Here is a 288,358-nt window from a genome sequence, read left to right as displayed (position 1 = left end):
CTAAAGGGGTGTGTCTTCCCAGTGTCAGACCCCAGGGCTGCAGTGCTAATATGTGGCTCGAGCCCCTCTCTCCCCAGGGAGGATCTCGGAGACTATGCTATCCCCTTCCTCTTCTGGATCCCTTGCTAGGGGTGCAGGTCTCAACTAGATTGCTTCTCCTCCCTTCCTTCAAGACCTTGTGTGGATTGTTCTTTACAGCCCTGGCTGTAGAAGAGCCATCTGCCAGTCTTCAGGTCGATTTCAGTGATAACTGTTCTATATGTAGCTGTAGTTTTGATGTGTCCACGAGGGGAGGTGAGCTGAGCATCCTTCCACTCCACCATCGTGATCCTGCCTCTGGATGAAATTGGACTTCTAATTAAGCTCTAGTTAAAGCGTAAGTCCAGAATGACAGAGACATTTAAAATCTGGACACTAAACAAAGTAAAAGTAGAAGGAGATAATGCTATTTAACTCATTTAATATGAGTGCAGGGTGTTAACATCCACATCACCCCAAAGACCTACTTCCATCCCCACCAAGAGAGCAAATTCCGGGAGGACTGTGGCTGTAGGAAAGTGGTCTCATAACTCCTTTACTGGCTCCTATTGTGGGATTCCTTCCCAAGTCACAAGAAGTACAAATGATAACCTTCGCTTGTAAGTGATAATCTTCTCCACGAGATTGTGCTCAGAATCATCTTGACTTTTAGTTTTCATCTGGATGGCAGCAAAAGACATACACGGTCCCAGAACTGACTGAACTAAGTGACTTACTGTAATTTGCAGAGTGCGCTCCTGTAGTACCATAGTCTGTCACTGTGGTTCCACTCTCTCCTTTGAGACGGGCACCGTTTGGCTTTCCTCAGGCTGTCCACAGTGCAGGTGGACAGCTGGGCTGCACGTCCTTGTCATGGGCCTCTCAGGGCTGCCTTCCTGTCCCCGAGTGCTCACACAAATGCATATTTCCCCGGAGGTGCTCCCTAACTCACCCGACCTGCCTCCCTGATCAGCCCTACTTATTCCCACAGCCCTGAAGGGGCACACACTTCATGACGAGGAAAACCCCTTGAAGCGCCTTCCCCTCACCCCTGATTTCCACGGAATAAAAGGCACTGGTGTAGCAGGATCCTTCCCTTGCTTCTGCCTAACCCAGCCTGCTTACACAGCAGGCCCGTCAGCAAACACGTGTCAGCTAGCACGCCAGCTTGACCACACCATCCCTTTCGGTGATTTACGACTACATGACTCACGTTTCGGTTATGAACATTCAGAAAGTGCCATGTGCTGACTGAAGGTGTGAGTGTCCTTAATCTTCTGGCTAAATTTTAAACATAATCTATGCTCATCCCTTAATTTCATGAAAACCATTTAAAGGCGGCAACGAACATAATAAGCGTAATTGTTCCAATGAAGAAGTAAACAGGGAAAGAAAGAAGCTAGATGCTTGAGATATTTTTGGTTAGGTTCATGATAGCTTATATTACAAATTAAGCCCCCAACTTGGTAACAGAGAAACCTTTCTGTTTTGCTTGCGTATATTGTCTTTTGTTTTATTTTAATTGGGTAGGTAGTATGTTGGGAGGTTTTAGGTTTAAAGATGATTGAAACATAACAATTGCTATTTGTTGAATTTCTTTATATCATTCCAACTCATTTTCTTGCATTTGACTAAAAGACTGAAATTAAACATACTATCCTCTATGTCCCATATTATTTTCAATTTTTGTGGAAGACCAAAAAAATGTGCAACTTGCATTTATATACTCTCCATGGTAGAACATGGAAGAAAAGTTTATGCAGATAGAGGATATTAAAGTATAAAAGCTACCAAGATAAAAAAGACAATTTATTTATTTACTTATGAAATGGCAATTAGAATCGTCTAAACTTTACAGTTTTTTTTTTCTTATGGGATTCCCAAAGAAACTTCATAATAACACTTGCAAATGTTTCCATAAGAAGGAAAGTTTATGAAACATGTTTAAATATTTATGGAATGTTAAAAATGAGGCATTAATTGGCAAACAACTTAATTAAAATGCTTTCTCAAGTAATTAGCAACAAATACTTCCCTATCTGTTTTGCATGCCATTTGTCTTGTGTTTGTTCAACCCGCCTGTCAGTCAAACTTTGCTTCAGGTAATTTTTTTGCTCTGTGGGGAAAATCTTCAAAAATTACATCTGAATTTAAAATCTTTTGATTATCATTTTTATCTAACAAATTCTCTTTTTCACTTCATCTTCTATATGTCCCAGTAAACCACCATCCTGGGAATTTAGGGCCTGAAGATGAAATTCCGCATCAAGGCATAACTGAGTTTCCAAAAAACACTCTCCAGAGAACAAACTGAATCAATCTAGAATCAACAAACAGTGCCGTTAATTAATGAGAACACCATAAGGGAGCTTTTTTAAACAATGTTGACGGCTGCTGCCTCAGGACCAGTGGTACCAGAAGTTATTGCTGGTTTGAAAAAAGTGACTCTTAGGGGTCCCCCAAGGCACCTTGTGCTTACATTAGCTATTTACCACAACTTTTCCTTTTATTTGCACCCCAGGGGAAGTACAGTTATTTCCTAAATTACTTTTTAAGTGATGCTTATTCCTGCCAGTAGCCTGAGGTGCAACGAAGGTACCACAGGGTGAAGAAACACAGAAACCAAGTCGGAAACAGCACTGAACAGTCTGCAGAAAAATCCCTATACTGTAGGGTTGTTTTCCAAACCACAAATCCTGAGATGGCACGAAAAGTGGCGGGGGCTCCTTTCTCCGGTTTGGTCTAACTGGGGGGATGAAGAGGGGAGAGCGAAGCTGGGGGGAGCATCAGAGGCAGGTGGTGGGTGCTGGGTGTGAAGAGTTGGGAAGACGTAAATACTCATCTCGGGCAACAAGCCTTCTTAAAACTAAGGCAACTGAAAGATACCTTATAATAAAGTCATGCTACATCTTGTGGTTTAGTGGCACTGATCCACAAAATCTTACTGCCCACAGAATGTGTCTCAAAGGCAGGCAGCTGTCTTTTGTTCACTGATAACCCCCAGCTTCAAAAACAGTGCCTGGCACATGATGAGCACTCAGAAAATAGTTGTTGAGTGAATGATTGGATGATCACTGACTAAAGTGAGTGGAATTCGGTAACAGAAAATCTCAGCTCTGCCAGTGATTCCCCCAGCAACTGAGAGGCACCTAAAGAAACCCTTAGTTTTTAGAATTAGCCATTTGTCATCAATGTCTAATGCATGCTACAAAAAATAAGACCTATAGAATTCAGTCACTCCTTAAGTATTGATATAAAACCTAGTAGATGCCATGTATTGTGTTAGACTTGGAGATCAACAGTGATTAAAAGACAATTTGGTTCCTGCCCTGAGTTTGTAGTCTGATGGGGAAAGCAGATATCAGTCTAATAATCATACCAATATATAATTAAGAAAACGTGATCAGTGCCTTAAAAACAATACAGGGGTCTACGAAAGCATATAAAAGCGTTCAGAAAATTGGAGTGGTTATATAAGGCCATTTTCTTATATGATAAAAATATTTTAAATGCAGAATAGATAATTTAAGGAAGATATGGGGCTTAAGGGTTCACAAAGCTAGACTAGTCATCTCCCATCTTTTCTTGTGAATTCCAACCTCATCCAAGCCTATGAAATCCGGTTATTCAAGATGTCAGCTGTTTCACATTATGTTGTGCAGTTCCAAAACTTTCAAAACTTGTACACGCCCACAAGGACTATTTTAGTAGAATAAGTAGGCATTAAATTCAGTAAGTCTTAATTCCTTTTCCTATAATTAGGATTTTAAAATATCTTAGCAAAAAAGAGAAGATTAATTCTTTAATTAATGAATAACAAAATATGGTTTCTAGACTTTTTGACTTTAAAAAAAATTTAAGTTTCATATTAAGCACAGTAATAGGAAAAAAAAGTTATTTGTTGACTGCTTTTTGTGCACCAAGAACAATGCTGGATTCTCTTACTCATTTTTAAATATTCAATTATAGTTTAGTTTGCTTTCTAGAAAAGATTCCTATTTTTATACTCTTTTTAAAATCTATCTATTTATTTAATGTAAGAATGGATAAGGTGAAATAGTTCAAATCATGCTGGTGAACGTTTTTAAAAATTAAAAAAAAAAATGGACACAGACAGACAGTAACAATCAGTTATATTTATTAATGTGTGTCCAGGGCATAAACAGCGTTGGGCAAATAAAGATGCTCTGTTGTTGAATGAATAAGTGAGATATCTGGAGACCCCCTGATTTTTTTGGCTGTGTGTGTCTGTGTGTGCCTGGGAGAGGTGGAGATGGGGGAGGGAGACAAGCTGTTAGTATCCTACTAATTCCTTTATTTTGTAGGCTATGTGCTACCTAATAAAGTTGAATTTTGTCAATGATAGAAGTTACCAGAGTTAGTTAGGAACTGTAGCTTAAAAAGTGATGGTGTCATGAGAACTGGACAAAACAAAAAGACAAAAGAGCAGCTTGGATTTTTAGGCATAATCCATGGTGGACACAGGCAAATGTTAGAGCGCCTACCTGATACTGAATAGGATAGCAAACTTCGAGGAGTACTGGGGTGGTGCGGGCGGGTGAGAGTTTACATAAATTGCTCTATTTTACTCCACTTCCATTCAGAAATGGTCAAGTGCTTATGTCTTGGTGAATGTGGCACTTCTCTTCACCTTGGTAGTCACACAGCCTCCTGGTCTCTTCCACAAGTTTGGGAATTCCAGATGGTAAGGCATGTTACCTAAACTAATATGACATTCAGATCAGACTTGAATCCAAGGAAGAAAAGGTCAGTAAAAGCTGGAAAGTTAAAGATCTCGCTTATTAAAATAAGTTTTTTTAGAAATAAAAACTTACTTCCTTCATCTCCAAAGAATCTAATGTGTACCAGTCAATGATCACAACACTGAAGACCACAGAGAAATAATACATGTGTCACAGAAAAGGGGACCTGGAGAAGAAAAGTGAAAATCAAGGCATTCGAAAAATAATTTTAAGGTGACAATATTTAAGAAAAGCACTAAATGAAGTATTTGCTGAAACAAGTGTTAAGAGACCAAGGATGGTAGAACTGCATAAAATGAAGACTGTAGAAGAATAGGAAGAATATAAAATGTATTAAGAAAAGCAAGGGAGGGCTTCCCTGGTGGCGCAGTGGTTGGGAGTCCGCCTGCCGATGCAGGGGATGCGGGTTCGTGCCCCGGTCTGGGAGGGTCCCGCGTGCCGCGGAGCGGCTGGGCCCGTGAGCCATGGCCGCTGAGCCTGCGCGTCCGGAGCCTGTGCTCCGCAGTGGGAAAGGCCACAACAGTGAGAGGCCCGCGTACCGCAAAAAAAAAAAAAAAAAAAAAAAAAAAAAAAAAAAAAAAAAGCAAGGGAGGAAAGCATTAGGAAATTATTTTTGAACTCTTTCCATTTACATAAACACATGATGAGTCTCTGGCAAAGGGGAAGATTAATGTAATGCCAGGAAGCAATAAAAATGGACAGGAAATAACTATGCTTCAAAAACAACAAAAAAGTCATATTTTTTGTGAAACTAGTAATGACTACACACTGTCCTCTTCTCCAGTAACGAATCACAAATCAAGGAACTGAATTAACTGAATTAAGTAGTAATTGTTTCCAGACTTTCGAAGGAAACAAATAAGTAGCATTCAACCATCACATATCTTGGCACGTAATATTCCATCTAAAAATTATGAAGCCAGGCCAGACTCCAGAGGTAATCTACTAAAAGAAGAAAAAAATAGAGGTATTAAATGCAATCACCATAACCTCTACAAAAGCAAATAATGTTTGGCAGTCTGTGTAAATATTAGCAGATAACTAAGTACCCTTAATCTTAAAGTAGAAGTTCCATAGCAAGTTTTACATGACAAAAAGAATATCCAATGTAACTGCAATTCTGAAAAACAAAAATCAATCTAATTCTACAGCATTCTGCAGATTCATTCTTTTTTTTTTTTTTTTTCTTTATTAAGAGACGGGGTCTCGCTATGTTGCCCAGGCTGGAGTGCAGTGGCTATTCACAGGCGCGATCCCACTACTGATCAGCACGGGAGTTTTGACCTGCTCCGTTTCCGACCTGGGCCGGTTCACCCCTCCTTAGGCAACCTGGTGGTCCCCCGCTCCCGGGAGGTCACCATATTGATGCCGAACTTAGTGCGGACACCCGATCGGCATAGCGCACTACAGCCCAGAACTCCTGGGCTCAAGCGATCCTCCTGCCTCAGCCTCCCGAGTAGCTGGGACTACAGGCGCGCGCCACCACGCCCGGCTGCAGATTCATTCTTGAATATGAAGACTAGATTTAAGAGCCTAGGGCTCTGGGACAAGTCTTGGTTATTCTTATAGGCTGGGTTATATCTGATCTAAACCCATAAGATTCCCTTTAGCTTCACAGCAAGATGTGAATGAGGTTGTGGCTTTCGATCAAATTAGATTCCCAGATAGCCTCTTTCTTTGTGGGCAAATTGCTCTTCTCTAGAATCCTATTGTTAGGGCTAGTCCAGAATTTAGCCAAACTCCATGGTGGCAAGGACATCTGGGCATTTACCTCAACGTGTTCAACACGTTGTCAGCTCGAGAGGTATATATGCATCACAGAATGGAAACCTTTGGTTGCACAAAGCATTGGAAATACCTCCTAAGAAGAGAAATGTCTGTTTGGATTAGATGGTTTCCAGTTAAACAGATGGGGTACCAGCCTCCTGGGTTTAAAACTGGCAGAACCTTTTAGGGCATTCCGTAAAAGAATCACCAGTGTTTAAAGAGGAAGCAGAAACACTGGGGTCAAAAACATGACATATTTTCTCATGACAAATAATAAAGTTAACATATCTACAAGTTAAATGTGCCGCAAAATTTGATTCTTTGACAAAGTATGATTATATAAAGTAATGGAAATTTTGACTTTTTTTAGATTTCAACATTTTTGTCCTATAGTCATTGAATTTATCATACAAATCTCAATTTTATAGAAAACATCTACTTTTCTATAGCTAAGAGTTAGGATTATCCATGATAATGTCAGCCTTTTCCTTCTACCATTCAACTTAGTCTCAAACTATAAGTAAGGCTCAACCAAGAATGAGTTCAAGTTAATTTAATAATCTCATATCGGCTACTAGATATGCTCCAGGTAGTATGCTAGTTTCAAAAGGTGAATAACACTCAGTCCCTTCCTTCAAGGATTCACCATTTAAGAATAAATTCCCCGCATTTTTCCTGTTTCCACATTCATCACCTGGGCAAGACATTCCAGACGTGAGTTCTAACCTGGAGGTATGATCTTCTTGAGTCTGACTATGGACTTTCATATCCTCCAGCCTCTTATTGGAATATTGTTGATCTAGTAGAAGGAAACTAATTTAGAATCCAATACTTATAACAAAGGCTTTCAAATGCTCCTTAGAAATCTGAATCAAATCGAGTTGAGGGAAGACCATGAGTTGTTTTGCACGTGAACTCTTGGATTCTCTTGGGATATCCACAGAGACTACCCAGCATTCCGTGTATCTGAGTTTAGGAGATAAACTTACATATAGATACAGACAGCAGGATGGTCCACATATGGGTGGATGTTGAAGTTCTGAATGCAGATAACTTGTGTGCGTTAAGAACATACAGAGGAAGCAAACATGGTAAAGGAGTCCAAGAAGTTAATACGTTGCAAAAAAAAATCAATGGTAAAGTATTTCCACAAGAGATTTAAGTGGCTTCAAATTCAGAAGAGTTCAAATAATATGAGACCTGATAAGAATGGATTGACTGTGGCAGTTTAGATACAACTGTTGACTTTTGTCTAAGCAAATTTTATAGTGAAGTGAGGAAGGAGCCCAGATTTTACAGAGAAGTACAGAAAAAAAATGAGTGTGTAACAGATAGATTTAAAGACTATCTAGGGACTTCCCTGGTGGCGCAGTGGTTAAGAATCTGCCTGCCAATGCAGGAGACATGGGTTCGAGCCCTGGTCTGGGAAGATGCCACATGCCACAGAGCAAATAAGCTCGTGTGACACAACTACTGAGCCTGCACTCTAGAGCCCACGTGCCACAACTACTGAGCCTGCATGCCACAACTACTGAAGCCCTCATGCCTAAAGCCCGTGCTCTGCAATAAGAGAAGCCACCGTGATAAGAAGCCCACACACTGCAATAAAGAGTAGCCCCTGCTCACCGCAACTAGAGAAAACCTGTGTGCAGCAACAAAGACCCAACACAGCCAAAAATTAATTAATTAATTAATTTTAAAAAATGAAGACTATTTTTTGTGTAACTTAACTATGAAGAGACAAAAAGATATATAAAGTGAGGACTAGAAGAGTATTCCAGTTTAAACAAGGAATTGGGGAGAGGAGTTATTTGCTGGTTTGCTTGACTTTGTTTGCTATTGTTATTTAATTAAAATTAACTTGAGTAAGATCATTAGAGAGAACTTGTTAAAAATGGGATGTTGAAAACCAAAAACTGAGAAATCCAGGAAAGAAAACACATTTTACAGAACTTCCCTTTATGATAGCAAAGGAAATTAAAGAAAAGAAGCAAAAATAAAGAAAAGGACTTTATATAAGATACAGCTTTAGAAAAGCTCTAACTTCTGAAGACAAACTGCAAAATATATCTCATTTTGGAACAAAAGTTTTAACAACTAAGTAGAAACTACTAAGCCAAGGAGTTAAAATCCATCAAAAGCATACAAAGGTCATTAACCTTTGTATATCCAACACCACTGCATTTTAATACATAAAGAAGAAGGTGTTAAAAATGTAAGGAGAATTAAAACCATGGTGGTAGTGGAACACTTTTTTAAACTCTTGTAGAATTTGGTAGGTCAAAAAATCAACAAACAGAGAAACATACAGATAATTTGAATAACAGGCTTGATTCTATATACGTGAAATATTATACAATTTAATAATGTACTAAAAAAGTGAATTGTCTTATCAGAAAAATGAGAAAGAATCATGAAAAGGTAATTCATAGAAAAAGAAGCATAAGTGGATAATATAAATAAGAAACATGCTCGACCTTACTATTTTTTTTTTTTTTTTTTTGGTACGCGGGCCTCTCACTGTTGTGGCCTCTCCCGTTGCGGAGCACAGGCTCCGGATGCGCAGGCTCAGCGGCCATGGCTCGCGGGCCCAGTCGCTCCGCGGCACGTGGGATTCTCCCGGACCGGGTAACGAACCCGTGTCCCCTGCATCGGCAGGCGGACTCCCAACCACCACACCACCAGGGAAGCCCTCAACCTATATGATAATGATAATAATAGAGGAAAGCAGGTTAAGTGAAGAACAGTAAATAACAGTAAATAAATTATAATCGCACTTATGTAAATTTAAAATTTAAATTTACTTATGTAAATTTAAAATTTACATATGTGTAGCAGATAATAGGTTTTTTTAAATTGAAGGAATCTACTTTTATTTGGGGGATTTTGTAAGTGTCTCTTAGGCAAATATGGAGCTTTGTGTGATTCACTTAAGGTTATCATTTCCTGGTAGACCAAGATGGTTGTGTCTTAGGTCATCAACTGCACAAGATTCAGATTTGCTCCCTGAGATCTGATGGTACTGACACCAGATGAAATGCATCAGAATTGCCTCACCAAGGTCTATGTCAGGGAAAACTCCTGAAATAAAATTACCTCAAAGAAAGGTGAAAATAGGCTCATGAGCAGGGCTGAACACAAGGATCCCAGGATTTATGGAGGAGGATTGTTCCAGCAGAACCTCACGGAAACAACTGGAGACCTCATCACACAGGCGTTTGTGCTCCAGGAAACCACGGAATGTAGACAGAGGAGGAATACAAAGCATTTATTCAACAAATATTTCTTTGAGTGTTTCCTCCATGGCAGTTATTGTTCAAGATGCCTTTAATACAACAGTGAATGCAAAATACAAACATCCTTGTCTTCCTGGAGCTTACAGTCTAGTGGGGAGAAACAATCAATCAACAAACATATTATATTGGTGATATTAAGGTCTACAAAGTGATATACTGCCAGGAGGACGGCTATTTTGTGCAAAGTAGTCTCTGAAGGCCTGGGAAGATGAATTTTGATGAGGTATCTGGAACAAGTGAGGAAACAAACCATATGGATATCTGGGAAAGAGGATTCCAGACTGAGAGAACAGCAGAGCCATACATCCAGAATGTGTTTCTTATACAAGGTACTTAGGAGGCCAGTGAGGATAGGATGAAATGAAGGGGGTGTGGAGATAACTGGAGATGAGAGATAGGAAGGGCCAGTCCTTATAGGGTTTCCTAGGCCATTTTTAGAATTTTGACTTTTACTGTGCAAAACAGAGGAAGTCAGTGGAGGATTCTGAGTAAAGGAAACCCTTGGCTGAGGTCAGCACTGAGGAAATGAAAGTGTTATTGAAAGGACCACAGTGGTCTGCATAATGGCCTTGCTCAGCCACATTCACGAGGTTATGGAGGATGTCCTTCAAGAGAGCACGACACAAAAGCAAAAATAGCAATAATTGACTTTTAAAATCAATTATTAATTTTTGATATGTGTGGAGAATGGCCTTCACTCTCCCACTGAGTTTTAACCTTTTGCCATAATCATGTTATCAGACAAATAATAAAGTTACAATAACAAGCAAAATATAGACAAAGAACAATGTAGCAAAGAAAAGAAGGAATCTAGGATCAAAATCCCAGAAAAGAGTAAAGGAAATATGTAACGAGTACAGAGGAAGGACTTGGTTTGAACAGGCAAAGGACACATCTTTCTAAAAGATGGGAAGAAAAATAGAAGTAGGAAATAGATGTGTTTTTAGGCATGTTGATGGGAGATTTGAGGAATTTCCATTAAGAAACTCTTAATCTCCTCTGTAACATATAAAAGAGGTTAATTTGCTTCGAGGAAGATTCTAGATGTTTGAATTGGGGACTTGAAGAGGTTGGCAAGCATTTGAAATAGCTGTAATGGGAAATGGTGCTGAGAAGGCAGCTGAAATTGAGAACCATAAAAATATAATGTCACCATTGCTCAGAGTTATGTGATTTTTTCCCAGCAGCCCCCAAGCATCTCAGAAATAGAAGTAGAGAAGGCAGATGTTTGGATTAAACCGAGTTTCAGAAGTGCAGCAGAACAAGGAACAGGCTCTGGGAGACTTTAACTTCTGGCCATGATGTACTAACAGGGACTGGATTTGCCCGCAAACCTTAAAAACTATACAGTTAGACAAAATACATGCAACAGCAATTTTCAGACAATTGACAGAAGCCTAAAAAGCAGTGATCCCTGAGAAAAGGAAACAAATGAGGTGAGACCTATAGTTGTCCAACCTAATTTCCCACAGAAACTTTCAAACCTTCAGCGCAAAGGGAAACCCAATTAAAGCCCAAGGGTCTGGCTGAGTAGAGGAGACAGAGCTGGAAGTTCAGGAAGGCCGAGATGGCTAAAGTTTGTTGGGAGGCGAGGAACTCAGAGAAAGGAATTACATCAAGATAGCTCCAGAGATCGGCAGAGGGTTTCTCTGGAGTGTGTGACTAAGTATTGATCTGCACCACATACATGGGAGGGATGTACCAGAGGCTGAGGCAAGAAGTAGGAAGAAGAAAGAAAACCAGTGTGACAATATCTGGAGTTAACATGGGGTTGGGAAGAATCTGTGTTCTTCCAGAGTAGAAAGATTTCCAAATATAAGAAGAATCAAGTAGTATCTAGGAGGATATTGCCTCAGAAGTGGACTCTGAATATGCCCCAGAAAAGCTTAGAAACAAGCCTTGAAAGAAACAAACTGAATCCAAGTAACTGTGTCCCAGAGCAAAGTCTAACAATATTTAAAGAAATATAAATTATAAAATTTATAATACCTAGTATCTAATAAAAGAAACCCTATTCATACAATGAAGCAGAAAAATAGAATTCAAAAACCAGGAGATAAATCAATCAACATAAACAGACAGAAATAGCAGGTTGAGAAAATTATCAGACTATTTAACACTCTCCGTGTGAAACCCACTATCTCAGATATACTCCGTATATTAAAAAAAGGAAATGATGAGCATGATAAGAAGAGTAACAGAATAAATAGAAGAGACTTCTAGAGTGAAAAATAAGATTATGTGAAATTAAAAACTCACCAACTGAGATCAGATGCAGATTAGACACTGCACAAGAAATGATTAGTGGGTTAGAACACAGCAATAGAAACTATACAAAATGAGACAAAGATATGACTGAAAAAAGTCAAAATGCCAAATGATTAATATACAGGTAGTTAGAATCACAAAAGGAAAAAAAATGCAAAGAGATAATGGTAGGTAATTTTCAAAATTTGATGAAAATTATACTCAGAATCCAAGAAACTCAACAAAGACTAAGAAAAATAAAGATGAAGAAAACTACACAAAAATATATCATAATCAATTATAGAGAATCAGTGATAAAGAGAAAATACTAAAAGCACCCAGAGGAAAAAAGACTTATTATTTACAAAGGGACAAAAGAATGAGAGCAGAATTCACATTGGAAACTATGCAGGCCCGAACACTATAAATCAACAACTTTAAAGTATGAAGAACCAAAAATCTGTCAACATAGAACTCTATACCCATCAAAAATGTCTTTCAAAAATGAAGGCAAGACTTCTGGCCTCCACTTTGGATGCAGAATTCTGAAAAAGAATTCATTCCAATATTTACAACAAGAAAAAGGCCAATAACCTAAAACCATAATTTTTTCTTTGAACATATTAGAAAGCTGAGGTCACAGGACAATGAAGTAGCCTGAAGTCTAAGGAAAAAAGTGCCTCCAAAAAAAAAAAAAAAGATTGGATGAAAGACCTGCTCTCCTAGAGCAAACAATGGGGACCATATAAGCTGGAAATTTGACAAATATGCTAAGTGCTGAGTGTAGGCTACCATGGAAGTATGGAACACATGAGAGCTACAGACAAAGAGAAAAAACAAACTCACTGGCAAGCTCTTCCCCATGGACCTTACCAGGTACTTGAAACATTGGGAACAAGGCAAGAAACCAGAGAAAGCCTCTCATGTGGGGCTCTAGAGGAGGGGAATAGAAGGTGCTATAGAAAAGGCTCAAAGCTGCCTTGATTCTTCTATCCTTTCTCCCCTACAGGAAAGAAAAAAAAAAAAAAAAGCCTTAGGCCGCTGAGAGGAGAACACATGTCAGGACACATAAGGACACATGGGAAGACCACACATGAGATCTAGAAAAGGGAACAGAAAATAAAGCCCTTCTCCTTATGGGAGAAAAGCAGGAAAATATCCTGGGCCCAAATCATTAGTGAACCCTCGCTGGTAGAGGAGCAGGATCCTGAGAAGACCCCCACCCTGAGACCCAGGTACACCTGCCCAAGGTACATATCTACCCAGGATGCAGGCTCAACCAGGACGTAGAGAATGGTCCCTGTCCAGCCAACAAGGTCAATGTGCTAGAAAGGTCTAGTGAGGGGGTCCTTGTGTTCATCAGATTTAGTAGTTTGAAGGTCTTTCCTTGGCTGGGGCAGTTTCAGTACAAAAATAAAGGCAAAAGCAAATACAAACATTTGTTTGTTCTCTATATGTGTAGGTCTGTTTCTGTTTTGTTATATACATTCTTTTGTTTTATTTTTTGATTCCACATGTAAGCGATAACAGAGAGTACAAGATGGGGTATGGGATTAAGAGACGCAAACTACTATATAAAATAAATAAGCAACAAGGATATACAGTACTGTACAACACAGGGATATATAGCCACTATTTTATAATAACCTTAACAGTAGTATAATCTATAAAAATATTGAATCACTATGTTGTACACCTGAAACTAATATTATACTGCAAATCAACTATACTTCAATTTCTAAAAACTCAATAAAAGATGAAATAAAAATTAGAAACACACAAGCAAAACCCCCAACATATTCCAGTGAATGATAGAGTCAGCTGAAAGTGGGAAGTCAAAGAATGAGTCCAGACTGCTCCTTGAGGAGGCCTAGAGTGAAAGAAAGAAGCTAGACGGGGCTAGAGAGACTAATATGTCAGGGGGAATGGTTTACAGGCTCAGTGTGGTATGTCAGTTCAACAGGAAGTCATTACTTTTTTTTAATATTCTTGTTCTGCCCTTGAAAAATTACAGTGCCATTTTCTTGTTTGCAAAGGTCTCAGTTACATTCCCCATTCCCCAGTGGGATTGAAGCCTCTAAATTAATTGTCATGCACTTAAGTGATGTAGTGTGATTTTAAAAGATGCAGGGCTTCCCTGGTGGCGCAGTGGTTGAGAGTCTACCTGCTAATGCAGCGGACATGGGCTCGAGCCCTGGTCTGGGGAGGATCCCACATGGCGCGGAGCAACTAGGCCCGTGAGCCACAACTACTGAGCCTGCGTGTCTGGAGCCTGTGCTCTGCAACAAGAGAGGCCACCATAGTGAGAGGCCCGTGCACCGCGATGAAGAGTGGCCCCCGCTTGCCACAACTGGAGAAAGCCCTCGCAAAGAAACAAAGACGCAACACAGCCAAAAATTAATTAATTAATAAACTCCTACCCCCAGCATCTTCTTTAAAAAAAAAAAAGATGCAAACTTTATCCCTAAAAATAATCTCAAAGAAAGTAATATTTCTAGATATTTGGCATAACACAACTCCATCTTATTACAAAAAAGCATCAATTCAAATATTCATCTTCAGAGTCAGTTTTATGAAAAGCCGAGACAAAAGCAGAATGTTACCATTGCCCTCCTTCTTCACGATCCTCACTTACCTCTCCTTTCTCACCCACCCAGATGCCCAGAGCCATCACAGGGCCCATGGCTACTCAGGCTCCCTTTCTGTAGCTCTGCATAGGCCTGGTCCTCCTAAGTATAACTCTAAATCATGGTCCTATCTTTCCATAGTCCATCCTATCAAGGAAACTTCAGTGGCATCTTGGTCCTGAAGAGGCTTACTCTCAAAATACATTAATAACACAGGAAGGAAAACTGATTAAATCTATTCATATAAACATGTTAATGACCAATCAAGTGGAAGGTTTTGCCTAACCCCAAAGCACATACAATTTATTAGAGGTTATTCTCTTAGATGAATGGCATTATCTTTTATTGGCAAAATGTTATATCTCAATGGAGATTTAAACTAGCAATGTAAAGAGTTAGAAAAATGACAATTAGTTTTAAGGATTTAAGTTTGTTTAAGATTTTTAAGCATCTAAGGCTTTTATGATTTTCAAGGATTTGGGGATTCTGGGAGTATCTCAATGAAGTAAAATTCTTGGGTAAGGAAGGCAAAAGATAGGACAGCTTAGTAGATCTGAGTCTATGAGCACAGCTAGACCTTTGATCTACAGCAATGAACGTTGATTCGGTGTGTGTGTACTTGGTGTACTGTTTTCTTGTTAAGTAGGTTGTTCCACAGATATCCTAAGAAAACTATGAGGAGTTTGTTTGGTTTTTATAGCATCATGATTGTTTTCTCACTAAACAACAACATACATAATTCTCATCTGACATATTACCATGATGAGCACAAGCTGGAAAAAATTCTCCTTTCGGTTCAAAGTTAGGGAACATACCAATAATGAATATTTAACACTTCTGGAATTCTAAGAGATGCCTGAGAGGCATCTATGATGAGTCTGCTAATTTTCAAAACTAACCACTCCATTTTGTTTACACCCACAGTTTGCACTGCACATTTAAGAAGGATTTGTTTCTTCACTATTTAATTGGAACATGAGAGGTCTTGGCATCACTCAGTCCTATCCAGGAAAGACCACTCCAGACTGAAGAAAACCTGTCTAAGCCTAACAGGAAAAAAAATAGAGAACAAAGGAAGGGTCCCCCTTCCTCTAAGGAAGAATGGTGAGACATCTGAGTTTTTTTTTCAGATGCTCTGTTTTACTGGTTCATTCACAAGAAATATAACCAGGAAAACCGTTTTTTTCAAGAAACAAAATAAATTGTCTCTCTCTCTTCTCGCCTCTCTTTCTCTCTCTCTCTCTCTCATGCTTTCTGTTTTTATACTTTAGACATTTCTCATTATTTGCAACATAATACAAAACATGTTTTTCACTATGGGGATCTGAAGAAACAGAGATGCGGTCCTTGCCTTCAGAGGGCTCAGAATTTGGTAATAACATAGGTTTCCATGGGGCTGAACTCTGTCATTGTTATCTAGGTTATGATGGCCAAGTTAGTCACCCTCTCTGGACCTCAATTTTCCCATAAGTAGAACAAAAGAATTGAACTAGGTAATTTTACTGCCCCTTACAGCTCTAACATACTAGCACTGTTTTGTTCTATTTTATCCCCGTACCTCTGGTTTCACTAGTTTAGTGCTTTAAGCCCCTTCTGAAATATTTTGTGGAAAATGGAAGTACTCAGTATAAATGGGTATTAACTGAGTTAAATCTAGTCAAACTCATTATGTAATGATAAGGTGGTGAATTTGTTCTGCCCCATTCCCTCACCGAATTATATACACTAATCGCTATCTTCTATGAATACCACCTAGTTTAGTCACATTTCATGCTCAATAACACATACCAACTCTTTAAAAATTAAGAAATTACCAGTTGGTGATTTAATTTAAGCTTTGGAATTTGAATATGTTTGTTTACTATAAAATCTATAATTGTTGATGTCTTTCAGCCATATCTTTTCATTTTTTCTGCCAAATACTCTGCCATCTACATGGAAATGCTGAGTGAGGACTGACAAGGTTTCAAATCATATCTGAGTTTCCACCTTGAGAAACCAGGAAAAGGGCAAATTAACTCAAAACAATCAGAATAAAGGAAAAATAAAGGTAAAAGTAGAAATAAATAAAACTGGTACTGGAGGGAAAAATATGAATGTGACCAAAAACTGGTTCTTTGAAAAGATCAACAAAATCGACAAACATGTAGCCAAACTAGCCAAGATAAAAAGAGAACACACAAATTACCAGTTTGGGCAATGAAAATAGAGACATCCCTAAGACTTTATGGACATTATAAGGACAGTAAGATAATATTACAAAAAATTTTATGCTTGTCAGTTTAACAAGATAGATAAAATGCATGAATTTCTTAAAAGACATAATTGCCAAAGCTCATTCAAGAGACAGTAGATAACCTAAATATTCCTATATCGTCCAATAAAGAAAACTTCAGACCCAGAAAACTTCATTTGTAAAGTATGTGAAACATTCAAGGAAGAAATAGTGTCAATATCCTACAAACTTTTCCAAGCAGTAGAAGAGGTAGGAACACTTCCCAGCTCACTGTATGAACCCAGCATTACCCTGATACTAAACCCAGATAAAGATCTTATGAGAACAACAATAACAAAACTGTAGACCAATATCCCTTGTGAATATTGATGCAAAAATTCTCAACACAATATTGTTAAATCGAATCTACATAAAAAGGATAATACATCGTAATCAAGTGGACTTCATCTCAGGAAGGCAGGTTGGCTCTCCATTCAAAAATCAGTTAATATAATTCACCATGTCACAACCCTTTTACTTCAATAGATACAGAAAAAGCTTACCTTGCACCATAAACAAAAATTAATTCAAAGTGGGTCATAGATCTAAGTTTAAAATTACTAGCAGATAAATAGGAAAAATATTAATGTAACAAAAAACTTGTTCTTTGAAAAGATTAACAAAATTGATAAACATAGCCAAACCAGCCAAGATAAAACTATATCTAAACCCAGCTAAACGGAATCTAAAATTATAAACATTTTAGAAAGAACTAGAAGAAAATCTTTGTTAGGCAAATATTTCTTAGATAAATCACTAAAATCACAATCCAAAAGGGAAAAATTGATAAATTTGATTTTATTAAAATTAACAATGTCAATTCTTTGAAAGAATGAAAAAATAAGTCACAGATGAGAAGAATATATTTACAACTCACATTATCTGATTAAGGGCTGGTGTTCAGAATATATAAAAATGCTCAAACACCAAAAACAAGAAATGAAAAATTTAATAAAAATAACAAAATATTTGAACAGATACATTACCAAAGGAGAGATACACACAAAAAGATGTTTAATGTCATTAGTCATTAGGAAATGCACATTAAAATCACAATGAGATACCACTGTACATCTATTAGAATGATTAAAACTCAAAAAACCAACAATAACATCAAAACGTGCCAATACCAAATACTGATGAGAATATATGCCAGCTAGAACTCTCACTTATTGCTAGTGGGAAAGCAAAATGGTAGAGACACTTTGGAACACAGTTTGACATTTTCTCATAAAGTTTAACATGTACTTATCATATGATAGGAAATTCCTTATTATTATTTTTTTTTGGTATTTTCCCAAGAGAAATGAACGCTTTCTTCATTTAACGCTTAACGCTTCACTTAACGCTTATGCAAAAACCTTTAGGCAAATATTACAGCTTTATTCACAAACACCAAATCTGAGTACAATCCAAATGTCCTTTGGCTGGCAAACTGTGATAAACGGTGGTACAACCACTGTTTTGGGATTGGTGGAACAGTTCTATATCTTGACTGTGGTGGTGATAGCACAACCACATGTATGCATCAAAGCTCACAGAAGTGTATACTTTAACAGGTGAATTTTACTGTAAGTAAATTATATTTCAATACGGCTGACTGAAAAGAGAATAACTGTGGAGATAATTATAAATAAGCATATACCTATAGGCCAAAAAATTTTTTTAACATCTTTATTGGGGTATAATTGCTTTACAATGGTGTGTTAGTTTCTGCTTTATAACAAAGTGAATGTTATACATATACACATGTTCCTATATCTCTTCCCTCTTGCGTCTCCCTCCCTCCCGCCCTCCCTATCCCACCCCTCCAGGCGGTCACAAAGCACCGAGCTGATCTCCCTGTGCTATGCGGCTGCCTCCCACTAGCTATCTACCTTACGTTTGTTAGTGTATATATGTCCATGCCTCTCTCTCGCTTTGTCACAGCTCACCCTTACCCCTCCCCATATCCTCAAGTCCGTTCTCCAGTAGGTCTGTGTCTTTATTCCTGTCTTACCCCTAGGTTCTTCATGACCAAAATTTTTTGTACTTAAAAATATTTTTGATTCACCTAATAAAAACACACATACGTCCCTTGATGATTACTCCTACTTCTTGGACTGTTTGATACAGATAGTAACAAAAAACATATGGAGACATAAGTATAAGCCTGTCTATTATGTCATTGTGGATTAGGGAAAAATCAACAAATTAATGTATTCAAATATAAAGGACGAAATGACAATCATTACGGGAATGGTTAAGTAAATTATCGTGTGTGTATACACACACAAACACATATATACATGTATAGTATATATATTACATACACTATATACTATATATACACACTGTGGAATATTGTGCTTTTACATTGCAGAAAAATGTGTACAAGTATGACCCCCTCTGGAGGTTAAAAAAGAAAGAACAGAAAAGAACAAAAAAAGAGATAAACTGTTAGCCTAGAAAAACGGTATAAAATATTGTACATAACTGATAACATTTGTCACTTCAGGAGGTTGATTTGAAAGAAGATGAAAGGATTATTAATTTTATATGTCTATTATTTGACTTTATAATGAGCATAAATTGCTTTTGTATGTGAATAGATCTAACATAGTAAAAATAATTAAATGAAACATCTTTTTGAATACCGTACCAAATAGAGTTGATATTAGTGAAATCAACATACCACGATATTTGGTACAGTGAGCTTTAACTTATTAGACAACTGGTAGCATCATGGTCAAGAACATGGACCCTTGAGCCAGATCTTTCAGTTCAAAAGCTGGTTCTACTACTATGAGCTGTGTTACTTTAGACATCTTACTTAACCTCTCTGTGACAATTTCCTCCTCTATAAAAGGGACTAATAATAACAGTACTTAACTCACAGGATTTTTGTGAAGATTAAATGTTACATGTATGTTAGTACATATAAAGAGCTAAGTACAGCAACATTCAATAAATGTTTGCTGTTATTAGTAGTAAATCTGAGATTTCAAGTCATTCTACAATTTCAAGTAAAGAGTTAAGATCATGATTGCTTCAACTAGATTATCAGAATTTAAGCAAGTCTCTTTTTCTTAATTAGTCAAGTGAAAGAAACAATTAAAAAATCCATATATCCAAAACCATAGTACTGAAATTGTCTTTTCACAAAAAGGGAAAGTACTCTTTACTCGTAATATAATCTTGTATATTAAGCCTGACACCTTCCCTTTTCTTCACCTCCTTATCCAAAATTGTGCCCAGGTGCAGAAAAGGATTTGAGTTAGTAGAAGGGAATTCACGGCCATCTAAACTCCATATGGTCAAAAGAGATACCAGAAAATGAAAGAAGGTTCAGTCAAAAAGACACTCGCAGTAAAACTGAATTTTTAAAGCTACATCTGTCATATTATTTGTGCCACATGAATCATTTGGTTGCAATGAAGACAAAAGGAACTCAGTGCTAGGACTACAGGATGTATGTGTATCCGTGTGTGTGTGTGTGTGTGTGTGTGTGTGTGTGCGCGTTTGTGCGCGCGCATTTGCCTTTCCCACAGAACATATGTTATCCCACTCGGATTTTGCCAAAGGTGAAGTTGGATCATGTAACCAAATATAGTGATACACAATCAAAATGTTGGGGTTTAGTCCTCATCTGAAGAACAGCATTTGATTTGAACTTGGATTAGGCAGCTTTGTTGACACTTTCCTACGACTGAAAAAAAAAAAAAAATGTTTCTATCTTTTCTAGATTAGCTCTTCTTTTTCCCTCCTCCCCTTGTTTGTGGCATTCAACGACAGGAAGGGAAACTTTGCAGACAATAAATGCAGCCGAACCATGAAAAATAAAATAAAATGGAATCGCTCTGCGACGTGAATGGTGTGGCTACAGCGAGGCAGATCCTGGAGAGCTGGAACCATATCATGCCGAGCATCTGCATCGGCCTCCTTGGAGAGTGCGTACTAATCATCTCCCTTCATGGTCAGTAACCACACAAGGATGACACCAGACAATGCCAGTGGTTTGGGTCCTGTAGCATTTGTATGCTTCCCCGCAAAGACAGTCATGCCAGATAATATTTGTCAGCCTCGTCCTTGGTCTTCTCTCCTGATTGAGGCAGATGTTTATTTTCCATCTGTACTGTATGTCAGCACAACTGCAGCCTTCCTCTGGCCGAGGGTGCCTGTAATACTACGCGGCCATCACATACGCTGCTGGAAAGATTACTCTGGCGCATAAAATCAGTTTATGGCTGAAAACATTTATTCTTCCTTTTGATAAGCTCTTAACACATGGAAATTTGCCTTCTTACACTTTTGCCAAGCATAGGACTGTGTTTATTTCTCGCTATATGGGTCACGAAGGATTCCCAGCTGTTAGCTAGAGTCAGTTGTGCATTGCTGCACTCTACAACATCTGCTTCACGAAAACAGCATCCAGCTTTTAGCACTCAAATGGAGGCTATACCATATGCCGGCAGACCACTCAGTTTTTACCTTGGGAACTGACTTGAGTCAAGGTAACAGAGGAAAAACTGAATATTTAAATGTTACCCGGCTTCAGTCACATCTTCATGTGGGCCTGTCATTTCCAACTATATATAGTAAAGTTAGTTTCAAGCATATACCACAAGCTGTTCCTCCGTTTAATTATTAATTGGAAGAAAGTTTGTTTGCAAAACACTTGAAATGTATTTTGTGATAGACGCTGCTGTTGAAAGTAGTGCCATAAGGTGATTTCGCAAAGAAAGCATTCTGTTAAACTATCGATTAATATTAGCTATGGACAAAGCAGATCAGGCTTAGAGCCCCTAAGTAACGTGTGACATTATGGAAAATTACAGAATACCAAACATTTTTTTATGTTACAGAATAGTCTTCATTGCTTGACTTTTGTCTTGGTTCCCTTATCTTAGCCTATTATACTTTAAAAAAAAATAGAAAGTAAAACTTGTGTTTTCAGTTTATGCAAAACTTAAACTTTAAAAAAACATATATTCAAATAAACTTGGTTTTCAAGTGCATATCCATGTTAGCACGGTCCTTAAATCTCTACAAATTTAGGTTTTAAGCTGATATTTAGCCCTGTTGGTTTCTAAGGCCCTTTCCAAGGGCTGTGATTCTACAGCAGTATATAATTATTACTCGGAAAAATCTCTGTTTTCCCCCATGGGCAGAAGGTTCCTTTGATGCTATAATAAATGCTAAGAGAAGCCATTTTCTTGAGTCAAAACTCCATTATGAGTCCACAGCACCAAGAGGGCCTTATCTGCATGGGAACCACTGGCCCTGCCCTGAAGGAGGAGGGAGCTGCCTGTTGCGTGACACACCTGATGGCTTTAACACTTCGATGGCCCTTGAGATTGCTTCCTAGAATCACTCTTCTTTTTACCAATAAAGGAAGAAAAAAAAATAGAGAGGGCCTTATCTGAACCTCAACTGGAGAACATCTTAAATTTCCTGATTTCATTTTCAAAGAAAGTAAGAAATATGTCCATCTGGGGGCTGATTCTCCAGAGACTCCAGAACAACCAAGTCAGAAACTATTCAGTAATGACCACAACTAATTATTAGGTTATTTGGATTTTCCCTTTGTGAACTTACATATAAGATAATAAATCCAGGGCTTCCCTGGTGGCGCAGTGGTTGAGAGTCCGCCTGCCGATGCAGGGGACACGGGTTCGTGCCCCGGTCCAGGAGGATCCCACGTGCCGCGGAGCGGCTGGACCCGTGAGCCATGGCCTCTGAGCCTGCGCGTCCGGAGCCTGTGCTCCGCAACGGGAGAGGCCACAACAGTGAGAGGCCCGCGTACCGCAAAAAAAAAAAAAAAAAAAAAAGATAATAAATCCATCTCTGGAATAATCACACGACTAAAAGGGAGAAATAAGATGGGTTATTAGCACGTGCAGGTTATTCCAACCTTTAACTTTGGTTGCCTTCTACTTTAAAGAACTGGCTGTTTCAAAAGCTAAGTTAAGGCCAGTCCTGGGTAGAAATGTGAATTTTTTTCAAGTTCATTTTGGTCCCCTCTGTAGCTAAGCCCCTCTCTCCTTTTCTTGAAATCTCCTGAAGTTGTCCATCTTTTGACTTATACCCAATGAACTTCACTTCCAACTATTTATCAACAAAACTTTTCTGAAATATTTGCTAATAAAATTCAAGTCCCCCCCTTTTTCCAGAAATAGTTTTATTTTTATAGGTAAACTTGGGAAGGAGCAATGGTGAGAATGAGAGTGAGAATGGTAATAAATGACGAAAAACCTTGTTCACCAACAAGTACCTAGATGACCAGTGTGACTGTTAGCTGCCCACAACTTGACAACTTTGACTATAACTAATAGAAATTCTGACACAGTCATATCCAATGAAGCCGAGGCAGGAAGGGCAGGTAGATCTGACAATGAACTCAAGGTGGAAACTGGAAAACAGTAATCAAAGTCATTCTTTCCATCTCTCTGAGGCCATGCAGTCTTTGCTTTTCTCTGCAGCAGTGCACGAGATACGCCCAAAACATATGAGCAAGCACTGCAGGAAATGGCTGTGTAAGCCTTGACTCTACACAGCTTCAGTCTCCAGTCTGATGGGGTTCTGATTCCAAATTCCCAGGAGGGAGAACCTTATTGGCCCAGGTGGAGTCCTGTGTTCAAGACTGGTCTGTTCAGAGACAAGTGACCTTGTAGAAATAACATCGAGAGAAGCCTGTTCCTTCATTAGGAGTTATGAGGAGTAAACTGCTCTCAGAAAGAAGGCTGTGGACGAAGAATGCATTGCAGTAAGTGTCTCGTATACCACCCTTTCCTGGAGGTGCTAATAAGCACTAAAGCCACTTTGGAGAGGCAGCTCGGTGGTGTGGTTGAGGAATGTAGACTCCAGAGTAATGGACCCTAGCTCCAGCCATCTCCATCTGACCTAATCTCAGTGCCTTGCTCTCCTGGCTTATCAACTGGGGACTGCATCCCTCATGCACTTGCTGTGAGCATTAAACAAGTTGTAAAGCTCTTAGAATAGTGCCTGGCACACAGGAAGAGCTACCTAAGTATGTATAACTGTTGCTAGAAAAGATAATAAAAGCACTGTGGAAATATAGGAAAATACTACTTTCTGGGTAACATAGAAATAAAACTATTTCTTGATCATATTCAGCACTAAGTATACACCCTTCCTTGAGAAAGCTATCATGTTAAGAGACTGATGTCATGAGAGGCTGGAGGGTATAAAGAAAACCAGGCTACAAAATATAATCGTAATGGGGCGAGGAAAGGGCTTAAGATCTAAAATTTGAGAATCATTACACATACTTCTTATCTCATTGTAAATACAACAGGATGGAACACTGCCTTTGTATTTATTCTGAGGCATTCTTAGTATTCTGTGGGCACTTGATAAATGCTAATAATAGTAACTGTCACCTAAGTTAAATTTTCCTTGTGGATCAAAAAAATACAGAAGTCTTATGTCATCTAACAGAACAGTACTCACTAAACACCAATTTGTTTATTTTCCGCTAATTAAACACTGCAAGATTTTATGGAATAAAGAGGAAATTGTCCCTCTCATAAAGATTCTTATGTTACCCAGATATGAATATGGCAAAGGTGCAGGAATCAGGGATGTGGTTTTCTCCTGACTAAAGAAGTACATGGGGGATATTGATTAGGTGAAGGATATGATGTGGAGAGGGGGTTGGGAGTGGTGCTTAGAGAGGGAACAAAGCCCGTCCATGTCAGAGAGTACAATTTAATAAGCATTACTCAAGTCCTTATACTGCAGTTGGCACGTTGATAGGTAAATCTCTTCTTTATTTGCAGCACATTAAAATTACCTCTTAAGATGTCTGTCTTGCACACATGCCACAAGTTCTTGCAAGGCTGAGGCTGTGCCATTTCACCATCCTCACCCCCCTGTTCCCAATATACTTGAACACAGGAAGAAATGAATGAATGTGTATTGAACTGAACTTGATGTACAGCTTTACAGGGGTCCTAACCTAAGAGGCCTTGGAAGAAGGACACCCTGGAACAACAACAGTGAGCCACAGGGGATGAGGAAGGAGTGGGGTCTATCTTAATAAAACCAAGCTGGGTGTAGAGATGCCCTTCAAGAAGGGGTCTCGTAAGCATGACAAAACCAAGTTTGATTGAGATCAACCAAACACATTATGCAAAAGATTGCCAGTCATGAGAGGGGAACAGGAATAGAGTTTCAAAGCAGTGGCACTGCTCAACATTGCATAATGGTGACTGATGCCCGTCGTGGGCCAGGATGCCAACCAGGGGTCAGGATTTTAAGAGCCCCTGGGGAGAAAGTGGCAGAGTATCAGAGCCTCAGCCCAGCAAACAACTCTTCATGTTCAAATCCCAGTCGAGGTAATAGAATCCTAACCAGAAAACATAGGAAGACTTCCAGTCTGGACAAATTCCATAAGATTTGAGGATGATTAAAGCTGGTGAATTCACAGGTGACCGGGGTTCACCCTGGCTTGACAGATACCAGCCTTACAGCAGTACAATATTCTGCTAATATACTGTGGACCCTGATTCTGACCTGCTCAAGAGTTAGGTGAGTCAGGTTCTACCTACAGAACAATGAAAAGAGCTCAGAAAGGCCACAGTTAACACTATGGAGATCACAGAGTTACCAGATTTGGTCTGGTAGAAGCACAGATTTGGTCTCATAGAAGTTAATGCATAACATCAGAGGGGACATTTATTCCTCGTCAAATGCATGGCAATATGGAGAGATAGTAGGAGAACATAGGCCAAGCTAGCAGAGAGAGCAGCTAGCAGCTTGAGGACAAGATCGTTTATACTCAATGACTGGTTAAGATGGGACAGTGAGAGATAAAGAAAGAAATGGGAAGGCCCCACTGTTAGTCCTGGAAGGAGGTGATCACCTGGCATTCTTGGCCTCCTATGTCAAGATCTGGATGGCAACTTCATGACTAGGGTATAGCTCAAGCAAGATAAAACACAGTCTTTAATTCCTCTTGGGGTAATCTTACTCAACTTGAGGTATCCACTGTATAATCAACTTCCTCTATGAAAAAAGCCTCCAATTCATAGTACATTTTAGCCACGTTATAGAGACAGATGAGCTCTTCAAATGGAATAAATCTCAATTTAAACTAGTAGAAATGATCTCATTGCAAAGGCTTAAGCGATCTTATAGAAATGAAACTTCTTGACTTAAACTAATCCTCCTGCATTTCCATTTAATAAATTCAACCAGTTTTGGGGAGGGAATGTGATGTTCGCAGAATTGTGTTTTCATATGTGAACCAGTGAGGAGGTTCTCAAAGAAACTACATAGTTACTATACATTCATTGTTTTGTATCAATTTATTTTTTAAATTAACAATCAGCTGAGGTCAAAAGAAAGGATGAGGAACAAAAGGCAACCTAAAATAACGACTCATTTTCTAGACTTTTGAAAAGAACTCTGGGAAGCATTAATCTTCAGCTCTTAATTGGAAATAATCTTACTTCCCCAAATAAAAAAAATTCATAAATGTTTATCTTTGAGTAACTGATAAAGACTGGGAGTAACTTCATAAGAAGCTCTAACAAAATCACTTCCTTTCCTTTTATGATCAATCATGATTATGCATAGCTCTGAGTAAATTAAAATTTGATCGTTGACAAACTAGAGTTGGGGTGTATCACTGGCTTTCTTTGCATTTTCGACTTTCAGAAATACAGAAAAAACTCCAAATGTTCTTTGTGTGGGGGGGTGTAAGTCTTCTTCCTTTCCGCTTTATCTCCGAAGTATTTAGAGTTAGAATGACCATATAATTTATTGTAAAAATCAGGAAAGATTTGAAAGCAAAAGAGTTGTTATTAAGTAATTTTCTAGGACAACTGGTGTATAGTATTACCCTATTTACAGAGCACTTTGAGCCCACCTCTCTCCTAACTATAGAAAATGGTTTATAAACTCCTTTGACAGCATTTTGATTGAATTAAAGGTGTTTCTCCTCAGGCCCCATTTGAAAATTATATATAAAGAACATGTCTTTAGGAGCCATGTGAGTTTCAATCCATGAACACAAAGGTTGCTAAAGATAATTACAACAAACACCTTCTTGAACCTTGACATGCTCACCTGCTCCTCCATCCACTTATTTGTTCATGGGATAATTATTGAGATCTTTCTGGACTTGGGATGTATTGATTAGCAAGGCCCACACACTCACTGCCTTGTGGGTCTGCCAGCTGGTGAGCAGACAACTAGAAAATATAATGGCGGACGATACCTGGCACCTCCAGCGGGGAGAAGCTGGTTCTCGCCCTCCACACCTGAGCACCTGACAGTGGGCCTCCCATCACCCCCAGCCCCTGGTTTAGGATCGTAGTCAGGTTCATGGTGCCATGGCCATCCCTAGGGGGGCACCAAGCCTAGACATGGGAGAAGCGAGAACTTAATGATGAGTTCAATTTCATATTCAATGAAGGGAGGTCTCCAGGGATGGGCTGTAAGATGGAGAAGGAAGCATGGGGGGATGACAAGGTTTTCAGGCAGAGAGAACGGTAACACACGCAGGCCCTGAGGACAGAGAGATGGAGGGAAAGGGAGGTAGTTTAGTGTGGCTGGGGAATTTGCAGACCACTTGGGAGAGGGAGGCCAGTGTGGAGCCCCAGGCCTAAACCAGGCAAGAAATTCAGTGACCTGAATTCAGGAAGTGAGAACGAAGACGCCAGACCGATGGACGTGAGGGAACTTCCAAACACCATATTGTAGCCTTTAAGTTAGGCAGGATCAAAGAGAATGTTGGTTCCCAATTGCCTAGATCTTTGAAACCATATGTTGGTTCCCAATTGCCTAGATCTTTGAAACCATATGGTTCTGCCTGTGAAATCTAACACGAGGTTGGCTGCAACAGCAAGTGTCTTGCAGCCAAAGCACTGACAGGCGACACCTAACACTCATAGCCAGTGGGGAGAAGCCGGCCCTCCCCTCTGTACCTAAGCACCTCACAGAGGTGCACCCGTCACCCCCAACCCCCAGTTCAGGACGGTAGGAAGGTTTCAGTGTTTACTTCCTACCTCCACCTTTTGATTTGCATTTTAAAAGAAAAGTAAATTTTGTTTAAAGCAAAAGTACTGTCCTGGGTTGTCTGAATATCCCCTGGGAAGTTGATTATAACTGGAAATTTGCACAAATGCAAGACACTGTTAAAAAGCGGTTATCTTCTAGAACCTGATGATACAAGTAGTAGAATTTGTGACAAGAAAATAATGTTTTCTTTAGTTGGAAAAAAATTAAATTATAATTTCTCCACTTTTTATAAACGACATTATCTAGTGCATTATCTTACTAGTCGACAACTTTGTGACAAAGTAAAATATTCAGATGTTAATCTGTTCTTTCATCTGAGGATCTTCAAGCATGTTGTGACCTGGGTGCACTATTTTGAAATTTAGAGTTGGGTAGGGTGAGGTGTATTCAGCATACTGGAAGGTACTCCCAGAGCCCTGCAGATAATATTGTCCTCAAACAAGATAAACCGATAAAACGTTGATCATTTAGAAAAATATCTTAAGAACAAAGCCCCCAGAAGAATCTTATTAACTTTATTTTAAAAATATGTCAAGGATCTGACTACTTTTCTCTCCAACCCGCCAGGCAACCCACCTGAGAATCCCTGTACATTCTTCCGAAGTATCCGGAGAATGCCAGGTCCCAACCACTCCTCACTTAGGACACTTCTTAGGGTTATGTTTGCAGTGAGCCACCTGAAGGAATGGGGCAATGTTACCCTCCAGGATGAAGAACAAGTTGGCTTACCGCTTACCACTGTAAATGAGATGGATTTCCTAAGCTCAGTGTTCCTCAGCTGCAACACATGCCCACCAATTATGCAGCGTTCATCTGGGTCCACCCATATTGCCTCCAAGGGACTTGGCAAGACAAGGGGAACCAACAGAAACACAATGCTCATGCCGCTTGTTATGCCATGAGTAATAAAGTCCTTTGTCTCTGACACAAGAGTCTCATGTCTTCTGCCAGAATCTATGAAACAGTTACAGTTTAATATATTACCTTATAAGTAGGGTAAAATCAAATCTCAGACCCCTGACCCTCATCAGATATCACCCTGATCCAAGACACCATCATCTCTTACCTGGATGACTGCAATAGTTTCCTCGTTGGTCTCCCTGCTTGTGCCCCTTTGCTGTCTGTTCTCAACACAATACTCAGATGATTCTGTTAAACACGAGTCTGATTATGTCTCTCCTCTCCCTGGATTCTTATCTTATTCAGAATGAAAGTCAAAGTCTTTACTATGAGCCAAAAGGCCCAACATTATCCCTCTTGCCTGTGTCTCTGATTCCTTTCACCCTGTTCTATCTGACCTGTCCTCTTTTCCACCAGGCACACGTCTCTGCCCCTCATCGTTCACTAGGTCTGCAGGTATCTACTCACTTCCTGCAGGTACTTACTCACTTTCTCAGGAAAGCCTTCCCTGCTCATCCTACGTAAAATTTCCACAACTCAATTCTTCCTTCAACATTTCATGTTCTTCCTTGTTTTGTAGTTTTTACTTCTTAGCCCTTATAACTTATTTTGTTTATTGTTTGTCTCCCTAAGATAAGAAATAATATCTGTGAAGGAAAGGGATTTTTTACTTCTGTATCCCCAGCATCTAGAACAGCGCCTGATATATCATAGCAATGCATATATGTTGTATGAAAGAATGGGGGCTTCCCTGGTGGTGCAGTGGTTAAGAATCCACCTGCCAATACAGAGGACACGGATTCAAGCCATGGTCCGGGAAGATCCCACATGCTGCGGATCAACTAAGCCCGTGCACCACAACTACTGAGCCTGCACTCTAGAGCCCGTGAGCCACAACTACTGAGCCCGCATGCTACAGCTACTGAAGCCCACATGCCTAGAGCCTGTGCTCCGCAACAAGAGAAGCCACCACAATGAGAAGCCCGCGCACCACAATGAAGATCCAATGCAGCCCAAAATAAAAATAAATACATTAAAAAAAAAAAAAAGAATGAAGAAGGCTTGTGAAAGTCACTACTGAATAACTGAATACAAAAGATTAAAAAGCTTATTCAATATCCCAACCTAGCTGAAGCAAAAGATGGACTGAGGGATGGCAGATAATTGTTTCTAAAATCTATACCAAAACTTAGTGGCTTAGGAAAACAGCGTATTATTTCTCACAGTTCTGTGGTTTGACTGTTCTCATCTGGACAGCTCTTGATTGGTCTCTCGTGCCCTTGTGGTCAGATGGAACATGGGGCTATGGTTAACTAACACGGGCTGGACATTCAAGACGGCTCACACATGGGACTGGTGGTTGATGCTGGCTATAGGCTGGGAGCTCAGCTGAGACTGCAGCTAGAGTGTCTATCCATGGTACCCACGGGGTCCCTGAGGAGCATCCTAAAGGCAGTGTTCCAAGGTCAGGAAGAAGCTGCCAGGCCTATGAAGCTACATCTGGAGCCATTCAGCATACCCTCTGCTATACTCTGTTGACTGGAGCAGTCACAGGGCTCACCCAGACTAAAGGAAACTGAGATATTGTTTCTACCTCCTACTGGGGACTGGAAAGAACAACATGTCAGATACGGAGATTGTCGCAGCTATCTTTGAAAAATGTAGCCTACCTCAATGATTTTCAAAGAAGAGTGGGGACTTTCCTGGCAGTCCAGTGGTTAAGACTTCACCTGCCAATGCAAGCGGTGTGGGTTCGATCAGGGAGCTAAGATCCCACATGCCTCGCAGCCAAAAATCCAAAACATAAAACAGAAGCAATATTGTAACAAATTCAATAAAGACTTTAAAAATGGTCCACATCAAAAATCTTAAGGAAAAAGAAAAACCAAAGAAGACTGAACTATGAAATCGAGGAGCACACATCTAGCAATCTTCACAGCCTGAGTAAAGACAAAAGACCCTGATTTTAGCAGAAAAGAATGTTCCATTAATTAGAAGGTTGGACTTTGCTTTGTTACAAGAGAAGTTCATGAGTTTTGCTTTTACCTGGTGTAAAGGATATTGCTCCTCAAAACCAGCCACTTCCCGATGCTTTCTTTTCCCCCTTCACCAAACCACACATTTGATTCACTATTGATACCCTCTACAGAGAGTTAAAGTATTTCTTGCTTGACAGAAGAAATTAACACACTGGTATTTGGATTCACATATCCATCTTTTGTCACTTTATTCAGTGTGAATCTATTCTAGACAACCTGATCTATTCTGATCTACACAAAATCAAATTTCTCCATTTACAAAACCAGAAGCCAACGACCCCACTAACAAACTACCACCTTGTGAGGGGCCATATCAACAGTCAACTGATCTTTGATGTCATATTTATCTTACTTCAACCTAAGGTTCTAGGAGTTTCAGCATGTATCATTTTTCTTATAAAGTAGAAGACAATCCTTTGGAAAAGTGTTCATTTAGACTACAGAAAACTCTATTCAGTATCAAGTGTAGTCATAGTCTACACATCTAGTAGTAGGATTTGATTCATTGAAAATTTACATTTATTGAGTTCTTACTATGTGTTAGGCATTAAATTAAATGCTTCATATGCATTATCTCATAAGGGCGTGGGTTCTACTATTCTCAGTCTCTTACAGATAAAAACCCAAAGCTACAGAAAAGTTAAAGAACTTTCTGAAAGCCACTTGGCTAGTGGTAGATGCTAAATGGCCTTATTTATTTAATCATTTCTCCACAGACTACCTCACTTTGTATTTCTTCTTGTTTGCATAGTTTCCCACTATGCAATGCTTAAGGAAATAATATTGACTATAAAACTATTTCCATTGTCAGCGTTTAGTATGTTTTTTATTTTATGTACTATAAATATATAGTTACTTATAAAATATCTATAATCATAATATATTTTAAAATCTTAAAAATAGTCTATAAAAACCCCAAATTAAAGTTAGCTTTTTAGAAATTCAGCTCTATTTGTTAATGTTGTTTACAAAAAATATTGAAAGAGAAATTCTGTTATTTCTTCATCAGAGGTAATTTAGGGTCTTTGGAAGATTAGCCTGCTTAATCTCTTTTATTTATACTCTGCTAATTTGGGGAGGAAAAGCAGATGTTTCAAAGCAGTTTAATTTAGCAAAATATTTGATTAAACTAGTTACTTATTAGTAGTAAAAATATAAAAGTTATTGGAATTAATGATATCAGTGCTCTTATAAGCCTTGATCTCCTTGTGTATGGATGTGATCTGAGAAACAGATGTGTTTGATATTTGGAAGCTCTTAGAATTTTCCCTGGTCAAGATGCTCTGATATCAGGCTGGTGAGAGGTAGGGGTTTCCCTTGACATATGGTACCCAATCATAAAAGATCCTTTATTCATAAAGCTATTTGCGGGCTTCCCTGGTGGCGCAGTGGTTAAGAATCCGCCTGTCAATGCAGGGGACGTGGGTTCGAGCCCTAGTCCGGGAAGATCCCACATGCTGCGGAGCGACTAAGCACGTGCGCCACAACTACTGAGCTTGTGTGTCACAGCTACTGAAGTCTGCGTGCCTAGAGCCTGTGTTCTGCAACAAGAGAAACCACCGCAATAAGAAACCCATGCACCACAATGAAGAGCAGCCCCCGCTCGGTACAACTAGAGAAAGCCCGCATGCAGCACCAAAGACCCAATGCAGCCATAAATAAATAAGTTTATTAAAAAATAAAATAAAGCTATTTGGGGTTATGTCCTTCTTTTAAAAAATGAAAGTTTTACTAAATTACTGCAACATTAAGGTGCAGTAGCACAGCTTTTGGGGGGGCAGGGGAAGGTGGGATGAATTGGGAGATTGGGATTGACATAAATACACCACCATGTGTAAAACAGATAGTGGGAACCTGCTGTATTGTGCAGGGAGCTCGCTAGGTGCTGTGTGGTGACCTGGGTGGGTGGGTTTGGGCAGGGCGGGAGGGAGGTTCAAGAGGGAGGGGATATATATATATACATAAAGCTAATTCACCTTGTTGTACAGCAGAAACTATCACAACATTGTAAAGCAATTATACTCCAATCAAGATAACTGTTAAGCACACGTACACACACACACACACACACACACACTGAACACAGACTCCAACTTGAAGTAGTTTCAACTGGCCAAATATTAGACAATTTGAGTATTAAAACAAAGAATGACAGGAATGGAGTATACCCTTTTTAAAAAATTAGAAATCATGCAGCTACACTAAATAAATGGACAAATGAATGAATAAAACTTTCTCGAGGAACGCAATACTTACAGTTTCCAAGTTTTTCCCAACAATAAAACTTCTTAATTACAAAAGAAGAAGGATTACTTTTCACAGGGAGAAACCGGCATGCACCATATTAATCAACTAATCAAAGTGAGCATCATCCGTAAAACATGACCCGAAAAATAATCAAAATCATGCATTACCTGATAGGATGCAAGGGGGATGGTGCAGCATCATTTCTTCTAGATTCTTGCCAGAGAACAAACTGAACCTAACAATGAGACAGAACCAATTGAGGGGTATTCTAAAATATATCTTTCCAAGTGTCAAAGTCATAAAGTTTAAGGAAGCATTGAGGAACTATTGCAGGCTGAAGAAATCCAGAAAGACAGGACAACAAAATGCAACACGATTCTGAAGTGAATCCTCTCACTATCCAGGACATTACTAGGATGATTGGCAGACTTTAAAAGCTATGTGGATTACATGTCAATAGCGTTATCAATGTGAATTTCCCGATTTGGATGGCTGTATTGAGGTTGCATAGGAGACTGTCATTGTTTGTAGGAAATAAACACTCAAGTGTTTGGGTGTGATGTGGCATAAAGTTGTAAGTTTAGCTCAAATTACTCAGGAACAAAACATGTTTTAAGTGTATTGCACTTGCAATTTTTTATAAATTGGAGATTGTTTTAAAAATACTATATGTATGAGTGTGTGTATATGTATGACTGTGTGTATATATGTGTGTGTACATACATGTGTGCACACATACGTATACAACAGGATGTATTACACAGCTATAGGATTTAGTACACTTGATAACAGCTCGGGGATAGACAAATCAACAGTGAAATAGAAATGAATGCCCAGATAAGGGCCCTCGCATATACAGAAATTTGATAGCAGCGGCGTTGCCTAGCAGATCAGGGAGGAAGGAAGGTTTATTCAATAAAAGGTGCTGGGACAATTGGATGTTCAGATGGGAATTCTGGAAATGCTCCTCTGCCCTTCAAATCATCCTGTCAACTCCTCAGCGAGTCCAGGACTTAGCCTTGGGGTAGGAAACACCCATGTGACCATTCCAGAATCCCCAAACAAGTGTTTTTTGACTTCTGATTTTTATTTTTATTTAATTTATTTATTTATTTAAAATTAATTAATTAATTTTTGACTGCGTTGGGTCTTTGCTGCGTGCTGGCTTTCTCTAGCTGCGGTGAGCGGGGGCTACTCTTCATTGCGGTGCGCGGGCTTCTCATTGTCTTGGCTTCTATTTTTGCGGAGCTCGGGCTCTAGGCGCATGGGCCTCAGTAATTGTGGCTTGCGGGCTCTAGAGCGCAGGCTCAGTAGTTGTGGCGCACGGGCTTAGTTGCTCCGTGGCATGTGGGATCTTCCCGGACCAGGGATCGAACCTGTGTCTCCTACATTGGCAGGCAGATTCTTAACCACTGCACCACCAGGGAAGTCCTGATGTGATTTTTAAATTTGTTTCATTTCTTAATTGATTGCCAGCATTCAAAAATAAGATATGCCATAAAACTCTAGATGGCCATTGAAAATAAATCTGCAACAAAAGTGAGCCTAGAGTCTCACATGGTGATAACGATTTGCCCCCGTTTAGAGGGGGCACACCCCCTCTGGTTCATCATCGAACTTCTCCACGAGGTTACCTTACCAGCCGGGGCCCTCTGGACACTGGGGTTTTCTATGCAGGTCTAGACTAAAGTGTCAGTCATCACTACTTTCTAGTTATTTCAACTTTGCCCCTTTGAGGATTCTCCTTTCATCTGTCCTCCAATCAAATGTTCAAACTGCTTTCTTTCCTGAACTCTGCTGTTGATTTATGTATTCTTCCTAAAATTTAAATGACAGCTTGTATCATTTTGGGAGGAGAAGGGAAGGGCATTTTTTTTTCTTTTTCTTTTTGCGGTATGCGGGCCTCTCACTGTTGTGGCCTCTCCCCTTGTGGAGCACAGGCTCCGGACGCGCAGGCTCGCCGGCCATGGCTCACGGGCCCAGTCACTCCGTGGCACGTGGGACCCTCCCGGACCGGGGCACGAACCCGCGTCCCCTGCACCGGCAGGCGGACTCGCAATCACTGCGCCACCAGGGAAGCGCATTTTTTAATCATAGTTTCACTGAGGTATAATTCATACATCAAAAAAATCCACCCTTTTAAATTGTACAATTCAGTGGTTTTTAGTATAATCACAGAGCTGTGCAAAGATCACCCTTTATCTAATTTTAGAATATTTGTATCACCCCAGAAAGAAACCTCACACCCACTAGCAGTCACTCCCCATCCCCTGTTTTTATCTCTAAAAGCATTACTCCAGCTGAAGGTATTATACTTTGGTACACACCAAAGTCATATAATTCAAGTATCAGCCAACGGGCTCTAACAGACTTTGGTGGGGAGGTGATTATCTGAACCTTCTTGGTATTTCTGCAATAAGACCCTGTAGACTCATACAATTCATCTATCCCTTCTGCTCCCAAGGCTGAATCACCTGGCAGATTAACTCTGAATCAGTGAGGTTTGATTCTGATATGTGCCTTCTTAATTCTATAAATCTCTTAGATTTTCCAGGCCCTTCCCTTCACATCTAAGTTGCTAGAGCACATTCCCTGACTCTCACTGCCCAGAGTCCTCCATGTAGGGCTCCATTCAGATTTGTCTTCCTCCCCTGGAACATTCCATGCTCCAAAATGATGACACAGTTCCCACACCATGCCCATGTCGCTAAGGTTTCTGAGGACTGAAATAATATTTTAGGAGGAAAGCAACAATCATTAACCATACTGAAATCACAGCTAGTTGCATTTTGTAAATAGGAGTTCTAATTGTTGTGAAATTTTAGGCTTTGGGGCAAAATTTTATTTCCAGTGAAGTAGGCATGAATAGGCAGGTTGGCAAGATCTTTCCAGACACACCTGTAAAGCTAAAATTTTTTTCTGTATTTTTATTTGCTTCTGTAGTGCAAAGAAAAGGAACTAGAAAGTTGATAAAAGCAGGATTGGAGACCTAGGCATACAGACAGCCCTTAGCAATGCTTTTAAGGACCTCTTTCTCTAATTATAAAAGGTTATACATGCCTAACAAGAGAACTTTTGGAGAATACAAACAAGTGTAAAAATATTTTAATCACTTTAACCCCCACCAGCTACTGTTAATATTTTGGTATGTTTCCCTCTAATCTTTCTTACTCTGGAGATGCCAATCCCTAAAACATTTTCTCTTGTTTAACTCATATGAGCTAAATTAAATTATTAACCCTGGATATAAGTACAGACCACTAACCTTAGAACAAGTTATCTTAATTTTTAAATTACTGTTTTAGATGTTTAAAAGAAATTCAAGCAAAATGCAAGAATTTATATAATTAATTTAAATTTATATAAAAATACATGCTCGATTCAGCTACTGGAAAAATTTTAAGTATGCTTGGAACATCTTGGGTATGTGAATCCACTTTTTCAAGTGCAAAGTTTCCAGTGCAAACTAAGTATGTTGAATAAATTTTAGCATCCCCCCCAAAAGCAAGAATTTATAAAGAAGAGAGTAACAGTCACTTGTAATTCTAGTATCAAGTGCTAACCACTGGCTCTCATAATTTACATAATTCTTACTTACAGCAAGGAAAGTCCCCACTCTATTGCCTAAAACAGTGCAAGTTACTAAAAGCTAGTGTTCTGGCCAGGCCCCCTTGGTGGCCTCGCCCAGATCACAGGTAACAGGGGCCACTCCACTCACACAAGGCATTGGTAAGCTCCTGCCAATTATTTTTCTCGCAACAGAATTTAGCTAAATTTTCTCAAAGCCTCAAACAAAAGATGAAAGGGACAAGATTAAGGCATACACAGGGCAAATGAAAAAGACCTTCCTGACAACCAGAAAGCCGAAGTCACATTGAATACGACTTAATTTGTTAATTCATCTTTAAAGCTGAAGTATAGTCATCGACATCCTATCAGTAATTCCTTAAAATAACAACTCAGGTCAATTAAAGTACATGAATATGGCACTCTGAGAACCAGTGATCTGGAGATAACGGTTCCATGTCATGTTCACCTTTTTTGTTTTTTTTAATTGACAGAAGTGCAGAATTTCACAAGAATGAGGAGGAAAAACCAAACATTCTTTAAGAATGATTGTTTTTACAAAGTCTTAACAAAAACGTTCAAGAAAATCTAGAAAACCCAAGCAATTTCCTTGGCACATTGCATTTTTCGCACTCCTTTCCCACAGTAATCAAGCATTCCCTCAGGTGTATTCTACGCTGAAAGCAGAATAATTCCCAAGTACTCCGTTGTCCCTATAACCATTACAATAACTATGCTCTAACCTTGTAGCTACCCCGGGCTGCTCTAGGAATGTTGGGTAATAGAGAGCTGGGGAGAGAGGTGGGCTTTACCAAGAAATATTCGGCAATACACTATCAGTTCCGTGTACAGAGCACATGGCATTCAGCAAGAACGTGGAACGTGTCATCAGTGAGATGCTAATTTCTATAAATAAAGGGGCTGTGTGTTTAACTCTTTTAAACCATATGCTATGAAAACAAATAGATTTTTCACCAAATTTTGAGAGTATGTTTGGAATGGTCTGATTTCAAATATAAACGGTACAGTATGCATGATCACGCGAATTACATACGGGGGTTGAGGGACCATAATTGTAAAGGTTTCAATTATTTACATTGTTCGTATTTTAAAAAAAACGCTTTATGTTTTAAATGAAGAGGTCTCCAAATGTTCATTCATTTTCTAATACGATTAATTTCAATGTTCTTTTGGCTATAGTCATGAGAAATTACACCAGACAAAAGGCAAGCTCAAAAATTAGCAGATCTTAGATTCACATCATCAAAAGCCTGAAAAGAAAATGAGAATTCTAAGTAAGTCCAAAGGTTGTCTGGAAAGGATAACCTCTTGAGGACACCTGGGAGAGGTGTGTTCTGTCAAGGACACCTGAGACTGAAGTGTGGTGTGAGGAATGGCTGACCACCCAGGGACAGGCATCTTCCAGAGCAGCTGAAACCCAGGCATGACCAGATGCCCACGTGACTGCCAATCCAGACAGGCCTGCCACGGGTAGTTAAAAGTCCAGCCTGAGGGAAAGATAAAAACAAATACCATATGCTAACACATATATATGGAATCTAAGAAAAAAAAAAAAAAAGGTCATGAAAAACCTAGGGGTAAGACGGGAATAAAGACACAGACCTACTAGAGAATGGACTTGAGGATATGGGGAGGGGGAAGGGTAAACTGGGACGAAGTGAGACAGTGGCATGGACTTATATACACTACCAAATGTAAAATAGATAGCCAGTGGGAAGCAGCCACATAGCACAGGGAGATCAGCTCGGTGCTTTGTGACCACCTAGAGGGGCGGGATAGGGAGGGTGGGAGGGAGGGAGACGCAAGAGGGAAGAGATATGGGAACATATGTATATGAATAACTGATTCACTGTTATAAACCAGAAACTAACACACCATTGTAAAGCAATTATACTCCAATAAGCATCTTAAAAAAAAAAAAAAAAAGTCCAGCCTGAGGGAAATTTGGCGGCCACTCAGGAGAGACATGCCATGCATATTAAGAGTCCATGGACAGAGAAAACAAACACTGGTTTTAAATATGAGCCTCGAACCAAGGAATGTAATATCCGTGCAATGGCTGAAATTTGTCATTCTTGGTAAATATTGAAAATAAAAGATCAGTGCAAAGGTTCCACATTGAGGTCAACTAATTAGCCTCCAGAACTACCGAAATGGTTATTAATAGGGAAAAAAAAACATAACAAAATTTTTAGAATGACTTTAAGATCAAAACATTGTATGAACATAGGGTGCAGTAAAAGAAAACCAGTGTTTTATGAGCTGGATCTCACTGCTTTCCTTGGACGGCCCTTTGCTTTGTAAACCTCAACAGTTCCCATGGAGCACTTCTTTCACCCTAGACATGAACAGGTCACAAGTGTAGATGATACAAATTGCAGGCACTGGTTGGTGACTGAGCTGCTTCTCTATGTAATGTGTTGCACAATGAGAATAGCATTCATGTGTGACTCATATGGCAAATGTATGTGTGTATGAAAAAGATTCTTTATAAAGCTCTACATTATAGCTCTATTTTAATATACTTACAGAAAATTATTACAGCATTGACTTTTAAATAAATTTTATATAAAGATGGTTAGGAATCCTCTCAAGGAAAGCAGGGCAATATTGTCTAGATATTTAGAGAGAGAGACAGGAGAGAACAGGAGAAGGAAAGAAAGGGGATGAGAAGGGAGAGGAGCAGAGGAGAGGAACAGCATTGTAGGTGCTGATTCAGAGTTTTAAAATGTAAACTATTAGAAACTAATGAGCTGACTTTTATATAAGAAGATGAACCAGATACAGATTCTGGTTCATGGTTGAAAACTGGAGTGGACATCCTTCCCCCAATATACTTCCTCTTTTTCTTTCAGTAGAAACCCTGCCCTCCCTACTATTTTTTAATTTTTTAACCTTTAAGGAACTTCCTTCTTTGTGATCATGGTGAAACTGCCTATTACAGTCACCCAACTATTCCCAGAGGTAGAAACACAACCCAAGCTACATCAACCACATTCACCCCCTGACAGATTTAAATAAGAGCAAAGATCCATAGGTGCAGGAGGTGTCCATGACTGGATGATCCAATGGAATCATCTCAAAAAGAGGGTTCTCAGGTTCCTGAAGCTGAAAGCCACAGAGACACTCTAAAGCCTGTCTTTCATTTTGGCAAGCTAATCGATGCTCTGCGTGTGGATCTCATTTTCTTGCCTAAGTTATGGCTCCTTTTGCTTTCATCAAAGGGTTCTAGACTGTATCTCCATGGATGCAGGGACCATACTGAATTTCACTCACTGTTATATCCCCTGTGTTTGGCTCTGCACTGAGCTCTTGGTAGGCATCCAACTATTTGCTGAATAATGAAACAACAAGGGTGAATAAGTTCACCCCAACTCCTAAAAATATTTCCTGCCTTTAAGATTTAACATCTTAAATCTAAATAGTTGAGGTAATTTTCATTAAACATCTAAAATAATGTGACAGAGATGAGTATTAATATGAAAACTGGATTTAAAAAGTCAAAACGTTTTGATAAAAATTTTTTTAAATGATTTTTGTATTTTCCATTATATGTTCTATCTAATAGAAGTAGAATGTAATTCCTACTTAATTCTCATTGATGAATAACATTTTAACATACTTCTTTTCATTCTCATCTGTACATGTTGTTGATTATCTGCACGAATTACTTTGTTTTTTTCACAGCCATCATTTCACTAAAATTTATTGCTACTTCTAATTTTTTTAAGTACTGTTATGGACTGAATGTCTGTGTTCCCCTCACAAAATTCATATGTTAAAATTTAATCCCCCACCAGCTACTGTTAATATTAGCTGGTGGGGAACACATATTAATAATATTAATACCCAATATGACAGTATTTGGAGGTAAGGCCTTTGGGGGGTAATTAGGTCATGAGGGTAAAACCCTCATGAAAGGGACCAGTGCCCTTATAAAAAGAGGCCAGAGAAGCTTTTTCTACCATACAAGGATACAACAAGAATTTGGCCATCTACAATTCAGAAGAGGGCTCTCACCAGAAACCCTGATCTCAGATTCTCAGCCTCAAGAACTATGAGAAATAAATTTCTGTTGTTTATAACCCATCCAGCCTATGGTACTTCATTGTAGCAACCCAAATTGACTAAGACAAACACATAGGCCAATAATTGCCAAATTAGGTAGATACGCCTCTGAGTTTCCGTGAAGGCTTTCCAAGAACTTTGTAGGCAGTGGACAATTTAAGAAAATCCATTTTCTATTCTCAATTTCTAGTTTTTGCAAAAATTGGGCTGCCTGAGAATAGGCCTGTGGTCAAGGCATCATTTGGTTTATTTCTTCCATCTCCCCTTCTCACAATCAAACTTCCCTCATATTACAAAAGAGAAAGTTGTGTTTCACCCATCCCAACTCTTAGAGAAAAGTATGTAAAACCTTGCTCAACCACATCAACATAAACTCTTGATAAGGCTTTTGTCTTTTCTAATACATTTTGCTATTCTAGACAAACTGGGACATTAGAAATAGGGTATTTTGCCTGTGTTGGAATACTCTGAAATCAGATATATTTGTAGAGTTGGATTAAAGAAGTGACAATCGTCTTTCAAGACCTATCTTCTTCTAACTCCCTAATTCTTCCCAACGAAATTGTGGATGCTGAGGAGAATCCTGAGAAGAAAGCAACAAAAGTATGTCAGTAGTAAATAGTGAAGGGTATTGTAGGTTATTTCTCATAGAAACTCATAGAAAGGCTGTGTCCAATTACGTCCAATGTCTATTTTAGAATTAAAGAGTTAAGATTTGTAAACATGCATGGTCTCTCTCCCCTCCCTATCTGGTTTCCTTTCAGAATAATTTAGTCCAAACACCAGTAGTAAGGGCAGAGCAAAATAACCCAAAGGGAGGAAATAGGAGTGCAAGCCTAGCACTGCAGGTCTGTCTGAGCACAGTGAAGAAGGTTTCTATCTGCACAGTGGCCACGTGTGGGGTGTCGGAGCTGAGAGGTGTGAAGAGGTTGTGGAGATGGGGCAGTGGTGATGGGAGATTGTCTACCTATAGGTGGGATTGATGAGATAAGTAAATGTTTTAAGGATGATGGGATCCAAGTTTCTCACCGTCAGAGGAGAGAGTTATATATGCATATACATTTATATGTATTATACATATTAAAATGTACATTTCTAATTCAACTTTACTTTCAAGGTTTACCTATCCGTTTCTGTAATATACTAACTTTCTTTGATCAATAATAAGCCAATAATTATTGGAATGATAACTTAATCCAGATGAAGGAAAAATAACACTTAGTTCCTCTGGTCACAGAGAATATTAAAAAAATTAATTTCAATTTACGTACATAATTTTATAGCAGAAAGCTATAAAGTGTGATCAATAAAAGACCTTCAAGCATAAAAATATGTTAGGATAAAATTCTGTAGGAGAAATGGAATGGAAATATGAGTTCAAGGAGAAAATGGGACAATGTAAAATTTCTGGTTGTTAAAGAAGAGCTTATTCATGGAGTTTTAAAATTGATGATGCTGGGCATAAAGTCACTATAGCATTTAGATTATATTGAATAGATACGTTGAAAAGAATGGTAATATGATTTTTATATCAAATGTCAATAATTAAAATACTCCAAAAGTCACATCTTTTGAAACTCTTTTACCTTATGATGAAAACATTTCACTGTTAATTTAAAATTTGGCAAAAAGGTAAAATAGTTTTCAAAAAAATATTAGAGGTAGGCAAGCAATCCCTAAGTGTAAATATTTCATCTATGTTTTACAACTAGAAAAATAGAAATTTTCACAAAAATTAACTAAGGTTCTTAGGTTCACAATAGAAAATGATGAAACCAGGAGAGTCTGTTTGACTCTGATCTTCTAAATTTCCCACTGCACCTTCACTTTCCCAGATTTTCCTCACTTCACTTCACTTCTTGTCCAGTTCGTCTTTCCAGCTGTTGAACCGGCTGACTCACAGGGGCCCCAAGGTCACTCCAGCTGCTTGGGTGCAGACTTGTAAAGGCAAGAGCTGCACAGAGGCCCCTGCTTCCTATTTACCTCCCCATTAGCTCCCCCTTAGTCCATTTGGGCAGATGTGTGTTGGCTTCATGATTTCTCTGCAAGCTCTACCATGTCCACTTGCCACAGTGCTTCAGGAGGCCTGGTTTAGTGCTTTGCTCTCTGGTCCTCCACATTTCCCTTCTGTGCCTTCACTTCCCCAGCTCCTCGAATAATTGTGTGAAGCTTAATTCGTGTGATAAATTTCTTATTCTCACAATATGCATGATGGCTCTGCTTCTTGACGAACACAATTATTGTTACCCAAAGTAATTCCACAGTAACAGAATCTTAGTATTAGGAATCTGGAATGGGTTCTCTGATCTGGCTAGATTTAAAGATAATTATGATCCTGTTGCCAGTGGCAAATGGGGCAATGGTAGCCCATGGCATGCCATGGAAAAGCACTACTTAAAGTATCACCTCTAGCCACCTGGAAACACTTTGCATGTCCAAGTGGTTGCTGCCATTGAACAGTTTAGTGGAAATAAAAGTAAAACTATGATGGATTGATTTGGTTGTTTCTAAATATGCTGGATGACGTGGAGGGGGAAAATGGGGTTAGGGTTTTAAATTCATGACTCAAGGTCTTGGTAGGGAACCAAAAAGCTTCTATAATGGCCCTTAAGGTGACTTTTATCTTCTGTAGTCAAAGAATTGAGATTTCTAAAAACCGAATCCAAAATTTAATCCTGTGGATGGCTAAATTGCAATGAAAATTTAATTCTAACTTCTCAGGGTATTTTAGAGAATTAATTAGAAAAGAGTGAGATTCTGGAATCTGGGAGGAGGGCATACACACAAATTCCAATACAGCTGAGGATTCTGAAGACCCAAATTTCTGCAGTTTTTCTTTTGACACTCAGAGCAAGATTTCTACCATTTTCTGAGATTAGTCACCTTTTGTCTCAAGTAATTGTAAAAGATCTCTTATTTTCAGGGCACTGCTGATCCTCCTTAAGGCCTACTACCATCACCTCTCATTGCTTCTAACTCTATAAATAGATTCAAATCCCAGATGGCTCCAGAGGTTCAGCTACAGAGTATGACCCATGAGGATGTCTTCCCAAGGCATAGGAGGGAGGGAGAATTAAGATTATTTTCTTATTACAAGGTACTTGCACTACTTGTGAAGCAGTACAGTGTCATTTGAAAGTGGACTTGAATTAGTTGTAAATGTATTACAAGTTCTAGGGAAACCACTAAACAAAGTAAAAGAAAGAAGTATAATTGATATGCTAAGAGAGGAGAGAAAATGGAAAATCATATAAAATACTCAATGAAAACCTCAAAAGGTACAAAAAGAGTAGAGAACAAAATAGTAACAATGAACAAGGGCAACAAATAGAAAACAGTAACCATGCTAATACTAATCAAAAGAAAGTGGGAGTAGCTATAATAATTTCTGACAGAGTGGACTTCTGAACAAGGAAAGTTATCAGGGGTAAAAAGGGACATTACATAACGATTAAGGGGCCAATTCTCCACCAAGGCATAACAATCCTTAAAATGTATGCAACTAGCAACAGAGCAACAAAACCCATAAGGCAAAATCTGATGGAACTGCAAGCAGAAATAGATGAATCCACTATTATAGTTGGAGACTTCAAAACCCCTCTCTCCGAAATAGACAGATATAGCAGACAGAAAGAACATAGTTGAACTCAAAAACACTGTTAATCAACTGGATACCATGGACAGCCATAGACGACTTCATCCAACAACAGCAGAATATACATTCTTCCCAAGCTCACATGAAACATTTGCCAAGATAGACCACATTCTGGACCATAAAATATACCTTAACACATTTTAAAAACAGAAGTCTGACAATGTCAGCTCTCAGATCAGGATGGAATTAAACTAGAAATCAATAGCAGGGAGACAGTGGAAAATCCCCAAATACATGGAGATTAAACAACACACTTCTAAATAATATATGTGTAAAAGGAAAAAAAAATCTCAGAAAAAATTTTATAATATTTTGAAGTAAATGAAGATGAAAATACAACTATCAAAATTTTGAGATGCAGTAAAAGCAATGTTTAGTGGTACACTATGTCTATGGAAGATAGAGATGTCGTATGGAGCCACTGGCAGGTCTCTGAAGGTGAATCACAGAGCAAACCTTTAAGATTTCAGAGCAAGGCCACAATTCTTTGAATGTAACTATTCTCCTTTTGAAAAACAACTTCTGGCTTGCCTCTGGGCCTCATGGAAACAAAACACTCGACTGTGGCCACCAAGTTACCATGCAACCTCAGCTGCCCATCATGACTCGGGTCTGACTCACCAAGCCATAAAGTTGGTTGTAGACAGCAGCACTCCATCACCAAGTAGATCTATCATATGTCAAGCTCAAGAAAATCTTAAAAGCACAATTTCTACAGCCAATTATATTGCTGTTACATAACCTCGTTTTTCAACCCACAACTCTTTTCTGTGATCTGATTACCTAAAAAGAAAAAACTTTCAGTCTTCTGTACAAAGAGTGCTGCATGATATGGTGGCACCACCCAAAAGTAAATAGTTGCAACTCCACAGCCCATTTCAGAGACAGCCCTGAAAAATAGTTGCGAAAGTAAATCCTCCAAGTGGGCAGAACTTCAGTCAATGTACCTGGTGTTTTTTTTCTGCCTGGAAAGACAGATGACCAGAAACACAGATCTACATTTAATCATGGCTAGTAGATGAGTAGTACCTGTAGTACTACTAGAGGTACTACTACAAAGTATGATCAGGTACAGGCAGAGTACCTGATCATACTTTGTATGATCAGGTATTTAGGGGAAAAATGATTGGAAGATTTTGACAAGGAGGTCTCAGGAAGAGGTATGTAGATAAACCTCTCCATATGATTATTAACTGTAAAAAAAAGTTTTGTTGCATATGAATGCTTCCTAAAGAGCCACCTCAGCAGAAGATCTTAATAAATAGCTTCTTTCCTCAGCTATTCCTACTCTTAACCAATGAGTTCACGAACTAAATGGCCATGGGGGAATTCCCTGGCAGTCCAGTTGTTAGGACTTTGCGCTTTCACTGCTGAGCCACCCGGATTCTATCCCTGGTCAGGGAAATTGGATCCTGAAAGCCACATGGCGTGGCCAAAAAAAAATGGGCAGGTAGCAGGGTACAGAGATTATACATCTGTAAGTTATTAATCTTTCTGTACCTGTTTTTCTCATAGTTAAAATAAAGATTATAAAAGTACCCACCCAACAGGGTTTTTGTGAGGCCAAATGAAAATACACATAAAAGAACTTAGAACAGTAAGCAGCACACAAGTGATTAATAGATACTGAGTGATTATCTATCTATCTACCAAATACGCGTTAAACACCAACTATACTGAAGACCCCGTGTAAGAATATAGTCATAAACTAAACAGGCAGAGTCCCCGCTTTCATAAGCTGACATTCCGGTGGAGAAGTCGTTCAACAGTTCGTTACAAAGAACTATTATTTAATGACAATATAATAAGTGCTAGCAAAATGAAGTCCCATACCCTAAGGCGGCGAAGAACAGATTGGACTGACCTAGCCTAGGGAATTAGGAACAGGTTTCCTAAGTAAATAATGCCTAATTTCAGTTCAGGAGATTTAGAATTTAGCTACTCCAAGTAGAGTGGATGTCGAATTGCAGACAGAAGACAGATTACGTGGAAAAGGCTCAAAGAGAACCAGGGTCATTGACAGAACCGAATGGCAGTCAGTATCAGAGTGCTGCAGGGGTTGGTGGAGAGAGATAAGCCTAGGGTCTAGCCCTTCAGGATCGTGCAGCGAAGGAGTTGAATGTTACTCAGAAAACAATGTGACGTCACTGTAGGGATTTAAAATATTATAGTGACATGATTAGATGTGTATTTTTAAAAATTATCACTGTTTTTATGGTGTAGAGAATAGAGGGATGAATAGGGCAATAGTAAATCTGAGGCCATCAATTTGCAGGCTACTGCAGGAGTCCAGAAGAGAGGTGGATGATGCCATCTTGGACTAAGGTGATGGCTATAGAGGGGGAAAAGAAGGAGACAAATTTAAGATGTGTTTTAAGGTAGACTTTACATGACTTGGAAGCAGGGTTGACTGCCCAGTTTTGGTCATGAGCAACTGGATGGATGGTAGTGACTTAGGAAAAGGACTGGATGTGGTGGGTATGATTAAGGATTGTTTAGACATGCTAAGTTCAAGGTGCTTATGAAACAACCATATGGGCTGTTTTATAGACAGTGTGGTATGGGGTTATCTCTTAGAGAAATCTGGAGATACACATTCAGGAGCTATTATATAGACATGATTTAAAATTTTTCCTGTTAAGAGTTTGTTTTTTTTTTTAATCGAGGTATAACTGGCATAACATTACATTGGTTTCAGGTGTACAACATAATGACTCAATATTTGTATACACTGCCAAATGATCACCAAAGTAAGTCTAGTTAACATCCATCATGATATGTAGTTACAAAAAATATTTTTTCTCATGATGAGAACTTTTAAGATCATATATATATATATGATGTATGTAATCTTAAAAATATATAGATTTTTAAATTCTTAAAAAAATATTTTTTTTCTTTATACATTCATCCATCAATGGACACTTAGCTTGGCTATTGTAAAGAAGGCTATTGTAAAGAAGGCTGCAATGAACATGAAGGTTCATATATCTTTTCAAGTTAGTGTTTTCATTTTCTTCAAATAACTACCCAGAAATGGAATTGTTGGATTATATGGTAATTCAATTTTTAATTTTTTGAGGAACCTCCATATTGTTTTCCATAGTGGCCACATCAGTTTACATTCTCACCAACAGTGCACAAGGGTTCTTTTATCTCCACGCCCTGTCCACCACTTGTTATATCTTGTCTTTCTGATAACTGCCATTCTAACAGCTATGAGATGATATCTCATTGTGGTTTTGATTTACATTTCTCTGATGATTAGTGATACTGAACATCTTTTCATGCACCTGTGTGTCTTCTTTGGAAAAATGTCTATTTGAATCCTTTGTCCACTTTTAACCAAACTGAATGTTTTTTGGCTACTGAATTGTATGAGTTCTTTGTATATTTTGGATATTAACCCCTTACCAGTAATATGATTTGCAACTTTTTTTCCATTCAGTTAGTAGTTTGCCTTTTCATTTTGTTGCTGGGTTCCTTTGCACTGCAGAAGCTTTTTGGTTTGATGAGGTCCCACTTATTTATTTTTGCTTTTGGTGTCCTTGCTTTTGATTTCAGATCCAAAAAATCATCATGAAGACTGATGTCAAGGAGCTTACCACTTACGCTTTCTTCCAGGAAAAATGCTCTTTCTGCATCTATTAAGATGACTGTATGATTTTTTTCTTCGTGTATCATATTGATTGATTTGCAGATATTGAACCATTCTTGAATCTCTGAAATATTGATATATCCCACTTGATCCTGCTGTATGATCCTTTTAATGTATTGTTGAATTCAGGTTGCTAATATTTTGTTGATTTTTGCATCTGTGTTCTCAGGGATACTGGCCTGTAATTTTGTTTCCTTGTGGCATCCTTGACTGGTTTTGGTATCAGGGTAATGCTGGTCTCATCAAATACGTTTGGAAATTTTCCCTCCATTACATTTTTTGGAAAAGTTTGAAAAGGATTGGTATTAATTCTTCTTTAACTTTTGGTAGAATTCATCAGTGAAACTGTCTGGTCCTGGACTTTTATTGGTTGGGAGATTTTGGATAACTGATTCAATCTCCTTACTTGTAGTCCATCCGTTCAGATTTTCTATTTCTTCGTGATTCAGTCTGGGTAGGTTGTATGTTTCTAAGAATTTATCTATTTTCTCTAGATTATCAAATTTGTTGGCATGTAACTGTTCATAGTAATCTCTTATAATTCTTGTATTTGTATGGTAGCGTTTGTAATGTCTCCTTTCGTATCTAATTTTATTTGAGTCCTCTCACTTTGTTTCTTGATGACTCTAGCTAAAGAGCTGTGAATTTTGTTTAACCAGCTCTTAGTTTTGTTGACCTTTTATTTTGTCTTTTTGTCTCTATTTCATGTATTTCTGTTCTGGTCTTCATTACTTCCTTTCTTCTACTAACTTTGGGCTGTGTTTGTTCTTTTTTTTTTTTTTCTAGTTCTTTAAGGTGTAAAGTTAGGTTGTTTGAGATTTTTCTTGTTCCTTGAGGTAGAATGTATTGCTATGAACTTTCCTTTAGAACCACTTTTGCTACATTCCATAGATTTTGGTATGTTGTATTTGTTTTAATTTGTCTCTAGCTACTTTTTAAATTTCTCCTTTGATTTCTTTGATGATCCATTGGTTTGTTCAGTAGCTTGTTGTTTACTCTCTACCTTTTTATGGGTTTTTTTTTTTCAGTTTTCTTCTTGTAATTGATTTCTAGTTTCATAACATTGTGCTCAGAACAGATGGTTGATATGATCTCAATCTTCTTGAATTCACTGAGACTTGCTTTGTGGCCTAACATGTGATATAGCCTGAAGAATGCATACTTGAGAAGAATGTGTACGTTGCTGCTTTTAGATGGAATGTTCTGTATATATCTGATCTAATGTGTCATTTAAGACTTACAACATTATTGATTTTCTGTCTGGATGATCTATCCATCAATGTAAGTGGGGTATTAAAGTTCCCTACTATTGGGCTTCCCTGGTGGCGCAGTGGTTGAGAGTCCGCCTGCCGATGCAGGGGACATGGGTTCGTGCCCCGGTCCAGGAAGATCCCACATGCCACGGAGCGGCTGGGCCCGTGAGCCATGGCCGCTGAGCCTGCGCGTCCACAATGGGAGAGGCCACAACAGTGAGAGGCCCGTATACCGCAAAAAAAAAAAAAAAAAAAGTTCCCTACTATTATTATATTGCTGTCTATTCCTCCCTTTAGGTCTATTAATATTTGCTTTATATATTCCTTTTGTCCGGTGCATAAATATTTACAAATTTTATTTCTTGTTAGACTGACCTCTTTACCATTACATAATGCCCTTCTTTGTCTCTTATTATATCCTTTGTTTTTAGGTTTATTTTGTCTGATATAAGTATAGCTACCCCAGTGGAGTACAAAAAACTCCTATGGTTTCCATTTGCATGGAATATTTTTTCCATCACTTCACTTTCAGTCTGTGAGTGTCCTTACAGCTGAAGTTAATCTCTTGTAGGCAGCATCTAGATGTGTCTTGTTTTTTTAATCTATTCAGCTACTCTATGACTTTTGATTGGAGAATTTATTTTATTTTCATTTAAAGTAATTACTGATAGGTATGTACTTATTGCCATTTTTTTGTTCTTTGTTTTCTAGCTGTTTTTCAGTTTCTCCTTTCTCTTGAACTCTTCCTTTGAGAATTGATGGATTTCTTAGTGGTTTGCTTAGATTCCTTTCTCCCTGATTAGAGTTTTTAAAAGTTTACTGGTTTAGAGTTTGTAGCAAGAAGAGATGAGCACCTAGGTTCAAGCCCTTTGATGTTTAGTGATCAAGTAGAGAAAGTACTTGCCAAGGAGAGTAAGAAGCAACCAGAGAGGTAAGAGGACACTCGGGAGTATACACTCATAAAAATGCAGAGAAGAAAGTATTTCATGAGAGTGTGAGAGTTACTGAGAGAGCAAATAAGTTGTGGACTGAAAAACAGATGGTGAATCCAGAACCATGGAGTTGGGTTATTGGAGATCACTAGTTACATTGTAGGATTCTATCTCCTCCATCATATTTTGGTCACCTGGGTCTAGGACTCTGAAGCTGCTGCTTCTTGAAATAGGAAAAAAACATTTTATGTTACATATGATGCATGGGTCACAAAATGACCTTTGTGCTATCGGTATTTTACAGAAATTTTAGCAAAATTGTTCTTTTGTTTTCTTTAACAGCCTTCATTTTCCAAGGCTCTGTTTCAAGCTCTAAAGGAAGTGAAAAAGGAGAGAGAGGTATAGACATAGGAAAAAGGAATGGCTATTAATTCAAAAATTATCCCTTATCTCTCCTATAAACTGTATCCTCTGAACAAGCCTGTGGATTTCACATGACTTTATATCTCTTATCCAAGTACAATGGTGGAAGGACCATTCCCTTTTCCCTCCCTCAAGATTGATAAATCCTTACAGTAAACACAAAAAAGGTGTCAAGATGAGGTCCCTGATAGATACAGTTGAGATGTTTTCTTTCCAAAAACAGATACGTTAACTAAGCCTTAAGAGAGACTGTTGTCATTCATTCCTGTTATTTTGGCATGTGACTCTTGCCCTGTCTGCAAACCTTCTACTCTAGATTACTTAAGAAAAATAAAACAAAACAAAATTGGTAAGATTAGTCCCAGCATCTATTGCTAAGGGCCCCTACTGTTTGTTCTTTATATTTCTCAGAAACAAGCAACTAAGCCTACCCTTTGCTCCCTCTAAGTTAGTTCTGTATTCAGGATGCTTTCCTCAAATTAGAGCTTCAATGTTATGTAAATATTGACCCAAGATCTAAAACTATCTTTTAGAAAAGAGCTAAATTACAAGATAGACTGATATGCATTATACATAGTACATATTTATAATACATGATCTAGAAATAATCTAGAAATGCATTAAATATAGTGAGGCAACCCCACACAGTAGAAAAAATACTGCGAGTATTCAGATTAATAAATGAGAATCCATCTGCTTGCACTATCTAGCTCCTAAACTTGGTCAAGCTCATGGGAATATTGTGTAGATGAAAATATGCAGCACATTGTGGGTACTCAATAAATATTCATTTCGTTTCATTTCTGAACATTAGTTTTCTAATTTTCATTCATTTGACAAATATTTACTGAGAATCTACTAAGTGCCACACACTCTCCCAAGCACTGTGTGTACACTGGTGAAACAGACACACAGACAAGGTGCTTGATGTCAGGGAAGTTACCAGGTATGTGTGTAAAGTGAAAATAACATTCATCTGGCTAGACTGTCAAGCGGTCACATGAGATAATGTTTGAAAATGCCTTTATTGACTCGAAAGAACTATGCTGGTTCATTTTCAGATTTCCAATTACAAAATAATTATGTTCTGATTCTTGATGCAGAAATGCAGAGAAAAGTAGGCAGGCAGAATTCTAATCTATGCCTTAATTTCTGTGTGAGCATAGAAAGTTCCTTAAAGCATCACATTATGTTTTTCTTAGCATGTGGGTTGTATAAATGCTAGAGGACTAAGTGTTTTGCTGAGAAATGGCAGTAAGAATCTAGATAAGGAATAGATTTTCAGGTTGTTCAGAACTGATACAGAAGAAGCAAAAACAAGGAGACGTGGCAAAAGAGAAAGGGATTTTGAGGTTCTGGAGCACAAAAGCAGGAGGAAGAGCCTCTGAAAAGCTGAATTAGCCTTTGTACCTTTCTAGATCAAGAGTCATTATAATGGTGGGGAGTAATGGGTAGAGAAAAGACATCTGTCTCTAAATGGGACTCTCTGAGACACCTATAAATTCAGAAGGGGCTCATGTTAATATGTGTCCATCCACAGACATTCTAAGTGACCAATCACTGTCATTAGAGCACCTTTAAGAATGGGAGGGAGGAGACAACATTCTTCTCTAATTTCCCTAACATTTATTTACATTCTTGAAAGAGAGAATAGTTAATTTTGCTTTTTAAAATTGATATTGTTGATGATGATAATTATATTTTGAAAATATTTATGCTTTTGTTCAGAAGAAATTTTTCTATAGCTTCTTGACATGAGAGTGGTTTGCTCAAATAAAAGGTGTGAGTTGGGGCTTCCCTGGTGGTGCAGTGGTTGAGAGTCCGCCTGCCGATGCAGGGGACACGGGTTCGTGCTCCGGTCCGGGAAGATCTCACATGCCGCGGAGCGGCTGGGCCCGTGAGCCATGGCCACTGAGCCCGCGCGTCCCTCCGCAACAGAAGAGGCCACAACAGTGAGAGGCCCACGTACCGCAAAAAAAAAAAAAAAAAAAGGTGTGAGTTGAATTGCTTTGCTTTACAAAATCAGGAGACATTTGATATTTGAAGAGGAAAATTCTGGAGGGAAAGTAGAACTGGAGAGGCTGGACTCTGTCAGGGGGAAGAGAAAGAAATTTCCAACTGCAATGCAGTCCAAGAGGACTGGGGGAACATAAAACGTTGAGGTTATTTTGTGTGGAACCTTATGTTCTGTACAATGTGGTCTCTTACAGATTTGTAGCAGAGGCTTCAGTGCCTGCTGTGTTTGGGTTTCTTGCAGAAACAAGTGAAAGTACAGAGTTGCCTCTGGTTATCAGTTGTTCTAGGATCAAAACAGATCCTGCACATGTGATTTTAGGAAGTCGCTGGCTGATGTTGTCTTATATACCCATCTGAGTTATAGCTGAACCCCAGCAAGCAGAAAATCAGACTTTTTTTCAGAATCATTACAAATCAATTAATTTCTTCTTGCGTTAGTGCAATGTTTGCTCATAAATAAGAATATTCAAAACTTCCAGCAAACGTATAATTGCTAGTATTTATTGCTTTCATAATGTCAAAATGTAGCACTCTTTGTTGGTGGAAGAAAATGCCAGACTTCAGAGAAGAAAGGGGAAGGGAATGGATCAACCGTGGGAATGTTAGTGATCAGAAAACTGGAGGAGGAAATGAGAAAAAAGCTTCAGAAAACCTTGAGGGAATGAATTTGGTCATTTTCCAGTTGAGCCTTGGACAAGAAAGTGGAAGGTGAGGAGAAATCTGAGAACAGAGTTCACACACTGAGGAGTCAGATAGGAATGGGGGATAAAGAGCGAATGGCGTCTTCTCTAGTCTGTAAAGAAAGGTGTGGGTATCAAAGGACTTCCCATGAATCCAGGTTGCAACCAGCCAGATAAGAGGGGTGGGGCTCTGTGAAGGAAGAGTCACCGTGATAGACTGAATAAACAAAATGTAGCTAGTTAATGTAAAACAAAAATTGTCCCCAACCTCGTCTGCAGCAGAAATTTTGCCTGGTGAGAGGAAAGAGCTTAGCATTCCTGAAACATGCTTAAGTGGTTTTCTGATAAAATTTCATGGGTTTGGACTTGAGTCAACACCCTCATCGACTGTCCCCTATCAGCCAGGAGTTGAACAGTGGTTAGCTGACGTTCTCTTTCTATAGTGTTTCTAATCAGAGTAAATGTTTGAACTGACCTCCTAGAGGCTTTCCTGTTGCAATATTGTAATAAATTTTTGACTCATAAACACACCAGTCCCCCCCTTACCCATGGTTTCACTTTACGAAGTTTCAGTTACCCTCAGTCCACTGTGGTCTGAAAATATTAAATGGAAAATTCCAGAAATGAACAATGTATACGTTTTAAAGTTCGTATTATTCTGAGTAGCGTGATGAAATCTAACGCCATACGCTCCATCCCACCTGGGATGTGAACTGCCCCTTTGTTCAGCGTAACCTGCCTGTTAGTCACTTAGTAGCCCTCTCGGTTATCAGATGGACTGGTGCTGTATCACAGTGCTTGTGTTCAAGTAACTCTTATGTTACTTCATGATGACCCCAAAGTGCAAGAGTAGTGATCCTGGCAAGATGCCAAAGAGAAGTCTTAAGGGTGAAAAGGTGAAAGTTCTTCGCTTAATAAAGAAAGAAAAAAAAATCGTATGCTGAGGTTGCTAAGATCTGTGGTAAGAACAAATCTTCTGTCTGTGAAATTGTGCAGAATGAAAAATAAATTGGTGCTAGGTTTGCTGTCGCACCTCCGTCTGCAAAAGCTATGGCCGAGGTGCAGGATAAGTGCTTAGTTAAGATGGAAAAGGCATTAAATTTGCACAGTCAGATTTTTTTTTGAGAGAGAGAGAGAGAGATCACTTTCACATAACTTTTATTACAGTATATTATTATCATTGTTCTATTTTGTTATTTGTTTTTGTTATTAATCTCTTCTGGTGCCTACTTTATAAATTAAACTTTATCATAGGTATGTCTGTACGGGAAAAAACAAATATAGGGTTTGGTACTATCTGTCATTTTTAGCATCCACTGGGGGTCATGGAAGGTATCTCCTGCAGATAAGGGTGGTGTACTGTAGTCTAAAGATTTTTTCTTTAACATTAGAATCATTTAATAAACATGACTGCTGTTATCTCAGAAGCTGAGAGGCTAGTGTTACTACGGTTCTGCTAGTGAGAAAGAGAACAACTACAAAATGAATGAATGCAAGACTCATCACCATCTATGCGCTACCTGCCCTGACACATTTCTGTGGCACCACAGCGACACTATGTAGTGGTCACTGCGTACATAGTGGACACTGTGTACGTAGTGGTCGCTGCGTATGTAGTGGACACTGTGTATGTAGTGGTCATTGTGTACGTGGTGGACACTGTGTATGTGGTGGACACTATGTATGTGGTGGACACTGTGTATGTAGTGGTCATTGTGTACGTGGTGGACACTGTGTATGTGGTGGACACTGTGTATGTAGTGGACACTGTGTATGTAGTGGTCATTGTGTACGTGGTGGACACTGTGTACGTGGTGGACACTGTGTACGTGGTGGACACTGTGTATGTGGTGGACACTATGTATGTGGTGGACACTGTACTTAGTGGTCGCTGCGTATGTAGTGGACACTGTGTATGTAGTGGTCATTGTGTACGTGGTGGACACTGTGTATGTGGTGGACACTGTGTATGTAGTGGACACTGTGTATGTAGTGGTCATTGTGTATGTGGTGGACACTGTGTACGTGGTGGACACTGTCTACATGGTGGACACTGTGTATGTGGTGGACACTGTGTATTTAGTGGTCACTGTGTTGTGTCGCTCAGATTCTGTCAGGATGGGAGAACCTATGCGCTCCGACTATGGGAGTGTCACCAGCTGCTTCAGGAATTGCCTTCAGCTAAAGAAGAGTTGCTCTCCAAGGTCACCCTCAGCTTTCCATTATCCTGAGGGCAGTCCACAACCAAAGGCATGTTGATATTGAGATCTGAAGGCCTGGACCTTCACCCCATCTTGGGGTAATTCTAAAGGGCCGCCTGGGTTCTCAATAGCCTCACGGGCCGAGTCTTTGGATGAGACTGCACCCCAACCCAGTACTTCCCTCTGTCAGTTTCAACCCCTGGTGTTGATCCTGAGACTCTGTCCTAATGTAGTCCTGCGCTGGTCTGTCTCTCTCTGAGTCTGTTTTCCAAAACCTCTCCTGTAACAGGCAGAAACAGCAGAACCTGGTGGGTAGATTTTATTCCAGACCAGGGCTTTTGTTGCTTCTCCAGGAACCAGCCTGGCCCAAACCGTCCACCCCCACCCCCAAAAGAAGTTTTTGAGTCTAAAATTCTCCCTTAGTGAACATAGATAGCTGGGGGATAAGTTTGTGGGGATCCTTGTGGTTTCTGTCCTCAGAAATCTTGGTTCAGTGGCTAATCAGGAAATGAAATGTTGGAAAAGCCAGTGAATCAGAAACAGAGATGGAGAGTCTCAAATCTTGGCATGGGAAGTAGGGTCAGATCATGAGTATGAACTAAGGGTTAGCATGGGATTGTGAATTTATAAGCCAGTGTACTCAAAACTCAAGTATGTATAAGTAATGCCAAGACTATTAAACAAGAAATGACAAAACTCTTGAATCTTTTCCTTCCTCTTGGAGATAATCAGAGCCATCTGTTCCACCATTTTTAAAGCTGCTTCAAAATAATTATATTCAGGCCTTACCTAAAATTGTACTTTATTAAGAAAAAGAGTTAAATGTAACAACACTCTCTATTGTTGGGTCACTCTGTTCATTCAACAGCATTTTATCGAATAAGCATTCCCGCCTGCCATGTCTGTATGTGTAAGCTGAGTGCTAGGACAACACTTATAAACTGGCTTTTTAGGAGAAACGGAAACTAAAGGGAGAAGAAGTGCATTGTTTACATTTTAAAGAAAGACAGAATAAGAGGAAGAATTTGTGATTTAAGATATTTTTGGTCAGGTTCAGGGCCAGCATCTAAGGTGCCTCAGTATTCACTATGTGCCGATTAAACAATGCTAACAGCAGTCTCAGGTTTCAGGAGATATATATATATATATATATATTTACCATCATTGCTATCTTAGCTACAACCAGAATAGCTACCTTAATCAAGCAAGAAATGGCACATTTTACATTTTAATTGGGTAGAAGTAATACATCAACAGGCTAACACCTTAGTTGGGCCGAGCTTGTCTGATAAACTCATTTCTATTTATACCCTCTGCCAAAGGAGCAGAAGGTGCTCAAATGCAAAATAAGGGAGAAGCCCCAGGCATTTTGACTGTCATATATTTACTGTTCACAATTTCATCCTCATAAACCTACAGGGAAAGTAGTCTTATAACATTTTTCAGATGGGAAAGCCAAGACTAGCCTCCGAGCTAGTGAGGTAGCTCTGAGGTAGGCCAGGGTATAAAGCAGACGCCCAACTGTCTCCATGGGGTGCCTCGGTTATGGGCAGCTCAAGGTAAAGAGAGGATCCCTAAAAATGGAGGCCAGAATGATTAAACAGATGTGGTAAGGGGTTAGCGAAAGATAGCTCTAAGGAAGGCAAGATGGTACTGTGGAAGGAGGGATGAATGCACAGTGGAATGTACAAGCTGAATAATCACGGGTGCCCTGAAATTCTTTGAGTCTTGGTTTTCTTTATGTCTAAAGGACTAGTAATGCCTACATCAGAGGTAGGTTCTGAAGATTCAATAAAATGGGTGTGTGAAACATGAAGCAGTACCTGGCCCATGGCAGGTCCTCTCCATCCTTTTCAGTTTTCTTCCCTTCCTCTGCTTCACAATTTTGCCCAGAAGTGGTCTTAATTCTAACAGAAGGGGATAGGAAGTCAAAGTTAGTTAAGACAGAGCTCACGAGCAAGGGGAGAACAACAGCAGTCATTCTTTTCAGTTAAAGTTCTGATTCGAACCCAATCTACATTTTATGTCAAAAGGTTATGGGACATTTCAGGCTTGAATACTCAAACCTGCTTTTAGGAAATTCCCAATATTAGAAAAAAAAATGTGTAAAATTCTTCTTTGACAATTTCCACAGTGGGACTTTCAAATGTTTCCCAATAACTAAAGCCTACAAGATGCCCTTTCCCCAGCACATTTTTTGCTTCCCAGGAGCTCACAAGATTGCGGCCATATTGGTGCATGTTCTTAAATCCCTTCATTTTCACCCCACAATCTATGTGGACTAGCCTCTTTTCTTTCTCCTTTCCAATGTCAACACTTTTAGTCCTTTTAGGTCCATCTCTTTGAAGGAAGAGCCATCTCATTCACTTTTATAGCTCCAGCAGTCCAGACATAGTGCCATGGACACAATTTGCACTTAAAAGAAGTTACTGACAAAATAGGTGGACTTGGAGGTCTCAATCCAGTGTATTCATATTTTCAAAGTCAGAGCACGACTGGAAATCCCCTGGCGGTCCAGGGGTTAGGACTGCATGCTTTCACTGTTTCAGGGCCTGGGTTTAATCCCTGGCTGGGGAACTAAGATCCCACAGCCAAGCGGTCAAAAAAAAAAAAAAAGAAAGAAAAAGAAAAAAATGACAAAGTCAGAGCAGGAGAATTAGGACATAGGACACAGATGTTGAAATGCAGGGAAATAGTCATTTTTCAAATTCTGGTGACTTCCAAACATGCTCTTTAGATTCAAAAGAGAAGGCCTCAAGGGAAGCAGGGACAGAATTCAAGCCCTAATCATAGACTAGAACGAGAACAAAGAAAGAGGCTGACAGCTTAGACCACCTGGTAGATGAGGGTCAGCTGGGCTGAAGGGGAAGGCTTTGGAGTATGACCTGTCACCTAGACTTTCATAACTCTTCCTTTAGAGACTCCAATATATCACGCTCTCCCTTTACTCCCTCTGGTCCTACTTCTGTTTTTGCTTGTATTTTTCTCTCTCCGTGTGTCTCACCATCAATATTTTCTGAAGAAAGATGATTAGGCTAGTTGCTATCTGTACTGAACACATTTCCACATCTGGATACCTCAAAGTATAAAGGCCACCCCATGACTCTTTTAGATCTGTTAACCCTGGTCTAATTCGTGTAGCCAAGGTACATAAGATACTAACATTGGTAGGCAGTGTTGAAAGAAATATTTGTGGCTGATCTCTGGAGGGGACCATTGGGCAGCTAGAATTTAGTTGCCTTACCTGTATGCCTTATGAACCCCTGTGTTGAAATTAAACTAGAGTTAACAGATTTAACCAAAAAAAAATATAGAATCCCAAGATAAATCTGAATTTCATATAAACAGCAAATAATACTCAATGCAATATTTGGGACATACTTATATGTGCTCCGATGGTTGCTTGAGTTCCAGGCATAGTGTCTATATTCTAAACAGCAGAAAAGAGGAAGGAAGCAAAGGGCCCGACCATTCCTGTTTAGGCCACTTCCCCGAAGTAACACCTTAAACTTAGCCTACTGGTGAGAATTCAGTTGCATGGTCACTTCTAACTACAAGGAAGGCTGGGAAAGCAGTCTTTATAATGGACAGCCATGTGCTCAGTTAAAAATCGAGGCCTGTTACTGAGAAGGAGGGAGAAGCAGACATGGAGGGTCAACTGGTCATCTCTGTCAGAGAAGTGATGGAAATGAAGGCACGTTTTGGAGGTAAAATAAATTGAACTGGATTGAATATCGTGACGCTGATACTGGGCTACGGAAGCAAAAGAGGAATAAAAGAGGTCTTTAGATTTTATTTCAACCAGGTCAGTTTACAGTATGGAGCCCCCTTTTAGCAGAAGTGGGAAACACAAAAGAAACATATATTCAAAATTTATTAAGTGAATACCATAAAGCATTCTAAGGAAGATACTATACAGATACCATAGGGAGATGACACAGTCGCCAACCAAATCTAGTAGGTGACAGTGTAGTATTCTTCCTTCCACCTACATAAGACACTGTGATTAACTGCAGGTGTTTTCTGTTATTAATGTTATAAAATAAAATGTTTGGCATGGTGCTTGGCACATGGTAAATGTTCGACAAATTGATTAATGCTGAACATTTTAACCTCTATTTTCAAAGAGAAGAGTCATCCAGGAGATCAAATGGAAAACTAAAGTATAAAAGTTGAGGATTCTCGTGAAAATTAGTGAGAGGCGCTTTTTGCAGTGGGTACAGAAAGGCACGGCATGGATACCATCCTGCATGCTGGCTGTGCTGGCCAGGTAGTGATGGAAACCAATTTGCTTTTTCTTGGAGGAGACAGAATAGCTGTTGGCTCACTGTACCCTGATTTCCTGGAAAACTGAATCTATGACAGGAGAAATGAAAGGCAGTAGAAAACCCTGGAATAAAAGTCAGATGAAGAAACTCATAAACATTAGAATTCTCATGCTTGCCCAGCCATTCACAGCTTTAAGGCCAAGGACAGCAACACAGCAGTAACACAGCAGTAATTCAGTTCTGGAGCATGGACCAAGGGCCAGGCACATGCAAAGTACTTCCAACTACAGTACCTCAACTCCAGGGTCGGGGGCCAGGGCGACAGGAGGTGGAGAGTAGTTGCAGACAAAGTTGTCTAAGAGATGATTCTCACCTTCTATAGCAGGCCAGACAGACATAGACAGAAATAACTCAGATAGAGAGGGAAAATGTGATGGAGTGAAAAGCAGAGACAGTGTTAAAAGTACAGAGGAGGGAGAGATTAATTACAAGAGTAAGGAATAATTTCTAGAAGGAAGTGGTATTTGAACTGGGCATTGACAGGTAGGTAGAATTTTAGTATTTAGGGGAGAGAGGAAACTTTTTCAGGCAGAGAGAATGTCATAAGTCAAGGTGTGAAAGGGCTGATTGTGAGGGACACTGTGGCTCAAGCTTTCTTGTATATGGAACTGTCCTAGCCATGGGATGGAGACAAATTGTGGAGGCTTCTCATTGCAGGATGATTTATCTTTATCACAAAGGCAACCAGTAAGAGTTTCGAACAGGGTCAAAACTGGATAGGTCTGTGCTTTAGGGACGTGGCAATGGAGAGGATGGGCTGGAAAACTCAAAGGTCGGAGGTACGGAGACCAGTTGTGAAGCTGCTGTTAATAGTCTTGAGAACTGAGCAAATAAAATCTTGCATAAAGGAAAGAACACAGTGGCACTGGAATGGCCTTGGTTAGAATGGTTTTTGGGGTTTTTTTGTTTCTTTTTGCCGTACGTGGGCCTCTCAGGTTGCATAACACAGGCTCCCGGACGCGCAGGCCCAGCGGCCATGGCTCACGGGCCCAGCCGCTCAGCGGCATGCGGGGTCCTCCCCGACCAGGGCACAAACCCGTGTCCCCTGCATCGGCAGGCGGACTCTCAACCACTGCGCCACCAGGGAAGCCCTAGAATGTTTTTTAATTACTTATCAACCGAGGGACCAGGGTAAGTTACCTTAACCTGAGCCTCATTATATGTTCTCTAATACATTGCTAAAACTTACGTTCCAAGTTTGGTGTGGAGAGTAAATACACACGTGCGAAGTAATGTGAATGGTCATTACTCAGGAAAAGACATTTTCAAAGTTTCTCCCTCATCCTTTCTAAGGACAACCTGCGGGTCTTGTACCACTTATGTCGTAGTACCTTAGCGTCGTTTTGCAATAGCTCGTTTCCTCTGTCTTCTCTCTTCCTGGATGGTGTGTCCCATGGGGACTCCCGGAGGGTCCCGGCCCAGCTCTGGTCCCTGTCTTGCCGGCCTCTGGGACTGGCCTCGGCGCCCAGCAGGCGCGGGGGCGAGCAGGGAAGCGCGGCGTGGAAGGGGCGCCCAGCGGGCGCGGGCGCGCGCGAAGGGCAGCGCGGGCGCGCGGGCAGCCCGCCGGCTGGGGGCGGGGAGGAAGGGGCTGCTGAAGAGGTCGCCGGGGCCAGGGCGCAGCGGGCACAGTCCCAACCCTCTTCGAGGGCCAGCGCGGTCGCGGGGCGCGGGCGAGGGGATGACGCACCCGAACGACTCATTTCCAACTCCGAACTGAAATCCCCTTCCCTCAGGCCTTCAGCAGCTCGAGCTCGGGAAATCCTAGCCCCTTTCCCCCTCTTCTCTAGCCCTTCTTCCTGCCCCGGGGGCGGGGGTGGGCGGCGCGCAGTTTTCCAGAGGCGGCCGGGCGGGAAGCGGTGGCCGAGCGGGGCGGTGCGCAGGGGTTGGGGGGGGAGGGGGTGGGCCGGGGGAGGGGAGTCCGGGAACTTTGAGACTCGGCCCCGGGGGCCTTCGGTGACATTTCAGGCGGCGCCTCGCCAGGCCAGCCTCCCGGGACCCTCTGCCGGCTGCAGATTCGCCGGCCGCGCAGCTCGGAGAGACACCCCGGGCCGCCCCCCGCGGCCGCGCGCGATCCGGACGGCGAAAGACGTGGCCGCGGGCATGGACAGCTTCTCGCCGGAGCCGTGGCTGCCGCGGCCGCTCAGCCCCCCGGGCCTGGTCCTCGCTGCGGCCCTGCTGCTGCTGGTACTGTATCTGCACGCCCGGCGCACCAGGTAAGCGCCCAGCCGCCCGGCCGAGCAGCCTCGCGCCTGGGTCACGCATGCGTCCTGGGCCCCGCGACCGCGCGCGACCCAGATGGTCCAGGAAGCCCCTTCCATGACTGCGGGCGCCGGCGTCTCTGGGGGTCGTGTGTAAAGACAAAGGCTTCGTCTGCCTCTTTCCCAGGCACACGCACACGTATGCAAGTGTGGGGACCAGTTCGATTTGCTGCTCCGGGCTCGGTTGTAGTCTGCCCTAGGTTTGCATTATACATTATGCATCACGCATGGCTTCCAGACACACTTTGGTGCCTTGTTACGGTGAGTTGATCCTTTGTGGCTAGCATTCATAGAGTATTTCAGGAGCGGAATTTTCTTTCTTTTCATTCCACTAAAAGTGAAATGTTTTAGGAAGATGCCAGTGTAAGGTATGAGCAGTACCTATGGGTGCCTGTCAGTGCCTCAGTTTACCACTGGTCCGCATCTGGAAAAACGAACTAATAGCACCTCATGGGATTTTTGTGAGGACTTAATGAACTTATAATGTGTATTTTATACATTTACTCCGTTATTTTCATTAGAACAGAATAAACAACATATTAACACCAAAACCCAGAAGTGTGTCACTTCATTATCTGATTTGAAATGTGGAAGGAGAAACAAGAGAAGTTCAACATAAAAGCACTCACTTTGAAATCACTCTTTGTCTTTTCTAACCGGGTCACTTTTCATACTATCAGGTTCTTCTTCATAGCTTTTTTTTTTTTTTTTCCTCCCTTGTTTTTTGTTTGTCTGATCATCTGGGTGGAGTGTGGTGTCATTCCCTGAGGTAGGGCAGGTTCGGAGGGACGTGTTAGATAAATAGTGAAGTCTGTGTTTCTGGTGCTCAGTGGCGAGGTCCGGGGAGGATATTTAATTATGAAATTTACAAATATGAAAATGGAACATAAAATCATGAGTGTAGATTGGTCACCTTGTGAAAAAGTTTGATGGAAAAGTAGGGGGCTCGGGCCACTCTCCTTGTTGAAGAGTCTGGCAGAAGAAGAAGGACCACCAAAGGAGACTGAGAAGGAGAGGCCAGTGGCACAGGAAGAAAACCAAGTGAATGTCGTGTCCCAGAAGCTAGGTAAGGACATATTTAAACAAGTAGGGGGAGTTACCTGTGTCAGATGCTGCTGAGAAGTCTAGTGTGTTGACAAAGGACCATCAGAGTTGACAAGATGCAGAATTGGTAAGAGTGAAGCTGAGAGTTAATGGGCATGGTAGCCTGTTTGAAGTGGATTGAAGTGCCGTCTGTCCTACAGTAGCTTTTATATTCAGACAAGAGTGCAATGTAGTATTGTTTCATATCTCTTGAGCCAGTAATTCCAGTAATTTTATTTAAAGGAATTGCTCCTGGTGAAATAATTGTGAAGGTCCTTAAAGATTTCACCAGCTCAGTGCTCATCAGGGCTGCTTATAATAGTGAAACATTAGGGAAAAAAACTAGATTTCTGAAAAATATTGGTTTAGTTAAAGAAATTCTAGCATATCCGAGTAGTAGAAAGTTACGTAGCCATAAAAAACTATAATGTAGACTATATGAAGACATAGAAATCCATATTCAAGATACATTAAGTGAAAAAAATTTAAAAACGCCCTTTGTATACATGGTGTCAATGATCTCTAGCCAAAGACTGCTAGGAACACACCTGTAGTGGTGTGTAGTGGTGTGTTCCACCTGTAGTGGAACAAGTTGAGTTATTGCTTATGGCAACTAGAAGGAACACACGCCATTCATTCTGGGTAAAAGAGTGTAGAAAGGACCTATTTATGGCATTTGGGTTTGTGTTATGTGATTTGGGGGAAGGTTCAAGGAAGCAAGCTTTTGCTTTGTTGGTAAGATACTCTCAGAAAGCTGGGGCTGGTCTGTGACTGGAGACCTTAATCTCCTCTATGAGGCGAGAGGAATGCATTGAGGCTGAATCAGCAATTAGTAAGTAAGCAACAGACTCTAGAATTAGTAAGGTTTGGGGGCTATTTGGTCATTTTATTGACTTAGTATTCATGATTTTTGTCAGTATTTAGACATGATTATGGATTGATCTCGTTTTTGACTTTATAATAGTCACAGAGTGGCTTCCTTTGATCACTTAAGTGTTTGTTATTAAGAATGGCTTAAAGTTTGTGCAATTGTTTCTGTTCATCAGAAGAGCGAAGTGTGGTAGCTGCTGTCAGCTGAAGAGAAATACAGAACCTAAAAGTTGTGAGTTATGTTGTATCCCGGAACCTTACTGAAGACTATATAGCCCAGGAGACAGCCTCTCAGGTAGCTCTGAGGAACTGTTCCGAAGAGGCAAGGGAGGCGCCAGGATATATAGGAGTTTTTGCTGAAAAAAAAAAAAAAAATCATACAGTTGAACATCAAAAGATTATTGCTGATCACAAAAAAACAGACATTTCAAGTTAACAATTTTAGTGCTTTTCTACGTACGGGAAGGTGCAAGAGTCCAGGCTCATAGAAATGATTTCTTCCATATGTATCTTCACTATCTGGGGCCAGCATCCTGTTTTTCTCCATCCTGAATTCCCCCAGAGTGCCCCACACGGCCAGGGGTGGCTACAGTGGCTGGTGGCTAGGCAACATTTTGTTTACTGGAATGGCAGGCAACATTTTTTGTCCGCACTAGGAGTGCCAAGCAGGCACCTCGATGTCAGGGGTTGCGTTTATCTTTCTTAAAAATATAAAAGGCTGCAAGGATATACCACAGACATTTGAGGGGGGGGAGCAAGTTTACATACAGTGAAATGTGTAGATTTTAAATGTACCGTTCGATTAGTTTTCATACATGTAGACACCCGGGTAACTGTCACCCCAGTCAAGAAATAGAATATTTTCTCACACCTCTTTCTAGTTAGTCCCCACCCCTGAGCTCTGATTTAGTTTTGCCTGTTCTTGAACTTCTTATAAATGGGATTATGCAGTATCTTCTTTTGTGTATGGCTTTCTTCTGTCAACAAAATGATTTTGAGATTCACCCATGTTGTTGCATATATCAGTAATTCATTCATTCTGTTTCATTGCAGAGTAGTTTATGTTCTCTCTCTATATAAACTGTGGTATATACATGTATATATGTACTATATATATATATGTATATATATATATACACTACATTTACTGTGTATGTGTGTGTATATGTGTTTACTACAAGCTGGTCATCTATTGTCCTTTTAATGGACTTTTAGTTATTTCCAGTCCGGGACCATTACAAATAAAGCATATGCAGACATTCTTTTACAAGACTCTTTGTGGACATATATTTAGTTCCTTCTTGGGTTAAAATCCTGAAACCTATGAGAAGGTTGATGGATCATAGGGTAAAGACTTATACTCACACCCATTTTGGAAAATGCCATTTTTCCAATGTAATTGTACTTTTGTAGCACTTCCACCAGTACATACTATGTGAGAGTTCCAGTTGCTCGCTATTTTCACCTATGTCTGATGTGGCCAGTCTGTTAGTTTATAAACCCTGTCTTTCTAGATTCTGAGTTTTATTGTCTTCCCCTGAAGAGTGTTGCATTTTGTCTTAGTGTGCAGGTGTATTTCTGGCCGATTCTCTTGAACTTGGGGGAAGCTTAGTTTTATCCTTTATAAAGATGAGTCTATGGAAGGCTCAAGATATTTACCAAGCTTCTTTTCTTTGATGGGATTCAAATCCTAAACTCCTGTCTCCCCAGCAGTGGGCAGCAGCAGGAATCTCTGCTCCGTTCTTTGAATATTACAGCTGATGCTTTCCACGGGGCTCTTTGAAGTCTCCTCCACAGATGCACACTTCCAGGTTTGGCCAGCAATTTGAAGGGTGTCTATATGCATGTTTTTCTAGGTTTCTCTTCTTGACTTCCAGCCACTTCAGTATCCCAAACTCTGACACCTCAGTCAGTAATATTGTAGCTTTTTTCTTGAGTTCCATCTGTCTCTCCCCCTTGCAGACGGGTCAGAGGAAATGCTGTCTACCCTGGACTTAATTCATTATGGATCTGTTCTTTAAGGGTTGACTCCGCTTCAGCATCTGCCTTCTTTTACTTGTTCTTCAGTGCATTTAAATCATTTTTTGTTTGTTTGTTTTGTCTTTCGCTATCTGTGAAAATGTTAGGTTATTTCAAGCTACCTCACCGTTACTGGAACCCAAACCCAGACTTCTAACAGTGATTATATCTAGGGGATATCTTTTTTGTGAAATGATCATTATTTCCTTTTTCATGCTTATATTTTTAAATTGTCATAATACATACGTATTTCTTTCATAAGACAAAAAGAATGATACATTTAAAATAAAACTTTGATAAATTCTTTTAAAATGTTTTTAATCATTTTTTTCTTTTTAGAAGACCCAGCATTTGGGTCAGTGTAGTAATAGGATTCTAACTTAGAAGATAAGATTTGGGTGGTGCTAGGAAACCCAGTTCATTTCCAGAAAGTCATGATATATATATGTGGATATATATATAAAATATGAAATATGTTTTTGTCCAATAATTAGATACATGTTTTTTAAAAATCACTGTTTACTAATAATAGACTTAAATACAGTTACATACTTTCCAATTTATTTTAGAAGACAACATCATATAAAAGCAGAGTCTGTAGCAAGGCAGAGTTGAAAACAAACACATCTCTACTATTCTTTCCCTACCTCCCCATCCCCTGTAAAAAGGACAAAAATCAGCCCTACCAAAACAATAGAAAATAAATATAAAATAGTTAAATTATTTTAAATAAATGAAATAAAAATTGGCACTAAATATTATGCTTCCTGAAGAGCACACTTAAAACAGAATTAAAAGTTTATAATGAATAGGGGAAAGTGTTTACAGAAGGTATCATGGGGAAAGGACAATAGCACACATTTTTTAATCTTACAGCTTGGGATATGAGAAGTCTGAAATGGGCCTTACTGGCTTCAGTTAAGGTGTTGGTAGGGTTGCATTCCTTTTGGTGGATCCAGGAGAGAATCCATTTTCTTGCCTCTTCCAGCTTCTTGAGGTCACCAGAACTCCAATCTCTGTTTCAGACTCTTACACTCCTCTTTCTTTTTTTTTAAAGAAGATGTTGGAGGTAAGAGTTTATTACTTTATTAATTTATTTTATTTATTTTTGCTGTGTTGGGCCTTTGTTTCTGTGCAAGGGCTTTCTCTAGTTGTGGCAAGCGGGGGCCCCTCTTCATCGCGGTGCGCGGGCCTCTCACTATCACGGCCTCTCTTGTTGCAGAGTACAGGCTCCAGACGCTCAGGCGCTGTAGTTGTGGCTCATGGGCCTAGTTGCTCCGCGGCATGTGGGATCCTCCCAGACCAGGGCTCGAACCCATGTCTCCTGCATTAGCAGGCAGATTCTCAACCACTGCGCCACCAGGGAAGCCCTTGCCTCTTTCTTATAAGGACCTTAGTGACTACATTGAACCCACCCAGATAGTATAGGATAAGCTTCCCATCTCAAGTTCCTTAATTCAGTCACATTGGCAAAGTACTTTTTGCCATGTTAGGTGACATATTTAAGTTAGGGATTAAGGATTAAGAGGTGGGCATAACAGCAAAGGAGACCATAAATAAGACAAAAAGACAACTGTCAGAATGGGAGAAAATATTTGCAAATGAAGCAACTGACAAAGGATTAATCTCCAAAATTTACAAGCAGCTCATGCAGTTCAATATCAAAAAAATAAACAACTCAATTCATAAATGGGCAGAAGACCTAAATAGACATTTCTTCAAAGAAGACATGCAGATTGTCAACAAACACATGAAAGGATGCTCATCGTTAGAGAAATGCAAATCAAAACTACAGTGAGTTATCATCTCACACCAGTCAGAATGGCCATCATCAAAAAATCTACAAACAATAAATGCTGGAGAGGGTGTGGAGAAAAGGGAACCCTCTTGCACTGTTGGTGGGAATGTAAATTGATACAGCCACTGTGGAGAGCAGTATGGAGGTTCCTTAAAAAACTAAAAATCGAACTACCATACGACCCAGCAATCCCACTACTGGGCATATAGCCTGAGAAAACCATAATTCAAAAAGAGTCATGTACCACAATGTTTATTGCAGCTCTATTTACAATAGCCTGGACACAGAAGCAACCTAAGTGTCCATCATTGGATGAATGGATAAAGAAGATGTGGCACATATATACAATGGAATATTACTCAGCCATAAAAGGAAACGAAATTGAGTTATTTGTAGTGAGGTGGATGGACCTAGAGTCTGTCATAGAGCGAAGTAAGTCAGAAAGAGAAAAACAAATACCATATGCTAACACATATATATGGAATCTAAAAAAAAATGGTTCTGATGAACCTAGGGGCAGGAGAGAAATAAAGACACAGTCGTAGAGAATGGACTTGAGGACACGAGGAGGGGGAAGGGTAAGCTGGGATGAAGTAAGAGAGTGGCATTGACATATATACACTGTCTAATGTAAAATAGATAGCTAGTGGGAAGCAGCTGCATAGCACAGGGAGATCAGCTCAGTGCTTTGTGACCACCTAGAGGGGTGGGATAAGAAGGGTGGGAGGGAGATGCAAGAGGTAGGGCATATGGGAATATACGTATGCATATAGCTGATTCACTTTGTTATACAGCAGAAAGTAACACAATACTGTAAAGAAATTTTACTCCAATAAAGTTGTTAAATAAATAAATGATTTGAACCCAGGAGAGGACACCTCACAAATGACATCTTCTGGATGACATCAGAGAGAGTCCCCCTCCTTCGGAGATTCAAAGGGTCCACATTCTGTGACCTCTGAATAATCTCTCCCAGTCATCTTCCTTAATAGAAAATGGAATTAACAGCGACCATACAAGGTAGATATGAGAAGCAAAGTGCATGAGAAACGTGAACACGTTTTGTAAAGTGTGAAGTCACTTGAAAGACAGTTGGCTTGCACAATTAGGCTTCCTTGGTTCTTCCCAAAGATCCTTTTCTCTTAGTTGCTGTTTAGGGGGAAAAAAAGTGGGATGAGTTTCCTTCCCTCTTTCATCCTTCTCCCCCAACACACAAATCCCCACACCTCCAAAATGCTGTAATTGGTAAGAAATAAGATTTACATGTTTTTAAGATGAATGTCATCTTTAAAGTCAATGTAAAAATTCAATCAGTGATTTTTTTTGAGTTATGAATTGTCAAAGTTATGTAGGTAACACGTTGTTTTGAAATGTTGGTTTGTTGACATAACGGTATCACACAAGTCAATTTTCTTCTTTCTAATCAATTACTCCCCAAGGCGGCCCCTGGTGCCCCAGGTCCCTCACATTGTTACCATTGCCTAGAAAGCGAGAGGAACTGGGTTGTCATCACTAGTGGGTGTTTTTCTTCTTTCTTCCCTTTTTCTTATAAGAAAATGTAGGATAAGGATGTGGGCAGCTGAAAGCAAAGTCATTATCTATTCAGAAGAATGCTGATCTAACAGGTGGATTTTTATGTTTTTACATAGGAGGTGACAGGGACATCTCCAGGCACATTTGTGACTCTTGATTAAATGACTGATCAATTACTGCAGGGTGCTACACTTACCTTTACTAAGCTGTGGAGTTTGGATTGGTCTTGTTACCATTTGAGACATTTCAGGCTGCATCACTATTTCATTTTGTAACTTTAAAAAAAAGTTCCTGAAGATAGAGAGTATTCCCACTATGTAATTAGTGGAACAGGTAAGTTTTGAAAAACACATACTTTGCTGTTTAGTTGTGTGTCGTTCAAAGTGACGATTCTGGAGATTAAGTTTTTCACACTTAATCTCCAGAACCTATGAATAAGTCACTCTGCAAAGTGGAATGAAGGTTGCTAATCAGCTAACCTTAAAACGGGGGATGATACCAAACTATTGGGTGGGCCCGATGTAATCACACACTAAACCTGGAAGAGGGAGGCAGGAGAGGAGGTCGGTTGACTGTTGCTGGCTCTGGAGATGGATTAAGGAGTGCCAAGGCCAAAGAATGCAGGCAGGCTCTCGAAGCTGGGTAAACAAGGAAACAGATTCCCCTCTAGAGCCTCCAGAAAGAAACCTCGCCCTGCTTACACCTTGATCTTAGCCTAGGGAGAGCCATTTTGGACTACTGGCCTACAGAACCACCCGATAGTAAATTGTCTAAACCACAGATTTGTGGTAATTCGTTACAGTGGCCACAGAAAGCTAACACAACAGCCGGATCCCCTGTACTCTTTGCATTAAACTATACAGCCTCTTGCAAGAAGTTTCAGAGAGCAGAAAAGGCTGGGACTGGAATCACTTTGCTGGTGGCCCACGAGGAGAAGGATAGAAGGCAAACATTTGTACATACTCAGTGTCTATGCTAATACATAATAATTGGAGAATTTTTGGTCCCAAAGTTCACAGAGTACCATGAGCTATTCATTGATGTCTCTCTTCCTTATCCATCAATTCACAAGTAAGGTTTGAATGTTTGTTATGTATCCATGTAACTCTGCGCATCTTTAAAATCTTTTGGAAAATGTGATGTGGGCTGCAGGCATTGAGGTGCATCCCTGCTTACTGCTACCCACAGCCTGGAGGAGAAAGCCCAGGGTGGCTCTGAGGAGTGGAAGGGGTCCGCGGTAACAGGACGCTGTACTTCACTGATTTCCCCAAAATCAGGTGAGCAGAGAGAATCATCAGCTGCAGAGGAAAGATTAACGGCTTCTTGGAGAAGAATATTTTTGTACTTTATCCAAAGTAAAACCCCACTGAAACGACTTCAGGTTACTGTTCTGTGAAAGACAAAGGACAAAGTTATAGAATGCTCCTTTGCTGAATAAGAGAAGGTGACATCTATTATATCATGCATTTTTATAGCTGAAGTGCTCACTTTATGGCTTTGGCATTTTTTTCAACACAGAAGGATTTGGGATGGGATCATTTTTTTGTCTATAGGAAAGTGGAAAGGATTAATTAAGTCTGTAATTGCTTAATACAAAAGTTAATAGAAATTTTAATAAAAGTATAATCATAACAGGATTTAAATCCATTGTCATTTCTCCTCATAACTTTATCCTAAATAGTTGATAATAATGAGGAAGAAACTATAAAAGCTTGACTTTAGTTTTAGCACTAGCACAATACCTGGCCCTGAGTAGGTCCTCAGTGAATACTTGTTATAAGAATGAAGGATGAATGAATGTCTTTGGTGCAGTAATTGTTATCTATTTCCAATATGAATATTTTAGAATTGTAGATATTGATATCAAAATATACAAACTGTATACAAAAATGATAAATGTCATACGTATCAATTTTCTGCCACTTTGATTAGAAAGTGAAGATTTCATAAGCAAATGCTTACCTATCATGAATATTGACAAGTGGAGAGCCTATATTGGTTCAATGATTTTTCTTTAGTATAAACCTGACTGAAAACATAGCAACTGGAGTGCAGTCAATTCCTAAAATTCCTGCTTCTGAAAATTCAGAGTTTAAAAATGCATATTGTTAACTTTCAGCTTTAGGTTCTGGATTTGTATAACTGGGCTTACGTTTCTGCTCCCTGGTGTGGGTGGACAGTGTGCTTTGTTGAACAGATCAGAGCTCCTTTGTGAAAGGGCTGAGCCTGGTATTGGTTAATCACATAGATTCACACACATTTTCGTCTTTGGTACCCTGAACACTAATAATGGTGGGATGATTACTGATAAATATCAGAGACCAGCATTGTTCTGGTGAAAGCGTTGCTTTGTATTAGCTGTCCCTTAGAACTGTGGTCCCCAAACCCCTTTATCCCAGAAGACAGGTGGCTTGTTGTTTGGTCATGTCTAGTGGTGACACTGTGTTTTGGCAGTGCTGTACTTTGGGGGCAGGATGTGAAGGGATTAACATTTTTGGATGATGGATAGTTACCTGGATTAGCTACTACGATATTGTTGACTTTTCAATCTATTTTTGTGTGTTGAGTATGAAGTCCTACAGAATTGTTTTTGACTTGTAATAATGGCGGCCAATACTTTTGAGCGTTTCCTATGTGCCCGCAAGACACTGAGGCCAGTGCTTTGTAGCCATTATTAGATTTAATCGATTGAATCCTCCCTCAAAATAACTTTCCTCATTTTACAGAGGTAAAAAAGTAAGTCTTGTTTAAATAATATTCCCAAAGTCATACAACTGGAATACTGTGCAGTTAGGGTTCAGATCTACAGTGCCTGACTCCAAGTCCAGCCATTTAACAACATTTGTGTTTGTTGTTTTACTTTTTAAGTTTTCTTGCAATAATGTTCTGGCATATGCCCTTACCCTTGTCTGAAAATGAAAGTATTGAAATCTAATATGACTTTAAAGCGTTTCTAGTAGAAATTTAACTAAGATACGAATACGTACATTTGGGCTTTTAAAAGAAGGATATGTTAAGACTCAAAAAAGCAGGCAGTACTAGCCTGCTGTCGTCTCCTTCTGACACTAGATTGTATGAAAGTGATTTGTTGGGCAGTGTGAGAAAACACCTGTTTTTCCTCATTCCATTTACTGGCTCTTGCACCCACTCACTTTAATGGCTTAGCAGAGGATTTGAGGTTCACCATGTGTCCACACTGTCCTTTGTTCAGATACAGTAGAGAACAGGATGGATCATGCCGGACCCTGTCTGTCTCTCTCTCTCTTCCTCTTTTAACATACACAAAGTATACGATTTGATGAATTTGGAGATAAGTATACATCAATGAAACCATCACCACAACCTGTGCCATAAACATATCCATCACCTGCAAAAGCTTTCCCACCCTCTTTATTATTGTTATTAAGAACACTTAATATCTACCCTCTTAGCAAATTTGTAAGTGTGTAATACAGTATAAACTAGAGGCACTATGGAGTACAATAGATCAGTAGGACTTATTCATATGGTATTACTGAAATTTTGTTATCTTTTGACTAATACCTCTCTGTTTTCCTCTCCCCCATCCCCTGTTAACCACTATTCTACTCTCTTCTATGACTGTTTGAGATTCTTCATATGAGTGATATGACATAGTATTTGTCCTCCTGTTTCTGGCTTATTTGACTTACCGTGATTTCTTCTAGGTTCATTCATGTTGTCACAATGGCAGGATTTCCTTCTTAAGGCTGAATACTATTCCATTATAAGTATAAACCACATTTTCTTTATCCATTTGCCCATCGATGGACATTTAGGTTGCTTCTATGTCTTGGGCTATTATGAATAATGCTTTAATGAACATGGGAGTGCAGATATCTCTTTGGGATCCTTATTTCAATTTTTTGGGATATATACCCAGAAGTGGAATTGTGGGATCATATGGTAGCTCTATTTTTAGTTTTTGAGGAACTTCCATACTGTTTTTTGAGGAACTTCCATACTGTTTTTTATCATGGCTGCACCAGTTTACATCCCCACCAGCAGAGTACAAGAGTTCCCTTTTCTCTTTTCTCCACATCCTTGCCAACACTTGGCTTTTTTTTTTTTTAATATATATGTAATAGAGGTGTGAGGTTATATCTCATTCTGGTTTTGATTTGCATTGCTCTGATGATGGGTGATGTTGAGCACCTTTTCATATACCTGTTGGACATTTGTATGTCTTCTTTAGTCGAATGTCTATTCAGTTCCTTTGCCCATTTTTTAATCAAGTTATTTGGTGTTTTGCTATTGAGTTGTCAGAGTTCTTTATAGATTTTGAATATTAATTCTTTATCAGATATATGGTTTGCAGATGTTTTCTCCCATTCTGTAGGTTGCTTCTTCATTTTATCAATTGTTTCCTTTGCTGTGCAGAGGCTTTTTAGTTTGGCATAATCCCACTTGTTTATTTCTGCTTTTGTTGCCTGTGCTTTTGGTGTCCTATCCAAGAAATCATTGTGAAGAAGCTTTTCCTCTGTGTTTTCTTCTAGGGAAGACTACCTCTTGACACAAAGACTAATGAGCAGGTTGAGTGTCACACCTTAATCTTCTAGAAAACTTGTAAAAATTGATTCAAGATCACTGTTTTCAAAAGGAAACTCATGTTGAGGGAACCTGGAATCACAGGGAAAGGATACTTTCACCCTCTGGGAATCAATTAAAGGTAGTTGAGTGTGTTTCCCGTTTTAACAATTTTTCCTCAATGGATTCTGCAACTTGTGTGTCACTGCTGCAGTTATTATTGCACTTAGAGAAGCAGCATTAAATATTGTGTGAAAAAGTGTTACAGACAGTTCAAATATTACTTGATGTAGCAAAATGTAGGTGTTTCTGATACATCTCTTGAATGATTTCAGGTCTATAGTGAACTTTCAGTCTTGCTGTGGATTTTAATGATGTTTTCCACACGGACAAAGAATCTCAGTCCTGTGTGCAGGATGTGTAACTTTGCCCTTATTTCTTTGTAGGCATACATGCAACTTCTTTCACTATGCATGCAGTGTATGTGTGTGTGAATATATAAATGTATAAATATATGTGTGTATATATGTGTATATATTTCAAACTAGTTCTACCCTTTTTGCTTGTCAGTGTGTTATACCATATGGTATAGAGCGTCACGCCAAAAGATAAAAATATTCCTAGAACATATGAAATCACCAGTCAACTGAAGAAGGGTGAAGACGTTTGACCACAGCATTTGTGACTCTGATGCATTTGTGGGCCACAGCATAATGGCTTAATACCCCAATTCTAAAAACAGGACGTATTTTGAAGTTAAAGTGGCTCTTTTTAAGGGAAGGAATCCAAAAGTAAAGTCTTTAAAATTTTTATTTTTCTAAAGGCATTGATTCAAATAAGTGTTTTCTTTCTATGTTGAAATTCTCCATATGTATTTACAGAACTTTCCCCTCTTATTTTAATCTCTAGATTTACCGTACAGGGAGACATTGGAGATGGAACCCACTCCATTGGTGGATGGTGTCCCTTGGTTGTAAATAACACAACCACTACACGGTTTTTTCTAACTTATTCCGTGGGTGGGATGTTTCAACCAAAAAAGAAAGGTACAGAAGATCAAATCCTACAGTATTCCTAGGGACCATGGAATAAAGTCATAATAACAATGTGACTCAAGGCTGTTTAAGCCCCAGCAGTAAGCAGTAAAGGCCCTGCAGATGGTCTACGATAATGCCTTATTGTGCTACTCGGACTTTACTCATTTTACATCTCAAATAGATTCAGGTTCCTTTGTGCCGTATTGAATATTGTATTCAACTACTTAATTAAACAAAAATAGGGGAAAAACTTCAGCAGTTAATTTCCTAGCCAAGGATTGAATATATTTTTTACTAGAGAGATAAACTATCACATAAAATAGAGGAAGCGCCATTGCCATGAAATTTCTGGGTAGCAGTTCTGTAAATAGTTCTCATGGTATTTGATGAAGATCCAATCTTAATTTCTCATCTCTTCACTGATTATGATACTTATTCTTTTGTATTTAATCAGCTCTTCTAGTTGTCTTTTTTTTTTACAAAATGACCCTACCTGGGCTTGATTTTTACAGGGTGGATCTATAATAGAATAGTCTTGCTAGACTGCATCTTAGCAATGCCATTCTTCATTTTATGATCTATGTTTGCATTCTGCAGTATCGTAGTTAACTTCTTGGACAGTGGTTGCCTTACCTTGAGACAAACATAGATCTCGAAAATGTTCAAGCAAAAGTCTTATTCCTTTTTTATAAGGAATAAAAAAGAATTCCTTATTCTTATTTATGTAGATCCAAATATCTACATATTTGATTTGTTCTCGTGCTTTTCCCTGTGTTCACTAGAGATCTACTATAGAGCAGTTTCTTTAGTCCCAAATATAAGTTAATAAAGTTGAGTAGATAGGTACAGATGTTCTTAATTACATTGCTTTGGAAGATATATGAAAATTGCCTTCCACTTTATAGGCAACTATAATTTTTTTTTTTTTCCTTTGGCGTACGCAGACCTCTCACTGTTGTGGCCTCTCCCGTTGCGGAGCACAGGCTCCAGACGCGCAGGCTCAGCGGCCGTGGCTCACGGGCCCAGCTGCTCCGCGGCATGTGGGATCTTCCCGGACCGGGGCACGAACCCGTGTCCCCTGCATCGGCAGGCGGACTCTCAACCACTGCGCCACCAGGGAAGCCCCGGCAACTATAATGTTTTTAAAGGGCTAGTCTTTCGTCTTCTAGAAGCCAAAGTGACTGATTCATGTCAGTTTTCTCAATCTGCTTTAGTGGGACTAAGATAACTCAATCCCTCTTTGAAACTCTATATTTGTACTCTTTTAAGACAGTCATATTTGAGAAGAAATTCTGGCCAAATAGAACCAAAAGCTGAAATAATGTCTGTTTTTGGACTTTAAAAATTGTTACTGTCTTATAAAAAAGAACACATAACTGGAGTCTCAAGCAGTATGTTTCTATGATAGGGTAAGAGGGCCTTTAAGTATTTTAGGGTGACTCAGATTTGTAGGACATCTCATGACCTGTGTAATAAATTCAGAATAATGCTAGGTTACTTAATCAGTTAAAATTGATCATTCTTTGTCAACAACTTTGAACAATGACAGTTTTCTAACTGTATTTAAGATATACATAGATTTATTTTCAAATACACCCCCTTCCTTAGAACTGATTATTATCAATAAAGGAAAAACCAAGGGAGAAACATGCAGGGGTGTTGTTTCTGTCTGTCACAGGATGACTTTACTTATTTATTTATTTTTAACATCTTTATTGGAGTGTAATTGGTTTACAATGTTGTGTTAGTTTCTGCTCTATAACAAAATGAATCAGCTATACGTATACATATATCCCATATCCCCTCTCTCTTGTGTCTCCCTCCCACCCTCCCTATCCCCCCTCTCTAGGTGGTCACAAAGCACTGAGCTGATCTCCCTATAACAGGATGACTTTAGAAAATGACTAGAATTTTGGCTACGTCCAAAGCATGCTTTTCGCAGGGTCTGTGAAGCCTTGGTGGGATCAAGTGAAGAAGAATCCATAGCGGCGCGTGCTTTCCTTTTTCAACTGCTGTTTCCAAACTTTCATTAGGATGCTACAGTTAGAATATGTACTAAGTATACTAAGTATGTAGTATGTACATACTTAAAATATGCATCCCTATTCAAAGAGAACAAGGATCATGATATTTATGAAATCAGCAATAAAAAGGAAACTCACCCAGAAGAAGAAATGGCATGATAACATTTCTCACTGTCTCTGAGCCTCAGTGTTCTCATCTATAAATAAGGAAATCAGACTAGATAATCACTAAGGAAATGATGTGATTCTGCCAGGACACTGACATTCTCAAATTAAGCCCCCAAACTACATATATTTCAGCTCTACAGAAGGTACCGCTTCTCAAACACAGCAAGTCTCTTTCTGACTCCATGACCTTACCCTTCTTTCTGCTCTTTTAGCCCCAGTGTAAAAGCTCCATCTCTCTGGAGATTTTCCAGATCATTCCCACGCAGAGTTCACTGTCCCCTCCTCAAACACAGCAAGTCTCTTTCTGACTCCATGACCTTACCCTTCTTTCTGCTCTTTTAGCCCCAGTGTAAAAGCTCCATCTCTCTGGAGATTTTCCAGATCTTTCCCACGCAGAGTTCACTGTCTCCTCCTCAGCCTCTCCCAGCACCTCAGAATTCACCTCACAATGTATCATAATTACCTGTGAATATGCATCGCTCCTCAGTCATTGTGTCAGCAACTAGTATGAGAACCAGTCTGCTTTTCATTCATCTCTGTGTCCTTATCACCTAGAAAAAAAAGTGTCTGGTGCATTGTAGGCAGCCAATAAGTAATACATTAATAATTTAAAAATAGGACTTAGAGAATCATTGCTCATCATAGTATGGAATTAAAAGGCTGTGGACGATTTTCTTTGTAGTCATGATTGGTTCACAAAATGCTGAGAAACCTGACATACAGTGTTGACTATGAAGGGCATGCATGACCCATGATTTCACCTGAGTCAGAGCTAAGCCAGTTGTTGGGAATTCCCCTTTGACATTTATAAAGTATAAGAATAGTATCAGGGCCCAACATAGAAGCATCACAAGACTCTGGATCCCAGAATAAGTTCAGGGCCATGAAAACCATATCATTCCTGAAGACCCAAAGAAACACTGTTTCTGAAAATTAGAGCAAGAGAGTTGTTTGAGTGGGATTGAATAAGGACATTTGGAAATTGAAGCATGTCCCCATACCCAGAGCAGAGACAAGAAGACCATCTCAAGAAAAGTCAGCTGCAACTCTTGGCACAAAAATGAAACAGAAGAGAGTGAGGTACTTGACCATTTATTTTTGTTCAGAATACTTCAGATTGGCAATATGGCAGAATGACTAGGGCTTTAGAACCAGAGAGATAAGGAGTTTAAATACTAGCTCTGCTACTTATTTGAGGTAAGACTTTTCATAAGTTATTTTACCTCTGGAGATAGAAGAAGTTTTGGAGGCAGGCAGATGAGTTTGGAAAGGTTTCATTGCTCAGACCCTTGAAGGAAAGCAGGTGTTCACTATTCAGCCAATAGTTGTTGACCTCCTACAGTATGGAAAACCCTGAGTAGAAAGCAGAATAAGATACCATTTTTGCCTCCAAGGAGTTTATAGTTGAGTTAGGAAGACATGTCCAAATAGGTCCCAGTCTTTAAACTTCACACTTTCCTACTCTATTAATTCCATATTACTTAACACCTATATTTGTCATTGTGTACACTCTTGTTTCTTCCACTTGACCTTACGGCTGTGATTTGCACTCGGAGGAAAAGTTGAGGCTACTAGGGTCAACTGTGACTACTGATATGAATTTCGTAACAATCACCAAGGCAAAGAAATGGATTTTCCACCCAAATCCCTGTTCTTAACTCAGGAGTCTTCCCTTTCATGTGTTCTTTTCAGTTCAACTCAACAAACATGTATTGGCTACCTACAGAGATGAAAGTTTCTGTCCTCAAGGAGCCCAGAAATCTATAGAAATATACAAATAATCCAGCAGTTCCATTACACCGTGTGATAGGTAATCAGGATAGAACTAAGCCACAGAAAAGCAAGTGTTGATGATGGGGCTAGGTTAGAGAAATTCTTAGAGTAAAAACTACTGGACTTGGTATTGGACTGCACGTGGCTAGAAGGAAGGAGAAGGGGAGGGTGTAAGGATGACCCTTAGGGTGCTGGTCTGAGTGACTGTAACTGGGTCACTTGACAGGATAGAGACTGTTGAGGAGGACAGGGTTTGGGGCTAAGGGGATGAGTCCACTTTATTGGACATTGTGAATGTGAAGTATCTGGGATACCGTGTGGTAGTATTATCTTTGGCAGTTGTATCCATGGACACGATTTTTTCCCTCAGTTCTACCTTCATGATTTTTATTGGTAGAAGGGACAGAGTGACCGGTAGGTTAGTAGAAATAGCTTCCAGGTCAGGACAGTTCTCCCAGCTGTCACTTCTTCACCAGCATCTCATGTGACGTATAAATGTTATCTGTGGGCAGTCAGATAGCTGAGTCTGACGTTCAGGAGAGACATCTGATTGTAGAGATAAATGCGCAGGTCACTGGCATATAGATAAGAGAATGAAGGCCATGTGAGTAGATGAGATTAAAGGGGGAGTGTAGAAATGAAAGAGCAGAGGACCAAGGACTGAACCTTGGGCACTCCCACATTCAGAATTTAGGCAAAAGAGGACTGAGAAGGGACAATGAGTGAGGTAGAGGAAGACCTTGAGTGTGGCATCCAAGTGAAGAACGCACAAGCGACGGGAAGACAGCCTGGCGAACTCTGTCGGATGCTGCTGGCAAGTAAGATGAGGACCAAGAGGTGACTTGAATTTATTGATACTGAAATTGTTGCTGATCTCAGCGGGAGAAGTTTCTTTGGGGTGGTAGAGCTGAAAACTTGTTTGGAGGAGGCTTAGTGGAAAATGGAAGGAGTGCAATTGAAGGCAGTGACTGCAGATAATCTTCAAAAAGTTTTGTTGGGGAAGGAATCAGAAATGGGACAGTAGCTGGTGGGGCACATTCAATTAAGGGCAAGTTGTTTTGGGTTATTTTTTTAGGTTTATATAAGAGAAATGACAACATGTTTGAATACAAATGGGAATGATCCTATAGAAAGAGAAAATGGTGATATAGACCAGAAAGGTGAGAATTTCCAGAGAGAATTCCTTGTGTTAATGAGAGGGATAGTGTATTAGTCAGGGTTCTAGAGAGAAGCACAACCAGTAAGATGAGTGTGTGTGTGTGTGTGTGTGTGTGTGTGTGTGTGTGTGTGTGTGTATATATATATATAAAATATATGTAGAGGGGTCAAAGGGGAAAGTTCTGAGGGCATCACGCCCCTGGTTCCTATCACTCCCAGGGCCAGTTTCACTCCTGACTTTAGTTATGTGGGCACATTCCCCTTTAGCTGAAGCAGGTTGGGTTTCTGTCACTTGAAGTTGAAAAAGTCCTGCCAGTTGGGCAGGAAACATAAAGGAAAAAGGGGAAGGACCCAACTGACAAAAATTCTACTCTCCAAACAAATGGTTCTTAATTCCCAGTGTATCAGAATTATCAGAATTAAAATGTATCAGTTTTTTTAAAAAATGATACTCAGATCCCATCCCTGAGATTCTGATTCATTTGGTTTTCAAAAGTCCCCATAAAATCCAATCTTCAAGCTGGGTAGAGAACGATAGTTCTAAATCCTCTCAACTAAGGTCTTTAGTGACAGCTTCAAATTATTTAGATGCTGCAAATTAATCTTTGAATTAAATGATCAATTAATTTTTGGATTACGTCTGCCTGCCACTGGGAGATTTATGGGGGAAAGAAGAGGTGTTCAGATTTCCCCTGGATACATTTTATAGCTCTAGGGCCCAGCCACGTGTGGAGCCCGAGGAGACCGGTGCTGGCCTGTGGGGTCCTGCACAGCATAGGAGTGACCCCAGGGAGCCGGGCACCATGTGGACAAAGGTGTGGCCGCCCCTCTCCAGGAGGTCACCCTGGGGTTTTTATTTGTGTTATTGTTTCATGTTTATTGTGAGGAGTATATTGGTTTTAGATTTATGGTTCAGTAGTTTTATTCTTTATGGTAGTTGAACACTTTATTGCAAATTAAGGCTCCTTAAATAATTGCTGTGTAAAGTATGCGCTTTTAATAGGCATTTACAACAGGGCAGTAGAACATACTAGAAAGAGCTTTGGTCTGTGTGTCAACAGAGCTGTGCTCGAGTTCTCTTCCCATCCTATCTCAGCTCTGAAATTCAGGGCAAGTTTCTCACCCTTTTTGTGCCTTAGGGTCCCCATCTGTGAACTGAGGGGCTCTAAGATCCACTTCAACCCTAAAACTCTATGACCTAAGCCAATTTTTTTCCCCCAATTTATATGTTGCGATACAGAAGTGTTATATATTTTTTGGTTTTATGACACTGTTGGCCTCACCTGTGGCTTATTTTCACTCCTTGTTATTTCACTCACCATGTGAGTATCACATGGTGGCCAATGGAAAACGTGAATGGTCTTGACGACAGTCTGCTTTCCAACTTTCCAATGTGGTTTTTAGGGATGCATTGTGGTGAAAAGGGAGGGCGTCTGTTCACAGAACAATGTCATTGACCATACTAAACAATAAATATGGGGTGAAGAAGAATGGGAGGAACACTTGTTCTTGCTGGACTTCTGAAAGGAAGGAGAGAGCACTGTTTCCGTGTTGTTCTGGGAAGACTTCAGGGAGGAGGTGGTGATTGGCCCAGTGTTTGCAGGGTGAGCTGGATCTCAGTCTTCAGGGAGAACAAGACTTTCCCTTGTGCGCTAGGCTGGGGTGGTGGGATGACAGTGGAGGCATGGGCCAGCCAGGATGGATGATATTTGAGGGATGGAGGGAACAGATCAATTTGCCTTAGAGGAACAGAAGGAAAGACTGGAAATACAGAAAGTGCAAACTGCATGCCAGCAGTTGACACTATGGTGAAATGCAATGGATGGAGCACATTCGAGTATTAATGTTTAAATCTTTTTTTAACTTTTTATTTTACATCGGAGTATAGTTGATTAACAATGTTGTGTTAGTTTCATGTGTACAGCAAAGTGGTTCAGTTATACATATACATGTATCTATTCTTTTTCACATTCAAGTATTAATATTTAAATCTTTTACGAAAGGTTGAACAATTAAAATGTAATGGGAAATGGAGACTTAGCAGGGGTTAAAATAGTCTTTAGAGAAAGGGAATGGCGTTTGTACATCCCTCGGAGGACAGGCTGAGGATGATGTGAAGGTAGTCTGCTTCTGGGCTCTCTACTTTTGTATGTACATCATAAACTTTTAATCTAACAGTGACATGCCTGAGAAGTGCTTGGGTGCCAAGAAGTCTATCCTCCCTTCTCTTTTACAATCTTCCAACCCTTACTGAATCTTACCGTTGTCTCAAGGTATAAAAACCTCTTTGGTGGAGGGAAGAAAGTGAAGATTCAGAGTGTTTGTGTTTGTCAAGACTGCTTTAATCAAGGCGCCGTACCACCCCCTCCCATGCATTTCTTACGGGATTCGATTCCAATTTGACTTTTTAAACTTAATAATGTATTAAAATGTGCAAGGAAGGCATTTAATTTGTTTTGTTCAATTGAGTGCTGCTAAAGATTTTATAATTTAATGATAGTTTAACCCAGAAGAACATGTTTAACAGAGTATGATGGTCATGATCATTAAAAACAATATTTAAAATTTTAATATACATAATACTTTTTGCAGAAATGTATAATGGGGTGACATGAAAAAAACTGGTGTGTAGCTAAAACTTCTGTGCAACTAACCTCATATAGTCTGTAGTCTGTTTTGGAAAATCCACCAGGCATTAGAACCAGTCAAAGGCAGGTGATTCTTTTATTGAGGAATTTGTTTTGATTTGGTTTGATTTTTCAAATGGTCAGGTCAGGCATTTGGTTATATCTGAAGTCAAACAAATCTTTGAATTCAAGCATAGCCAATTATATAATCTTAGATAAATTACCTAACTTCTCTGGGCCTCAGTTTTCTCCTACGTAAATTGGGGATAATAAGACATATCACAGTTTTGACTTGGGGAGTAAATGAGATACGGTGTTAAATGCTTAGTACAGTTTCAGGTACATGGAAGGGTCTCAGTCAGTGGATTCGCTTTCGCTCTCTCATTATATGTAGGAAACTCAAGTTGATTGCAGATCAATCATTAATTTAAATATGGCTTTAAAAAGTAACCTCACTTGGAAAATTATCACAGGAAAAATGGTGAATACATTAGTTTTTTAAAAAATAAACTAAAGATTGGAAACGCATCAGAAGAGCAAATTACAAAATAATTGCTCCTGGAAATATAAATAATACCTCTACTTCTCCTCTGCTATTTTAGAATTTTGTACATTGTTAATATCTGTCTATCTACTTGCCTATCTACCTACCAGTTTCTTAATGTAAGAAATACCCGAAAAACATTTATTATTCACTAGTAATTATAACAGTGAATAGTAAAGTGGGGAAGGAAGTTTTTGGAGGGAAGAATACTGTGGAGTCTTTTGGTTAATTTAGGTTCATAAGGTTAATGCATACAACAGTTCTCTGAAAGATGATTGGAAGGATTTGCACTTTTACATGAATAACGGCCACCGAAACTAGTTTCCTCTCAAAAAGGATATGAACTATTAAAATAGATGCCTTTAATACTGTGCAAACTTGTGCTATAGTAAACAGTTGGTAGCCCTGATCACTGCGTCATTTAACCAAGGTTTCAAATGCAGTATGAAAATAAGTGAAGTAACGTACTTTTTAACCTATTTGTGTTATCTTCTCGAGCTAATTCCACCCAAGTATTAGTAATTCATTGTCTTAACTTCCTGGTGTGTAAGTTATTATCAGTGTTACAGAAATTCTAGAAATTTGGGGGGAGGCTAATGATTTGGTTAATATAAGTAAAATTGACCATTAAACATGTAGCTGAAGAGGTGTCTGAAAAGAAAATCAATACGATCACTCATGAACAGGTAAGTTTATTCTCATATCGTATCGAAAATAATTGTAATACATCCCGAGTGACCCTTTCCAGACTTCTGTAGCTTTACAAATCATTCTTTAAATAGATAAAATTGCAACTATAATATTCTTCTTGATGCGCTAAAAAATCTACTGTAGTAGGTTTTTGAGCTGTAATTAGGATAACTACCATACTGTGTGACTCTCCATAAGCTGAATGTATATGTTCTGTGCTATCATTTATAACAGTTTGTGCAAACTAAAGAAATTTTCACATTTGAAAAATTTGGAAAGCAGTTCAGAATCTCAACTTTGGAACATGCCTGTCTTTCTCATTTCCCGCCTTCCTCATAAGCCCTGCATTTCTTCTCACCGTGGAAAACACATAGGAACGAAAGGGTTGAAGACAGTACTGTACACAGTTCACACGAGGTCTTGTGAAGAAGATGGGACCACATCTTCAACCATATGGAGTGCTGGAATTTTTGGGAACAGCCCCAAATGGTAATCTGAAGTCTTATTTAGGAAACAAAACTTGTGTGACTAGAAATAGACCAATCTCTAAATATATTCTGGGTTATGTGCATTCGGGTAGAAGCCACATGTCACTAAGTAGGGTTCTAGGTGGTCAACAGAGGGCAGGCATATTTTTTTACCTGAAAAAATGTGTCCACCAGTCCAGGAACTGATTCTACTCTTTTCTAATTCGATCATTTCAAGTTTTTTCTAACCTAGTGACAAATCTGTACTTACATATACATATTTTTAAATATTGTCAATCCCTTTGAGGAAGTGAGTGTTCATTTTAAGACAATTTTGATCATGAATTTTGACTTCAGAAATCTCGTTTCTACATTTTAATTTTTTAAATCATCATACCAAATATTCTGTGAAGTATTGATCCTCTCTTGGGCTTACACAGCTGCAAATAAAGCTGTAAACTATTGGGATTTTTATATTTTTTCCCCAAATAATCCATGTTACCTATGATATGTAGCTATGATAAGGTGGGTTCAGATCTCTAGACTTTCAGTCATTAGTATCTTTCTCATTTATTAGCTGCTTCCTCTTAAAGAAAATGATTGAACCACTCTGAAATTGTGTCCTTGTTCATAAAATAAAAGATTTTTGTATTTCATGATCTCTCAGACCTATTTTGGGTCTGAATTTCCATTTTCATAAAAGTCTGATATTCTTTACTCATATTATAGTTTGATCATTTTCCATATTTTTTCTTACAATTCATTGACCTGTCAGCCTCTGTTTGCTAGTTCTTATAATTTGGCATATGGTTGTTCTTTGTTGCTGACTGTTTGTTTTTTTTTCTAGTACATTTCTTGTGTAGTTGATGGATAAAAAGGGAACCCACTGGGATTTATTTTTGTAAAATAATGTAAAAAGTATAGATATTTAGAGATGTAAGTGATTGTAAACAGCATCAAGCCCATCCATCAGAAAGAAGAAAAGTGATGGCAGAATTGTTCAGGATCTTGATTTTGGTTTAGAGGGAGGATCTATGAATTCAGAAATGAGCAGGTTGATGACCTCTCACATTTTATCATGTATGCCCCCTTTTAGCCGTGACATCAGCAGTAATGTTTGTATTCTGATTAATCACTCGTTGTGACATTTAAGTATAAATTTTGGGGGACTTCCCTGGTGGCGCAGTGGTTAAGAATCCGCCTGCCAGTGCAGGGGACACGGGGTCGAGCCCTGGTCCGGGAAGATCCCACATGCCGCGGAGCAACTAAGCCCGTGCGCCACAACTACTGAGCCTGCGCTCTAAAGCCCACGAGCCACAACTACTGAAGCCCACAGGCCTAGAGCCCGTGCTCCGCAACAAGAGAAGCCACTGCGATGAGAAGCCAACACACCCCCCGCTCACCGCAACTAGAGAAAAGCCCGTGCACAGCAACGAAGACCCAACACAGCCAAAAAAAAAAAGAGAGAGAGAATAAATCTTTGATTCTGCTGAGCTACAGCAATTCCAGATTTCTGTAGTCAGGGCTCCAGTCCCTCCCTCCATCACTGGGTCTGACCAGGCTGGGAGGTCATCCTAAGACTTACTGAACTTCCTCCACCTTCCCACCAAGGTGCTTTGGTGAATTCCTTGGTCAGCACTGGGGCTTGTCTTCCTGGAGATGGTCAGGATTGCCTGATGCCCCAGATGGGAGGTAACATAGAGTGACAGAGCAGGGACTGAGGGTTCTGCCTTTAATCTGGTAGGCGACATTGATCTCTTAGCATCATTGTTTTAAAATATGGGTTTGTTTTAGTATTATTCAGGTGTGGTGAATAATACCACACTGGGGGGGGGGGTTGGGAACACAGGGAAGCAACCAGCATTGGTCAGAGGTAGAGAGAGCAAGAGAAAAGCATGAGGAAGAGAGTTTATTGTGGTTTCAGAGGAAACAACAGCAAGGCAGGGCAAGCAGGCTTAAGACTGGCTAGTTTAGAATGATTTCAGCAGGCTCCGGGGCATAGGGGCTGTTGCTAGTTGTCTGGTGCCCGGCCCTGGAGTGATTAGGGCAGGGGGATAGTCACCCAGATTGTGAGAATCCAAGATAAAAGAGGTGGTTAGAGCTGTGGGCTCGAGTAATTGGTTTGCACATGAGAGTTATGCTTGCAGGTGAGCTGTCTGTTATCTCTAGGAATTGGCTACCCCAGAGAGAGGCAGTCCCTTCAGTGTCAGCAAGTCCCCAGAAGTCAAAGCATCAAAAATATAGAATAAAAAGACATGCTTTATACACTCACTAGCCTTAGAATTCTTCATTTGAAATAAACACCAATATCAGTAATTATTACTAATGTAATGTTTGTAATAATACTAATATTATTACTGGAAGCAGTACTGTGGTCTATTCATTATTTCATTGTATTCTCACTACAATGAGGAATGATGTATAAATTATTATATACTTTTTACAGCTGTAAAATATGGAGATGGGGTTTACTTGCCAAGTCTACACAGCGAGTCACTGTGTCTGTACTTCCCTGCTCATTGTATTTTAAAATAAAAGCAAGGAAGAACAGAATTACATTTATTGAGTATTGAATATGTGTCAAATGTATTAGGTGCTTCCGTATATTATGTTATTAAATATTAAAGAAGTAAAAACTCTTTATAACACTGTGAAAAGAAATTATTATGCCCATTTTATAGAGGAGAAAAATGAAATCCACAAAAGTTAGGAAAGTTATTTCAAGGCTACATAACTAATACGTGGCAGAACTGAGATCCGCCCTGGCTGAGTCTGCAGGACCGAGGTAGCAAATGAATCTTATCTCGAGCATCAGTTCCAATTAATTGATGGAGGCTACCTGAAGCTGTGTGGAGAAGGGTTTTGAAGCTGGGTCTGGGCTTCTTGGGAAAGAGCAGCACATTGAGTCAGTGATCTTTGTCACAGGAGTGCGGCGCCCAGCCATTTATTTCTCATCCTTGAAGTAAACTCTGTTTCATGTCCCTTTCAACTTCACGAACCTATTATTCTAGATAACCATGGAAATAGGTAATGTCAGCTTGCATTCCCCTGAAAGCAGAACCTGAGACAGAGGCTTGTGTGCAGGTAGTTAATTTAAGAGTGTGACCCAGGGGGCAGGTGCAAAGGACGGGGAAGGAGGGAAAGCCAGTACAAGGGTGTGATTTGGAGCTGCCACCATTTGTACCAAACTCGGTGTGACCTCCTCAGAAGCATCACGAGGACTCTCCACGTGGGAGGATCATAGGGGCAAGAAGCATTCAGCATAGTCTCCCATGCTTTACTGGACCGGGACAGTGCTGGGAGTGTTAACTCCTCCGTACTGCCAGGTGGCACATGTGTGGGTGTTCAGGGGGCTTCTCGGATGTCCTCTGCTCTAGTCACGTGAGGTCAGGGGTAGAAAGCAAGAACGGGCAGTGCAGCTCGGTGAAATACTGTTGAGATGCACCCAGTGAGGCGGGGAAAGCCTGCACTGAACTTGGTCAGCTCAGTCGTGGCTGGTGTGAGCAGAGGACTGAGAGGATGTTGAAGTAGTGCCGAGGTGAACACTGACCATGGTTGATGTCTGTAACTCCCTCGGGCCTGGGGAGACTCTGGGACCTTTATAAAGGCTATAATTATGCTAGGAAAGTACTAATACCCTGTTGTCTTAAGTACTTCCTGAATTTTCCCTCTCTCTATCCTTTTCCTGACGGATAGGAAGTTGGGCTTATAAATATCAGTCTGTTTACAAGAGAGCAAGTATGTTGAGCATTGGTAATTCTGTTTTGTTGACCTATCTATTATGTGTCAGCCTCTGTACTAGACTCCATAAGCCCACTCAATCTTTTTTTTTTTTAACATCTTAGTGGAGTATAACTGCTTTACAATGGTGTGTTAGTTTCTGCTTTATGACAAAGTGAGTCAGCTATACATATACATATATCCCCATATCTCCTCCCTCTTGCGTCTCCCTCCCACCCTCCCCATCCCACCCCTCTAGGTGGTCACAAAGCACCGAGCTGCTCTCCCTGTGCTATGTGGCTGCTTCCCACTAGCTATCTATTTTACATTTGGTAGTGTATATATGTCCATGCCACTCTCTCACTTCGTCCCAGCTTACCCTTCCCACTCTCCGTGTCCTCAAGTCCATTCTCTACATCTGCGGCTTTATTCCTGTCCTGCCCCTAGGTTCTTCAGAACCTTTTTTTTTTTTTTTTTTTTTAAGATTCCATATATATGTGTTAGCATATGGTATTTGTTTTTCTCTTTCTGAGTTACGTCACTCTGTATGAGAGACTCTAGGTTCATCCACCTCACTACAAATAACTCATTTTTGTTTCTTTCTGTGGCCAATATTCCATTGTATATATGTGCCACATCTTCTTTATCCATTCATCTGTCGATGGACACCCAGGTTGCTTCCATGTCCTGGCTATTGTAAATAGAGCTGCAATGAACATGGTGGTACATGACTCTTTTTGAATTATGGTTTTCTCAGGGTTTATGCCCAGCAGTGGTATTGCTGGGTCATATGGTAGTTCTATTTTTAGTTTTCTAAGGAACCTCCATACTGTTCTCCATAGTGGCCGTATCAATTTACATTCCCACTAACAATGCAAGAGGGTTCCCTTTTCTCTACACCCTCTCCAGCATTTAGAGTTTGTAGATTTTTTGGATGACGACCATTCTGACCAGTGTGAGGTGGTACCTCATTGTAACTTTGATTTGCATTTCTCTAACGATTACTGATGTTGAGCATCCTTTCATGTGTTTGTTGGCAACCTGTATATCTTCCTTAGAGAAATGTCTATTTAGGTCTTCTGCCCATTTTTGGATTGGGTTGTTTGTTATTTTGTTATTGAGCTGCGTGAGCTGCTTGTAAATTTTGGAGATTAATCCTTTGTCAGTTGCTTCGTTTGCAACCCTCCCATTCTGAGGGTTGTCTTTTCGTCTTGTTTATGTTCTCCTTTGCTGAGCAAAAGCTTTTAAGTTTCATTAGATCATACATGTTTATTTTTGTGTTTATTTCCATTTCTCCAGGAGATGGGTCAAAAAGGATCTTGCTGTGCTTTATGTCCTAGAGTGTTCTGCCTAAGTTTTCTTCTAAGAGTTTTATAGTGTCTGGCTTTACATTTAGGTCTTTAATCCATTTGGAGTTTATTTTTGTGCATGGTGTTAGGGAGTGTTCTAATTTCATTATTGTACATGCAACTGTCCAGTTTTCCCAGCACCACTTATTGAAGAGGCTGTCTTTTCTCCATTGTATATTCTTGCTTCCTTTATCAAAGATAAGGTGACCATATGTGTATGGGTTTATCTCATGGCTTTCTATCCTGTTCCGTTGATCTATATTTCTGTTTTTGTGCCAGTACCATACCATCTTGATTACTGTAGCTTTTTAGTATACTCTGAAGTCAGGGAGCCTGATTCCTCCAGCTCCGTTTTTCTTTCTCAAGACTGCTTTGGCTATTCGGGATCTTTTGTGTTTCCATACAAATTGTGAAATTTTTTGTTCTAGTTCTGTGAAAAATGCCACTGGTAGTTCGATAGGGATTGCATTGAATCTGTAGATTGCTTTGGGTAGTAGAGTCATTTTCACAATGTTGATTCTTCCAATCCAAGAACATGGTATATCTCTCCATCTATTTGTATCATCTTTAATTTCTTTCATCAGTGTCTTATAGTTTTCTGTATATAGGTCTTTTGTCTCCTTAGGTAGGTTTATTCCTAGATATTTTATTTTTGTTGCAGTGGTAAATGGGAGTGTTTCCTTAATTTCACTCTCAGATTTTTCATCATTAGTGTGTAGGAATGCAAGAGATTTCTGTGCATTAATTTTGTATCCTGCTACTTTACCAAATCTGTTGATTAGCTCTGGTAGTTTTCTGGTAGCATCTTTAGGATTCTCTATGTATAGTAACATGTCATCTGCAAACAGTGACAGTTTTACTTCTTCTTTTCTGATTTGGATTCCTTTGATTTTTTTTCTGCTCTGATTGCTGTGACTAAAACTTCCAAAACTACGTTGGATAATAGTGGTGAGAGCGGACAACATTGTTTTGTTCCTGATCTTAGTGGAAATGGTTTCAGTTTTTGACCATTGAGAATGATGTTGGCTGTGGGTTTGTCATATATGGCCTTTATTATGTTGAGGTAAGTTCCCTCTATGCCTACTTTCTGGAGGGTTTTTATCATAAATCGGTATTGAATTATGTCAGAAGTTTTTTCTGCATGTATTGAGATGATCATATGGTTTTTCTCCTTCAGTTTGTTAATATGGTTTATCACATTAATTGACTTGCATATATTTATGAATCCTTGCATTCCTGGAGTAAATCTCACTTGATCATGGTGTATGATCCTTTTAATGTGCTGTTGGATTCTGTTTGTTAGTATTTTGTTGAGGATTTTTGCATCTATATTCATCAGAGATAGTGGCCTGCAGTTTTCTTTCTTAGTGACATCTTTGTCTGGTTTTGGTATCAGGGTGATGGTGGCCTCATAGAATGAGTTTGGGACTGTTCCTCCCTCTGCTATATTTTGGAAGAGTTTGAGAAGGATAGGTGTTAGCTCTTCTCTAAAGGTTTGACAGAACTCGCCTGTGAACTCATCTGGTCCTGGGCTTTTGCTTGGTGGTAGATTTTTAATCACAGTTTCAATTTCAGTGCTTGTGATTGGTCTGTTTATATTTTCTATTTCTTCCTGGTTCAGTCTCGGAAGGTTGTGCTCTTCTAAGAATTTGTTCATTTCTTCCAGGTTGTCCATTTTATTGGCATATAGTTGCTTGCAGTAATCTCTCATGATCCTTGTATTTCTGCAGTGTCAGTTGTTACTTCTCCTTTTTCATTTCTAATTCTGTTGATTTGAGTCTTCTCCCTTCTTTTCTTGATGATTCTGGCTAATGGTTTATCAATTTCGTTTATCTTCTCAAAGAACCAGCTTTTAGTTTTACTGATCCTTGGTATTGTTTCTTTCATTTCTTTTTCATTTATTTCTGATCTGATCTTTATGATTTCTTTCCTTCTGCTAACTTTGGGGTTTTTTGTTCTTCTTTCTCTAACTGCTTTAGGTGTAAGGTTAGGTTGTTTATTGAGATAGGATTGTACTGCTGTAAACTTCCCTCTTACAACTGCTTTTGTTGCATTGCATATGTTTTGGGTCATTGTGTTTTCATTGTCATTTGTTTCTAGGTGTCTTTTGATATCCTCTTTGATTTCTTCAGTAATCTCTTGGTTATTTAGTAGTGTATTGTTTAGCCTCCATGTGTTTGTAGTTTTTACAGTTTTTTCCCTGTAATTGATATCTAGTCTCTTAGCATTGTGGTCAGAAAAGATACTTGATATGATTTCAATTTTCTTAAATTTACCAGGGCTTGATTTTTGATCCAAGATATGGTCTATCCTAGAGAATGTTCCATGAGCCCCTGAGAAGAAAGTGTATTCTGTTGTTTTTGGAAGGAATGTCCTATAAATATCAATTAAGTCCATCTTGTTTAATGTGTCATTTAAAACTTGTGTTTCCTTATTGATTTTCAGTTTGGATGATCTGTCCATTGGTGAAAGTGGGGCGTTAAAGTCCCCTACTATGAATGTGTTACTGTCGATTTCCTCTTTTATGGCTGTTAGTATTTGCCTTATGTATCGAGGTGCTCCTATGTTGGGTGCATATATATTTATAATTGTTATATCTTCTTCTTGGATTGATCCCTTGATCATTATGTAGTGTCCTTCTTTGTCTCTTGTAATAGTCTTTATTTTAAAGTCTATTTTGTCTGATAGGAGAATTGCTACTCCAGGGCTCTTTTGATTTCCATTTGCATGGAATATCTTTTTCCATCCCCTCACTTTCAGTCTGTAGGTGTCCCTGGGTCTGAAGTGGGTGTCTTGTAGACAGCATATATACGGGTCTTGTTTTTGTACCCATACAGCCAATCTATGTCTTTTGGTTGGAACATTTAATCCGTTCACATTTAAGGTAGTTATCGATATGTATGTTCCTATTACCATTTTCTTAATTGTTTTGGGTTTGTTATTGTAAGTCTTTTCCTTCTCTTGTGTTTTCTGCCTAGAGAAGTTCCTTTAGCATTTGTTGTAAGGCTGGTTTGGTGGTGCTGAATTCTCTTAGCTTTTGTTTGTCTGTAAAGGTTTTAATTTCTCCATTGAATCTGAATGAGATCTTTGCTGGGTAGAGTAATCTTGGTTGTAGGTTTTCACTTTCATCACTTTAAATGTGTCCTGCCACTCCCTTCTGGCTTGCAGAGTTTCTTCTGAAAGATCAGCTGTTAACCTTATGGAGATTCCCTTGTATGTTATTTGTTGTCTTCAGTTCTTTTCATTCTTTTTTCTTTATTCTGCTCTGTGGTAGTTATTTCTAGTATTTTATCTTCCAGGTGACTTATGTGTTCTTCTGCCTCAGTTATTCTGCTGTGGATTCCTTCTAGGGAATTTTTCATTTCATTTATTGTGTTGTTCATCATTGTTTGTTTGCTCTTTAGTTCTTCTAGGTGCTTGTTAAACATTTCTTATATTGTCTCCATACTATTTCCAAGATTTTGGATCATCTTAACTATCGTTACTCTGAATTCTTTTTCAGGTAGACTGCCTATTTCCTCTTCATTTGTTTGGTCTGGTGGGTTTTTACCTTGCTCCTTCATCTGCTGTGTATTTCTCTGTCTTCTCATTTTGCTTAACTTACTGTGTTTGGGGTCTCCTTTTCGCAGGCTGCAGGTTCGTAGTTCCCGTTGATTTTGGTGTCCCAGTGGCTACTGTTGGTTCAGTGGGTTGTGTAGGCTTCCTGGTGGAGGGGGCTGGTGTCCGTGTTCTGGCGGATGAGGCTGGATCTCGTCTTTGTGGTGGGCAGGACCATGTCGGGTGGTGTGTTTTGGGGTGTCTGTGACCTTATTTTGATTTTAGGCAGCCTCTCTGCTAATGGGTGGGGTTGTGTTCCTGTCTTGCTAGTTGTTTGGCATGGGGTGTCCAGCCCTGCAGCTTGCTGGTTGTTGAGTGGAGCTGGGTGTTGGCATTGCGATGGAGATCTCTGGGAGAGCTTTTGCTGTTTGATATTATATGGAGCCAGGTCGTCTCTGATGGACCAACGTCCTGAATTCGGCTCTCCTACCTCAGAGGCTCAGGCCTGACACCCGGCTGGAGCACCAAGGTGCTGTTAGCCACATGGCATCAGTTTTTAGCAGTTCTCGGACTCTCCATGCAGCCATGGAGCACTACAAACATGTTTTTCATAGGGAGTAATGGCACTTCATGAGAAATACCCAAACTCCTTCACTGAGACCTGCTAGCGTTGGAGGGTCTCCTGCAGAGGCGGGGGGTGGCTGTGGCTCAGTGCGGGGACAAGGACACTGGCAGCAAAAGTTCTGGGAAGTACGCCTTGGCGTGAGCCCTCCCAGAGTCCAAGCCTACTCAATCTTACCCACCATATTGTGGAGTAGGTATTAATCCCCTGCCTGGCACAGGAGGAAACTGAGCCTAAGAGCTGAGCTGAATTGCCTAAGGCCACTTCTACAGAGCTGAAATTCAGACCCACCTCCAGCTGATTCCTAATCCCATACTCATTTCACCCTGTGGGTTGTCTGATAGGCAAAAGCAGGAAGGTCTTGGCTCTCATTTGCCCAGTTCTTGGGCTCTCATCATGGGACTCTCCAAAATGAACTCACTTCTGGGACTTGGGCCTCTCAGCATCTTCCAAGTGAGTCACCTGGGGACCTGGCCGGTCTCCACGGTAAGTGCTGGAGATGCCCACCGCGTCTCTGACTCAGAGATGCCTTTCTGTGCCCATGACTCTTTAGCCTGCCTGGGTAAGCCCACACTGAGGCTGAAAGTTCCTAGAAGCTGCACCTTTTTTTCCCAGAAGTACTGTAAGGCCACATTTTCTCTAGTACTCAAAACCATAACTTTAAATAGCATGCCAACACTTAACCAAGAAAATTAGCATCAACCTCTCCGCATCTCAGTTTTCTCATTTATGAAAGAAGGATGTGCATTTCATGTTCTCTGTGGTGGCTTCCAAGATAGATTTTATGGACTGCAGCTCCCCTGAAGCACGTTACGAGGAGCTGGAAGCAGGGGTGTGGCTGCACCAGGAATCTGTTTCCTCGGTATGTGGTGCAGAGTAAATCCTGAACCTGCGTTTGCCAGATGACAGTGAAATGCAAAATGGACAGGCCACCTTTCCTCTGTGTTTCTTTCCTCTGCTCCTTGATAGGTCTTCATCCTATCCCAGCATCTATCAATTCTGCTTCCAAAACAAACCTCGTGCTGAAAAAATGGTTGGATATTTAACTGTGCCTTCGTGTGCAGGATCTCCAGTCAGTGTATTCTCCTCCCCAGGTGCCTTTGCCTATCGAGAGTCATACTTAATTTTGAAATTAAAGCAATTTCATCCTTCAGCCAGTTTCATTGTTGAGGGACAGGGCTCTTCTGAGGCCCTAGAATCACCCCATTGGACATAAAATCCAAATCGCCTGATTGGTACCCATCATGGACCAGGAAAGAGTGCTTTCCATTAAGGGCAAGAGGGGAAAAATGAGGAAGAGGAGAGAAGAGTTGGACATGAAGCCACCACAGGTACCACTGGGAAGCCAGACACTCCTTGCTGTGGCTGCAGCTGGAAACGCACCAGGTTGAGGACTCGTCGGGCAGGCGGTGAGGCGACTGGTCAGAGCAGGAGGTGCCCTGCAAGCCCGGTCCAGCCCAACCCCTGCCTCTTTGTTGGACGGTTTACGACCTCGGAATGGTGTTTACAGATGAACATGTGCAGCTGATCTGAGGATGAAGGCGGCTAACTTTGAAAATCAATTAAGTGAAACGTGACTCCCCCCAAAAGAATTCCATTCCTTTCTTTAGTTGGCTTGTATTATGACAACAAAGCAACAAAAAGTGTACTAAATTATTATTATCATATTTTAAACTTCATCAATGAGAAATACGTGGAAATTCTGTCCCACTCTCAGCATATAAATACCTGCGTAATATAATTGATTGTGTCTCTTGACCCATGAAGCTTAAAATATTTACTCTCTGGCTCTTTACAGAAAATGTTTTCCAGCCCCTCTTTAACAAGAAAAGAAACCAGACAATAGGAAGATTAATTGATATGGGAGAGGATAAAAGGGAAACGGAGCAAAGTGAAACGATGTTACAAATAAAATGGAACAAGTAGAATGTTCCTTCTCTAATCATGTGAAGCACTTACATGGGATCTTAAGGAGTGGCCAGCTTCCCCTACCCCAGCAAAAAATTATCTTCTCTGTGTGTATCTTAAAACACATACACGGCATGCATGTGTGTACTTACACACACATACACACACACACGGACACTGTTGCAGTGGGCCTGCTGTGAAGGAGATGTGACCGTGAGCCTGGATCCCAGCTCTGCCACTGAAGTCACCCTGTGATCTGGTGAGAAGTCACCCTCTCGCCTCATCACTGTTCCCTAAAGTTGCCAGTGGAACTTGGCAATCATTGAAGCAGTGGCTCCTCCCACTTCTCAGTCCCCTGAAAGCCTCATCTCTGGTTTCCAGGATGCTGCTCTCATGATCCTTTCCTAAGTCCTCTTCTGTTCTGAAATCCTCTGCATAAAAACGGGCCTTGCACAAGATTCAGCGCTCAGCTGTCTGCCCTGCCTTCATTACACTTTCCCTCAAAGCTCTAGTTCCTTCTCGAATCTGATCATATCACTCCTTTCCTCACCCCAGTGACGGTCCGTGGCACACAGGGCGTTACATCTGCACGTCCAGCCCTGCAGCCCTGACAGATGCGTGCTGCCTGCCTGCCGTGCACCAGCCTCCCAAACTACATGCCTCCTGGTCCAGGCCCCAGTCTGCTTGCAGCTTCATCTGCCCAAATCCACAGCTCTCTCCTCTCACCTTTGCTGCGCTAACTTCTAGAATTTCTCTGAAACCCAAGCATGTAACCCTTCGGGGCCCCGTCTGCCTTGACCCTCTGCCTGTTCAATCGATTCTGTTAAGCATTTAAAGCATTGCTTTAAAGTTAATGTATCAGACCATCTTTTCAAGCACTTCAGGTGACCGTCAGGGCAGTCAGACTCTGGTGCTAAGACAGACGCTGAGACCTCTCGCAGATCGTAAACATTAAAAGGATCAGTACCTCAAGTCTGCGCAAGTATCCCAATCCTAAAAACATTCCAGTACTACAAAAGGGCTGCTGCGCTTTTCGCACAGGCTTTTTATAACTTGATCAGGCCATGCGTGTCAGGCGCCTGCGTCAGACTCTTCCTGGCTTCCTGGTTTTCTCCGAAGAGGGTGCACATCCTAGCTGGGGTGGCAGGGCCCTCACAGAAGCCTCTTCCCATCCTTGGCGTCCCCCTCCTCCACAAAGCCCCAGGTCGTGCACGGGGCACCAGCCACACTGGTCCCTTGGCTGTCCCAAGCATTTGCGCCTTGCACCCTTGCTCTTTTTTTTTTTTTTTTTTTGCGGTACGCGGGCCTCTCACTCTTGTGGCCTCTCCCGTTGCGGAGCACAGGCTCCGGACGCGCAGGCTCAGCGGCCATGGCTCACGGGCCCAGCCGCTCCGCGGCATGCGGGATCTTCCCGGACGGGGGCACGAAGCCGTGTCCCCTGCATCGGCAGGCGGACTACCAACCACTGCGCCACCAGGGAAGCCCCACCCTTGCTCTTTTGACTAGAGCTCGGCCCCCGCTTTCTCATGACGAGTTCAGGCTTGGCCTCCAAAGTGCAGCTCAAATGTCATCTCCTCAGCAAGGCCTTTCCTTGTCACCCCATCTAAAGCTGTCCTCTCCCCCTGTTGAATGAATCCATTGGGTTTTCTTTATGGACTTATCACAGTCTGAAACCTTCTGGTTCGTGGATTCTTACTCCTGTCTCTTTATAGTGACTAGAATCTGAGCTTCGTGAGAGCACGAATCGTATCGATTTTGCCATTACGAAGCCCCCCCTCAGTTGACATTTATTCCTTTAGGATGAACGTGCAACAGTCAGTGCAAAAGGTCTCATTCACAGGGAATGGGTTGCTTTCCCTCAAAGCGAATGTTAAGCTTTGGTGCGACAGGGTTACATGTTTGGGTTTCAGAGAAATTCTATATATATTGGCTTAGGATAGAGAGGAAGCCAGGTTTGTTTGCAGAGCTGTGGGAGCTGATGCGAGGATGCTAAATAACTATTGGCGTAGTGCTTCAGACTTCAACAAAGCAAAATAAATATTTTGTAGGCCATCAATAAACTCAAATCAAGAACAGCTCTAAATAGTGGGTATTTGGCATTGATTTTTTTGTTGTTTTGAAAAATCGCTGCAATGTTTTTATGAGAAATTCCTGTCAGTCGTTCCAAATCTGAGTCCATCATCTTCATTTTTAAGAGTATTAACTATTTAAAGAGAACCCTTGAATTCTGGTACCTTCTAAACAAAAGTCTTCTCTTTAAATCTTCAATGGAAAATAACATTTCAAACACTGGAAGACCTTAGTAATTTGTATTTGACCTTTACTTTTTGTTCACTTTTCCAGATTATTAATTGTGCATGTGCTGTCTGTAGGTTCTCTCAGATTTTTCCTCATCTGTTTAACATGTAACAGAAGTAGCATATGCGTAGTGAATTTTCCAGAGCTTTCATAATCCTTGGCTAGAAAACCTAAATCAAGGTTTTTGGTAAGAAGACATTGAGGGGTACATTTAAAATATAGAACTTTCTCAGATTTTACTTTCTTCCTACATTGCAAGAGGAACTATAACAAAAATTACACACACACACACACACACACACACACACACACACACACACACATATATTTACATATAGGGTCAAAGTTTCTTACATATATATAGACTTATATATATAGACTTACATATATAGAAAAAGACATAAGGTTTTGCAGTTTCCCTTCAAACACTGTACTGTATAATTTCACACAGAGAACATTAGAAAAAACATTCTCTCCTTGAGTCCCATTCTGTATCTCTTACCACCTACCTCAGCTCTACATAATATCCCATATGTCTTTCCTCATTACCAGCATATTTTAAAGTCATTAGAACTCTGTGGGTGGCAGAGATACATTGGAGAACAGCTCATAATTAATATAAACCTCTTGAGGGAACTTTAGAGTTTATCTTGATATATACATATACGTATACTTACACACACAATTTGTTTTAACAGAAAGTTGGACATGACATTTAACTATGAAAATCGATTCCGAAGTATGTAGCCTTGCTTGGAAGTAAACTTCCTTTACATAGTTTTTACATAATCTCAGCTGTGTACCATGCGTGATCTAGCTAGAGCACTGATTTGCTTAAGGGACCTAGAACTTAATGATTTTTTTCTTTTTTTTTCTGGTATACATCATGGATCAGGTAGTGGCATCTGCTGGCAATGAGTGATATTGCTTTCTAATTCTATAGGCGGCCTGGCTTTTCATAACAGTACATCCCTGGAAAGCAGATCGTGGTGTTGTTTTTTTTAGAACAAACATATACATGAAAGGATAAGTAACAAAACAGAGTGGCGATGATCATTTACATATGGGCTGGTATGTGGCATATGGAAGGAAGAAAATGAACTTTTGTTGTGAATTTACTGTGCCTGTGTGGTGTTGTGTTCTTCCCCGTGCTGTCAGAGAGGTTAAGAGATCAGAAAGGTCGAGGAATATGCCCAAGTTCATAGGCTGGATTCAAGTAAAATCTATTCCTGTGGGAAATAGTTAAGATGACCTAGTTTTTGAGGCAAAAAAGAAAAGGCTATTCAGACAAGAAGGATTTGGACAGCAACGAACAGTCTCATATACTGCCAGTTGTAGTGTGTATTGCGTCCATTTTTTTTGGAAGGACAGTTTTCCTGTATGTGTTGAAAGGCTTAAGAATGTCCATTCCGTTTGACTAAGCAATTCCAATTCTCGTCATTTATCCTAAGAAAATAATCATAGAGGTGCTTAAACATTTATTAATATACATGGTTATTGCATCTACATCTCTCTCTATATATAAATATACTACATATTATAGCATTTACTATAATCATGAAAAATAAATGATCTAAATAACAACCAGTAACAAAGGGTTATTAACATAAATTATAGTATATCCCTATAAAAGAATTATATTCACCCATTAAAAGTGTGTTGTATAGGGATATTATTGACATGAAAAAGTGTTTATGTCGTATTATTAAGTAAAAAAGCTGGTTTGTGAGGCTGTATGATGCCATTTTCCAAATAAAACTCTATATATGTACATGTGAGTTGTGCAGCCTTCTAAAGAAGATTTAGCAAAATACCAATGGTGGTTATCTCCGATAAGATGACAGATTACATTTATTTTCTTCTTTTCCTCATCTCTCTTTCATAAATTTTCTTCAGTGAAAACACATCATTTTAAAAATTTAGAACAGTTAATATTTTAAGAGAATTAAGAATGTGGTAACAGGAAGCAACCAGGGGACTGAGAATACAGAGAGACCCAACTGGGATTAAACTGGAGAGGGACTCGTGCCTGCAGCAGGAAGTTAATGGGAAGTGAGGTTAGCAGCAAAGATATCCGGCATCGATAGGGGGATGGTTTCCTGGCTGTTGTAAAGGGAGGGGCAAGAGGTGCATGTACAGGTGCACAGGTAGCATCGGTGACGTTTAAATGGCAGCATGGTGGCTGGAGAGTAGCCCCAAGATAGAAATCACTTTTGTCCTAGAGAAGTTGGGGAACCAGCAAGAGAGCAAAAGACAAGAATTAGGGTTGGCTCTGGGAAGAGGAGGTAAAGCCAGGGCAGAGGGAGAGGCAGGTCCAACTCAGTATTAAATTATTGAACAACTGTCCCAGGACTGTACATTTCCCCTTGATCATGCTCCGGGCAAGCTTTGTTCCCTCTTCGCCCCCCCACCCACCCACCCACGCTAAAGACAGAGAATCATTTGTCTGCAGATGGAAGAAGCATCATATCTAGTGTACTAAAGGTTGCTTAAGGCTATTAATGTACTTGGAAGGAGTTGGAAAACATACAAATAAAACTAAGCCAACAGATGGAACCAATATCGTTTTTTTCCCCACGAAGCAAAGGTGATTAAATTCATTCCTTTGACTTCAAACATGCCCTTAAATTGGGATCATTTGCAACATCTCGATGTTTCAAACCTTGCAAAAGGTTTTGTTTGTGAAGTTTGGGAAAGAAAAAGACCATTGGATTTGGGTCAGTGGATCTCAATCCTGTTGTGTGACCATGCCTGACTGGGAACGTCACGTCAACCTTTTAGATCTCAGTCCTGCAAGGGGAGATAAAGGTGGAGGATCCTGGCGACCCCGAAACCCCAGGACTCTCTTGACTTGAAACTTTGCTCTTCTTTCCATACCCATATCTTCTTTCATATCTACCCACCCCAGCCCCTAAATAAAAGAGCCATGAAAGAGAAACATCTATCACAGAAGGTCAGACTGAGGGGAAAGCTGGTTCTTTTCTCTTTTTCGGGAGTATCCTTAGCTAAAAAACCCAGGAGCATCTTAGCATTGTTATCCATCTATTCATTCAAGAGACGCTGAACACCTGGTTTTGTCTCACATAGTATGCTGGGTCTTAGGTAAACAAAAATTAAAAAGATACCCCTCCTGCTGTCAAGGAACTTTCTGTGTTGTGGAGGATTTTCAAATTTTCCTGCTGTATATTCCCCTAGATACTTTGAACTTCCTCCCTCTTCTCCTCCCCCTTCCACCCACACTGCTTTTAACAAGACGTATTACGATGGAAGTTGATTGCATTTACGGATAGTGTGGAGGTAGAGAAATATGGAAAACCAGTGGCCCGATGCAGGAGATAATCCCATATACAGGCAACTACACATTGCCATCAGACGATCTCTGACAGGGTGATATTCTTTGGGCCGTAGAAACACAGCCGTATGAACATACTGACCTCCTGTCTCCAATCCTGTTTCCAGGAGTTTCTTACGTAACCTGCTTCAGGGCTCAATTAACAAGTAATACAAATCTATTTAATAAATTGCTCCAAAATCCATTCTTTCAGTTCCCTACTGCCTCTACCTTAATCCTGTTTTCTATCATCGTTTACCTGGATTACTGTAGCACCTCCTACCTCAGGTCCTTGCCCGCTTTGAGCCCATTTTTCCCATTATAGCCAGAGTGATCTTCATAAAGTACAAATCTGATGACGTCTCTCTCCTGCTTTTATACATGTAAAGTCTAAACCCTCAGTGCAAGTTGGGTGAGCCTCCTCTGTGCGTTCATCTCTGTACGTCATTCAGTGCTGTAATTGTGTATGTAGTTATCCTTGACCACACAGAAAACTCTCTGAGGGTGGAGACTAGTTTATTCATCGGTTAATCAATGCGCCAAGGACTGTGCCTGGCACAGAGTAAGTGCTGGACAGTATCTGTTAGGTGAATGGAGGATGTCATTGAAATCATTGGCGTAGATAACATCTGGATTAGGAGCTGCTCGGTAAGGGTTTTGTTGAATGAATAGATAGATAATGAAGGTTAGCAGACTAAGATCAAACGTAGACAGTAGAACCGGAAGAACACTAACATTTCACTGCAAGGCAGAGAAGGGTCAACTGTGAGAGTGATTGAAAAGACGGGAGGAAACCTAGGAGAGAACGTTGCGGGGAGGTGGGGCAGGGGAGAGTGCCGAGAAGCGAGTCTCAATAAACGCTTCTTTGTATTTCTGGGGCCCAGCACAGGGGCAGGGGAAGGAACCGGTTAGATGAATGATGGTCAACAGATTCAGATTCTGCAGCAAAGCTGAAAACCACAGGGGCTGAGAAGTGCTCACTGGATCTGCCAGTTAGGGGATCTTTGGTCATCAGTGGGATAATTACAGCTTTAGTGGAGTGTTTGGTGCAGAATCCCGGGGTGGCAGTCGAGCTGAGGGGGGAGAGATGGCAGGTAGAGACCACTCTTAGAAGGAAAGGGAAGGAGACATATGGGCAGTAGCTGCCTCAATTCTGGATGCACTTCGGGGGCTTGAGAAACATCGCGTAGACCCCAGAAGAGTAGTTGGTGAGAGGGGGCAAGCACAGATCCTGAGGTTATGGAGGTGCTGCTTCTTCCACAGCAAAGCACAGAGGGTCACGGGCCAGGCCATGACCTATTTCCTCTTTCAAGTTATCAGCTTTGCTATTGGGTGACTTAATAGCAGCAGGCTTTCTTCTGCTGTACATTTTCTTTATATTTCTCTAGTCATGATAATGATGATGCTGGTGATAATAATAATGATGATAAGCCAGGAACCGTGTTAAGTGCTTCTATGAGTACTCTCTAATTTAATCCAGCTAATAACTCAATGACATAGATAAAATTATTATCCTCATTTTAAGGATTAGTAAAATTAGTTGAATAAAAGAATATTTTCTATTAACTTCCAGTCAGGTCAATGACAAAACAGTTATTTTTATAAACTTGTTTTGTACTCAAATTTGAAGAACAAAATCTTTCATAAAGTGAAGATATGCTGTAATGTTGTAGATTTCTAGATGCAGATTGGGATTAAATACATTGCACAGAAGGCAGTTGATAACGAGTATGTCAGAAGGTCCTTTTAATCTCTTTTGTGTCCTTAGAGAGTTATCATGTAAACAAATGACATTTAGAAAAAATAAATAGCATTGGGTATATCTTCTTAAGTAATGAAAAAAATTAATTTTAAATTATTTACTATCCTGCTTCTAGTAATTTACTAGAAACTAGGTCATCTTAACTATTTCCCACAGGAATAGATTTTACTTGAATCCAGCCTATGAACTTTGAAATGAAAGTATTTCTCCTGGCTATTGGGTAAAAGTTTTCTTACTCTTAATCCTTAGTATAAAAATGCAGAAGGAAAATAGTATTGGGATGAGAGCTCACATATAAAATATAGTTATTGTTTCTTTTAAAGTACCAGAATCCAAATGCATTTAAAATCAATACTTGAGTCTTCACAGCCATTGCAACTGACTGACTACAAAACATATTTTAATATATTCTATAAATGAGTGATGATAACACACAAGAATGACAGTGTCTCTTGTGTTTTTCCCTATGCAGTTCTCAGAATGGATTTTTCTTGTGGTAAAACAAAACCAGGGACAAAATGCATCGTTTTAAAGTAACCTTAAAGGCCTGTTTTAAATAGTCAGCAGAAGCTAGGGAGATCAATGCTGGGGGATCTAAGCTACATTATTAATCTACCTTTTTGTGTTGCAAAATTACTACATATAACATACATGAAGGTCTACACTGCAATTTTAACAAAAGACCTTGGCTATACTGCCTTAAGAAAGGGATTTCATTCTCACCTCGTAAATACCTACTTCTTTCTTTTTAATTCAACTGAGGTTCAGCAAGAGAATTTACACATATTTGAAAATTTTAGTGGAGAGAAATACTCCTTCATATCAAATAGATTAAAAAACACGCAGGGGCTTTCACTAAACTGGCCATGAATGCTGAAACCATCTGTTTTTCTGGACGTTGTCAGGGTGAGTGTGGTAGAGGCAGCTGTTTGAAAAGCTCGGCTTTGGATGATGAACCAGCCCATTGTTTCTAAGCAATTCACTTGCATTCAGAGGCTTTACCCAAGCATACTGTAGAGCAATCAGAATCAAACTATTGTTTCTACCAATCATATTGATCTGAAAGGAACGTGGTGGGATGACCCCATTGTCGATGCAAATAGTTGTTCTGAACAGCTGTATGCTGGCCAATATGTACCTCAGCAGGAAACAGGCTTGGAGGCTAGAGGGCTCCCTGCACCCTACTGGGGAAGAAAAAAGATTATACCAGATTGAACTGCAGTTTAAGGGGACTGGGGGGAATGAAGACACAGGTCTGTTGGTATTAGTGGCAATTTTCTCTCACAAAAACATGGTTGACATTAACTCTATGGTGGTAAAGCTACTTGTGTATTAAAGCTTTCTGCATACTAGAAATCTAAAATCTCCATAAAATTAGGTAGGGACTTAAAACTATAGCACAAAAAGTGATTTGCTTTCGTTGCAAGTGTCAAGTCCTTTAGTTTTGCAAATTAGAACACTGCTTCAAATTTAATAATTGACTTACAACTCAGAAAAATGTAGAAACAATCTTGATATTGCAGTATTTGCATCAGTATTAAAAAGGACATTTTGATCAATGCAGAAAGCAAATGGAATCACACAAAAGGAAAATTATACTGGCTAGTTTTTAAAAATAACCTGAATGCTATGTTTTATCCATTAACATTTAAGCTTTTTGATTGTCCTTGTCAGTTCATTGCATGCATGCTAATATCTTCTCATATAAAATTTAATCTGTTGAACTAAATGAAGGAATTAGTATCTGAAAGACATCTTTCATTAAGCAATTAACGAATCTCTCCAACAAATCTACAAAAGCATATGTGTTTATATTTAATAGTTATTTGTATGATCAGCCAGTTATAAGACATGCATATGTTTTGTCTAAGTCGTGATACTACTACACCTAAGCTTATTGTCATAGTACTGTAGAGTCCTAATAAAAATGTGGCTAGAGTTGGTTATTTGCTTAAAATATATATATATATATATATATATATACCTGTAGTTTATCGACTTTTAAAATTCCTCTGGGGTTCATTATAGAAAAGTGACAATTCCCTCAAGCAGAGGTATTTGATTGTGGATGAAATTTTGCTTTCTGTTGCAGCTAAAACCAGAAATAACAGGGTAAATTTAAGACAATTCATAGGTTTGTAGGATATGTTTGAAAAACGGCTCAACATCATATGTACCAAACAACTTCTATTGTCAAATATAGGGGCTGTTATAAGACTTTAATTTGAGTCTTTCTTAAGAAGATAAAAGAAAATATCTGATTATCCATATTTTTAATTTAATTTTTTTTCTTTTTATAAATATTTTTATTTTTTAAATATCTTTATTGGAGTTTAATTGCTTTACAATGTTTTGTTAGTTTCTGCTGCATAACAAAGTGAATCAGCTATACGTATACATATATCACCATATCCCCTCCCTCTTGCGACTCCCTCCCACTCTCCCTATCGCGGCCCGCTAGGTTGTCACAAAGCACTGATCTGATCTCCCTGTGCTATGCAGTTGCTTCCCACTAGCTAGCTGTTTTACATTTGGTAGTGTATATATGTCAATGCCGCTCTCTCACTTCATCCCAGCTTCCCCTTCCCCTTCCCCGTGTCCTCAAGTCCATTCTCTACGTCGGCCTCTTTATTCCTGTCCTGCCCCTAGGTTCTTCAGAACCATTTTTTTTTTAGATTGGAAGAATCAACATTGTGAAAATGACTATACTACCCAAAGCAATCTACAGATTAAATGCAATCCCTATCAAATTACCAATGGCATTTTTCACAAAGCTAGAACAAAAAATTTCACAATTTGTATGGAAACACAAAAGACCCCAAATAGCCAAAGCAATCTTGAGAGAGAAAAACGGAGCTGGAGGAATCAGGCTCCATGACTTCAGACTATACTACAAAGCTACAGTAATCAAGACAGTATGGTACTGGTACAAAAACAGAAATATAGCTCAGTGGAACAGGATAGAAAACCCAGGGATAATCCCATGCACATATGGTCACCTTATCTTTGACAAAGGAGACAAGAATATACAATGGAGAAAAGACAGCCTCTTCAATAAGTGGTGCTGGGAAAACTGGACAGCTACATGTAAAAGAATGAAATTAGAACACTTTCTAACACCATCCACAAAAATAAACTCAAAATGGATTAAAGACCTAAATTTAACACCAGAGACTATAAAACTCTTAGAGGAAAACATAGGCAGAACACTCTATGACATAAATCACAGCAAGATCCTTTTTGATCAACCTCCTAGAGAAATGGAAATAAAAACAAAAATAAACAAATGGGACCTAATGAAACTTCAAAGCTTTTGCACAGCAAAGGAAACCATAAACAAGACGAAAAGACAACCCTCAGAATGGGAGAAAATATTTGCAAACGAAGCAACTGACAAAGGATTAATCTCCAAAATTTACAAGCAGCTCATGCAGTTCAACATCAAAAAAACAAACAACCCAATCCAAAAATGGGCAGAAGACCTAAATAGACATTTCTCCAAAGAAGATATACAGGTTGCCAACAAACACATGAAAGGATGCTCAACATCAGTAATCATTAGAGAAATGCAAATCAAAACTACAATGAGATATCACCTCACACCAGTCAGAATGGCCATCATCCAAAAATCTGCAAACACTAAATGCTGGAGAGGGTGTGAAGAAAAGGGAACCCTCTTGCACTGTTGGTGGGAATGTAAATTGATGCACCCACTATGGAGAACAGTATGGAGGTTCTTTAAAAAACTAAAAATAGAACTACCATATGACCCAGCAATACCACTACTGGGCATATACCTGAGAAAGCCATAATTCAAAAAGAGACATGTACCACAATGTTTATTGCAGCACTATTTACAATAGACAGGACATGGAAGCAATCTAAGTGTCCATGGACAGATGAATAGATAAGAAGATGTGGCACATATATACAATGGAATATTACTCAGCCATAAAAAGAACGAAATTGAGTTATTTGTAGTGAGGTGGATGGACCTAGAGTCTGTCATGCAGAGTGAAGTAAGTCAGAAAGAGAAAAACATAATTTTAATTTTAATTAAAACACTTTAATTGGCAGCCTACCCTGCTTCTCTTGAATATATTTGGTTGTCTTGGCGTCACTGTGAGTATGATATGGGGTGGAGCCTACAGAACATTCCATCATGGCAAATTCAGTCCACCACTAGGTTGGTAGGCCTGTGTATGTGAAAGAAAAATACTAAAAGCTATTTTTCAACTAAATCTCTGATTTTTATTTGAATTGACTTATATGTGTGGGTGGAATGGCTATGAAATATCTGTAAAATAAACTTCATTGGTCCAAACTTCTTAAATGTTTTATATGTACAATTAATAGACCCAGACACTATTTCATTATTCTAATACTCAGCTGATTATATTTCCCATCTACTTTTAGGAGAATGAGACCAATTATAATTTTTTTAAGCCAATAGAATGGGTTTATTCCAAAAAGCAATTTCCAACTTATATTCCTAGCATGAATAAACATTTGACTATTTTTCCCATGCATATCTGTAGAAATAACTGTGGCTGTGGTAGGTGATACTCTGAATGATGACCTGAAGTGCCATAATGACATGTCAGCCACCAAAAAATAATTACATAATATTCATGATACGGTACTTAATAGCTAATTATTATTGGATTTTACCATGGGGAAGTTCAGTTTCTTTATATGGAAAGAAACAACTTACTGCTCAAAACTAATAAAATGAAAAGGAGTTTAGAATGTGCTGTGGGCTGAATTGTGTCGCCCCCACAAATTCATGTTTTGAAGCCCTGACACCCAGTACCTTGGAATGTGATTATATTTGGAGATAGAGCCTTTAAAGAGGTCAAGTTAGATGGGGTCATATAGGTGGGCCCTAATCCAATCTGAGTGGTATCCTCATAAGAAAAGGAATTTGGACACACAAAGAGACACCAGGATGGGTATGCACAGAGCAAAGACCATGTGAGGACACAGCCAGAAGGCGGCCATCTGTAAACCAAGGAGAGAGGCCATAGAAGAAGCCAAACCTGCCAACACCTTTGAGGTAGGTTTTTGTATTTTAGTAAAGAAAGGAAGCATAGGCTTAAAGAGGTTCAGATTTGCCAAGGGTCCCACACCTAATAACTGGGAAACTTGGGGAGTTTTTTCTCTATTTTATTTTATTTTTTATTGAAGTAGAGTTGATTCACAATGTTGTGTTACTTTCTGGTGTACAACAAAGTGATTCAGTTATACATATATATGTATATACATTCTTTTTCATATTCTTTTCCATTATAACTTATTACAAGATATTGAATGTAATTCCCTATGCTATACAGTAGGACCTTGTTGTTTATCTATTTTATGTAGAGTAGTTTGTATCCGCTAATCCCAAACTCCTAATTTATCCTTCTCCTACCTCCTTTCACCTTTGGTAACCATAAGTTTGTTTTCTATGTCTGTGACTCTGTTTCTGTTTTGTAAGTAATTTCATTTGTATCATATTTTAGATTCCACATATAAGTGATATCATATGATATTTGTCTTTCTCTGCCTGATTTACTTCATTTAGGTTGATAGTCTCTAGGTCTTTCCATGTTGCTGCAAATGGCATTATTTCATTCTTTTTTATGGCTGAGTAGTATTCTATTGTATATATGTACACTTCTTGTTTATCCATTCATCTGTCAATGGACATTTAGGTTGCTTTCGTGTCTTGACTATTGTGAATAGTGCTGCTATGAACGTTGGGGTGCATGTATCTTTTTGTATGAGTTTTCTCTGGATATATGCCCAGGAGTGGGATTGCTGGATCATATGGTAACTCTATTTTCAGTTTTTTAAGGAACCTCCATACTGTTTCCCATAGTGGCAACACCAATTTATATTCCTACCAACAGTGTAGGAGGGGTCCCTTTTCTCTACATCTGTCCAGCATTTATTATTTGTAGACTTTAATGATGGCCATTCTGACCAGAGTGAGGTGATACCTCGTTGTAGTTTTGATTGACATTTCTCTAATAATTAGTGATGTTGAGCATCTTTTCCTGGCCATCTGTATGTCTTCTTTGGAGAAATGTCTATTTGGTCTTCTGCCCATTTTTTGATTGGGTGTTTCTTTTGTTAGTTGAGCTGTATGAGCTATTTGTATATTTTGGAAATTAAGCCCTTGTTGGTCACATCGTTTACAAATATTTTCTCCCACTCTGTAGGTTGTCTTTCTGTTTTATTTATGGTTTCCCTCGCTGTGCAAAAGTTTATAAGTTTAATTTGGTCCTATTTGTTTATTTTCACTTTTATTTCTATTACCTTGGGAGACTGGCCTAAGAAAACATTGCTATGATTTATGTCAGAGAATAAAACTTGGTTTTGAACCCATGTTTATATGTCTTCAAAGCCTTTATCTTAACCATCATGCAGCTTCCTCTCTCAAGCAAGTAAAGAAGTGTACCAATATCATTCAGAAAGAATTTCAGCAATAAATGTAGAATTATGCTCTCTAAATTTTTAACCCTCATAAATAAAAAAGTTAGTTAACAGAAATGGTCTATTAGCCAAGAATTTCACTAATAGAAGTTAATAGTACATATTAAATAACTCATCTTTGGTAATTTTATTTCCATTAGTGAATTTACTGGAAAAAACTCCACTTGTATTGATTCTCTAGATCTTAACAAGGTAAATAAAATTTCTCCAGGAGATGCTAACAGGAAGAGTTTAAGTTTATAAGAAATATGTGTTAGAGATAGAATATCACAAAATAAATAATTTAGGAAATTAATAACATGATTTTAATGCACTCAGTGTGTTCATAGGGAAGTTCAACTTCTTTCTAGTGAAAAGAAACAGTTTACTGCTCCAAGCTAATAAAATGAAAAATATATTTTTATCTGAAACCATGCCATTTACTGTTTTTCTTTTTTATTGGGCTGAACCGTATGATTCAGGGATTAGATAGAAGTTGAAGCTGAGAAAACAATAGAATGATCTACTTGATATTTGCTCATAAATTCTTGCAGGGGGGGAAGTAATTTATTTAAAAAAACTGTGGACATAATGGTACATTTTCTTTTTGTCCTTTTCCATCCTGTCATAAGCTGGTATCTTAATACTTGTCATAAAGAAAAGCATCCAGTAAACCTATAGACCTGCTTTTTATTTTTGAAACATATAAAGAGTGCTTAGTGTAAGTTGTGCAAAAGTAGTCTATTAAATTAAAGGTTTAAGAATAGATCATGGAAATGAGAAAGGATGCTTCCCACACTCGTGAGCACATAGAGCATTAAGAATAATACCAACAAAATTCCAGAACAAGTAGCCAAAGTTGGATTCCCCTCATCCGTTCCTATGGAATTCTTAGCTCCTTGATTATGGGTTCAGTGATTGGCTTTTCCTAAATGATCAGCTTCTGGGTTAAAAAGAGTTACAGAAGTCCAACCCTGTGTTACACCAGTTGTCCAGGTGATGTCAACTTGGAAGCTTGAACCCATATTCTGATAATTGAAATGTCAGTAGTTAAGAGTATCTGGTACTTTACATCACCGTTCTGAGTCTGTTCCTTGTTAAAGACAAATTTCGAGCCTTTAGTTTATAGCAGAACCTTCAGGCACACATAAGCAAAAAGTAGAAACTACCTGCTGCAGTGGACAGATTTGAATGGCTGTGGTTAATGATCACAGTAACTGATATAATATAGAAGGCAGGCAACCAATTATTTTTTTAACATCTTTATTGGAGTATAATTGCTTTACAATGGTGTGTTAGTTTCTGGTTTATAACAAAGTGTATCAGTTATACATATGTTCCCATATCTCTTCCCTCTTGCATCTCCCTCCCTCCCACCCTCCCTATCCCATCCCTCTAGGTGGTCACAAAACACCAAGCTGATCTCCCTGTGCTATGCAGCTGCTTCCCCCTAGCTGTCAGTTTTACGTTTGGTAGTGTATATATGTCCATGCCACTCTCTCACTTTGTCAAAGCTTACCCTTCCCCCTCCCCATGTTCTCAAGTCCATTCTCTAGTAGGTCTCTGTCGTTATTCGGTCTTACCGCTAGGTTCTTCATAACCTTTTTTTTTTTTCTTAGATTCCATATATATGTGTTAGCATACAGTATTTGTTTTTCTCTATCTGACTTACTTCACTCTGTATGACAGACTCTAGGTCCACCCACCTCACTACAAATAACTCAATTTCTTTTCTTGTTATGGCTGAGTAATATTCCATTGTGTATATGTGCCACATCTTCTTTATCCATTCATCTGATGATGGACACTTAGGTTGCTTCCATGTCCTGGTTATTGTAAATAGAGCTACAATGAACATTTTGGTACATGACTCTTTTTAAATTATGGTTTTCTCAGGCTATATGCCCAGTAGTGGGATTGCTGAGTCATATGGTAGTTCTATTTGTAGTTTTTTAAGGAACCTCCATACTGTTCTCCATAGTGGCTGTATCAATTTACATTCCCACCAACAGTGCAAGAGGGTTCCCTTTTCTCCACACCCTCTCCAGCATTTATTGTTTCTAGATGTTTTGATGATGGCCATTCTAACTGGTGTGAGATAATATTTCATTGTAGTTTTGACTTGCATTCCTCTAATGATTAATGATGTTGAGCATTCTTTCATGTGTTTGTTGGCAGTCTGTATATCTTCTTTGGAGAAATGTCTATTTAGGTCTTCTGCCCATTTTTGGATTGGGTTGTTTATTTTTTTGTTATTGAGCTGCATGAGCTGCTTGTAAATTTTGGAGATTAATCCTTTGTCAGCTGCTTCATTTGCAAATATTTTCTCCCATTCTGAGGGTTGTCATTTCGTCTTGTTTATGGTTTCCTTTGCTGTGCAAAAGCTTTGAAGTTTCATTAGGTCCCATTTGTTTATTTTTATTTCCATTTCTCCAGGAGGTGGGTCAAAAAGGATCTTGCTGTGATTTATGTCATAGAGTGTTCTGCCTATGTTTTCCTCTAAGAGTTTGATAGTGTCTGGCCTTACATTTAGGTCTTTAATCCATTTGGAGTTTATTTTAGTGTATGGTGTTAGGGAGTGTTCTAATTTCATACTTTTACATGTAGCTGTCTAGTTTTCCCAGCACCACTTATTGAAGAGGCTGTCTTTTCTCCATTGTATATTCTTGCCTCCTTTATCAAAGATAAGGTGACCATATGTGCGTGGGTTTATCTCTGGGCTTTCTATCCTGTTCCACTGATCTATATTTCTGTTTTTGTGCCAGTACCATACTGTCTTAATTACTGTAGCTTTGTAGCATAATATGAAGTCAAGGAGCCTGATTCCTCCAGCTCCATTTTTTAATCTCAAGATTGCTTTGGCTATTTGGGGTCTTTTGTGTTTTCATACAAATTGTGAAATTTTTTGTTCTAGTTCTCTGAAAAATGCTAGTGGTAGCTTGATAGGGATTGCATTGAATCTGTAGATAGCTTTGGGTAGTATAGTCATTTTCACAATGTTGATTCTTCCAATCCAAGAACATGGTATATCTCTCCATCTATTGGTATCACCTTTAATTTCTTTCATCAGTGTCTTATAGTTTTCTGTATACAGGTCTTTTGTCTCCTTAGGTAGGTTTATTCCTAGATATTTTATTCTTTTTGTTGCAATGGTAAGTGGCAGTGTTTGCTTAATTTCAGTTTCAGATTTTTCATCATTAGTGTATAGGAATGCAAGAGATTTCTGTGCAATAATTTTGTATCCTGCTACTTTACCAGATTCATTGATTAGCTCTAGTAGTTTTCTGGCAGCATCTTTAGGATTCTCTATGTATAGTATCATGTCATCTGCAAACAGTGACAGCTTTACTTCTTTTCCAATTTGGATTCCTTTTATTTCTTTTTCTTCTCTGATTTTTGTAGCTAAAACTTCCAAAACTATGTTAAATAATATAGGTGAGAGTGGGCAAGCTTGTCTTGTTCCTGATCTTAGTGGAAATGGTTTCAGTTTTTCACCATTGAGGATGATGTTGGCTGTGGGTTTGTCATGTATGGCCTTTATTACGTTGAGGAAAGTTCCCTCTATGACTACTTTCTGCAGGGTTTTTATCATAAATGGGTGTTGAATTTTGTCGAAAGCTTTCTCTGCATCTATTGAGTTGATCATATGGTTTCTCCCCCTCAGTTTGTTAATATGGTGTATTACGTTGATTGATTTGCGTATATTGAAGAATCCTTGCATTCCTGGAATAAACCCCACTTGATCATGGTGTATGATCCTTTTAATGTGCTGTGGGATTTTGTTTGCTAGTATTTTGTTGAGGATTTTTGTATCTATGTTCATCAGTGATATTGGCCTGTAGTTTTCTTTCTTTGTGACATCTTTGTCCAGTTTTGGTATCAGGGTGATGGTGGCCTCATAGAATGAGTTTGGGAGTGTTCCTCCCTCTGCTATATTTTGGAAGAGTTTGAGATGGATAGGTGTTAGCTCTTCTCTAAATGTTTGATAGAATTCGCCTGTGAAGCCCTCTGGTCCTGGGCTTTTGTTTGTTGGAAGATTTTTAATCACAGTTTCAATTTCAGTGCTTGTGATTGGTTTGTTCATATTTTCTATTTCTTTCTGGTTCAGTCTCGGCACGTTGTGCATTTCTAAGAATTTGTCCAGTTCTTCCAGGTTGTCCATTTTATTGGCATATAGTTGCTTGTAGTAATCTCTCAAGATCCTTTGTATTTCTGCAGTGTCAGTTGTTATTTCTCCTTTTTCATTTCTGGTTCTATTGATTTGAGTCTTCTCCCTTTTTTTCTTGATGAGTCTGGCTAATGGTTTATCAATTTCGTTTATCTTCTCAACAACCAGCTTTTAGATTTATTGGTCTTTGCTGTCGTTTCCTTCATTTCTTTTTCATTTATTTCTGATCTGATCTTTATGATTTCTTTCCTTCTGCTAACTTTGGGGTTTTTTTGTTTTTCTTTCTCTAATTGTTTTAGGTGCAAGGTTAGGTTGTTTATTTGAGATGTTTCTTGTTTCTTAAGGTAGGATTGTATTGCTATAACCTTCCCTCTTAAAACTGCTTCTGCTGCATCCCATAGGTTTTGGGTCATTGTGTTTTCATTGTCATTTGTTTCTAGGTATTTTTTGATTTCCTCTTTGATTTCTTCAGTGATCTCTTGGTTATTAAGTAGGGTATTGTTTAGCCTCCATGTGTTTGTATTTTTTACAGATCTTTCCCTGTAATTGATATCTAGTCTCATAGCATTGTGTTCAGAAAAGATACTTGATACGATTTCAGTTTTCTTAAATTTACCAAGGCTTGATTTGTGACCCAAGATATGATCTATCCTGGAGAATGTTCCATGAGCACTTGAGAAAAATGTGTATTCTGTTGTTTTTTGGTGGAATGTCCTATAAATATCAATTAAGTCCATCTTGTTTAATGTATCATTTAAAGCTTGTGTTTCCTTATTTATTTTCATTTTGGATGATCTGTCCATTGGTGAAAGTGGGGTGTTAAAGTCCCCTACTATGAGTGTGTTACTGTCGATTTCTCCTTTTATGGATGTTAGTATTTGCCTTACGTATTGAGGTACTCCTATGTTGGGTGCATAAATATTTACAATTGTTATATCTTCTTATTGGTTCGATCCCTTGATCATTATGTAGTGTCCTTCTTTGTCTCTTATAATAGTCTTTATTTTAAAGTCTATTTTGTCTGATATGAGAATTGCTACTCCAGCTTTCTTTTGATTTCCATTTTCATGGAATATCTTTTTCCTTTCCCTCACTTTCCGTCTGTAGGTGTCCCTAGGTCTGAAGTGGGTCTCTTGTAGACAACATGTATACGGGTTTTGTTTTTGTATCCATTCAGCCAGTCTGTGTCTTTTGGTGGGGACATTTAACCCATTTACATTTAAGGTAATTATCAATATGTATGTTCCTATTCCCATTATCTTAATTGCTTTGGGTTTGTTATTATAGGTCTTTTCCTTGTCTTGTGTTTCCTGCCTAGAGAAGTTCCTTTAGCGTTTGTTGTAAAGCTGGTTTGGTGGTGCTGAACTCTCTCAGCTTTTGCTTGTCTGTAAAGGTTTTAATTTCTCCATCAAATCTGAATGAGAGCCTTGCTGGGTAGAGTAATCTTGGTTGTAGGTTTTTCTCCTTCATCACTTTAAATATGTCCTGCCACTTCCTTCTGGCTTGCAGAGTTTCTGCTGAAAGATCAGCTGTTAACCTTATAGAGATTCCCTTGTGTGTTCAACCAATTGTTTTTGAACCAAATAATAAAGATAGAACCTACTAAGCAAGCCTAGTTATTTCCAGCATCCTTCTTTTTATAAGGTGAAAGAACAAATCTTTGTGATTGCCCAAGAGCCATCTGAGAAGCCTCAGAGATAGTTTAGGTGTAAAAAAATAACTTGAAAAAAGTTCTTTGGGGGTTAATCTAGGGTCTAATATTGGAAAAGCAGAATCCAGCATTGTTAGTGGGAATTTGGTCACTTGATTGAGAGGTGTCTGGGAACAAAGAATGGTGTTAGCATGGCTGCTTATTCATCAAGGTGGCAATACAATATTTTTAACGGAACATACGAGAAGAGAAGAAAATTATAATGAACCCTAGCATTTTTAAAAAAGAGAGACCTTTTTTTTTAATAATCAAGGATATGATAAAGTAAGCAAAAAGCATAGAAAGTCATTCTGATGGTATATAGAAGGTTAGAAAGGAAAAGAACCCTTTGCTACCTTTGATAAAGAGTAGACTGAATTCTCTAAGACTATCTTGGCATTTTAACAAAAAAATTCTAATATAATATTTTCCAGTATTCATGAGTTCTTTTTTTATGAATAAACCCATCAAAATTGTGGTTTTGCCAAAATTTTAACATATTTCAGTGCTTCCTTCAGTCTTATTATTTGCAGTAGTTTTAAACCAAGGCAAATGAATTTTACAAAATTTCTACAGTTTTCTGTATGCCTTCAAATTATTTCTTCATAATTTTTTACATAATCTTCAAAATCTTTTACGTTCTAGGAAAGCTGGATACTTTACTTGAGAGCAAAACCACTCTTTTTCCTTTATAAACAAAACATATCTCATTATGTTGCATAGACAACCTGTTTCTTTGCTAGTACTTCTAATATAGTGTTAATCACCTATATTAATTATGACTTTTAACTAAAGTAACTTCTGTTTCTCAGAAAGAACTGAGAGGTAAGTTATAAAGAAATATCAGTCACATGCTAGCATTTTAGCAGGCTAGCAAAGTTCACGAGGACACATGGTATGACCCCCTGCAGCCAGAAATATCTATTTTACACCTTCTTAAAGTGGCAACTGTGAACACATTCATTAATATAACCCAGAGGTTAAAGCACTCCACAAATATAAGAATAGGAAGCAAAAATAAAAATACATGGATTAACATCATGCTTGAGACCAATGGCTCAGTGTTCTATTGTACTTAGAAATATCCAAGTATTCGGGACTTCCCTGGCAGTCCAGTGGATAAGACTTCACCTTCCAATGCAGGGGTGTGATTCCATCCCTGATTGGGGAGCTGAGATCCCACATGTCTCGTGGCCAAAAACCAAATCATAAAACAGATGCCATTCAATAAAGTCTTTAAAAAAATTGTCTTTGTTTAAAAATAAAAAAGAAATACCCAATTATTCAATGATTACCTGTTAATTAACTCAGTGTAATGTTTATCCAGGGTCTTAATGTGAACTAAGCTTTTGGAAATTAGATTTAAATTGACGTAGTACGGCAGAAGGGGAGAGGCAGCATGTGGAAAGGAGGGCCTCTGGAGTGTGGAGTTCCGGAGTTTGGAGGACCCGCGTGGCTTTAGGGGGCCTTAGTGGGCAGAGGATCAGGCCTGGAAGCTCATCAGGTTCCTGGAGGTCCAAGTGAGCAGGGGAAACCTGTCCACACACTCAGAGGGAATTTTTAAGTATTATTTTATGTGCTTTCTTAAGACTGGATTGAGAAAGAGACCGAAAAGGATCAGAAAGTTTCATGGCTGAGTTTTTTGAAATTGAAATATAATTTACTTACTGTGAAATGGACAGATCTTAAAACCCTATCAACATGCGGAAAAGGACCATCACCTCAGAAGGTTCCCTTGCGCCTCTGCCAATGCATCCTCAGCACAAAGGGAGCTAAGAGAAATATTACAGCTACTTGAGGTCGAATCCATTCATCTTCTTATTTGGTGGGTTTCCCATTATAATTTTAGACTGAGAAGATTCTCCTCACTCCAGAATTTTCGTATGACCACTGTCAACATTTTGGTGTACACAGATCAACTCTCAAACACTTGCTGGATTCAATCAGTGGGCTGAAAAGTCCATTACAGGAGTCATGCTGCGTGCTCAGCATGAAACAGGAATGAATTGGATGGACTTGGGAGATTTAGCCATGTGGCGGACAGGGTCTTGGTGCTCCGGCCAGGTGTCAGGCCTGCGCATCTGAGGTGGGAGAGCCAAGTTCAGGACAGTGGTCCACCAGAGACCCCCCAGCTCCATGTAATATCATATGGTGAAGCGTCTCCCAGAGATCTCCACCTCAATGCCAAGACCCAGCCCCACTCAGTGACCAGAAAGCTACAGTGATGGAAATTCTATGCCAAACAACTAGCAAGACAGGAACACAACCCCACCCGTTAGCAGAGAGGCTGCCTAAAATCATAATAAGGTCACAGACACCCCTAAACACACCACCGGATGCGGTCCTGCCCACTGGAAAGACAAGATTCATCCTCATCCACCAGAGCACAGGCACCAGTACCCTCCACCAGGAAGCCTAAACAACCCACTCAATCAAGCTTAGCCGCTGGGGGAAGACACCAAAAACAATGGGAACTACGAACCTGCAGCCTGTGAAAAGGAGACCCCAAATACAGTAAGTTAAGCAAAATGAGAAGGCAAAGAAACACACAGCAGATTAAGGTGCAAGGCAAAAACCCACCAGACCAAACAAATGAGGAGGAAATAGGCAGTCTATCTGAAAAAGAATTCAAAGTACTGATAGCAAAGGTGATCCAAAAACTTGGAAATAGAATGGAGAAAATACAAGAATCGTTTAAAAAGGACCTAGAAGAACTAAAGAGCAAACAAACAATGATGACCAATACAATAAATGAAATTTAAAATTCTCTAGAAGGAATCAATAGCAGAATAATTGAGTCAGAGGAATGGATGTCATCTGGAAGATAAAATAGTGGAAATAACTACCGCAGAGCAGAATAAAGAAAAAATAATGAAAAGAATTGAGGACACTCTCAGAGACCTCTGGGACAACATTAAATGCACCAACATTCGAATTATAGAGGTCCCAGAAGAAGAAGAGAAAAAGAAACAGACTGAGAAAATATTTGAAGAGATTATAGTTGAAAACTTCCCTAATATGGGAAAGGAAAGAGTCAATCAAGTCCAGCAAGTGCACAGAGTCCCATACAGGATAAATCCAAGGAGAAACATGCCAAGACACATGTTAATCAAACTATCAAAAATTAAATACAAAGAAAAAATATTAAAAGCAGCAAGGAAAAACAACAAATAACATACAAGGGAATCCCCATAAGATTAACAGCAGATCTTTCAGCAGGAACTCTGCAAGTCAGAAGGGAATGACAGGACATACTTAAAGTGATGAAAGGGAAAAACCTATAACCAAGATTACTCTACCCAGCAAGGATCTCATTCAGATTCGACAGAGAAATTAAAACCTTTACAGAAAAGCAAAAGCTAAGAGAATTCAGCACCACCAAACCAGCTTTACAACAAATGCTAAAGGAACTTCTCTAGGCAGGAAACACAAGAGAAGGAAAAGACTTACAATAACAAACCCAAAACAATTAAGAAAATGGGAATAGGAACATACAGATCAATAACTACCTTAAATGTAAACGGATTAAATGGTCCAATCAAAAGACATAGATTGGCTGTATGGGTACAAAAACAAGACCCATATATATGCTGTCTACAAGACACCCACTTCAGACCCAGGGACACCTAGAGACTGAAAATGAGGGGATGGAAAAAGATATTCCATGCAAATGGAAATCAAAAGAGCCCTGGAGTAGCAATTCTCCTATCAGACAAAATAGACTTTAACATAAAGACTATTACAAGAGACAAAGAAGGACACTACATAATGATCAAAGGATTAATCCAAGAAGATATAACAATTGTAAATATTTATGCACCCAATAAATAACATAGGAGCACCTCAATATATAAGGCAAATGCTAATAGCCATAAAAGAGGAAATCGACAGTAACACAATCATAGTGGGGGACTTTAACACACCACTTTCACCAATGGATAGGTCATCCAAAATGAAACTAAATACGGAAACACAACCTTTAAATGATACATTAAGCAAGATGGACTTAATCTATATTTATAGGACATTCCATCCAAAAACAACAGAATACTCTGTCTTCTCAAGTGCTCATGGAATATTCTCCAGGAGAGATCATATCCTGGGTCACAAATAAAGCCTTGTTAAATTCAAGAAAATTGAAATCATATGAAGTATCTTTTCTGACCACAACGCTATGAGATTAGGTATCAATTACAGGAAAAATCCTGTAAAAAATACAAACACATGGAGGCTAAACAATGCACTTCTAAATAACCAAGAGATCACTGAAGAAATCAAAGAAGAAATCAAAAAATACCTAGAAACAAATGACAATGAAAACACGACAACCCAAAACCTATGTGATGCCACAAAAGAAGTGCTAAGAGGGAAGTTTATAGCAATACAATCCTACCTCAAGAAACAAGAAACATCTCTAATAAACAACCTAACCTTACACTTAAAACAGTTAGAGAAAGATGAACAAAAGACCCCCAAAGTTAGCAGAAGGAAAGAAATCATAAAGGTCAGATAAGAAATAAATGAAAAAGAAATGAAGGAAACAATACCCAAGATCAGTAAAACTAAAAGTTGGTTCTTTGAGAAGATAAACGAAATTGATAAACCATTAGCCAGACTCATCAAGAAAAGAAGGGAGAAGACTCAGATCAACAGAATTAGAAATGAAAAAGGAGAAGTAACAACTGACACTGCAGAAATACAAGGAACGTGAGAGATTACTGCAAGCAACTATATGCCAATAAAATGGACAACATGGAAGAAATGGACAAATTCTTCGAAGAGCACAACCTTCTGAGACTGAACCAGGAAGAAATAGAAAATATAAACAGACCAATCACAAGCACTGAAATTGAAACTGTGATTAAAAATCTAGCACCAAGCAAAAGCCCAGGACCAGATGACTTCACAGGCAAGTTCTGTCAAACCTTTAGAGAAGAGCTAACACCTATCCTCAAACTCTTCCAAAATATAGCAGAGGGAGGAACACTCCCAAACTCATTCTATGAGGCTACCATCACCTTGATACCAAAACCAGACAAAGATGTCACAAAAAAAGAAAACTACAGGCCACTATCTCTGATGAACATAGATGCAGAAATCCTCAACGAAATACCAACAAACAGAATCCATCAGCTCATTAAAAGGATCATACACCATGATCAAGTGAGATTTATCCCAGGAATGCAAGGATTCTTCAATATATGCAAATAAAGCAATGTCATAAACCATATTAACAAAGTGAAGGAGAAAAACTGTATGATCATCTCAATAGATGCAGAAAAAGCTTTTGATAAAACTCAACAACCATTTATGATAAAAAACCCTCGAGAAAGTAGGCATAGAGGGAACTTACCTCAACATAATAAATGCCATATATGACAAACCCACAGCCAACATCATTCTCAATGGTGAAAAACTGAAAGCATTTCCACTAAGATCAGGAACAAGACAAGCTTGCCCACTCTCACCACAGTTATTCAACATAGTTTTGGAAGTTTTAGCCACAGCAGTCAGAGAGGAAAAAGAAATAAAGGAATCCAAAAGGAAAAGAAGTAAAGCTGTCACTGTTTGTAGATGACATAATACTATACATAGGGAATCCTAAAGATGCTGCCAGAAAACTACTAGAGCTAATCAATGAATTTGGTAAAGTAGCAAGATATAAAATTAATGCACAGAAATCTCTTGCATTCCTTTACACTCATGATGAAAAATGTGAAAGCAAAATTAAGGAAACACTCCGATTTACCATTGCAACAAAAAGAATAAAATGCCTAGGAATAAACCTACCTAAGAAGACAAAAGACCTGTATGCAGAAAACTATAAGACACTGATGAAAGAAATTAAAGACGGTAGAAGCAGATGGAGAGATGTACCATGTTCTTGGATTGGAAGCATCAAAATTATGGAAATGACTCCATTACCCAAAGCAATCTACAGATTCAGTGCAATCCGTATCAAACTACCAATGGCATTTTTCACAGAACTAGAACAAAAAAATTCACAATTTGTATGGAAACGCAAAAGATCCCGAATAGCCAACGCAATCTTGAGAAAGAAAAACAGAGCTGGAGGAATCAGGCTCCTGGACTTCAGATTATACTGCAAAGCTACAGTAATCAAGACAGTATGATACTGGCACAAAAGCAGAAATAGAGATCAATGGAACAGGATTGAAAGCCCAGAGATAAACCCACGCACGTATGGTCACCTTATCTTTGATAAAGGAGGCAAGAATATACAATGGAGAAAAGACAGCCTCTTCAATAAGTGGTGCTAGGAAAACTGGACAGCTGCATGTAAAAGAATGAAATTAGAACACTCCCTAACACCATACACAAAAATAAACTCAAAATGGATTAAAGACCTAAATGTAAGGCCAGACACTATCAAACTCTTAGAGGAAATATAGGCAGAACACTATGACATAAATCACAGCAAGATCCTTTTTGACCCACCTCCTGGAGAAATGGAAATAAAAACAAAAATAAACAAACGGGACCTAATGAAACTTAAAAGCTTTTGCACAGCAAAGGAAGCCATAAACAAGACGAAATGACAACCCTCAGAATGGGAGAAAATATTTGCAAATGAAGCAACTGACAAAGGATTAATCTCCAAAATTTACAAACAGTTCATGCAGCTGAATATCAAAAGAACAAACAACCCAATCCAAAAATGGGCTGAAGACCTAAATAGACATTTCTCCAAAGAAGATATACAGGTTGCCAACAAACACATGAAAGGATGCTCAACATCACTAATCATTAGAGAAATGCAAGTCAAAACTACGATGAGGTATCACCTCACACCGGTCAGAATGGCCATCATCCAAAAATCTACAAACAATAAATGCTGGAGAGGGTGTGGAGAAAAGGGAACCCTCTTGCACTGTTGGTGGGAAGGTAAATTGATACAGCCACTATGGAGAACAGTATGGAGTTTCATTAAAAAGCTAAAAATGGAACTGCCATATGACCCAGGCATCCCACTACTGGGCATATACCCTGAGAAAACCATAATTCAAAAAGAGTCATATACCACAGTGTTCATTCAGCTCTGTTTACAATAGCCAGGACATGGAAGCAACTTGGGTGTCCATCGACAGATGAATGGATAGCAAAGTTGTGGCACATGTATACAATGGAATATTACTCAGCTATAAAAAGAAACAAAATTGAGTTATTTGTAATGAGGTGGATGGACCTAGAATCTGTCATACAGAGTGAAGTAAGTCAGAAAGGGAAAAACAAATGCCGTATGCTAACACATATATATGGTATCTAAACAAACAAAAAAAAAATGGTTCTGAAGAACCTAGGGGCAGGACAGGAATAAAGACCCAGACGTAGAGAATGGACTTGAGGATACGGGGAGGGGAAAGGGTAAGCTGGAATGAAGTGAGTGAGTGGCATGGACATATATACACCACCAAATGTAAAATAGATAGCTAGTGGGAAGCAGCCGCATAGAACAGGGCAATCAGCTCTGTGCTTTGTGTCCACCTAGAGGGGTGAAATAGGGAGGGTGGGAGGGAGACACAAGAGGGAGGAGATATGGGGATATATAGATTCATATAGGTGATTTGCTTTGTTATAAAGCAGAAACTAACACACCAATTAAAAGCAATTATACTCTGAAAAAGACGTTTAAAAAAATAAATAAATTGAAGTAGTACAAAACGTAATTTCTCATCATAAGGTATTTTTTAGAATTACAAGTCAATTTAGCCAAACACATAGTTTTCTAGTTTTCATCATCATAGATCTTCTGTGGGAATAATGGTAATATCTGATCAGTAAATCAGTTTTAGAAGGTTAGAAAGTTTATATTAATTCATCTCTTTGTTGATATCTATCAATACAAAATAGATTGCTGGAATTTTAATTGGGATTGTGTTGAATATATAGATGAGTTGAAAAAGAATTGATGTCTTATAACAGTATTGAGTCTTCTAATCTATTATCATAGACTATATCTCCATTTATTTAAATCTTTAATTTCTTTTATCAGAGTTTTGTAGTTTTCTGCATGTAGATCCTGTGCATATTTTGTTAGATTTATACCTAAATATTTCAATTTTGGTGCTATTGTAAATTGTATTGTGTTTTTGTTTCAATCTCCAGTTTTCATTGCTGGTATATTGGAAAGCATTTGCCCTTTGCATATTAATCTTGTAATATGTAACCTTGCTATGAGTGATTATTTGTTCAGGATTTTTTTGTTTGATTCTCTGGGATTTGTGCATAAAAAATCATGTCATCTACAAATAAAGAGTTTTATTTCTTCCTTCCTCTCTGACTGTCCCAGTCTACATACCTGTTATTTTCTTCCATGGTCTTATCACACAGGCCAGGGTTTCCACCATGATATTACATGGAAGTGGTGAGGGGGATATCCTTGCCTTCTTCTCTGTCCTGTGGAGAACATGCCATTCCTTCACCATTAAGCTCTTCTCCTTTCTTTATGTAGCACCACGTTGTTGACCTATAACTTTTTCCTTTTCCCTGAAGAAATTCTTTTTTTTTTTTTAACTGGAGTATAATTGCTTTACAATGTTGTGTTAGTTCCTGCTATACACCTAAGTGAATCAGCTCTATGTATCCCCTATATCTCCTCCCTCTTAGACCTCCCTCCCACCACCACCCTCATCCCACCCATCTAGGTCATCACAGAGCGTCACGCTGAGCTCCCCGTGCTATACAGCAGCTTCCCACTAGCTATCTGCCTTACACATGGTAGTGTATATATGCCAATCCTAATCTCCCAAGCCATCCCACCCTCCCCTTCCCCCGCTGTGTCCCCACGTCCATTCTCTACGTCTGTGTCTCTATTCCCTGGAGAAACTGTTTTAACATTTCTTGCAGGGCAGGTTGGCTGGTGATGAATTCCCTCAGTTTTTGTTTGTCTGAGAAAATCATTTTATCTCCTTTACTTTTGAGGGATAATTTTGGTGCATGTAGAATTCACCAAATTTGGTGCATGAAGGTTTCTCTTCAACACTAAATATTTCAATCCACTCTCTTCCTGCTTGCATGAAGAGAATTCTGCTGTAATTCTTATCCTTGTTCACCTTTAGGTAAGAGTTTTTTCTCCCCTGATTTCTTTCAAGACTTTGGTTTTCTGCAGTTTGAATATGATATGCCTAGGTATGGAATTTTGATCACTGCTTGATGCTTTTTGAGCTTCCTGCATATGTGGCTTGGTGTTTGTCATTAATTTAGAAAATTCTTAGTCACTATTACATCAAATATTTTTTCTGTTTTGTTCTCTCTTTTCCTCTGTTATTTCAATTATGCATTTGTTACATATTTTGATATTGTCCCACAGATCTTGGATGCTTTATTCTGTTTGTTTTTTTTCGTTCTTTTTGTTTGCATCTCAGTCTCGTGAGTTCCATTGAACTATCTTTTCTTTTTTTTTTTTTTTGCGTTACGCGGGCCTCTCACTGCTGTGGCCTCTCCCGTTGTGGAGCACAGGCTCCGGACACGCAGGCCCAGCGGCCATGGCTCACGGGCCCAGCCGCTCCGCGGCATGTGGGATCTTCCCGGACCGGGGCACGAACCTGCGTCCCCTGCATCGGCAGGCAGACCCTCAACCACTGCGCCACCAGGGAAGCCCTCCATTGAACTATCTTTAAGCTCACTGATTCTTTCCTTGGCTGCATCCAGTCTATAGATGAGCCCATCAAAAACATTCTTTGTTTTTGTTACACTATTTTTTAATTTCTAGTACTTCCTTTTGATTCTTCCTTAAAGTTTTCATCTCTCTGTCTACATTATGCATCTCTTCTTAAGTGCTGTATATTTTTCTATTAGAGTCATTAATGTATTCAACACAGTAATTTTTAATTCCCTGTCTTATAATTAATTCCACAATCAGTGTAATATTGGAGTCTGGTTCTGAGGCTTGCTTTGTCTGTTCAGAATGTTTTTCCCATTGATTATTAAGACTGTTTTGTACAGTTTGGGTTATATAGTTATCTTTACAGTTCTGAACTACAGTGCAAAGTGAGGACTGCCTCTGTGTATGTGTGTGTGTGTGTGTGTTTGTGTGTGTGTGTGTGTGTGTGTGTGTGTTCTGGTCAAGCAATGAAGTACTTAGCACAGGAAGTTTTCCCTTTGCTTTGATGTACCAAATAACATAACGCCATCTGAGCATACATCTTTAAATTAGTTATTATCTTTCAGCTTCTCTTTGACTAAGTTGTGCGGGTTTCTTTCCTCAGTCTGATTGCTGTTGAGCTAGAATTCCTATTGTGAAAATTTCTCTCTTAACAGACCTTTGCTACTATTGTATTTTGAAGAACTTGGGAAATAGCAGAAATTCCCTAAACATTTTGAAATTGAATTTCACTTGTTTTTCCCGATTTTTCTAGAAGTGTGTTATAATTTTCTGGACTTTTTCTTTATGATAGTAATAATTGCAATAATAGCATCTAACATTTACTGAACATTTGGTATGTGTCAGTTTCTTTGCAGAGCACTTCCTATATATTATGAGAGAATATAATGCTTTTCTCCTACTCAACAAATAACTTAAAATTTGAATACAGCCGGAAGAAAACTGTCTTTTACACATCTATATTGTTGATGTGAATTATGTCTTAGACTTTTTCTCAACAGAGGCAAGGGGCTAACAGAGTGTCGGGAAGGATCTTTTTAAGATCTAGGCACTTTCCGCTCACTGCATGGGACCTAGTGGCTCCAACAGCCTACGACTTGCCCTCCAGAAAAGAGCTTCACGTGCTGGCTACCAAAAGCAGCAAGAGGATCTAAAATTTGTTTTCACATTCTACTTAGGAACAACATGCTTGGTAACTTGCTTGTATGATAGAAAAACTTAAACATGGCCCTAGTTTAGAAAGGAACCAACCTATTGCCTGGAGATACTGGCAATGAATGATAATTATACTCTCCAAATCCTTCCATAGAAAACTCAATGAGCTGTATTTACTTCTTTTCAGCATTATAAAAATTATGTATCCTTTTATGTGCAGAGACAGTTCCTTGAGGATGAAGAGTTATACATGCTCATTAGCAGAAGAATATGTACCACAGCAGGTACTGCATGCTCAACCCAAGACTTATGACCCTCTTGTCTGCATGAGTGGCAAGCATAACTTCTGCGTTGTGGTGGTGAATGAGAGGGTGAAGAGATAATGATGATAATGAAAGAGGATCATTTAAATGTTCTCACTCCATACTTTGGTTAAATATTCAGATACATTTCAAATTAGCCATGCTTCTTCAAAAGTTAGAATCCAAGTGTGATTAAAGCAGTACATTCTTGCTTAATTTTCTGTGTTTTGAAATGGAAGATACCTTTGGAATTCTGTCTTAGCATTGGCAAATCACTTTGCCCTGGGCCATGAACCTTGATTATTAGTTTTACATCTTTTAGTGCAAAAAGACTTTGCTCTCATTGGTCTTTCTAAACTGACTTTCCCTGACTCTGTTGGCAAGTGTATTAGCATAATCTTTGCCTAAAGATTTCTACTTGGTCAGCTGTTTCCTGTGGTCCTTTTCAGTTTAGAAGAATGAACGAATGGGACAGAAGCAGTCACTTTGATGTTGGAATCTTCATGATAATTATTCTTTTCATGAATTCAGGTCCTTTGTGTCATTTACTCTTATGATCAATGTATGTATTGTGTGAAGACCTGATTCATGGGAATTATCATGAAAATTGGTTCATTGGTTATATATACATTAAAAGAGCTCAAGTGAACAGAAAATAATTCGTGAAGAACAAGTAATTTAAGGAAAGCAGTGAAGGCTCAGAGTTACGTCATTAAGAAACCTAGTCAGCCAAAAGAAATGGTGAACTATTACATACATTATTTAAAAGAAACAAGAGGTATGAGAATTTAGCCTCCAAAATTAAGTAAAATAAATTACAAGAGACTTTGTAACAGCATATTTTCTTAGATCAGTGTCCTTAGAAGCAGAACTCCTGTGCAGGAACTCCCAGGGGAAACCTTAAGGGAAAGGGAAAACCAGACAGGGAGGGGAGGAAACCGAGGAAAGAGGCTGATCTCAGACAGAATCTCCCAGAGGGTGGGCTTCAGCCTAGTCCTACAGAAGATCTCTGGAATATGAATTATATGTGTTGAAGGTTCATAATCCATCACCCCATAATCACTGGTTGACAGTCACAGGGTGCGTAAGAAGGTCACAGACCCACAGGTCCTTCCCACTTTTTTTTTTTTTTTTTTTTTTGTGGTACGCGGGCCTCTCACTGCCGTGGCCTCACCCGCCGCAGAGCACAGGCTCCGGATGCACAGGCTCAGCGGCCATGGCTCATGGGCCCAGCCGCTCCGCGGCACGTAGGATCCTACCGGACTGGGGCACGAACCCGTGTCCCCCGCATCAGCAGGCGGACTCCCAACCACTGCGCCACCAGGGAAGCCCCTTCACACTTTTTACACCTGCAGTAAAGTGTTCCCGGCAGCCTCAGAGTTGTCCTCTGAAGAGCTGCAGGCCTGGCCATCGGAAACACCAGATTAAAATTCAGAAGGTGGGGTCCATGCAGAAATAGTAAAAAGGAATAAGAAGGGGTTCAACAGTGTCTGTCACACAGATGATCCTAAGTTACAAAAGTGTAAAAATTCAAGGATGTTATTTCAAATCTGGATAATTTCTCAGATTGAGGAAAAAACCAAATTGGCTGTACTAGGAGTCTTTGTTTTTTTGTTCTTAATCATGTAATAATCAAATGAAACCTGCCATTTATTGAGCTCCTACTGTAAATCAGGAACTGTACCTGCCACTGTAAGTTCATTTAAGTCTTTGATCCTCAAGGCAGTGAATATGGGTATTATTTCCCCCATTTCAAAGAGAGCAGAAACTCTCCAGATGCAGTGGTGTGCCAAAAATGATGTTTGAATGAGCAAATGAATGGATACACCGCATTGAATCAAACACAGGCTGGCCGTATACTTTTATTCCATTTATCTCACTAAAATACAGCTAGTAAGTGAGTGGCTCACTCAAGACGCAAGTGTACGTCTGTCTGACTCTAAAGCCGTAGGTGTTTTCATCTGTTCCTGTGTACAGACAGTCTGTGTTTTATGATGGTTCAACCTATGATTTTTTGACTTGACAATGGTGCGAAAGTGATAACACATTCCGTAGAAACTCTACTTGAATTTTGAATTTTGACGTTTTCCTGGGCTGGCGATATGTGATAGGATCCTCCCTCCTGATGCTGGACAGCAGTAGCGAGCTGCAGGCTCCAGCCAGCCCCACAATCACGGGGGTAAACAACAGATACACTTATAGCCATTCTGTACCCGGACAACCATTCTGTTTTTCACTTTCAGTACAGTATTCAGTGAATTACATGAGATATTTAACATTTTATTATAGAATTGGCTTTATGTTAGAGGATTTTGCCCAACTGTAGGCTAATGTCAGAGTTCTGAGCACGTTTAAGGTGGGCTCAGCTAAGCTGTGATGACTGGTGGGTTAGATGTAAAAAGTGCATTCTTGACTTATGATATTTTCAGTTTATGATAGGTTTATCAGAACATAATCCCATCGTAAATCAAGGAAGTTCTGTAAGAAAGATCTGCCTTTCCCAAAGAAAATTGTTTTTAAATACCCTTAATCTCTATTTCCCAAAAATAATGATAACTCCCTGCATTTGTACAGCACCACACAGTTTACACAGCCTTCCACTTCCTCAGCCCATTTCATCTTCACCACCACCCTCCTTACAAACTAGGCAGCTGATGTTCAGAGACGTTAGGTAACTTACTCAAGGTCACAGAGCCAGGAAACAGTAAGGCTCGAGCCAAAGTCAGCTCTCCTGACTCCAAGGCCAGTGCTCTTTCCAAAATCAGAAGTCGTTTTATGTACTTTTTTTTAGATTGTGAGCTTCCTCGTGGTATTCAAAGTGTTTTACGGAGCTTGTGTCATTATAGGGTCAGTGAATACATATTTTCTAAGCTGGTTTCTATGAAATTGCATTCAAATGCAGGACTTTCTGATCCCCCCAAATACATATTCGTCTCCATAGTTTCTAAGATACATGGAATGTTATGGGGTTGATCTTTGGTTCATTTTAAATCACTTCTGAAACAACTTTGCTAATTGACAAGTGAAAAGGTTAAGGAATAAGAGAAACAATGGAGGTTTTTGGTTTTTCCTTTTCTTCTAAAGATTAGAGGACTGAAAGAAGGTTTCTTATCCTACATGTTTGTTCCGTAAAAGGGATCTATTTTTTCTTTAGTTTCATCTCAAGAAGACAGCACCTTAATTAAACTCCAGTGGGCCAGTTTAATTAAAAAATGTCAGTCAGATCGTCACAAGGGGACCAGATATCCATGAAACGTACCGTCTGTTTCCTTCGTGATTGCTCGGATTGCTTTGATCCGGCACCCACCAGGACAGCATGCAGTGGTGGTGAGCAGAGCTTGTGAGTTCCTGTTGCTGTAGGCAGAGGGGGCCCTTGGTGGGCCAGTGAGTGAAGGAAAGACGCCGGTAGACCATCAGGACCCAGGGTTGAACACTGAGAGGCTTTCCAGTCTATCGCTGTACTGAACAAAGGGATTCATGGTTTTCTATTCTCATCACCAAGAAGATACCTAAGAAGTTAGTCACTCTTCCATCCCTGCCCCACTTCCCTACCTTTCTTGCTCGCTCCCTGCTTTCCTTTCTCTGATCTGTGGGCCCTGAGCCTGCAGTTTTGTGTTTACATGTCTGACAGCCACTTAGTGGCTGCTTCAGCCTGAACCCAGACAGCCCTGTGAGCAAGGAGGCCACCTCCCTAAACCCCAGGGCCAGAGTGTGGTGAGGGGTTTCAGAATCACAAGGTGTTGAGGGTCTCCTGAGGTCATTCTCTCTTCTAAGTGTTTTAAATACATGATTTCATTTAATGCCCACTTGATCATTACCTCACTTTGCATAGCAGTGGAAAATGGAGGCTTGGAGTAATTCAGTGATTTCTCCCAAATTATAGAGCAAGCATAAGGAGAAGCTAGGAATTGACCAGCAAAGCTATACATGACCTGAAAAGCTTCCAGCTACATTTGCTTCTCAGCCATCTCTTCTTTATTCATGAAAGTGGCTTTAATCTGATTATATACATACTACATGCTTAATTTTAAAATCCGATACATTGGAATAATATGCTGTTTTCATTGAGGACCTTTTAAAAAATAATTCTTGTTATCAGCCACCTCTCCACCCCCATCTCCTACTTGTGCCCCCCCTCCTCCAGCACCCTTGCATACTCTATATAACAACCGGTGATGTAGGCTTTCACACCTTGCTCCAAGAGCATATAATCAGAGGAAACCTGCGGGTGTGCACGGAAGCATGAACAGGGAGTTTGCTAGTGTTAGTTATTTTTTAAGTGTGTTCTCTGCATCTTTTCATTCAAGAGTACATCATGGAAAATTTTCCTGGCCTGCTGGCATGACTCTAACACGTTCTTTTAGAGGTGTGTACTATTCCATAGGATGGATGATCTATAGTTTTCCTCCTTTTTTCAGTCTTTTTTTTTTTTAATAAGTTGTTTACATTTAACCTAGCATACCGAACTCTTTTTTTTTTTAACATATTTATTGGAGTATAATTGCTTTACAATGGTGTGTTAGTTTCTGGTTTATAACAAAGTGAATCAGTTATACATATACATATGTTCCCATCTCTCTTCCCTCTTGCGTCTCCCTCCCTCCCATCCTCCCTATCCCACCCCTCTAGGTGGTCACAAAGCACCGGGCTGATCTCCCTGTGCTATGCAGCTGCTTCCCACTAGCTATCTGTTTTACATTGGGTAGTGTATATATGGCCATGCCACTCTCTCACTTTGTCCCAGCTTACCCTTCCCCCTCCCCATATCCTCAAGTCCATTCTCTAGTAGGTCTGTGTCTTTATTCCCATCTTACCCCTAGGTTCTTCATGACCTTTTTTTTTTTTTTCTTAGATTCCATATATATGTGTAGCATATGATATTGTTTTTCTCTTTCTGACTGACTTCACTCTGTATGACAGACTCTAGGTCCATCCACCTCACTACAAATAACTCAATTTCGTTTCTTTTTACGGCTGAGTAATATTCCATTGTATATATGTGCCACATCTTCTTCATCCATTCATCCGATGATGGACACTGTTTCCATCTCCAGGCTATTGTAAATAGAGCTGCAATGAACATTTTGGTACATGACTCTGTTTGAATTATGGTTTTCTCAGGGTATACGCCCGGTAGTGGGATTGCTAGGTCATATGGTAGTTCTATTTGTAGTTTTTTAAGGAACCTCCATACTGTTCTCCATAGTGGCTGTACCAATTCACATTCCCACCAGCAGTGCCAGAGTGTTCCCTTTTCTCCACACCCTCTCCAGCATTTATTGTTTCTAGATTTTTTTTCAGTCTTTTTTTCCCCGAAGAAACAATTCTGCACTAAATATCTTTGATTGCATATGATTTCATATTGATGCTTTTATTTCTCTGGAATAGATTTTCCTAGAGGTGAGGCTTTTGGGGTTGAAGAGTTTATGCCTCTTTAAATTTTAATCGATATCTCCAGATTGCCTAAGCAGTTTCTAGGACATGTGAATATGCCTTTTATCAAAAACCCATCAGACGTACATAAGAATAGACACATGTATTCCCAACTATAATTTGACTGTCTCAAACCCTGACTATCCCTTATCAAATGTGTTATAAACATCTCAGCCCTGGATTCGGTACAGGCCAGAATCCACAGGATCAAATTGAAAACAAATCTCCAGAGATAGTATGTTTACTTAGGTATACCTCTACTGAATTTCTGGGTTACTTAAAACTCACAAAAGTTCTACAAAGCTTACTTATTGGGCATTTGGATAGCAAGTTGTTGCGTAGAAGATCAATCTGGGCATTTGTGTATAGAAACACCCCCTACGATGTATCGTTATAGAATCATAGGAATTGAGAGCTGGAAGCGTTAAATTAATGATTCCTTCACATACTGTATAGAATCTTCAAGAATGATGTCTTGATGGGATGTGCCTTTGGAACATGCTAAGATGTTATCTCATTTAGTGCTTTGCTGAAAGCTTATTTCTAACATGTTTTTCAAAATGTTCAAATTTTTAAAAAGATCAAGACATTTATTTAACGTTACTTTAAAGACCACTGATTCAGGGCTAATGATTGTATAGTTTATTAATCAGATGTATTTAGCAGGAAAAAAACCCAGCTACAGTTCACTGACAAGTGGGGTTTTACTCTATTTTAACGTTATTTTAATGAGCTACAGATTTGAATGTGGCCTTTGTTCATCTGTTGCTTCCGCTCAATTGCAGTTTCACCCGAAGATGACACAAGACAGATTGATCAGACTTCCAGCCATTGTGGGGCTTAAATGAAGTGAACAGGGCCTTATGTTTCTAAACCAAATGAGAGGATTAAGGCAAAAAGAAAAAGAAGGCAAAAAAAAAATTTTTAAGTTACCCTCCCCCCTGCCCCAAGCAGTCTATACATTCTTTAAATCATCTGTTTGCTGTTCTTAAATTTGCTACTATGGTATTCCTGTTTTCCTAGGAGAGCATCAGAAGATGACATCATAAAAAGGGAAACTGAGAACATCCCAGACAAATATTAGCATGTGTAAATGTAAGGGGAAAGGTGCTGTCTCATCTCATTTTTGACACACAACAATTTCAGTGCAAAAGTAAGAGCATTTAAATGACATTAGATCTTCCTTAGTAGATAATGTTCTTATGTCCAAAATTTTAAAGCTATTTATCATCTAATAACTTGTTAAATATTGTTCCTCATTTATATACTCTATTTAAATGAAAATAAAATTCCTTTGAGTTAGCAGTGATTTTTTTGTGGTTAAGATTTTCAACACTGCTAAGTTTGGGGGGAACTTCTCAGATGGGCCATGTAAAGTCTGGCACATACTGGACCAGTTTTGGCTGTTCTTGTTTTCTGTTTGCAAGGATGGTCTAGAGAGGCTGTAGCTTCTAGCATGCAGTTTTCCATTGTATTTATACACTAGCTATGCTGCTTGAGATAACAAAAGAACTTTACATCCAGAAAACAGAACTTACAGAGTGGCCTTCTTAAAGCTGTGGGAAGCTGTATGGCAGCTTTGACCAACCTCATTCAACAAGAAATTAATCATAGTTTCTGAACTTTCATGACTCAACCTTTTGATAACAAGAAAGCATTGTACCCCCATTTTGTTATTTTTTTAAATTGTAAATGGTTTGTATTGAATGCAAGTTTCATAAGTTAACTTTTTAGGTAAGAACAGCTTCTAATTAACAATAATCATATCTTTATGAATTAACATTCTTATTAGTGGAGCAATCCAGATTCCGTGGACTTATTTGAACAACACGATAAATAGAAGCATTTACAGGAAATAATACAATATAAATGTGAAGTGTTACTTTGTATATTAGATACACTCAAGGACGTTGTAAGTAACATATATTTTTTAAACTGCAAATTTCAACAAGTGGGTTCACTGCTGAAAAATTCCTATTGCTAGTGCTGTGCGTTACAAACGTGAATCTCTTCATCATCCTTCACCTCCATTTATATGCTGGTTTTGCTTAAAGAGAGACAGACCTATTTTTCCCTGAGAGCTTGTTGCTTATTTTAATATGTTTCTTTCATATTGATGATAGGATAGATCTGGTAAGACCAAAACCATATAAAATAAAATATAGAAACTAAGGTATTTTTTAAAAGGAGTGGAGAAACACTATATCTATGTGGTACTGGCTGAGCAAAGCCACAGAATTCACTTAGAGCTTTTTTAACAGTCAGAGCAGATGTTTTATCTTATACTTGAGCCTGTTGTGTAACTGGGTGAATGACAGAGTTGTTTGTAATTTCAGTGAAGGTAGGCTTTGTTTCATTGTTGTTAGTTAAAATTAATGTTGAAGTTTTAATACATTCTCTATTAAAAGTAAACACAACCACAAAACAAATATGTAAAAAAGTTTGAGATTGACATTACAGGTTGAGAACTAAGTAAGAATCAAATGTTTTTCTATAGTTTGTCATTTGTGATTATGTGTGTGTGTGACTTTGTACTATTTTAGATTTTAATTTTCTGTTTTGTTTTTAATAATTTTTGTTTAAAGAAAAAAATGTATTTATACATTTCATTTTCAATACATTTTTGCATAAAGGAAAATACCTATTTGAAGGTAATTTGCAAGTAGATTAAATTCAAAATATAATTGAGAGCATCTTAGCAAACTCTGCTGAAAAATTTTGTTGAAAAATATATATATAACACTTCCATTACACAAAGACCATTATACTAGTTATTAATTATGATAAGATTTGAAATTCATCCACATATAGTTTTATAATCACATAATGTAAAGGAATATTTTTATCACAAGAGATTTATATTTATTTAACTAATATATCTTTTAAAATATGCCCATGACATACATTTTGGTCTCAGAGATGTATGAGTTAATATTATGTAATGACATACAACCGATCTTAAAGAGCTTAATTTCCTTTTGATGGCATGTGTGTACAACCATTGTGTGGATGCTTTTGCATTGCTTTGAGCATTAACATTCTCTGAATATTCTGCGCATCTAAGTAACCATGATTGTGGTTCACTTCATTTAATGGTCATTCATATAAAATTAAAGCTTTGAGAATATTATAATTTGCTTCAGCTAATACCGGTTATATTACTCCTTTATAGGACGGCTGATATTTTCACATAACAGAGATTTTCCCACTCTCTTGACGTTTTCATTTTATTGTGTTGTTTCTTTCATAATAAGTTCAAGGTGAAGTTTTCAGGCTCAGAGCTATTAGTCAGTTTTCATGTAAACAACCATCTTTGACATCGTCCTTCTCTTCATTCAGCTTTGCATTCTGTGATGTAAATAACCATACCTATGTGTTTTTAAAAATCACTATTTCTAATGGGCACATTAAAAAATCCTTAGGTATTCAGTGCTTTTCTGCAAATAAATGTAACGTGGGTGTATTGCACTTAAGATTAAAGGCCAGTAAGGCAGACAAAAGGGACACCATTGCAAATTAAACCGTAAAGGTCTGAAGTATTATTAAGAGGTTCACAGATACTGTGTTCCAATCAGGCTCAGTAAGGGCTGAATCCCTATTATGTTTCTAAAGCCTCCAAAAAGACATGGGAAGGGACCCAAAGTTAAAGTCGTCCAATAGAAAACACTTAGGCCAAGAGCACATGAATGTATGACTGGGTAATGGGCCTTTCATCCTTGAAATAAAAACAGTTGAGTTCAATTGGAAGCGAAGTTTCCCCCTTTGAGAAAGTTTATTTTAATGAGTTTCCATTTTATGCGTGGGCTGCTCTTTAATCCAGGCAGTTCCATTGAAGTCTTACCCAATGAAGATGCAAGACAGATTGTCCAAGCTTGCGGCTATTGTTGGGGGTTGATGAAGTGTATGGGCCCTTATGGTTGATAACAGAAGTAGATGGTCAAAGCCAATAAATAAAACTTTAACTCTGATTGTTGGGTGCTTTATGCTGAAAAGGTTTCCATTAACATGGATCTTTGGTTTTGAAGGACTTGTGAACCCAAAGGCAGCTTGTAGCTCTGTCACACAAACTAAGTCACTTAGACAAGCAGCAATCTGTCCTAGCTGATCAACTCAGTTTGGCTTTTAAAATTCTGGACTTCTTTTTAGAAATCAACACTGTTAATATCTTGACAGACAATGAACAATATGTGAATCTGCTGTGCAGTTGATTTATCACATACGTGGTTTAAGGAGGAGGTACTTTGTGTTTTGCTTTATGGGGTCTTAATAATGAAAATTTTACAATGAACAATTTATTATGTTTTAAGTGGTTGGTATTTGAGTGTGGGGGTGGAGGAGGATATTTTACAGACAATGTGAGTCACGGGACCATCTCAGGTATCATAAATGTTCATAGCTCACCCATATGACATTCGTATGCTCTCTCCAAATTTTTATTCTTCTAAATCTCATTTCATCTATTTTTTTTTTTTTTTTTTGCGGTACGCAGGCCTCTCACTGTTGTGGCCTCTCCCGTTGTGGAGCACAGGCTCTGGACGCGCAGGCTCAGCAGCCATGGCTCACGGGCCCAGTCGCTCCGCGGCATGTGGGATCCTCCTGGACCGGGGCACGAACCCGTGTCCCCTGCATCGGCAGGCGGACTCTCAACCACTGCGCCACCAGGGAAGCCCTCATCTAATTTTTGAGTGATGAATATGATCAGTTGTGTACCCATAATTGTCCTAAAATCTACCAAAACCATTTGTCCTGAGTTGCAGTTCCTTGAAAATCTGCCCCAGTGGCTTCAAAATTATACAACACTAATTTAGCAATATAGAAGCCACTGAATCCTGTGACTATTCAGGGCGTGATTATAGTAGCACAACAGATGGAACTGTAATGACCTTGAAGGAGTAACCCTGCCCTCACTGCCTCGCCACTGGAAGTTTAGGTAGGTGCTTCAGGGAATATATCTCATATTTACCTTTACAGTTACCCAAGGAAAATCTACCTGTGATACTTTTGAGGCAGAGATACAAGTGGCCCTTAGCCCACACCCTGCATCTGCCATCCTACAAGGGACCTTGCATGCCTAGAATGGACCACGCTGCTCACAGGAAGCCCCATGGAATTCCCCCCACCCCAAATAACCACTGGCTAACTGCAGACCTAGATGGAACACGACGGCTACATTCTGGGAGAATGGAGGCAGGGTCCTGGGCTGAGGCAGAATGGAATATTCTCTTCTCTCCTCTGCATTTTGTGGTGAAATCTGTAAGAGTGAATGAAATGACCAGCAAGGATGACAATGTGAGAAGTCAGGGGCAGTGAGGAAATGAAAGAAAGAGGGTTAGGAAGCCTAAGGAGAGGGCAGCATGGGTGTTGTTGGCTGATTTATGTCAATTGTCCACAGGGTGTCATTTTTCGTCCCTTTTTTTCCTTTCAACAATAAAGTGTATAGTTTATAATCATGTTCACCGTTAGTGGTTTCCTATCTCTTCCTCAATAAGATTACAGTTATTGTTGTCTCAATATATTTCCATGGTGTCAGGCTTACTACAAATGTCACAAAAAATTTCCAGCATTTTTCTCTTCCAGACAGGACAGTCTAAGTGTTTAGATGCCCACTGTTTTTTACATAATGGTCTTTGAAAAGGAACACATATCCTAATTTCTACCAAATTTCAAGGTAGATATGTTGGAAAGGTACAAAGATGCTTCCAGAATTCTAGCCTGTGATTCATGAGTTGGGGGCCTTGAGAGCCATCAGGGTCTCAGGTCTTTTACCCAAATCCCCTCCTTCCTTATTTCTGCATTTGGTTGTTTAATGGTTTGCATTCCTCAACAAGGAGTATGACAGCTTTATTGGTACCTAGGGAAAAAGTAGGGTGATGGGGACATCGGTTTTCATACGGTATGTGACACAGAACCAGAAATGGGACGATGTCATGTCCAGATCTGTCCATCATGGAGGAATGACCTTAGACTTCCTGATCAATTCTGACAAGTCACTGACAGTTTGCAGGGGAAGCACATATGTGACAAAGGACAAGCAGAGGCTACATGTGTCAGCAAGAACCCTCCGATTCCGACTAGGAGTCAAGCTGCTGACAACTCTGGTATTTGAAGGCCATTGGTTTTCTTTTTATATATGACTTCAGAAAATCACAGGTGTTCACTCTTCCGGACACACACAGTTTTTCTGCTGATTTGAGTCAATGGCTACATGGCGGGTCACACTGATTTAAATGCTAACATGTTCATGGTCTTTTTGCCAGTTTGCATATGAATTTGCACACATTTATTGACATAATTCTGGATCTTGAGTGATAAGGGGTAATTTGGTATTATTTATAAAAACCACAACTGAATTGAAGTGTTTTAAAGCCATGTTTAGCATAAAAATGGGCAGTTCTGGCTCAGGCTTGAGGCTTAAAATGTGAATGTCTGTCCCTTGTACAGATGGAACAGAGGCCACATGGTACAGCGGTTAAGAGCTTAGACACTGAAGCCAGACCTCAAGGGTTTGAGTTGTGGATCCACTTAAGAGTTGGGCGTGGTCTAGCACATTAACCAATATTTCTGGGAGTCAATGTCCTTACCTGTAAAACGGGGGTAACTAGAGCTCCTCCCTGCTCAGGCTGTGAGGATTATGTGGCTTACTACCTGTGAAGCTGTTAGAACAGGGTCTGGTGTGACATAGACGCCATGTAAGTTCAATTGGTTTAAAATTACGTTGCTGAATTTTTAGATATCCAATATGCAGTTTCTGTGAGATGGCATAATGTAAAAAGAGAGGGTCTGTGAGTTTTATCATTTTGATCAAATTTGGAAAAAATCGAGCCATTATTCCTTGAAAATGCTTTTGTCTGCTTCTCTCTCTCCTCTCCTTTTGGAATTCCAATTAGTTGCACTGCTTAGAGCGCTTTATACTGTCCTACAGGTCAATACAACTCTTATTTCTTTTAAGTTTTTCATATCTTTTTAATCTTCCTTTTGGATAGTTTCTGTTGCTATTTCTTCAAGTTGACTGATCTTTTCTTCTATAGTATCTAATGTAATCTACTGTTGATCTCATGCACTGTGGTTTCATTTCAGATATTTTGTTTTTCATCTCTAAAATTTCCATTTTTTAAATCTCCCATTTCTTAAGTTCATGTTTTATTTGACGTTCTTGAACAAATAGAGCACGTTTAACATCCTTGTCTGCTAATTTTATTCTTTCTCTCATGTCTTTGTGGCAGCTTTTATTGATTGACTTTTTTCTGTAGTTTCCTACTTCTTTGTATGCCTCATGGCTCTTTTGTGTGCTGGACATTGAGGATTTTATTTTAGGGTGTTTTATTTATTTTAATAGTGTTGGTCTTTGTTCTGGCGTGCAGTTAAGCTTCTTGGTATCAGTGTGATTAATTTGAAACTTGCTTTTATACTTTGTAAGTTTGGGTCCTAAAAAGTTCATCTGACAAGTCTCATACAACACACTGACAACTTTTGTTTGATGGTGCTACTTATTCATTAATTTATTAATCAGTTCTCTATTTCATCCATTCATCCAGCTAATATTTTATGGGATTTCTCTGTTATGGTTAAGATGAATAAGAATCCTCAAGGAGCTTATCGTTCAGGAGAGAAGATCAATGTAGACATAAAATGTTATCAGGCAGGGCTTCCCTGGTGGCGCAGTGGTTGAGAGTCCGCCTGCCAATGCAGTGGACATGGGTTCGTGCCCCGGTCCGGGAATATCCCACATGCCATGGAGTGGCTGGGCCCGTGAGCCGTGGCCGCTGAGCCTGTGCGTCCGGAGCCTGCGCTCTGCAATGGGAGAGGCCCACGTACCGCAAAAAAAAAAAAAAAAAAAATGTTATCAGCCAGTGATATATGCAAAATGCTATAGAATCTTCTGGTATCTTACTTTTCCCATGTGTATACATGGATGTTCAGCCAAAGTGTACTCTTGTACTGAACTTTCTTTTTTCTCTGTGATTATTCTCTCTTGGCCTCACGATGTTTAAGAAAATTTCAGTATTATAAAAATATATATTTATATGTGTGTATAAATATATATACATATGTATGTATCATTAGGAGGAAAAAACTTATCTACTTTTATAACAATTCAAGCATTTATTCAACAGATTTATCTTGATTGGCTATAATGTGCCAGTCCAAAGCTGGAGCTACAATCATGAACAAAACCAAGTCCTTTCAAAATGCAAATTCAAAATGCACAATCAAGTGGTGCTAATATATACCGTATTATAAAATTATGACTCTGTATTTATCATCCCGCTTTTAAAGTGACATGATGATTCTAGCATTGAGTTAATGGTAGAAAATTGCCCTTGGACAGGCCAGCTTGTTCCCTGTTCTGAGCTCCAGATTATAAGTGCTACTGAAAATGGCTAGTTCCAGAGAAGTGTTTTTAAAAAGGATTGCTGATATATCTATATTTTTGTCTGTGAGAATGCTATTATTGTAGATACAAATTGGATTCCTTTTTTTAGAGTTCCAGGGTATGAATTTCAAGAAGACTCTTGATTGCAAAAGAACAGCCTGGCTAGGAGCTACTACTACAAACGTTACTATTGCTGCGGTGCTGCTGTGATTTCCTGAAATATCAACATCTGCTGGGGCTCTGTTAGGTGTTCTGTGAAGTTCTTTACTTTATGTCTTTTCCTAATCCTAGGATGTATGGAATAATAAAGTGAGGGTGGCCGTAAAATCATGTTTTTTAAGTATTTATGGAAATGAGACATAGTCACCAAGACAGAAATAATTTTCAGTCTGCATTATTGAAAGTGCTGTAATAAGACTGTTAGCACATGCGTATTGTAAATTGCAGTTAGCATTGTTGGTTTGATGACTGTTGGTAGGTGGCTTTCTGAGCAAGGCTTATCTGGAAGATTCAAATCAAATTCTACGTTATTGTCTAGGAGGAAGGCATAGTATAGGAATATTGGGAATTTAAAATAACCCTCACGAGAGCACCTTCTAGTATCTCTGCCTTACTGAACAGCAAATGCCCCACTTAGCTAGCTTTCGCAAGAACTGACTAAAAGTTGAGTGGGAGACAAGAGTAGAACGGTCAGTGGAGAGTCCTTTTCGCAGACCTTGGCTTCCTTCTCTAAGGCAGGGGCTCCTTTCAGAGAGTGACAGATGACAAGATCCACACTGGGCAGACAGCCTTCCCTGATGCCTCACCTCTTTGTGGTGCCACCATGTGCCCCTTCCCAGAGAGCAGAGGGGCTGCACTGACCTGCAGTGACTGGTCCCAGGGTGGTGGGGCTGCAGATCCAGAGAGACGCCAGGAGGCTTACGGCGCAGCTGCGAAATCATTTCCACTCAGCTGTGATGTGTGGGTTCCAGTGGTCCTGCTTTTGAAGAAGTTGTAGCAGATCTATGCCTCTTTGCTGAGAGGACAGAAAATATTACCAGCATTACTAGAGCTAAAGTTTCCTAGCACCTCTAGCTTTGTTTTCAGGTGGATTCAACTTCCAAAGATTTGAAAAATGAAACTTTTGCTCCACCGCTTCCTCCAGCCCCATCTCTCCCCTCCCCCTTCTAAAAATATGAAAAGGGAGTAAGCACTCTGCAGTGTACTTATTTCTAGATGTGCTGTGTGTGACGCTGGCAGAGATGTGTGTAGTTTCATTCTTTTTTTGCGGTACGCGGGCCTCTCGCTGTTGTGGCCTCTACCGCTGCGGAGCACAGGCCCCGGACGCGCAGGCTCAGCGGCCATGGCTCACGGGCCCAGCCGCTCCGCGGCATGTGGGATCTTCCCGGACCGGGGCACGAACCCGTGTCCCCTGCCTCGGCAGGCGGACTCTCAACCACTGCGCCACCAGGGAAGCCCTGTAGTTTCATTCTTTAAGCTCTTGCAGCTTTCCTATTTTAAACTGCTACAAAGTAGGTATTTCCTTCTAAAATTAGGTTGCTTGAATATTTTATATAATTTTTAAATATTAAGCTTAATTTGAAGGTAAGGTATTTTACCTGTTTTTATAAGGTGCTTTATGCCTGCATATGTACATATTATTATATAAATATCTTACAAATAAATATATAAAAATATATATTACATATAGTATCTATATTTTGCAAGCTACTTTGTATTTATATAGTCATCTGTAACTAAACCAATGACTGATCTATTCATGAAATTTATTGAGTTCCTACTGTGTGTCAGGTACTGTGGGCCTACAGTGATATATGAAGCGAGTCTCTGAATCTGAACATGTCAGGGTCCTAACTGAGGGCAGAGTGCAAGCGGAATTCAGGGAAGAGCAAGATTGTTTCCAGCTAAGCTTAGAGGAATTGGGAACGTAAGAACAGTTTAAGAGAGAAAGTACCAAACACAGTGCATGGCACACAGGAACTGCTTAAACAGAATTCACTCCATGAATGAAGAAAGAACGAACGACTGAAAGAGAAGTGGCCTTTGACCTTGAAAAGTGTGTAGGTTGGACTTGAAACAATGCCAGTGCAAAGGCAACCATGTGAGCCAAGAAAGAGAGAAGAAAACTCAAGGCAAGATGAGGGAATGGTGAGCGGTTCTGTCTGACTGGACTTGGGGGATGAGTGATTACGTTTTCAAAGCAGGTTCGAGCCAGGTAGTGGGACCTCAGACTCCACTTAAAAGAATCTCGATTTTGTCTGTACTAGGGGAGCCACTGAAATTTTCAGAGGGGAGCGTGACCTGCAGATCTGTGCTTCAGAAAGACTTAGCTGGAGACACTGGTAGATGAGGAGGGATGAAGAGATCCCAGAGTCACAGGGGCTGGTTCTGTACCTAATGCAAGCGGTGAGATTGAATCTGCTGTGACTGTCTACTGCTTGAACAGCAAACACCCTCAGAAAAATGATCTGAGTCCCATTGTTGTTATCTGATAGCACGGGGTTTGATCCAGCCTACAGAAAAATGTCATCCAAGTACTGCGACCTGACATGATCAGTCATGAAATCAGACGCAAACAAATTAGACCCCAATGGTGAAATGTGAGGCAGAATAGCTCATGGGAAATAAAAATCAACAAACATAGTGAAACTAACTCAGAATTGACTCCTTTGCTATCTATCATGCCTAATTTTAGACACTCTTAAGTGCTTTGGGGAGAGTACTTTCTAAGTTGATATTTTCTTTTTTCTTCTTTGAGGAGGCCACACGTTTAGACCATTTGTCCTTTTTCTTGTGCTGGTGACACAAATTATGGTTTCATCCAGATTAACCCTAAGGTATCTCACTTTTAATACCCTTGAAAATTGCTTCATTCTTTGTAAAAGACACAGTGAAAATAAGGAACACGGAAAACAGTCCAGGTGTTCATGAACAGCCTTATAAGTTCCAGAACTCCAGTTTCTTAATAATTTTCATTGGTCCACTAATCATTTACATACATTCTGTGTAGTAATGAAGGTATTACTTGAATGTATATGTATATTCAATTCTGCAGTCACACACACACACACACACACACACACACACACACACACACACCTCACACCATAGCTTTAGAGTTTTGGGGGGGAGAAGAGAGAAGTCCGTGTATAGTACCCCTTTCTTCTCCCTGCACCCACTTATTTTCAGAAACAGCTCATAAACAAGACATGAGATAGACAGATGGAAATCAAAATATCAAAGTTATTGTTGATCAAGCTGGTTGGAAAACGTGGCTTGACCTTTGCAGGTAAAAGGGTTTGCATAACGTCTACTTCTAGCTCTTCCAACACGTGGGAGTGATGGGCCACCTAAGGAAAGCATGATGTCCTCAGAGCACACACACCTTGCCAGGAGGATTGCTGTCTCCACTGGTCTGGAGCTGATAGGGAAGAAGAAGAGAATCTCCCACTGCTTCTGCTGTTTCAAGATGAGCTCCACCTACTCAAGTAACACAGACCAGTGCAGGTCAGATCATTGTCACCCACAGTTAGCATTCCTTCTGGGGAGGGGGAGGCAAAGGAGGATGGGCGTACAAAGTAGAGCGATTGTGTTATCTAGGGACAATCCCTCCACCTAGCTGCACAAAAGCAGTGCAAAAATCAATGGAAGGGACTTTCCCCTAAAACACACACACACACACACACACACACACACACACACACACACTCACAAATATCTTCAGGCTTTATTTGAAGGGAAAACTTATGTAAATATTTTTGACTATGATTATGTGTGCTGTGGTTTAAATGACTAATACCTTTAGTGTTGAATACTTACTAGATCAGAATGCATATATTATATACACATATACATTCAAGAATATGGAATACATTCAAGCCGTATTTTTAAAATAATGAACTTTTGTTTTTTAAAAATATTTATTTATTTATTATTTTTGGCTTACACTGGGTCTTAGTTGCCACACATGGGATCTTTAGTTGCGGCATGCATGCTGGATCTAGTTCCCAACCAGGGATCGAACCAGGGCCCCCCTGTGTTGGGAGCGCAGAGTCTTACCCACTGGACCACCAGGGAAGTCCCATGAGTTTTGAATTAAACATTAATTCAGAAGAGTAACTGTAAGTTAAACTTTAAAAGTCATCAAGGTATTGAACATAGAAAGTGTGGTATTGTTTCGGAAACCATAGTTGAGCCCATGATGATCAATGTGGTGAAGGTATCATATTTCAATAACCACAAAATACATTAGCTCTTCTAAACTTTGTTTACACATTTTGCTCTTAATTCTGCTTTTATTATCTATTCTGGGAGCTTTTCATGTGTCTTTTAATTTTATTATTTGGCATCTCTCCAGTCACCTGCTAGAAACCCTTCAGTATTGGGCATCAAATGGTTAAATGGGAGGGTGTCACACAGAACGTAAAGCAACAAGCTGAAAGGTCCAGGCTGCCTTGTAATCCTGATATTGACATTATACCTTTTAAAAATATTTTATTCATGCCTTTCTGGTTTTTTATGGGAGACTTCTTTCCTTAAAGATTTCATGTACATAGCACAGGGAGATCAGCTCTTGCTTTGTGACCACCTAGAGGGGTGGGATAGGGAGGGAGGGAGGGAGACGCAAGAGGGAGGGGATATGGGGATATATGTATACCTATAGCTGATTCACTTTGTTATACAGCAGCAACTAACACAACAATGTAAAGCAATTATCTCCAATAAAGATGTTAAAAAAAATTTCATGTACAACAGAATAGTGACAAATAAGTTTTCCAAAGTGCCAAAGAAAAGTTAGTGGGATATCAGCTCATCGTGAGAATGGGGTAAGGGTGACTTGTCGACAAGTAGGGTGAACTGGTATCAGCAACGGGGGCAAATGAGAGAACAGAAGATGATATCATAGAACCTTCAGGCTCAGTAAATTTTAAGAGAGTTAAGCTAAGATTTCATTCAGATCTTTTGTAATCCTAAGCGAAATATGTAAAGTTTACACTCAAGACTCAAAGTTTAGTTTAGATAAGATTTGTACTTTGCTGTCCAACATCTGTTGACTCAACCACGTGTATTTGGATATTGCCAAAGAAACGACAGCACACCTGGCAGGATTAGAATTATGTCATCAGCACTTCTGAGGGTAGCTCCCCTCTACCTTCCTTCCTCCCCTCTCTAACCATCATACACTCAGAGTATATCTCCCTCTTTCCAGCTATACTTTGATAGTGAATTATTTAAAAAATAGCCACATCCAGTTTCATTTATATATTTACCAGTGAAAACCTCTTCAGAAGTCCAGGGTTTGTCATGGGTCAGAGTAGAGAGAATTTTGCAATTGATTTTGGATTTTAAGTCTTTAGAAAAACAAGTTAGAGTCCAAGAAAAATGGAAAAAAACTAAGTTAATAAAATGTTCATGTTTTGGTGAAATCGTTTACTAGTATAACTTGGGAATAACTGACTCTCCAGCAGAGCATTGCATATCAGTGATTGGAGAGACTTTTGGTTTCCAATGACAGATGAATTCCATTCCCAGTGATGAGCTTTTGGTTGCAAGTCGTGCCTGCAGTAGAATCTGTTAAGATTTTAAACAGCTTTACTAGTCCGATTGGGTTGGTGAGGTCTCTGTTCACTCAAAAGAGAGGAAGAGGTTACTCTTCAGTCCCAAATATACCCCCTTGGTTTATACCTTTGCCTAGAAAAAAACTTTCACCTGGAGATGACATCAGAAAGCTGATTGACTAGTCAGTTATCAGGGGAATGGGGACTTGAATCAGACAAATATGTTGAAATAGATAATAGACTCTGGAATTTGGGAAATAATGTTGGCTCGGATATTCACTTCGTTGGCCTCTAGGGACCCTCAAAACTAAATGAAAATGAACTCCATTAAGGATGAAAGCATTATCTTAGTAGAACTCTGAGGCTTTCATTTTCTCTCTTGAAGGCTTGTTTGGTACACACATATGTTGAGTAGCATATGAATTTTGAGTTATTCAGGTGTAGATTCTAAATGCATACTAATGCATTCTTGTTTAAAGCTGAATCATTCAGCGTTTCTAATACAAACTCTGATTCTGTGAGCCACTCGATGGCATTAAATAAATTGCTCAACTTTGCTTTGATAGTGATCTAAGTACCTTCTTTTAAGAAGACACTTTTCTGATAATAGTCTTTGTTCTCATTTCTAGGGGACTTCCTATGTGTCAGTGAGGCATTACTATTACTGCACTACTTTAGAAATGCGATTCAAAGAGGTGAACCACTTGTAATGTGAATAGCTAAGACAGGTGCAGTCCAGGTCTTCCTTGAAAGCCTGTTCTTCGTGGCGGTGTTGGAAAGCCTGTCTATCAAGTAGCATCATTTTTTATTGGGGTTATTTTAATATTTTTAATACAGGACGAAATGGACCTGATTAAATCCAGTTGATGAGAATACTAGAGCAGTTATTTAGGACAAGAACTTATTTCCATTGCTCTGAAGCAACCAGGATTTCTTACTGCAACTTGTTTATCAGAAACCAAATAAGGGAAGGAAGCTTTCATAATTGCTAAACTTCTGACAACTATTTCTATTCCATTAAAATTAGGATCCTGATGACCAAAGTTAGAAACATCAGAAGTTACATACTTAAATGACTAATAATTTAGTATGTTAGTCTATGGGAAATATATGGGAAGTTAATATATGAGAAGAAGGAATGTTTTAGAATAACTGTCTTTCTAGCTTAAGAGTATGAAAGAGCCCCGAAATTAACAATTGTCCCGTATATTCATCATTAGCACGTTGTACTCAGTCTCATAGTCAATTTTACCATGAACTCTAACTTCAGCTTTGCCTTTGCACTGTAAAATGTCCTTGAGGGTCAAGTTTACAGCTGTATAAGGTATTCTTTTGTTTCAAAGACAATTCGACTGAATGTATCTTCTGAGAAAATGTTAGCATAAGCTTGAAACCTGCTAGCATCTGATTAGAGGAGTTCTTAATACCGTTTTCGTTTTCCAGCAAAGTATTTTCAAGTAGATATTTAATAAAAAGTAGTTCTTATATAGCTAAAAAAAATTAAGGCTGATTTTAGACCTCCTCAGTTATAATAACCCAGTGGAGTTCAGAAGGCTTATATATATGCCACAGTGTTAAATACTCCAAGTATCAAAGTGCCACATCCCTGAATTTTATTGTTCTCGCTGAGTCACTGTATTATCTTGATACTTTCTAGCATTTTCAGTACAATTATTAAAACGGTTTTAGTGACTCTAAAGGAATGTAATTGGAAAAGAAAGATGGCCTGTACTGGATGAAATTCTTAATTAATCTTTCACTGTTAAATTGTTCAAAATTAATCAAGTATATTGCCTATAAGAAGGCAACTACACTTTATATACCTCAGTATTATCATCACCAAGTCATATATTAAAAGTTAATTTCTGATTTAAAAGTGTACTTTAACTGCAAAACCATCAATCCTAAATAATTCCATTACCAAAAAAAAATCTTATAACACCAAAGAACGTGACAGAGTACTTTGTGCTTAACATTTTGAAGGGTTTTTTGGTGTGAGCTTTGCAACATGACATTAGGATGTATGTTTTTATAAAATAACTAACCTGTGGGCTTCCCTGGTGGCGCAGTGGTTGAGAGTCCTCCTGCCGATGCAGGGGACACGGGTTCGTACCCCGGTCCGGGAAGATCACGGCTGGGCCCGTGAGCCGTGGCCGCTGAGCCTGCGCGTCCGGAGCCTGTGTCCGCAACGGGAGAGGCCCCAACAGTGAGAGGCCCGCGTACCGAAAAAAAAAAAAAAGAAAAACTAACCTGCGAGAGTACCATTCATTCACTCATTGATTCATTGATTCATTCATTTATTCCACATGTATTCATTGAAAAAAGTTAGATTTCAGGCATTGAGAATAATGACTGTGAAATGCAATAGCAATTTTCTGGTGTATAAGGAGGCAGTAAACAACTTGAGTTCTAATCATATTTGTGGATAAATATCCTTGGGGCTATTGGAGAAAATTATCAAACGGTGGTCTCCCTCCGCCCCAACTTGTTTTGAATTATACAGATTATACTCTCCACTGGTTCTCAATATTTTTTACCACCCTAACACACCAGAGTGACATGACACACCCCACCAGACACACTTGGCCCCTAGGGCAGTGCTTCTCCGCTGGAGAGAGGAAGTCACTTGTCCCTTTGCCGGAGCTGGAGATGAGTGAGTCCCTTGGCTCTCTGCCCTGTTCCTAGGCTGAGAATCACCAGTAAATGAGATCTTGCTTAATTATGGAGCAGGCCACAGAGATAAATGCCTCAATACCTCCAGTGAAAGATCCATATGCTCGTAATACAGTCAGTAGAACTACATAACTTCAGTTGATTTTTTTCCCCCATTAAATCAACTAGTTGTTTGATTCAATCAATTAACTAGATGTTTTTCGTGTCACATAGACATACTCTATATAACAACATAGAGTAAATACATTATTTGGTTGGACATTTTGTTAAGATGTGATTGTAAGCAGGACCATTTTAAGATAAACGTGTAACAGATGTTCCTCAAAGCCAGATTAGCATGAAATACTCTGTTTAACTGAATGCGGAGTCAAGAGTCGAGTCTAAGATGCTTTGATGCTGGAGGACTCTTGATCTTACCAGAGGTGTCAACAGCTGCCACCTGGCTGGCAGAGGCTATAAGGAGCTACTTCAAAGACATTGAAGTGTAAAAAAATGTGCTGTTGTTCTTAAAATCAATGAAATAGGATACGAGCTTTTCTTGAAAATTTTGTCTGTGTTCTGATAAATACCGTATTCTTAAACCTACTTGGAAAGCACATATAATGCTACACATCAAGAAAGACTTAAGTTACCTCAGGTAAGGAGTATCATATGAATTAAATGGGCAACCCACTGCAATGAGTAAGATCTGTCTGTGGAACTTAAAGGCATTATTCATCCACTGGATATGCCTTTTGATAGGATATCCTGAAGTACCTAGTTTGATTAAATGCCTTGAAATTGGGTAGAATCTTTTCTGTTTTGAGCTAGCCATACAATCAAGTGGGGTGGTGCGTGAGTAGAATGGACAGTTACTTAATGTCTTTTTATTTCTTCACCGTAAGGACTGTCTCAGCCTTGCCTCCTCTTCAAATAGACGTGCTTCCCTGAGAGTTAATCTGTCATATCCCTAACAACTTAGTATCAGTTAGTTTTTCTGATTGCTTTCTCTCCTGTCTGGGAATTGGAAAGAAAAATGCAGGAAACAGAAGGACGCACTGAACAAAAACTTGAGCTATCTCTCTGCTTTGCCCCATCTCCTATCAAGATTTCATTTATCAAACTACAGTATCAATTTTAGAAAACCGCTTTGAAAAACCAGCAAACCAAAAGTTAACAAATGAAGATGGGGGTCCTTCCAAAGTTAAAACCACGCTTGTGATTTAAAATGTGACACTGGACGATCAATTAAAATGCTTCTTTAAAAAGGCAGACTTGGGGCTTCCCTGGTGGCACAGTGGTTGAGAGTCCGCCTGCCGATGCAGGGGACACAGGTTCGTGCCCCGGTCCGGGAAGATCCCACATGCCGCGGAGCGGCTGGGTCCGTGAGCCGTGGCCGCTGAACCTGCGCGTCCGGAGCCTGTGCTCCACAACAGGAGAGGCCACAACAGTGAGAGGCCCGCGTATCACAAAAAAAAAAAAAAAAAAAGGCAGACTATTACATTAATTATTAGTTTAATCCCTCCCTAAAATTTCCAAAATATGCACTCTTGCTGTAAAGATCTGAGGACTAAATTAAGACAGTCAAGTGTGCTAACGCATTTTCTCAATATTCATATATTTCCTTCCTTTTCTGAATGACAGAGCTGGTTGACCAACAGCTGTTTCTATTATGTAGTTTGAGCTACACTGCTTTCTCTTCACTCTGAGAATTACGAGGGTTTCTAGTGCTTCATCCTTGAGACAAGGGGTTTATCCTGATGGCCTAGCCGTTACTTAAAATTTTCCTGGGTTCTTTTGTATGGTCTTAAAAGTGATTTAGAGGTGTCATCAAATTTCATGAGCATTAAAGGGACAAAATAAATAAGCACGCAAGAGTCAGACAGTTTTATACGAATAGTAGAGCGTCTTGGTGGGGGAGATGTTTCCATGCTTCTGTTAAATCAAGATAATTTGTCTTAAAAACTAGATGATTCTTTTTCTCCTATTGGTTAAGGGTATCTTTTATTTTGCTCAAAAATAAATTTTAACCTTGTATTTTGGAACAGAATAGAAACATTGAATGAGATAGCATTGTGTTGAATAAGATAGAAGCATTGAAAGAAATGGAAGACAAAGCCCCCAACCCTTTCATAAGCCCGCTTCAGCCCATTTCCAACATGGTGACATTGACAGGGTTTGTCACCCATAAATTTACAGCTCATTCCAGCCTCTTCATAAACTGACTAAATTTTTTGAAAGAAAAAATATATATAGGTGTATAAAATACCCAGTTACAGGTTGTGTTCTATTTAGCCCTTGATTAAAACGTATTGGTCCTCGGTATCTTTTAGCTGTGAAAATTATAATATGGAACAGAGATTAGAATGCAATTATCATGGCCAGAAGGCATTTACTCAGTGGTGGCAGCCACATAAAACCGGGTCCTGAGAATGATGATAATACGTTAGGTTCTGCATGCCCGATATTATTGCCGTACATTATGTATGTTTCATTTATACTATTTCGCACACACCAGCAACGCTGACAGATAGGTAATTACTCTCTGCGCCAATGAACAGTTATCGGCACCACCGCTGTTCATTGCTGAAATGAAGTGCGTTTGTCAGTCAAGGTCACTTGTTTGTGTGTCCTCTTTAATAGTTCCTTCACAGTTGTTGAACTTTGCATGCAGTTCTTACTGCAGGGTTCCTGGAGGTTGCTTTACTACATAATGCGTTTCTCAGGTTATCAAAGTCACTTGTATTTATCACTTTAACTGATAAACAACTAAGTTGCAGGAAGCAGAACTGAAGATGGGAAAGAACATATTTAGCTAGTCAGCTGATCCCACGAGGTATTCAGTAATGAATGACCGATCTCAGACAGATGTCTTCAGTACACACTCTCTTAGCCAGCCTGAGCTGGTGAAATTTCATTTTATAATGTTAACCTTAATTTCAGCCGCTGATGGATACTGACACAATTTCATAACTACTATTGACTTAACATTTGTACCCTCTAGAAGAATTTTTCTTTGTTCATTTCTTGTGCGGTGCAGAGGTGATTTTCATGCTTAGTATACTTATAGAATGGGCTAAATCCATTTGGTTTGACTTTAAACCAGTAATGTTTATTTTTTAGATATGTGCCATTAAAGCCTCTCCTTCCCATAAAAAAATGTTATCAGTCTAATGCTGGTTATCATCACTGTGTTAAAGTACCGGTCTTGTTCCAAAATGAATATCGCACGGTGCATTTTTGAGAGTAAAAATAAATTCAGTGCCATTGTGTCTATTCTGTGCAGCCTGTAATTTCATCTCTTATAAAATAAAGAAAAGGTTGATCTTTTTATTTTTGTGTTTGTTAGCCACAGTGCTTTATTAGAAGCTGGAATAACTTCTAGGATATAATAATTTATCCAGTCAAGATAACTGGAGCTATCTCCTTAAGCCTGTGATCAGCCTGAGTTTGTGTGTGGGGAGATTTATACTGCCGTTGCTTATTACCAAAGAAACAGTTAAAAAGGATTTATGGGGGTGCACGTTATATGTGTGTCTGGAATTTTTGTGTATTTAACTTCTCTCCTTGCCCATCACTGTTTTTCCTCTGTTAACGTCATTGTCAAAGAGAGAGAATACATATACCTACCATTAAATGCAAATTTTATTCTGGCATTTAAGCAGAATCACATTCATTCATTAAACCAAATGATGCTTTTATTTGAAAAAATATATCGGCACGTGGTAAGATCATACCCTGTTTACCAGGGACTTTAGTTCTCTGGCAGTGCAAAAGTTTACTATTTCATTATTAAAGGATTAAACTATGGTAAAAAGGTGCCTGGTGACCGTGAATGTTTTAGTTAATTTGATTATACCCATAAAAAAAGAATTTAATTCCATAGCAGCCACCGGGTCTTTTGCCTGACCAGGGAGTTGCAACACATTTCGGGCCCATCTTGTCCTGGGAGGGACTGATACTGCCGTTTGGGCGAGGCCAGGAGAGAGAGAAGAGCAATTCGGTTCACTTGTGAGCTCAGGTTAACACCATGCCTCTAAGTTTTCAAACCTCTTCCTTTTCTTAGTTCTTAGTTACCAGAGTGTTACAAAGAAAGGGTTTTGATCTCATGTAGCTAGCATAGCATTAATTACCCTGACACTAATTAAACTGCATCAAACAAATACCACCGTGTTCCTCAGGGGGACAACAGAAGGCAGTTTAAAATAATTACTGGAGCTTCACGCATGTGTGAAGTTTTTATTACTCTTAGGACACAAGCAAAAGAGATTTGATATCATTAAAATAGCCACCTTTTCATGATTGCAGCAACCACCAAAAAAGTGACTAAAATTTCCTCAGAGCATATTGATGTCTAAATAGTAGTGGCTTGTATCCTTGGGTATGGTAACTTTTCCTTAAGAATTGCAAGTCTGCAAAAGCAGGAACAGGTGTTCCGGTTCACATTCTGGTATGATTATGTATTAGCTTATGTTTGTCAGACTATTTCATTAACCACCCACTGCTATCACATATACATATACTTTGTTCTTTCTGAACCATGAAATGAAATGCATATATCTTCACTAATGCTTGCTATCAATGTAAATGAGAAAAAGAGGCTTATTACCAATCACGACTGCTGTGAAGCCCATACCTCTGTACACTTACAGGTAATAAACATCTTTTCGTAAGTAGGACCCAAGATATATTGAGTTCTGCCTATAATAAGAAATGGGGATCTTGTCCTACTTCTGTATTAATGGATGATACTTCCCGTATGTATTTAGACAGAATGCAACGGGACCATGTTGAAGAGAGCATCTTCTCTCCAAACTGGAGGTGGTCATTATTTTTGAGCTCTTTTGTCATTCTGGAGGTAAGCAAACCTTTCTGGTCACAGATAATGGATTTTTTTTTTTCTGCCACTGGACAAGTGTACCAAATCGGTAGCCACTACTGTTAGGATTGTAGATGGGTCTCTGTAAGAGTAGCTATGAGAAAGCACTGGTGTGAAATTGTTAAATCCTAGCTAAAGGGAAAGGTGGATGGAGAGTATAAGTGCTCGACCGCATCGTGGACAGTTATGGTGACTGTGGAAGTTGCACATCTGATTCCTCTTTCAGGTGCATGTGTGTGTGCACACCTGTGTCCCTGCACATGTGTGCATGCGTGTGTGTGTGGTGGATCAGATGTATTTTCCCTCCTGTCTGCTCTGTATATGCACACACTGCGTAGTCCATGGCCCTGCTTCACAAGGTCGCTTCTCCTGTTTATTTCAGTGACACGTGAGCAGGGGGAATCAAGTTGCCTGGGTTCCAGCACCAGGTACCAGCCATCCTTCCTGAAAGGTGTTGGGAATTAAAACGAGAGAGTGGTCATTTCCAGATTTATGCAACTCATATTTCATTAGGTGAATGACGCTTTGAATGTGATTATGGAGTGGTTCTGCGTATGCAGTACTGCATATTATAAGCTATTTATTTTTTTTTACTTCCTTCTGAAAGCAATAATTTAAGGGAATTATGCATTAGGAGAGTTTTGCAGTGGTTTTTAAAAAATTAATACCATGCCAGATATTTTAGGAAACCTGTTTAGGAAAGTAGCACTGAATTCGTGTTTTAAAATTGTCACACTAAGCAAAAAATGGATCAGAACTGATTGTAGGAGAATAAAATTTAATCCAGTTGTAGAAATTTGATGGGTCCAAAAAAATGCAAAAAATATACTTTTGTTCCTTTATGGCCAGATGGTTTGTCCTATTTTAAGCCGATAGTATCTTCATACGTCTCTCTTGAATGTCGTTGGTTTTAACTGGCAGACAGTGTCTACTATTAGAATTTTCCATATTCCTGGATGATCTAAAGTATATTTTTAGAACATTTGGATGATCATACTGTACACCAGGAAAATTTTTTCATTACACTTAGCTCATGCTCAAAAAAGTGTTTATATAATTAAAAAAAAAACTCTAAAAATGAACAGTTCTTTTGACATGATGTTGACAGAAGTCACTTTGATGTAGTTTAGAGTCATGAATTTTCTATCTGTTCCATTTTTCCTGGGGCTCCATCAACTCAGACATCCTGATCTGTCATTTTGCAACTCTTTGTGAAGGCCTTGACAGATAGAGGTTTTGACAAGTGCTGGACATCAGCGGCAGTGCAGAATAAGCAGTGTATATTTCTCCAGGTAAAGTGACAAAATGTCTAAAAGCGTCAGAAGAACTGTGTGGTCTTCAATCATATCTAATATTATAAAGCAAGGCTCTCTTTACTTTATGTGTTTTAGCATTGTGTGGTGGCTAAGATTTAAAATTCTGTCAGAAGCTAAGATTACAGATCCTTTGTTTTATTTAGGAGTGTTTACAATAATGAGAACATTGGGGTCGCTAGAAACATCCTTTCAATTCCGACTGAGGGACTGATGGGCATTAACACATAATGTGATTGGAGTCTTTAAAACTGTAACATGCCGTCAGATATTCCTCACGGTACTGATTTGAGAAATTCTGCTTGATTAAAAAATACTTTCTCCTCTTCCTTGAGAGTTAATGGCTTGATATAAGAGAACTTCCACTGGGCACTAATTAGACCTGTGGGCCAGGCCACTAACTCTTCAGATGTCAGTGTCTGTCTTAGTTCGATCTCCCGTTAATGACTAAGGGATAAATGTAAACATTGGCCCGCCGATTGAATACGCTGTTCTTTTCATATAATTATTTTGCGTCTGTACTCACTCAAGAAACAGCTGTTGAAAGCTGAGTGCGGTGCAAAATGGCACAGCCTGAAGATGGTCTTGTTCACGCAGCCATCTCCTTTTTGATGTGATACCTACTGGCAGGGTGGTGTGGCGACTTCAACTTCTTTGACAGCCATCAGTGCTACTGACCAGTGGTTTCAGGTTTTCCAGTGAAGGGAAAGGGTAGGGAAGGATTCCATAGTTGACTTCTTTTCCCCCTGCTGCTGGAGCTAAAGCTTCTGCCAACAACCATCTAAATCAACACCATGCCCATGTGCTCTGCAGACCAAAGTTCACCCCAACATCTGGCCTCACTGTCTGCTTCTTTCAGGTTTGTCACTGGGCAGCATCTGTTTATGGAGTCTGTCTCAACCTCTCTTTGATCTCTCTGACAGTAAAAAGAAGCTTCTATCACCCATAATGCGTTAGAATTTAAAAAAAAAAAAAATCCAAAGCATGGAACATTGGAAAACTGGTGGGATTTTGTGTGTCATCAGCTCTTTTCATTTTTTGAGCTGGGCATTCTGTTTGACACAGAGACATAGAGCGAGGTGATTCTACTCTTGATTTCCAAAATATTGTCACCATCGATAAGTGTAATATGTGAAGACATCTAGTCTAAGTCGGCACCGTCTTGTCCCTCTCGGTCAGCCTTTAAAGAATGAAAAGTGAATCGTGCAAACTGTTTTTGTTTTTGTGTGTGTTTGTTTCGTATTAACTCTGAAGAATCAGTGTTGATATCTGTTGTCTGCTCTTCTGACATTTCTACCCATGGTTAAGAGCTCATGCATTTTTCATCCACCAGCTTGGGATGTAGGGGACAGTTGGGGGATGCTGCATAATCGTTGGATAAGTACTGCTCATTGTGGTCCACGTTCACCCATCTGAAGAGTGAAGCCCCAAACTGAATGTCCTCCCCCGGCTGCTGGTGGTTCGATCGCATGCATGCTGTTTACAAAGGCAGTGAAACATCTCCATCCTCCTCTTTCAGTCTTTCAACCCTTCACCCTTCAGGGGGACTCTGGTGATCTCCAGTCTGGAGTTCAAATTCAGCAAACACGTAAGGATGCCTACCCTGTGCCCGATTCCATCCTACGAGCTGGACGTACAGAAGTGGATTAGACAGACACACTCCCCTGGTCTCTCAGAGCTTACAACCTGGATTGATAAGGGGGCTTAGAAATGTTCATGTCAAGAAAAAACTCAAGGATTCAAACTGTGTTTGGCCTTCCCCAAGAAGTGGCAACTCATTACTCTTTTTGTATGTGAATAAAATTATAATCACAGCTATGATTATAATAAGGTTTTAATTCTAGCCCAAATCAAATGCCAAAACTCTCAGGAGGAAGTTATAGCGCATTCTCCAGCACCTAGCACAGCTGCTCCGTACATGTTTGTGGAGAGAATTTGTGAATTTCTTCTATTTTTATTTATTTCCTAAAAGGATTGTTGATTTCCTCCTGTTTTTCTTCATCTTCCAGGAAACTATAGCCATAGATAAAATCATTTTTTTTTCTGTGTGATTTAACTTTGACTAACTAAAACAAGAACTTGTTTTTATAGCATTTACCAAAATTTTCAAAGTACTTTTACTAATTTGGCATCATTTCTTCTTCCCAAAATCCCAGAAATTTATAGGAAACTCAGAGTTTAACTCTTAAGTCCATAGTAATGAAGAGATCATTTGGACCAGGAATCTGCATATATTTTACTGTTATTATTAATTACTTATTTTTCATTTTCATGCCATCAAAGAAATTCCCTAGGAGTTTGTTCTGTCAGTTAGCAAATGCTTCTAAAAATGCTTAGATAATCGATAAAATGTAAAAAACTGTAAGTGATATGTCCAAAGGAAAGAGACTCTGTCATGTGGGAATCAGTCTGCATACATTATAGTCACAAGTCTGTGCAAAGATGCAAACTTAAAGGAAGGATGCTGGTAAAACTAGCATTATTTCTCCTCAGTCATATGTGGTCTGAAAAGATAGAGAGAGTTGTGGTACCCGGATTCCAGCTCCCTCTTCTGCTTCACTAGTTCAGTGACCCAAGAGCAAGTCATTTGAGCTCTCTGGTTCCCAGGTTTTTATAGTTCGTCCATAAAACAAAGTCTTAGGATTAGATGGCAAAAATAATCATTTATATCCAAGTTCTTACTTTGCAGTTTATAGCATTTCCAAACATATTATCTCCTTTAATCAGAACTTTCAATTCTAGTATTTTAGGAATCTGTAATTTCACCTTAAAGGGTACATGTTTGTTACGTAAAATAAAGCCTTCATTGAATGATTCTGCTGAATGACCTGATATCTGCTTTGGAAATAGTCTGTCTGTGGAAATTCAATCACCTAAATACTAAGCGCTGGTATTGGTAAAGAATAATCATGGCTTTATTAATAAATTTCATAATGAGTCTTCTTTATGCTGAACATTTAACATGATAAATTCAGAAGGATGAATTCATGTCTAATCAATTATAAGAATGATAAGCTAAATATAGCATTTACCATATACACTTAATAATTTACGAATAAAATCTACATTTTACATTTTCTTAGATTTATATATAACTACTTCATTTGAACTACTTCCAAAGGAAATTGTACAAAACATTATTTTCTTTTGAAAACATACAGGTTTACAAAAGATAAACCTTTTTTGTCAGCAAACCTGTGCATTTACGTATATTACTTTGGCCACTAGGGGGAGTCCGCATTGTCACGAATGCCCAAGAAACCCATGAGAACAGGAAACACAGGCTTTATTAGAGGGTTGATAATACATCCATTGTCTACCCAGAAATCGTATGCATGCAAAATGTCATACAAAATAATAAAAATACAAAATAATCGAACTCAGTTTCATCAGGTCCCTTATTTTACAGCCACCCCCCCAACGGAAGTTTTCCTATTTTATTTTGCTTTTTAAAAGAAAGTACAACTTTCAAAGGTGATAACTTAAAATGCTTCCTGCAGATAACAGAGATTTAGAATCTAAAGGACCATGAGGGATTCAAGAACATATATTAGGGATAACGTGATCACTTGTTCTCTTAAGTCCATTCTAGTGCTGGTGAGAGAAGTCATATGGAAGTGAGAACCTTCTCTTTCCCCCTCAGGCCCACCCCACAGAGCAGCAGCTGTGCTGGCATTTTTCATGCTGACCTACTGATATCCATCACCCCATAACCTGCGGGGACTTCCTTGGAGGGTGAGAGGGTAATTGTGTCTCATGTCCGGTCAGTCCTCAGCCCCTCTTCTGAGACCACCGAACACGTGGCTCTGTGTGTGTATTTTCACTGAGCCGGTTTATAAATGAGGAACTGAGCTGAAGCCACCTGCTTACTTCACCTCGGCTCCAGAAAGCAGAGGGAGGGCAGGGGCAGTGTTCCCTTCTCAGCGCGGCTGGTTTTAGTCAGCAGAGTTCAGGTTTTTACAATGTCAGGCTTCCAGCAGGGCCCTTTGGCTTTTGCTTAAATATGCCACCTTACACGTTAGTGACCTTTGATTTGATTTATTCCAGGGTTATTTTGCTTCTCACTATCCGTGTATGCGGAAGGCAGAGGACCCACAACACAAGGGGTAATTGACAATGCAGGTGGTTATCACACATATATATATGTAACGTGAGTTACATTTAACTTACGTTCTCATATTGAGATATAGGTATCTTTTTTTATTATATATTTATTGGAGTATAATTGCTTTACAATGGTGTGTTAGTTTCTGCTTTATAACGAAGTGAATCAGCTATACATATACATATATCCCCATATCTCTTCCCTCTTGCGTCTCCCTCCCACCCTCCCTATCCCACCCCTCTAGGTGGTCACACAGCACCGAGCTGATCTCCCTGTGCTATGTGGCTGCTTCCCACTAGCTATCTATTTTACGTTTGGTAGTGTATATATGTCCATGCCACTCTCTCACTTTGTCCCAGCTTACCCTTCCCCCTCCCTGTGTCCTCAAGTCCATTCTGTAGTAGGTCTGTGTCTTTATTCCTGTCTTACCCCTAGGTTCTTCATGACATTTTTTTGTTCTTAAATTCCATATATATGTGTTAGCATACGGTATTTGTCTTTCTCTTTCTGACCTACTTCACTCTGTATGACAGACTCTAGGTCCATCCACCTCACTACAAATAACTCAATTTCATTTCTTTTTATGGTTGAGTAATGTTCCATAGTATATATGTGCCACATCTTCTTTATCCATTCATCTGATGATGGACACGTAGGTTGCTTCCATGTCCTGGCTATTGTAAATAGAGCTGCAGTGAACATTTTGGAACATGACTCTTGTTGAATTATGGTTTTCTCAGGCTATATGCCCAGTAGTGGGATTGCTGGGTCATATGGTAGTTCTATTTGTAGTTTGTTAAGGAACCTCCATACTGTTCTCCACAGTGGCTGTATCAATTTACATTCCCACCAACAGTGCAAGAGGGTTCCCTTTTCTCCACACCCTCTCCAGCATTTATTGTTTCTAGATTTTTAGATGATGGCCATTCTGACTGGTGTGAGATGATATCTCATTGTAGTTTTGATTTGCATTTCTCTAATGATTAATGATGTTGAGCATTCTTTCATGTATTTGTTGGCCATCTGTATATCTTCTTTGGAGAAATGTCTATTTAGGTCTTCTGCCCATTTTTGGATTGGGTTGTTTTTTTGACATTGAGCTGCATGAGCTGCCTGTAAATTTTGGAGATTAATCCTTTGTCAGTTGCTTCATTGGCAAATATTTTCTCCCATTCTGAGGGTTGTCTTTTGGTCTTGTTTATGGTTTCCTTTGCTGTGCAAAAGCTTTGAACTTTCATTAGGTCCCATTTGTTTATTTTTATTTCCGTTTCTCTAGGAGGTGGGTCAAAATGGATCTTGCTGTGACTGATGTCATAGAGTGTTCTGCCTATGTTTTCCTCTAAGAGTTTGATGGGTATCTTTGATATTGTAGGAAATCATTAGATTCCTCTCAACTAAAACCTGAATCAGAAGGGCTGGCGGACTTGTCCAGCACAGTGCTTCTCAAACTCTCTGTGGCGGTGGACACATTCTTTTATTCCTTTTCCAGTTGGTCGTGGATCAGTACTCCTGTAAAATACAATAAAAATAAATGACCAGAAAAGTGAAATAAAAAGCATTTGAAATACTACCCAATTTTTTATTATTATAGTCATCAGACATAAAACTACTCTGTGAAATTGCTGTGAGAGTTTCTGAACACTTCCCCTCATGTTCTGTGTCTCATCGTGGACCAGCACGGACAACAGTCTGTGTACATAGGCCCAGTAGCATCCTCGTATTTTTCACTGCATCTCCATACCTTCCTGACAACCCAGTCAGAGAACAGGCGGCATTGCCTTTCAAACTAACGTACAACAGCAACTTAACAGAACTCACTTATTCACCCTTATCCAGAGCAAGGGAGGAGTTGGAAGATTTTGCTTCTGAGCTGAATATAGGGTTGGGATAAATAGAAAAGGAGCTGTATTCAAAATTAAAAAGCAGAGTTGATGGCTGTACCAGTTTAATGAAAATAAGGTTTCAAATGTTTGACCCTAAGCATATAATTAAAAGTTTGTTGCAGATGATATTTTCTAATCAGCTCATACTACAAAAGGTTCAAAATTAAATTATTTTTGTCTTTGAATTTGGGGCAGGAATGAAGCAATTACAGGAAGTCTTCATGTTCATGAAATATTCAATAGGTAAAGAACCTGGAGAGCTTAGTAAAATAGTAGACTTGAACACATTGCCTTATTCTCCCTTTCTTTTTAGTTGCCCTTTTGAAAGAGGGCTGATGGTAATTTTGTCTCCCAAGCCTCAATGCATATTGAGGAGAGATTAAATAAACACGCTGGACTGGGGAGCAAAAGACCCAGTTATCATCTTGTCACTATTTGCTAGCCATCTGGCCTTAAGCAGGTCACTTTAGACCTCTGTTACTGTCTGTCTTCCTCACGGGATTCCCGGGAGGACCAGGTTAATTAGCTAGTGGGCTTAGGAGGCCATCAGGCATGTATGCACACACAAATGTGTGTGTGTGTGTATATATATATGTGTGTATATATGTATGTATATATGTAGTTGTGCGTGGCATTATTCTTCATTTTTCTTAAACATTTATTTTCTGGAACTCTCTTGAAATATACATTCTAAGCTCATTGTTAACCCATTCCATGTATATTTTATGGTCCTTTCTCACCCCGCTCCCAGTTCACCCATAACTTTAAGTGTATAATGATTTTTATTCTTGTTTGGGTTTGTTTTTTTTTCTGTTTTGGGGTTTTTTTTAATTGAAGTATAGTTTCTGTACAACATTATATGTTACAGGTGTACAATTCTTGTTTTCAAAAGTAGGTGAAAGTATTATTTAAATGCCATCTCTAAGAATTAACCTCCTTGTCCAGTGGTGCTACCTAAGCATTGCTGTGGCCCTAAGCTTGAAGGGCTGGATAAAAGGAAACCCTGCCTCTGAAGGCTCAGGGCCAGCACACACACACACACACACACACACACACGCATGCCTCCCCCCCCACATATACCCACACACACACATGCATGCAGGTACACCCATGCCGGGCCCTTGACACTCCCGCTAGCCACACCCTCAGATTTCTGCACGACAGCGCTTTATTGTCATGGTTATGCTCCACAAATGGTCGTAATGGGGCTTCCTTTGGAGAACAGTGATTGCAAATGAGAAGAGAAGGTCATCACCCTGAGAGCAAAGAAGCAGGTGGACTCAAGGCTGTGACACTTGGCAGAACCTAGATGGGTCTGGACAATTTGAATCTAAATATGAAGTGCTGGGGCTTCCCTGGTGGCGCAGTGGTTGGGGGTCCACCTGCCGATGCAGGGGACGTGGGTTCATGCCCCGGTCCGGGAAGATCCCACATGCCGCGGAGCGGCTGGGCCCGTGAGCCATGGCCGCTGAGCCTGCGCGTCCGGAGCCTGTGCTCTGCAACGGGAGAGGCCACAACAGTGAGAGGCCCGCGTACCGGAAAAAAAAAAAAAAAAAAAAATTAAATAAATAAATAAATATGAAGTGCTGGAAATGGAAAAGCGCTCTTCACCCTAGTAGACTGGAAGGGTCTGCATTAGCCCCTGGAGGAGTCATTTGTGGCTCAAGAACAGGTTAGGAGAATTAGGGACCCTCATTCATTTCTCATCGATCCCTCGATTCACATATTTATTGAGCACCTGTCATGAACCAGCCCCAGTGCTTTGTGCTGCGCAGAGAGGCAGTGAAAAAATAGTCTGGGTTCCTGCTCGTGAAAATTACAGATAATTACAACGCACAGAATGGCTTCAGCAGACTTTCTCCCCTCTTCTGCTCTCTTTGAAGACGTACGCAGTGTGATAGTCAGAGAAAGTTGTAGAAAAGCAGCTTGAGTTTATTTTTACCTTTCCACGGCTATAGCTGTGATCCACTCAGTCCGCTGTGATGCAGCTTCTGCTCTCTCTGCGCTTCTCTGAGATGTTCTTTGAAATGTCTCTGGCCGGTTTCTGTTGCTGTTACAGACGACTGAGCTAGCAGTATTGAGGGAAGCAGCTGGCAGGCCAGAGCGAGGACCTGGCTCCATCCTCTGCTCCAGGGCCTCGTTCTCGCTGGAGCTGGACCCTTTCAGGGACACAAATACTAGCATGTCACGTTGGTCTTACAAAGGCTGCTTCATGAGAATGGAATCAGGAGCAATGGAAGGTGGATAGTTGGGGCTGTTTTGGGCAAGCACCAATTGTCAGTGTACTGGGTATTCATTTCCATGAGTCTGTCTCCTTAGTGCATCTGTGAATTTCTTTTCTAATAATGTTTTGCCCACAGAGGACACATGGTTAATGCTGATTGGTTTCAGCACTTTGAGATAGAATCTAGATATCAGCACTCTGCACCTTCCAGTATAAACACCTTTGTTAGAAAGTACAGCCCTGCGGGTATTCCCAGAAACTCTGTGATAAGCACGGTCGGTATTGAGGAGTTGTGAGTGATGTGGGCCCCCTGATCTAACAGTTATGAAGCAGGAGGCCTGAAACCATGACTTAACTCCTCTGCAGGTGGGAGAGGCTGGGCTGAGGGAGAAATCAACACCTGTTCATCCTTGATGCTCTGATGAGCCCAAGGCTGCTGGGCTGGACACACACTTGTTAGTTCCTCAGGCTAACAAGGTTGAGGTGGAAGGTACTTTCTGTGCCATTCCCCTTTCCCTGAATGTGTTCCTTTATACACTCAGGTTGTCTCAGGCACTTGGGAGACAGAGGTGAGCAGAAAGTAGCCTATTCCATGTAGACTTGGAAAGGGCTTTGGAGGTCATCCCCATCCCACCTCAGACCACCAGCATCCCCCCACCCCAGCTGCCATCACAACTATATGCTTGTACTGGTGCCCGTTTTTACCTATGTTGGATGCATGTGCCAGTGGGTTTCCTGCTTTCCTGGTAGTCTGGAACCTTTGACAGTGGACAGGAGGAAAATAGGAGGAGTGAATATTCATTTGGCTTCTCTTCTCCTGTCCTTTATTTCAGAGCTTTAGGGAGAGCTGATATCTCATTTTCTGCTGTGGTCCCCAAGTCAACTTAACTTCTCTAAACTCTATTACCTAGCTAATGGTTGCATTTGTGTGGATAAATGAGGAAATGTATACTTTTGGGTAAAGAATACAACTTTCAGAAATGTTTACGTCAATTTAGGCTTTCGATGAAGCTATGGATGTTTCTGTAGAATATTTAAATAATACCTAAGCTGTTTACATGACTCTTCTCACTATTGTGGTTAAGCTGCCTCGGCCTCCACCCCTGAACAGCATTCATCCCAGGAGTGGCTCCATCCCACAGCACTGAACTGTTCATAAAACCCGGAGGGAGGATGGCGTGGTGGGTTCCGTGCAAAGTGGCACATGTGCAGTCCCTTCATACTGTGAGTATTCAGTTCCATTTCTTACTGGAAGGCATAAAACGAATTGCTTATGTGCATGTTTAAACCACAAAAATGCCCTGGCAGAAAGAGAATGCCTGGGGAGATTTCTTTCCACAACCCACAGTGGAATGAACAGGAAGAGTAGTTCCAGCTAAAGGAGAAGCATAAGCCTGCCGTGGACAATCTCTTCAATTTCCAAAATGTCTTTTCCACATTCTTTTTTGAATACACAAAGTCTCAAATATTTCTCCAACCACAGCTCAACGTATATATGTTATTGAAAATGTGTGTTACTCCTTCACATCTGGGAAAGAAAAATTCTTTTGGGGGTGTGTGTGTGTCTTTAACCAGTATTTTCGAAGCAGAAAACGGGATTACAGATTACAAGGACCTTAGAATTTCTTGAGTTCAAAGTAGGCTGTGAATAAGAGTGGCTGTCTGTCCACCCCCCCGCCAAATATACAGTATCTGGGTTAATTCATTACTTTTTTTTTAACATCTTTATTGGAGTATAATTGCTTTACAATGGTGTGTTAGTTTCTGCTTTATAACGAAGTGAATCAGCTATACATATACATATATCCCCATATCTCTTCCCTCTTGCGTCTCCCTCCCACCCTCCCTATCCCACCCCTCTAGGTGGTCACACAGCACCGAGCTGATCTCCCTGTGCTATGTGGCTGCTTCCCACTAGCTATCTATTTTACGTTTGGTAGTGTATATATGTCCATGCCACTCTCTCACTTTGTCCCAGCTTACCCTTCCCCCTCCCTGTGTCCTCAAGTCCATTCTGTAGTAGGTCTGTGTCTTTATTCCTGTCTTGCCCCTAGGTTCTTCATGACATTTTTTTGTTCTTAAATTCCATATATATGTGTTAGCATATGGTATTTGTTTTTCTCTTTCTGACTTACTTCACTCTGTATGGCAGACTCTAGATCCATCCACCTCACTACAAATAACTCAATTTCGTTTCTTTTTATGACTGAGTAATATTCCATTGTATATATGTGCCACACCTTCTTTATCCATTCATCTGTCCATGGACACTTAGGTTGCTTCCATGTCCTGGCTATTGTAAATAGAACTGCAATGAACATGGAGGTACATGACTTTAAATCATGGTTTTCTCAGGGTATATGCCCAGTAGTGGGATTGCTGGGTCGTATGGTAATTCTATTTTTGGTTTCTTAAGGAACCTCCATACTGTTCTCCATAGTGGCTGTATCAATTTACCTTCCCACCAACAGTGTAAGAGGGTTCCCTTTTCTCCACACCCTCTCCAGCATTTATTGTTTGTAGATTTTTAGATGATGGCCGTTCTGACTGGTGTGAGGTGATACCTCATTGTAGTTTCGATTTGCGTTTCTCTAATGATTAATGATGTTGAGCATCCTTTCATGTGTTTGTTGGCAACCTGTATATCTTCTTTGGAGAAATGTCTATTTAGGTCTTCTGCCCATTTTTGGATTGGGTTGTTTGTTTTTTTGATACTGAGCTGCATGAGCTGTTTGTAAATTTTGGAGATTAATCCTTTGTCAGTTGCTTCATTTGCAAATATTTTCTCCCATTCTGAGGGTTGTCTTTTCCTCTTGTTTATGGCTTCCTTTGCTGTGCAAAAGCTTTGAAGTTTCATTAGGTCCCATTTGTTTATTTTTGTTTTTATTTCCATTTCTCTAGGAAGTGAGTCAAAAAGGATCTTGCTGTGATTTATGTCATAGAGTGTTCTGCCTATGTTTTCCTCTAAGAGTTTTATAGTGTCTAGCCTTACATTTAGGTCTTTAATCCATTTGGAGTTTGTTTTTGTGTTTGGTGTTAGGGAGTGTTCTAATTTCATTCTTTTATGTATAGCTGTTCAGTTTTCCCTGCACTGCTTATTGGAGAGGCTATCTTTTCTCCATTGTATATTCTTGCCTCCTTTATCAAAAATAAGGTGACCATATGTGCGTGGGTTTATCTCTGGGCTTTCTGTCCTGTTCCACTGATCTATATTTCTGTTTTGGGGCCAGTATCATACTCTCTTGATTACTGTAGCTTTGTAGCATAGTCTGAAGTCAGGGAGCTCATTTTTCTTTCTCAAGATTGCTTTGGCTATTCAGGGTCTTTTGTGTTTCCATACAAGTTGTGAAATTTTTTGTTCTAGGTCTGTGAAAAATGCCATTGGTAGTTTGATAGAGATTGCATTGAATCTGTAGATTGCTTTGGGTAGTAGAGTCATTTTCACAATGTTGATTCTTCCAATCCAAGAACATGGTATATCTCTCCATCTGTTTGTATCATCTTTAATTTCTTTCATCAGTGTCAGTCCATTACTTTTTAAATAGAGCATTTTATCATAAAGATGGGAAACTTGATAGCGTCAAATAGTTGGTTTTATTTTCCAGAATATGTAGAGTTGGGCCATTCTTTTAGAGTTAGAAAAAAAGGGTATTACATCACAGTGTATTTCTTCTTATTTATGAAGAGAATATATATTTACTGTCATAAGTACACAGCTAAAATGTATTTGAGGCATTTTCCAGAGTGGAGATACCACTTGAAACCCAGAATAAGATAATTTTTTTGCTGGACTATTAGCCAGTTTGGAGTTGTGTGTAATCAATACAGACAATGGATAGTTCAACACGGACTGATTTAATTAATAAATAATAGTGCAGAAAGGGGAAAGTACAACATTACGCTTTTTATGATTTGGGGGATACTAATGTCTCTGGATATATGTCTGCAAGTGTCAGTATAGAAGACAAGTCCTTGTGGTTCCTGTCAAGAAAGTAGGGGCAATGTGTGTGGGTGCATCGTGAAGGAATTCAGTTACTAATATGTCTAAGAAAAGCCTAGAAATAAAATTGAATTTACCATTCACTTATGAGTATTTTGAATTTATATAAGTGTTTACTTCATTATTTCTTTAAATAACGAGTACCAGGAAGACATTATAAATATAACTTATATTTTAAAGTTTGATGTTCATACATATTATAAAGCATTTATCTCAAAAAAGTATGTAGGGCTTCCCTGGTGGCGCAGTTGTTGAGAGTCCGCTTGCCGATGAAGGGGACACGGGTTCGTGCCCCGGTGCGGGAAGATCCCACATACCGCGGAGCGGCTGGGCCCGTGAGCCATGGCCGCTGAGCCTGCGCGTCCGGAGCCTGTGCTCCGCAACGGGAGAGGCCACAACAGTGGGAGGCCCGCGTACCGCAAAAAAAAAAAAAAAAAAAAAAAAAAGTATGTAATATATTTGGAGACAAATAAGAATACTTTTAAAGGTAAAAGCATTTGCACAGCTATTTTATAAAACCAAGTTGATACTAGGAAAGAAATGAAAGGCTGTTTAAACTTAATGACAGACGTCTCAAAATCTATTTTTAAGTCAACAGCTTTTTAGCACCCAGTGCCTAGAAAACCAGAACCCCAGAAACTTGCACTTCAGCAAAAGTTGGACTCCTGAGAGCTTCCTGGGAGTTGTGCATTTTATTGTAAAATGAAGTGTAAACTCATCATAGGTCATAGGTGTGTCTTTTTCATTCATTGTATCCTCAGCATCCAGCGTTATGTCTGACATGTAGTCTATATGTAATCAATGTTTATCGCTAAATAAATGGGTGAATTTAAAAAAAAAAAAAAGGAAGGGAGGAAGGAAAGAAAGGTCCTAGAAAAATGGAAAAGCTTCACAAAAAGCTAGTTTTCAATGCTTTTTACATATTAATTGTAGCCATGATAGCCCCTATCTCTAAAGCTTTGCTTGGGGAGGTGCCAGAGGAGGGGCAGGGAGTGCTCTTGCAGGAGCTGCCATCCACTGTCACAGGTACCGTGATCCAGCTTGAATCTGGGGTTTTATGTGCAGGCATCTATGTTATCACCATGGCTGTCACTGAGTCGGGAAATGAGTTTTATGCTGATGATAGGAGCTGAGAGCATAGGAACAATGGCTGAGTATAATTATTTGGTACTAAATGCACTTGTCTGTGTTGTGATATAGGATGAGGGAACTCTGCAAACCCAGGAGATGGCTGGGAAGGGCAGCGTGACCTGCAGGGTGCCCTGTCTCCGTCCCCTGTGCTAGCAGCTTTAGTGAGCTCATACTGAAGAGAATCTTACAGGCAACCTAGGGTAAATCCACTGGGATGCAAGAGAGAGATTTTTATCTAGGGAAAAGACCTGCAATGAACGAGTGTGGCTTTTATTATTTATTACTCCGTTCCACAGTGTTGAAAGCAGGTGGAGCTGTTTTCCCAGCTATACAGAGTGAAAATGGACACATGAAAAATACTTGAAGAAACTTTGAATTATCCAAGGACTAATTTTTTTAAAGAAAACTTTACATTTGTCGAGCATCTGTTATGTGCCACATAACCTTTAGATGCTATCGAATTTTTTTTGGGGGGTGCGTTTATTTTTTTTTAATTGAGATATAATTTACACACTGTAACATTCACGTTTTAAAAGTGTACAGTTTTCAGTATATTCACAAGGCTGTGCAACCATCACCACTGCCTGATTCTGGAACATTTTCATTACCTCCAAAAAAGAGCTTGTTAGCTACTCCCCATTCTTCTCTCCCCTCATCCCTAGGTGATCACTAATCTATTTTCTGTCTCTACGGATTTGCCTGTTCTGGAAACTTTGCCTCGTACAGTACATGGCCTTTTGTGTCTGGCTTCTTTGGCTTAGCATAATGTTTTCAAGGTCCATCCGTATCTTGGCGTATAACTGTACTTCATTCCTTTTTTATGGCGGAATAATATTATGAACAATGGAATAATAATATGAAGAGTGGAATAATATTCCATTGTGTGGATATACCATATCTGTTTATCCATTCATCAGTTGATAGACATTTGGATTCCACTTTCTGGCAATTATCAATAATGCTGATATGACCACTTGTGTGCAGGTTTTTGTGTGGATCTATGTTTTTGTTTCCCGTGGTGGTACCTAGGAGTGGAACTGCTGGGTCATATGATAACTCTGTGTTTAACTTTTTGAGGACCTGCCAGGCTATTTCCCACAGTGGTTGTACATTTTACAGGCATTTTAGTTAAGTGTGAGGTGGCATCTCATTGTGGTTTTGATTTGCATTTCTCTAATGACCAGTGATGTTGAGCATCTTTTCATGTGCTTATTTTCCTGTGTGAATATCTTTTTTATAGAAATGTCTGGGAAGTAGAGTTGTTTGGTATTATTATGCATTTCTGAATTATTCAGGAGACAAAAATTAAGGCAGACTTTAATTCAAACCATCACCAAATATTTATTAAGCACCTTCTATGTACCTGCTGGTCACTGCTTGGGAAGATGGCACTCATAGATACTTTGGGGTGAGATCGTCTCTGAACTTGGAAGAAGTTTTTGAATGCTGATTATGACCTTACGTATTTTAAAAAATAAATCTCTTTATCTTGTCTGAATTCTGTAATAAATTACATCTTAGCATTATTTCTACTGCTTCGAGACTCTATTAAATTATTTATTTAAGGCCTTACAACATGTTTATTATGTACCAGGCGTTTTGGTAAGCCCTTTAAAAATGTGGATTCATTTAATTCTCATTACAATCAATAGTAGATGTTACCATCATCCCCATTTTACAGATGAGGAAGCTGAAGCAAAAGGAGATCGCAAGTAACTTGCTCAGCCTCACACAGCAAGTGAGGCCGTATGGTTCTGGACCACCTGTTTCGTTCTTTTGTTTGTTTTTTAGCGGCTTAAAACAATAGAAGTTTATTATTTCCTAAGATCCTATGAGATGACTGGCTCAACTGGGCAGTTCTGTCCCAGGTGACATTGACTGTTGCTGCAGTCAGCTGGGCTCACCTGGGCTTGAACATCCAAGATGGCTCACTCACACTGCTGAAACTTGGGTGGGAGTTGATCTGGAGCTGTCAGTGTGAGCACCTCAGACCTCCTTCATGTGGCATCTTCACATGGCTTGGGCTCTCATAACATAGTGGCTTCCAAAAGGTTGCAAGTGGAAGCTGCCAGTACTCTTCAGGCTTGGGTTTAGATGTCTCAGAACAGCACTTAGGCTGCTTTCTATTGGTAAAGGCCCGTCCAGACTTAAGGTGAGGACAAAGAAACTCCGCCTTTTGTGAGAAACAGCTCTCCCACACAGGGAGGAGAACAACACTGAGGACCATCTCCAGAGAGTAGCTACCTCAGACACTAAGTGATCTTTGTCTAGTTTTAAGAATTTTCCAGAAATATAGCAAAGATATAAACCAAGGGAAATTTGACCTTTGTTTTGTTTGGAATTTTATTCATTATATTTGAGTCACTAATATAACACACCCACATCAGTCTTTGTAGTTGTCCCATTCATGGTGAGTCAGCGTTTAGATTCACATATCTGATTGCTTCTCTTTTTTTGCTGGACCACCTGTTTTAAACCACCGTGTTCTTCTGTCTCTCTTATGCTGTGTTGTCTCTTGAATACCCAGTATTTGGAATGAGGAGTGTATAAGTTCAATCGTGCAGTTATTTGACAAAGGTTTGTTGAATGCCACCCTGTGCCAGTCATTGCTCTAGACTCTGAGGAAGCACCATTGAGGACATTGAATAGACCCCCCCGTCCTTGTGGGATTTCCCTTTTAGTGGACCAAACACACCATATCCTCTAACCAGGGGAGAGAGGCTGATGGTGGTGGGAGGAGTGTTTAAGTAGGAGTCAGGGGCAGCTTTTCTCAGTAGGTGATATTTAAAGAGCAACGGGAATGAAGTGAACCACAGGGGTGTCTGGACGAATAGCATTCCAGACTGAAGAACCTGCAGGTGCAAAGGCCCTGAGGTCGGATACTGTTTGCTCTGTTCCTCATTCCAACCACTGAGAGCCGGGTGGGGTGGGGGGACTTATATCTGAAACAAGCTTATGCCTCACTGATTTCTCTTCAAACACTCTTCTCTTCCTGCTTCCTTGTTCAGCTCCTACTTCCTGGGCTGCTTCCTCTCAGTCTCCTTTCCTACGTCCCCACCTCTGGGTACCTCTGAACACTGAAACCCCTTGAGCTCGGTTTGAAGACCCTCCTCTTCTCTCCTCGTGCCCCAGCTTGGGGTCTTACCCAGCTCCATGGTAACCATGGATACCACCTACACCCTGAAAACCCCTAAGCTTGAATCTCCAGACTGGACTTCTCTCCCCCTGAACGCCAGACTCGTAATCCTACTGCCCTTTTTTTTTTTTTTTTTTTTGCGGTACGCGGGCCTCTCACTGTTGTGGCCTCTCCCGTTGCGGAGCACAGGCTGCGGACGCGCAGGCTCAGCGGCCATGGCTCACGGGCCCAGCCACTCTGCGGCATGTGGGATCTTCCCGGACCGGGGCACGAACCCGTGTCCCCTGCATCGGCAGGCGGACTCTCAACCACTGCGCCACCAGGGAAGCCCCCTACTGCCCATTTAACATCTCCAGTCAGAGAGCTAATAGCATCTTAAACTTAACCTATGCAAGTGCACTCAACTCTTCTACCCAAAATGAATTTGGGGTTTTATGTGCAGGAGGGTGCCTTTTGGTTAGTGCCCCTACTTTAAAAGCGTCCACTTGCTCACTTTGGCCAATAGGATGACTGTTGCTGCTTAGCCTCGCTTTCCAGATGCTTCACAACCTGGCTTATCCCACTTCTTCTCCAGCTTTGTCTTCCACCATCCATGCCCACAATCCCAGACGGGCTGGGCTCTGTCAATCTGGCACTGATGACGTCTGCCATCCCCTCTGCCTGGCCTCTCATCTCTTCCCTTTCACTCCCTAACGGAAGCTTACCCATCCTCAAATGCACAGCTCGGACGTTATGTTCTGTAAAAAGCTTTCCTCTGCTACTCCAGTAAGGACTCTGCTGGGCTTTTCTCTTAGTATTTGTATTATTCAGGGTCCTCCAGAGAAACAGAACCAATAGACCAATAAAATATATACATATATATATATTTATATAGAATATATATATAGAATATAGAATATAATATAACATGTAATATGCTATATAGATAATATATATAATATTCTATATATATATACACAGAATATATATATTTTATATACAGGGGTGTGTGTGTGTGTATATACACATGTATCTGAGAGAAAGAACTTTTAAGGAATTTAAGACTCATGCAATCATGGAGCTGGCAAGTCTGAAATTTGCAGGGCTGTAAGAGTCGATGTCACAGCCTTAAGTCCAAAATCCATACAGCAGGCGAGTAGGCAGGAAACCCAGGCAGAGTTTCTGTGTTGCAGTCTTGAGGCAGAATTGCTTCTTCCTCAGGAAATCAGTTCTGATGTTAAAGGCTTCCACTGATTGGATGAGGCCCACCCACATTATGGCAGGTAATCTGCTTTACTTCAAATCAGCTTACTGTAAATGCTAATCACATCCATCAGTACCTTTACATCAACATCTGAACTAGTGTTTGGCCAAGCAACTGGACACCATAGCCCAGCCAAATTATCCATTATAATAAATTAATTACTTGCTCATGCTAGGCTTCTCCTTTGGCCACAACTCAGTGCTATACTTATACATTGGACCTTCTATTCCAAACATGTATTAGTTATTCATTGTTGTATAATAAGTTCCCTCCCCCCCCATTCATTCTCTCAGTTTTGAGGTTTGGGATCTGGGAGTGGCTTAGCCAGCTGGTTCTCGCTCAGGGTCTCTAGTGAGGTGGCAGTCACAATATTGACTGGGGCTGCAGCCATCTCAAGATTTGACTGAGGCTGAAAAATCTGCTCACATGACTGTTAGCAGACCTTAATTCCTCGCTGGGTGTTGGCTAGAGACCAAGCTGCTCAGCCTGCAGGCCTGTGCAACATGGCGGCTTGCTTCCCAGAACAAGTGGTCTGAAGAGAGAGGGAAAGAGAGAGAGAGAACCCAAAACAGCAACCAGCCTTTTATGACCTATTCTTGAACGTCAAATACCTTCACTTCTCCCGTGTATTTGTCACACGAACCCATCCTAGCCTGGGGGTGTGTGGAGAGGACTACAGGAGGCTGTGAACAGCCTTCCTTCGGCTACCTCAGAAGGAGAACCTTGTCACTTCAGCTTCTTTCCCCTACCACCAGGTATGGCGTATGGTACATACAAGACTTGCGATCAGTGGACGTTTGTGGAGTGAATAACTGACCGAATGAGGAATCAGGCCCAGAGAATATGAAGTCGTGCTGAAATTATGATTGCATTTCCCACTGGAAAATAATGTGCAAAAAAGAAGAGTAAGAGTTTCTTCTCCTAGATTATTGGAGGTGTTTTCGTTGCTATTTTACCCTCTAATCATTTGGGTCCACAAATATTTTAAAAATCATATTTAAGGGTAAGACTGACCGAATCACTTTGCTTTTCTCCAAACAATTAGTTTCCACTGAAAAAAAAATTGGGATTTTTTTTTTTTCTCTTTTTGGTGGGATGGATGTTGGGTGACCTCTGGGTCAACGGGGAAGGTAGTTTTGAAATGGAACCAGGTAGAGTGCACCTGGGTGGTACTGGTTACAACCATACCGAGTTTAAATGGCTCAAGCACACTGGGCACTGAGATTCTTATGGAAAATAAGAATCTTATTTTTCTTAATAAGATGGGGGGATGATTAAGAAAACCTTACTTTCTCACAAATATAACACAGAATTGTTAAATGTTGCTTCAACTGTTCATTTCAATTTTAAATGCTAGAGAAAAGTGAAAGCATGTAATGGTCAGTATCATCTGGGTCTTTTTACTGCCATATAATGTGCTTCATTGAAACCATATTTCTGGCTGAAGTATCAGAAATTTGTGTCACTGGCGACAGTGTTGCCACCTTTCTTTATTTTCTGTTTTTAATTTTCAAGGGTCCCGTGCATTGGTTTATTGGGAATTCTTACAAATGGGAGAAACTTTTATTTTCTAAATGAAACAGTACCCCATTGCTACAGGATACATAAGTTTTGATTTCATATGTTTAATTTAAATAAAGTAGAAATATGGGGACTTCCCTCCTCACAGACCTGAGTGTGGCAGGAATTGTCATGTTTCCCTCTGATGAGAAGTTGAGGGACTAGTATAGCTTCTCAGTGGGAACAGCCGAAAGGAACATATCAGGGAAGAAAGAGTGTATTTAAAAGGAATGCTTAACTGGTTAGACAAACTAAAATAAGCATGTACAACATTGGAGAGAAAAATGAAGGTGTGATGAAAGAAAAAGTGTAGTTTCCCACAGAATGGCTGGGAAAAGAAGAGTTGGTTTTCTTAATGCTCCATTAAGCATAAAAATAAAACCCTCTATACTTGAAAAAAAAAAAGTAAGGGGAAAAGGTTTTCCATTCCCTTTAACAGAAAGGGAAATTAGAAAGCAAGAAAAAAGTTGAAAAACACGTGACAATTTCTATAAAAAAGAATGAGCCATCTCTGCTAGAATTCACTGAATTGAGCCTTTTGCCCCAAATGTGTTTTTTTTAAAGAATTGTATTTACCTGATAGCAACTGATTTGATTTTGAAATATAAAAATAGTTTCAAAAGCAAGAAAACGTGTTTAAAGGTTGTTTCCATCTATCGACATAGCACAGATCATAGGAAAGGACTCTTGCTTATTCTGTGGGTCTCAGGGAGCTGCCACCTGCAGAGGTCAAGGCTGATAGGTGTTTGCTCAAGGGTAAGCGTGAAGGCAGACGTCTTCCTTTAACAAAGGGCTTGCTCATTGTTTCCTGACCGTCAGCCCTAGTCACTGGCCAGTGAAGCCATGATGACAGAACTCCCTGTCTACTTCCACAAGAAGTCAGTAAGGTCTATTGCAGAAGAGACTTCTTGATCAGCCCTTCCTCCTTCAAGCTGACTTTTGGATGAATGAATGAATGTGGGAAAAATGGGCATTCTAGTTGGACTATCTTAATGAAGTTGAATTTAAACAGGAAGGTTATGAAAGGTTTACAGGTCTATGAATCATCAATTCTACCTTTCCTGCCCCCTTGGAACTCAAAACACCCAAGATGGTCACAGATGTGCAACAAGTACATTCTTAAGAGTCTCTTGCCCAGTTGCCATTAGCTGTCTTGCTTTTCAGAAATGGGCACCACAATGTCCTTGCATCTCTCTCTCTCTGACTCCTAGATAGATAGATGATAGATAGATAGATAGTCAGACAGACAGATACACACGCACACAATGGTCTTGCATATACGGCATTGCTGTTTAACAAAAGCAGTTTCCTTAAGTTCTATAAGAGTTCTGATTTCTTGGGATATGAAAAGTCTCTGCAGACCTCATCACATATGGATAGGATCCCTTCTGAAACACTGCAGTCTTTGCACACAGACATGGCTGTCAGTGTATATTCTCTACCTCAAAGCTGTATTTTCCTCTTTATTTCTCTGTAGATGGTATAATCGTCGCTAGCGGCAGTCATGTGACCACACACTGATGGGAGACATTGTTTTGCTCTGCGTATCACTGAATGTATTCCCACCTCTTGGCTTGTCCAGAGTATTCCAGAGGAAAACTCATCTTGGCTCAGTGTAGGTGAAATGCCCACCCTGGGCCAATCTACTGAAACCAAGACTGGGTCATATTAGCACATATTAGCACATGGCAGCTCCTGTGTGCATGGTGGGAGCAGCAGTTCCTGGATGACATGGGTGTCCACTGAGTCGTAGTGGATGAGCCAGCATTTAATTTGTAACTAATAAATTGGCTTTGTTGTCACAAAAAGGAGTTTTTGGGAACACGATAGGTACCTTCTTTTGTTCTAATGACTTTTCTAGGGATAAAGAAATGATGCTAAATAAATTCTGCTGGATTAGTGACCCCAAGTACCCTGTAAGGTCTAATTCTTTTAAGGGCTTAGGGCAGGGCAACTGGTGGATGCTCAGCCTTGGTGCAGGCGGACAGCAGTTCTCGTTCACTCATCACATACCCACACTCTGCCTCTCAATAAACAGGCATTGGAGCCTAACCCAGGGCTACATGTGTGGGAGGTTTTGTTCATAGTCTCAGACATGGAGTGATACAAAGGCAAAGTCAGGGTGGAATAAGCCATAAAGGCAGGACCTGCAGATCAGAGCCTCTGTCCTAAGCATTTAGGCAGAGGGGGAATTTAGGTAGGAGACAAGAGCTTGGAATTAATGTGCCAAAGAAGAGCAAAAATATCTAGACAGGAGGGTAGAAACAGAATTAGCTAGAATTATGCCTTAGCCACAAGCAATCCTTCTGGGATTCCTTTAAACCTTGGGAGGGAACCATGAAAGGCACTAAAGGAGCTGATTCTGACACCACAATAATAGTAACAGTAATAAGAGCAGCTAATATTATCAGATGCTTTCCGTGTGCCGGCACGCGTGCTGACTGCTTGATAACAATGATCTCATTTGGCAAGACCAACTTTTTATATTGAGTTTATTTTAAAATGGAGACCCTATGATCCATTTCTACGTGAAGAAATCCAGGACTGTGGCTCCTTCTTAGGCATTCCTTTCAGCACGTAACCTTTGGGAATATTTTGATGAATCCTTAATTTTCTGACATGCAATGATTTTAGATTAGATTTTTAATGTGATGGTGCTAGAGCTTTTACAGCTTGTCCTCCTCAGTTGCTTGAGAACGTTCTGGTGAGCAGTTAGTTTTGTACTTGTCTGTAATTATCATTTCTCTGCCAATTGGCTAATGTCATCATCAGGAAATCATTGCTTTCTTTAGCCCTTAAAAATGTGCTGTTTACCTCCTTTCTATGGGTTTTTGGTAAGAAACTTCTAGTTCTTATTTAGCTGTTATTTAAATGTTACTGTTGTCTCTATGACAAGTCAGTATATTATTTTGAACAGTTCTAAAGGGTTTCCTTCCTTTCTTAGGGCTTTTGATTGTCCAGTGGGCACGAGACTGCTTTGTTACGAATATTAATGACCAGTTAGGGCAGGAAGCACCACTTTTTGTTTGGAATCTCTTTTGCCATGAGTGTGTATTTTTTTTTCCCCCGGAACTCAAAATATTGTATGAGTATTAGGCTTCTAACCATCTTAATTCAGATTGTGCATGTAAATATATTTTGTCTAGTGGGCTTTTCTGTTAACATTTCTGAGTTTCTGTTTTCACAGCATAGCGTACTGCCTTTTACATTAGAACAAAAGCCCCCAAATGTCGGTTCATCAGCTGACAATACCAGTTTTGTCTCTTAATTAGAAAAGAGAATAAAGCTGTTTAGGGGTGTCAATAAAATGACAGATGCATCATTAGCAGACGGGGATGGTGGATCAGTTCTGTGCAAATACTTGGAATGGAATTAATAGGAATTTCTGTGAGCATATTTAAATCACAAGCTTGAGGGGGAGAAGGCAGTGTTCTAATGCAGTGAATTAGTAAAAAAAAAAAACGGGAGTGAACAACCATTTAAGACTGAATTAAAAGTGCAAGAGAAATCAAGTTGCAATAGAGACTGTATTCCTGAGAAATTTATATACTGTTAATAGATCACAAATGAGCCGTTGTGGATATTGTATGATTGATTCATTTAATAAATACTTATTGAGGGTCTACTACATGCCAGGTGGTAAATTTAATGAGAGTTTAAAGTCCAAAGCCAATGTGACTGCCCCTTATAAGTAGGAGGACAAAACTGCAATCCAACCATAAATCTCTGAAGAGATTCTTTGAAACCTCTTACGTTGGATGGTCTCAAACTGTGTAAAATCCAGGTCACTCAGTGCGATTCAAGGGAGAATTCCACGTAGTCTGTATTTCCTGAATGGTTGGCAGGTGCATGTGGGTGTGTCACGCACAAGATACTATGTCATGTTATTCTGTGATCAGGAAGCACTTAACTCACGAGACTAAACACTGTACTTGTCAATTATTATATTCCCAGGGCTTGAAATAGTGCCACGAAAAAGTAGGCACCAATAAATATTTACTAGTGAATGGTTGAGCAAAGAATACATATAAAACTGAAGACAAACAATAGATTAATTGGATACATTTTAAGAAATATATGAATTATTGTGGTAGAAGACCTTCATTTTATTTGAAATCTATTCATTTGCTTATTCGTTCTGTGGACACACAGAACATCAGAGCTGTTCCATGCACTGTGCTAGGACTGAGAGTTAAGAAATGAAACAGAGTCCCTGACCTCAAGGAGCCCCCAGTGTTTTTTTTCAATGTGTTTCTTTTTTTTATTGGGGTAGAGTTGATTTACAATGTTGTATTAGTTTCAGGTGTACAGCAAAGTGTTTCAGTTATACAGACATATGTATCTATTTTTTTCAAATTCCTTTCCCTTATAGGTTATCATAAAATATTGAGTAGAGTTCCCTGTGCTATACAGTAAGTCCTTGCTGGTTATCTATTTTATATATAGTAATGTGTATCTGTTAATCCCAAACTCCTAATTTATCCTTTTCCCCTTTGATAGCCATAAGTTTGTTTTCTATGCCTGTGGGTTTATTTCTGTTTTGTATATAAGTTCATTTGTATCATTTTTTAAGATTCCACGTATAAGCGGTATCATACAGGATTCGTCTGTCTCTGTCTAAGGAGCCTCCCGTTTAGCCTTTATACGCTGAGTGATTTGGTAACTAGAGATCTATCTGTATCCCCCCATGATGTAGAAGAGTACAAGATGTCCCAGACCTCTGAGCTTGGCCTTGGAGCTGTGTACAAAAGTCAAATTTTTTGGTAAATCTCTGCAGGAAAAATGTGTCCGCCCTTAAGCAGGACCTGGATACATAACACTGTGGGTGACCCTGGGATTATGCCTGCATATCTCAGGGGCACCCTCTCAGGCTCTGCTCCCATACTCCCCATGTCAAGCACCTTTGTCCCAGTGTTGGAGCTAGTGTATTTACCACTCAGAAGGGATTTTTACTACTCCTTCTTCTATATGACACAATCATTGGATGATGAATTATGTAATAATCAGTTATAAGTATTTTCTTAATATTTTTAAAGTCTTTAAAATTAATAAAGAAGTAAATTTGATTTAATAGATATTATTCAAAATCAGTAAAATACTTCATGTATGAACTAAAATTTGCATTTACCAAACAAAAATATAACACTTTGCAGTTTGTACTATTTTGTCTTTTAAAATTTTGAGCTAAATAAAAATTCCAAGGGATTACGTAAAATGACAGAATTGTAACAATGGTTCTGTTTCTTCACCATTATAACCACTGTGCTATCATATTTATTTAGAATCTACTGTTTAAACACAGAACTATGTAGAACCCCCGGATTGGGAGACATGAATTATTCAAAATGAGTTTACATCCTTTTGAACAGTTAAGAACTTACTCTGGAAATAAAAGCATGGCACTGAGTCTGGGTGTGATAGGAGGGAAACCTGTATGATTGGTAGTTCTCCTGACTTAACTTTCAGGCAGGATACCATGTTTATGAAGAAAAATGTGCTATTCTGATTAAGCCCAACAATTGCTTAGAATTTAGATCAACAGAAGGTTTTTAGGGTGAGGAGTATATAATCAGGAACATTGTTTAGAATCGCTGGTGTGTGGTGATAAGAAAGGGTGGGCTGGGGCTTCCCTGGTGCGCAGTGGTTGGGAGTCCGCCTGCCGATGCAGGGGACACGGGTTCGTGCCCCGGTCCGGGAAGATCCCACATGCCGCAGAGCGGCTGGGCCCGTGAGCCATGGCCGCTGAGCCTCCGCGTCCGGAGCCTGTGCTCCGCAGCGGGAGAGGCCACAGCAGCGAGAGGCCCACGTACCGCAAAAAAAAAAAAATGGTTAAAAAAAGAAAGTTAGTGACAAAAACAACACTAGGGTGACTTTGTGAATTATTGCTCTTATTTACTTACCTAGAGATATGAATTGTCCCAGAGTTTGGAGTGCACATAGAAGTAAAGTGGCCCAAACAAACACTTAAAGGAATCAAAAAGAATACAGACAAGCAGCCCCATGAAGCTCAGTGGATTGAAACTACCCCTGTTCCGCAGAGCATCATCTCGTAGTTGCCATTCACGATTAAGACCTCCAGTCATAAATTTTTTTTAAGTTATGATTATGCATGATGATATTGAGTCAGGGAAATCTGTGATAAAATTTTCAAATATTGCTATCCTGAATATTTTGTAATAGCTACAGCTATACAAAGCTGGCGCATCAAAAATATTCCATTTCTCTATGATCCAAAACAAAGGTATTGCTGTATTTTTCATTAACTGGACTTCAGGTGTACATGAATTTTAATTGGTAGTGGCTCTGCTTAGAGCTACGTTACTATGAAAGATTCTTGTCTTCTAAGAGATCATCATAGTAAGTGAAGTAAGTCAGACAGAGAAAGACAAATATCATATGATATCGCTTATATGTGGAATCTAAAAAAAATGATACAAATGAACTTATATACAAAACAGAGGGCTTCCCTGGTAGCGCAGTGGTTGAGAGTCCGCCTGCCGATGCAGGGGACACGGATTCGTGCCCCGGTCCAGGAAGATCCCACATGCCGCGGAGCGGCTGGGCCCGTGAGTCATGGCCGCTGAGCCTGCGCGTCCGGATCCTGTGCTCCGCAACGGGAGAGGCCACAACAGTGAGAGGTCCACGTACCGCAAAAAAAAAAAAAAAAAAAGTAGATAACCAACAAGGACCTACTGTATAGCAGCAGGAACTATACTCAATATTTTGTAGTAATCTAAAAGGGAAAAGAATCTGAAAAAGAATATATATATTTATATATATACACACACACACACACATACACATATACATATAAAACTGAATCACTTTGCTGTACACCTGAAATTAACACATTGTAAATCAACTATACTTCAATAAAAAATTTAAAAAATAAATGAATAAAAGAAAAATTTAAAAAGTTCTTCTCCATATTAGGTCATGTTGTAAACATCAGCTTGCTTAGTTTCTACAAGGCAGAACATAGCCAATTCACTATATCTTTGCTTCTTTTCACATAATAACCACATGGTGAGGAAAGTAAGCTGGAGCTTCAGTGCTGTCAATTTTTTAAAGTTATAATTACTTACTCACTCACACATTCATTCTTTCAACAAACATGTATCAAACACTTGCCATATGTCAGACCCTTGCCAGGCTCTAGGCAAACCAGGTCCAACAAGGTGGAGGGTACACGGCGTGGACAGACGAGGAGATCTCCTCTCTGGTACAGCTTGGTCTGCGCCAGTGGCAAAGGTGGACACGCTCAGCGCTGGGGATGTAGGCGCTTTTGAAAATGGAAACTCCAAAGCACACAAGAGAAAAGTGGAACTGAATTTAAAATATCTGTCTCTGAGTGCATTATAGCTGGAGTCAGTACTCAGCTATTAAACCCAGCAAAAATTCCATTGCTTCCATTAATTTCTTTGTGCCGATTCTTCCTAGTAAGGCTTAATTTTAACAAAGTTAATTAGGTTGAAGATTAAAAATCCCATTAGTGTCGATCATTCACTTCGTGGCTCTGTCAACAAGGTGCTAAAACCTTCCTCAGTTCCGGAGGGGCAGAAGGAGGGAAGGGGCAAAGAGAGCACTCAGGCTAGCTGTTTGGCATTTTTAGGAACCAGATATTTTACACCATTTTTAAGGCTTTAGATGGATATCATTTTAAAGCATATTTTTGTACTTTTCCAAACATCGAGTTATCTCAAATCCTTTAGGCCCTTGGCTATTAATTTTCTGAGAGGTCTGTGGCAATGGTGCATTTTTTGCTGAGAAACTCTATCCCATCTACTCTGATGATCTAATTTGCAGGTTTGCAGGGCATGGATTTTTAATCAAGGACCTGTTTCCACTGTCACCTTGTCTGCCCGTTTATTATGGTTAAAGACTCAATGGTGGCTAATATGTCACCCAGAGTAGGAAAGAACAAACAATTAATAGACTCATAAATTACCCACAGTCATAATTCTGTTCAAAACACTGGTTTGTTTGAGTTATGCTTTCTGCTTTGGCCCTCACACCCGACTTACAGTGGCAAGAATTGCAGAAACTCAAGCGGGTACTGTTAACACTGGCTCCCAGGAAGTGGCTACAGTGCTAATGTGGCAGCCACAGGGACAGCAGGGGGGACAAGACCAGAGCAAGGGAGCGCCAGCCGCAAGCCTAAACCTATTATCTTGTTCATGATGGAAAGTCAGTAATAGGAAGGAACCCAAGAATGTGGAGGAGGCGGGAAGCCGTCCGAAATCAAGTTCAAACAGGGATAAGGCAAAGGCATTTCACTTCCTGGACAGACGTGAAGACCAGGGGGAATTTAATCAAGGGTTAGCATTATAAAACAGAGTAAACATTATACAGAACAGTGTTTTCCAAGCAGATTCATTTAAACATAAGATGAGGGAAAATCAGAACAGAGTGCAGCCCCATAAAAATGTCCGGGACACCAGGGTCCACAAAAGATGGAGAAACTCCAAGAGACCAGAGCAAAAGGGTGTCTAGATAGGTAACTTGAACCTTTAAGGTGTGGGAGGAGGGCAGGGGGAGAGAGGGGTTGCATAGTGGTGCACAGAATGTTCTGCATGTAGTGAATCATTAGAAGTGTTGGGCTCACAGGAGAAAGTCTAATATCTTTTTCTTGAGCTACTGCCTATAAATCCCTACCCTTGGCATTATTATTATTATTATTTTTAACATCTTTATTGGAGTATAATTGCTTTACAATGGTGTGTTAGTTTCTGCTTTATAACAAAGTGAATCAGCTATACATATACACATATCCCCATATCCCCTCCCTCTTGCGTCTCCCTCCCACACTCCCTATCCCACCCCTCTAGGTGGTCACAAAGCACCGAGCTGATCTCCCTGTGCTATGAGGCTGCTTCCCACTAGCTATCTGTTTTACATTTGGTAGTATATATAAGTCCATGCCACTCTCTCACTTCGTCCCAGCTTACCCTTCCCCCCGCAATGTCCTCAAGTCCATCCTCTATGTCTGCGTCTTTATTCCTGTCCTAACCTAAAAAAAAAAAAAAAAAAAAGGTGATTATTATTATTATGTAATAGCTTGAATCAGTGTGAATAGGTGGGACCACAGCAGGCTGACAAATGAAATGCAAAAAAAACCCCAAAACACACACAAAAAATCGCCAGATTTTATTTATAAATGTTCTCTTGCTATAATATCATTGAGAACTAGGGCCTAGGGCAAGTGCTGTAGGGATGGTTTGCTGTCAAGAACCTATTGGTAGCCTTGGGTAGTCTCTACCTACAGAATAGAAGTACCTACTCATGGCAGAAGAAAGGGATTTCTTCAAATGAAAGGTGTTTCTCTTTGGGCTTCAAGTTCACCACTGAAATAATGACGGTGAGAAACTGAGTTATTTTTGTGGTCCATTTTAATTCTAAAAAATCTATGATTCTTGACTCTAAATGAGTGTTATTTTCTTTGTGTAGCTTATCATGACCTTTCCCTTTCCCCTCTTCTTTGCTGAAGAAAACTCTTCAAATGCATATCCTATGACCTCACCCCAAAACATGGCCCTGCTACCATGGAAATCCTGTTCAAGCTGGTTGGGCAAAGTATTCTGTCTGTTCTCAGAGCATAGATGTTAATTAAGTCTTTAGCACTGCCTCTTATCTCTTCACACACTACCTATTCTGATCAACCTCTGCTGCCTATGAGAGTCTGCTTGAAAATGCTCCAAAGTACCTTCTATATTCAGAGCATCAGCCTCTACTCACACTTTCTGCATCATAGCTCCAGACAGGAAGGAAAGAGGTCTCAGCACAGTCCTAACTGGCTTAGTTAATCCCTCCCAATAGGTGGAATCATTGTTTTAAGACATGATTTCTCTACCTGAAACTTTTTGAACCTTTAAAGAAACCAGCAACTTACCTGAACCCATTCTCCATCATTCCAAGTATCCTTTTCTGTAATGGCTTCACTTGGCTTTATTTTGTCCAGACCCCCAGGTCTTGAGCTGGTGCACGACAGGTACAATGCCTCTTGAGATGGAACTAAAGAGACTCTGAATCTGACTTTCTTATGTCTAACTTCTGAAATGGATGTTGTAATTTTGCCACTGTAACTCATTTGCTTTTTCACTCTCTCCCTTAGCCCTGAACTGTCTTCACATTTGACCCCCATAAGACCCAGCTGAACAGAATGAGTATATTTTTAAGCATGGTTAACATCACTTCTCACATATCATCTGAAAACCTGCAATCCAAGAAGCACAGTGAAGGACAGACAAAAGGGGGCGCACTAGCTGATGATGGCCCTCGCTTTGCCTACACCTGGTCTTTAGCCATAACCTACGCCTCATATGCTCACACTCAGAAGTCAGTTCGTATGAGCTAAGAAACAGAAACTTCAAGTCTGCGTTCCTTGAGAGGCACCCCTGAGTCTTGCTGCCTTCCCTGAAATGGTTGTCAAGCCCAGATCTCCCCTAATTGATATGAGTTACAGCTCTGGGATGATAAGGACATCTCTTGGGCTAAGATTTGGAGGAGTCAACTTTCTCCCCATCATCTGCCCTCTCCCCTCACACACACACACACACACACACACACACACACCATTCAGTAATAACGATAGTAAATGTGATTGGCTAGATAGTAAGAATCGTGGACAAGAAAGATGAAATACAGGATCTTTTCTCCATGATAAATAACGCATCAAGTCTTGTGTGTTCAGAGTGGGTGAGAGTTTATGTGCTTTGAAGAAAAGGAAGAGAAGAAGGAGGTAAGAAGAGGCAGAAGAGAGTCAGAAAGAGATGGTTGTTCTGCTTTGTTTCTGTTTGTCTTTTTTTCTGTACACGGGCCTCTCACTGTTGTGGCCTCTCCCATTGCGGAGCACAGGCTCCGGACGCGCAGGCTCAGCGGCCATGGCTCACGGGCCCAGCCGCTCCGCGGCATGTGGGATCCTCCCGGACTGGGGCACGAACCCATGTCCCCTGCATCGGCAGGCGGACTCTCAACCACTGCACTACCAGGGAATCCCGGTTGTTCTGCTTTGTACTTTGTCTGCCAACTGTGTTATATCTGTATTGTTTTCAAATCAGTGCAGGTAAAAGGAATTGCATACCCAGAACGACTTAATCAGTCACCTCCGTTCATTTATCAAGCCAGAAACAAGAGCCTCTAGCTCCAAGTTGATGTAATTTCATCGTGGAGGAAAGACTGTCTTCTCATTAAGGTCCTAAACTTGGCTTGTTTTTAGTTACCTAAAATTAGAATAGCCAATCTTCTCTAAGACCATATTATTAATCTGCTCATTATTTATTCAAAATAATATATTGAGTGCATACTATGTAAATCACTTTATACAAGCTCTGTGGAAGGAACAAAAAAAGTCGGGAGAGTATCAACTCCAGTTTCAGCTTAAATGTCACCACTTCAGAGAAGCCTTCCTAGTTCACTCAGTCTGAGTGTAGCTCTCCAGCCACTCGCAAAAATATTGGTCTTGCTTTATTTTCTACACAACCTTGTCACTCACTATATTTCTTTTGAGTAGTGATGTGTTTAAGTGATTATTAGTTTGCCCCCTAGAAGAATGTACGTTCCATAACAAAACCTTAAATCTCGTTCAACTCTTATAATAGTCTGCTTTCCGGAGAAACAGAACCAATAGGAGATATATATATAAAATGTATATGATATATAACATGTGTATATGTGATATATATAATACATGTATGTGTATAATGTGTATATATGATATTTATTTTAAGAAATTAGCTCATATGGGGCTTCCCTGGTGGCACAGTGGTTGCGAGTCCGCCTGCCGATGCAGGGGACGCGGGTTCGTGCCCTGGTCCGGGAAGATCCCACATGCCGTGGAGCGGCTGGGCCCGTGAGCCATGGCCGCTGAGCCTGCGCGTCCGGAGCCTGTGCTCCGCAACGGGAGAGGCCACAGCAGTGAGAGGCCCACGTACCGCAAAAAAAAAGAAAAAAAAGAAAAAAAAAAGAAATTAGCTCATATGATTTTAGGAGCCATCAAGTCTAAAATCCATAGTGTAGGTTGGCAGCCTGAATATTTTAAGACAGGGGCTAAGATGATACTATCTTGAGACAGAAATTTCTGCTTTCTTCAGGGAAAACTCAGTTTTGCTTTTAAGGCCTTGGAACTGATTGGACAAGGCCCACTCCCCTTATTAACGGTAATCTCCTTTACTTAAAGTCAACTGATTGTAGTAATTTGATACTTAGCCAAGTTGACACATACAACTAACCATCACGCTTCTATGTCTCTAGTATTTAGAGCAATGCCTGGCACATTGTGGGTAGTCAGTAATACTTTGGCTACCTAGTAATTAATTCATTGTATGGGCCTTACAAGAGGCCCTATAGGATACAGCCCTGCCCTCCAATGCTTATGATCTGGATGGGAAGACATTTTCCACACAAGGAAACAATTAAGCCACAGCAATGGGCAGTGTATGATTCAGAGCTAAAATGAGTGATACTAAAACCAATTTTAAAGAAAAGACTAGGCATTCAGAGAAGGGGAGATCCTTGTTAGCGAGAAGAATGAGAAAAGATCTATTTGGGGGTCTGGTTGTCTATGTCAGGCTGTTTTTGCATTGCCATTTTCCACTGTGTGACTATAACTAACACCCCAGTGGGGTGGGTTTCCCTCTGCCCTCTCTGGGTCTAGAGCTGTCTCTCTTCATCTCTGCAGGTGAGGATGGCAGTGAGCTGTTCGCTTGGAAGGGTGCGCTGCTGAGGTTTGGTTCCTGCAGAATGAGTGGCCCTTGTGCCTCCTCTGAGCTGTTGTCCGTTTGGACCTTGTGGGTCAGCTCTTAACCGGGTGGGGGAAGTGACCGATTTAACCTGTTTGGTACTTAGTGTCTTTAGTGTTATATTTTACCGACGGTGATAAATGTCATTTTATGAATTCGTTTGTCAATCCTTTTATCTTGAGGAGAATAGTGGAAACCGACCTTTTTCTTATTTTGTGTACTTATTCAGATCATGTCCTACAAAAGTTCTCTCTCCTAAGGAAGTTAGAAGACATGAAGTGATTATACCTACCTAAGGTATTAAAGGGTAAATGTAAACATTTAAGGGGAAGTGAATAGGAAAGCAGGTGAGGTCTGTTCATCACTTTGCCCCGGCTGCTGGCTGCTTTTGATTCCCAGTGTGCGGCTGTGTGATGTATGTATGAGGTGGGGGCTCCCTGGCGTTACGGAGAGGCCTCGGCTATGTGACACCAGGGAAGGTGAGACTCCTAATGTCCTCTGGGGTCTGCACTGGCGTGTGGCTTTGGGCAAGTCGGGTTGTAGTCCTTGTGGGAACAAATTCAAGATGGAGCTGGAATAGCCCTTAAACGTTGTTAAGTCCTGAAACACTGCTCACACAAAACCTTACATTTAATTCTCATCTGTGAAACACAGAAAGGCAAAGCTGGAAGCCAGAGTTGGTAGGGAGTGGCGTGTGTGTGTGTGTGTGTGTGTGTGTGAGAGAAACCCACTCGTTGCAGCCTTTGTCCCCTCCCCCCATGGGACTCTAGAAAATCCCTGAAGCTTCAGAGTATAGTGTGTGCAAATCAAATTCAAAGAAATGGAATGATGCCGTTGCCTGCTTTGAAATTCTGTGAAAAATTGTGAACGAGGTAATTCATCCACAGGTTTTTATAAAGACATGTTTTCTTTAAAATAATAATTACATAAGAAATATGAGGGCATAACTTCCTATAAAAAGTTGAACTGGTACAGGAGTGTCTGGGAAAAGCCCCTTCATCTTGCACCCTCCTTCCACTCCCCCCATTCCTACCCCAAGCTCTGTTGGGAGTTTGGTTCCAAGCTTCCCAAATCTATATTTTTGCATATATTTTATTGTTGCACGAGGGAAGGACTCATTTATATAAATTGAACCATAGTAGTGTGTCACTATTGTATAACTTACCACTTTCATTCAATGGCATGCCTTAGAAATCTTTCTGTATCAGTAAGATATACTGAACTCAAAGGGCTAAGAGGGTATGAAAATTCCCATTTGCCCCATGCTATCGACAGCCCTGGAAATTTTCAGTGTATGAAACGTTTCCTATCAGAATGGCAAATTTGAAGTGTTCCTGTTGTTTTAATTTATTGTCTCTGATTTTTCATTCATTTGAGCTCTCTATATTGGCAAAGTAGCTTTTCCATTACCTGTTACATTGAAGATTGCCTAAGGTCTAAAAAGAGGTGAATGTTTTAACCATGGAATCTGTTTAACAGAGCTCTTGACTGTTACGGTTTGTGTCTCTGATAAGAAATTGAGGACTTGGGAATTATTCCCTGATGGTCCAGTGGTTTGGACTCTGCGCTTCCACTGCAGGGGGCAGGGGTTTGATCCCTGGTCAGGGAACTAAGATCCCGCGTGCCGCGAGGCATGGCCAAAAAAAAAGAAGAGAAATTTAAGCTTTGTAACCTGTAAAGCAATGTTCTTCTGGGATTCAAACATATTTTTATGGACTCATAGTCATTAGTGGCCTCGGATAAAGAACATTTTATTAATTAGGGGAAACTTGTTCTCGTGATAAAATGTAAATAGAATTATCGTTCCCACCTTGATTTAAATTGGCAGGTCTAACAATTATGAAGTCCTAGCAATCTCTTTTTAAACCATTCTTTGGTCAATATACGTACTTGTCAGTTTAAAAGAGATTTTTTTCCTTTAAAAACAAGACAAAGCGAGACTGAGTATCAGGATCCAGCTTCTTATTTCATATACGAACCAGCATGTCAAGTAGGTTGCCAAACCAATCCATCATAAGGAGGCCCAGATCTCCTAAGTAAATGCCAGTAAAAAGGACTAGATTTAGTAAGATTAATAATCATTTTAATTTATAGCACTCTCTCTCCCAAAGACACTTGGGAAGCTTTGCAAACGTTTGAACCAAAGTGCAGTTCAAACCACTGGGAACCGGATATGTAAACTTACTAAAAATATAAAATACGAGCCTCATAGAGTGGTCCTTCATATTCAGAGATGACACATTCATACTATATAGCTATAAGTTCAACAAGTTTTTACCGCATTTTATTTGTTCTCCCCAAAGCCTTATTTTTGATAGATGATGCCTAAGATATGCAGGGAGCGTCCTTTCAATATAGTATGAGTGATGAAAGGCAAAACAAAACAATTTATCAAATCACACTGCATACATCCCTATAAATTTGGAGAGTGATGAATCTGTAGACCCATAGAACTTGGCATGTCATGTATTCATCAAAAGGTAAAGCCCTAGGGCTTCCCTGGTGGCACAGTGGTTAAGAATACACCTGCCAATGGAGGGGACATGGGTTCGAGCCCTGGTCCAGGAAGATCCCACGTGCCGCGGAGCAACTAAGCCCGTGCACCACAATTACTGAGCCTGCTCTCTAGAGCCCGCGAGCCACAACTGCTGAGCCCATGTACCACAACTACTGAAGCCCGCGAGCCTAGAGCCCGTGCTCCACAACAAGAGAAGCTACCTCAATGAGAAGCCCACGCACTGCAATGAAGAGTAGCCCCTGCCCGCCACAGCTAGAGAAAGCCCACGCGCAGCAACGAAGACCCAATGCAGCCATAAATAAATAAATAAATAGATAGATAGTTTTTTTAAAAAAAGGTAAAACCCCAAACATCTCAAATACTGCTGGCGACAGGAAGGCTGATCTTACTTGGGAAAAAAAGTAGTTACCCTCTGAAACTATTCCTATATTAGAAGAATCCTTTGAAAGATTGAACAGTTGTCTGTAGCATTTGAGTTGAGTTGTACAGAGGATTTGATATGATTGAACAGCGGATGATGTCATCATATTTTTTTCTATTTGGCAAAGTTAAGTGGGTTTACAAAAGCAATCAAAAACACCTCCTATATGTTATCCTATATCTAATATTTATAACTGCTGATGGAGATCCAAATAAAACATTTCTTTAGGTTGTAAAAAAAAAAGGACTAGATAATCATTTTTCCCCATCCTGTTCCAAGGCACCAAAACACAGTTATTTCTCCCATCACAGATATTTTGCAAATATGAATAAGAAACATATTGACCTAAGATACTCTCTCATGGCAAGGTGCCCACCTGATATCTCATTACAGGTGAGCCTCATTCCTTGTAACTTGGTGACTAGTCATTGCAGTGTGCCTTAGTACAAAAGGATCAGATAATAATTATCTCCCTTGTCTGCTTCAAGAGCTCAAGATATTTAAAGGTCACTATGGTCACCAAGTCCTAAAACATTGAAGTTGTTTCCTGGGAGCATTAAGAAAGTGGTGGCTGTCTAGGATCCTCTGTGCCTGTGTACAACATAGGAGAGAATTAATCTTCCTTAGTTCCTGCCTGGCCCTCCGAGGCCAGCATGTTCTCAGGAGCCTCCCACTTCTCTTGTGGAAAGGGGTTAACATGGTGGCCCCTGAGGGAATGTGTAATTCTGCCCAACTTCAAATTACAGTTGACCCTTAAACAAGGTGGGAGTAAATCCTCATATAACTTATAGTTGGCTCTCCACATCTGCATCCATGGATTCAACCAACCAAGGACCGTGTAGTTCTGTAACATTTACTGTTGAAAATATCCACATGTAAGTGGACCGTACAATTCAAACCGGCGTTTTTCAAGGGTCAGCTGTACTTAGTTATTATGGGATCCTAACCTTAAAACCCTGTTTCATGTAAGTGTACCGTACAATTCAAACCGGCATTTTTCAAGGGTCAGCTGTACTTAGTTATTATGGGATCCTAACCTTAAAACCCTGTTTTTTTTTTTTCAAGTCTATAATTCCATTAGCACAACTTAGCACATAGTAGTAGGTTTTGGTTTTTTCCCTTCTATTTCCCCCAGTCATTCAAAGTACCCCTCCGCTTTTGAGAAGAATAGCTATATTTAATTAAGGAAAATATCTAAATCAAGCAGAAACTTTACCTTTGGTGGATAGCCCCTGAACCCATGAGAACCCTGGCTTTTTTCTATCATATCCAGTAACTTTGAGGTTGTTTGGGTGAGAAGCTGGATGGCAGTAAGGGAATTAGAATGGAAGCCCGATCCTGTAGGGTTGTAAAGACTTCAGAAGTAGAACAGATGAACATTCTAGGGTCCATATGTTTTCACCTGAATTTCCCAGGTTACATAAAAATACCACTGTAGGGCTTCCTGGTGGCGCAGTGGTTGAGAGTCCGCCTGCCGATGCAGGGGACACAGGTTCGTGCCCCGGTCCGGGAAGATCCCACACGCCGCAGAGCGGCTGGGCCCGTGAGCCATGGCCGCTGAGCCTGCGCTCTGCAACGGGAGAGGCCACAACAGTGAGAGGCCCGCATACCGCAAAAAAAAAAAAATAATAATAATACTGTAGCACAACTTTTTTCTAATAGCCAACAGCGTTTGTTATTTGGTGGTATGTGTAATATTTTTAAGGCAGATAATGGCTATAGCAAACCAACTCACCATTATATTAAATAACAGGGATAACCAATAGGGTTGAAAGGGAAAAATCCAAACAAATAATTGGATAGTAGACTATTTTTCTCTTCAATTCAGAATTCTGGTGAATTCTACTCATTCTCATTCACTAATTCAGTTATGTCATCAAAACTAACCATTCTGCAGAATGCAAACACACTCTCCTAGGTGGCCATTTCAGACTTTTCTCCTTCTGTTTGCATTTCCTGGAAGATAGCCTTTTGGGTGATATCCTTTCTAAAATGCATTTGTGATAACATGAAAATGTAGGCTGTCCAGGCAGTGTAAAATATATTTGTTTAGTCTGAGCCCCAGTTAAATCGAATGATGCAAATTTAAAACAACGTTTTGAAAGAGAAAAATGGTATGTATGTGCATGTGTATTTGAGTGTATGTAGAATTATATTTAGACAAGCTTGTTCTTTTTCATCAAAAACTGATACCCTAAAAACAGGCTCTTTAATTATATACATCTCTTAGTTATGTAATGAATAGTTTTTTTTTTTCAAACTAACACGTTACTTCTGGTTTCACCTCTAAAAAGAAGTGATGGAAAGGATTTTTGATACCCAAGATGTTGCTTGGAAGTAATCATAATTAGTTTTTAGATTGATTATAATATTCTAGGCACTGATCTTCAAACACATAATCTCACTTAATCTAACCACCACCTCACCCTCATGAGGGTGAGTTCTATTTTACAGATGACTACGGTTGGGTAGAGGTAGGCTGGGTAGGAACTTCCCCAAGGTAACGCCGGGATTTATGCCAAGTGTCTGAGCTGTTTGCCTGTCTCTCATTGCCTGAGTTCCTTCAGTCCTACCTGCTACACTACTTATTCTGGAGGACAGATTATAGTTGGTGGCGGAAGAGAGCCTACAAGTTCTCGCGAGATCTGGACCCTCTCTGTCTCTCCAGGTTCCTCCCATCCAGGGCATCTTCCGCCTTGGGTGCTCCAGACACAGCATCATTAGTCCAGCCCCTGTGGCCAGCTGTCTTCCCCCGCAGGCTTCAGGCAACTTGCTCCCCTCACCTGAAGATTCCTCCTCTGCCCGTCCCTACTCACCTTTCAGATCTGGGCCGCCCATGTCACTTGCTCCGAGCCTGTCTCCCTAACCCCTCCCTGCCACCAGTTTAATAGTGTTTGTTCCCATGATCCTCTTTCACAGGACCCTGATCCTTTCTTTCAAATCAAAATGATATATTTTTAATTTATCTAAGTCATTTGATTTATTTCCCTCAGTAGACTGCAGACTCTCTGAGGGAACTCTGATTCACCTCTGACCCTTAATGACAAGGACAGTGCCGGGCATGTGAGTGGGTTTTTATTTGTTAAATGTACTTTTTTTTTGCTATTAAATGTGAGTTACTGAGTTACTAGCTCTGACACTTTTTCCAAAATAACACATTTAAAGGTCCACTTAAAGTAACTTTGGTGCTTTTAACTGTTTACCCAAGAAATACATCTTTATTACTGGAAATTTGAAAAACTCTGAAAAGTACAAACAAGAAAATGAAAATTAACCATAGTCCCAATACCCAGAAACAATCACAGTTAATTTAACATTGTGGTATGTGTATAGCCCTCAAGTCTTGTCTTTGTCAATGCATATATTTTATTAAGTAAATCATATTAAAAAGAGCATTAACATTTATTTGCAGAAAGAATACATTAACTTTCAAATGCTTAAAGTGTAACTTCTGCGTGTTAGTGAGAGCTAATATTTTAGGACCGGGCAGTCATTAAAAATAATTAAAGAAATAGTATTAATATTTTTAATTTTTTTTAACTTTTTATTCTTTTTTAACATCTTTATTGGAATATAATTGCTTTACAATGGTGTAAAGACCCAATTTTGTTTCTTTTTATGGCTGAGTAATGTTCCATTGTATATATGCACTACATCTTTATCCATTCATCTGTTAACAGACACTTAGGTTGCTTCCATGTCCTGGCTATTGTAAATAGAGCTGCAATGAACATTTTGGTACATGACTCCTTCTAAATTATGGTTTTCTCAGGGTATATGCCCAGGAGTGGGATTGCTGGGTCATATGGTAGTTCTATTTTTAGTTGTTTAAGGAACCTTCATACTGTTCTCCATAGTGGCTGTATCAATTTACATTCCCACCAACAGTGCAAGAGGGTTCCCTTTCCTCCACACCCTCTCCAGCATTTATTGTTTATAGATTTTTTGATGATGGCCATTCTGACTGGTGTGAGGTGATACCTCGTTGTAGTTTTGATTTGCATTTCTCTAATGATTAGTGATGCTGAGCAAATTTTTTTAAGTTGCTCTAAAGGTGAAGCAGTTTGTCTAAGTTAAAACAATTTGCCTGAATGCAGTTTGCCTAGTCTGGTTTATATAGCTTGTTAAATATCAGCATTCCTTTTTCTTAGAATGCCTTCCTTCAGCATTTCTGCCTTTGATGTAAAATGCCACCTCCTCCTTGAAGCCTCTGCAGATCACCTCATAAGAACATGACCTCGATCTCCAAAAGTCAAGGATCCTTGATACTCCATATAGCCTTAATCTCCCCACCTTCATCATCTTGTAAGCCGATGGGATAGGAGGGTCCCAGAGGAAGGGAACCAGACCTAAACTTTCTTAAAATAAGAGAAGCCATTTAGGCCTGAGCTATTTTGTGATCTAAGCTTGGCCCTTGCAGAAGAATAGTTCTCAGAAATCAACGATTTTAAGAGAACAGAAGAAGGTAAAAATAAACAGCTATTACCAGGCCAGGGAGATAACCCATATCAGAGTATCAGGAGACAATGTATCAGTTGTAAAGACTCCCAGTTCCCTTTCAAAGGCAAAGCTCAGCCTGAAGCATGTTCTTGAGCTGTCTGCGGAATTTAAGCCCCCCTGAACCCCTCAACCACCAGATCAGCTGGAACCTAAAGAATGATGATGCTGACCTTTCTGACCCTCATAACTTCTTCCGTCATCTAGAGCCTGGACGCAAGGCCTCTAACACAGTAGGCACTGTCTGCCGAATTAATGAGCATTAACGTATGTCCCACTGGCATTCTGGCAGTAGTGGCTAGTATCATTTTCATACACAACACCTAGAAAATAATTGTATGAGTTGCCGGAGTCCAGTTCATGGCCAGCCATGATCTGGGTTTCTTTTTTATGATTATGCCAGTGTGATCGGCCGAGACAAATTTTAATTCCATGCATAATCTAGCCAAATTGCAGTTGGCTTGGGTTCCTTTGGACAAACGAATTATGCCATTGTTCTGTTGGCGTTTCAACTCTATATTCTGTCTCAGTGTTTCTCATGCTTCAGTGCCTTTAGGACAGACAAGAATTGCTAGATAAAGGACAGGTGCAACTAAGGTAACTCCCCACCTAGATGAAGGCTCCGCTCACAGCCTTGTCTTCATGCCAGGGTCTCTCACCCTTTTGCACTCCAGCCCTTTAAGTCTGCAGTCATCAGCAAAGTCAGTGAAATTGGGTGAAAGAGCAGCAGCTTGATCCAATTCTGGGGCATGGCTTTCCTGTAGCATTCAGGCGGGAGGGCGGGGTGAGAGCCAAAACCCACCTTCTGACTCACGGGAGAGGAGGCGTAGCCCCACTCAAATCCCAGCCTCCCTGCTATAGTGTGAGACAAGTTTCTTACCTCCCCAAGTCTTGGTTTCTCTCTCTGGAAAAAAAGAGTAAAGAAAAAATCTGCTTCAGAGGGTGATCGTAAAGATTAAATGAGGTAATCTATTCAAAGTTTTTCGCACAGTGTCTGACATAAAAGGGTTCTATTGTTATTAACATTGAGCTGGAACCAGTAGCAGTGTGTGTGTGTGTGTGTGTGTGTGTGTGTTGGTAAATTTCTATTGTGTGGCCTGAAAAATAGTGAACTCCTGTTAGCTAGATGATTGAAATTGCAAATAGGTCAGATCTCCAATACTACCCCCCGCAACAGACACTCACACCCCACAGCTGACCTTGGCCATGGACAGTGTGTGATCTGAGACACAGCAAAGAGAAACAGTACAAGCAACCTTTTCCCTTCCCTGGCCTGGGTGGAACCTGAAACTGCACAGTTGCAGTCTGTATTTCCAGCCCTTCTAGAAGGGCCTGAGTGGGTCTGGCCAAGGAGAACAGTGGCAGGGATGGAGCTGCTGAGAGCCAGGGAGAATTGGGCTACTTCAGGGGAAAGATTGGCCGTCCAGGGGGCAGACAGGAGCGGAGCATGGCGCTGCCAGCTTTAGTGGAAAGAAATGAAATTCTTGGTCCTCAGGATCTAAGATGAAGCTGAGTGCAACCTGGTCTCTTTGTGGTGAAACAGTGGCTGAAAAGAAAGCACTTGGAACTTAGCCGAGAAAGGATGATGAGGGCAGTCATCAACATATGAGTAGTTTGGAGTTGGGATGCTGGTTGAGGTGAGAGAGCTAAAGAACCCAGGATGTGAAGGGTCGCCCTGTTGGAATTACCTAGCAAACGTTTCCCATGTATTTGCAACTTGCAGGAGTTAGAAGGGTTCCTTGGCTATTTAAAGGCATCTTTTAAAACATGGTGTTTAGATCAAAAAGGCTATGTCCACAAAAGGAGAAGGCAAGTGAATCATGGCAAACTGTATTTCAGGAGCTTTACAGTCGGATTCAGAAGTGACTGCTGTTGATTCAGCTCTTGCATGTTCCTGAGTGGAGTCCCCATCTACTTAGTCATTCGTTCATACAGTCATTGTTTTGGACTATTTAAGTGTCAGGCACTGTGCTAAGAGCTGGGAAAACAGAGATAAATATAACGCACATCAGTAGGCATTCGGGAATAATTAGTGGTGTAAAATGAATCAGTATATGAGTCCCCATTGCTATCTATTATAAATAAATATTTACAATAAAATAAGGTAGCGGCCTCTTCACAGCTATTTACAAAGCACCGTTGAAAATAAAATAGTTATCATCTTCCAGCCAGGAGAGGGTACAGGGAGGAAGATCGAAACAAATCATTCATAAGAAGTGGTTTGTTTAAGCTGAGTCTTAAGTGATATCTAGATGCTTACCAAATGAACAAGAGAAGTAAATACATTCTTCATACAGGGAATAGCACGTTTCAGAAATTGCCTGTGTTCCTGAATTACTTGAGTACAGGAGTGGAGTGAAAGGCAGGAAAAGGTAGAGGGGCAGGTGAGGTCATACAGGTTGGAGGAAAAAGGCGAAGTGGCAGAGGGGAGAATACAGGATTGGGGTCTAACGGGCTGGGTTGGAATCTCATCTCTGCCAATGAATAACAGCTTTGTGACCTTGGAAATTGCCCCCAAGATTTCATGTCTTCATCTGCCACAATGGAGAGCACACACTCTCTTGTGGGGTTGTGGTGAGAATTCGTAGCCACCGGAGTGAAATTCTGGATACATAGAAAGTACTCCAAACTTGACTGTGATCATTACGATTTAAACACCATGCTAAGGAACTTGTGCTTCATTTTGCTTGTTCCAAGGAGCCAATAAGGATTTGAATCAGCAAAGCGGCCTGGTGCGCATTCACACTCTGGTTTACTGGGAAGAATAGAATTGACATGATTTGGGCAAGTTGCTTGACCTCTAAGTCTTTGTTCGTCTAGAAAATGGAGACAGTAGTAGAACTTACCCTCTCACCTTATTATGAAGATTAAAGGAGATCATGAACAGCATTGAGCCCTGTGCCTCACCCAAGAGTAATCTATCAATACGTGTTAGTTATTATTTTTATCCTCTCTATAGGGATGAGGCTGAAAGGAAAGAGACCAGTTAGCCAGGAGGCCTTCGTTAGGGTCCAGCTGGGAAGCGAGGTAGGGCCACATCTTGTGAGGTGGGCTGAAGAGCCGGGAGTTGGATATTTAAAAATTAAAATCAACAGGCCTGGGACTCACTGAATGTAGAAGATAATCTTGCTTCACAACATGATTTTTCCTCTGCAGAATAAAAACTATAGTTAAAAATTTTATTTTTCTAAAGTATGCATTTCCCAATCAGGTTCACATTCCCTGAAGGTCCCTATTAATGAACCACTGCTTTTGAGTGTCACAGCTTAAAGGAAGGGGTTACTTAGAGTTCAACAAAATTGGAACTAGTACGAGAGACCACAGTTGGATTTAACAAATCAACAAAAGTCCAGCAGGAGCTGTGACTTCCAGTCTGTACCAGATCTGCCCCCCGCCTTTACCCTGCACACAAATCTCAACGTATTAAAAGGATTATTAACAACATTAAACCGTTTAACAGAAATCAGCCTAAGCAATGCAAACCATCTGGATATAGCTAGAATCAACTGCTGTGGCTCCACTATAAGAGAAAAATAGTTTAAATCATCTCTGGTTCTCAGAAAGAAAGGGGTTCAAAATAAAAACTGGCTTCCTTACAGACAAATGGCAATCAGTCAGAGCTGTTGAACTGGTAGGAACTAACTTTTAAGAACACTAAAGTGGCCTCACGTGGAAGGTTTGGCCGTCTTCTTCCAAACCTTTGCAGAGCCCAGTTTAATTCTTGTCAGAACTTTAATCTGGAAGAAACTTAACAACATTTGATCTAACCCCTCATGTTCAGGAAGGACCACCCTCACACCCCTAAGACCTGTGAGAATGTGTGCGAGTTTCCAAATCTCCTCTTCTTATCCTTAGTAGCAATTCCCATTAAGGCTTTATCCGTTTTTTTTTTTTTTTTTTTTTTTTTTTTGTGGTACGCCGGCCTCTCACTGGTGTGGCCTCTCCCGTTGCAGAGCACAGGATCTGGATGCGCAGGCTCAGTGGCCATGGCTCACTAGCCTAGCTGCTCTGCGGCATGTGGGATCTTCCCGGACCGGGGCACGAACCCGTGTCCCCTGCATCGGCAGGCGGACTCCCAACCACTGCGCCACCAGGGAAGCCCAAGGCTTTATCCTTTATGCTTATATGAAATTTAAAGCTAGTTTAGAGTTTTCCAGTTTAAAGCCACCGTGTTTCACTCTCATTTAATAAGTTAAGAGCTTCAAGTCATCATACATCCTCTTTCACAGCTGCAGGCCCCTATTAAGTTTCCCCTCCATTTTCTGAAAATTTCATGTTTTTCCAACCTCTCAATTATTAGCTTTGTGAGTTTTATTACTACATTTTCCACGTTAAACTGTCTCCTCATAGCAGCACAAAGAACCAGAATGATGGCCTAGATTTTGGTATCTCTCAGGAAAGTGTTAGTACCACTCCTTGGTTCCTTTGTCTGGTTAGCCTAATACTATACTCACAGGATGGTGTGACAAGTAGCCATCAAAACACCACTTAAGGGCTCCCCTGGTGGCGCAGTGGTTGAGAGTCCGCCTGCCGATGCAGGGGACTCGGGTTCGTGCCCCAGTCCGGGAAGATCCCACATGCCACGGAGCGGCTGCGCCCGTGAGCCATGGCCGCTGAGCCTGCACGTCTGGAGCCTGTGCTCTGCAACGGGAGAGGCCACAGCAGTGAGAGGCCCGCGTACCGCAAAAACAAACAAACAAACAAAAACACCACTTAACAAGCACTGAAGTTAAATAATATGTTAATGATATGTGTTGGGAAAGGATGTGAACACATCCTACAGGATTGTGAGTAAACTACTCTGGGAGTTGCACGCCCCTGCGTGGATTTGAGCATAATTTTACGTGGCCAAGATGGATACAATCCTTAAATACCACCGTCTTTCTGTTGAGTAACCGTATTCCTCTGGCGAGAGTGTATGGAGACCAGACACACAAGGAAGAGGAGCAGATGCATATGGTCTAGGGTTTTAAATTGAACAGAGTGATGACAGGAAAAATGAAGTACAGAAAAAGTAAATCAAACTAAGAAGTGAGTTACAAGGTAGAGCACATAATCCGTTGTAAGCCCTCTCATTATTGTCATGACGATGTATCTCAGTTATCTTTGTGTTTGTACCTAACACCCACCTCCAACAACACTGAGTTCTCCTAGGGAAGATCCTGTGTCTCTTATTCTTCCTCGTGTCCTTGTCACCTAGAACAGCATCTGACACAAATTGAGTACCCAGTAATTGTTTGAATTAATGAATTGATTGATCCATTGATGAATGGGTCACCCAGGTTAATTGAGATGGCTACACAGAGCCAAAATTCATTTGAAATCATTGGCATCTAAAAGGAGCTATATGACCAGATAAGAGGAATTTTAGGGTCTTCTATGGCTCAGAGGCCAAATGAAAGTGACAGGTTTTCAGGAATGAAAGCAAGTGTATTCACGTAAAACAGATATATGTCCCAGTGATTTATATGGAAGTTGATAATTAAATGTATGTTACAACAATTCATTTTAAAGTTGTTCTATAGCTAGCTGTAATTTGGATATAAAACAAAAGGTTAAAATCTTGCTGAGTCTCCCAGGGACAGGCCCCTTCAGATGCATCGTCACCAGGCCTTAGACACGCTTGCAAACAGCGGCTCTTCTTCTTGCCTTCTTCTGAGAAAGGAACCGAGGGATTCTCAAATGTTAAAATAATAATTTCCAGTCCATACCAAATAAATCACCGTCTCTGAGGGTCAGGGGCAGTATATGAAAAAAAAAATATTCCTGGTGATTCTGTGGTGAATCCAGAATCAAGTACTATTGGATTAAAATTTGGGAGGAAAAAAAATAATATGAATATACATTTGGTGATAATCCAACAAGGTGAACACTGGGTAGAAATTAGGATAATGGGTTGTGACCCATTAACAGGACTTGAAATGGACTTAGTGGGTTCCAAAAACATTAAAAAAATAAAATAGGGGCTTCCCTGGTGGCGCAGTGGTTGAGAGTCCGCCTGCCGATGCAGGGGACACAGGTTTGTGCCCCGGTCTGGGAAGATCCCACATGCCGCGGAGCGGCTGCGCCCGTGAGCCATGGCCGCTGAGCCTGCACGTCCAGAGCCTGTGCTCCGCAACGGGAGAGGCCACAACAGTGAGAGGCCCGCGTACCGCAAAAAAAATAAATAAATAAAATAGAAGAGAAAATATCAGAGTACATCACACATAGTATTGTTTCATGACTTTTAGTTACATCTACATATTCATATCTCTATAATGTATATGTATAGTCTATCACAATATATACATTGGATCAAAAATGTTTGCAAAATATTGGTCTAGGGTGATGGGACTATATAGCAACACTTTTTCAAAAATTTTTATTGGAGTATAGTTGATTTACAATGTTGTGTTAGTTTCAGGTGTACAGCAAAGTGAATCAGTTATACATATACATATATATATATATATATATATATATATATATATATACATATACACTCTTTTTTTTTTAGTATTCTTTTCCCATATAGGCCATTACAGAGTATGGAGTAGAGTTCCCTGTGCTATACAGCAGGTTCTTATTAGTTATCTATTTTATATATAGTAGGCAGCACTCTTATTTTGCAATCAGCCTGAGGTCTCCAAAGTACTGTGTAGTTCATTAATCAAGACAAATCTCTTCTGTTTAACTCGTTTCAGTCATCTTTGGCTCAGTTACACTACAGTAACGGATAACTCAATGGCTAAACAACTGAAAGATTTATTTCTTATTCACCCTATATGCTCACCATAAGTCATTGCCTTCATTAGAGTTTCCAGATTTAAGGAGAGTGTTCACTAGGGGACATTTTTTGACTTGTGTCAATGGGAAGAGAACATAGTGAGCCATGTGACAGCTCGTAAAGCTTCTGCCGGGAAGTGGCATGTGTCACTGCTCACAGATCGTTGGCCAATGAGAGTCACATGGTTAAGCCTGGCATCCATGGGGCATCAATGAATAATGCTCCTACAGGAAGGAGCAGTGGATAGTTTGAACACTACTGCAATTTATCACAGCTCTTAAGCTATTTCCTTAAAAATGTATGTTTAAGGAATATCAGGTTCTCATATTCTCTTTGTCCAGGGCTTTACTGAGATTTTGTTAAGAATTAGTTTTCCTGAGGCTTTTTGGATAAATACTGCTGTCTATGGTCTCTGAGAACTTAGGTGCCACAAATCCTTTAGTCTCCATCACTTTAGTACAAATAATGCAGCTCTGAGTTGGTGATAGTAAAGGCTAGAACTTTCTGAGACACAGATATCCTCATCTTTTCTTTTGATTCAGATGCCTATCGTACTTCCACCAACCAGAGGTGAGTTTTTTAAAACCCAGACATTAAACTAAACTAAGATTTAATTTGAGAAGTTTCTAGAGATAACTCTTCAAATCTGGAGGAAAGGTATGGATGGGATGTAGGATTTGAAACCCTTGGACTACCACACTCTGGCTGATATCAAGTGAGTCATTTTGTTGCCAGAGAATTAATGTTGTTTCCAAAAATTAGCTCTCATACGGCTCATTCATGTAACCTGTGTTGAATATGGAAGTGAGATTTTTGTTCATGCAAGTTTATTACATTCTAGTTTATGAAGCACAGTGGCTATATGTCAGACTTCCTTTGAAGCTAAGCAGGCTCTTTGCTACTCCCGCTGAGTCTTCTATTTGAAGTGTTTCTTCATCTTGGCTCATTGAGCCACAAACAAGTTGCCCTATGGGAGATAACATCTTATGTTTATTTACTTTGTAGCATTATCAGCCCTGGGCTCATTGCAAGTGAAAAACATATCAGAAAAGAGAAAAATCTGATTTCAGAAAGTCAGTACTCCCTTAACCCTGACATGTGCCTGTCTTTCCTTGGATAGTGTAGTCAGAAAAAAAAAACAAGTCATTGGATTGGGAGTCAGGAGACCAAGTCCCTGGTCTTTTTTGTTACTATGTGATTTGGGGCAAATTATTTTACTTCTCTGATTCTGTTTCGTTATTTGTAAAACGTGATGAGCCTCCCAAAACTCTTCCAATTTCAGGACCCTGTTTTACTTATGGAATTTTGCAGAAGTCACAGAGAATGTTCAGCAAAATCATTACAGAAGAGATTTTTTGTTTAGAAAACATGAAAATAAAAATATATTTCCTCATATTTAGAAGTGGTACAAAAATTGCCCACAACATCTAAGTTTAAATGGAATGCTTAAGCTCTGTTAAGTGATCCTTGCTTTTTCTTTACCTAATAACAGAAATTTAAATATCAATATAATTTTTGGTGTATATATTTCATTTAAAGACTTTTCTGACAATGGAAATACGAAATTCATCATATAAGATGCCTCCTTTTTTTTAGCAGGTTCATTGAGATATGCTTTACATATCATGAGATTCGTCCATTTTAAGTGTACAATTTGATAAGCTTTAGTAAATGGATACTGTTGTGCAACCATCACCACAATCCAGTTTAGAACATTTTCATCATCCGGAAAGTTTCCTTATGTCTGTTTGCATTTAATCCCTGCTCCTACCGTCAACCACAAGGGAGAAGTGATCTGCCTTGTGCCTCTATTTTTATCTTTTCTAGAAATTTCCTATAAATAGAATCATGTGTCTGGCTTCTTTCTCCTAGCATAATGCTTTTGAGGTTTATCATTGTTGTTCCATGCGTCAGTAATTTGTGTCTTTTTTATTGCTGAATAATATTCCATTATATAGATATACTACCTTTTGCTTATCCACTCACTAGTTGACTGACATTTGAATTGTTCTTAATTTGGGGCAATTATGATGAATGTGCCTACGGACATTCACATACAAGTCTTTGTGTGGACACATATTTTCATTTCTCTTAGGTAGAGAGAGATACCTAGGAGTAGAATTGCCGAATCGTATTGTTAATGTGTATCTAACATTATAAGAAACTGCTCAGCGCTTTTCCAAAGTGATTATAGTATTTTATATTCCCACCAGCAGTGTATGAGCATTCCAGTTCTTCCTCATTCTTGCCAACGCTTGCTACAGTCATTCTTCTTGATTTTAGCCATTCTAGTGAGTGAGTAGTAGTATCTCATTTTAGTTTTTAATTTGCATTTCCCTAAAGATTAGTGATGTTGAGCATTTTTTCATGTGTTTATGGGACATTTGTATTTTTTTTGGTGAAATGTCTATTCACATCTTTTGCCCATTTTTTATTGGATTGTCTTCTTACTACAGAGTTATAGGATTTCTTAATATATTTGTTCCAAATTTTCAAGGGACTTTCCATGCCACAAGCATGTACATATGTACGTATATATATATATATACACACACACACACATAAACTGCTTGTTTCTTTCATATTCATACTTTGAAATAAAATCCTTTGAAAATAATGGGGTAGAATTTTTAATTCTTGGAAAGAAGCAGAATGAATTTTAAACGGTCATTAACAATCATTAAATTAGTGTTTTGAGGAGTTACCTGTAAGCTCTCAAAGCAGTAGAGTGGTCATTACAAATCTAATAGTGGCTTCTGTTTTTTCAGTTTGTTCCCTGTTTATAGAGGAGAAAAAAAAACATCTTCTATAGATGCATGAGTGTTCTGTCAAAATCCAAAATCCAGTTCTTTCTGAAGAGGGATAAGGAAGTATCTGAGGAACTAGAAGAGAGAGATTGGAGTCTTTGCTTTTTTTTAATGCTTTTTATTCTACTGAGAGTTAACACATTTGCCTTCTGATGGGTGGTCTGTGGAAAGGATTAATGTATTACTGACATTGGCATCACTTTGGTCAGGTCCTAGTTCAAGTACAGTTACATGTGTGCGTGCACACCTACATACACACACACATGCGCACACACACACACACACACTTCCTCAAATGAAAAAGAAGAGTCTATCTGTACCTCAGTTCTCCCTGCCAATTCTCCCTAATCCTCGCAGCCCCGGAAATAAGATAATATAACTAACTTACGGGAGTGTTAGAGTAATTTGGGGAGCAGTACAGTGAACTAATAAAATCGCTTATTTCACCCTGAAATTTCAACTGAAAACTTGCATAACTCTACACCCCATCATCTTTTCCTCTTCTCTGACTTTTTGATAATATTGTCTATTTATTCTCACCTCCATAAATAGAAATGAACTCTAAGATTTTTTATCTGCAAACATTACTCCAAATGACTTCGGCAATAATCTCCAAAAAAATTAGAATTAAGACAAATTCAAAATTGGTTAATGTTAACTATTTATAGGAGATGTATTTGCATATATTTGTACACTATGTCCTATTTCCAAAGTCCCTAAAGCAAAATTAGAATTCTTAAAAGATACAGCCTCATCCATGTAACTGGTAGAGAGAGGTAGCTCATTAAAATGATGAGGCCCCTTTCCAGTCATGATATGGTGAAGTCCACCAGCCTCACCAACACGCACACAGCCTTATGTTCAAATGTGAGAGAAAGCTAAGATCATGAGACATTGAAGAAAGCTTCTATCATGAAAGAGAGAAACTATGACAAAGAAACAGAAAGAAAAGCAAGGAAACAGACAATTCGAGGACAGAAAAAAATCCTCAAAAAACTATGTTTAATCTTAGAAACAGAAGAAATTGCATTTATAAAACAAGAATGGAATGTTATTTGTATAAGGTAGAAGCAGAGAGCACAAGAGACCTCTTGGAAATTAGAAATCTAAGGTAGAAATAAAATAATCTCTGGAAGGGAAAAAGTCAAGAAAGGCTCTTGTTGAGTGGAGCAAAATAAAAATTGATGGAAAATAAGAGAGGAGCTATATGAAAATTACAGGACCATATGTCTAACCATATTGTGAGCGGTTTTAGAGAGGACTGAAAGAGATTGATAAGAATTAGTGATGGGTACACAGAAAACAAGGCAAACACAGAAACAAAGCAATTGAACACTACCTAAGTAATGATCATGGTAAAAACACTGAAAATTGATTTCAGAAAACAAGTGGGAGGGTGCACATAAAAGGGAGAAAAGTGAGCAAAGGACACTGCAATAATTATGTTTAAAATATGTAGAAGAGGGCTTCCCTGGTGGCGCAGTGGTTGAGAGTACGCCTGCCGATGCAGGGGACACGGGTTTGTGTCCCGGTCCGGGAGGATCCCACATGCCGCAGAGCGGCTGGGCCCGTGAGCCATGGCCGCTGAGCCTGCGCGTCCGGAGCCTGTGCTCCGCAACGGGAGAGGCCACGACAGTGAGAGGCCCGCATACTGCAAAAAATATATATATATAGAAGGTTATCTTTAATAGAAATTTAGACTTTTCAAGACAACTTTAGAATTGTCTGTATTTAAATGATCTGTAGATGCCTTCTGTGTCCCATGTTCTAACATTAGTGATGATGGAGTTCCTGGAATAGTCATACATTCCTTTTCTGCAGTGACTTAAAATCACCAGCCAAAGTCAGGAACCAGTATTTGGAAAAGAATGGTATTTTCCCTTTCTAAAAGCCCTCTAATTCATGACAAGAGCAAAATGTTGCCTTTCTCAGTGCTGTGTGCTGTATTACAAATGTAGAGATACTATTAGCTTTTGCTATGTTAATGTTTTACCCAATATTCAAATATGGTTCTGAATTATTGCATTATGTAGCATATGGTCCTCAGGCTTTTCATTAGCTTCCCACCTCAGCAAACCAGAATACCCTTGAATTACCTTTCCTATGGTTCTGACATGCCGGGCTTGATTATTTTAGTGTTGGCCTTCAGAATTTGGAACTTGGTTTCTTCATAGGCTTGTATTGATGAAATTTCATTTGATAACTTGACTATGCATTTCTATATGGTTGGCATTGATCTCTATATTGTCATTCCCAAGGCTCTCTGGGCTAGTCCTCTGTTATAATTTAGTTTCCACAAAACTGTGGGTTCTGATTTTTTATTAAATGTTTCAAAATCAAATGATTTAATCAAATGTAAGAAATGATGAGTTAATGGAATTGATATCTCCTCCATGGAGTCCAATCAAATCCTGTCTGTAAAATAAATTAGCAACTGATCATCTCAGAAATTACAAATTCAGTTGCATGGTTTTCTATTTTAATTAAGGACTTGAAATAACTTTCCATTATGAATCGATTTCCCTCTTTTAGAATTGTCTAGGCCATTTAAACATTCTTGACCAGCTTCCTCCTAAGATTCAGGGCTCTTCTGAGCCACTTTTGTTCTTCTGAGTGTGTTCATTCAGAGAATATAAAGCCCGGAAAAATGTAGGAAGGTGATTCTGGCACCCCATTTCCTTACCACCAAATCATATATGGCAGCCCTAAACTAAAATCCAAATCAGGCAAATAAAGGAAGTATGCTAGCAGATGAAAAAATGTCTTAAAAACTGGTACTCTATTGAAAACTTTTAGGAAAGAGAAATAAGGAGAGACCCGTGATTATATTTATATTTTAGATAATCCCCAGTAGTAATGTGAAGATGGTGATAGCAGCTAACACTTAGTGTTTACTATTTGAAGGCATTGTCTTCAGTTCTTTACATGCACTAACTTACTTAATTCTCATATGAGGAAAGTACAGTGGTAGAATGTCCATTTTACAGATGAGGAACCTGAGGCACAGATAAGTTAAGTAAATTGGCTAAAGTCACCAAATTGGTGGTAGTTTGCAGAGACCCAGATCTGAGCCACACAGTGTAGCAAGATTAATCAGGAGTTATTGTGTAGTAGCGAACACAAGAACAGATGAGGGGGCTTCCCTGGTGGCGCAGTGGTTGAGAGTCCACCTGCCAATGCAGGGGACACAGGTTCGTGCCCCGGTCCGGGAAGATCCCACATGCCGCGGAGCGGCTGGGCCCGTGAGCCATGGCCGCTGAGCCTGCGTGTCCGGAGCCTGTGCTCTGCAACGGGAGAGGCCACAACACTGAGAGGCCTGCGTACCGCAAAAAAAAAAAAAAAAAAAAAAAGAACAGATGAGGGCTGGACCTATGCCCTGCTTAGCCCAAGGTCAAGTTTATAAAGAAATGATATTCCAGTATTGTGGTCATTATGAAGCCTGCTTGAGACTCAATTAAGTTTTAAATTATAGTTTTATAAAATATGCCTTGACATTATTATTCCATGGTGCCAACCTGGGCATTCCTCACAGCAAACAAACAAAAAAACCCTCAATCATAGACCTCTCAGAGTAAAATCCTACACGGATGTGGTTTGGCTTCTTAGCCAAAGAAGCAGCTACAAATCACTCACTTGATCAAGGCATTAGTATAAATCTGCTAATGGAATCGAGTTTAGAAGGCACATTATACAGACAAAGCTTTGTTCAGATCACACAATTGCATAGATGAACTGACAGTTAAAGATTCAACTGGAATATGGCTTGAAGAGTTATGCTCTAGGGTGTAAAGATACATTTAGTTACGTTCGTATTAGTTTTGCTCTGACTCCATGCCAACAATGGAGAAATTTGTAACCATTAAGCATTGCTTGCTTTTACATTGCCATTACATTTAATGCTTTGATCAAAAGTGCTTGAATGGTGAATATCTTTGCTACTGGGAAATTAAGTCAAGTTTTAAGTCAGTTGCCATCCTGATAGAGCCAAAACATTTCAAGAGTAAAGGTCTTGTTTCTGCCGAAGTTAACAGATCTTCGTAGAGTGGTACAGAGGTTAACCAAAGAGCAGAGAACAGAATCATCGATAGACTGAAAAGTGGTATTTTTATCCAGGAATTTTTTGTGTATTTTTTTGTGAGGCAGAGGTTGTGTGAACACCAGGTGCCAATCACACAGCACCAGTGGATTTGCAAGATTATATAGGACTGGGGAAAAAATGAAGATTAAGCACAGGGTACAATGGAGATTATTTATGGTAATGAATTGTATAATTTCTCTAGACAGAGTTGGATTAATGTTCATCCTGAAAAGAGATTACAGGAGGTCTGATTCTTGCAGTAAACAAATATTAAGCAGATCATACATGTACAGCATATGAATCAAGAGTCCTAAAGCATGTATGATTTATCATTTACAAGGGGAAACAACCTGTTCCCTAACTGTGCACATGAGATGCACTGGAGTCTCGTGAGGGGGGGAGAGACAGTGTCCTCTGTGCCACAAGGCTTCTTCCTTCAAAGCCTTGAAGGGTCTATCAGGTTGTCACAACCCAGCAGCTGCAACCCCAGTTGTGACGAGCACCCCGCCCTCCCGCGGCTGTCACAGAAACCAACTGTGCCTGCCCCATTGGCAGGTTGCCTGGACCCTGGAAGAAGTAATGGGGGATCCGGGTGGCACAGTGTGTCCATGCTTTGTACAGTTACAGAGTCTGACCCCCAGGGTCTGCTCTTCCTTTTTGGGGTGCGTTTGTTTGTGGCAGGGGGTGCGTGCATCCTCAGGGCGGACCTCAGGCTGCTGCCCCACTCCCCAACCTCGGAAACGTTGCGCTCAGTTTTAGAATCAGCGTTTGATTGATTTGTAGAGCTTTTGCCATCGACTGCTTTTTAGAAGACTGTACCTGCCTTTCGTGTTCACACTAAAATAGCATCTTCTTTAAATTTCCACACAATACACTGAGAAGGGCACACTTCGGTGAGATTCTTTCCAAAAATGTTAACAACCTCAGTCTAATCATGCAAAAACATCAGACAACCCAGGTTGAGAGACATCCTACAAAATCAATGACAAATAATCTTCAAAAGCAGTATGTTTTTGTCATGCAGGTCAGGTGACCAGAGGGCCAAACCCCTATAATTTCGCCACCCCAAAATAGTGACCATTAACATCTTAAAGCATACTAGAGTCTTTGCATCTCTATTCCCATATTTTCTTTAAGGAAAATAATATTATTCTGTTGTGCCTGTGGTTACTTAACTGCTTTATTCACTTAAAGGTGTCCTGTGAACCAGTTTCTCTGAGAAATAAGTATTGGTGGACTCTGAGGTGAGTGTCTCTGTCTGTGGATAAGGACTCAGGGCGGAGACCTTCACATCGTGTCATTGCCACTCACCCTTCTTCACACGGTGGAGCCGTGGACACCACCAGCTCAGCCCACCATCAGGGAGTCTCTCCATACAATTTAGCTCTTCCCCTTCTTGAGCTGCAGGCATCCAGGGAACTTCCGTGATTTGCTCTAAAAAGTGCCTCCCTTGCTGGAATTGAGGGTGAGAAATTTCTTGAGCAGGTTTTCACATTCAGTGGACAAGTAGAAGGAAATATGGTGGATTCCACTCAGTACCTGTCCCTCCTGTTCCTTTAAGTTCTGTCCATCAAAAGGCAGGGATCAGTGACCAGTGTATTTGTAGGATGACTCAGGCTCCCCACATCCACTGTGAGGGCATCTTACTTCTGGCCTTGACGGCACAAGGGGGTGGGGGGCTGGCACACAGGGTATCCCACTTACTGCCAAAGGTGAAATCGTGGCTGAAGCCAAGGTCTGCAACCTTGACTTTCAAGTCAGCACCCGGGGTGGATTTTCTGGCTGCAATACTGTACCGTGGACCTTCTTTGCCCGAATTTGCCTGGGGCCTCTTTCTCTTTCGTGCTGCCATGATCCACCAGGTAATGGAACATCTCACCTTCACCAGCATACTCCACGACAAGGTAGAGCGTTTCCTCCGTCTCCGTCACTTCATATAATTTCGTCGTGTTGGGGTGACCCAAGGCCTTCATTATCTTGACTTTGTGTGATTGTCTCTGGAGCCCCGAGGAGTTCTGCTGGCTCTTGTTAATGACCTTCACGGCCACCTCTTTCCCAGTCAGGATGTGCCGGGGCCACCTCACCTTGGTGAAGGTATCCTTGTCGGTGGTCATTGCCCACATGGGTCTCATCCTTCTCCTTGGCAGACATGGAGGCAAGAGGCCTTGCAGCGGATTGCCTTTTACTGCATAGACAAAGTACCCGGAGGTCAGCTTAAAACTGAGAAAAGCTGGTGAAAAACTTGATCAAAATCACTTCAAAAGAAAATCACTTCCAAAGCCCACCTGAAAAACTGATCTTTATAATAGAACCAAAGCACAGGGCCAGACAAAAATGAAGATAAACAAACAACAAATATTAACAAACAGACTTTTTGGAGTGAGAAAAATTAATAAAGAAAAAAATGGGAAAAACAGTATAAAGAAAAAAGACAAATGAGAAAAAGAAATTAAAAAATGAGAAAAATCAAAAAGAGTAAAGGAAAAGTGAAAAAAAAATAATAGCAAACAAAATAGTCAAAAACCCTGCAATGCCAAGGAAGAAACTAACTTTGGTCAAAGTCCCTCAGGTCACTGAAAACCAGCTTCCTGAGCTAAAAGATACAAAAGAACTTAGTCCAGGCAGGGTCTTAAATAGGTGCTTGGAATTCCATTACAATGGCTCCTTATGAGGTCATAGCGAGAAATGGACCTAACATGGTTGAGGATCATCCACAGCAGATATTCTCACTTTTTGGTGTCTAGAACTCTTCACTCTTAAAAAAAAAAAAGAAAAAGTTGCAGATTGTACCAATTTACATACTGACCAATCCTAAAATCTAGAATTGCCTGTCTTTTGTAAAAATCTCTTTACCTTTTTTTAAAAAATGGAAACTGATATATGTTTCCTGCTTAAAATTCATTATATATATGCTTTCTTTTTTACAGCAGTTTAAGGTTTACCAATAAAATGAGAGGAAATTGCAGAGTTCCCCAAACCTCCTCCTGACCCTCCCAACGACATAGTTTTCCATCTTATAAACATCTTGCATCAGTATGTACATTTGTTACAATTGACTCAACATTAATTCCTTACTATTAACTAGAGTCGTAAAGTTTACATTGGGGTTCACTTTTTGTGTTGTACATTATGTGGGTTTTGACAAATGTATCATGACATGTATCCACCATTACAGTGACATATAGAATAGTTTTACTGCCCTGAAGATCCTGTGTTCAACCTGTCCATTCTGCTTTCCTTCTCCCCTAACAACTTGCAACTACTGATCTTTTAACAATCTCCATAGTTTTACTGTTTCCAGTTCATATGATTGTAATCATAATGTATGTAACCTTTTCAGATTGGCTCCTTTCACTTAGCAATATGTAGTTAAGGTTCCTCCAAGTCTTGTTAGGACATGATAGCTATTTCATTTTATAGCTAAATAATATTCCACTACGTGGACTTATATAGAAGTTTGCCTATTCATTCACCAGTTTAAAGACATCTTGGGACTTCCCTGGTGGCACAGTGGTTAAGAATCCACCTGCCACTGCAGGGGACTCCAGTTCGATCCCTGGTCCAGGAAGATTCCACATGCCAAGGAGTAACTAAGCCCGTACACCACAACTACCGAGCCCACATGCTGCAACTACTGAAGCAAGGCACCTAGAGCCCATGCTCCGCAGCAAGAGAAGCCACTGCAATGAGAAGCCCATGCACCACGGCGAAGAGTAGCCCCCGCTCGCCAGAACAAGAGAAAGCCCGTGTGCAGCAATGAAGACCCAGCACAGCCATAAATAAATAAATAAAGTTTTAAAAATTGGATTATTAAAAAAAAAGGACATCTTTATTGCTCTCAAGTTTTGGCAGTTATGAAAAATTTGCTGAAAACATTTGCATGCAGGTTTTTTGTGTAGACACAAAATTTCAACTCACTTGGGTAAATACCAAGTATCATAATTGCCGGGTTGTATGGTATTATGTTTAGTTTTACAAGAAACAGTCAACTGTCTTCCCGAGTGGCTGTACCATTTTACATTCCCGCCAACGAGAGTTCCTGTGGCCCCACATCCTTGTCAGGATTTGGGCCTGTCCATGTTTTGAGTTTAGCCATCTCATTGTTGTTTTAATTTGCAGTTCCCTGATATCATACAGTGTGGAGCATTTCATATGCTTATTTTCCATCTGCATATCTTCCTTGATAAGATGTCTGTTCAAACCTTTTGCCCATTTTTAACTTTTTTTCTTATTGTTGAGTTTTCAGGGTTCTTTGTACATGTGGGATACTGGTCCTTTATTAGAAGTGTGTTTTGCAAAGATTGTTCTTCTAGCCTGCAGCTTGGGTTTTCATTCTCCTTTTAATACCCAAAGGGTTCTTTGCAAAGCGGGAGGAGGAGCTGGTGCTCTCTGGCTCACAATCTTCCCACTGTGTTTGCCTCCTGTACATGCACTTGACCCTTTCCCCCCACCCAGTAGAGTCCCTCAGCCCAACGCTGCCCTCACTCCTCAACTTTTTCAGCTGCCATTGACACAAGTTTATGTGGTGTGTCCAACAGACTCATAATGAATGTTTGCAGATCAAAAAGGCCATGTGGCTCCCAGGCCAGCAAACAGCTTCTTAGAGTTGAAGATTGGTCACACCTGTTCCTGGAAGCAGCCTACCCTGCCATGCCGTGCATCCTGCCATGGTCCTTCCCAGAGTCCCAGCTTAGCATGATGTGGCCTGACTAGTTTTTCCCTGTCCTTCCACTTCCTTTCTTTCTCTTTCTCCTTAATGCCCACCCCCCAAATTCCTGTTTGCATCTTATGCAGAGATATTTCATTAACTCTTGGACCAGGTCATGTCCAGAGAACCTCATCATAAGCAGACACACACCTGGTGAAGCTGTTCGGAATAATAATCATTCTTGCCTTGAGACAGTCAGCTCTTTGCAGAGACTTCGGGCCTGTTCACCTGAAGTTACCGTGTCTTTGTATATCTGGGCATTTAACAACTTCATTTAGCCAGTGATTGGAAGGATAGGGAAGTCCATGCTTCAACCCTGAGCAGCTCCATGAAAGGTATAGATAAGCAGGGAGGGTTGACAAACCAAAGAGTCCAGGCTGAGCGAAACCACTTCCAGGCACTGCTTGCAATATACAAACAACAAGAAAACTAACCCACCTCTGTGTACCAGCTACTATCAAATACTCTGCCTCAGCCTGATTGGTAAATCTCTAAATTGAATATTATTATTCTCATTCAGGGGAAGAAACTGAGCATCTGTCTACACATAGCTAGCATTGGGATTTAAAATTTCCCAGGACAGGTCAGATGTGCAGAAATGTAACTTTAATTCTTTATAACTGAACTCAAATTTCCAAGCCCCTATTTCTGCTGATGGCAAAAAGCACTGAATATTTGCAGTGAGAAGTTGCTCAGTCACCTCCTGTTTAAAACTTGGTCTCTCTTATACAAAGATTAAATGAGATTTGGGGTTCTCTCTTCCCCTTCCTTTCTGTTGATCTGGTGAGTCCTGTTGTACAGATGTTCATGCTGTTCATCTTTGCTTCCTGGGGGTGCCTCCTGGCTAGGGTTTGGGGAGTGGTCCTCCCCCTTTGTATCCCTTACTGAAGTGCTCCAGTTGGCTGTCACTCACCTGGTTTCCAGAGAGAGCAAAGCATGTGTGTCTATGCTTCCTTGGCTGCACCTGGGCGCTTGCTGAGGCTGCTAGGACGCCAAGGCTCAGACACGTCTTTCATACACTCCTCCTTAGGGACCTTCCATCCACAGCCCTGCAGTGAGGCTTCCTCTCACCAGTATCCTGAAGAACATGTTGATTCTTAACTCTCCAGAGTTGTGGGAACATTTCTAGGCATCCCGGTGCCCCAACTGGAGCCAAAACATAGTGGAGGAATAGAGGATGTTTCAAGAATACAGTTCTAAGAGACACTGTAAGGCGAATGACATTTCCAGTCAAGTAGCTTCCAGAGTAAGTCAAGGAGGCATAAAACAGAGCAGCTTCCAAAGTGCCTCTCGCTCAACAGCAAAGTTTGTTCCAAAGGTCAGTGTTATCTTCGGTTACTGCAACGCCCTTCAGTTGTGTAGTTTCTGAAATTTTAACCACCCACACAAGGAAAATCTTTATTAATTAGGAAAAATAAAAAAATTATTAAGGTAACATTGCAGATATTAGATGACCTGATACGAATATATTAAGTCTTTATCAATTTTTAATCAACACGTAATTTTATTTTTCCTGGATTGCTGTGCATGTATCAAGGTTGCTCCCTACTTGCTTAGGAGGTTATTTCAATAACTGGGATTCCTAGCCTAGAATGATCATGGGAAAAATGGAAAAGAAATTACTTTGACAAGTATAGATTGTTTTGGAAAGTGTTGGCCTTTAAATGTCTAGGGGAACAATGTGTGACAGGTCAGATCTTCTACCTGTTTATTTAACAAAAGGTGTAGCCGAAAGACGAACTTCATATGTCATTAGAAACCAAGTATTCTGTGTTGATCCACTCTTAAATTTTATGTGCTTCTTTTGAACCAAAGGAAGATGTCTAAAATGTCTTTTATATTTTATAACTATCTTACGTATTTAGATTCTTCTCCACTTTTTGCTTCCAGACAAGTTTGGACCGTACTTGACACGTTGCATAAACTTTAAGATGTGTCCTACAACTTGTAAGGAAGACCTTGCGAGCAGTGATGCAGTGCTCTATGCATAGAACATGGGTTTACTCATTGAGAACCTTTGTAAGCTTTAATTTGTATAATTTACAGAATATGTCCTTGTGGTCTGTTAAATAGTAAAGAGGATATTTGAGGAAGTGTTTATTGTTTGAGTGGGAAAAAGAGGGATATGGACCATTGATGTGGGGGGAGTTTTTTAGTTACCCTCCATTGTTTCATGACCTGCTCCTCTTAAGCTTTGGAACTGGAGCACCACCAATAAGTGTTAAGCATCCTGTCCCTTCACTCAGCAGTGAGCAGTCGGTATTTCATTTTCAAAGTCACAGAGCATGAGAGAGACAAATAACAGTATTTGTGCTGTGCCAGGTGTCAGCAGGCCTTTCTGGTTCATTACGGTGATGTCTTTCCTCCCTAAATAATTTTTACAAATACACTGATGAAGACAGATTTCTGTTATTGGTCTTCGATGGGTCGTAAGTTGAACTAGTACTATATTTTTTCCTGAAAATATGCACAGTTGTGACATGGTGTTTAATAGTTTGAGGCTTATTTCTGCCAGAATGAGCACAGCTGAAAGGAATGATGACCCTTTCATCTTGGTAACAATAAAATGGTTTCCTAATGTGTTTCCCTCACTTTGAATGTTAAGTTCATATTCCCCTGGATTTCTGAGCTCCATCTTTTACCCCCTCAGAAACCCCGTGAAGAGTACAACTTTGGACCGCATGACAGAGCACAGAGGATGAAATGAGGTGCATTAAATAATGATATGACAAAAAGCCTTTCAAAATCTCTGTCACAATGCAACATTCAAGTAACATTAAACAAAACAGAGTAAAAGTAGGCCACGGAAGAGAGTTCATATCTTGAAAGGAAATTTTGTGAACTAGATCACTTGCAGATTTTGGAAGAGTCATTGGTGAAGAGCCTACATGCTATGGCTGGGGATCTACTCTCCAGTCATATGTGCAGTCTTTTCTCGTTTATCAATCTTTGGACCTAAAGTTAACTGTTACAGTGTTTTCTTGGTACACTTTTATACTTCTCAAAAAAGCAAGTCTTCGTTGCTCAAGTTACATTCAAGAGAATCGTGGGGAGTGGGGTGAAGAATAAGATGCACGTTTCTATGCAATGTTTCCTGTCTTCCTATTCTAAGTATATGTACTTAAACAACAGCATATATTTTGTAAATTAGTATAAAGATAAACTGTCCTCTAAAAACAGAAAGCAAAGTTTTGATACTGATTTCCTTTATTTCTATCACACCTTGGATTTATTTTGTTTCAGTTTATTTTTCCCCTGAAAAATCTGATATTTCTTTTTTTTTTTTTTTCTTTTAACTTTAATTCTACCATGTTAGGTTGTGGGAAAATAGAAGCTTCTGATAGGGTTAATCTAGCTACATAGAATTCCATGCTGAGTATGAACATAATCTTGACCTTTGATTAGATCTGAGCTTGGAATATCTTGTGATTAATCAAAATGGGTTGTACTTTGTGTAGTATAAGTCATCTTCACAGATGGGATAGAGAATCATCAGAGTTCTCTTGAATATTTGTTTTAATCCCTTCTAGGATAAAATGGCTTTGGATCTTTTTTTAAACTTTAAATCAGATTGAGTTCACCAAATAAATGACTAGGAAGAAATATTTTATTTTATTTTTTGGCTGCGTTGGGTCTTCGTTGCTGCACTCAGGCTTTTTCTAGCTGTGGCGAGCGGGGGCTACTCTTGGTTGCGGTGCACGGGCTTCTCATTGCGGTGGCTTCTCTTGTTGCGGAGCACGGGCTCTAGGCTCGCGGGCTTCAGTAGTTGTGGCTCGTGGGCTCTAGAGTGCAGGCTCAGTTGTGGCGCACAGGCTTAGCTGCTCTGCGGCATGTGGGATCTTCCCAGACCGGGGCTCGAACCCATGTCCCCTACATTGGAAGGCGGATTTGTAACCACTGCGCCACCGGGGAAGTCCCAAGGAAGAAATTTTGCAGTCCAGTTTTGCTAGGATTATAGGTCAAAAAAGAAGAAACTTGGTTTTTAATTCACAGTATTTCAGTGTTTCACTGAACACGCTTCATATGTTAAAAAGAGTTATCTTGTAAAATTTAACAAATATTCCTATTTATTTGTAGTTTGAATAAAAATCATCATAAAAGAATATAACAAAACACCCTTCATGGAAATAATGTTGAAGTTCTTATTGTTCTCAACAGCATAAAAGATTTTTCAAGATTATTAATCTCCTCTCTTCTAATTATGTAATTCCAGTCTAGTTGAAATCTGACAGCAAAGAGCTTTACTGTGGCAACTAAACTACCTGACCTCTAACCCCCAGAGCACAGCAAGAGTGCTCAAACACAAAATGTTTACTGAATGTGTCTGTCATTTCAGCCAACCATTTGGGCCTCACAAGACACAATTTCTCACAAAAGTTGCTCACCAGAAATTGTAAACTGAACTGTCTGCCCCAGAGCCACACACACACTGGAGGGGCTCAATAAATACGTGTCTATGATTATATACGAATCATTGAATAAAATAACTGAAAAAAAACTGTACAATTCATCCAGTCTAGACTGGATTAATGACCCATAGGTATTAAAATAAGAATGATTTAATTTCTCTCTCTCTTTTTTTTTTTTTCTATAGGAGACCTGGTGAACCTCCATTGATAAAAGGCTGGCTTCCTTACTTTGGAGAAGCCCTGAAATTACAAAAAGATCCCCTAGGTTTCATGACTACTCTTCAAAAGCAGTATGGTGATGTTTTCACTCTTTTCCTTGGGGGTAAGTGGCACTTCAATAAGTTCCTTACTTGTATCATAATTTCTCACTTGTTCTTTAATGTTGTTATATTTTTCTCTGGGCAAAATATGAAATATTTGTACATTATTGTTTTATTTGTAGGCTACTACAAAAGAAAACTATGTTTTTGAGTACAGTAATCCTCACATTAAAAAACAAATTATAGAATTCTCTTGAGGGTTCCTAGGGAACCCCACTCTCCTGGTATCACCTGTCGTTTGGTTTGGTTTAGCTTACCTTTACGAATTGTTTCTTGAAAAGCTAGAATACGTTAATGGACTTGATTTTGTAGAGCAGTTTTAGGTTTACAGAAAACTGATGAGACAGTACAGACAGTTCCCATATATCTCCTCTTTCCCTGATCATAATTCCCCCTGTTATGAACATCTTGTATTAGTGTGGCACATTTGTTGCAACTGATGAGCCAGTATGGACACAACATTAAAAGTCTGTGGTTTTGGCTTCCCTGGTGGCACAGTGGTTGAGAGTCTGCCTGCCGATGCAGGGGACGGGGGTTTGTGCCCCAGTCTGGGAAGACCCCACATGCCGCGGAGCGGCTGGGCCCGTGAGCCATGGCCGCTGAGCCTGCGCGTCCAGAGCCTGTGCTCCGCAACAGGAGAGGCCACAACAGTGAGAGGCCCACGTACCGCAAAAAAAAAAAAAAAAAAAAAAAATCTGTGGTTTAGGGGCTTCCCTGGTGGGGCAGTGGTTAAGAATCCTCCTGCCAATGCAGGGGACATGGGTTCGAGCCCTGGTCCGGGAAGATCCCACATGCCGCAGAGCAACTAAGCCCGTGCGCCACAACTACTGAGCCTGCGCTCTAGAGCCCAAGAGACACAACTACTGAGCCTACATGCCACAACTACTGAAGCCCGCGCGCCTAGAGTCCATGCTCTGCAACAAGAGAAGCCACTGCAGTGAGAAGCCCGTGCACCACAGCAGAGCAGCCCCCGCTCGCCACAACTAGAGAAAGCCCACTCGCAGCAACAAAGACCCAACACAGCCAAAAATAAATAAATAAAATAAATAAATTTATTTTTTTAAAAAGTCTGTGGTTTACACTAGAGCCCACTCTTTGCGTTGTCCAGTTCCTTAGGTTTTAACCAATGCAACATGTCAGGTATCTTCCATTACAGTATCACACAAAATAGTTTCACTGGTCTAAAAAATCCCCTGTGTTCCACATATTCATTCCTCTTCCCCTCCCCCTGAGCCCCTAACAGCCATGGATCTAGAATATATTTTTAATTTAAAAGTATTTGTTATGGTTCAGTGCACAGAGAGCAGTGTGGGTCTAGGAATGTTCCACAGCTTTCGTTAGCACAGATGTAAATAAAGTAATAATCCTGCTGGTGAAAACAAATATATCTGTTATGGTTCTAACTTCAATAAAATGTTTACAAAACAAGGAAAAAGCACGCAGCAGGATCACTATGTAACCCAACATCACTGGGCACTGAGAAGCTGGAATGTGCTCAGCTCGTCCTCCTTGAAGGCCCATGCTCTCCAGCTGTAGCAGCCATCTCTGGCCACCTAACAAACCTCTCCCCATGCGTCTTAGAAACAGAGACATTGTAGTGTATATGGTGACCCTCATGAGGCTCTCCAGGGTCTAGGCTCCACCTACCACTCCAGCCCGTCTCTTGCTACTATAATGCACCATTAACACACCAAATTGTTGGAATTTCCTCCTCATATACCATGTCCTTTTTGTGCTTCTTTTTTCTGTTGTGGTTCTTTCTGCCAGAATGCTGTTCTTCTATTTCTCAGTCATCCTTGAAAGATGACTGACATGGATGCATCTTTTGAGGCCATCGTCACTTCCTCCTAAAATCCTTCACTGACCATTTCCCTCCCCATGGAATGTTTGTTGCCTCTTCTCCAGGCTCCAGTTACTCCTGGTGTAACTTGTGTCATGGAATTTAATAAATTGTGAGTGTATTGCTAATTCACTTGTCTACTTCACTTCATTATTTTCTAACTTCTTTACTGCCAACATTTAGTTCAGAGCTCAGCACTGATTGATTCACAATAAATATTTGATAAGGAAATTCCCAGTACCTTAGAGCTGATGAAATACTTACTATAATAAAAATAAAGGCCATAGCTGGGGCTTCTATTCTAAGTGAGCTTTTGGCTTCATAATACAAAACTGTATTCTTCACTTAAAAAAGTCACTCTTACTCCCATTTACCATTGCAACAAAAAGAATAAAATATCTAGGAATAAACCTACCTAAGGATACGAAAGACCTGTATGCAGAAAATTATAAGACACTGATGAAAGAAATTAAAGATGATACAAATAGATGGAGAGATATACCATGTTCTTGGATGGGAAGAATCAACATTGTGAAAATGACTCTACTACCCAAAGCAATCTACAGATTCAATGCAATCCCTATCAAACTACCACTGGCATTTTTCACAGAACTAGAACAAAAAATTTCGCAATTTGTATGGAAACACAAAAGACCCCGAATAGCCAAAGCAATCTTGAGAACGAAAAAAGGAGCTGGAGGAATAAGGCTCCCTGACTTTAGACTATATTACAAAGCAACAGTAATCAAGACAGTATGGTACTGGCACAAAAACAGAAAGATAGATCAGTGGAACAGGATAGAAAGCCCAGAGATAAACCCACGCACATATGGACACCTTATCTTTGATAAAGGAGGCAGGAATGTACAGTGGAGAAAGGACAGCCTCTTCAATAAATGGTGCTGGGAAAACTGGACAGGTACATGTAAAAGTATGAGATTAGATCACTCCCTAACACCATACACAAAAATAAGCTCAAAATGGATTAAATACCTAAATGTAAGGCCAGAAACTATCAAACTCTTAGAAGAAAACATAGGAAGAACACTCTATGACATAAATCACAGCAAGATCCTTTCTGACCCACCTCCTAGAGTAATGGAAATAAAAACAAAAATAAACAAATGGGACCTAATGAAACTTCAAAGCTTTTGCACAGCAAAGGAAACCATAACCAAGACCAAAAGACAACCCTCAGAATGGGAGAAAACATTTGCAAATGAAGCAACTGACAAAGGATTAATCTCCAAAATTTACAAGCAGCTCATGCAGCTCAATAACAAAAAAACAAACAACCCCATCCAAAAATGGGCAGAAGACCTAAATAGACATTTCTCCAAAGAAGATATACAGAATGCCAACAAACACATGAAAGAATGCTCAACATCATTAATCATTAGAGAAATGCAAATCAAAACTACAATGAGATATCATCTCACACCAGTCAGAATGGCCATCATCAAAAAATCTAGAAACAATAAATGCTGGAGAGGGTGTGGAGAAAAGGGGACACTCTTGCACTGCTGGTGGGAATGTGAATTGGTTCAGCCACTGTGGAGAACAGTATGGAGGTTCCTTAAAAAACTACAAATAGAATTACCATATGACCCAGCAATCCCACTACTTGGCATATACCCTGAGAAAACCAAAATTCAAAAAGAGTCATGTACCAAAATGTTCATTGCAGCTCTATTTACAATAGCCAGGACATGGAAACAACCTAAGCGCCCATCATCGGATGAATGGATAAAGAAGATGTGGCACATATACACAATGGAATATTACTCAGCCTTAAAAAGAAATGAAATTGAGCTATTTGTAATGAGATGGATAGACCTAGAGTCTGTCATACAGAGTGAAGTAAGTCAGAAAGAAAAAGACAAATACCGTATGCTAACACATATATATGGAATTTAAGGGAAAAAAATGTCATGAAGAACCTAGGGGTAAGATAGGAATAAAGACGCAGACCTACTGGAGAACGGACTTGAGGGTATGGGGAGGGGGAGGGGTGAGTTTTGACAGGGCGAGAGAGAGTCATGGACATATACACACTAACAAACGTAGTAAGGTAGATAGCTGGGGGGAAGCAGCCGCAAGGCACAGGGATATTAGCTCGGTGCTTTGTGACAGCCTGGAGGGGTGGGATGGGGAGAGTGGGAGGGAGGGAGACGCAAGAGGGAAGACATATGGGAACATATGTATATGTATAGCTGATTCACTTTGTTATAAAGCAGAGACTGACACACCATTGTAAAGCAATTATACCCCAATAAAGATGTTTAAAAAAATAAAAAATAAAATAAAAAAAAAAAAAAAAAAAAAAAAAAAAAAAGTCACTCTTGGGGGGAAATAAATTAGGAGTTTGGGATTAATATATATACACTACTATATATAAAATAGATAATCAACAAGGACCTACTGTATAGTACAGGGAACTCTACTAATTATTCTGTAATAACCTATGTGGGAAAAGAATCTAAAGAAGAATGGGATGACCCAGCAATCCCACTACTGGGCATGTACCCTGAGAAAACCATAATTCAAAAAGAGACATGTACCACAATGTTCATTGCAGCTCTATTTACAATAGCCAGGACATGGAAGCAGCCTAAGTGTCCATCAACAGATGAATGGATAAAGAAGATGTGGCCCATATATACAATGGAATATTACTCAGCCATAAAAAGAAACGAAATTGAGTTATTTGTAGTAAGGTGGATGGATCTAGAGTCTGTCATACAGAGTGAAGTAAGTCAGAAAGAGAAAAACAAATACTGTATGCTAACACATGTATGGAATCTTAAAAAAAAAAAAAAGGTTCTGATAAACCTAGGGGCAGGACAGGAGTAAAGACACAGACATAGAGAATGGACTTGAGGACACGGGGAGCAGGAAGGGTAAGCTGTGACGAAGTGAGAGAGTGGCATTGACATATATACACTACCAAATGTAAACTAGATAGCTAGTGGGAAGCAGCCTCATAGCACAGGGAGATCAGCTCGTTGCTTTGTGACCACCTAGAGGGGTGGGATAAGGAGGGTGGGAGGGAGACGCAAGAGGGAGGAGATATGGGGATATATGTATATGTATAGCTGATTCACTTTGTTATAAAGCAGAAACTAACACACAACTGTAAAGCAATTATACTCCAATAAAGATGTTAAAGAAGAAAAAAGAAAACAAACAGAAAACCAGTTTCACTTGTTATCTTCATCTTAGATGCTGAGAAGCTTGCTGAATTTCTCAAGTCTAATTAATTTGGCCACGGCTATCTTTTTAAACTCAACAGTAGACAGCCATAGTTGAATACGAGCTGCTACTTCCCTTTAGCTTCTTCCTAGAGTTTGAATAAATTCCTGTCAAAAATCCTTATTATGTATGTGGTTCTAATGATCAGTTTGCAAAATAGCTCATTTGGAGACAAGCGTCTCCCACCGTTGTCCCATGATGTGAGTTCCGTGCGTGTATGTTTCTTGCGTGATGAGCAAATGATTGTCATCCCCAAAAGTCTCAAGGGACATGGATGTCATCTTAATAAAGAAATTAAAAGGTACATCTTTTCATGAGAAACCACGTAAATTCGTGACCTGTCGCAGAAAATAGTTCTCTAATTGGTTTTGTGTGGTGGTGCAGCGGAATCGTTTTCCCTAGATGTCACCCCAGCAAAGCACCACTGTACATCACTGTCAACAGCTAGCGAAATCTCGCTGATAAGAGGGGGAGGATAACGTGGTCATCCTCATAAAATAAAAAGTTGGTTCACAGTCCACTCTTCCAATGAATATTTTCAGCTTGACACTTAAAAAGCGTCTATTGAAGAGCCAGCTAAACATGGAGATCAAAAGGTTATAGTTATGGAAAATTTCTTTAAAATTCCAATGTATCTCATATTTCTTGACTGGGCAGTTCTATTTCAAATAGTCAAATAGTTGTTCTGAATTCTCTTGGTTGTGTTTCTGCACCAAATATCTGAAATGAAAGCATCAAAATTCAGGTTATAATGACCCAGATGTCAAACTTCTTGTGTATAAGACATCAAAGTGAATGATGTGTTTTTTTTTTAACATTTAGTGACATACTTGGCATCACGTAGCTTCACCTTCCTAAAAGAAGTAATTTTGAAGGAAGTGAAAAGGCTGTTGAGTTAGTAAACGATCGTATGCTGGTTATTCAGGAATGCTGGGATTAATATCTTAAGGCCCAGCCAGCTCCTACAAAAGGAAGACAATGAAATTATTGGTAAAGAATACATTAAAAATTTTGACCCCATTTCAAATTTACTGCTCAAAAGGATGGTTTTATATATACGTATACTTTTTTGCAAAAGTGAGCCTCGTTTTGACATTTATATTTTAGACGAATGCAAACTCTGAAATTCTTTAAATCAATGTATCACATCAGCTGCTGATAGCTTTCTTCTCCCTTCTGAAAACACAGCCAAGAATATTGTTTCTATCTTGTGATCTTTGTGAACTAGGCAACTTGCCTGTTGACACGTGGCATTCATTTACATAAAACCACACTGGAACAAAAGTTATTTTTGCTCAAGAATCCATGGCCTTTAGAATAACTTCTCAAATTTCCTTTGTTAAGAAATTTAAATTCATTTTATGAATGTATATGTGTTTTCCTAACTGTCTTATTAAAGATTACAAAGAAACTCTGGTTTTGCATCTCACGTTAGCAGATGGTGGACAGATGGTTTAAATTAATATTAATTTTGGAAAACTTAGCTTAAATTGTTTATACTGAAGATTAAAAGTTGGAAAGCCAGCTAGCATCTCCAGTGTTATTAGTACTTCCAAACCCACTCAAAAAGTAAAATCCAGAAAATCAAAAGGTCTTACTCAGCAATCCACATCTTATTCAGATAAGAGAGTCGGTAAAGCATAATGCCTTGATGTTGAAGAACATCAAAATAAGAATGAGAAAAAGAAAATACAGATCCCGGAGTGTAAAGAGTCTTGAAAAGAGTGAGAATTTTATCTACAAATTGCTTTAAACTCATCACTAATGATTTTTTAAGAGAACCTGTATGCAACAAACTGTTTATTAAAAAAAATATTACAATTGGTTGCTACCCAGACACAGTTTTCTCCATTTAGCTTTTACTGTTTTTATTTGAAATTAACCTCATAGTTTCTTCCCATATCCTTACCCCCAAGGTGAGATAGAGAAAGAGAGAGAGAGGGAATATATGTGTAGTTTTGATGACTTCTAGATCAAAACTGTAAAGTACATGAAGCCTCTCCTTCAGTAGGCCAGTAGCCAGGGGCTTCTGCTGCCATGGCTGAATACGGTTTTGACTTTCCACTTAGATTTTGATGAATATAGAAAATTGGTAAGAAAATAATTCAAAATAGTCTCTAGACATAATTTCTAGAGAAATTATGTTTTACAGACTGAGCCTTTTATACATTCTCTGAATTTTACTGACTAATTTAAAATAATTCTGTAAAGACATTTATAAGCAAAATCCTTTTGTTTAGTGAAAGGAGAAAAGTATGAATCACCACCTGTGAAAATGCACAGCCTTGCCTAAAATTATATCTTTTGCAAAGTAAGAGAATTCACTCTTTTTTCAATTATTTGTCAGGCAGATGCTGGCACTTTTATTTAATTAAGCTGCCATGGTAAAGCAGGTGTCATAAAATATGCCCATATCCAATTGATTCCTTTTTCTTTCTTCTCCGGGGGGTGGGAGGGGGGAAGAAAATCCAGTTTACTTTGTAGATAACAGCTTTAGGGTCTGACCAGAATAAGTAGTCTCTTCTAGCTTTACCCTCACTCCTAGATTGGCCCACCTTATTAAATAAATTAAGGGGAAATAGAATGGATACAATTCAAGTCATACGATTTATTTTTAGAGAAAGAATTATAGCACATCTATTCATGTACACTAAAAACTTAAACTCTGTTTTAAAATTGTAAAACAAAAAAACATTTATCCTGTTTCTAGGATTAGATTGAAAATTATTCAAAACTTTATCCTAAATCTGGTACCGAATGGAATTTAATTTCTGTGATGCTGTTTGAGTTACCATAAATAACAAGCGAGAAGTTGTTCATCTAAGAAAGCTTCACGCACACACACACACACACACACACACACAGGAATGATGAGGTGAAGAGCTAAGTATAGATGATTCGACAAACTTTCATGTCTAATTATTTACTGTTTTCTAGAAGACAAATAAGTGTTAAAGTTGTAGGAGCATCGAAATTTCATGTGTGTTCTTGGAAAGGGAAGACTTATTAATGCTAGCATTGAATACTGCCTACATATTACCTCTAATTAGCAGGAGTCTTAAAGCAGCCCTCCAGTGAGAAGGAGTCAGCACCGTGTAAGGAAAAGAAGAGTGCGTGGGGACTGTCTTCTTGTCTAGGCTCCGCCACTAAAAATGGCGGCATGATCTTGGCTCTTAACTTCTCCTGACTTTCTTTAGCTGATAAATGCTGGAGAGGCTGCAACTAGGAATCTCCAAGATCCATGCCAGTTTGGAGAGATAGACCACAGTATGACTCTGTTCCTCAATGTGCCTTCTTATAAAATCATTTGAGGGACTTGTAGGTCCCACCTTCAATCCTTCTGAATCAGAATCAGGAAGGAATCTGTATTTTTAACCAGTACCCTAAGTCTGGACTGATATATGAAGATGCCAAATGTCACCTCCTCAAAGAACCCTTGTTGATAACTCCAGGCAGACCGAAGCCTATTTCACTTCCTTTTGCCCTTACGTCGTGTTCCCACCTCTGCTCTATTACTGTCCATCACAGTACAATGGTCCCTTTACATCTTTATCTCAAAAGGAAAGAGATCCAGCCAAGTATCTGGATGTCAATAAATGTTGAATGCATGATGAATGAGTGGATGAAAGCGTGATTGGACGGGTTCTAGTTTTGAAATCCTCTTTCGGTCACAAATCAATATGAGAGTTTGGACGTGTTACTAAATCTCCCTGAGCTACTATTTTCTCATCGATAAAATGAAAACCTTGGTATTTGTGATTTGTTGTTAGTGTTGAATTAGATGTTCACTTGTGAGTACCTGCTTCGTACCACATCTTCATTTATTTGAGTTAAAATTATTGTATCCGATCAAAGCTAAGATAACACCAAGTATGAAAAAGCTCTTTATGCAGTGTAAGTGATCAGTAAAGGAGTAGCATCTTACCAATTTGAGTTGCTTGTTTGTTTTCTGATTGTATTATTGGGGAAAAATATAAGAAGTGTTTAAGTAATGAATTTTGAGACTATTTAAAAGATAATTTAAATATCTTGGTAGTTTGTTAAAATAGAAATTTGAAGAATAAACTATCTTTTTGAAAGTCATTAAGAATTTCAGAACACTTAGCTTCAAGCTTCTAGCGTTTTCCCACCATCTTCCATTTTAAAAGGAAATATGTAGTGGAATTTTGAATCAAATAGATTTTTATTGTACTTTGCATCTTTTGAGATGTGAGTTATTAAGGTCTTTCTAATTTTGATTAAGATATTCTCAAATTTCAGATATCTTGTTTTGTTTTACTACCACATGAATTCATATTCTCATTTATTTCTTTTAGGAAATTACATAACGTTTATCCTGGACCCTTTCCAGTACCAGTCAGTGGTAAAAAATCAAAAATTAAGCTTTCAAATGTTTACTAGTAAATTCTTAATGAGAGTATTTTCTGTCAAAAAGATGATGACATATCATGACCTGAACGACAAGATTCATACTAGCTATCAACTTTTACGAGGGAAGCATTTGGACACACTGATGGAAAACACAATGCAGACTCTAAAACAAGTGTTTGAACCACAACTCTTAAAAACCACAAGTTGGGACACGGAATATTTGTTGACATTCTGCAGCTCAGTAATATTTGAGGTGACATTTACAGCCATACATGGAAATGTTCTCGCTGGCGATAAGAAAACATTTATGACCGAGTTAAGAGATGATTTTTTTAAATTTGATGGCAAATTCACACAGTTAGCATCAGGCATACCCATTGAGCTTCTCGGAAACATCAAGTCTATTCGAACGAAACTTATAAAACAATTGACAACAGAAAACTTATCCAAGTTACAAGGATGGTCAGAAGTTGTTCAAATGAGGCAAGATATCCTGGAGAAATACTATACGCCCAAGGACACTGAAATAGGAGGTAAGAAACTTCTGAATGATGACTTGTCTAAAATAAAATAATTTACAGTAGACCTTTGAAATAAAAAGACAAAATGGTGACCTTGAGAATTTTTATGCTCTTTCTAATTGGCTAATGATAAAATGTTTTACTCTGAAACAACCCTTTGTGATAATTGATTTTTTTTTTTTTTTTTTTGCTGAGATGGTAATGCAAGATACTTAACGGGGATAATGAGAAAGAGTATAACTAAGCTGCGTTTACTCCTCTTATCTCATCCCCCCTCCCCTCCCCCACCACACACACATTACATTTTAAACTATTCTCATTAAGCAGAAAATTAGACTTCAGAAGCCTATTGGTCCTCATTAGCATGCACTGATCCTTGGCTGGGTCTGTGTCCTAACATCTTTTAATTAGCACACTGCAAATCTAATCAGTGTAATAAACGCTATTAATCTTCCTTTTCACTTATTTTCTCCCAGCACATCATTTAGGCTTGCTCTGGGCCTCTGTGTCAAACACTGTTCCAACTATGTTCTGGACGATGTATTACCTTCTACGGCACCCAGAAGCTATGGCAGTGCTGCGTGACGAAATTGACCATTTGCTGCAGTCAACAGGTCAAAAGAAAGGGCCTGGATTTTCCATCCACCTCACCAGAGAACAATTGGACAGCCTGGTCTACCTTGGTAATTTATTTTTATCTGTTATGAAGAAAAGAAGGTACCTCTCTGCAAAGTCAGTTTATCACTCAAAGCTGTTTACCAAGAGGTGGAGGACACAGCTGCCTAATTGACATAATAACACCCATTTACATCAATTATAAATTATGTAGTTTATAGCTGTAGATACTCTCATTGCATGTAAACATTAAGGCCTAGGTAATTAACTATGTAAGGTATGCAAAAGGCTAAACCAAAGCTTTGCAATTATTTGGAAAAAAAAAAGGTTTATGCGTATTAAGTCACTAGACTCTGAGCATCTGTTGGTGTGTTAATGCTTTCCAAAGGATGCTGGGCTATCTTAACAAGAAAGGTATTCGGGATGAAAAAAGAAAGTATTTCAGACAGACAACTTGTGTGCAAAACACACTTATTCTTCCCTCAAATGGTGTCTATATTTTCAGGCAGAGATTAAGATGTATTATACAGTTTGCAGTGTATGATTCGCAAAAATGTAGTAAGAGTGATTTCCACTGGAAGTTCATGATTTAAACACACTTGGGGAAGGAAAAAAAAAAAAGGGAAGAAAGGGAGGGAGTGAGGGAGGGAAAAGGAAAAGCCACAGCTACAAATTACTTCATGTGAAATGTCAATATTTTATAAAAGAGTCACTGGTTCATGAGATATGCATGGTCACTATTTCAAATACGTTTGAGGTCAGAAGTGACTAAGTTACTTTTCTTTTTCTATGTAGGCCTGTGTGCCTGTAACAGTGAGCTTTTGATAACAGTGGATTCGCCTTTTCCAGTTTTGATAAGACCACTCTCATTATGAGAATGAATTTTAATTCCCAAAGTTAAATTCCCATCCAACGAGTTATTCTCTGCTTTGTCTGTATTGACGTTTCATCCTGTGGTTTCTTTTACTATACACTATTCCAGGGCCCTTTGGACAAATGTAGGAGCAAGTCTTTATATATCTCTGTTGCTCCCCTCGTTTGACAATGTAGGCAAGTATCTTAGCCCATGTTGGCCTCAATTTTTTCCCTTTTAAATATGTTCCAGGTTCTTTGATGGGAACTTCTGGGAGCAAAGGCCCTACAGGTCTTGATCAGTGTTGACCACCAGCTGACATTAAGAAGAATGGCCCCAAGTGTTCCGGAGATTGTTTCCCCTGGTTAGGATAAGACCCATCAAAGGCAGTAGCAGGAAGCTTGCCTTGTAGTGACAGTTGGCTAGCTTATTCAGTCATGCCGTTTTTAGCATACGTTATCAAAGTAATTTTATTTACTTTTTTTATTGGAGTATAATTGCTTTACAGTGTTGTGTTAGTTTCCGCTGTAGAACAAACTGCATTATCAAAGTAATTTTATATTTGCTTGGAGAAGGAAAATAATCCCAGCATTATTAAAATACAAATATTATTTTATTTTTCTTTTCAGAATGACTAGGGACCAAATGCACAAACTTTGCATAAAGTTCTGGGTAGTTGTTTTCACGTAGACACACAGTATTTTCTGAGTAGAAGATTTATGGTTCCTATGAATATCAAGGTTTCATTGCCCATTTATTCAAGTAATTTCAATTGCATTTTATGAGTCAGATAATGTATACAGGGACGTAAAGCAAATAAACTTTAAGGAGTATGTGTTTGTATTCAGAACAGTTATAAACTCTTAAAATTTAGTTGAAATTCATTAACTTTCTTTTTACTCTTCTCACTATTGAAAGAAAAGACCATTTTAAAATTGTGGTATTAAAGCAGACAAGTTTAAATTTATTCAAGCTGAAGAAATGGCAGGTTCCAGAGCCATAATCCGGGTCCATTTAAGTCCATCACTAGAATAGAGATTTTCATCCAGGAGCCCTCAGACATTTACAGCTCACTTATCATCAACAAATGACCATCACCAATCCCAAGTGCCTGGAGATCCACCTGAGTACAGGAAGCACCTTCAGCAGTCTAGAAGGTAGACCCCGTTCATCACAACCTCGGGTACCAGCAGAGGCCAGTGTTGTTCATTACGAGAATTGAATCTTCTAGATAATAGGGTCCACTTTTTTTCTTTCTCCAGATAGACAGTTTGAAGCAATGTCTATCAGATTGCATCTTCAATGCAGATTGAAGCAAATTTTTATACGAATCAGACAACAGATAACCTCTGCATCTAGTCATAGCTCTATCGTGAGTATTTCTCTATCAAAAGGGTATGAACTATATGAGGAAAGGCAAGATTTGCAGAATTAAATGTGTGCAATGCACTGCATGGGATGAGTGTATGTGCATCTCATCTCCTTAAAGAAAGAGTTCTATGTATTCTAAGTACAATTTCTTTAAAGAAAGATATCTTGAATTTTTATTATTATAAGAAAAAAGTTCACAAGGATGAAAGGAATGCTGCATTTTTTTTTAAACCAGGAAGGAGAATTTTGATATTGGTAGAGCAAACAAAGGGAAAGGAGTTTTTTTTACAGAGATTTTGCATGTCATCGCACATCGACAATAAAGCGAAGTTGGAAAGGAAAGTTAGAATGCTGTAGAAACCAGTATGTTATTCCTAAACAAAAATGATTTCTCTTTTTTAGAGTGATCCTTGAAGACAGAGCTCGAGGGGGCATAGGCTTATCGTGATGTGATCACCGTGCACATATTATTGACATTCGTGGCCCAATCCTATAGGCCTCGCGTGTGTCAGATTTACTCTGACATCAGTATACACACAACATCAGCAAAACTTAAAACGTGTAGCATCAAGTGGGCTTTTAAATATCTAGCCTGTTAACGCAATTCAAAGCAATCATCCGTTGCAAGAGGCTGTGATGGATTTATGCTTTTTTCCAGTGCTCCTGAGCATCTTTCTTTACAACCATTATACCCCTTTCTTTTAGATAAAGAAAAACACAACTATATTGTTTTAGATATGGAACTTGTTATAAAGATTTTGCTTACCAGGTCCTCACTAAAATTGAATATCAGTGTTTAGTAGAGGTCTCTACAATTAAATATAAATTTAGAATAAGATAGTATATATAGTGGGGTTCAGATAACTGTTACTTGGGGCCTAAATTTCCATAGGAAAAGTTGCTGATAGAATGAAAGTTTGAGAAACTCTAAAAGAAAAGTAAGAATGTTTTTGTTTTCCCGGAAAGAAGAACCTGGGGTAGAGGTAGGACTTAGAACTACAGGTTTCCAATACAGGAAAAAGAAAAGTAGAGAAGTTGATTCAGAGAGAATATAAGAGAAAAAGATAATGTGAGAAGAGAAAGTTCTCAAAATTGAAGTTTTGATAAATGGATAGCAAATAATCTCATTGAGTACTACTTCTTACTTCAAGATTTACCTGAAAAATGTATTTAAATAACTTAAAAAGTATGGGTTCAGTAAATGTTGTCTATTGTTATCACCAAGATGATGTTTAACCTCAGTGGCATCCCTATGACGTTTATGTTGTTTTCTTTATTTTCAATTATTTACGAACCAAGCTGGTATTATCATTAGACATAGTTCATGTTAAATATATTCATGACTTCAATATTTCACAGCAATTTTATGGACTTCTATTGTTTCATATGATCTTCTTTAAGATACTGGGGGACTGGGGGAACTCTTATTTTGTCATTATTTTTACAGATGAGAAAATTCTCAGGGTGCTAAATAACTTGGCTAATAAGGTCATGGAGGTAAAAGAGAGCAGCAGGATTTTAACTTGGGCTTTCTGGCCACACTCACGCTTTTCCCCTCAAACCTATCTGATACCAGAATTTTTGGAGTCTTTTTTCATTGTCCAAACAGAGAGGGGAGAGGAGTTCTTTGTATCTTGATTCATCAACGCCAGCTGTGATATGCACATGATGAGATCAGAAAATGTGGGCTAGATGGTATAGTGTTAACTGTATTCTTAATTTCAGGATGAGACATTATGCTAATATTCATAATTATTATTTTACTATGTATCAGGCTTTTATTAGCTTATTTAATGATCAAGTACAGCTTTTATATATATATATATATATATATATATATATGTAAGTACAAGTATAGCTTATCTAATCCTCAAGTATTATTATCTTCATTTAATTGTTGGGTAACAAGGTGCAGAAAGATTAGTTAACCAACCCAAATCATACAACTAGATAGTGGCAGAGCCGGAAATTGATGCTGGCTCTACCTAACTTCAGCGCTAACGTATAACTGTTGTCAACTCAGGGGAAAATGCCCTAGAAATGTACCAGAGACCTTGCCCATTATATTTACAAGGATATATATCACAAATTCTCAAATGCAGTTGGGTTTGAGGGTGAGGTTGGGGCTAGAGGTTCACATCAGAATTTTGAGGGTTTTTTTAAATAAACTTTTTATTTAGAATAGTTTTACAGAAAAGTTACAAAGAGAGTTCCAGTGTATCCCCCCTCACACACACACACACACACAGTTTGCCTTACTATTAACGTCTTAGTGTGATGTATTTGTCATAACTGTGGGTGTTATTTTGAAAAAGCTCATTCAATATTATAAAATAATTGTGTATTTGAAAAATTAAAAGTGTCTCTAATTTAGACAGCAGTAGTAAAGTTTAACAAAATCCTCTCTTCCAGTGGGGATATACAGGAGGTAAAAATTCTACTTCATGTTAGAAATTTCTAACTGGAGGAGGAGAGAGAGGTATCTCCCCCAAAGCGTACACCAGAAACCAGGTAGTGAGATTTTTATATGTAACGTAAGGAGACATTGGTTAAAAAGTGAAAAATACTAATTTGGATGTTTGTCAGATTTTCAGCTCAGCACAGAACAAAGAGGGCTAGATAATGTAATGAACGGCAGCAACAGGAGTTGAAAGGATTGAAAGGGAAATTTAATAAGAACTCAAATTATTGTACTTAGGTCTAAAAATCAACTGCGTAAGAATAGAATGAGGAAATGTGTGGCCCAGCAGAAGAGGGTGGTTCTCAACCTCCGTTGCTCATTGGAATCATCTCAGGAGCTTTAAAAAGTACTCAAACCTTGTCCCACCCCCAGAGGTTCTGATTTCATTGGTCTGGGGTGCAGGCTGATGGCGTTAGAAGCTTCCAAGGCGACTCTGATGTGCAACCAAGGTCCAAAACCACTAATTTAAAGGTTTTAGTTAATGCATGCAGTGGTTCTGATGCTATTGGCCGGTTCTGGAACATTTATTTTCTTTAAACCACCTCGGTGATTGCAATGAGCCGTCAGAGCTGATCACCTGTAGGATATCAGAAAGCTTAACGCAAGTCCACGGAGAGATATTACTTCAAAAATCTGTTGCTCGTCTGCTTCCAACAAAATATTAATAGAAGTGTGGTATCTAGGGCAGAGAAAGTAGTTCCTCTCTCCTTTTCCAACTGAAATAGCACACCCAGCTCTGCCACATTTTAAGAGGCATATTGACTGATTGAATTGAAGACTAAAGGCCATATCATCTCTGATGGACAATTAAAAAGTGACCTGATAGTTGTCTTTAAATATTTTTAAAGGGCTGTTATGTGGAAGAGAGATTCAATTTTTTAGCCTTTGTGTCTTCTAAAGGGTGGAAATTGAAGGGAGGAAAATTCAGCTCAGTACGAAAAATAACTTGCTACTAAAATGGACTTTCTGAATGCCATCATTGGAGTTATCCAATCAAACATTGAACAGTATTCTTCACTGGGATCCTGGAGAGCATTCCTGTGTATATGTACCTTCCGACTTAACACCTAGATTGTAGCGTGTGTGAAGGCCAAATCCAGATTCTCTGTTCTCTTTCTCCACCGACAGCAGTGGCCCAGTGCCCTGAGCAGAGAAATTCCTTAATAGTACATTTATTGACGCTGTGCGCGTTGAACTTACATTTGCGTATTTTCGCAGTAAACCAGAAGCCGTGCCCGCAGTGCAGAGGGAAAGTAGGCATTCGTACCAATTCAGATTTGTTTTTAACTTTACTTAAAATACACAATTGTTGAGCCAAAAAGTAGTTATTTGGCTTCAAATTGTCTGATGACAACAGTGCCTTATTTACCTTCTCACCTGTCTCGAAAGTGGTTTTGTAAAAACTCGCCTACACATCTGGAGGCTCACTCTGTTTCCTCACCCTCACCCTTCGAGCGCACACTACCTCCAGAGCCCCCTTTCCCTTTCCTGTCCGCCTTCCTTTTTCAGACCATCGGCGTGTTCGGCCCCGGTCGACCGCAGCAGGGTCTGCCTGCTCATTTCACTGCAGCCACTGCCGCTATCCACTGATCACCGTGGCTAATCAGATGGTGTGACGGTCTGCACCAGTCATTAAGATGACCCAAATTAACAGTCTGGCCATGTCACAGTACATTCATTCCACATATCCAGACATGGCCTAAGTGTGAGGCAGAAATTTGGATGTGCTTATTTGTGGTTGCGTTGTAACATGCATTATTGATTGTCGTGAACGGCTTCAGCTCTTTAAATCTGCAAATGAGAGTCATCTGTCAATTAGTACAGCCAGCATTGAGCTATGAGGGCAGAAGAGAAAGCGTATATATTACTTTTTCTACCAGCATTTCCTCTCCTTCGCCATATTCCTTCCCCGTCACATTATAAAGCATCTTACCTCAACACACTCCGCAGCTTTTTGCTTAGAAGGGATACTTAATCAGAATATTTTTATATCCTGCAAAGAGAGACAAATCTCCCTAGCCAAGTGAAGAAGACCGGGCAGGCTTTGAATTGTAAGTTCACTGTGGGAATTCTGTAATCCAGTTCCCTGGTGATACTAGTCAGTAAAGTTCACTTCTTAATAAAACACAGGCAGCCTTAATCACAATTGCAATTGTTGGCACCTTGCAGTGCCTGGTGTAAATTACCCCCCAAATATTTGCATTCTTGATAGCCATTTTTCTACAATGCGTTTAGTAAGTAGAGGGTCCTATTACCTGCTAAATGTAAGTATAAATTAACAACCCATTATGCCCAAGTTTTATAAAACATTTACAGATAGAGATCATGTTTAATTAAAATTAACTTGCATATGAAAGCCAAGTGCACTAATGATCACAATGACCTTTTATTACCTGCAGTCCCTTGTTTTGGCTGGAATGATTGACAGCTTGCTGTTTGGCTACCATGTTGAATTTCAGCTGACAAGACTTTTCATTTTAACTCAATTTGCCCGCCTATCACAAGCTGGTGGCAGGCCAGACCCAAGTCACCCAGCTTTGCCTCAGCAGCTTGCTCTAGTTCTCATTAGTACGCATTTATTCAGTGGAAATTGGAAGACAAATGCTTGAAGGCATGTGAACTAAGTATAGCAAATTAGGTTTAAAGACTGAATATTTATAAGTGTATGGAAAGTTATTTTTTTTTTTTTAAATTCTAGAGCGAATTGAGAACTGAGTGCTAGCTTCGGTATAAAAGAAATGAAGATAGAAGGGGGAAAGAAGATTCTAAGAATAACAATACTATCGGGTTTTTCTTTCCGTTTTGGAAATATGTAAAATCTCTCTGACAACACCTTATCAAACCAACCTGGCCTCTCTTTCGTGGAGTGCTTGCACAATGAAGTTTAGCACCTCGAGTGCGAGAAGGGGGGAAAAAATGCGGGTCATGTTCATCTGTTGCTTGGTTATCCCTTGGTATGTTTTCAATTGCCTTGTTTGTTCGGCACTAGCACAGAAACAGATGTTGCTCCGCCATGCAGGGTAATTTACTGTGCAGCATGGAAGGCCTCCCAGGGCCCAGCTGGTCTGTCAGTGGCACTGGCTGGTGTCTGCTCAACTATGACAACTACAAGTAGAGGCTGCAATTTTTTTTTTATTGTGCAGTTGTCATTCTTCTCAACGTATATATAGCCCTGCCTGCATTCTTCCTGGAGCTGGCGGCAAGGCTGTGGCTTTTGTGTCTGTACGTTGTAACGCAGAGCCACGGAAGCTCCCCTCTCCTTTGTGGATAATAATGCCACTCATTACTTTTGTCCTCCGATGATTCTCAGCGTGATCGCTGCGATCCAGAGCCAACCTCGTCTCGCGCACATAACCGGTACTGGAAGGTAAAACAGATTTGTCATTTATGACCTGACCGCTAAGCCACACTTTGTGCTCCATTATTGTGATTAGCTTCTGCATAAGATACGCTTGCCCAATTGTCATTTGTGATACCGCAGTGGGCGCAAGCTGCCACCCTTCCCGCGAGCACGTCAGCCAATGGGATGTGACCGTGTTATTCGGATGCCTGCCCTGTCACAGTGGCCACCCCACAATTATTTTGCTTTTGTATTTCTTCTTCCCACACCCCTCCTGGACCTGGTGGGTGCACAGCACTGCTGCATATGTCAGCTAGCATTTCACACCACAAGCTAAAATGATGTTATGCTGCTGTTGATTCAACATGAGCCAGCAGCAGTACGTGGGAAGCTGACCCTTGCTTTTCACCATAGAAATGTTGGTCGCTGGTGTCCTGCCAGCTGAAATCCGTCGTGTCAGGTGCCTTGTGGCTATCTGCAGTGGAGTCCATGTTCCAAAACCAAAGTTCTTTTCTGGCCCTGTCACCAACAAACCGATTTGACTGCCTGATTATAATAACGAAGGCAGTCCAAAAGAATATGCACAGCCTCACTGTACGTCATATCGAATCACCACACTGGCCACACAGAGCTGACCGCAGCCTCATTTCTTTAGACAAATGAATGCTTAGGGAGAAACCTCCTGGGAGAAGGTCCCCAAAGCTACTTGATAGCCCTGTGCAAGCTGTGCATAGATTTCAATTTGGGGGAAATAGCATTTATTTTTATTTTTTGCCTGACGCAAGCCCTCACTGACCTGCCCGCCTCTATAATCTAATAATTGGTTATTCTACATTTCAGACCTTTGCTGAACACTAAGAAACTGGCCTGTGTGTGTGTGTGTGTGTGTGTGTGTGTGTGAGAGAGAGAGAGAGAGAGATTCTAAATTGCAAGCCATAAATACAACCATTTGTTACCATGTGAAGGGGGAAAGAACGCTCAATTTGGAGCTCTTTTTTCGCATTGCTGATTAGAGAGAATCAAGCTTTTTATTCTAAGACCCATTCACGCTGGTGAAAACATAGTCAGTTTTGATTATGAAGGCAAAGATGCAGACCTAGACAGGAGCTACATGCTGATATGCATGCTATCAGAATGATTTATGCAAATTATGCATATTATTCCCAAAGGAATTCCTCCTCAAACTGCCAGGATAAATTGCCGGAAATTAGCCATAAAATCTGTCGTGCTAGGAGCAAAAGGTGAAGGCCACTGGGAAAGCAAGGACATTCAGCTTCTGGAATCTTCCAGGTTATGATGGTGGCTGTTATTTTCCCTGGATGCTGGGGGAAATATGGTTTTCTTCGGATTCCTATTAAAGTATTTTCCCTTTGAAATTTTTCCAGCAAATGCTGACTCACATTTTATTTACAGCCAGCATAAAAGAAATTAAGTGTTAAGCTATCTCAGAAAGCACTACTACAATGACTTTACTATTAACTGCCTAAGTGGTTAGTAAATGCCTAAGCCTGGCTTTGAAGGCATCACTGTTCCGAAGGTTGGTGAAATAACCCACCAGTGGTGTACTTTAACTGGGATACGGTTTTAATTTCCAGTGTGTATGCCCCAACACAGACTTCCTCTCTTGCAGATCATTCCTGCCTACAAAGTTCCTGATTAATGACTTTCTGCCCCAGTACAGCGCTGTTGTCTCCTGCCTGTGAAATGCCCGGAGCTTTGGGGGCTGGGCTACAGCTGTCTCATCCCTCCCCTCCTCACTCCCATTCAGAGCCCCCATTGGCTCCTTCCTGGTGCTCAATGGATCTGATTGGGAAAGGATTTCCCTGTCAATCACAGCTATTGTTTATGCGCTTTAATGGCAAATTGAGAGCACTTTTCAGGAGCAGTCACATTTTAATAAAACGTTGCTTGCTTGTTTCTTTCAGAAAGCACCATTCTTGAGGTCTTGCGACTATGCTCCTTTTCTGGCATCTTTCGTGTCGTTCAAGAGGACTTGACACTACGCTTAGAGAGCCAGGACTGCTGTCTGCGAAAGGGAGACTTTGTAGGCATCTTTCCTCCCGTCTTACATTATGACCCTGAAATCTTTGAAGCTCCAGAGGTAAATAAACATCAAGCCGGTATTGCTCCCTCTTAGATACTGCACGCACATTCCTCTCCCTCGTGATCTCTCTTTCTCTTACTATCTTGTTCCAGAAAGAATTTGAGAGAGCTTAATGACTCCTGTTTTTCCTTCCAATGGGAACATTTTCCTGTTTACTGAAAGGTTCCTTAAGGATCTCTCTTTCAAAGGTTTCATGATCTATAAAGAGAAATACAGCGATGAGACTAAACTCCAGTTCCCTCAAATGAAATGAACGTTGATACCTTGATGGACACTATTCACTTTAGGCCTAAATTAAGTTTTGCTTGCCAGAGAATTATTAAAACCCATGGAGGGCTAGCTATTGACAGGTGGCTTAGAGAATAAATAATGACTCTTCTGCTAAGTGTTTCCAGAGTGGGGTTGACTGTCCCAGAGTCAGATACCGTCCTTGCCAGAGTTAAGCTCATCTACTTTTTCACCTCTTACTAAAGGTATGTGCCCCTTCTTGATCGATTAGGATGGCATTATGAACTTGAGATTGTAAAGCTGCTGCTCACAGGTAAAGCTCTGAGGGTAATTGTGTCATCTCCTCGTATTTTTTTCTGAAGCTGGAGTTAATGAATATCAAAGACTGGAAATTAATCCACCTTGGCTCATCCCTTAATACCACTTCAGAGGTTCACCACCTGCATGCAAATCGAGCAGAGTCATCTTCTGTGCTTCTCAGGAAGTCACGTTGTTGCTGCAGTGGTTTTTGTATATAAAATGCCATTTTTCAAAGGGAAACTTCTGTGCTCTTTTTGAGCAGTTTAGAGCTGAACCACTTTTAAACCCCGTTTCTAAGATGTTTTTCAGCCAGGCTGGATTAAAATCTTGTTGAATTTTGGAAATGAATAAGAAAAGGGCAGACTTCAAATACAATGAGATAATTAGCATTTATTTCATCAGCAAAGGCAAAATTGTTTAAGTGAGGGGAGAATGTACATATGGTTTCTGTGTATTTCAGAAGAGGTGTTATGTGAATAATGATAGCAGATCAGAAGTAGGGTATTGGTGAGTGAATGAACATTTTTGCAGACAACAGGCTTCATCTCCATGTTTGTAAATATCAAAAAAAAAAAGAAAAAAAGAAATTCCACACGGAACTAGGTGGTCAATAAGTAAAGCAAGTAAATAGCTAATATTTGAAAAATATTTTAAAATTTAAAACATTTCATTTCTATCTACAATTTTCAATTTAATTTCTGCTTAGTATTTTTATTATGTGATTATCCTGCTAGTCATGAAGTTTATTATTCATGTCACAATAGTAAAATCAACATTAAAGTTCTCAAAAAATAATAAATGTTTACCAAATCACCACTGTTGTTAAGGTCTTAGGGATCCTCCTGTTCTCTATCCCCAACCCTGCCGCCGTGATGGAAAAGACAATGAGTTAGACTTCTAGGAATTTAAATATCAAAGCTAAACATTTGCAAGTGTGTCGATTTATACTTTTCCTGTGGCATGCTAAATATCAATGCCCAAACTTTACATAATAAATAGTAGTCAGACGGGTTTGCCTCATACTGAATCCGTGGGAAGAACAAAATTGCAGTATTGTGAACTCTGACTTAGCATCATTAGGGCAGCTCTAGCTTGAGTTGAAGAGCATTCTCTATTATCTACTAGACTTAACATTAGCCAACTATGCCTGACTAATGTTCAAATCAACTAGCTAATTTTTGCTGTGGTATTGTTTCCTTGAAATTAGTTGCGGAATGCTGATAGTTATCGGCACAGAAAAAAAATGGTATAGTTCAGAACCAATTTTATATGATTTGGCAAGGCCTTATGTAATCATTCATTCTATAAACATTTACTGAGCACTTACCACTCTCAGGCTTATGGATTGATTCCTTTTGTTCTTAATAACTTAGGATGGCAGTAAGTAGATGCTATAGATGCTCGTGTAAAAGATGCCCATCCCAAAACAATCATGCACTCACAGTAAGAAAAGAGAAGAAAGTTCTGGAAAATTCCATCCTTGGCCTTTGTCACGTACAGCACTATCCCAGGAGCTCATCCGAAGTTCATACTCCTCACTGCCTGACTTTTGTACCCTCCAGATCTTGAATGAGAAGACCAGCCCTTAGATATAGAAAGTAGCCAATAGCTCTTAGGCTAAAATCATGAGGAAGACCAACTCCAGATATAAGTATAGTTAGTCTCAGAGGACATGGAACCTGAGGTGCCTTAGTGGAACATTGGTTCCCCCCAACCCAATGAGGCATGGTTTCAGGATGTTCAAGCCCAAGAGACCCTAGAATATTTCATTCTAGAAACAGGTTATATCTTCCTTCACCCATCTCTCTATTGTTGAATGCCTCTCTTGTCCACCGAGAGACTCCAGATGACTCCACAATAATCCCCTTTAATCACCTCTTCTTTGTCCCTGATTCCCACCTCATTCCTCAGAGAATCTGCCACTGCTCACTCCGTGGCCTGGGTGTACCTTTGTTATGGGGCACACCCCACGGTATTTTGCAATTACTTGTTTGCCTGTGCGTCCATATACTGTAAGTTCCAGGAGGGGAGAGACCTTGTCCTTACCTTCTCTGAATTCTCAGTGCCTGGCATGCAGGAGAGTACCCATAGAAGGAAATAAATAGGAGGTGCTGAGATGGATGAAGGTTCTGAAAGTGAAAATATACTTCAGTTGAAATGTTAAATCACTACAGATATCGCACATTCAAATGTGTACTGGGCCTAATTAGATCCAGTAGATGAGGTGGCTTGTGTGTAAATATAGCAATACTATCAGGAGTGGTAAGAACTCTGGTGAAAGGACAGCCCAGGAGGCATCTAAGGGAGACCATGTGACTGCTTTGGAACCAACCCTCAGTCCTTAACAAGCATGTAGACCTGATGTGACCAAGTCATTTTTATTATTTTTTTTAAACTTCAGATTTCTGGGTGAAGCTTAGAATTTTTAAATGTTTGGAGAAATTAAGTTTAAAACACAATGTAGGCTAAACAAAAAATGTTCGGGAACCTAATTGGGCCTATAAGCTACCAACACGTAAGCTGTGTTAAGAATTATTCTTTTCCTGAATATGGGTTCCTTAGCTTATTGTAATGTTAGCCAGTCAGGTGGCACGTGCTGATGTGGAAAAGAAAATTGGCACGTGAAATTAAAACAATGAGAGAGAGCAAAAGGAAACACATGTTCCCAATTCTCTTTTCTTCTTTCTGTATCGGTCTAAATGCTACCCAAGAAAATCTAGATGATCTCTTAATTAACTAGGAATGGATACTTTTAAAAAATTTTATGAAGGCTTCTTCAAATTTGTCAGTTGTCAGCCAGAATTCTAGCCACTGGCTCTCAAGTAATCAGTAAATGGTGATGATTACTTTTCTGCCAAAATGCAGCATCCAAAAATAGAGCTATGGAGAAGACCAGATCTATTGGTTGATTTTTCTATGGAGGTGCTGAGGTATAAAGGGCTGGGCCATAGGGAAGAAACAGCCAACATTTAAGATGGTAACGCATTACCTTAACCACATAGCCTCCTAAAGTAAGGACACAGGGAAACAACAAAGTAATTACAAAGCCTTTGACGTACCCCCAACCCCCCGCCAAGGCTCTGAAGATGAAAAACCTTATTTCACCTCATGCAAGTCTGCCCAGCCTACTTCTCGGAGGTGTAAGGATTATAAAGTGATAAATTTGAAAGCCCTTGAAAAAATTCTAAATCACTATAAAAATTGTTGTATCAACATTCTTTTGATTATTTCCACTATTATTAGAATATACTAGTCATGACAAATGTGGAAATACTCTCAATAATTTTTTGTCTGTCTCTCAAACTGGAATAGAGATTGTGCCATTTAGTACATTTCAAGGATACAAACATAAACTGAGCAACCACTGAACTTCAATGCTGCACATACAGGAAGTGCTAAAAACAAGCTGTTGAACTGAACTAAACATAAAATTTGGAGGACACAGATTAGGGTGGTACGCAGTGTTCCTCAGTCACTTATACCCAAAATTCTTCTCTATCCAGGAAATTGTATCATCTACCCAATCTTTATTTCTAGTGCTAAATATTATACCATTTTCTATTTGTAAATATTTTCTTTTTGAATATTCATCTACTCTTCATTCTCTCCATCTTTATTTATTCATTCAATATCTCTGTTTTCTTCAAAAGTTTGAAGATTGCTTTTAAAATATATTGTCATGTATTTATTCACTAATTCAACAGACATATATGGAAACTCACTGTGCACAGCACTCTGGTGGGGATTTGAAAATATGGAGATAAATAAGGCAGTGTGACACCTCCCATCTCCTGGGATTTCTTGGCTTGCCATCTCCTGAGGGCTAGCTTCAGCCTGGTGACAGCATAGCTGCAGCCTTGCAGGCATCATATTCACATATAACCAGGTCTAGAGGAGGAAGAGTGATGGACCATTTTGTCGTGTTTTTCTTTCTTCACAAGAAGGGAACTTCTCCCAGATGGCCCCATACACTCCTCCCCTGTAGCACCGAGAGACGGGTTCATACACCCTCTCCTAAATCAGTGAGAGGCCAGAGCAATGTGATTACCACAATTGGTGCCTCGAGAGATCTCATGCAGAAGGAAGATGTTGAGGAACAACCACAACAGTCAGTAGAGGAGTGATGGGGAATTTCAGTGTCTCATGCTTTTCTCTTATGATTCCTCTATTCTTATCCATTGAATAATATTGCATTTAATTGACCCTTTTTAATCGTGAAGCACCCAGCTATTATGGTCACTGCAACATGACAAATCCTGTATTCAAGTTGTTCCAGATCAAAAATCAAAGCATCTTGAGCCTTCTAACTTTTTGTTCTATGTCACTGTGGCCCCAGAATTTCTGGGGTGAGACTATTACACCCCTTCTTTTTTTCTAAAACCAGACTATATTCTTAGCAGCTGCCACAAGCCCTTCCTAAAATTGGCTCCTGCTTGGGTTCTCCATGTCCTGGCAACGGAAAACAAACTGAGCAGAAATTTTGACTCAAAAAGCTATTTATGCCCATATGCCCTTTGAGCTTAATGGTAGCCACAGAGCAAAAGAAGTTGGCCTTTTCCCTTCTTGTTTCATAATATAAACAACTAAATAGGAATTTCTATGATATTTATTGTGAGGAAATCGAATGGAAGGTGATGGAAAGCTAGAGGAGTGACCTTACTGGTTGACTAGATGTTTGGGGGAATTGAACGTACGCTCACTGAACATGGCAGGGCTGGGAGAGCACTTCAGCATTCTTTGCTGGTCAGTGTGACTTCTCAGCTGCCTATTCACATGCACGAGGAAATACAGAAAAGCCATGACAGTCTCTGGTTTATTTATGATATCAGTACACTATGAAGTCATACAAGCCAAGTTTTCCTTTTGCATGTTCTGGCTTAAACCATAGGACTGACCACAGGGAGAGCGTTTCAGAATAGAAAACCATTTCGTGGCACAATTGACATCGACTGGTTTGGCCTAGGGAAGGAGCTCTTGGGAAGAGCGCTGGTCTCCTCAGATGGGTCAGTAAGAAGGAGGAAGCACCTGTACTGAACCCAGGCAAGCAGGCTTGGGCCCCAGGAATGGAAAAAGATTTACTGGGAGAGAGTACCGTATAGCCATCCTATCTCCAGTAACAAAGTGGATGTCCACAGAGAATGTCCTTATCCTTACTACAAGGATGGACAGATACTTTTAGGTTAGCACTGGTTAGATCCTATCCAGATACATCCCAGAACCATCTGTGGGAAAATATATTTGCACTCTGTTGCAGATTAATTTTGCCATTATGATTTCATCAACTTGCAAGTTTAGGGGGTGGAATAGAAACCACACAAAATGTGTTCTCTAAGCTTGAATATTTATCAACATCAGTATCCTAGGTAAGTGGGGATAAAACCAATACTTTTAAAGGAAATGATTTTGCTGACATGAATACTGGCATTGAGTGAGAAAATCAGATCATCTGTGACGGATTCAGTATCTATACGTGAACTGTAGGGTTTTCGCTATAAACTAAATGCTTTCAGTCTGACCTGCTTCTTTGCCTTTGGCTTCATAGCTCATAGCAAAGCTGTGAGCTGAGCAGGTCTAATGCTAATGAGCACCGCGTACGGGAAAGACTTGGTCATTGTCATGCGTGCCATGTGCGTTAATGTAATCAATGGTTTAATTCACCATGGGCTAAGATAAGGTCCTTCAGTGTCCTCTCAGAGACTCACACGAGAGTATATTAAGATGGAGGACCCAACACCCTCCATAAACCAGTCCCGTAATTTTCTGGAACAAGTACTATAACTTACTTGTGAAAACATCTCAGAAACCAAGAGAGTTAACCCAAAGAACACTCATTCTAAATAGAGCTGTCATAGGAGAAAGTCGATACAACATCAAAACACAAGCCAGACCGATTTTGTGGCTTAGTTCTTCTCTAGTGCCTAATGTGAATCTTATTATTTAATATTTATTTCATCCCAACACTAAATCCCAAACTCATCCTTCTCATCCATCAGTAGCTGATGGGAAGGGATAGAGAAGGGCACACGAGTGATCCTTAGGTAGGCAGCCTCTGGGGCCAGTAGGATTCACTGTCCGCTAACCATGGTAGCTCTGCAGGAGCCCTTCCCTCTACCCAACATTGGTATTTCAAGTGCCCGTATGTGGAGACCCACCTTAGAGAACAAAAACAGAAATACTGCCTCTATACTTAGGAAACTCAGTATAGGAGAGAAATGTGAAGAAAAGTCATATAGAAAAGTTTGTACTTGTTTGATATGGGAGAAGTAATTTTCTAATAACACTGGGGTTTTTTGAAAGTTCATACATGATTTGCACTTAGTTAAGTTTTACTTCCTGGTGTTTGCTGGGTTAAAAGAAGCCTTTTAAGATGGGCAGGGAGGGGCTTCCCTGGTGGCGCAGTGGTTGAGGGTCCACCTGGCAATGCAGGGGACACGGGTTCGTGCCCCGGTCCGGGAAGATCCCACATGCCGCAGAGCGGCTGGGCCCGTGAGCCATGGCCACTGAGCCTGCACGTCCGGAGCCTGTGCTCCTCAACGGAAGAGGCCACAACAGTGAGAGGCCCGTGTAACTCAAAAAAAAAAAAAAAAAAAAAAAAAAGATGGGCAGGGAGAGCTGGCAACTGTGTGAACCTGAACTCAAACTATTTCATGGAAATTTTTGATTTTAACACTCTGTTTTCTTCTTTACAGGAGTTTAGATTTGATCGTTTTACAGAAAGTGGTAAGAAGAAAACCACCTTTTTTAAAAGAGGGAAAAAGTTGAAGTATTACCACATGCCATTTGGATTTGGAGTCAGCAAATGTCCAGGCCGATTTTTGGCAATAGTTGAGATAAAGCAATTGTTGGTTGTATTTTTAACTTATTTTGATTCAGAAATAATTGATGATAAGCCCTTAGAACTAAACTACAACCGCTTTTTGTTTGGTATTCAGTATCCAGACTCTGATGTTTTATTTAGGTACAAAGTAAAATCTTAAAGAAGCTAAAAGGAAAGAAAAGAAATCTTTCAAAGCTAACCTAAATGTCCTTAGCTCATCTATTTGTTTTTAATTTCTTCAAATGTAATTGCTTTGTTTGTTTTAAAAGTGCCAATTTCTGTTTGATCTGAGATCAGTCCAGTCTGTACTTTGTCACAAAACTCATCAAAAAAAAGAAAGAAACTGCATGGTGGCATGAAATTGACATCAAAATCAACATAATGATTAACTTAAAGTAGCTTTTTTTAAGTTTCTTCATACATATTGTGATTTGCAAGTGTCGTAGTAAATGTGCCTTCGCAGCAATAGATTTGACACTGTGGGATTTTTTTAAAGTCACAAATTCTTCTCTAATATGTAAGAATACACTTTATGTACTAATGGAAATTTGTGCTAGAAATGGACACAGTCTAACAAATTCCAAGTTCTCAGAGAAGAAGGAAATTAAATTTCCATGAGATACACTGGATGAAAATGTTCCCTTCAAGTATAATATCAATAATATCTATATTGCCAGGGTACGTTTGCATTAAATGAGTTTTGCAGTAGATTAAATGCTTCAACTTCACTTCAATATTTAATCATCCATAAATGTTCTTTATTACTTTGTATACTGTGGCTCCATAGAACAAAATTTCTTGTTATATAAGGCCACTCATGTTCAAGTGAGACACTGATAAGATTTATCAGTGTAAGAACACACAAAAACCTATTATATATTCAGCAATTGCCCTAGACATTAGTATTAGGTTTATTGTAGGAGTAAATATTGAGCTCAGTACAGGGCTGATTGTAGCATTTGACTCCAGTGTAAACTATAAGGGTTATGCCAGTATTGGAATTAACTTTCCTAAATGTTTCCATTTATACCAACTGAGAAATTAGATAGCAGTATTTGTTCTTGACGCCTCACCTCTTGGACTTGGAGTTTATTTGTATTATTTGAATTACAGCATTATGTAATACAGTATAATTCCATATGCCACAATGCAGCATAGTATGGAGGATTCAAAGATTGCTGGCATCAGATTGCCACGTGATCGTCTGGCATCCTACCTAACTGCTGAGGCCGTATATAAACAGGCAAAGCAGGTAATTAAACCCAGTTAATTCATGCTGCATTCTTTGGAACTTCTGATATTTTGGAAATGTGCTATTGTTTTTGAAAAGGAAATTGATTTTAAAAATAACAGTATAAAATACTTAACCATACTTAGTAACTAAATAGATTTTCTAGCATCTATTTTCTCCTTCCTGAAGTCCATACTCTAAGTGCACCTTAGTGAAGGTCTACCGGTCTAAACTTTGTTTTTGCCGGATTGAAGATGTTTTCCTTTTTGCCCTCATTCCTGAAAGGTGATTTCGCTAGATGCACAAGTCTAGATTGACAGTGATTTCCTCACAGGGCTTTGAGGATATCTCATGTTCTGAAGAGGTTAGCCTTTATTCGGTTTAATTATTCAGTAGGTAGTCTGCCTCTCGGACAGCTTTAACGTGCTCTCCTTGTCTTTGATGTTCTTAGTTTCTGTTTATCATGCTTGCATGTCATGGTGTCTTTCATGAAGTGTAGAATGTTCACAATCATTATCTCTTTGAGTATTTCCTCCCTCAGGCTCTGTATCTCTCTCTGTACTCCATGTTGTTTGACTTTTTTGCCTCGTATTATTTACATTCTCGGTAATTTCTTTGGATCTTTAGATTTCTCTGCCAGTTTATTCTCCTCTTTAACCCATCCATCGAGTTTGTTTCTTCCTTCTTTTTATTTTAACCTCAAGTTCATAGGACTGAGTGATCACATGCCTTATGCCCCTTAGTTCATGGTACACAATTATAATTGGCCCAAACAAGGCCCTCTGGCTTTATTTACTCATTCTATTTTATCGCTAATGGCCACCATTATACCCCTCCCGATCAGAGGCAAAAAGTCTGTGTTTGGTGTGTATCTTTTTATTTGTATGTGTTTTTATAAAACATATGTTATTATCTTGGGTGCATATGTGTTTAACTTTCATAAATGTATATTATATAAATCATTATTCTTCTTAATGTTTAACTACACTCTATATTTTTAAAGATATATCCGTATTACTTTATGTATATTTAATCTGTTGCTTCTAACTGCTGTATAGTAACCCATTATGTGCACCCACCATGTTTTAATGCTCTATTTACCCAGTGTTGGAAACTGTGTTGGTGGGACGTTAATTTGGGGGGAGAGGCCAAAGGAGAACCTAGACGTCCTCCCACTACTGTGTGCTCCACCCTCCAGCCTGAGCTGCAAACCCTGTCATCAGCAGCCTCACTACACGCGCACATACACACACGCGCTCGCACACACGCACGCGCACGCACTCACACACGCGTGCGCGGATGCGTGCACACGTGCGTGCAGACACGCGCGCACACATGGACGTGTGCGCACGCCCACATGCACGCGCACACACACTGACGCGTGCACACGTGCACATACACGCACGCACACACGCGTGCACAGACGCGCGCGCACATGGACGTGTGCGCACGCCCACATGCACGCGCACACATACAGGCACGCACACACGCGTGCCCACACACACACAGGCCGTGTCAGCCTTCATTCTCTGAGATGTTCCAGACTTGTGTTCCATTCTGTACCTGGTATTTCCACATCATCAGTGTTTTGTGGGTCTGATTCTGTAGTTTGCTTTTCTTTTAACTCTGCCTCAGGATGGCTTGTTTACTGGGCCCATGTTCCTTGGAATTTTATCTCTGGACATTTTTTTAAGACCTGAGTTTAAAGTTCACACCTCCAGAGAGAATTTGTGTTTGCTTTTGTCTGACTGCTGGTGTTACTATCAACTTCAGATCACTTTACATTTTCAACTTGAGTATTTTGAAAGGGGATTGGGAACAACATAGATAGTGTGGGTTCTAGCCCTAAATCAGCCAGACTGCAACCCTATGAGTAGGAATAGACAGGAGAGACTTTCTGGGGTTTTTTTCCCCTTTACCCAAAGTCAAGGCTGAGACAGGCAAGTATACCCACAATCCTTCTCTGTGGAGCAAGGTTTCTTTCTAAGTCACTTACTGAAGGTGCTGTCTCTGCAAATTCTTGGCTTTGTGTACAGGTCTTGGATTACATGCGCGCACACACACACACACACATACACACACACATGCCCCGCTTGGGCCCCAAGCTTTATCTTCTGCCTGCCACAAAGTATAGCCCATTCGTTTTGTACTAGGACATCTATTCCACCATGTTGCCTGAAGTGGAAGCTTCCAGATTCTTAAATTCATCTTAGTAGTACACTTTTGTGCTGCTACAGCAGAGGGAGCACAGAAAAGTATTCCATTCTAATTTCTGCTTAATTTATAGCGAAAGGAATTTAGAGTAGAAGTATTATGTAAAATATTACATAAAAGCAATGGGTGGTAGAACCAAAACAAGAGAGTCTTGTGACAGGTTTAAATCTGGTAATTAAAGATTGTTTATAAATAGAATAAATGTCATGGAGAAATAAGTTAAAAGACATGGATTCTAGCTATGACATAACTGGTTTGTTTTCATCAACAAGTCACTTTGCCTCTCAGTGCTTCAGTTTCCATATTTGCAAAATAAAAATATTAAGGCCTTTTGACACCAGGGTTCATTATGAGGACTGAACACAGTAAGATGTGCAAACTTACTTTGAAAAGTGTAATGCAATATACAAACTTAAAGTTGTAGAAGTGATACTTTGACAGTGTTGTGCCTTTTAAAAACTGTTCTTTTGTATTTGTTAAAGGGAACCATTTTTTGTCATTAGTTAATTCATTATTCATTTATTCAGTCAAACACTTATTGAGCATTTCCTCTATCCGAGATGTGGTGCTATGCACTGGATTACCCTTCTTCAAGAACACATAATTTATTAGAGAACACAATACATACCCAACTAATTTATTATAAATGTAGTTGTAATAAATCATCTCCTTAAAACTATTTTAAAATTCTGATTCATCACCAGTTCTAACGAAACTTCCATCACTCATTCCAAATTAATGTTCTGTAATGAGAAATTACTGTGAGCCTAATTACATACAATAAAACATATATATCAAGTATTGTGATTATATGTTAAAAATAACGAAAACCAAATACAATCATTGAGGCTTCAGAATTTTTTAAAAGCTGTATTTTACATATAGTGAAAACTCATCTTTTCATTTTTAAGCCTCTTCTAAATTTCAAATGAAAGAAAATGAATAACTAAAAATATTATTTTATATCAATGACCAACAGTAATGAAGCATTCAGTTAGCAAACGCTAAATGCTCTGAAGATATTCAGGGAAAAGCTATTTATCACTGAGTAAGGAATGCTGATAAGCCACCTATTCGGGGACTTTTATCTGCCTCGTTTGGCTTTCGTGGCGTACTTCATTATATTTTCTCCATTTTCTCATTAACTTTTGGGTCACAAGTGTGAGGCAGAGGAGCTTCTATACTCAAAATTTGCATGATTCTGTTTATTTTCTCATGAAAAATAATTTGGGTAGCATTTCCTGTAAGCTACTTCTTCAAGTTTAACTATGGAATCTTAAAAACAATTTCAAAGGTCAAAGCACAAAAACTATCTAGACTTTGATCTTCGTATAAAACAATGTCAATAATTATAAAACAAGAATTATAGGCCCTGAGAATGTACACTGCTTTAATCTATTAAACTTGCCAATATTGCAAACCATTATGTACTTGAACTGCATTATTAGGTATTCATATTCACATACTCGATTAGGAAAAAGTTAGCAAGCCAAGATTTAGTTCCCTGTAGCATTATTTTAAATTACAGTGGATGATCACATAAAGCTCTCTAATGTTTCTCTAAAGCAATTATTACTTAGTCTAATTCACATTGTTCATCTAAATCAGTGACCATTGACGATGGAACTTTTTTGCTTAAATGTTTACTTTGTTTATAATATCTTGAGTAAGATAAATTTAATTCGTGAAAATCTCTCCTGAACAATTTTTTAAAGGAGGTAATTTGGCAATACTTACATTTTAAAATATTTTTTAAGCAGAGGAGTGCTGTATATTAAAAAAAAATTGTCCTGAATGTTTGTTTAATACTCTTTTGATTTTAAAATGGTATATAGGTGGATTTATGAGGAAGCAGATTATCTTGAAAAGTCCATAGGTAAGAAATGCAAGTGCTTTGTAACTCAATTAATGTTGCTTTTTAAATTTACAACAAGCCAATAAATTAACTTTTAAAGCACAAATGAATGACTGTGTCCCCTTATTTCCATACTAGGAGCATGTTGGGTGACAGAAGATTTGATTACAAATAGTAAATTATTTGGGAAATAATTTTGCTGTCTGAAGATCCCCAAATCCCCATCTCCCACTGACACATACATATACATATATTTTTATTTTCTCATACTTTCGATAAAAGTACATTAATTGTTATATTCAGAATATGTTTCAATGTATTTTCACTTAGTTATTTATGTGGGAAATAAAAACAGATCCAAGTAATATCAGTGACTAATAAGTTTTGAAACAAGTTTATTTTAACCAGGCTGACCTTGCTAGGCTGTAGTTCTTAATAATAGCTATTATTCTGTGGAGAGATGTATAAGAACAACAAGAATGGGAGAGAGATTCCATTTCTTTCCACATAAGAGAGATGTGGTCTTCGTCTTCTGCAGATCACTTTACCACAGATAATGAATGAGGCTGAGTAATATTTGGACACTATTCTTTGTATTCATAGAGCTGAAATGCAAGCTGTAAATAAAACATAACACAGAACATGCTGTTGGTGAAGTGTGGCTTCTTCAGTAACTGTACATACAGCATTTTACTGGGACACTTAGCTTTTCTAAGAAACACTCCATTAATGTTTTAAAGATCGCGCTAGACTCAAAGTGTTCCTGTTCATTTGAACTAGGCAGTTCAGTATTGCTGAACACTTAGTGTAAATTATGTCATTAAATGGACAATCTATGAAATAATTATCTTTGCATTCAATTTTACTCTAAAAAACACTTACTGAGTAAACAATAATTTTGCAGAACTGTCTGGCATTATCCATGGTCATGTGAGTAATAATGTGCATTTTCTATTGAGGATATAGTTGAATAGAAAAAAAATAGTGGCTATGCTGGTAATTGTAAGTGTGTTTGATATAGTTTTTGTTAATTTTTTGAGGTATAGTTTATGTTCTTAATTCCTAAATGTATTCATTTTTATAAGGAGAGACATGATATACTCCAGACTACCTAGAAAGTAAATTTAGAGATAGACTCATGAGGTATTTCACTTCCCTTACAACTTACAAGTTTTGTGCTTATAGGAGAAACTAGGGCAGTAGAAGTAACAGGTAAACGTAGTAATACCTAATGATTTATCGTTGAGTCAAATTAACACACTTATAAAGCACATATTAGCTGGAGATTCTTATCTGTTTGCCAGAGAACATTTATTTCATGTAACTTTTATTTCTAAGAACTAACCGTTAAAGTTAACATATATGTCATTATTACCTGACAACCCACATTTTTAAGTAAGTGATTTTGTCTTTCATGTTCAAATTACTGTTTAAATGAAGTATACTTTCATTCTATAACTTCTAAGAACTGGCCAGTATATTTAAAATTTTATAAATGCCTCTGTTTTATACTTTAAATGGAATAGTTTTTAAAGTATTTGAAATCACTTTTGAAGTTTTTTAATCTAGAAGCATACAGGAAGTAGTACTTTCTCCATGTTTTAAAGTTCAGTATTTTTTTAACTTTATTTTAAACTAATTTTAGACTTACAAGAAAAGCTATAAAAATGGTATTCATTTTTAAAGAAGAAAGTCCTCAGACTAAACAATGCTTGTCAAAAGTTAAACAGTGATCATAGGACTTAGCCAGTTGCAGATCTTAGTTAATCCTTGACCTTTGGAGATGTTTATCCACAATAACTACCCAATAGGGCAACACACAGGAAGTAACACCTGAGTGGCAGAGATAATTTGCGTGTGTTCCACCCAGATCCTCCATAGTCCAAATCAGTATTTTGTTTTCATAAAAACACAATTTTCTAAGTTTTAAAAAGAGCTTACTTTGTTGAATAATTCCAGATTTTACTTAATTACACTCTTTTGAGAAATCTACACTTTAAAGATATATATGCCTGATGCTTCTGTAAAAGAAAATTAAGTTATTCCCTGCCCCTGCGCCCCGATACATTCATAGATTTAATAGATAGATTTCCTTTCCTCTTTCATGGCTTTTCATGTTTCTGTGGAGGCCTGGTTAAGAAAATCTTTTTCTGTTTTTTTTTTCATGGAAGTCTCAAATGGAGGGGACAGGCTCAGCTTAGCATCTGAATTTTGACCACAGCTCTGCAGAAAGAGACTGTGCATGGCAAATGTTGCTGCACTTGCTTCAACAGACAGTGCATGATTTAATGTTTTAACCAGTTGGGTACATAATCTGACCCTCTCACATAATAAGAAATTATTTGTCTTCCATTTTCAGAGAGGAGATAAGGATATTTGACACAAATCCTTACACCAAGCTCTTCAGTAATTACCAGAGCAGAGTAAATGCATAAAATGAGGTTAGGCCATGAAGCATTTTTATGTTTAAAACTAAATTCTCATCTCTAAACATCCCTATTAACATAGCAGATTTGAGTGGCAACCATCCTCCTAATAAAATATGAAATCTTTAAGATTGGGAAGCATTGGTAAATAATGGGTCCTTTAAATAGCCCTGAACTTTATTCTAAAACTTGTGAAGAGAAATAATAATTGCTTTATATAACCACTGACACCATTTTAGCATTTGATGAAGATGTTCATTTATGGTTAGTTAGCAGTTTATGGTTGTCATTAGTTTTTCAGTTTGGGCCACATTAGAAATCTATTTTTCTTTTTTCTTTTAATCTGAGACAATTATATAAAGATATGGTTATGTTTTATCTAGAATGTATCATTCTAGTATCACATTTCAAATTATTCACAGATCGTAGTTCTTCTATGTGCATATATGAATTTAAAAATACAGCAATAAAGTGCTTGAAACAGATCATAAATTTGCTTCATCTTTTATTGCATCTCTGAATCAGGTTGAGAAGACAAGGGCAACTATGGTCTTTGGGAAAGAATTAACTCTTTCCCAAGCTGGGAAGGAAAACGATATCACCTTGTGACTAATAAAAGCCAACTCCCCATCTGAGCATCCTGGTGACTTCTAAGATAGGCTTGTCCATGATATATTGGGGGCTGGAGGGCTGGTAACCGCAAAACCCTCTTTCCCTTTGCAGTCTAACCTTCCCAGCCCAGTAATTTCTCTTCCAGAGCTCTCTAATCTGTATTTCTATATCGTCGGAATTCGGGAACACAAGGGAGAGGAAAGAAAGAACAGTCCCACAGGCACATGCACACGCACTCAGGGGGACCTGATAGTTCTGCAATAGTCCACAGTCTCCTGGATTATGTTAAGACGAGTCATTTAGAAAAAGTGATAGAATTTAACCAAAATCGAGCCTCAAGGAAAGCGAGCACACTTTCTTTGCCTTGCTAGGAAGCGATGAGCTCTTTGGGGCTTAAAATTGGGACGCCTTCACAGAATTCCCGGGATTGGCTCGGCTGCGGGGTGCTTCTTACAAGCCTGTCACCTGCAGGTGAACTCTCCAGGCCACGGGGGTCAGGGGACAACCCCATCCTAGTGCCTCCCCTCGAAAGACAGTTTGAGGCAGAGCCCCCGAAGTTCGCGTTCTGTCCCTAGGCACTTAAGAGGTTCAAGGGCCTTGCGCCCTGCAGAAGGGGCCCAGGACGTCAGTGCGGGGGACGGACCAGGAGAAGGGGTGCTCTGCGGCTGCGGATCCCGAGTCCCTCCCGGGGCGCAGCCTGAGCAAAGCAGCGCGGTGGGCACTCGTGTTGTGGACGTCGTTCTGTCTGCAACCCTGGGCTGGCAGGCTGGCCTGTGGGAAAAGCCGCCCCCTCCTTCCTCCTGCCCTCCCGGGTCCCAGCACAAACACTGGCCCTGGCCCTGGGGCGAAACAGACACCTGGCTATTTTGCACAGTCTACAGAACCCTGGTTCTTGTAAACATTCATCAACCGATTCGAAGAGTCAGAGAGATCCGGCGGGGAGAGGAAAAGACTCTTACCCTGAGAATTGTTTTTACCCTTAAGTTGCTGTCTCCTAGTTTTCCCTCCCGTTTCCTTCGACTGTGCCCAATGCCTGATGTAAAAGGCCAGCTTTAAATCAACCCGCAGCTCATTGGCTTGGCGGATCCAGGGGCATCCAAGTTATAAGCGCCAACGCAGACCTTGAAGGAGACGGGCTCATGTATTTTGCCCACACAACAAAAAATGTTAATTGATGTAAAGTTGCTTGGCATGTGATTAATTCAGCCTGACCTGCATTTTAATTAAAAGAATACTTCTCTTTCTGACGTTTGTTTTGCAATTTAATTCTGTTTAGAGGCAGCACCGTATAGTGGGCCCTCCCCATCCCTCACTTCCCCATTGAATCGCATTTTCATGAAAGCTTTTACCAAGGAGCCTCTCCCGACCAGGATTCATCACCTCCCTCCTTCCACCGGCACACGTTCGGGTCTCCGCTCTGCCGCTCCGCCCGGCAGAGCCGCCACTGTGTGCTGCGAGCCGGGAAGTGAACTCTCATCATTATTTTTCAAAGTCTGGGAAGTGTATTATCCTTTTTCCTAGTGGTAATTAGTTACCATAGCATCTAATACGTAAATGTGCCCAGAGCACACCATTAACAGTTAAACGGAGGATTCAATTTAACACATGATTATATCTTTCATAAGTCATTACATTGGAAAAGTCAATGCCACTCTTGCTGGAGCAATCTCAGGGTCCCGGGCGCGTAGAAGGTTGGGTTTCGGCATCCGGGCCGTGAGCGCGGAGACGGGAACCCTGTGGAGCCTTGGCCCTCCCTAGAGAGCTGTTGGCAGGAAGGATGGGTGCCGGGTGCCATAGGAGGGAGCGGAATTTAAGCTCAACACAGGGTCTTGGAGGGGATGCCCAGCTACTGAGAGTGGAGAGCGCATTGCTGAGCGCGCGCTCACGCACACGCGCGCACGCGCGCACACACACACACACACACACACACACACACACACACACACAGGCACTACGGGGAGGGAGGAGGGGTAACTAGTGAGCTCTTCGAAGGTGATCATTTGCTGGTCCTGTAGGAGTCCACGAAAAGCCTCAACGCGCTTCATTCCTGTAGGTACCCCATGTCAAGCTGGAGATGAGACCTAAATGGGAATTCGAAATTAGAGAAGGAAATTGAAATTAGACAGAAGTTAGAGAAGGAAACCGGTGGAATAAAAGCCCAGGTGGGACTCTGGCTCCTCGCTCGGCCTCCTCTGCCCAGTGTCAGTTTCCTAAGAAACCTGAGCAGCGGGGATCGTCCCCTGCTCCCAGGAGAAACGCCCCAAAGCGCGGTGGACGAAGGCTCTGGGGCTGACCGAGGTTCTCTGGCAGACGCCGCAGTTTTAGGGGCCAGAATTTCTGTTTTGGCCCAAGGGCACTTCAGCAAGACCACACTGATTCCCTGGTATTCAGTCACCCAGTCCCGAAGTAGATGATGCACACTGGAAGGACATACTGGGGCCCACAAGTGTGTGGGCCAACTTTCCATACTGGGCTGAAATCCAGGAGTCCAGGGACCCCGGAAAGCGGCCGGGGGTTTTGCCGGGTGTGGGAAGAATTTTCTCTTCAATCATGGGTTTCCTTCCCTAAAATCTGCTGCTAATGAAAGTTTGGAAACATTGGGGTTAGCGCAGGGAAAGCCGCCTAAGTAAACCACCGAAAAGTCCTCCCCTGCCCCTTTTAGATGTCCCACATTTATTCCTAGAACCCAACGCTGGTCAGCTCCTGGATTTGGAAAGAGAATTAATTTGTCTGAAATTATCAAAATGAAAATAAATGGTATTAACCCTGCTACTTTGAACAATTATACATATTTGTCTGACATTCCGATTTATTCTCAACATCCTCTCCTTTCCCCGACCCCCAATCATTTCCAGTCTCCTTCAGGACTAAGGGCTGGAGACTGAGTAATTAAAGGGTGAAAGGAGGGTGAGCTTTCCTTTTTCTCCTGAAGTTCAAGATTTGTTATTTGTACTATTTCTAATACTAGTTGAACAGCACAGAGGTTACAGAGGGAATACATCAAGGAGGCCTTCTTAATAATGAGAAATATTAAGCAGTCGAATCTTGCAGCGAATGTGTCCCCTACGATGTTAACATGCAAAAAGAAGAAAAAAACAATTCGACTGATGGCGGCTGTGGTTAATTCCTAATCAGAATGGTGGACAGCAGGGCCAGAACAATACAAACTAATGGCTGTGTTGCTGATCACTTTACCCCTTGATTAAAGGCACCCAATTATGGCGCAGAACAGTGTCATAATTATGTTTCTTAATCACATCCAGGAGGTTTAATTGCCTTAACGATGTGTTTCATTAAATGAATTTAGGTATTATAGTAGACAGTTTTCATACACAGTTGTTTTCAAATTAACATAATATTAGACATCGTCATGGAAATTGTTTTAATAATCATAATTAGACGCACCCAGGCTTTGTCTGGTAAATGCTGAGAGACGGGTCTCCTCCTGCCTGGGGGCTGCCCTGGTCTCTTCCCTCCCTCTACTCCCACTCCCAGACTGGGAGGGCTTCAGCTTCAAGGCCCTTTGCTGTTACATTTTCTGAAAAGTTACAGGTTCTGATTAATCTTTTTTGATGGCAAGTGGAGCAGAAAATACCCTCCCTCACCCCCCACTAAGTTTGATGGCATTTAGGGATATCATTATGGGCTGAGGCTACACAGACCAAAACGCATTTAGCAAACTGCCTACAGAGGAAACACTATAACTTCACCATCACCGTCTCTTTAACCTCCACCACAATAAAAATCAAACCTTCTAAATTTGAGGGCATTATTAAAGTCCAAATACAAGCCTATACAGACATTCTTTAATAGAATCAACGCCCAACCCAATCCAAACATACTCCCTTACAAATCTCATTAACAAGCAACACTAGAACATTTAAAAAACCTCTATGGGCATTGTTTACGCATATAATTCAACCTGGTTGATTCTTCTGTCACAAAAAAAAAAAAAAAGCAGGGGAAGAAGCCACAATACAATCCATCCTCAGAGAATCCAAATCCATTGCTTTTCCTTGGCTTTTAGGAAGTTGGAGATGGAAATTTTGATAAAAACTCTTTAAGAAACTTTACCCTCTCTGATGGGCCCGGTCATGGTAGTTAACAATGCCATACAGAGTGGGAGAAGAATTCCAGGGAGGGCAGGGCCTTCAAAGTTCGTGCCAGCAAACAGGAGCTCTGGACCTCCTCTGGGTCTCACCACTGACCCCATTTATCAATCCTCCAATGACCAGGCCCAGCCATCGTCCTTTAACAAGTAAACAAGTGAACTAGGGCTGCTCCTAATTGTGTATCCCTGACAAAACTTTAGTTCCACCTTCTCTGAAACTCCTTTCTTTTTTGTTACCTTTCAAGCAAAGAGTAACACAGAAGAGAGGTGATTGCTCCCTCCACAAAGCACAGCATAATGAAATGTTTGATCAAAATATTTTAATAAAGATTCTCTCTGACATAGATACACATACAAATGGTTGTACATAGCTGTCATAGTCTGATTGACCTATTTAATATATATATCATTCTTTACACATCCAAAACCCGCCAATAGATCCATCATAGCTCCCCACTCACCATCCAACCTGACAAACTGAATTAGTATTATCTGCAAGGAGTGGAAAATAGCAGGACTCCATTTTTAAAAAAGGTTTTCTTGATTTTCGTAGGATAGAAAGGCAGGCAAACAGCCATGCAAACTAAAACTGAAAGCTCGCTTTGGGTAAATAGCTTCTTGCTCTTCCTTAGTTTTATTTTATTTCTTTTAAAAATTTTTTTAGAAAAATAACAAAGGATTTCACACCATAGGCAAATCAAACCAGTCTTTCAACTTAAATAATTCTCCACAGTTAAAATAACTTATATATGTATACATATATTAAAAGCAATTAAATTAGACCTTTTAAAAATGCACAGCACAGCCTGGAAAAATATTTGCTTAGCATGTTCTTACTTATAGGATCTATTGCTGTGATGTCTTTCCTTTTTAGAATGCAAAGGAGTCCCCTTTCAAAAAAAGAGATCAATTCATTCATCGATTAAGAATACACCTTTCCTGTAATTTTTGGACTGAAGCAATTTATTAAAGCTCAATTTAAATACAGGGATGATGCAGCTGAAGATATCCAGGTGACCTTTGATAAACCTAAGCAGCTCAGATACATCAATATGTCTCTTCATACTTGTTGGCAAATAAACCCTTTTAAACACTTGGCACACAATATAAGTTAATCTATAAAACAGAATTTTAGAGGCATTAAAAAAAAATCTGCACATAAGACCCCATGACCTTAACACAGGATAAATACTGTTGATGTGGAAGGGTCATTGAAGAATAACAAATAAATACCATGAATCGTTAATACATCATTGCAGAGTGGAAAGTAACAAGGTGCACATAAATATTTTTAAATGCAATTCTTTCAGCCACAGTCAGTTTTTTTTTTAATATCACTCTTGCCAAAACTTTTGAGCATTTTCACAGGATTAAAGTTCAGAGACAATAAAAAATACAAGTCTTTCATAGCAACGTGTCTCTTCCTGTTTTTGTTTTTCTTTTCTTCATTTAAATAAATCTACATTTCAAGTTTTTCTCCTGGCTCAGAATCAAAATTTATTTTCAAGTGCCCTTTCTGATTTGTCTGAATGAATATTCCGTGCCACAAGCCACCCAACCCCGGACGACTCCTCTCCCCCTCAGCACTGGCCAAATTCACAATTATTAGTAGGATAACTATTTTGCCACGTAATACTCTCCACGCTTAATAACACCTACTTCTCAACTTATTTTTTACCCTTAAAGGAAAACTCTGCTTCCTCGCGGTCTAGGCTGCCACCAAAGTTGCCACTTTTCCGAGAAAAAAAGACATCCATACTCTATCCCAACTCCACCTCCCTCCTCCCTCCCTCCCCACCCCGAAGACCGAGATTCTGGGGATGTCGAGGCCAGAAGTCCCGTTTGTCTCTGATAGTTCTCCGCAGTTCTCGCCTCTGCTTTGTTTTCTCTGCAAGTGTTTCACGACTACGAGAGGACCAAATAAAGGGGGGTGGGGAGCAGCTTTTCACTCTCCTCTAGCTTTGGGGTCGGTCTTATGTTTTTCGGGGGTGGGGGGTGTTTAAGGCTTCTCCGTGCACTGTTTGCAGAGGCTGGAGGAGACGCTATTGAACAGGGCGCACTTCTCCGGGCAGGAGGCGGCCGGGGGCAGCCCGGCGCTGAACGGGTAGCCGGCAGCCTGCTCGTAGGCGCCGAGCGCCGGGTGCAGGGCAGCGGCCGCCGCCGCCGCCGCCGCGGAGCTGGGCAGGGAGGCGGCCGAGATGGCCTGGCCCTGGTTGAGGTAGGCGACGAGGCGCCGCATCTCCTCCAGGGCCTGCGCCTGCATGAGGATGTAGTTCTTGGCGAGCAGCAGCGTAGCGATCTTGGAGAGCTTCCGCACCGAGGGGCTGTGCGCGTAGGGGATCACCGCGCGCAGCTCGTCCAGCGCGTCGTTCAGGTCGTGCATCCGCCGGCGCTCCCGGGCGTTGATGTTGAGCCGCAGCGCCTTTTGCTCTTTGGATTTCTTGCTGCTGCTGCTGCCGCCGCCGCTGCCGCCGCCGCCGCCGCTTCCCCCGCCGCTGCTGCCCCCGCCGCCGCTGCCGGCCGGGCCCCCCGGGGGGGCGCTGGCGCCGCCGTGGAGGTGGGCGTTGGAGCAGCCTTCGGCCGCCTTGACGCCGCCGCCTCCCGCGCCCGGGGAGGCCCGCGGGTCGGCGCCGCCGGCCCGCAGAACCAGCTCGCAGCGGCCGTCGCTGTCGTCGTCGGGGCTCTGCTCGCCGCCGCTGCTCTCGGCCACCGAGCCCCGGCTGGCGCTCTCGCCGTATTTGAGGCACAGAGCGGCCCCAGCCGGCAGGCTGCTCAGGCTAGGTTCGCCCCCAACGCCGGCGGTGCCTACGAGCAGCCCGGGGACGCCCACCCCGCCGCCACCGCCGCCGCCGCCGCCTCCCCCGGGCGGCGGCAACAGCAGCCCTGCCCCCTCGGGGTCAGCCGGCTCGAAGCAGCCCAGAGGCGACGAGGAGGAGGACGCCGGGCGCTCCCGAGGCGGCGGCGCCAGGGACAGGTCCATGCTCGGGGGCGGGGAGCGGAAAGCCGCCTCCAAGCGCTTGGCGGCGGAGGCGCTCAGGCTCTTGTGCAGGAAGAGGTCGTCTTCGCCCGCGGCGGCCGCGCCGAGGTGCAGCCCGCGCTCCATGGTCCAGCGCCGGCCGCCGCCGCCTGGGCTCGGGAGTCGGGCGGCGCCGCAGCCGCGCCCGAGCCGGGCTCTGGGGCTGGTGCGCGCGTCGGTCCCGGTGCTGCTGGCAGCCCTCTCCCCTTCTTTTTCTTTTTCGCCTTCCCCCGCGCTCGCCGCCTCCTCTTCTTCTTCTTCTTCGTCTCCAGCCGATGGTGCTGCCTGCTGGGGCTCACCATGGGCCGCGGCCCCGCATGGTGGGAGGGTGGGTGCGGAGGGAGTGGAGCCGCCGCCGCCGCCGCTCTGAGCCCAGCCCCGCGCCTTCTCTCCGCACCGTTTATCTTGCTTGGATTCACCTTCAAGAGATTTCCGGACCCATCAACCAGCCGCCGCCACAGACGGGGGAGTCTTTTACATCATTATCTCTGAGTAGGTTATTATGAAGAAGAGTCGCCTGTTGGGACAGAGCTTTCTACCCAATCAGGTTAACGTTTTAATTAATAGGATTAAAACGGTAACAAACAATCGCAGGCGCTATCTGGCCGCGAGTCTGAATAGTTTCATTTCCCAGGTCTGAAGACAGGCAGCAGCTAGAGCTTTATAAAAGGCGCCTGCTCCATTATTCTGCCTGCCATCTGTATACACAGCTTAGCGCATATGTTTGCAAGGCGCTGGGTCCTGTTAGTAACCCAACAACTGCCTTTAGCTTGACATGTGTGGCGACTTTCACTCATCAATGAGCACACTAAAAGCCCTACTTAGAGCCGAGGATGTTCTTTGCTCCTTCAGCAAATTGTAGATCGGCGGCGAAGCCTGGGAGTCCCGTGGAAAGCAGACGCCTCCCCCCACTGCGCCCCCCCTCCCCACTCCCCTTCCCTCGCCACTACTGTCTCATCCCGTGCTATATGACCCTTTCCGGGGGAGGCTGATACTCCACCCCTGTTCCTAGGATGACTCTGGTCTGGATGTGGAGATGGGATTTTCGGGGGGAAGTGGTGTCTCCGCTGGCTTGCCCCAAATTCACCCAAGATTCTTAGCTAGTAAGACAGCAAAGCAATCGCCCCCCCCCCCGCCCCCCCCCCGAACACACTGCCTTATTCCGCCCCCGCTCACCCACTCCCTGCCCATTTCCTACCCGGACTGAGGCGGTGCGGGGGGAGAGGGGAGAGGAGGGGTGGAGGAGGAGAGAAAGAAAATGAAGATCGAGTTGCGTATGCAGCCCATTAGATTTTTTTAAAGGGAGGGGGTGCTTTTGCAGCCGTCTCCAAAGAACGGCTACAGTGATGGTGATTAATGAAGCACAGGATTTCCTAAACAGGAAGAAACTGATTGCTCAAACTTTCCTCAAGATGAAAATCCAGCTGTTTCGGAAGAGTCAACTTCACCGGTAGTCAGATCTTCTTACACACCAAGGAGGACATTTGTGCATATTTATTTACCCAGAAACGTAGCCGCCATAGCTAGGAAGCCATTCAGGGACATCTGGGTCTGCCTCGGTTGTTCTTAGAGGGAGAGGAAGGCGAAGTGTGAAAATAAGTGCTCCTCTTCGGATGGGAAGTGGTACACGCGGTCTTCCAGCTCCTGTGTCCCGTGTCTGGGAGCACATGGTATTTAGCAGCTGGTTTTCATCCTTATGACATAAGTAAAAACAATATTACCCAACACCCTCCAGTAAATCTCTCTTATGTGGCAGAATTACTGAAGCTTATGAAATTTTTGGTTTCTCTGGTTTCATTAAAAACCTTTTAATTGTGGCTTTCAGAGTTGGCCCCAGGTGTTGGACTCTTTTCATTACATTTTGCTCTAATGTGATGAAATTCTAATTCTCTCCTTACCATATGGTTAAATTTCCCCACTGAGAATTAGTTGAAAAAGGAGAAATAATCTATTAATCTCTGTAATAGATTCACAAATGAGGTTCGCCACAGAACCTGTTTTTGAATGGTAATATCGGAACAGTTGGGCGCCTTATTTCATAAAGGAGGGGTGAGGACAGCATAGAAACGTCTGCATTTTCACCTGAGGAAAACGGGCCCAGCGGTATCTTTTCAAAATAATTGCCTGAGATTCAATCTCACCGGGACAGAAATGCTACGCAGTCATCAGTTACCTTCGTGCCTTGGGATTGACTGGATCCCAAAGATTGAGAAAGAGCAGACGAGCTGCGGGACGCTTTCCAGCCTGGGACCCGGGCCGGCGGCTCTGGAAGGCTCGAGCCGGCCCACGTGTCTCGCCTGGGGTCCCCAAAGCACGTAGACGTGCGGGGCGGCCCTTCGCTCACCGCTTCCCTCCCGCCTCCGTCCCCCGGCGCGCGCAGCTATTAACCTCCAGCTTTAGGAAGCCAACGACATGCTCCTGTTACCGTTTTTCAATTAGCAGCTTTGTTGTCACCGGGATCATAAACAAAGGTTCTCTATAAACATAGGTGAGTCGTGTGTGCCGGATACTAACTGACCAAAGAACTCTGGCCACTTAGGGGAGGACCGAGGCTGGCACCGTCGTGGCTCTGGGCGGAGTGGAGACACGTTTCCAGTGTCTGACTCGATTCTCCCTCCGGCTCCCCTTTCTAGAGCGCTGGTACTTTCCGCAGGACGCCTGTATTCCTGCCGGCCACTCAGTGGGCACTAGAAGGGTGAAGGAGCTACCATGTCCGGGCCGGGTGGGAGCTATAGGGTTTAGCTACGAGCGCCACATGGGGCTATGCCCTGCGGGACCGGACTGGCCAAGCTGGGGCCACCGCCAAAAGCGGCCAAGGTGCCGCTAGATCCGCGACCCCCGACAGACTCCGGTCCTACGCCGCTGTCAGATAACTCAGAGCCGAAGAGCACCTCCTGGCCCTTCCCGGACCCCACTTCCACGCCCTCCTTCCTCTTCCCCCGCTCCCGCTTCCGCCATCGAAACTTCCGGAACAAACTTTTGCGCAGCTTTATTTCACTCAGTAGGAGCCCCAAACCTCTTTCCTTGGCGGTTCAAGAAAATCCCCCTGGTCTCCTCGGAGGAGGTGACTGCTTAATAGTCCCTGGAAACTTAGATTTTGGAAAGTGCCGAAGAATTTATAAGAGCTTTAAATGTGGGCCTTATAACAACCGTCGGGGAATGGTCTTTGAGGTTTATGCACTCGTAAACTTTTGCTGATTGCTTCTGGGAAGTTGTCAGGCACTTAACGCTGCATTTATCTCACAGAGCAATGAAAACACATCTGCCCGGTGTCTCGTTACCTGGTTTAATCGTCGCCAGCCCTAAGTCACGGCCTAGGCTCTTTCTCCTCACTTGAGTGGGATCCCGCCGCCTGGTTTCGGGCCAGTGAAGGGCTGACGTCACCTGCTCACTTAGCACCCTCTGGCCTTGAGAGCTCCAGAAAGCTCTGCGCTTGAACTTTGCTCTGCCAAGAAGAGGGGAAAGGGCCTGGGTTCCTGCTGTAACTAGCAAGTTGTAAGGAGAGCAGAGGAAAAGCCAAAATAAAAAATTTCTGGTTGCCTGGGAAGAAAGGGCGGGAAATTAGCCCGCGGCCAAAACTTCTGACCCACAGATGACCCCTGGAAATGAAACATTGGAAGCGAAATCCTCTGAGTCTGTGCAGTTTCAGAGAAGGTCAGGGTGAGTTACCGAAGCGATTGGGGGACAGGAAACGCAGGGGACTGTTTCCTCTGCCCAGTCATGGTGGGGCAGCTCAGGCCACTCCGTGGTCCAGACGGTGGGGTGGGCGCCATCGAGGGACACCCAGCAGGGCGCTCTTGGTGCTGGGCTGGTTGGCGCATTGAGGCTGGTTGGTAGACACATATCAGGATAGGGAGCATTCTTGGCCGAGTGTTGAGTACCAAACTTACAGACGCCAGCGCATGTTGTGCAAAGATGAATACAGTTTTGTTACAGCAGGAAGGAACACACCTACGGCTTTGAAAGGATTCTTAAATACTCAGCAAGCCGCACCGCATTGAAATTACAGAGCTACTGAGTTTTAGACCAAACTAATTTTTTAGGTCACTTACATTTCTTAGTGATCGTCTTCCTTAATATTTGCTTGAAATTTGAAATAGGAACCCACGTAAAATCAGAACGGAACACGATCTAATCCGTCATTAAAGAATAAAGCCCGGAGTTCCTCTTTGTTATTTTTATAGCCCTGATAAACAGCTTATTACTTATCTAGATTTAAAAGTCAGGAGAACCCCAAAAGACTGGGATTTGAGTATCTGTGTTTTCTGAAAGGGAGAATTTTCCTTGTGTGTCTGCATTTCAATTTATCTATCTGAGAACATTCTAAAAAGTAAAAAGCAAAGTTTGGTAAAAATGACATGAACTTTCGCTTGGGAGCTGCTCAGGAAAAGCACATTCCCTGAGAGTGACGGAAACCCTCTGGGGGCTGCGCATACCCTGCGGCGGCGGGGTCCAGCCTGGGAGGTCGCGTCAGGCAGGGACTGCGGCGACCCAGAGGGACTTTCTGTCGCAAAACCGCGGAGGAGTACTGGCTCCGAGCCCTCCTCCGCCGCGTCCAGCGGGAGCAAGCAGGGCGCGCCCCCAGCGCTCCAGGCCGGAGCACCCTTGGCTGCTCTCCAGCCCCAGTCAGAGGCACGTTGACCTTGAAGTTGTATTTGCCTACCCCCCGCCCCTCGCCCGCCCCACGCCGTCTGGTGGCTCTTGGGTCAGCTTGAAGCCCGCACAGCTGAGGTTCATCATCCTGCGCCCCCGCCGGGTTTGTGAACGCAGGATCTACTTGGTGGCGGAGAGCTTCAAGCCCATCAAGGTGAAGTCAAGCCTTTCGGCCTCGTTTAGTCATCAATATTTTCTTACCCTCTTGGCTAGGTCCCACAAAGCTCACTGCAGAGAGATGCTATGGGTCCACGTGTGTGTTGGGGATTGGCGGGCCTAATGAGGAGGGCAGCGAGGGTGCCGGGGCCCTGGGAGCTGGACCATCACTGGCAGTGCGCCAGGGGCCCCAGCCTTACGATTGATCTGAAGTTCTTGGCAATTCCAAGTACTTCGACCTTGGAAAAGCAGGAACCTGTTGATATAAAGTTATTTCGGGAAGATTTTCCCTTTGTGTATTTTAAAGGAAAGAGGTTGATCCTCAAGACTGTTTGGCGGCAAGTTGGTTTAAGTTTGAACAAACGTTGAAGGGAAACGCTCAGTCCCCAGACAAGCAGCTTTTTCGGCGAGACGGCGCGCCCCACGCGAGCGCGCAGGCGGGTCCCCGGGCTCGCGGCGAAGGGCTCACCTGGCTCCCGAGGGATCTTCCCATTGCCGCGACTTTTAAGGGGAGGGGCACGGTATAGCGAGAGAAGAATTTGGCGCCCGTCTACCACTGCTGGGACCCCAGCGATCGGGTAGTATGCACGGATAGAGGAAAACGTGAAAAGAGTTTCTGAAGAATTCACTCCCTCCTTCGTACCTGGACATACTCCTGCGTTCAGTGGCACTCCCTAGGGACTGATAATACTTGTGTTACACGTGTTTCTCCTTTCGAAGCTTATCTTTATCGAATCTTGAAAAACATTCGATTTTTTTTTTTTTTTTTTGGAGAAAGAAAAATTGTTGGGATAAAAAAGTGAACACGTTTAGGGCTTGTCTGCTGTCCACGAATTAATGAAGAAACAAACTAAAAAGGGCTCAGTTCTGCTTTGGGATTTTAGCTCTGAGATTTAAAACCCATAGCGCCATCTCCTGGCAATGAGGAGAATGTAGTGGTGGATGACAACAGCATACTTAAATGCTGAATATGAAATATTCAAATATGGGAGACACACTTTATTTCACGCCTCAAAAATTATTTTAGTGATAAAGTGATTGCGATGACAAAAGATGAGCTGGAAATTTATGATCATTAAAGGTTGTCAGACACAATCCTGGAAGCTAATTATTTGTGAGTAGAAGTTTGTGTGTTACATTTACACACACATTGTTTTTATAGATTGGGATATAGTTATTATTCTAGGGACTTGTGATAAAATATGACTCTTTAACTTATCATAAATACATAATTTGATGGAAGAAATTAAGTCTCAGATTAATTTCTAAATCAGGATCTGAACTAGTTATTTTACGCAAAAAATACTGTAACTTTATAAATAACTCAGTGCTCTCGGGCATTAATTGACTAGTGAAAAGCAATTGCTGAATTACTATTCGGATACTTTAATCACCAAAACATTTCTCGTTCAAGTATGTGTTTATTCAGTAAAAGAAGTTCTCTTGGTTCACTTTTTGTGGACGATGCTTATGCTTACCATATATGATAGAAAGGAGATTACTGTGAACTGATGGTGTGTTGAGACATAAATTTTCCTCCTAGCTCCTCACTGAATTTTGCTATTCAACATTAGTAAAGAATCTGCCCCATTTTTCTCAATAGCCCTTCACTTTCTTTAACAGTCTTATCATCTCACAATCTTTCAGAATGTCTAATTTAGGCTTTCTGAGCCTGAAATTTCATCTGAAGCTAAATTTTTTTCCAAAAATTTAATGCACGTAATAGAACCATGGATACCTAACACTTTCGTGAATTAAAATATTTCTAAAGTATGAGTATTTTTGCAAGCTTTGCTCCCTTTTGTAAGATTGAAATCCAGCATAGAGATGATACCCCAATTAAGAACATTTCTCATCTATGATGATATGCCCAGGCCAGCTGCTTGAAATACAAATAAAAGTAGATATGCTTTTTGTAGTGTACAAAATATTATGAATATCCTTCAAAAATATTGTAGATCAAACAGACAAATGTAAACTTCACTTTGGTTGAAAGATTAATTTTATTTGATTAATTAAAGTGAAGCCAAATATTTGGACTCATTTACTCTGTCAATGTAAGCCTTTCTGTTTGAAAGAAATTTGATTATATATAGGAGGAACTAGATAAACAGATGGTTAGCTAGAGAGCTTTTCACAGTTGAAATTTTTAAACTTAACATGGATAAGTTTGACACCTTCTCAAACATCTTCGATGAGGTCATTTGATCTATTCTAGCAATGCAGTATTGCTGCACATAATCATTTTAACTTATGTTTAAGAAACATTTGACTTGGTTTTCCTATTAATGTATTTGGATTAAAGCTGTACTGTTTTGAGTTGGCCACTTGGAAATACATACACACACATTTGTGCTATATTTTCACAGTGGTAAGCAAATGTTAAAAAAGGAAATCAATAGCGGCAAGGCATCATAAGAGTGCCTCAACATAAAAATAACATTCCTCTGATGAAATGTTTCACTGAAACTACCTGAAGGGGGCCATCGTTTGCTTACGGTGACGTTGGCAGGCAAACCAGGATATCTGTCTGTTGTCCTGCAGTGCCTGTGTGGAGAATGGATGATGTTACCGTGTGGCAGAGAGAGATGAAAGGTAATCCTCAAAGTGACTTAAGAGTCTCCTAGGCCTTAGGTACTTATGAAAAAAAAAAAAAAATCTGCCATCGCCTTCCCAGATAAGAAGTTGAGGTTTTCCTAGGAAGGTTGTTTTGTGATACGTGTACATACTTAAATATCCTTACTCCCCTGAGTTACCTCCCATATTCCCATTGTTTTTGAGAACAAGGGTCATGGGGACAGAAAGGAAGAAAAAGGAAGGAAGGATAGGAAGAAGGAAGGCTGAGGAAAAGTAGGTATGCAGAGTAGAGGACAAAGGATGCAGTTAGGGTGTTTGGTGTATGTGGAAAGTGCTTGTCTCATGAAGATGAAGTCTGCTTTTCTTTTCTTTTCTCTTTTTTTCTTTTTTTTTCTTTTTTTTTTTTTTTTTTGCGGTACACAGGCCTCTCGCTGCTGCGGCCTCTCCCGTTGCGGAGCACAGGCTCCGGACACGCAGGCTCAGCGTCCACGGCTCACGGGCCCAGCCTTTCCGCGGCATGTGGGATCCTCCCGGACTGGGGCACGAACCCGCGTCCCCTGCATCGGCAGGCAGACTCTCAACCACTGCGCCACTAGGGAAGCCCTGCTTTTCTTTTAAAAGGAAGTTTTTCAATCCCTGGTCGGGGAACTAAGATCCTGCAAGCCACGTGGCATGGCCATAAATAAATAAATAAAAATAAAAAGAAGTTTTTGAATTATGATTTTTACACATGTCCAAACCTGATTGCACTTGTCTGTGATTACTTTAAAAGACATGAGTAGGTGTAGTAGAAATAGCAGATCCCGGGCAATGTAACTATGTAATTTTTGGCAGTTTCCTTGATCCTACTTAGCTTCCAGAGGAAAATGGATCCATTCATCTGCCTTTCCTGACCACCCCTGGGTGTTACTCCAAGGAGACCTTGTGGAAGCATTTTGTAATCACTAAAATGTTATGTGAATTGAATATTAGCACTTTATTATGCTTCTTTGACTGTTTCATCTAATCCAGTTCCATCACCATTAATTATCATTATTGGTTTGTATTTTATTTACTTAAAAAAAAATCACAGCTCTCAGGTGCTGGCAGATTTTAGAGCATCTTTCACTGCTGGGGCCATGTTGGAGGGTCCTAGGAGTAAGAGCGATAGGTACTGGACCTTTTATGTTCCCACCATCAGAGCCCATCTCCCCCACTGCTCTCCCCTCTCCTGAATATCCCTACGCCCTGCTTGGGGAGCACTTGCTCTCTTTCTGCGGTCTTGGATGAATGAATTTGCCTCTAGCCAGTTACAAAGTGGTCACCATAGTGTGATTTGACTGAACTAACTGGTGTATGGATGGAGAAAGGGCCGTGGATTTGGTGCAAAGTCAATTCTGACTCGGACATCCCCCTGTGCTTCTATCCTCTACCACAAGCTTCTATTATAACGCTTCCAAATGTGTGGACCACGCTTTTCAACTTAGTGACATTTGTTAAATTAATGATTGCATCATTTTTCTTTCTTCCGTCTAGTTCATTAATATAAAAGCTTTGTGAACCCAGATCTATCACTGGTCTTAGTATGGTACTTGTTTCTTCCTTCCCACCGCTGGATACATCAATGCTATTATTATCTCTGTTGTTTATGGTCCATCAGGCAGTTTTCAATTCAGTTGAGGGTGCTCACTTCAAAGCCAATTTGAATTAATTTTTTATGAAAGATTTATGGAGACAATGTATATCAAAGGTCTAAATTTATTACACACCTTGCTTTCCCTTACCCACTAATTTAGTTATTTTTCTCAAGAAAGGAAATCAGGTTTGTCCGAATTATTTTTCTTTTTATTCCTCAGCTGTTTATTGCCTCCTAGGCAATATTCATTATTCTGTAACGTTTGAAGATAATTTCTACTTAAATTTTGTTTTATTATTTTACTAGAATCAGAGTTAAATCAATTCTTTGTGGATTGAGAAATGCATTTAAGGTAATGTGATGGTAACATTATTTATAGAGATGCATTTTATAGATTAAGGGTGGAAAGGCTGTCCTAAACAAGGCAAAAATCCAGAGACTCACACAGAAAAAGGTTGACCCATTTAACTACACATTTAAAAATTAGACTTCCTGTTCTGCAAAGAATTTCACCATAAACAAAGTTAAAAGACAAATAGCAGACTAGAAGGAGAAAATAAATACATTAAATATACAAAGAGCTTCTACAAACAAGAAGCTATCTAATAGAAAAATAAGAAAATAATTTAATCTGGCAACAAGTAGAAAAAATATAAATGTCCAAAAAAGATATTAAAAGATGTTCAGAATCCTTAGTCAAAAGAAAATATAAATTAAAACATTTTAAAATAGGCAAAATTAAAAAAAATAATAATATAGAGGGTTGTGAGGAAAACGGTTGTAGTGAAAATCAGTACAATCTTTTTGCGAAGGGGATTTTGGGTCTAACACCTAAGACTCTATCCTATAGAAATAATGGCAAGAGTCCTATAGATACAGGTATAAGTGTTTTCCGAAAAGGCAAAAAATATGAAACAGTGTTCTTTAGTAATCAAATTATTAAATAAATGACGGTGTCTCCATTCTATAAAACAGTATGTTATAAAAAGTAAATGAAGTCAATCTATCTATATACACTGACCTGGAAAGACATTTCTGACACATGATTAAGTTGAAAAAGCAAGATGTAGAATCTAACAAGGTCATTTTTGTTACTAAAAAAAAGGTATGTGGGTGGACACATTCAGGAAAAAATTTGAAAGAAGTTTACAGAACAGTTACACCTGTTTCTCTCTGGGAACTGAGGTTTAAGGGTGAATGGTAGGGTTTTTCAAGAGTTATTTTAAATAGTTTGATAAAGATTATGGGTGACAGACAGATATTTACTGTCTGTTACGCGTGTAGATTTTTTTTTTTACAATTAAAAAAACTTAAGAATAAATGATTAAATAAATGAAAGTGTTAATATTTCCTGTAGGTTCTTTGCATGATTATTCATTCTCTTCTCTTTTTAAAAATATTAAGAGTAATTTTCCTAATTTTAAACACTTGCTTTCCGTAATTTTGCTTCTCACATTTTATTACCTAAAACCATTTTCTTTCATGTTGTTTGGATCAAGAATGCATTTAAAAATAATAATGATATGTAGGATATAATGATATATCTTTGCTTAACCACAGATACCTGCCCTTTATTACTAGTAATTAAAGTTTTGAAGAAAATTTATGATAATAAAATATATTATATATAATATGCTATATAGTATGTATTATCATATATTATATATGATTATATTGCAACATTAGTGACTTTATTGAATTTCAATAGGAATAATTCAGTTTTGCTTTGTAAATTGAGCCATTTTATAACTTCTATCTTAGCTTGATCACAAAACTGTTTTTTAAGGAGCAGAACAAATATAGATTTTTGTGTAGCAAGAATTCTCACTTTCAGCTTTGACAAAGTGATTTTGGGGTATGACTTCACCCTTTGATCTCCTTACATGTGTTTGTACCATCATTGGCCCATTCTATTTCCTGGTTCAAAAGTGGAAGAACGATGGTTTTTGCCTTCGAGGTTACTAAAATTCACACTTTAATCTTTCAGGGACTGCTATTTTCCAGTCATACTCAGATGTCTGATTGTCAGCTTTATGTCTTGGAAAGAATTCCTCGCAATTCAGGTACACTAAAGTATGTATCTCCAGCTAGCCTCTGTGTACTATATAACTTTTATAGTCATGATAAAAAATAATTTATTGAAAAAACTTAAACCTTTTCCAACTCAGGTGACTTTTGATTTAAATGTCTGTGATCCTGGCTGTGGTATTCAGTGATGGCAGGTTTTTTTTTTTTTTTTTCTGAATTAAGTTTGCTGTTTATATTACAAAGTTTAGAAAACATGAAAGTAACATCATCTCAGAGATAACTGGTTAGAAGAAATGGAAAGTCCATAGTGTCCATTTTACCATTACTTGCTTTGGAATCACATTTAATACAAGGCCTAGAGATATTTCCTATTCTTTGTGTAGTATTTTTCCTCTTCTATATATTTTTACTTTTGGGGGGCTTCTGTGTAGTAAAGTCTAAAATATAGCAAGCTTCAGTCTGCTATGACTATTGATTGGAAAAACCTTGTTAGGTGAAATTATGAGAAGCAACTTAAGCTATTAACAGTAACCGCAAATATTTAGAATAATAATTATTAAAAGGCTTTTAGGAGGTTATGTAAAGGTGATGGTACAGGCAACAAATCTCTGTGAATGCTTCAGTGCTTAACCTCTGAAGACATAAACTCTCAGTATATTGTGATCTGAATTTGGAGGCGCTGTGCTGACAGCGGTATTTCCTATGCACACGGAGGGAGCCGACAAGATCAAGGTGTCCTCTGCAGCCTTAGACAGTCTGGTCAGGGATTGTAGCTGTTACTTGCAAGGAGTGTTTCACTACCTGTGGGCTGCTTTGTTACTTAGACTTTTGGCATTGAAATGAAATCACTCCTTACTCAAATGCAAATGCAAATAGCACCAAGCTATTTTTATATTTGCCAACTGAGCTCTTCTGACTCGGACTGTGGTCAAAGCAATTAAGTCATCTTTCATCTGTGGGTAGTTTGATGTGCCAAGACCCAAAAATATCATTTGTGTTCATCATGCTACCATTTCAAAGAAAGCAGTTTGCATAGGACTTAAAGTCAGGGCAGCTCTTCACTGTTTTTTCGTTACTATCAACCCCCCTTATATTTTCTAGTTGCTGATGCTGTTATAGCTTTTATTTTTCTTTTTAAATGCATGGGACTTTCTTTTCATTTTAAAAATATGCTATGATACAGAAATAGACATGTTGAATACAATCTCAGACTACAGTTATGAGGAAAGCTTTTGTTCCTTGTTTAATGAATACAGACACTTTTTGTGGAACTTGATGTTAAAGTATGAAGACATGATAGTTATCTATAGAAGCTTTAAAATCAATCTCTTCCATCTACATCAAAATATACTGATGGATAATGAAAGATAAGAGAGCAAAACTTTTTTAAGGAGGGACGATTTGAATAGTGCTAAGTTACTTAATAGGATCTCTTAAATGAATGCATGGAAAAAAAAAGAATCTCCACTATTAAATGAAGTGTCAGAAGAGGAAGTATATTAGAGAGGTTGACAGATGACAGTGTTTCTAAGAAGCACTGATTCTCAGTGAGTGCGACTTATAACAGAGGTGACAGTTTTGAACCACGGGTAGGTTTGAGAGGTAAAAGAAAGAGCAGAGGGCTCCAGCAGGAATTTCTTCAGCCTATTTTTGAAGAGTAACCGTCCTGCAAGGAGAAACTATGCTTCAAAGCTCATTAGCAGGATGTGATCTTCATCTTGATAAGAGTAAGCAGTGAGTTTAAAACTCACCTGAAGGTGCAGAATCAAGAAAGCCCCTGCCTCTGTGAAGCATGTCAGAGTAATTTTGTAACCTAAATTAAGGTAAGTGGTGACAAAACCTATTTAAACATCCCAGCGATGCCTCTATCTGTACAAACTGGATTCAATTCACGCAGTGCAATTCAACTCAAATGGACCCAGAGCAACACAGCAAATATTCTGTGGTCATGTACAGGGCTTTCTTTAAATCTTGTTTCTAAGAAGATTGCTTTTGGAAACAGATATCTAATTAATTTTCTGTTAATTAAATTCTATTTTAACAACAGCAAAAGAATTCTGAAGGAGACACGTGTTAATTGTTGGCAGGCTCTAGATGCTGTAGGGGAGAGAAGGTGTGCATTAATCAGGATGAAGCTGTTGTATGAGGTCAATGCCACCTATGGCCTAGTGGCCTAGATGGCGCCACTGCCACCTAGTGGCATGAGTTTGTGGACACGGTACATGTACGTGGAGTATCTAGTTAATTCAATGTAATTTCAGTAGCGGCAACCGTTATACTAGATATCCTAAAAATAAATTTTCTACTTGTGATTGAAAATATCAAAATTTACTTTTCTCTTCGAGGAAAGACACCCCTTTTAGCACAATCTCTTCTTCTTAGCTCTATATACACTCCACGGCCCTTATAATTGCATATACATAGTTTACTTTAGAAAAGTGATAGAAAATAATCACAGCATGCTAGGCTTGTAAATTTATTTGGCGGTTACCGAGGCACTTATTGCAAAATAGGCCATTAGATAGGCAAACAGATACTTCCTGAAATCTCATTTTATAATATAAAAATGGATTTTATGGATTTTCCATTTGCTCAAATGCATAACATAATTTTAACACTTCACATGCTTATAATTACTTAAGATTTTTAAGGGTAGCTGGTGAATGCTTTCATACATCTTAGCTTTCTCTCATTCACTGATTCTCATCTTCGTTTGTTTCTAACACATCTGTAAACACATATTTGATATTTCATATTCATCGTATTCAGGTTTCATCTTCTTTTCATTGTGCTTTCAGTTTAATTTGTGACTGTGAATAGTTACACACTTTATCTTATGTCTTAAAGGGAAAAAAAATACTTGCCACGTTATTCTATGAATCATGTACAGGAAGGCAGGTTGCTCCATTACTTGGAGTGTGAACTCCAGCGCAGCAGGTGAAATAAGTGAGGAATGACCATCTTCTGAGACACATTCAAGCATGATGTTCATGGGGGCAATAGCGTCCATAGCTGGCTACGCTTAGCGTTTTCTTGACCTTCTATTATGAACTTCAAGGAGTCAAGGGACCTGGAGTCTGGTTCCAGTTTTCTGGTTAATTAAATTGTATGACCCTTAACCTCTCTGATCCTCAGTTTCTTAATCTATAAAATGAGTCTATGTAGTAGTGTTTTCCTATCTGGCACCTATCAGGGGAAAGACTGGCTGGCTCCTGATTTCGTCATAGCAACATCCAATGCCCAAAGGCAAGGCAGTAAAAGAAACCTGATTCTGAGGCCAAGTGTGACCCAAGAATGTTACACCCATCCAAGCTGTCCATTAAGTCTGAAGGCAAGAGGCAGCTATTCCAAAACTATTCAGCATTGTTGAGTCCTTCCTAGAAAGACAACTTGATGTTGAAATTTAGCCAGCTAGGCAATTAACTAAAATAAAGAACTCAGGAATGAAGACAACTTGATGAAAGGAATGGAGATGAGCATTTCATTTCAGTATAAAACTAAGACAAAACATCTATGGGGATTATTAGAGTTGGGACAGAATGTAAACCTTGACAGGCCAAAGATAAAAAAAACACGAAATGAAAGACAGGAGAAAGTGTTCGTGTGAGAATCTCCTCGGTTTACTATATGATCGATCGGTAGTACTTAAAAGTGAACTGCAGGCTTCGTGCAGTGGGGCTCGCTCGCGCGGCGGTCGCGGTAGTCAGGGCCTCTTGGTTCAGCAGCACGTGACGGTTGTGCTGCCTCAGCCGCTGTCTTTACTGCAGCGCGGGGCCGGGTGTGCGGGCGGGAGGAGACGCGGCGCCGCCGGCGGTCCCCCTGAGGCTCGAGGTGAGACGGGAGGCCTGCTCGTGTTCTCGGGCCTGTGAGGACCCCTGGGGGCCTGGGTACGCGGCGCCGCGGCCGAGGGCCTGAGGAGCCGGTCGTGGCTGGGGCCCAGGGGTCCGGCTGGGTTTCGAGAGCTCAGGCCCAGGCGGACGCTCGGGCCGTGAAGGGCGAGGCCCGAACCCGGGCCGCCTGAGTTGGGTAGCCAGGCCCAAGCCGCGCCGGCGGGGTCGAGAGGCGTGGCAGGTGACCTAGAGCCTCTCTTGACCTCTGGGAAAGCTAACTTCTCCTTCTGGCTTTGCTTCTAGGGCTTTCTTAAGCCTGTTGTTGGCTGCTTGTGAAGCTGCGAGGTGTTCTGGTGTAACCGGGTAAAGGTCTGGAATAGGACCGGGCCTAGTCGGTATCCCTAGTAGTGGGGAAGGGTGATAGTGGGCCGAGAGAGAATGTTTAGGATTAGCATTACAGGTTCAGTATTTGAAAATTAAAACCACAAAGTCCAAGACTGGACTCTGGTAGCCTGACGAATATGGAGAATGTGGTAGAACATGCAGTGGTTGAAAAATTTCAGTCCTAACATTTACATCTATTTGGGGATGCGGAGTAAGTAAACTAGTAAATTCACAGGATTTTTAAAGCAGGAAAGCTCCCAAAAGCTCTCTGTGGGCAGGTTGTTTTATAGTGGAGGAAACTGAGGCCCAGAGCTCTGAATGATTGGCTCAAGGTCATGCGATTAATTTTATGATCACGTTGGAATTACTGTTGAGGCAGATTTGGTGTAGCTGTTAAGGCTAAGCCCTGATTCAAGTCCTTCATCAGCAATTTGTTGCTATGTGAACTTGGACGGTTTACTTCCCCTTTGTGCCCCACTTCTCTCCAAATAATGGGTATAATACCTGGTGGAGTTGTTAGAATTAAATTATAGATAAAAAAGGACTTTAACTGCTTGATAAACGATTGAAATAAATTGTTATGGTCTGAATGATGTTGGTCCACTACACCAGCATCCTACTTTTTGAGTTGGTTAAGTCCTGGGACCTAAAGTCACATTTATGGACATAGAGGAAGAAACTGATTTAGTGGATTAACTGCTGGGCATGACACAAGTGAATGCTGGCTGAAGGAAGTTAAACTGAACTGAATATTAAAAGGTTGGGAGGACAAAGGTGAACCACAGTTGGGCTCTTTACCTCTAATTTAGGAAATGGAACATTTTGCTTAATTTTTTAGTAAGTAGAGTTGGTGGGTTGGGAGGATTTGATTTGTTTTGGTTTAGTTTCTTTTAAGGGAGGAGCTGTGTTGATCTTAAAATCATTCTGTATCTCAGTCTTTTTTTTTTTTTTTTTTTTTTTTTTGTACGCGGGCCTCTCGCTGTTGTGGCCTCTCCTGTTGCGGAGCACAGGCTCCGGACACGCAGGCTCAGCGGCCATGGCTCACGGGCCCAGCTGCTCCGCGGCATGTGGGATCTTCCTGGACTGGGGCACGAACCCATGTCCCCTGCATTGGCAGGCGAACTCTCAACCACTGCGCCACCAGGGAAGCCCTGTATCTCAGTCTTTTGACGGTGCTGTTTAAGGGCCATGAATAAAATCACTGCTGAATTGTAAATAAATAAATAAATAAAAGTGAACTGCAGTTTAAAAAGTAGCCATAATTAATTCCAACCCCTCAATCTTTTTCATTGTGATTTTTATTAATTTTAGTGGGAAGACTTTATCTATAATTAGAATGTTTTATGCTTCAATTCTGTTTTGCTGTTAAGTGCAAAAATTAAATAATTTTAAAACGTGCATAGAACGATCCCTATTTTATAGTCATTTATGTCTCTGTCTTTATCTGTATTTATCCCTATGAGGATGTCTAGGCTGATGATCACTTATGTTTCATAAGAATAACTTCTAGCTAGTTCGATTTGAAGTCATTATTTCTTTGGTTTTTTGGTTTTTTTTTTTTTTGGCTGGAATGTCATAAAAAAGCCATTATCATTTATAAAAGTAATTTTAAATAAAAGAATAAAATCTGGCGTTTTAGCTTTAGCTCATACCATCCCCTTTTCCTATGGATTTTGGTTTGGGACTTTGTTGATTATAGACTTGGAGTGAAGCATTTAAATATTTTGTTAATTTGGGTGACTAAAATAACTGGTACTATTTGACATGCTGAGTGCATAACACAAAGATAGTATTCAAATTAAATATTCTACCGGGTGTATCCTTGCTCCATACATGTAGTTTGCAAATGTTGCTTATTGTGTATTATGCATATTATGATTTCCTTTGCTACCTAAAACTGTGAACTTTTGTTAAAATATCCATTATGTTGCTTCCAAACTCTTAACTCCATGTTCTTAAAATTGTATATAGTAAAGTCTGGTCCTTAAAAGGAGGGCTTTTGGGCTTCTCACATGGAGTCTTAAAAAGGGTTAAACTCTCATCCTCAGCAAAAATCATTATTTGCAGTGTGAACATGGAAATGTAATTTTGAAATTCAATCTATGTTTTGGGAAAAACAAAGCATTTTTGGAATATTTGATAGTGATTAATTGACAGTAATATGCTGCTTAGACTTTTTGAGGGCACCTACTTAAAAATACTAGGGTCTGGCGGAGAGCAGGAATGTGTCCTTACCCACTGACAGCGGTAGAACTTCCACCGTTATCAACGCAGATCACTCAAACAGCCCTTGGCGATTATGTCTACTGTTCTGTGTGATCTACACCCTCTATTGCTTTTCCATCTTCATTCTTTCTTGATTGTCTCATTACACATTTTTATTTAAAATTGTTTTCGCTCTTTCACTTGTCTTTTGTGTAATAATTCTATTTAATCCTGCTGGTAATATTAAAATAGACATAAGGAAATTAAACTTAATACTATGCTCACTCACTGGATCCCTTCCATATACTTAACCACTGTGCTACGCTTTAAGTGGTACAAAGGGGAAGAAAACACAGACCGTGTTCTCAGAAACTGACAATGTAGGAAGTAAGATGTGGAAATAATAGATCAGTTCTGGTTTATTTGTCTCCAAAAGCAATGCTCTTTCATTGCTAAAGCAATAGCAGTTTTGAGTATAATGAGAACATGAGTTTGAAGTCACAGGCATGAGTTTGAACCCTAGCTCTGTTGCTTAATAACTCTGAATCATATGTCAGTTTATTCAAGTTAAAAAAAATGGAAATGATGCTTCATGCAATTGTGATACAGAATAAATGAGAAAATATTTGTAAAACTAGCTCACTGCCTGGTGCATAGTTTCCCTTGATAATAATTAGTTTTCTTCTTCTTCACTTAACTCAGAATATTTGCAAAATAACTAGCAAATGTATTGCCGGTATCTATATATTATTTTACTATATTTCACACTTGTATCCTTATAGTATGTGAATCTATCTCTATATCTATCCTTGCAGTTTTCCCTCTTATTATGTTTTATATATTTAAAAATTTTTTTATTGGAGTATAGTTGATTTACAATGTTGTGTTAGTTTACAGCAAAGTGAATCAGTTATACGTACATATGTATCCACTCTTTTTCTTTTTTAGATTCTATTCTCATACAGGTCATTACAGAGTATTGAGTAAAGTTCCTTGTGCTATTCAGTAGGTTCTTATTAGTCATCTATTCTATATATAATAGCGTATATATGTCAATATCAATCCCAATCTCCCAATTTATCCCTCCCCCTTCCCCCTTGGTAACCATAAGTTTGTTTCCTACATCTGTGACTCAACTTCTGTTTTGTAAATAGGTTCATTTGTACCATTTCTTTAGATTCTGCATATAAGCGATATCATATGATATTTGTCTTTCTCTGTCTCTGACTTACTTCACTCAGTATGACAATCTCTAGGTCTATCCATGTTGCTGCAAATGGCATTATTTCATTCTTTTTTTATGGCTGAGTAATATTTGGTTTTATATATTTTTATTTGTATTGGATTATACATTGTCTTGAATTATTGCCATTTCTTTTATTATTATCATTATTGATTGATTGAAACATTAGTGCCCGTGTCTCTCATTTTCTGTAGTCCCCATGGTGAGAGCAGGCAGCCATTCCTCCTCCAGTTTGCAGCAGGACCTGTTCTTGCTTCTTGCTTGTGGAGGAAGAGGTGCCTTTCCTGCCATCACGTCCCTCCCCATTTGTTCCATGCTGTCCCATTTTCCAGGGAACTCTCCTGTATCTCACACCACTCCCTTTCTGTGGTAGCATTTCCTGCAATATCCACCAGTCACTCCAATCCTAAAACAAAACAAAACGAAACAAGACTGTCCCTCCTCCTTACAGCTTCCTCTAGCTACCTTTCTACATTTTTCTTTCCCTTTCATGCCAAGTTTCTTAAAGAAGAACCGTACCTCACTTCTACTGCAATCCTCAAACAGCTACAGTGTGACTTATCCTACTGACACTCAGTGAAAATTGCTTTCACTAAAGACAATTTATGACATCCGGGTTCCAAAATCCAATTCACTTTACAGTAAGTCCCCTACATATGAACCTTCAAGTTGTGAATTTTCAAAGATGTGAATATGAGATCACACGTCCAATCACGTGAGTTAGTTCATGTGTCTGGCATACTTTTCAAGGTACTGTACTGTAAGATTAAAAACGTTTTCTTTATTTTTTGTGTTTGTTTTTTATGTATTATTTGTGTGAAAAGTATTATAAACCTATTACAGTACAGTACTGTATAGCTGATTGTATTAGTTGGGTACCTAGGCTAACTTTGTTGGACTTACGAATAAATTGGACTTACAAACGTGCTCTCAGAACAGAACTCATTCGTATTTAGGGGACTTACTGTAAAGAAACTTTTCTTCTCTTACTTGACCTCTGTACCATGTTTAAGAGTGGACCCTTCCCCGTCTCTTCATCCAGCCATACTGACCAAGTGCTGTACTCTCCACTTTACATAGAGATTCTTTCAACGACAGCTTTTGTTTCTTGCTCGGCCCCTTCACTCCATTTTTTATACGATCTGTGATAAATATTTATTCTAATAAATAGGTGTTTAGGTCAAAAATCAACTTTAGAAATAAAAATATATTACTAGTGATGGTAATATATTACTAGGCATGATAACCAACAGCTCTAAAGTATCAGTGGTTTAGCAAATACAGCTTTGTTTCTCACCCATGCTGAGTCAAGGTGGATGTTCCTACCTGGGCAGCTCTCTCCTGGGTTGCTTTCCTTCATGTGCGGACTCTGGGATTCAGCTTTTTGTTTTTTTTTTTTTTTTTTGATGCCACTCTCTTCAATATACAGGGCACTGTGGGAAGGAAAATGATTATGGCAAGAGCACAATTACTAATTATCCTCCTTAGTCTGGAAATGACACACATCACTTCTGTTCATGTTCCATCAGCTGGAGTAGGGGAAATGGAGTTCCTGGCTGGGCAGGTGCCTCCCAGGAGTGACTCTAAAATGCAGAAGGGGAGCCCGGATCTTCAGTGTTAGCCAGCTACAATTTATTATATTTTTCAACTTTTATATGACTTCAACAATTCTCAGTAATGATTGCATTTACTCTCCCAAAGGGTAATTAACTGCTCTTTTGTGTCGCACCAGTGATGGCCATTAACATTCACTGTTATTTGAGATGCTGATGCATTTAATGTTATAATGAGGTCCCAGGGAATGTAGCAGATTGGCTAAGGAGAGACCTTGTCTGTAGCTTCTCTCAAGTAAAACAACTTTCCAGTGCCTCTCTGCCTCACTGATTCACACTCTTTTTTCAAATCTCATCTAAAAACATGCCTTTCTCCCTGGACTATGCATCTTAATTTATTTCTTCCTCTGCTCTTTATTATTTAACTTTGTATTGTTTAATTAAATTAGGTTACATTATTGTGTGTTGAAGATGCTATGCAAAGGAAAGCTCTTATACAATATTTAGCATTTTAACTTCACTTGATGTTTCCAAAGCAGTTTACAGTATTAATTAGTAAATTGTCACAATATTCAAGGGAGGCAAATTAATTACATCCTGGGGTTTTTGGGTTTTTTTTTTTTTTTTTTTTGAGAAATAGCCCATCTCAGTGAAGGACAAAAGGGTGTACTTTTCTTCACAGATACATCTGTGCTAAAGTCCTTCCCCTTGGCCTAATACCAATAGAAGTTTATAATGATAGAAGTGTTAGAATGATTTCTTGAAGTCCTACAATGCGTCAGAAACTATGCTAAACACCTTGCACAGGTGAACTCTTTAATTTTCACAATATCCCTGGTAGGTACTTTGAGGTATTATGCCTGAGGTCACCCACCTCACGACCTGAGTTGCCTCATTAGCATTGATGGAAGAAGATAGTCTAGTGTGGCACGAGGCCAGTAACGTGCACTTGATTCTGGGCCTGTGCCATCAACCTGTGTCATAGCTCTTCATTAGTTATCCAAAACTTTCTTATCCAGATCTTCTATGGAAAAGACCTCTTTGTTGATGAGTTTCTCTGCATCATAAGGACAACTTCAGTAGAATTTAATCCAAACTGCATTTTCTATTGCCGAGTGTAATTAGAGTTTAAAACTTGGCAAGCTAGCAGTTTAGGTACCCAGTGGGTGGCCTCAGACTGGATCATAGGATATATGCCTTGGGTCTCTTAAGGAAATTTTGGTAGAAATCCCTAACTGATGATAAGGCAAAATTCATGCAAAATTTTGAAGTGTTATTTGATGCCACCTTTCTGTTTAGCTTTTTCTGTGCTTCCCCTGCCCCCAACCAATGATGAGCTCATCCTGTTTTGAGAGACTCCTTTCTGAACGTGCTCTCTGTTTGTGTCCTCTTGGACTAGGTAGTGATGCGATTGTGATGACACAACCTCAGGCTAGGTAAGGTGGCTTCCAATTATACCAACCCCCTCGGAGATTCTGCAGGGGAAACACCACAGTCACAAACCCATTCAGAGGGACGCTTCCCTTAAACCTTGCTTGGCTTTGTCCCACATGACCCTACTATTTTTAAAGCTAACTTTAATACTTTACATAATAGAGAACCAACAGATACTGTCTTACTATAGGAGTGACTAAAGGATTATATAAAGGTATTACTTAGTATAAATGTAAGGGCTGGAACACATATACAAACTTTCCTAAAACTGAAAGAAAAGAAATAACAAGGAAAAGAGACCACATAGTATATAGTAAATGTAACACACAGCAATATGACAGTACTGAGAACAAACGTATCAGTAATATCAATAAAAGTGATGGCTTCCTTCCAGGCCATGGTGCGGCGAGTACTGGGCTGGTGCTGTAGTGCCTTAGTGCTAACCTCAGGACAAAGTGAGGGCCTCGCCCTAATCAGGCCTTAGGTTTCCTGGAAGGACCAAGCACTTTAGCAGCAGTTGAGGGAAAAAAAAAAAAAAAATCTTAAAATAGTAGCAAATGGTATCCATCGGCACATTAAAAATCAACGTAATAGTCAAGTGGAGTTCACTGAAGAAATGCAAATGTGTTCAGTGAAAAGACACCTGAAAAGACAAAGTTGAATACATTCCTCATTTTTAAAAATTCAAGAAAATAAGAATGGATAGATCCTTTCTTAACACAAAATATATATTTCTCTTGAGGGAAGTCAGCTTCTTACTAAATGAGACATTAAGTTCCACTAAAGTCAGGTGTCGTCATGGTATTAAAGTATAAGAAGGAAACATGGATGAATCATTTTATAATCTAGAAGTGGAACAAACCTAACTATGATTCAAAATTCAGAAGTAATACAAGAAGAGATTAAAATATTATATGCTAAAAATCTTCTGCATGGCAAGAAAAATCAAAAACATGTAATAAAAGGGAAGCATATATTTGCAATTTACATTAAACAATATAAATATAAAAGTTTCCTAAAGCAGGAAAAAAAGTGAGCAAAAAAATGAACAAATATTTCATATAAGACATGAAAATCACTCAAAAGTACAAAAAATTGCTTAAATATACTCAATATAAGAGCAATGCAAGCTAAAATTATCCAAGATACACTTCTCAGATTGCAGATTGACAAAATCCCAAATTTCATCCATTCTCTATTGATAAGGTTGTGAGGAAACAGACACTCTCGCATATTTGCTGGTGGGAATGCAAAATGAAACTCCATGGAGAGGAATTTAGCAGCATTCCATATAAATTTATCCTTGACTCAGCAATTCCATTTCTAGAAATCTATCTCATCAGACATAGGTACGATGTACTTTATGCACAAGATTATTCCCTATGGCATCATGTGTAATAGCAAAATTTGAGAAACAATTCTAGTGTCTATCCAGAGGGAACTGATTGAATAGATTACTGTCCATCTATACAGTTGAATATGATGCAGATCTCAAAGGCAAATCTGTGGAGACAGAAAGTGGATTAGTGGTCACCTGGAGTTGGGGATAGAACATGGATTAACTATAAGAGGGCATGTGGGATCTCACTGGGCAGATGAAAATGTCCAAAAAATAGATTGTGGTGATGGTTGCACAACTCAGTAAATTTACAAAAATCATTGAATTGTATACTAAAAAGGGGTAAAATTTATAGCACGTAAATCATATCCTAACAGAATATCTACAGGCTAAAATAGAGTGAGCTTTTGCATATATTGTTAATTGAGAAAAGGCAAGGAACAGAATAGGATATAGAGTATGTAGTTTTCATTTCTTTCAGACATTTTTAGTGAACAGAGCAAAAAAATGTATGTTTTTGAAAAAACATCAAGAATTTCTCCTATTTTCAATGCAAATTTACATTGCACAATTTGTACTTATTTTACACTTTTGTCCTTTTATCTCTTTTATTTTACACTGGAGTGAAACTATCACAGCCAAGAGGAGCCTTAGGAGAGATGACAACTAAATGTAATACCTTAACCTGGGTGGGATCCTATAATAGAAATGGGACATTAGGTAAAAACTAAGGAAAGCTGAATAGGGTATGGACTTTAAATAACTTGGAAAATGTATCAATATTGACGCAATTGTGACAAATGTACCATACTAATGTAAGATGCTAATAATAAGGGAAAATGGGTGTGGAGCATATGAGAACTCTTTATACTGTCTTTGTCATTTTTCTATAAATGTAAAACAATTCTGAAATTAAAATCTTATTTTAAAAATCTATTAATTTTATGTTGAAGGACATAGGATCCAACATGAAAGGGCTCCCATTTGGCCAAAAATGGGACAATTTGTAACTGCAAATGACTGGTACACGTTAAATATACAAAAATCCCATAGGTTCATGATGAAAAAATAAAATCATTGGACACTATTTGAAGTAATTAGGTGCCAAATTCTTACTCTGAAAAGTTGCAATTAATAGAATGCAATTCAGGGTAAGTACAAAGCTCTGGGTGATAAGAAAACTAAATCCAAACCGATCTTAGCATTAATAAGTGAGACAATCAGATATTGTTTGACTAATGACAGGATGCTGTATGAAGCCCATAGTAACACTGATGAAGTATTCTTATTCTTGGGAAAAAAAAGGCTGAACCTGAGTCTAATCAAGTCCCTAGAGTTAACTTCTATTTATAGGAATTGTAAGGATAAAGGAATAAGTTAAATGACACCATGAGGCGGTAGACAACTATATCTGAGAAGTAGGAACATTCTTTAGGATGATGAATCTGGTTTCTGTCACAATTCAATAACAAGAAAAAAGAAAGAAAGAAAGGAAAGGAAGGAAGGAAGGAAGGAAGGAAGGAAGGAAGGAAGGAAGGAAGGAAGGAAGGAAGGAAGGAAGGAAGGAAGGAGGGAGGGAGGGAGGGAGGGAGGGAGGGAGGGAGGGAGGGAGGGAGGGAGGGAGGGAGGGAGGGAAGGAAGGAAGGAAGGAAGGAAGGAAGGAAGGAAGGAAGGAAGGAAAGAAAAAGAAAGAAAGAAAGAAAGAAAGAAAGAGGGCTTCCCTGGTGGCACAGTGGTTGAGAGTCTGCCTGCCGATGCAGGGGACACGGGTTCGTGCCCTGGTCCAGGAAGATCCCACATGCCGCAGAGCGGCTGGGCCCGTGAGCCATGGCTGCTGAGCCTGTGCGTCCGGAGCCTGTGCTCCGCAACGGGAGAGGCCACAACAGTGAGAGACGTGAAATCCAAAGTAGTGTGTGGGCCTGGTTTATAAATGATTCAAACCAACCAGCAATAAAAAGACCCGTTTTAGTCAGCTGGGGAAATTTGATAGTGGTTGAGGTATATGATCCCAAGGAATTGTTGTTAATTTTGTTAGATGTAAAACTGTAGCTGTGGATTTGTAACAAAATTGTTTTTAGAGATTCATAATGAATGATATAGGAGTGATATGATGCCAGGAATTTACAATACTTTTGCAAAAAAAACCCCATAAAAAACAAAAAAAAAACAAACCTGGTGAAACAGATATAAAGATAAATACAGCAACAGTTGCAAATGCTTGATAATTGTTAACTTTGTGATGTGTTTCTGTGTTATTCTCTCCATTTTATATATGTTTAAAATTTTTCCTAATGGAACATTTTTAAAATAGTAAATGCACTGAATATTTTTTCACTTATGCTGGGTGGGAAGGACTTTCGGAAAATGACACTAAGTAATGAAACAATAAAGGAAAAGTTTAATAGCATAACCATGTAGAAATTTTAAAATTTTGTACTGAAAAAATTAACATAAATGTCAAAAACAACTATATTTGTTGAAACTATTTGAGTGCACATGTAGACAAAGTTAATATTTTTAATATAATAGAAAAATAGGCAGATTCATGTTCCATATGCAAAAACAGAATTACCAAATAAAGCAATGAGATATTATTTTTTACCTATAAGAAAGGTAATATTTAGAAAGATTATTAACGTTCTCTGAGGCGAGGGTATGGAAAAATGGCACCTATATTACTGGTGGGAATAAATTGCTACAAGGTTTTACAACTACGTATTTATACTTTAGATGGGCACACTTTGCCTCTGTAATTCTACATCTGGGAATTGTATCTTAAGGAAATAATTGGAGACATGTACAAAGATGTACTTAGTAGTATGTTCTCTGAAGCATTTTTAACAAAAACAAAATCTTGAGATGGCCTCAGTGTCTATTAGCATGGATACATAAGTTATCACATATCCACACAATGCAATTAGGAAGTCATTAAAATTGATTATATAGATTTATATTTATTGACAGAAATATGCTACAAGGGAGCTGGAATGGAAGTGAATGAGCCAGTCTGCTCTGTGATTCTCAGATACATATCAATATATTGCCATTTACGTTTATTAGGTAAGGAATATTTCCAGAAGTGGGAGTCTTGGGAAAAGGGGAAAGAACAATTCAATTCTTTTCATACATATCACCCAACTGACTTCTGGAAGATATATATTAATTTATGCTTCTCTGAGAGACCATTTTTCTGAACACTTGCCAATTCCTAGAACTTTAGCTTTAAAAAATCTTTGGCAATTTGGTGGATGAAAACAGCATCTCATAATTGTTTTAATGTGCATTTCCTTGATGACTAGTGCTTTGTACATTTTTTCGTATGCTTAAGGACTGATTGATTTCATCTTTGTAAAGTGCTTTTTAAGTTTATTCGTAATCTTTTCTACTGGTGTTTTCATTTTTCTAATTTGTTTCTGACAGACTTCCAATACCTCAATTATTTTCTCATCATATATTGCAAATATATTTTTCTGGATTTTTGCATTGCTTTAATTTTTCTTCACGATGGATCTTTGATATATACAAGTTCTAATTTATATGATTAAATTTAATCTTTTTTTAAATGGTTTTTGCTTTTGGCACAATTCTTACGAAGGCCGTTTCCACACCATGATTACGTAAATCATCACTCCTACATTCTGTTAGCATTTTATGGTTTTACTTTTATATCTAAGTCTGTAATCTATATGGGATTCATTTTGGTGCAGTATAATAAGTGAACCACTGTAATTTGTTGCACAAATGACTGGTACTGTGTTCCAACACCATTTAGTGAATAAGACATTGTTTCCTCAGTGGTTGGAAGTTCCAGCTTTATCAGAAAATATTATTTTTTAATGTAGTCTTTATACTCAATGAATGATAACATGTGACATGTATTTTTCCCTTTTCCCTTAATGATGTGGCTTTCCTAGTCCCACTTTTAGTCCCATAATTTTTCTTAATATCAATCTAAATTAACTATGTGAGATAGAGGAAAGGAATATTTTTTTTTTGGATGTGTCGAGGCTCTGAAGAAAAGTTTTGTAATTAGCATTATTTTGTCACACACACACACACACAGCACCATGAAAGACACACACTGAAGACATAATTTAACTCTAGGTAGTTATAGAGTTGCTGAAAACCTTTGGACCCACTTAACCTTGAATGCTGCCTTGAGTTTTGGTAATGCTTTCCTTTTTTGTGGGGAAGGGGTTATTTGTATTAAATTCCTTTTGGAGTAACTTAGGGTCCTCATGTTTTCTCTCCTTTAGTTGTGAGACACGTACAGTTGCTCCCTAACTGGGCACCTCTGTTCTTGAAGGAAGGAAATATTTGGATAATCTGAGAAAGGCAAATGAATAACATTTGTCAAGAACTAATGGAGAGGTTTAAAGGTCCCCCAAGGAGAAATGACTGATAAAAATGTGGAGGAATACAGAATCTTATAGCAATATAATTTCTCCCTATTTTCATAATCTTGCCCAGGGTAGAACTATATCCAGTCTTGGGAAGTTTTGCTTTGGGAGTATCAGAAGGC

The 288,358-nt window shown here is 39.8% G+C and overlaps 2 protein-coding genes across 2 annotated transcripts; one reads left to right on the top strand and one right to left on the bottom strand.

The window, feature by feature from the left end:
• The first annotated feature begins 61,900 nt into the window (after window positions 1-61,900).
• LOC116742659 (cytochrome P450 7B1) lies at window positions 61,901-245,682 on the top strand. Its single transcript, XM_032610467.1, has 6 exons — window positions 61,901-62,222; window positions 217,147-217,283; window positions 226,690-227,277; window positions 227,742-227,948; window positions 237,831-238,006; window positions 245,227-245,682. The coding sequence occupies exons 1-6, from the start codon at window positions 62,110-62,112 to the stop codon at window positions 245,512-245,514; spliced, it is 1,509 nt and encodes a 502-aa protein (XP_032466358.1). The 5' UTR covers window positions 61,901-62,109; the 3' UTR covers window positions 245,515-245,682.
• A 13,868-nt stretch (window positions 245,683-259,550) lies between these two features.
• On the bottom strand, window positions 259,551-260,906 carry BHLHE22 (basic helix-loop-helix family member e22). Its single transcript, XM_032610133.1, has one exon. The coding sequence runs from the start codon at window positions 260,904-260,906 to the stop codon at window positions 259,803-259,805; it is 1,104 nt and encodes a 367-aa protein (XP_032466024.1). The 3' UTR covers window positions 259,551-259,802.
• Window positions 260,907-288,358: the final 27,452 nt, after the last annotated feature.

This window comes from Phocoena sinus, chromosome 17 (assembly GCF_008692025.1).
Source record: "Phocoena sinus isolate mPhoSin1 chromosome 17, mPhoSin1.pri, whole genome shotgun sequence".
Lineage (NCBI taxonomy): Eukaryota > Metazoa > Chordata > Mammalia > Artiodactyla > Phocoenidae > Phocoena > Phocoena sinus.
The sequence above is the reverse complement of the archived record's forward strand: the minus strand, read 5'-3'. Positions and strand labels throughout refer to the sequence as shown.

Excerpts from the sequence above, each read along its gene's own strand:
- LOC116742659 (XM_032610467.1), top strand. The coding sequence starts at position 62,110 with ATGGACAGCTTCTCGCCGGAGCCGTGGCTGCCGCGGCCGCTCAGCCCC. Across the intron at positions 62,223-217,146 it reads CTGCACGCCCGGCGCACCAG|GAGACCTGGTGAACCTCCAT; the intron begins GTAAGCGCCCAG and ends TTTTTTCTATAG. Across the intron at positions 238,007-245,226 it reads AAATCTTTGAAGCTCCAGAG|GAGTTTAGATTTGATCGTTT; the intron begins GTAAATAAACAT and ends TCTTCTTTACAG.
- BHLHE22 (XM_032610133.1), bottom strand. The coding sequence starts at position 260,906 with ATGGAGCGCGGGCTGCACCTCGGCGCGGCCGCCGCGGGCGAAGACGAC.